The 285275-nt window shown below is 49.4% G+C and overlaps 1 protein-coding gene across 8 annotated transcripts; it reads right to left on the minus strand.

Annotated features, from left to right (window-relative positions):
• Window positions 1-2201: 2201 nt before the first annotated feature.
• NPAS2 (neuronal PAS domain protein 2) lies at window positions 2202-184936 on the minus strand. Of its 8 annotated transcripts, none has more exons than XM_070068721.1 (21): window positions 184822-184936; window positions 102759-102812; window positions 78784-78932; window positions 67115-67206; window positions 62317-62406; window positions 51437-51557; window positions 50344-50457; window positions 37780-37895; window positions 37088-37170; window positions 36038-36144; window positions 33504-33651; window positions 30338-30419; window positions 25980-26121; window positions 25430-25539; window positions 23609-23698; window positions 20860-21006; window positions 12432-12626; window positions 10042-10232; window positions 9670-9762; window positions 4802-4967; window positions 2202-3611 (listed from the first exon to the last, which is right to left on the minus strand). In XM_070068721.1, exons 2-21 carry the CDS (start codon window positions 102788-102790, stop codon window positions 3435-3437), a joined length of 2445 nt encoding a protein of 814 aa, XP_069924822.1. In that variant the 5' UTR covers window positions 102791-102812; window positions 184822-184936; the 3' UTR covers window positions 2202-3434. The 8 variants fall into 8 exon arrangements, with proteins under 8 accessions (XP_069924822.1, XP_051691496.2, XP_069924824.1 ...); XM_051835536.2 differs by lacking the exon at window positions 184822-184936 and adding an exon at window positions 184298-184431; XM_070068723.1 differs by lacking the exons at window positions 67115-67206; window positions 184822-184936 and adding exons at window positions 111064-111278; window positions 184298-184424.
• Between the last annotated feature and the right edge of the window lie 100339 nt (window positions 184937-285275).

The raw sequence follows: 285275 nt of genomic DNA on the forward strand, positions 1-285275 counted from the left end.
AGCCAAACAAAAGAGCAAACTCCAGCTGGCGAAGTGCAGATTTGAGAATAAAATAACAATGGTTAATTAGGCAAGCTTCCTTTAGAAAAGTTCATGCTTAAAATAAAACATGAGATATTAAAAAAGGGAATTGTAGTTTACAAAGGCGTCAGGGTCATAGCTGTGTGACTGGGTGTGACGTTCCTGTGAGTCCGTCTGAGAAGCCCCCACGGCCATTTCTCTGGAGGACCCAATGATGTTTTTCTGTGACACTGATGGCTGAGACCTGCAGGCTGCACCTATCCAGACTGAAGAGACAAACTGAAACCATTTTGTACCGCTCAGACTTCACCAGACAACTTACACAAGAACGCAAAGTATCATAGCTTAGAACTGTCTTACGAGTTGGCAGATTCGCTCTGTTGAAACAGAAAAGTTAAGCTCAATTTAAGGAATCTGAGTTGTGGTTAGAGGCAGAAGATACGTTTTAATTGTTTACAATAGCTGGCACTCAGCAGGCTCCGACTTCACATTCAGTCCCTTCTCATGAGCCAAGACTTCATAGTTTTCCAAACCGAAAGGTCATGGTTTTTCTGCAAATAGGACAGAGCTGCAAAAGAGCTTTTTAATGAGCAGAATTTAATGAATCAAAAGCTGCAGGATTAAACTTCCCATGTATGTGGGCTGAGAGAACTATTACACAAATGCTAAACATGTGTAAGACTTGAGCAAAGCTAAATTAAATTAGCAGCATGGCATACTCCACCCTTGCTTAATGGCTTTCATCTAGAAAATTCTAGGACAACAAAAATGCTGGGTTCATTAAAAAATCTCGTTTCACCTAGAAGGATTCTGACAGTCCAATAAAATGCAAATTCTTTTACAGAAAAATCAGCTCTCTAAACCTTTCAGTTTATAAAGTGAAGCTAAAACATAATCCATTACACATAGCTTATTTTTTTTTTTTTTTGACAGGCAGAGTTAGAGAGAGACAGAGAGAAAGGTCTTCCTTCCGTTGGTTCACCCCCAAAATGGCCACCACGGCCAGCGGGCTGCGCTGATCCGAAGCCAGGAGCCAGGTGCTTCTTCCTGGTCTCCCATGCAGCTGCAGGGCCCAAGTACCTGGGCTATTCTCCACTGCCCTCCCTGGCCACAGCAGAGAGCTGGCCTGGAAGAGGGGCAACCAGGACAGAACCCAGCGCCCTAACCAGGACTAGAACCTGGGGTGCCAGCGCCGCAGGCGGAGGATTAGTCTAGTGAGACGCCGCGCCGGCCATAGCTTTTCTTTTTTACAAGGGGGCTCTTTTCTGGTTCATTAAAAATATTCCTAGTTTACACAAAATACTTTGACTTACCCCCCCCCCTTTTTTTTTGCAGGAACAGTGCAACTACACAAGCAGTAGAACTCCCTTCAGATGCAATTATGTAGTATCTTTTTACGCCATCTCACTCTGATCATAGTCATGGAACTAAGAGCTGTTTTACAGAAGCAGAGAGCTATGGTGATGGAGCAAGGAAAGGAACTTGGCAGCCCTGGGCCAACGTATTTGGAAGGGGTTCTCAAACACAGTGGGCCAGGGCATGCTCCCGTCAGCATGGCAAAACTGCACCGGGGCCAGGATGGCAGTGGTTAGCTGACACCTCCCAGGTGCTGCTGGTGCGACCCCCCATCACCATGGCAGATACTTTTATACACGCAGCCCACCCACATCGCTGACACCTAAGTGTTGGCAGCGAGGGCTCCTGAGATTCCAGTCCGGGTGAGTTTCATTGTGGGCTATGAATGAAGACTTTGGTGGAGAACATTTGCTTTCTCCAGACTACCTGTGCCAGCAAGGTGGAGACGTTCCGAGGAACTTTGTCTTGTGGTTGTCTATTTTGCTGTCATTCTACGGTAAACCATTGTTTTTCTGGCACAAGCTTTAATGTTGAAGATTGGGAACTTGATGCCCACGTTGCAATTCAAAAACCTAACGCCATCACTCAGCTTACTGTTTACTTCCTTTCCCTTTGCTGTTTTTGATTGTCCTTGGTTGTGGCTGAGCATGAAAATTTGCTGAAATTCTCATGTATGTATTTGAGTCTAATAAACATTTCAAAATCAAAGATTTCAAGAATCTTTGGATGCCTTGAAAATGTTGAAAAGTCTTGAAACTGGAAAAAAAAAAGTTTACCAGTAAAAGAATGTATATGCATGGATGTATAACAAGGGACAGAAAGAGTTATACAAATGTGTTAATTTATTACAAAAATGTCCACTCACAGAAAAACACAAGAAAACTTTTATACTTTTTATATATTTGGGAAAGGAACTGGTGTCTCAGTACAAAATAATTTACACATAATCCATACAATTTTATTTTATATAGAAATAGGTCATTATTACAACAGCTGTACAATTCACTACACTTTGTCTTATAATTACATAAAATCTTTTCTTTAGAAACATCTCAACATAACAAAACATACAAAAAAAGCAAAGTGCATTTGGAAAAGGGAAATCCAATCCTCGGTATTATCATGAAAGACGTAGAAAGATGCAGCATTCTCACGCGGAGGGCCACCCGTGTGGGGGTGCCCTCGGGGACTGGAGCCCCCCAGGCCTGCCTGGCTTCTGAAACCTCTCCCCTCTTAGTCTTGGGGTCCTCAATAGAGTTTTGTGCTTTGCTTTAAGTCCACCTCTGCAGTTGCAATCAACAGGGTAAACAGGATATAGTCCAGTGTTACATCTGGGGTGGGGGTGGGGGTGGGGGGCAGGAATTACCACCAGTCGGGCAGGGGGCAGGGGATGAAGAACCTCAGTCCGTTAGGGTTGAGGCCAGAGGGTATGTATCTGCAGCTTGGTTAAAACCAGCTTGGCTATCGGATTGGGGAGCTGTTTCTGTTACTGAGGCCTCCAAGTGAAAGTCAGGAGACCTTATTATTTTTAAAAACCCGAAAGTGCCTAAGTTATTTTCTCTGTGCAGCTGTGCAAATTAAACCAAAAATAACCATTTAGAAATAATGAAAAATAATATCTTTATTTTCTCTCTTTCTCTCTCTCCGATAGATCTGTAACTCAGTCCTTCTTGAATGCAAAGGAAAGATATCTAGAGAGCGAAGGCCAGTGAGCGCGAGTGGACGGGCTAGGGTGCCCTGGGGCCACCGTGCACTCTGGGGGATGCAGCAGGTGTACTCTCTCCCCAAAGGTGAACTGAGCAGCGGTGCCTCCAAGGGGCCATGGAGCCCATTCCGTATGGCTGTAGAGCGTGCCCCAGGAGCTCGGAACCAAGGACAAGGCGGCTGGTATTCTTGGTCATTGCCCACCACGCCAGCAGTGCACCCTGGGAGATGTTTGCCACCTGGGAGCTCTGAAATGTATGCAGTGTGCACAGTGTCCCATGGCCGCCACCCCTCCCCACACCCCCTCGTCCATTGGTTAAAGCTGATTGCGTCCTGACGTCAGTCCCAGGGCACTACCGGGGCGGCTGCTGCAGGCCCGCTGACTCAGACAGGCTGCTGACCCTTCGGGGCGGTCGTGGGGGCTGGGGCTGCACGGCGGGTGGCGGGCCGTAGCTCAGGGTCCCCGGCTGTTGGGAGTAGGTGGAGAGAAGTAGCGAGTCCTGCTGCTCACTGTGCAAAGGAGTCGGCGCCTGTAGCAGGAAAGAAAAGCAAAACATGCTCCAGAGGTGCTTCTGAGGGTCCTCGGCCGCCCTTCTGTCCACTGCCTTCAGGGCTCCTGTGCCCCGGAGGAATGTGGGGGCAGGGGTGCTCTGGGTGCTGCCAGACGTGGCTTAGCAGCTCTGGAACGAAAGACTTTATCTTGATCCTGGTCCTCGAGATGTCTCAGCCACTGCACTCTGACTTATGGCTTTGCAGCTGTCAGGCAGAGCAGGTGGAGCTAAGGGTGCGGAGGGAGCCCTGCGGGACAGGTTGTGGGCTGGGCTAGAAGCGGGACCCAGGCACACGTGTGACAGAAGCTGCAGCCCTCTGAGGACCTCAGCAGACACCTGGCTCCCAGCTGAACCCCCAGTGGCTCCCTCTCTCTTCTTCTGGTATTTTTGGCACTTGTTTGAATTAAGTTAGCCTTTTAGGCAGCAACCACAGGTCAAAGTACTTCAGAATTTCCTAGCAAGCCCCAGGCAGTCTGATGGATCTTGAACTAAATGTGATTTGACTACGTATTTGTAGAAGACTTTTATCTACAGTCGCATTGGAAAGTCTGACAAACCTAGTTATCCCTGGTGGGGTTTTTTGCTTCTAAAATATGGACATACCAAGATGCAAAAATCTTGGTAAAAATTCCTTAGCACATAAACCATCCAAGATACATAATAGCTGACTCTTTTTTTTTTTTTTTTTTTTGACAGGCAGAGTGGACAGTGAGAGAGAGAGACAGAGAGAAAGGTCTTCCTTTGCCGTTGGTTCACTCTCCAATGGGTGCCACGGCCAGCGCAATGCGGCCGGCGTACCACGCTGATCTGATGGCAGGAGCCAGGTACTTGTCCTGGTCTCCCCTGGGGTGCAGGGCCCAAGCACTTGGGCCATCCTCCACTGCACTCCCAGGCCACAGCAGAGAGCTGGCCTGGAAGAGGGGCAACCGGGACAGAATCCGGCGCCCCAACCGGGACTAGAACCCGGTGTGCCGGCGCTGCAAGGCGGAGGATTAGCCTAGTGAGCCGTGGCGCCGGCTTTTTTTTTTTTTTTTTTTAATAGCTGACTCTTAACTTCTGTAGCACAGAACAGCTTTGAAGACAGGGAGAAAGACGCCACGTAAGACTGGGCTGTGGAGCTTGGCTCCGCTCCCTAGACCCACGCTGGCCCTGCTGGGCCTGGTACCCACCTGCAGGTAGTGCTGCTGTGGCTGCGGCTGGGCCTGAGCGGATGGCTGGGAAGCCCGGAAGCTGGGGTGAAGCACCGCCTGGCCCATGAGCAGGACAGGCGTGGAGGCGCTGCTGCTGGCGGGGTGTGCGTCTGCGTTTGGGAACATGGCCTGGCTCTGTGCGTACCTGTTTGGGTTCACGTGCCAAGGAGAGAACAGATCCTTTAAGAAAGAAACTCTGTCACGACACCAAAAGCACAGGTAACAATGATGACAACAACATAGGTAAGTGGACTTCACCAAAACCTTTGGGCAGCAAAGGACGCTGGCAACAAAAGGCAGAGGCGTGCTGCAGGAGGAGAGAAAACGTTGGTGGGTCATATCTCTGATAGGGGACTGGCGTCTAGGATACATAAAGGATTTCTACAATTCCACAACCCAAACAGTCTGATGAAGACACAGCAAAGGACCCGAGAAGACATTTCTCCAAAGACAAGACGGAGATGACCAACGTGGTCCAACGCACGGAAAGATGCCTGACGTCAGTAGTTGTAAGGGAAAAGCAAATCAGAACCAAGATGAGGGGCAGGCATTTGTCCTAGGACTTAAAATGCCAGTTGGGGCACCTGTACCCCATAAGAGAGTGCCTAGGTTTGAATCCCAGCTCTGCTCCCAACGCCAGCTTCCTGCTAATGCAGACCCTGGGAGGCAGCAGGTGATGATTCAAGTAGCCAGGTCCCTTGCACACACATGCGAAACCTGCACTGAGTTTCTGAATTTCATCTTGGGCCTGGCCCACTCCTAGCAGGTACAGGCATTTGGGAAGTGAATCAGCAGATAGGAGCTGTGAGCTGTGTCTGTTTAGACAAACAGAAAACTCCCAAGATAAGATACCACTTCACACTCATTATTATGGCTGTTATCAAAACACACAGAAAATCACAAGTGCCGATGAGGGTGGGGAGAAAGAGCCCTTGCACACTGATGCTGGGACTGTAGTAGAGAACAAATTGGTGATTCCTCAGAAAAGCTGATGTAGAATTGCTACAGGATCCAGCACCTGCTTTCTTCACGCCTGACTTTTTACCCGCAAGGAGTGAAAGCAAGGGTTCAAACAGAGATTTGTACAATAGTCAAAGGCATAAGAATGGATAAAAACTTGCGGTACATCCATACAGTGGAATACTCTTCAGCCTTAAGAAGGAAGGAAATCCTGACCCATGCTACAACATGGATGGGACACTATGCTAAATGAAATGAGCCAGTCACTGAAAGAGAGGTATTGCATGATTTATAAGAAGGACCTCAAGTCGTCAGCTTCATAGAGACAGAAAGGGAGATGGTGGTCGCCAGGGGCTGCGCAGGGAATGAATGGAGAGTTAGTGTTCCATTGGAAAGCAGAATTTCAGTTTGAAAAGATTGAAAAGTTCTGGAGACAGATGGTGGTCATGCCTGCACACTAGTGTTAGTGCAAGCTTAATGCCACCAAAATTGTACCCTTATAAATTGTTAACATGGTGAAAATTATGCTACAGATATTTTTACCATAATAAACAGTTTTTAAAAGGAGGTGTTGATAATGGCCCACTAACAAGGGGTGGAGAAAGACTCCTTGGGAAAATTCTGGAGGATGACAGATCAGGAACAGATATGTGAGGACTCTGTAGGCATGTCCGCGGTGTACTGGGTATGTAGGGACCTTGTTTCCCTGCCTGTAACTAGCACTGCGGGGCCCTAGACTTGCCCTGGGTGGAGCTGTTGGCGAGGCATCCCCTCAAAGGCCAGCAGAGAAGTCACTGGATTGAAAGGACAGTTAGAGTTCCCAGAGGATGGTATTTCCTTGTCACTGCATTTTAAGTCTCTGGAAAGTGATGGAAGATGAATCTGTGCTTCTACTTACTTGGATCCTTTAGGGAGAACAGGCAAAACCCAAAATCACCCCTCCCCACCACTGAGAGCACAAACAGTGCACAAAGAACTTCCAGGGCTTACTGCGAGGTGCATTCCCTTCCTTACCCCACCACGGCCAGAGAGAGGGCCAGGAGCTACATCCAGAGGCTGTGGGGAGATCCCAGAAAGGGCCACAGAGGTGGTTGGAAGGTTCTGGAAGCTACAGGGAGCTCCTGCAGTGTCCAGTATACAGTGTGTGGCCTTTGAGAATGTAACCCAAACCCTTTCACAGGCAGTCTCTTCACTGATGAGAGAGAGAGAGAGAGAGAGAGAGAGAGAGAGATTCCCTACATCATAGGGTTTTTAGGGAGATAAAATAATGAACACACAGGCCCCTGACGCTCAGAGATGCATGCAGTAACCATCTGCTGTCACTGTGTCGGCTGCAGGAGGACACAGGCAGAAGATGCCCAGTGTGACGGCCCAGCTGCAAGGCCCCTGTAGGAGGGTGTGCCAGGCTTCATCAGCTAGCCCTGTCCTAATGAATGTCAAATGCCAAGTTCAACCAGTGGTGATGCAAAAAATGGGGCAGATGTCGTGGCATAAGGGGTTAAGCTGCTGCTTGCAATGCCCACATTCCATACCAGAGTGATGGTTTGAGTCCCGGTCACTCTCTGTCAATCTAGTTCCTCACGCATCCTGGGAGACAGTGGAGGGTGGCTCAAGTACTTGGGCTCCTGCTGCCTATGTGGGAAACCCGGATGGCATTCCTGGCTCCTGGCTTCCGCCTGACCCTGCTCTGGCTATTACAGGTCTTTAGGGAATGAGTTTAGCAGATGTTAAGATCTCGCCTTCAAGCAGCCATCAAAGAAGAATATACTCTTCTTTAAAGAGAGGAGAGAACTTCCACTTTGCTTATGGCCTTGTCCAAATACTGGCGGAGTTTGTGGACTCAAAAGGTTTCCATAGCCTAGGCAGTTCATGTCAAGAGCCACGGGTGGTCACTGACATCATACATAAGAGTGTCAGTTGTTAAATTAACAACAGGAGTCATTATGTACTAACTCCCCATGCAGGACCTCTGTCCTCAAGGAGTTGTATTATGAGAGTTAAATGTAGAACTAGTTCTCAGGTTTTTTTGTGTGTGTATGAGCGTGGGTGTGCAAACTGTTGAAATCTTTACTTAGCATAGAGTTGGTCTTCTGTGTACAAAGTTAATTGAAAATGAATTTAATGGAGAATGGGACTGGGAAGGGGAGAGGGAGGAGGAGGAGGGGTGGGAGGGCAGGTATGGTGGGAAGAATTACTATATTCCTAACGTTGTACTTATGAAGTTTGTATTCCTTAAAAAATTAATTAGTTTATAAAAGACCTCTTTCTGTTTCTGCCACTCTACCTTTCGAGTCAATGAAAATACAAAATAAACATTAAAAAAAAGTGAGCAATAGTTGTTGTGCTGCTTTGTTTCAAAGGGCTGGAAACTATCTTCCAGGAACTTTTTTTTTTTTTTTTTTTGACAGGCAGAGTGGACAGTGAGAGAGAGAGAGAGAGAGAGAGACAGAGAGAAAGGTCTTCCTTTGCCATTGGTTCACTCTCCAATGGCCACTGCGGCCGGCGCGCTGCGGCCAGCTCATCGCGCTGATCCGAAGCCAGGAGCCAGGTGCTTCTCCTGGTCTCCCATGGGGTGCAGGGCCCAAGCACTTGGGCCATCCTCCACTGCACTCCCTGGCCACAGCAGAGAGCTGGCCTGGAAGAGGGGCAACCGGGACAGAATCCGGCGCCCCGACCGACCGGGACTAGAACCTGGTGTGCCGGCGCTGCAAGGCAGAGGATTAGCCTAGTGAGCCGCGGCGCCAGCCGGAATCTTCCAGGAACTTTTAAACTACCAGCCCTTGCATCTCCAGGCAGCCTTTTGCCTAGTAAGTAAGCAGCAAGCCAAGCTGCTTCTGGTCCCGGGGGTTCACACGAGAAGACGCTGAGGAAGCGCTGTGGTTTGAATGCGTCCCCCAAAGTTCATGCGCTGGAAACTCAGCCCCAAGAGCCATAGGTTAGGAAGGTTCAGAGGTGGGCCCTCTGGATGTGACTATGATTAGAGGAAGCCATGATGGCCTTGTTGGTTTCACAAGTGGAGGGAAAGAGGCGTGGCCTAGCGTGCTCCCTCTGTCTCGCCCTGGGATGCCTTCTGCCAGGGTCGGATGCAGCAAGAAGGCCAGGGCCATGCTCTTGGACTTCTCAGCCTCTTCAAACCGTGAGCCAAGTAAACGTCTGTTCCTTACAGAGTACCTGGTCTCAGGTGTTTCGTTACGGCTGCCGACAACAGACCAAGGCAAGGAAATGAAAGAGAGAAGGCTGTGTGTCTGGCAGGAAAGGAGGTTCCTACATTTGTAGGGTCTCGTGATCCTGGGGCACCGTGCTGCACCCACAGGGCAGGTAAGCTCCAAGTGTGTCTGCAGAATGGTTCCCTGGAGCTCGAGAGGGCTCCCGGGAAGGAGAAGAAGGCTACCTCCACCAAGGGTGTCACCAAGGGCGCAGGGTTTTAGACATACAAGGAAGATGTTGGGGGCCAGCACTTTGGCTTAGCAGGGTAAGCCTCCGTTGGCATCACCAGCATCCCATATGGGCACCAGTTCGAGTCCTGGCTGCTCCACTTCTGATCCAGCTCCCTGCTAATGTGCCTGGGAAAGCAGCGGAAGATAGCCCAAGTGCTTGGGTCCCTGCACCCACACACGGGAGACTGGGAGACCAGGATGAAGCTCTTGGTTCCAGGCTCTGATCTGGCCAAGGAGATGACAGCAAATTGGGCTATAATGCATTGTTTTGCCCAGGTCGGCAGGGAGTTGGACCTGCTCTAATGGGAACCAGGGGAAGAAGAGCACACTTGGATCCTGCCTCCCAGCTCGAGTCCCAGCAGGCACTGATGGCCCCGACAGAGGAGAGCCGCCAGCGGGGGCCACTCGGCACAGCTCTCTGCCTCCCCGCTCCTCCCCGGGGCCACGTACTTGACTTGCCGTCCAGTCCTGCCCATCTCTGAGGGCTGCCTCGCCTCACAAGACCCAGGCATCATGGGCTGGATGGGCTGGCTCAGCAATAGTCTTGGAACAGAAGAGAGAAATGGGAAATTGTATCAGCACCGAAACCGTAGCACCTATGGCCAACGCTCATCCCCGCTTCCTCAGAGGTCGACAAACTCAGGGCGTCATCCTCCCTGCTCGTGGGGACCCCAAGGCCTCTCCTGCCACTTCCCTCACTGCATCCAACTACAGAGACTTTAGAATCTCTCTGGACCCCGTGTCCATCTGCAGCAGGGAGCTGAGTCAAATCGCTGAAAACCACCCCCTCGGTCGGCCTCTGCACCACGGTGGGCTCCGTACCTGAGCTGCCGATCATGGCTGAAGTCGGGGCTGGGCTGGCACTGGCTGGCCTCCTGGGAGGCGGGAGCAGGCGTGGTCAGATTCAGAGTCGGCGGGAGCGCGGCCGTGGCGCTGCTGAATTGGGACGTCAAACTGCTCACCGAGCGGCTGCCGGCCTGCAGCAACTGCGAGCCCCTCAATGGCTTGGGCCCCTGGAGCATTGAGAGGGGCAGCACTCAGACTGAGCTCAGGCACCAGCTCTCCATGGAATGTCCCTCCCCTGGGCCTTTAGCCTAACTTGGGGCCTACTTAGGACCTAACTGTGCTTAAGTTCTTTTGATCTCGCGACTGTCACGCCATTGGGCTGTAAGCACCTCAAGGCTTCTTTGAGTGCCCTTGGGCCTTGGATGGTACCAGGCTCTCAGCACACAAGGGCCAGATGCACATGAGCGGCAGTTGACTCCCGACACACACCTGTGCACTCGGTCTCTCCAGCTCGTCGTGCCTGCTCCTGCCTCGGGGTCTTTGCACGTGTTGGATCCCTCTTTGTGGAATCCCTCTGCCTGCCCCGAGATCCATGGTGCTCACTCTCTTACCCTCTCGGGTCTCGGCTCAAGTGCTACCCTCTTGCACAGACCTTCTCTGCTCACCCTGGGCATGTGCTGGGGCAGAGTGGTTAAGACGCTGCTGTGGACACCTGCGTCCTACATCAGTGTCTGGTTCAAGTCACCGCCTCTGCTTGCGGCCCAGCTCTCTGCTAATGTGCACCTTAGGAGGCAGCAGGTGATGGCTCACAAACTTGAATCCCTGCCACACACATGGGATGTGCAGCCGGATGGGGCTCCAGGCTCCTGGCTTCGGCCTGACCCAGCTCTGGCCTTTGGAGAAAGCACTCTCTTTCTCTCTCTCTCTTGCTCCGTCTTTCAAATTACAAACAAAAAACAGCTCTACTGCATCTGCTACTCATCGCTATGTGATGTGATCTTTACCCAGTTCGCTCTCCACCCCTACTTGGGACAGAGCTTCTGCTCTCTTCCCCCTTTTCTTTCTTGTTCACTGCCGTCCATCAGTGCCCTGAGTGACCCAATGAATGAACGAGGGAACGGGTTTGCATTTGCTTTCGAGTTTTCAGTTTCACTGACCACCCATGCATGCAGTGACACCACAGCCCCCAGCCATTCGGATCTTAGAGCTTTTACGAAATCCTTCAATATCAGATGTAGCATAAATCTTTCCCCAGGTTCTTCTTTTCCAAAATGTCCTGATTTCTGATGAGTTTTCAAATCACAAGGCTACATTTTCAGGTAGAACCCTTTAGTTTGGATACAGAAGGATGAAACTCTGTGATTCTATCGCAGATTCACTCAACCGTCCATCAAAAAACATACTGAAAATGGCATCCATACCGACCTTGTACAGATCTCTTTCTTGTCATTTGATTCCCTAAACAATATGGTATAGCAACCATATACAGGGCATTGACGTTGCATTAGGTACTGTAAGCCATCTAGAGTTGATTTAGAGTGTGCAAGAGGATGTGTGTTGGTTACATGCAGATACGATCCCATTGCACCGAAGGGACTGGAACATCTGTGGATTTTGGTACCCTTGGGGTATCCTAGGACTGACCCTAGGATGCTGGTGGACGGCTGCTGGCTGATGCACACTGCACTGGTTTATGCTTGTCTGCTCTGGGTCCCAGGTTCCCTACTGGACCAGGAGTCCCTTGTGAGTAAGGACAGCTCTCGTGCGTCTCAGTCATCTGTTGCTTACTAAAGCCACTCGAGGCCTGTGTGAATGTGACAGGCTTGGGGGCAGGGTCTAGTCTATATCCTGCCTTCCGATCTGTGATCTTCCAGAAGCGAGGGCTTGTGACTTGTTGATTGAATTTCAGGGCCATTTCTCCACTGGTGACCCCATCAGTGGAAATGGCTGCAAGGGGAGGGCTCGGAATGGACTCTGGGGGACCAGGAGGTGGGGACGAGGTGGCTCTGGAGCACAGGACAAGGATCAGAGGCAGCCGCTCCCAGGGCAGTGTTTCAAACCAGGGGTGGGCAACAGGGGTGGAAGACGATGCGCAGGAGGCTTCGAGGGTCTGGGATGTCCTCGTCCTCCTCCATTCAATGTCAAGGCTGAATGTTTGTGCTACACGGTGTCTTTAAGGGCAGGAGTGAGGCACTGAGGTGGGTGCTCATAAAGAAGCCCATACAACTTGGACTTCAACGTGGTTGCAAAACAAGAAGGAAAAAAAAAAAACAGCTGACTGCCATCATCTCCCCCAACTCCCCGTCCACGGGGGAGCAGCGCAGGTTTCCAGCGTGTGTGGGTCCCTGGAATCAAGACGCCGTGGCCTGCAGGGAGCAAGCCTGCTCTAGTGGCCAGGACTGACCGTGGAGAGGGGCCTCCCTTACCTGGGTTGATATCACAGGCGACTCTCTGAGCAGGTGCTGGTTTGTGACCTGGGCCGAGGCCATCTGCCCGGGAAGCTGAGGGCTCACCACGAGCTGGGGCTGAGACACTGATGTCCTTTGCTGCAGCTGCTGCTGGGCCTCGGGCCGCTGGGGGCTGCTGAAGCTCAGGGAGACAGCTGGCTGCTGCAGAAACATCTGGGAGCACAAGAGAAACGTCTGTAAGGTGCGGGTGCGTCTCGCAGGTGCACGCGTCTTCTTCGTCTCCTCTGTCCACAGCCAGAGGTCAGCCTGCCTGCTGTTCCCGAGCACTGTGAGTGCCTCTGACACCACAGCTCAGTGCAAGGCGCTGGACAGAGGTGGGTGGGACGGACATTGCCCCAGTATGCATGAAGGCCACGGTCAAGTGACTGGGGCCAGATATTCCACAAATACATGTTTTTCAAAGATTTCGTTTATTTGAAGGACAGAGTTACAGAAAGAGGTAGAGGTAGAGGTAAAGGTAGGGAGGGAGAGAGAGAGAGAGAGAGAGAGAGAGAGAGGTCTTCCATCCACTGGTTCACTCCCCATATGGCTGCAGTGGCTGGAGCTGCACTGATCCGAAGCCAGGAGCCAGGAGCTTATTCCTGGTCTCCCATGGGGGTGCAGGGGTCCAAGCACTTGGGCCATCCTCTGCTGCTTTCCCAGGTGCATTAGCAGGGAGCTGGATCCAAAGTGGAGCAGCTGGGACTCGAACCGGCACCCATATGGGATGACGATGCTGCAGGCTGGGGCTTTTACCTGCTGTGCCACAGCGTTAGCCCCTCCATAAATAATTTGAGATGTTTTCTTAGAGACCAGGTTGACTTAGCAGAAGGAAGAGACATCTGTGGATGGAGTGAATGAGTGAATGACATGGTAATGGTGGCAGAAGGGTGGCTAGTCTGTGGCATGGGCCGTGTTGTCCTTACAGTAGAACCAGGGCTGAATGAACCTCTGACCAGCGAGCAGGGTCTGTACCCAGGCTGCTGTGGCGAGTCTTCAATTTGGCACTCTCAGCTGAGAGGCAAATCCGCACCCATTAAGTAAGAGAGGCTGCCTCCCTGGGCAGGATGACTTGGCATCAGGTCCATGGACTGGAGACGTAGGTATAGGCTTTGTAATCGCCATGATAATCCCTGTGTGTTCTCTAACTGAGATGTTTCAGACATTAAGAGACTGGCAGGGCAGATGCTGTGGTGCAGAGGGTTAAGCCACCACCTGTGATGTCTGTATCCCACAAGGGTGCCAGTTTGGGTCCCGACTGCTCCACTTCTGATCCAGCTCCCTGGGAAAGCAGCGGAAGATGGCCCAAGTGCTTGGGCCCCTGCACCCATGTGGGAGACCTGGAAGAAGCTCCTGGCTCTTGGCTTCGGCTTGGCGCAGCCCTGGCCTTTGCAGCCATTTAGGGAATGAACCAGTGGATGGAAGCTTGCTCGCTCGCTTGCTCTCTTTCTCTCTCTCTCATTCTGCCTTTCAGATAAGTAAATACATCTTTAAAAAAGAAACTGTCATATATTAGCCTGGTATTTTTAATTTGAAAGGCTGAGGAGAATTTGCTGAGGCATATAAAGACTGCTGACATGTTTTTGAGAATCCTGATGGAGTTCAAATGACTTTCATGTATGGTCAGCCCTCCACACCCTCCAGTTCTGGGTCTGCAGATCCAACCAACTGTACACCAAAGCTGTTAAAAAAAGAGCTGCCTCCGAGGCATCCATTTGGTCCAGCAGTTAAGAGGCTGGCTGATGCCTGCACCTCCTATCTGAGTGCCTGGTTTCCCTACTCCGCTTCTGTTTTTATTTACTTATTAAAATTTGTGTTAAGATTTATTTACTTATTTGAAAGGCAGAATCACAGAGAGAGGTAGAGACAAAGAGAGATCTTCTATCCAGTGGTTCACTCCCCAAATGGCTATTAACAGCTGGAGCAGATTGAAGCCAGGAGACAGCAGCTTCATCTGGGTCTCCCACATGGGTGGCAGGGGCCCGAGGACTTGGGCCATCTTTGGCTGCTTTCCCAGATGCATGAGCAGGGAGCTGGACCGGAAGTGGAGCAGCTGGGATTTGAACTGGTGCTCATATGGGATGCCAGTGTCACAGGTAGTGGCTTAACCCTCTGTGCCACAATTCCAGTTCCACCTGCTTCTAGATCTTGCTTCCTGCTAATGTGCACCCTGGGAAGCAGCATTTTATGGCTCAGGTACTTGGCTCCCTGCCACCTACTTGTGAGACCCGGGCTCTTGGCTTCAGACTGATCTAGCCTAGGCTGTTGTAGGCATTTGGGGAGTGAACCAGCGCATGGAAGAGTGCTCTCTCTCTCTGCCATTCAAATAAAATGAAAATAAGACTTAAAAAAAAAAAAGAATTTCATCCCTACCAAGTATGTACTGACTGTTTTTTCATAATTCCCTAAATAGTACAATGTAACAACTATTTATGTAGCATTTCCCTTGTAGTAGGTGTTATAAGTTATTTGGAGCTGATTTGAAGTGTACAGGAGGATCTATGTAGGTTATATGCAAAGACTACCCTGTTTTTATATAAGAGTTTCAGCATCCTTGGATCTTGGTACCCACCACGGGTCCTGGAACCAGTTCAGTATAGATACAAGGAATGGCTGTCTTCAGTTTAAAACAGTGTTTAGCAAGGTTAACTTCTTAGGTTTATAGATGTGCCTCATTAGCTATGTGAAATGTTTGAAAGATTCAGCTATGTTAAATTTGTAAAATTAATGGTCTTGGTAGATAATCTTGATTATTCACAATTCATTAAAACTTATAAAATAATTGGACATAAAAACACAAATGAAAGCCTTTGCTCTTTTTATGTCAAATAAGATTTTAAGAAAAATAAGATCTATAAGTTGACTCAAAATGTTTAAGAAAAACAAGTGTTTTAAACTATTTTTTAAAAAAGATTTATTTATTTGAAGGCAGAGTTACAGAGAGAGAAGGAGAGACAGAGAAGGAGAGAGAGAGAGACAGACAGACAGACAGACATTCCATTTGCTGGTTCACCCCCCAGATAGCTGCAACAGCCAGGGTTGGGCCAGGCCAGGAGCTTCATTCAGGTCTCCCTTCCTAGGCTCATTAGCAGGGAGCTGGGTTGGAAGTGGAGCATCCGGGACTGGAACTGACACCCACATGGGATGCTGGCATCACAGGCAGTGGCTCAGTCTGCTACACCACAATGCCAGCCCCCCAGGAAACAACTTTAATAGTTTCAACAATAATTTTCCTAAACACCTGTAACTAACTCATTCAATAAAAATCCCTCTTGGGCTTAAACAATATCGATTGATAGTTTATAGATCACATTTTCTTTTTAAAAATTTCTTTGGGAGAGCGAATATGAATGAATGAATGAATATCTCGAGCCCATCTGCAGGTTTACTCCCCCAGTGCTAGCAATGGCTAGGACCAGACTGAGGCCAGAGCTGGGGGCTACTGATGCAAACCAAATCTCCCACGTGGGTGGCAGGAACCCTATTCCTTGAACCATCACCGCTGCTTCCCAGGGCTGCACAGGCCGGAAGCTCTCGGAGTCAGGAGCTGGAGCCAGATGTCAAACCCAGGCACGCCAATATGGAATGCAGGCGTCTTAACCGCTAGGCCAGACGCCTGCTCCCGTGTCAAGGTTCTTGACACACAACGTTCCAGTCCAGCCCATTAGCTTTGAGTTCTTCAGCAGGAAGGCCCGCTTCTCTGCAGTGTCTGGCATCTTTAATCCCCATTTCTGCAGACTCAGTGCAGTGCAACCTCATGCCCGGTCCAGAACAGAAGTGCGGACATCTGCTGAGGCACAGAGCAGGTCTGGAAAGGCAGATGTGGAACCACACCCTGATGATGCCAAGAAGGGCACTTAAAAATCAGGTGGCTCAGGGTGAACAGCTGCTCGAGGTGTTTGGATGCGTGGTTGTGATGCTCGCATCCCGCATCCCGCATCCCAGCACCCGTGTGTGCGATTCCTGCCTCCGACTCCTGATTCCAGCTTCCTGCTCATACAGACCCTGGGAAGCAGTGGTGATGGCCCAAGTCATTGCACTCCTGCCAGCCACATGGAAGACCTGATATGTGCCTCCCAGACTCGGCCCTGGCCCAGGCCGTGCCGATGTAGGCATGCAGGGAGGGAAGCAGTGCATGGAAACCCATTCTGTCTTTTTCTCTGCTTCTCGCATAAATGAAACATTAAAAGAGATCAGACAGCTCAAGTGTCTGCTTAGAGATGGGTTCGGTCATTGGCCAGCAGGTGCCTGATGTTGTGGGGTTTTCCCACTCATCTCTCATGCCCCCATCAGCAGCAGCGAAGCCTGCAGTTTTGAAATGAGGGCTCTTGTGTCACTTTGGCTGATAGGAGTCATTTTTCAGGTGTTCGTCATCCTATGTACGCACGCGTTCGGGTGTGCGTACAATCTCAGCTATCATGAGGCTGGTTTACAACACAGGAGGTGACCCGTTTGTCATCACTTCAGCAACTCCTAAATCTGATACTCAAACCCAATTACCATATATTTTTCTTGTAGGATATAATTTACCTTCTGATTGGTGGTCAAGTAAACGTACCCCTAGTATATCCCTTATTTAACGTAGCTTACATCAGACATACCTCCGTTCAAATTCCCACCCTACCATCTAGTAACAGTATGACCACGGACAATTTTCCTCACTTTTCAAAGCCTAGTTCCTCATTAATAAAACAGTGGCGTTAAGAATACATATCTCATAAAAGATTAAATGAGATTCATGCATATAAGTACCCGAGCCAGAGTCAGTGCAAAACAAATGTATGCCAGCTACTAAGTAACAATGTTTACAATTTCAAGAGGAGGCTTTTCCTCCTGTGACTCCCGGTGATCGGCTAAATTAATGAAAGGAATGCTTGGCAAACTGAATGAAGCTTTTACATTCAGGACATCTGCTGGTGTTACGTAAGACAGGGCAGTGTGCTGCTCTGTCCCACTGCTGAACAGAAACCCTGCATCCCACAGTGCTCGGCCAAGTAGCCGGCACTAACAGGTGTCTGTTGATGGGGAGATGTACGGGGGAAAGGATGGGAGGAAGGAAGAATGGATGGATGGATGGAAGGAAGGCAGGTGGAGGCATGGATGGAGGTAAAGACGGAGGGGTGGGGGCAGGTGTTCCACGCAGCAGTTAAGTTGCAGCTTGGGATGCCCACATCTCATTTTCAGGGCTCCTGGGTTTGAGTCCTGGCCCCACGTCTGTTCCAGTTTCCTGGTAACATTCACCTTGGGAGTCAGGAGGTGATGACTTAAGTACTTGGGTCTCTTCCACCCCTGTGGGAGACCTGAATTAAGAATGAGGCTTCTGGCTTTAGCCTGGCTCAGTTGTGATTGTTGTAGGCATTTGGGGGGTGAACCAGCGGCTGGAATATCTCTCTCTCTCCATCCTGTCTCCTCTCTCTCCCTCTCTCTGTCTCTCTCTCTCTGCATCAGTATATTTTTTCAACTAAATGCTATAAATGAAACCAGGGAAGGTGACTGGATGGAGAGGTGTGAGGAAGAAGGTTGGACGATGGACAGACTGACAAAAGGAAGGGCGGACCAAAGAACATTGGGCCTTCCTATGAGTGACCAGCAGAGGGCGACGTACTCTCAAAAAGGGAGCCTTAGGCTGGATGGGGGAAGAAGGGCCCGAAGGCCTGGCCCACGCAGAGCCCACAGCATACACGGACACCCAAGCATCAGTAGGCTTCAGCGATGATCAGGGTCCCGCCAGTCTCACTTCACGGGGAAGGAGCTGGGGGTAATTTTGACTTGCTTATTTTTTACAGTTGAATCACAGAGCTTGCAACCAAGCATCAGATTTTGGTTAAGCCTTTTGGAGTGTTTGATGGTATTTCAAAAAAGCTGGAATCAAGAATTTGTTTTGGCACAGAAATGGTGACGTTTACCACTTTCTCATACTACACGGGCTTTTCAAAGCCCCTCCCATGCATGGATTTCATTAGAACCTGCACCAAAACAAGCTTTGCTTCTCATTCTGTTTTCCACGAACTTTCTGAAGTACGCTTGTGTTTCTTTAAGCGCCAAAGAGGAAAAAGCAAGGAGGCAGACTGCTGGAGGGAAACCTTCTCGGCTCTGGCTATCTGTGGATTTCCACGTTCTCTGGAAAATTCCACTGCAGAGATAGGGCCGGGGAGGCAGCGCGGGGATGGAGCACACGGGAGAGCGTGGCTTCCACGGTGCCCCCCCACCCCACCCCCAGGACGCACCAGCCATAGGGGGAGCCATCCTGATTGCACCAGGGGGCCAAAAGCCAGAGCCTGGCTACCTGTTACTTTGCCACCCGGCTTCTGTGTCTGGCCAGGCAGGAAGCAGAGGGCCCCCGGCACGGAGGAGGATGCTCGCACACCCACTGAGCCTTTAGCTAAACACTTTAATCAGTGTGGGGCTTCAGCTTCCCCCTTCCTGCTACCAGAAAAACTCCATTAAGGTAACCGGAGCCACACGAATTCTGGGGCCCCATCAGGCCCTGCATTAGAGAGGAAAAGTCTCCAGCTGGGAGAGAAGAAGTTCAAAATCCTACAGCTTTCTGACTGCACTCGGACCTGGTCCATGCAGGGGTGTGGCCGCCGGGGGCAGGGGTCAGGCTGTCTAGTGAGGGGCACAAAATACACACATGCCTGAGCAGGAGCGGGTGCAGGTGCAGGGCGGTAGCTTGCCCTGGACTGCTCTCTCTCTCTCTCTCTCTCTTGCTCAAGATTGATTGATTGATTTGAAAAGTAGAGTTACAGAGAGAGAGAGAGAGAGGCAGAGGCAGAGAGAGATCTTCCATCCACTGGTTCACTCGCCAGATGGCCAGGCTGAAGCCAGGAGCTTCTTCCAGGTCTCCCACATGGGTGCAGGGGCCCAAAGACTTGGGCCAGCTTCCGCTGCTTTCCCAGGCCATAGCAGAGAGTTGGATTAGAAGTGGAGCAGCTGGGACTAGAACTGGCGCCCCTATGGGATGCCTGTGTTGCAGGCAGTGGCTTAATGCGCTGTGCCCCAGCGACGACCCCTGGACTCCTCTCTTTTTCCCAAACAAAACAAAAAAATGGCAGGAGGAGAGGATTGCTATCCACTGGTTGACTCCCCAAATGCCCACAACAGCAGGGGCTCAGAACTCAATCAAGGCCTCCTATTTGAGTGGCAGGGACCTAGCTGCTGCTGCCTCCCAGGGTCTGCATGAGCTGGAACTCAGAGCAGAGCTGGGACTTGAGCCCAGGCACTCTGATAAGGGAGGCAGGCGTCCCACCTGCATTTTCACTGCCAAGCCAAATGCCCAGACCTGGGTTACTCTTTTTAGGGTGAGGGCCCAGCTCTGCCAGGGAGGGCTGTGCAGGCACAGGACGTGGGGGTGGGGCACTGTCTGAAAAGCCCGCAATGAATGCCCTTGAGGGTCGGGCCACATTGTTGGGATCTCAGAGAGGCAGCGTGGCCTGAGCAAGGCTTCTCCCCTGGCCATCAGCACATGAGCACAGGATGTGGGAGTCACAGCGTGCCGGCTCAGGCTGCGCCCTGGTGGAATCTGCGTGTCACAGACGCTGGAGCTGTGTGGCCAGGGGAGGGGGCCTGTGGCAGGACTGGGGGCAGCAGCAGGGACGGGGCCCTGACCACTTTCCTGGGGCAGCTCTGTGACTCCCTTCTGTCTCTCTCAAAAGGAGTCCCAAAAGTGACAACAATAAGAGCTGCTGCAGGTTGGAGCATCAGAGGGTACCCCCCCCCAACCCTGGGCATGCCACAGTTGGGGGCGCAGAGGAGCCAGCCCAAGGCTGGGGTACACACAGCACCACCCCCCATCTCTCCCTCAATTCATCTGCCCAGCCTCTGTCTCAGGGCACTCCTATGCATTTGGAGAAAATTGAATTGAGAGAGATTTTGTGCAAAAATGTTGAAATCCATGCAGATGCGGGGTCATCACGAAAGCGCATGGTAAGCAAGGCTCGTGAAAAAAACTCTGTGTGTGGATTTCCAAGCTGTTTGCAGCAAAGCGAACCTATCGTTTCATTCTATCTTCCAAGAACTTCTGGACAGACCATCGCAGAGAGTAGACAGAGCTTCCGTCTCTCTCTGCCGGCAGCCCAGGGAAGCCACGGGAGCTACTAGGGACCAGCTGGGGACCCACTGGCACCTGTGCCGGGGTGTCAAAGGCCACAAGCCTGGCTGAACATGCAGGTGAGGTAGTGACCGGTGAGGGGGGAGGGAGGAGGGCATCGTGCCTGGGCCTGGAGACGGGGAGGCAGGGCTGGACTTGCACTTTGCCCCTGGACGTTGCAGACGCTTTGTAAGCCATCGGGGGCTCCCTGAGGTGGTGCAGAGGAGGCTCAGGAGGAAGCCTCGTCTGCCCTGAAACGATCACTAAGGGCAGTCCCCTCGCGCGGGGTGGACGCGGACACACGGCAGAGGGCATCACCTGGACGTTGGAGTCCTGGACCAGGTACAGCTGCTCCTGGATCTTGTGCAGCTCTTCCTGCTGCCACCGGATGTTGGCCTGCAGGATGCGCGTCCGCTGCTCCAGCTGGTCTTTGATGGTCTGGAACATGCTGAACTGTGCTGAAAACTGCAAGGTCACGGGGTCACTGCCACCTGCAGGCCGGTCTTGCTGAGCAGCCCAGGCACGCATGCCTCCCTTCCCTGGCCCGTGAATTCCCAAGGAGCCCGCTGCAGGGGCGCCTGCACGGAGCAGGGAGCAGGGGCTGGGGCCCGGCCCAGGGTCATGGCTGCAGGACAGCCTAAGTCTGCAGGCCTGGCTGACCACTGGGCCATTCAGGAGGTGTTCAGTTTGCGATTTGCTGCAGGTCGCACGGCTGGATTGGCCAAGGGCAGCCAGTGAAGCCCGAGGCCCAGGAGCTGCGTGAGGCCAAGAAGTTTTGCAAGTAAGGGCCTGCTCCCAGCCCCTGCCCCTGCCCCAGTCACGGAAGCTTGGGCACCAGACTGTGTATAAAAGACAGATTCTGCTGCTACCCCTGAGCTCAAAACACACCGGAGCTGTGCCAGATCACAAGAAAACTTCCATCCGAGGGTGCACTCGGCTGGGATCTTGATGGAGAATTTGAACAAGCAAGCAAGCTGCATCAGGTAGGTGGTTTAGAAAACAAACAAGAGGCCGGCGCCGCGGCTCACTAGGCTAATCCTCCGCCTAGCGGCGCCGGCACACCGGGTTCTAGTCCCGGTCGGGGCGCCGGATTCTGTCCCGGTTGCCCCTCTTCCAGGCCAGCCCTCTGCTGTGGCCAGGGAGTGCAGTGGAGGATGGCCCAGGTGCTTGGGCCCTGCACCCCATGGGAGACCAGGAGAAGCACCTGGCTCCTGGCTCCTGCCATCGGATCAGCGCGGTGTGCTGGCCGCAGCGCGCTGGCCGGGGCGGCCATTGGAGGGTGAACCAACTGCAAAAGGAAGACCTTTCTCTCTGTCTCTCTCTCTCACTGTCCACTCTGCCTGTCAAAAAAAAAAAAAAAAAAAAAAAAAGAAGAAGAAAACTTCCATGGTGGGTTCTACAAAGTCAGGAGCGGCTGGCTGCTGCACCGCCCACCTCCAGGGGCCACAGCTGTGGCGGCTGAGCTGGTTCCGCGCGCGAGCGACCCAGCACGGTGCATACATCCTGAGCGTCAGCTACTTCTGGAAGCAGCCCGAGCTTTCCAGGGTGTTCCAGGCACCCAGCGGTCAGTCTCTGGTAAGAAGATCTACTCTCACGTTCGACACAAAGGAGACTTCTTGGCCAACTACCCCATTGCCTCCCCGAGTTTTGCTTTCTCTTCTTTTTCCCTGAAGGGAGCTTCATTGATAACACTGGGGAAGGGAGTGTGTGTGTCAGGGGGGAACACAGGATCTCATTGATTCCCTGGGTTGGAAGGAGAACTGTCTGACTTGAAAAGTCAGTGTTTTGCAGGATGCCGTAAAGAACACAGCCGTTATTCCACACAGTGCGTCTAACACACTGAGGGCAGTGACTGCTAGACAAAGCCTCCGTCACATCGGTGTGTATCACCAGCATCGATGTGCTTCCCTACGCGGGACCTGCAGGTCAAAGCAATTCTCATTTCATGTGCCTTTGGCTTAAAAAACAAAAACAAAAACAAAAACAAACAAAAAAACTCACTCATCTCAGACCAGATGTGCTTTAGGAAATTTACAGAAAAAAAAATCTTTTGGCTTTTTCCCTTTTGGCCTAACGAGGACGGATGCGGACTCTCTCAATGCGCGGACTCTGGGTGGGTGCCTTCTATACCTCGCCGCGCAAGCACACGTTCCCTCACCGCAGGAGAGCAGGAGAGACCCCTCTACCGAGTTCCATCGGCTGGGGAACCACTTCTTGGGACCCAGAGCCAGCTCCTGGCCAAGCTAAGAAACCCCAGAGGGACAGCTCTGGCTTCAAAAGAGCGTCTGTCCGTTGGCTCCGCAGCCGTACACGGGGTGCACAGCAGGTCCCGCTTGCCTGCTGTCCCTCCGCCTCTTCATCTGGCTAACTTCTACCCATCCTCCCGCAGCCAACACAAATGTCACCTCCTCCCCGATTATTCTCTCTCTGGTTCCATAAAATCCCTGCCCCGCCATGAGCGGTGTCTCTACCTATCTGCTCATCTCCTCTCCGAGCACTAGGGCGAGGGTTGTTACAGTCATTTCTGCGTCCTAGCGTCTCTCACTCCTTGGCCCAGATAGTAACTTAGTGCACGTGGCTAAAACCAGGAAGCAGTTACTCAGCAAAGCTGTAATCCACTCTCCCTGCCCCCCTATTTTTTTTTTTAAAGCAAATGTGATATTTATAGTCCCAGACTCACAGCTTTTTGAGCCTTTCAAAGCCTCCCAATAACATTCGACCTAATTCAGACCTTTTTCCTTTTTTTTAAAAAATATCATGGCCAATTTAGAGGTATTAAAAAATGACAAGAATGCAGAAAAGTGGCAGAGAGCTGAGCAAACATGAGTGAGAGGTTTCAAAAGCAGGCCCTGGAGGAAGGGACGTGGGGAACGCATGCGGACAGGACAAGGATGAAGGAAGAAGACAGGTGCGCTTTGAGGAAGCAGCAGTCCCCGCCCACGTCAGGGCCGCGGTTGCTGCGTAAGTGGGTGACGCACGTCAGCATCGATAACCCCCGTGTGCTCCACAGCAAGTCATACGTTGTGTCTGGAGGAGGCACCGCCCGTCTCCTGCATCCCAGACTCACCTGGGCCATGGGAGCAGCTGGGCTCTGCAGAATGGTCTGAGGCAGGAGCTGCTGCGTGACGTCACAAGATGAAGGGGAGGGCAGAGGGGCCTGGGGAAGAGAGCGGGGCCTCGGTGACAAATACTGCTACTGGGCCCCCGCAGCGGTGCGGGAGGCCGCATCTCAGTCAGTCGCTTGGGTCACAGGAGGCCCTTCTGCATGCACTTGGGAAACGGCTGGGAGTCAGGACTTCCGGAAGGTACAGGCAGCTGTTCGATGGGTGCACCACTTCCCAGACAGGGCATGCCGTCAGGGTGGACACACACAGGGGCTGGACTGCAGGTGGCCTGGAGCAGGCCCCTGGAGCACTCGGGGCCGCCGATGCGTGTCCAGCACGGCGTGGTCTGCAAGGCCCCCAGAACCCCCCAGTGCTGCTTGGCTCCCCTTTCCTGTCTCTTGTTTCACACCCCAGCCCTGGTGGATCTGGCTGCTCTTGTCCCCAGGGGGTTCATCCCCAGCAGTGCTGTCCAGCACGATCCTGTCCTCTCTGCCTCCATGACCCCACACTGGCCATGAAGACCGGGGCCCCTTCACTGCCTCTCTGCGGGGTCCGCAGGGACCCCAGGGCAGTGAGCTGAGTGGCATTGTTGCTTCCCAAGATCACTCGGGTAGGTGGCATGGGGTAGGGGACAATTTGCAGAAACAAGAAATGAAATCCTAGGGGCTGGTACTGTGGCGTAGCAGGTAAAGCCACTGCCTGTGGGGCGGGCATCCCATATGGGCGCTGGTTCAAGACCTGGCTGCTCCACTTCTGATCCAGCTCTCTGCCAACGCACCAGGGAAAGCTGTACAAGATGACCCAAGTGATTGATGCTGCACGCTGCTAAGGTAGATGGCAACAAAAGATCAGAATGGCGTGGTCTGGGTAGTGCCCTTGCACGCTTTCCCCAACATCCTGGGGCAATCTGGAGCATACTAGGGACACCCCCTGCTGTGTACACAGAGCTGCACTTGGGCTGATGGTTTCCCAGCATCCTCCCTGGGTTGAGGCCGGGGCGGTGTAGGGGGGTCCTCAGGGTCCCTGTGGCTTTGACCCCAGCTGGGAAGCTATGAGTTTTCTTTTTCAGGAAAAGCACCTGGCTCCTGGCTCCTGCCATCGGATCAGCGCGGTGTGCCGGCCACAGCGCGCCGGCCGCGGCGGCCATTGGAGGGTGAACCAAAGGCAAAGAAAGACCTTTCTCTCTGTCTCTCTCTCTCACTGTCCACTCTGCCTGTCAAAAAAAAAAATCCACTTGGATTTTGAATTTTTTGAACATTTTTTTGACAGATAAAGTTAGACAGTGAGAGAGAGAGAGAGACAGAGAGAAAGGTCTTCCTTCCATTGGTATACCCCCCAAATGGCCGCCACGGCTGGCGCCCTGCACCAATCCGAAGCCAGGAGTCAGGTGCTTCCTCCTGGTCTCCCACGTGGGTGCAGGGCCCAAGCACTGGGCCATCCTCCACTGCCCTCCCAGGCCACAGCATAGAGCTGGACTGGAAGAGGAGCAACTGGGACAGAACCAGCACCCATATGGGATGCTGGCACTGCAGGCAGATGATTAGCCAAGTGAGCCACAGCGCCGGCCCCCACTTGGATTTTGTGTCCTATAAATGCAGCCACGTTAATTTCATTATGAAAATGTTTCCGTTTGGTTGCCAGTTAAATAATTTACCTTCCTCTCCCCATACCCGGGCCATCCTATTCTCCACGGCTAAGGAAGAGGCGGCTTGTGGCTCGTTGTCCCTGCAGCCTCGGTCACAGGGAGCATACTGCTGGTGAGAGACCCTGTGCCACATACGTACCGGCATGGTGGCGGCCTGGCTGAGCCCAGGCACCCGTAACTCCTGCGGTAGAGTGGCCGACCTTGGCAATGTCACGGTGCTGGCCTCTGCCATCAGTTTGGTTGGCGTGGCTGTAAGAAGGCAAGGCGTTATCTTCCTGACTCACGTGTACTCACAAGCTGTCTTCGCAACCAGTGGCAGGACTCAAGGGCTTGGCTGGAACCTTGCTAAACTGCTCAGCGTGGAAGCAGGTAGAAGACACCACAAGCAAGTCCCAGAACTCATTTCCACCAGGGGTGTCCAACCAACCACCTGCCCCATCAGACACCTCACTGGGGTTACCAAGAGCAGCTAAGTTACATGACCCACATGTCACCCACTTTCTGTCTTTGTCTTGCACCGCAGTGGAAAGATAGGAGTACGTAGGGCACGAGGGGTGCAGACTGCAGGACAACCTCTGTTCCCAGGCACAGACAGCCCTGACTCCGCTCAGGCCTGGGGACCCTTGTGGGACTGATCCTGGTCCAGTGAGGCCCCCTGGGCCACGCCCCCTCCATGGCAGGGCACTCACAGGTGGGTTCTGACATGGCCGTGTGCGAGGACTTGTGGGAACTCCTTGAGGATGCCGATGGCGAGGGGCTGGCGTGAAGGCCTGGGGCGCCTGCGTCCAGCGCGCTGAAGGGCTGCTGAGGTTCCAGGCCAGAGCCCTTGTCCTGAAACACACAAACACACAGCCCGTGTTTTGGCATCTCGCCATGGGAATGAATGGAGGAGACCCTGGAGGCTGCCGGGAGACCCCCAAAGCACACTGGGCCGGAGTCGGACAGACACGGCTGCAGGGATTGTAGCTGGTAAGCAGTAGGTACTACGCTTCCCCACCTTTTATTTTGATTTAGATGTTCCCAGCTGACTTTGCATTTTATTTTTTCCTTAAAACTGTCACCTTGACACCCAGAATCTCGGCTTTCCAAGAAAAGGGGCAGAGTTGGGATGCAGATGCAAGGTTGCTTTTGGCATCACACTGTTAACGTGTCCAGTGAGACAGACACACTGCCTCCCATGACTTCTCTCTGCAGCCTCTGTGCCCTCACATGGAGAATGAGCAAAGGGCCTGTGGCCTCCTCTCCCGAACTCTGCCTCCGCACTGATCCTGCCACCAGGATGTCTCTGCCTCAAACAAACAATGCAGCTCCGATGGTTATGACCTTGAGGGACATACTCCCATCCTCCATGGCCTACGTACAGGGATCATTTTAATTAAAAGACATAGTTATTTCTTTCCTGAACCCTGTTTCTGCCTTGTCTTAAAGTGGAAATTGCCGGAAACCAATGGGCTACATGGACAGGCTGGTCTATAACCCACAGTCTCGGGCACAAAATCCTGTTTGTGTGAGTTGCAATGGTGGTTCTTGTTGAGGTTGATTTCTTTTCTAAGAGGAGGTGCATGGTGGGGGCAAGAGGCGTGGAGTCACCACACAGACCCTGGGAGTTGGGTGAAAGCAGGCCTGAGGCGAGCAGCCGGCAGATTCGTTTATTTCAGTTGGTGCAGCAGCTTATATAGCCAAGGCAGCCAATCCAGTCAAGGGGCCCTAACCAATCACAGCCTGTTGCCAGGCAGTTTCTGAAGCCATCCAATCACAGCCTGTTGCCAGTCAGGCTCTTGTTGCCAGGCAGTTTCTGAAACCATCCAATCATGGCCTGCTGTCAGTCAGGCTCTGTTTGTTGTCATGTGGTTTCCGAAGCCACCCAATCACGGCCTGTTGCTAGGCAGTTTCTGTTGTCAGCAGCCATCTTGGCATGACCTTTTCACCTCCTCATTCCATCACAGGTTCTGTCCAGTGAGGGTGGACATCATGCGTGTGCAGGAGAAGGGCCTGTGCAGGAAGTGTGACCCTCAGGCCCTTGTGCAAAACAGAGTCACAGGAAGGACCTGGATGTGCTAGTGCTCAATGACACAGTCCCTTCCATCAGGGCCCTCGCAAGGGGTCCCTGGACCATGGCTCCCGGGGCATACTGTGGTCCTGCACCCAGGAAGGGAGCAAGCACTTTCACACCACTTCGTATTCCATCCAAGCATGGGAATTTATTTGCATTTTAAAAAGGATTTATTTTATTTATTTGAAAGGCAGAGTTACAGAGAGGCAGAGAGAGAGAGAGAGGTCTTCCTTTCCTCTGGTTCACTCCCCAGGTGGCCTCAACAGCCGGAGCTGTGCTGATCCGAAGCCAGGAGCCAGCAGCTTCCTCTGGGTCTCCCACAAGGGTGCAGGGACCCAAGGACTTGGGCCATTTTCTACTGCTTTCCCAAGCCATAGCAGAGAGCTGTATTGGAAGAGGAGCAGCCAGGACTTGAACTGGCACCCATATAGGATGCCAGCACTGAGGGTGGTGGTTTTATCTGCTACGCCACAGTGTTGGCCCCTTATTTGCATTTTACAGATGAGTCCATCAGTGACTTGAAATTTGAAATTTTTGAAACTTGAGAATTAAAATTTTACAAAAAAAATAATAACCCAGGCCGGCGCCGTGGCTCAATAGGCTAATCCTCCACCTTGCGGCGCCGGCACACCGGGTTCTAGTCCCGGTTGGGGTGCCGGATTCTGTCCCGGTTGCCCCTCTTCCAGGCCAGCTCTCTGCTGTGGCCAGGGAGTGCAGTGGAGGATGGCCCAGGTGCTTGGGCCCTGCACCCCATGGGAGACCAGGAAAAGCACCTGGATCCTGGCTCCTGCCATCGGATCAGCGCGGTGCGCCGGCTGCAGCGGCGGCCATTGGAGGGTGAACCAACGGCAAAGGAAGACCTTTCTCTCTCTGTCTCTCTCTCTCACTGTCCACTCTGCCTGTCAAAAAAAAAAAAAAAAAAAAAAAAAGAAAAGAAAAAAAATAAATAATAACCTGGTCTATCACTGCTGATGGTTGGCGAAGCATCATCCTGGAGGTTTTCCTTTTTTTTTCCCCCTAAAGATTTATTTTATTTATCTGAAAGACAGAGTTACAGAGAGAGCTCTTTCATCTGCTGGTTCACTCCCCAAATGGCCATTATGGTCGGAGCTCAGCCAATCCGAAGTCAGGAGCCAGGAGCCAGGAGCTTCTTCTGGGTCTCCCATATGGGCAAAGGGGCCCAAGCACTTGGGCCATCTTCTACTGCTTTGCCAGGCATATCAGCGGGGAGATCAGAAGTGGAGCAGTCGGGACTCGAACTGGTGCCCATATGGGATGCTGCCACTGCTAGCCAGGGCTTTAACCTGCTGCGCCACAGCACCGGCTCCCTGGAAGTTTTCCTTTAAAAGGGGTTTTCTAACCCTGTACGTGAGACTGCATTTGTGGATTTATACAAATATACTTTATACTTTTATGAGGCTCCGGGATCCTCAAAGGAACGGAGACCTTAATGATGAATTTTCCATTGGACGAGACACAGTGTGCCTGTTCTTCAGCCATGCAGTACGGTGCATCTAGCACCTGCATATTCACGGTGTAATTCCATTCTCTGGCATGATGCGTGATGTATCGTGTGACAGGGCAATAAACACGTCCATAAACAGTGACAGCTGGGTCACAGCAGCGCACCGGGGACCCATCACTGCGGGAAGCCCCACCATGCAGCAGGCCAGCCGGGGAGGCTCGCTCCTCAGGCATACCAGCTGCTCTCTGACGACTACGGGGGATTTCTCCTTCCTTCCAGCGTGGTCCTCGGTGGATGAGACATGCTCTCGTGCCATCACAGGGAGGCCGAGAGGCTGAACTGTGGCTGCTGCACAGCCTCTGGCCGAGACCTCTGGTTTCCAGGCCACGGAATACCCTGGAACCTGAACTCTGTCAGCTCTACAGGGGCACTTCAAAAAGTGGGAGGAAAAATGGCATGAAAAGATCAGTTTACTTTTGGTGGAAAAACATTTGGAAAACCACGCAGTTTTTTTTTTTTTTTTTTTTTTTTCTCATCCTAGGTGTTTCCCATGAGCATGCTTTCCCAACCCACACGTGAACATATCTGGGGCCAGGATGCGTCCTCTGATGGATGAAAAGGAATCTTTGGCTCACAAACTGATTGGCAGCCTGTTCTCTTTCATCGGGGGAGATGAGATGATGGTAGACCTTCTAGCCAATGGCCTCTTAGCTTTGATGAAATACAACAACACAGTCTTCACTCTTTGTTTCCTCTCTCTTTCTGTCCCAGTATTTGTGTCTATTTTTTAAAAACGACCTTTGAAGAACAGGGTCTGGTCTACTTGCAGATGGTCTCCAAGGGTCCCTTGAGTTGTCTGACAAACAGGGAGGAGCTGGGCCAGAGGGAGCCAGGCAGGGGATGTGAGGGTTGGGGACAGGAAGCAGGAAGTGGGCTCTGGGGAGGGAAACGCCTGCTGAGAGCAGAGCTTCCTGACTCGGAGTTGGGGCCAGCAGGGCTGGTAACCAAGACCAGAGACACATGAACAGCAACTGTGTGGAGAGCGTGCTAGGAGCAGCCTATTCACCCACAGGATGCCTGGACCCAGGAGACAGAGCACCTGCACCTAGCTCAGGAAGGGACAGGGCACCTGAACTATGCCATGCTCCAAAAGGTTGATGGAATTAACTCTCCATCGTTTTTCTGTGGGAGAAATACAACACAAATTCACAGGCATTCTTGGAAGGCTGGAGAGTCACCTGTCCTAAGGGGATTTCTAACCCAGCTCTGAAGGGTGGGCTGCTGGTGTCCTTGGGTCCACAGCTAACTTCTGTGTGCTTCTGAGCCTCATTAGGAGGACGAGGACAACAGCACCCACCCACAGGACTGTCCTGAAGGGAAGCAGGAAAACACCAGAACAGCACCATGACCGAGAGCAACACGAGAATACCCAGAGCACAACACTGATAAGTTGCTCCAGTTTTATGACTATTTTTGTGAGACAACTCATGGGAGGCTTTGCCTTGCTCCCTTGGCAGGAATGAGCTTACCTTTAGTGCTGAGGGGTGCATGGTCTCAGGCGGGTCTTCCAAAGCCAGCTCCTGCCTCCTTTCCACCCGGACATCTGCATAACTGCTCAGAGAACCAAGAGACCACAGTGAAGGTGGGACATTCCAGGTGGCCAGCTGAAAAGCGAGCTTACACAGCATGTTGAGGCTGCCTGTGCAATGCACCCTCCCTGACAGTCAGCACAGAGGCCCCTGCCTAGTCTGTGACTTGTGTGAAGGAATGAGTTGAATTTCCTGCTTAAGTTTTACTGGAGTGATGACTAGCATCACATCGAAAATTACTTTCTACTGTTACACTTGAAATATATTCATTTCCAAGAATTCAAAACTATTCTTCATTTGAGAGAGAGAGAGAGCAAGCTCCCATTCACTCATTAAATCCCCAAATGCTTGCAGTAGCTGGGAGCTGGAAACTCAATCAAGCCCTCTCATGTGGGTGGCAAGAACCCAACTACTTGAGCCATCACCACTGCCTGCCAGAGTCTGAATTAGCAGGAAGCTGGAATCAGGAGCCAGGGATCAAACCCAGGTATCTGATATTGGACATGGGCATCCTCAGTGGCATCTTAACCTCTAGGCCACCTGTCCACTTCTCCAAGATGTTTCATTCCCTTCTCTTTCACTATTCTCCCTCTCCTCTCCCAATTCCAAACTCAACTTAAAAAAAGTACATTTCCACTTATGGGATGAGCTTCTACCTTCTTTTTTTTTTTTTTTTTTTTTTTTTTTTTTTTTTTTTAGATTTATTTTATTTGTTTGAGAGGCAGAGTTACAGAGGGAGAGACAGAGAGAGAGGTCTTCCATCTAGTGGGTCACTCCCCAGATGGGTGCAATGGCTAGAGCTGTGCTGATCCAACGCCAGGAGCATCTCCTATGCAGGTACAGGGGCCCAAGGACCTCGGACATCTTCCTCAGCTCTCCCAGGCCTTCAGCAAGGAGATGGATTAGAAGTGGAGCTGCCAGGACTCAAACTGGCACTCATACGGGGATGCCAGCACTGCAGGCGGATGCTTAACCTACTGTGCCACAGCGCTGGCCCCCTGGGCTTCTACTTTTACCTAATTAGAAACCTTCCTTAAAACGTGTTCATTCTGAGCTGTGCAATGCTTTCAGTAAATTCTTTCCTCAGAAAGTTTTCTCTCAAATACACCTAGAGCAAGCCAGCCCCAGGCACACTTACTCCATAGTGCAACTAAATCAATTCAGCGTAGCCGTGGCTGAGCAGCCTTGCCACCGACTGCGCCTCATATGTGGAGGTGAGGCCGGGGGGAATCTTGAGCAGAGATAAGGGCTCTTGGGGCTCTGGAACACGGGTCACCTCCCATGTTCACTCGGCGTGCACCCTACTGTCTCTGGGAGCTTCTGTCTAAGATTTAGGAGGTGGAGGGTGGCGAGGCAGAGTGGGGGAGAGCAGAGCCTGAAGAGTAAGGTATGGGTGACGTCCATCCTTCCCTGGGGGGAAGACAGGTCCTTGGCAAAGGTTCCAGCTGGGTGGCAGTGGGGGAGACTGGCCAGGGAGTCAGAAGCCATTGGCCACTCAGTTCCCCCAGGGTGGGCTGGGAATCAAAGCCCAAGGGCTGAATGTGGGCAGGAAATAGAGTCAGGGTCATTGGCCAAGGAAAACAAGCCTTTCTCCTCTCGCCTCTCGTCCTGCACACTACGGAAGATCAACGACTCACTGGTTGACTCTACTGGTGCAGGGGAGTGTGCGACTGTCCATCTCTCTACCTGGACCTGTTATGGATATGTACATAGAGAGAGACACGCGCAACCATCTCTCAGGATCCAGGGGGCGCCGGTTTCCCTGGGATACCCAAGCCCATGAATGCTCCACACCCTTACAGAAACTGGCATGGTGCTTGTGGATAATCCACGCACATTCTCCCGTACTTAAGCCATCACTAGATGACCTATCGCACCTAACACAATATCAATAGATAGTCGTTATATCTGCGGTTTAGGGAATAATGACAAGAAGTCTGCACAGCTCCGTCCAGATGTGTCTTTTTTTTTTTTTTTTTAATATTTCAGATCCTGAGTTGATGGAATCCACAGACATGGAACTCGAGGATGCAGAAGGAAAATGCATACAAAATGCAGTTCTTCTAACTCCCCTTTCTCTGTTACTTTGCAAGGCTCGACTCTGAACCAGCTCAAAATTGATTTCTGTCCTGGCAGCTTCTGCGAGTAGTGGGGAAAACAACTTCCCTCCCTCACCTCCAGGAGCTGTGACCCCACTCTGGATGCGTCTGTGAACTGCTGGATGTGCCGCCCCCACTTCGAGGCCTGGCTCACCCACGCGGGGCAGAGGGCTGCCTGAGGCCACCACGGATCCGCCAGGGACCCTCTCCCAGGAGCAGCTCGTCTGTTCTCCCAACACGGCCTCAGTGGCCAGCAGGCATTTTCAAAGCATTAAAAATAAGGGAGAGTGAGTGTGTGAGTTACTCAGAGGCAACATTTTAATTTTCTTCTCAAAACAGCAGCAAGGGGAGGCCGGGGGATGGATAGAGAATGAGGGAAAAATATGTAAGTAGGTCAGTGAAGCAGAACTTACTAAGTAATACCCTGGCAGCCAGAGTGCTCATGCGGCTTTCCAAGGGGCTTGATGGAGGCGGATGTTTTACCTAGCGCTTAAGACATCTGCATCCCACAGCTGAGTGCCTGGGTTCAATGCCCACCGCTGCTTCCTGCCTCCAGCTTCCTGCTTCTACAGAATCAGGTGGCAGTGAGAATCAACCAGCTGGCTTCCTGCCACCCACCTGAGAGCCCTGGATTGCATTCAAGGTTCCTGGCTCCAACCCCAGCCCTGGCCCAGTCCTGGCCATGGTGGGTATTTGGGGAATGAGCTGGCGGATGGGAGTCCTCTCTTTCTCTCTAGTCCTTCCCTCTGTCTCTCCGCCTCTCCAGTAAATTAATTTCACGAAGGGAGGGGACTGATGGAAAAGTCTAAAGAAGCCTTAGTCCTGGGAGACGGCAGCAGGGGGTGGAGCTAGAGGAGGGCGGGGCCCGGGGGACCTCAGAGCACCGCCTGGGCTCCACCCCCCAAGACGGGGAGGGTTTGCGGCTGCTGCCCACGTGCTGTGCCTCACGCATCTCCTCCCCCCCAGGCGCTGCAAGGACACGGGCCAGACCCACCCGCCGCACGTACCTGACCACGGAGTGCGTGCACACGATGAACTCGGGCTTGGAGTTCCACTGATGGTAGGTGATGTAGTAGTGCGTCTGCAGCCAGATCCACTGCTGCCCTTTGGTCAGAAACCGGTAGCAGCACGACTTCCCTTTGCCAAACTGCATCACTGCGGGCAGAAACGGGCTCTGCACATAACACACGCGGGCACCCAGACCATCCTTCCCCGAGAGTTCCGCCAGTGTACACTCTCTCCAAAAGGCAGTGCCTGGCATGGCTCACAGCCCTGGATGGGCTCACGGCCCATTCTACAAGGACTATCAGGATCATGGCAAATTGCAGTGCATTTTTTTTTTAAAGACTTATTTATTTGAGAGGTAGAGTTACAGACAGAGAGAGGGAGGGACAGAGGGAAATGGCTTCCATCTGCTTCTTCACTCCCCAAATGGCTGCAACAGCCGGAGCTGGGCAGATCCCAAGCCAGGAGCCAGGAGCTTCTTCTGGGTCTCCCACGTGGGTACAGGGACCCAAGCACTTGGGACATCTTCTACTGCTTTCCCAGGCCACAGCAGAGAGCTGGATCGGAAGTAGAGCAGCAGGGACATGAACTGGCACCCACAGGAGACACTGGTGCTGCAGGCAGAGGCCTAACCCACATTACAGCACCAGCCTCAATGAATTATTATTATTTGTTGTTGTTGTTGTTTTAAGATTTTTTTGAAAGGCAGAATTACAGAGAGACAGGGAGAGACACATAGAAAAAGATCTTCCATCTACCAGTTTACTCCCCAAATGTCCACGATGGCTGGGGCTGAGCCAGACCAAAGCCAAGAGCCTGGAACTCCACCCAGGTCTCCCACGCATGTGGCAGGGACCCCAGGTACTTGAGCCATCATCCACTGCCTTCCCAGGCACGTTAGTGGGGAGCTGCGTCAGAAGTGGAGCAGCCAGGATTCGAACCCACGCTTAAACGGGCTGCTGGCATCTCAGGCAGTAGCTTAACTTGCTGCACCATGAGCCAGTCTCTGTAACGAGTTCTTAAACAATAGAAGAACAACACACATGCTTTCCCAAATGCTCAAAAGCTTAAAGAGGTCCTCAAAGGCAGAAGCAGACAGATTTTCAAAACAGAGGTTTAATTTAAAAAGGCCCAGGTTTTCCCGGTACACAATCTCCTGCTGTAGGTGGAACTGTGTTTGGAGCCATCCAGACACTGGGAGGATGGGACCAAAACAGACCTGAGGGCCAGCAGCCTGACGGCAGCTCAGAGCCTGTCTACAGGGTTCCAGAGGGTCAGGGCGGTCCCAAGCCTCCACCTCAAGCCTCCTCCAGCCACAGAGCTGCCTGGGCCCCCACCCCAGGCTATTGGCAACTTTCCTGGGGCTGTCCAGAATGGAATGGATGCTCCAGGTCCATCAGCCTGGGTGGGGTGGAAATACAGGCTGCAGAGTGGAGGAAGAATGGGGTTTCACTGCTGCGCTGCCTGGAATTTGGCCACTCATTATGCAAATAATCAAGAGTTGGGAGCCACTGATTTGGTGAGTGCACCCTCTGGGGAGGGGAGACGCCCAGCAGAGGGAGGGCTGGGCCTGACAGGGCAAGACTGCCTGGCCCAAGGCAGGGATGCTAAACGCCATTCTTCAACCTGCTGCCTCCAAGGGTGCACACTGGCAAGGAGTGGAGCTGGGACTTGAACCCAGGCACTGTAATCTGAGATGTGGGGAATCCAAACCAGCATCTTCATTGTGAGGCCAAACCCTCGCCCCTAGCTTTCGCTTTTTGATGTTATGTGCCGTGTGAACTTTCGGAAGTCCTCTTGTATTAAAACCCAGGGCTCAGAGTGGATTCATGTGTCAGGGGCCACAGGTCAAAGTTACTAGCTATTCAAAGCTAAGAGCAGGCCCAGAAAATGCAGCGTTAAGTGCCTAATGGTGGACTTCTCTTGCAAAGTAGAACCTCGTAATCCTCACTCCCCGAGTGTGCCAGCATGCTCCCCTCCTCTGCAGCAGAGCCTTCCTCCCCCTACTCCCCTGGCTGGGGGAGGGTCCTCCTGAGCCCCCTACCATCCTGTGCACGTCCTTCTCCTTGGGCAACCTCATGGTGCAGAGTCAGCTCTTTCTGACTATCCCAGCAGACCTTGCCCTGTCGGCCCCCTGTGTCGCCCTAGCTCGGTATCTGGCCTGCAGCCGGGCACCCACACCTGTCTGCTGACTAAGGCACAGGGCTATGATTCAGTGTTTTGTGTCTGCAATGTGTTTCATAACCCCAAACCCCAGTCACTGGCAGAGGCTTAGTTTCTCAATTAGGATTAAAGAGCATGGACGGCTGCAGAATCCTGGGGTGGGGGGTGAGTCTGGGGCAGGGGCAGAGTCTATTCCAGGGGCAACTGCGTGGAGGTAAATGAAATGCAGGCAGGGGCTTCTACCGTGCCCCAAGGTCCCACGTCTCAAAAAGAAACCAGGAAGCCAGCAGATATCTAGGAGCATGGAGCCCAGCCCTGGGGCCTGGGGAGTGAGTGCCAGGCCCTGCGCTTGGGCCGGGCAGGTGATACTCACGGTGCTGGTGGCACCTGGCCAGGAGCTCCAGGTCGTCGATGTGGTAGTAGTCGTAGCCCGAGGTGCCCAGCACTTCGAAAGGCAGGTATCCTATGATGGGAGGGGCTCTGCAGGAGGACAAAGGGGTTGCTGTTCAGTGCACTGGGTACAGCTTGCTGATTAACCAGCAGCACGGGGGCCTCGCTTCTCAAGGAAAGTTAACGTGGCGGTGGTCAAAACCAGACAGGGCTGTGTTCTCCAGAGGGCAAAACTGATTTGGCATCTTTAAAACAAAGTTTACTTTATTTGAGAAGCAGAGAGACAGAGAGAGCCAGAGAGATTCTCATCTGCTGGTTCACTCCCCACATGCTGCCAACAGCGAGGGCTGGGGCAGGCTGAAGCCAGGATCTGGGAAATCAATCCAGGTCCCCCATATGGGAGAGAGGAAACCAACCACGAGGGCTGTCACCTGCTGTTCTCCAGGGTGTGCATCAGAAGTCAAGAGCAGGGCCGAGATCAAGAAGAGCAGAGCCGAGACCGAGCGGCACCTGACCGGCTGACTCAGTCAGTGGCTTGCCCCTGTTTTGGCATTCAGACCCTCTGATCCTGTGGCATAACCCAGCCCAAATAATCCTACGCATGATTGTTACCAGCTAATTAAATCAGCTATAGACTGGGTCAGCCCAGTGCTGGCTGGGCTGCGAGATTTCTGGTTCCCAAACTGTGACGACTGTCACCAGAGAGGGCCAAAGGATTGACAAAGGCATGGGGAAAGACATGGGATGAGCAGGTTCTCTTTGCACCTGCCACTGTCTTCCTGGGAGCTGCAAAAGGCCCTCAGGGGGGATTATCCGCAGGATGCCAGGGGCTGAGGCACGGATGGCACACAGGACCGGTGCCTGAGACCCATGCCTGCCTCGCCCCTGGCTGGGAACCACTCTCCCCGCAGCCGCCAGCAAGTCCTTCTCCCTCCCAGGACCAGGCTGGACGTTCCCGTCCCAAGGACAGCCCATTGCATGCACGCAACACTTGAAAAGGACCCAACCCAAATATGTTTTGCTTTGCACAAACCTGTGATCCAGAAATAAAAATTTCCATTCCAAGCTATGCCTCGAAGTGAATTCCTCTAGCGGTTCATCAACTATGCACATTTCCTGTATTGGAAGAGGGAGAAAGAAATGGTTGCTTGGGGGTGCCAGACGCTCACCCCAGGTTTGCTCATAGAGGAGCTTGTGGTGGGTAACAGAAGTTAAAATCGTTCTGAGCATGCCTCCAAGGCGTGTTGGACTGGAGCTCGTCATCTGTAGCTAATTTCGGTCTGAGCTGATACTAAATTTATTTCACAAGCTGGGGAAAGATACCTACGAGCCAGAATGTCACACCGCTGCCTTCCCATTACCTGCAGGCAAGGCCGACATGTGGGGAACGGCTCGCCACCTCCATGGGAGTTCCTGATTGCAGGCAGCATGCGTGCCCTGGGTGTGAAAGCTACCTAGGAGTCTGACACTCGCTTCTCTCCCGTGTCTGCCCTGAGTTACATATTTAGCAGACAGTCGCTCAGCAGGCTGCCTTCAAAGAGAGTAACTCCGGGGGCAGGGGGAGGGCCTGTGTGACAGGCACAGAACCGAGGCATGGCCTGTTTCCAAAGCCCAGGGACGACCTCACTGGCATTTTACCCTCGTGTATAGACAAGGATTGAAACAGGACTGCGTGCGACTGAGTCGCAGACGCTCAGCATGCTGGGGGCTTGGGCGGGTACTTGCCTTTAAGAATTGCGGTGTTGCCAGGCGCACGGTGGCGATGAAGCAGACTTCCTTTTCTAGTGGCATGCGGCACGGCCTTGAGAGGGTGTCAAAGCCGTTACAGGAGGGGCTAGGCACTGGGGAGTGGATGGGGGTGAGAGAAAGAACAGGACACACAGGTTAGTCCTGCCTGGTGACAAAAGCCAGCTCAATCTGGTGCTTACTCTAAACCAAGCACTACTCCTAGGGTCTTAGGGACATGAACTAGTTTCACGCCTATGACAGCTGGATGAGGTCGCTAAATATTCCCATTGTACAGGAGAGCAAACCGAGGCACAGGGTGGTGATACCATTTGCACAAGGCCAGACAACTTGCTTAGAGGTAGAACCAGGACTGGACTTTATGCTTGTAATTGTTATAGGCACAGCTTCTCCCTTTTGCTACCCTGCAGCCCTCGGCTTGATATGTCGGGAGAAAATAGTTTGTGGAATGAGAAGATGGCTTCAATGGCACCCACATGGGGAACTCCACAAGCTGACAAAGCTTCGGATACCGCAGGCCGCAAGCAGAGAGTGGGTCTTGTCACCAGGAACACCTTCTACAGCCTCTGGCCCCAGTGTGGCCTACCTAGGACTCGAAACTCCCCTTGGGAGCTCAAGCTGATGCCAGGGCTGGGTCTGGGCCAGTGGGGAGGTGGCCTCAGGTGGAGGGCCATCTCCAGAGGTCTCTCTGGCACCCATGACAGGACTTGCTCATTGCACAGCATTGCACAGGTGAGAAGGCAGAACAGCGCCCCATTTCACAGATGAGGAGACTGAGGCCTGAACGTTCCCAGCATTAGCTGAGGTCACTCACAGTGGAAAGGACGGAGTGCTCTGGGCTCGGCCTGGCATGGCACTGAGAGCTGGAGACCTTCCTCCGCCTCCCAGGGGAGCACCACCTGCATCAGCCTCACCTCTGCTTTCAGGGCGCTGGAGGGGCCTTTGGGGTCACAGGGGACTTTTGGTATTGTTAGGTGCAGCTTGCTGGGTGGGAAAAAGAACCCCGTGAAAGCTGAGAAAAGGCAACTTGGTGCACACATGCAGCCAGGTTCCCTGGGGACTTTGGTGTGGCTGCCCAGGCCCCAACCCTGTCCCCTGCTTCCAAAGCCCAGGTGCTGCCACTTCCGACAGCTCCGCAGGTTCCCAGTGAGCTGCCAATGACAGCTGGTCCTCTGTCCTGGGGTTCCACATGCAGCATTCAACCAGCCACAGATCAAAAGTAGTCTAAAAGCCACCATGTACTGAACACACACAGACTCTTTTCCTTATTGTTATGCCCTAAACAACACAGGATAACACATACGCCCTAAACAACACAGGATAACACATACGCCCTACACAACACAGGATAACACATACGCCCTAAACAACACAGGATAACACATGATATAGCCCAGCAATGACATAGTAGTAGGTATTGCAAGCAATCCAGAGATGATTTTAAGTCTACGGGAGGAAGCGCACAGGTTCTGTGCAAACGCGACACCGTGTCGTGTAAGGAACTCGAGTATCTGTGGACTTTGGTATTCTCAGGTGTTCTGGAACGAATGGAGTCCCCACCGATAGCTGGGGACTACTCTGTATCCTGCCCATTCTGAACTTGCAGATTTAAACACTGTCCGGTTTGCCACTAAGAACATGGAGAGCACCAGAGAACTGAAAGCATCATAAAAGGAAACCTGCAAGATTTTCTGGGGATTTTAGCTTTCCCATCATTCTTGTTTGCTGTGTGCAATGGCAGGTGTCTATGTGATCCTATGACGTGACCTTCTCGCCACTAACACGGATGCACTCGGCTTACCCAATGTACTCTCTAAATTCAATCACATAAATACTAATAAATGTTTCCAAACAAGAATATCAAGTGGGTAAAATAAAAAAATAGTGGTCTCTGGAGAGCTTATAGCTGTCACAAATAGGCGTAGAACATTGCAGATTAATTCGCAAGGGTGAGCCAAGAAATTTATCAAGGGGAAGAAAAACAATTCCACACAAGGGCAGGGCCGGCAGATGTGAACATCTGCGTGATTAAAAACCAAGAGAGAGACATGAAAACATTTCCCAGCTGTGAAATACTCGCCGCTTGAATCTAAGAGACATCACCCAGCCAGATGATGACGGAATAAAACCCTCCCGATGCTTTTTGGTATCAGACCAAGACCTTCCAAGCAAACCTCGGAAGCCTTCCCAGGAATTTAAGAAAAAGCCTCCCGGTTCTCTGTCTGTCTCTAAACCAGGCACCTCCTTGATGTACTGCAAGGAGGAGAACGGGGCAGGGAAGACCGGGGTGTGGGAAGATGTCAAGTCCCTTGCACTGCTTCAAGGGGAGGTTAGGGCCCTGAAGTGGGTGTTGTGCAGAGCTGAGTGTCGGCCTGCTGGCGCCTGCACAGTTGCGTCTGCTCTTGTGTAACTTGTAAGGCTTTGCGGATGAACACGGATGCCACGATGGGAAGTCTTCATTGCTGAGTGCAGCTGCCCTCCATAATCAGACATTCTACAGGTGGGCCCAGCACAGAGCAACCCCTTTTCTTGGCAAGCTCTTTCCATCCCCCAAATCTTCCACAACTGAGAGCTTGCTCAGGGTGACAGTAAATCCAGGAAGGGCGTTTTCATTGCGGCCAAGGGGAAGGCCATGGCGGGGAAGATGCAGGCAGCATCATCCCTCCCGCCGCCTCCGCCATGGCCCTGCTCCCCAGCACCAGCCTTCCTGCGCCCCCTAGCGTCAACACAGTGGCAGTGTGCTTCCTACTTCTGCGACACGTTCAGCACTTAGAATAACTCCCTGGCCCTCTGGATCCCCAGGCAGCGTAAAGGCATTAATTAAGGAATCAATTAGTTGTTTCAATTTAAGTAACAGAAAAAGAGTTTAGCTAATTACAGCTGGCTTCCTGAGCCTCGCATTGGGGATTAACCACCAAACGCGGGCACAGCTCCGTCCTCTGAGAATTCTGACCACTTGTGATACAGAGAAAAGTGATTCCTTCTTGTTACGTTTTTCCCCATCAGGGACAGCTTACTCAAAGTGGATCTGACTCTGGCCAAAAGCTAAACAGACACAGCCTTCCCCATGCCGCCAACTAGATCTTGCTCTCTCTCTCTCCAGCTCCAAGCAGGTGTCCTGCAAACAGCAGGTGGTCAACATGAGTTTACAGATAACTCTCTCACGAGAGTACCTTCCATCACGCATCCAAACCACAGCCCAAGGCCCGGTTTGGGAGGGGACCTTGTGATCCTTGCCAGTAACCAGTGCACAGACCTTGGGATGCCACGATGCTGCCCCTCTGCGGCGCCACCCGGGGCACCACCTGGGGACTGGTCCACTCGGGAAGGTCTCACAGAGCATAGCTCCGGGGCCCACTGGCTCACTGCCCTGATGGGGAACAGCGGGAAGTGCCCGCCGTGGGCTCCTGCTCGGAGAGAGGTTGGATGGTGGTATCCGGTCTCCTTATGAAACCGTCCCACTTGTTAGCACATCCTGAGCCTTTCTTGAACAGTCTCTAACTTTGGGGACCTTGGAAGAGTTTTGCCTTGGGTTGGCATTCTTGGGATGCCAAAAAAATAAGAGTCCTCCGGTTCTCTGGAGGCTGAGAATGGCTATTGTCTGTGTCATTTGCGAGCCCCTAAGGATGGCTTCCAAGTGGGAGCCCTGACAAAGGGGAGCTGCCAGTCAGGATGCCTGTGGGGGCGGGGCTTCTCCTTCCACAAGGGGCCAGGAAAGAGCTGTGGTCACGGTGAGCATTGGTTCACAGCACAAAGTGAGACGGCTGCTCAGGAGGTACTGCTTGCAAAAGCTGTAGTCGGAACACCTGCTCAGAGCCCACAAAGGTGACAGACAGCTTTCCTGCATGCCCAGAATAAAGGGAGCACACAGCTGACAGGTGTCTGGGAGGACAAGGATAACCAATGGTGAGATTTGCTCAAGGAAGAAAATAATCCTAGGGACCGGCACTGTGCGTAGTGGTAAAGCCGCCACCTGCAGTGCTGGCATCCCATATGGGTGCCGATTCTAGTCCCAGCTGCTCCACTTCCGATCCAGCTCTCTGCTATGGCCTGGGAAAGCAGTAGAAGATGGCCCAAGTCCTCGGGCCCTTGCACCCATGTGGGAGACCTGGAAGAAGCTCCTGGCTCCTGGCTTTGGATTGGCCCAGCTCTAGCCATTTCGGCCATCTAGGGAGTGAACCAGAGGATAGAAGACCTCTCTCTCTCCCTGCCTCTCCTTCTCTCTCTGTAACTCTGACTTTCAAGTAAAATAAATAAAATCTTTTTTAAAAATAGAAAGAAATAGATCCTAAAGCCTCCAGCTGTCTTCAATGTCCTCAGTGGCGGGCTGTGGTTCTTCAGCACTGGGAGGGTGAACTCTGTGCACCCTCGGGAGAGGGCATCTGCCCCTGATGGAGCACAGCTTTCAGACTTCTGCATCCTCTATGTGACAGCTTCCTGCTGTGTGCAGAGGGCCCGGGGGGCTGGGTGCTTGGGAGAGCAGCGACCAGAGAATGCTGCCTATTTCTAGGCTGGGGGCAACACCTGCTTTGCTCAGAAAATGCCTGCTTCTCCGTTGTGCCAGTTCTGCACGGTACAGGGAAGGGCAACGGAGGGAGACACGTGACAGCCACCCGAGGAAGCTGGGGGTTTGCAATTTGCTAGATGGAAGAGAATTACTCCACACTGCAGGCATGGGGGACCTTTCTCTGCCAAGGGCCATTCGGGTATGTAGAACACCATTCACTGGCCATACACAGTCATCAACTTAGAAATTAACCTGCTACGTAGATCTATTCGATTTCGGGTCCCACCTGTGGTTGCCTTGGCAGGACCTGGTGATTTGGGGAGGTTCATCCAGGCAGATGGCCCGATGTTCCTCAGCCCTGCTCTGCAGCGGAATCTTCTGCCTGCCTTCTTTCTGCTGGCATTTGTTAATTAGCATGTACGTCTTCAGGAGCCAGAGAACTGTAAGGGCATTGACGAGAGATCCAGTGGGTGGTTGGTGCGGACGGGACCAAGTGATTTGCCTGCACAGGAATGGGAACTTTCTATAGGTCCTTGTCCCTGCCTTCCGAGTGGATATCCTGGGTGCATTTTATCACGGTTATGGGACAATGTGTAGGAGAGCTCCACCCACTCCCAGACTGCGACATAAGGACCAGGACCTCCACGTCTGCGTGCGTGGCTGGATACCTGCTCTTTGTCATGACCTGAACTCCTCTGCAGTCCAATCTGGCAGCAATGACCTTCCAGGGAAGGAAGCGGGGCCACCTCGCTGGGAAGAGGGGACACCCTGCTGCCTACTCTCAGGGGCCTGGGCTGCACCAGACGCTCCTCCCATGACACTGCCCCTCCACTCCCAGCGAGGTCTGGCGTGCATGCATCTCGTTCCCTTAGCTCAGACATCTCAACTCATTCAGCTCAGAGGGAAGAGAACACGAACCCAAGCCTCCTCCAAGCCATAAAGCGAGGCGACCCTCAGAGATCCCATGGCACACACGGAATTGAGAGTTAGGAGCTGGGTAGCCTCCGCCTGCGCCAGTGTTTCAAGGCCGGCTGTGTGGCTAGAGGCGAGTAGGTAAAATGAGGGCAGGAGAACTTTTACACGCTGGAGTGTGGCTTCTGGAGAGGCAGAGTGGAATGTTTGCTGAGGGTGACCTATTTGGAGCAAGACCAGCGACTTTTGAAATCCTGTGTCTGGCTTGCCGTCAGCTGCACATCTATATCCAAGTCTGGGGCGGGGAGCCAGGGTTCAAATAAAGACTTGTCTTCTTCCTGGCACCAAGTTATCTTTCGGGAACTGGAACCTGTTTATTAGGACCCCACGAAGCAGGGCTTGGTCCTCCCGCCTTTGAGAACCGGCCAGCTGCTTGCTTCCTGCTGAGAGAGCCCGGAGAGACGCTCCACTTGACTTGGACTGTGTAGGGCTTGAGAAAGACCCCGTGGGCTCCCCTAGGCCAAATGGTGGGATGGCGGGGGCGGGGGAGCGAGGCAGTGGAGGGAGGGGCGGGCACAAGGGGAGTTCAAAAAGCTCCTGGGAAAGCCGAATGAAAAGATAAGTTTGTTAAGGTGCATAACAATTTTGAGAGCTGTGCCTACGGGGGAATCCTCCAAATGTTTGCAGAAAAGGCACAAAAGTAGGCATGGGTTTCAAATAGTTTTTGCACCCAAGGAAGCCTATTTTTTAATTTCATTTCCACAGTTTTTTTAAAAGTATCCTTATATTTGTCTGAAAGCATCTCTCTCCCTCCCTCCCTCCCTCCCACTTCCCTCCCCTCCCCCTAAGATCTGTTAAAGGACAAAATAAAGGACTGAATAGTCATTTCACTTCATCTCTATTCAGGAAAATGGTGACTGTGCAGAGCAAAGGAGAGGGCCCTGTTGTTGCCCAATAGCCAGCCAGGAGCACAGGGTCACAGGGTCATGGGGTCACACAGCATCTATGGTTGCCTACCCCAGCAAGGGTTCCCCAGACAGGGTTAGAAACTGACCCCAAGTGAACACTTGGAAGAAAGATGACCCCCTCATCCTGTTTCCTAACACCTCCTTCACATGTATTAAAAATCTGGATTGACGGTGCACAGTCCTGTCCCTCGCTAGGACACGGGTGGCCAATGATGAGGTCCCAAGGGCTGACCAAGATGCGCAAATATTAAAGCAGGGAAAATGCCATTCTGGCCAAGAATCTGGGTGACAGTCACTGTGTTTCCAGTACCAAAGGGCAGAGGGGCGGGAGCGGAGGGGCCATTGCCACCTGGTGAGTCTGCACACTGTGTGTGTGGTCTCAGGGGGCGACCTCGCTAACCAGGGCAAAGGGGCCCCCATTCCCACTCACCCAGCTCAGACGTTGTGGTCAGAGCTGGACCGATCCTAAGCAGCCCTCTGGGTTAGTACAAACAGATAGGACCTTCATCTCCAAACTGAAGGGTCATCAGGGGCTGTCTCTGGCTCAGGCCCACTCTCTTCCTTGCCTGGGAGCCTGCACATGTATTTATTTATCTAAATTGAAGCATAAAAATTATGCATGCAGGACAAAGAGTTCATGGAAAACAGAATGAAAAGATGAGTTTAAGTTGGTGCAAAAATTTGAAATCCATGCACACAAGGGGTCTCCAAAAATTTCATGAAAAGAATACATATTAAAAAAACGATGTGTAGACTCCAAGATTTTTTTGGGGGGGCATCAAAGTGAACTCATCTGTTAATATTTTTCCACAAACTTTCAGAGGGCCCCTCGTATTTCTGGGGGTACCCAGGGATGCTTCCATACAGGTATATGCTGTGTCAGGTTCCAATCGGGGAAGGCATAGCTGTCTCCTCACACTCCTGCCATTTCTTTGTAGTGAAAACCTTCAATATCCTCTCCCTTCGCTTTTGGGAACAGACGGTGCACTACTATTAGCGATACCTCCCCTCCATGCAACAGAACATCAGAACACCTCGCTTTCTCACTGTAGGGAGCCTGCCCGTTTCACCGTGGGTCCCTAAGTGGAGGGCCAGGGGGTCAGCGGGATTGATGAACAGTAGCCTTGGGTCAGCTTTGGGCCAAGAAGTCCAGACTGAGGGGGGGGGGTGTCACACAGGGACTGGCAGGGCCACAGGCCTCCAAGCATCCCAGGAGCCAAGGTAGAGGGTAGGGAGCTTCTGGGGTGGGTATCGAATGGGGAAGGAATGGAGACCATGAATGAGCTTCCCCAACCACCCACTGTTGCCCTGGAAGCCCTCAGTGTAGACAATTCACAAGGCACCAGCAGGGACTCTGGTTCACCCAGCGTGAACTGACCTGTATTGAATCTTCACTTTGGATTTAGGGCCAACCCCAGCATGTGCTCCGGGGTCAGTCAGGGAGAGCTCTGTTAGCTCCCAGGGGAGGGCACCATTTCCCTCTGAGTCGGAAGTCTTTGGTCTGAGTCCTGGCTCTGCCTTCTACCAGCCATGCACCGGGGCCAAGATCGGAGCCCCAGTTTTGGTCAAGCTGCTTTTAATGAGGGCTTATTTATGGGCTAGGCACGGACTGTGCTAGGCCCAGGATGGGGTGCGGAACTCACAGATGAGTAAGGGCTGCTACCCTTTCTACTCCATTGTTTATAAACAGTGATGGCCAGCGAGCAAGAATGTAGCAGGCAATGGATGCTTTGCACACTAAATAGCCCTGTGGCAATGTTGGGACTCGTTCATGGCAATAGACTCAAGTAGTGTTTCCTGTTTCCTGCATGGTTCTTTGAGGTGTGAGCAGGCATTCTGTGGAAACACAATGGATGCCTGTGCTCCTGCTTCTTCTACGTGTTACATATGAGGTTTTCAGCCCGCGCCATGGCTGGGAACTCGGCGCAGTTACAGGGGCGGCCTGGGTAGGAAGCACTGTTTGTAGTTTCTGCACTTGATGCTTTGGCATCTGGGGTCTCCCAAGGTCGGCCAACTCCTAGAGAGCACAATCAGCTTCACCTTCCAGCACAGCTCTCACAGGCCAATCAATCCACCCAGATCCCACCCCCGTACCCCCTGACCACCTCCTCCACGGGGGCTCTCACACTGTGGGCCACTGTCCCTGGTCCTGGTCAGCCCAGGGTGGGTACGAGATACCTGGGTCCCCAGAGCCCACTGAACCTACTCAAGCCATACCCTAGAGCCCACAGCGAGTACTGGAACTACGAGCCCTAAGCCTGTCTACACTCTGGAGACCACCATAAAGACTCTTACCTACCTTCTCCCCCACTTCCTCTGTGTCCTGCCTGACTCCAGTGCTGCCCTGCGTAGCCCCACAAACTCCGTGCCTCCTGCTTCTAGCCATCGGAATACAACCCCTCCCTCCGTGACAGTCATTTCGGTGCCTACGTGTCTTACTATGATTGATTAAATCAGACCCCAGCTCCCCTCAACATGTGGTACCAGGCATCTGATGCCGGTGGCAGGGGAGGCCCCAGGATCTGGGTCTAGTGTTTAATTTTGACATCGACTGTGGGAGGCAGCTAACCATGGGGACTCTGGGATGAATGAGGGTCCCCCACTTCCAGTCATGTGCCTTAGATGTAACCCGTTTCTGCATCAATTTCTTCCCCATAAAGATGGGATGGTGCCAGGGGTGTCTCCTGACACAGCTCTTATGAGGATTCAATGAGGCTGAACTTGGAAAACTAAAGTTCAAGCCCAAGGCTTGCCTGCTTCTTAGGTGTAGTCCATGTCACTGTTTATTGAAAAGTAAACCTAAAACTTACATCATGTTGGAGTGTATCACAGAGGTCCAAGGGGGTTGACTGTTGGCAATTTCCTAGGGCCAATCTCAGACATTCATTAGTCTCTGACATCTTTTGCCATCTAGTTCAGTCCAGGTTGGAATGACGTTTCCTGGGTTTCACAGTTACGCTGGCCCCAAGGACGTCCCTCTCGGTCTGGTTTGTACAAGAGGCTCCGCAGAGGTAGTCTGCACTCCTGGCTAAGCATTTTCCACCCTCACTGCTGTGTGTTTATAGCAGTCACAGTTTCCCGAAGCAAAACAAAACAGAAACCACACATAACCCCCACACATTCTTTCAGGCAAACACTCTTCACAAAACAAGAAAGAAAAAACTAACAGCACAGCGCAGGTATTCAGGACGAAGACGCCTCTAAGATGAGATTAATGACAAGAGGCTCCCGAGTGACACCGGGCAGCTTCGCACTCCGAGCTGCGGAGAAGTAAACTCACAAGAGATACTGCTGCTGCCCGTCAGCCAATCACCGGTCAGTTCTTTTGATTAAGCATATGCTGTTGTCATGGGGACATGAGGGCACAGAATCCCATAATTCTACAGAGGGGCCGGGTGCTTTCCCTGTGTACACGGCTGCCTCTGTCCCAGCAACCCACATGCTGGCCAAAGCACATGCATTTTTTTTTTAAATGTGGTGAAACATAGTAACATACAGCTGGCCACCTTACGTGTTTCTAAGCGTACAGTTCCACAGTGTTAGTACACCAATGTTGTACAACTATCACCACTAATCAGCCTCAGGATGCTTCTCACCGCAGGCAACTGAAACTATGCACCCATTAAACAACCCTGTTTCCCCGCCCCTCAGCCGCCTGGCAACTGCCTGTCTCCGTGACTCCACCTACTCCAGCTTCCTCGCGCGACAGTGGCCCCCTGTTGACGGGCTTATTTCACTGTGCACCATGTCCTCCGAGTTCTTCTCTGCTATAGCATGGGTCAGAATCTCCTCCCTTTGTACGGCTGAATAGTAAGCCAATATGAGCACAGACCACAGCCCCTCCACGCCTTCACCCTGGAGAGACACTTAGGTTGCCTCCACCTTTGAGCGATGGCAAATAGCGCAGCCATGAACGTAGGTGTGCACCTAGCTCTGCAGTTCCTCTGCTTTCACTTTTTCTGGGTCTATACCCGGAGGCAGAATTATTGGATCCTTTGGCAATTCTTTTTTTTTTTTTTTTTTTTTTTTTTTTTTTTTTTGACAGGCAGAATTAGACAGTGAGAGAGAGAGACAGAGAGAAAGGTCTTCCTTCCGTTGGTTCACCCCCCAAATGGCCACTAAGGCCGGCACTGCGCTGATCCAAAGTCAGGAGTCAGGAGCTTCCTCTTGGTCTCCCATGCGGGTGCAGAGCCCAAGCACTTGGGCCATCCTCCACTGCACTCCCGGGCCACAGCAGAGAGCTGGCCTGGAAGAGGAGCAACCAGGACAGAATCCGGCGCCCAGACCGGGACTAGAACCCAGGATGCCGGCGCCGCAGGTGGAGGATTAACCAAGTGAGCCGTGGTGCTGGCCCCTTTGGCAATTCTATGCTTATTTTTAAGGTACCAGCAAATGCACCTTAAGCAAATGCCAAGCCATGTTTTGTATTAACTCAATGATCATGTTAGGTAGGAGGTGAGCCATTAAAATCTCTACAGCGTGGCATTTGGCATTACATCAGGGCATGATGCTCAACGTCCATGACCCTTTGAATCGGAAACTCCAGTTGGTTCCAACTGCAGGCTCCTGGGTGCCACCCTCAGATCTCCTAGAGTCCCTATTCCCAGCCTGAAAATCTGCATTTTAACTAAGTCCCTCATTCAAAGAGCCGCGGCACTAGCAGAGTTGGCACGATGCTGGGTTTTCTACCAGGTGTCTCTTAGCTCAGTGTCTTTAATTGAGAATCCCAATGAGCTACCACCTCGTGCTTTGTGTGGTTCATTACATGTTCAGCCAATGAGATTTGGGCAGGTCTCTCGGATGAGTCAGATTAGCCATGGTCAGGCCTTGGTTCCATGTGGCTTTGCCCAGGTTCAGGGAAACTTGGGAAAGCACACTCCCTACCATTTCTAACTGCTCAGGCACCCCAAGCTCTGGCTGGGTTGGTTCCCAGAAAGGTCTCCAAGTCAGCTATGGCACCCACCACCCAGGCAAAGGCCCTGAACGCTGGCCCTCAAAGAGGTTCTGGCAGGAGGATGCTGGCTAGCTGCTAGCTGGAGGATTCTGAACAAAGCATGTCTGTTTATGCAAATTACATGCAACAAAGGATTGTCTGAGGTTGAAGGAAAAATCCTAGCTAGCCTTAGCGTTACGACTTGGTGCCCATTGCTTTGGCTGTCCTGATGGAAACTCTGGGACTAATTTGACTGGGGTAATAGGCCCAGCAGGGGCCCAGAGGCAACCCCAGGAATCCAAGCGCAAAAACGGGCACTGTCATCATCTGTGCCCTGATCTCCTACCTGCACCCCTCTCCTTTTCACAGCTCATCTTTGTTTTCCTCTAGTATTTTCTTTCTCTTTTTTTTTTTTCCCTAATTCTTCCCATCTTTGCTTTCTAATGAAATGCTAGTTCTTTACAAGTTACTTGTTTTGAAGAACGCAGCAACAAACAAATCGCAGGCCTTTCTGTGCTTAGTCCCCAGCGGGCCTTGGTTTCTGCATTTTGGCACCAGGCCTGCATTCTCATTTCGCACTGGTCCAAAGTGACAATGAGTGTTCATGCCGGGTTCCGGGCAGACGTCTCGGCAGCCAGAGTTGGGACCATTAGTTACCCGGGCGATTTCAGAAACTACAACTTCACCACTAGCTTTCCCCTGCCGGATTATTTCTCCAACACAGGCTGCTGGCTCTTCGAGAAACGGCCCTGAACCATGCTTTAGGGCCCTTGAGAGAGAAGGCCCCCAAACCAGCTGTGTTCAAATGTGCCCACAGCAGGACGGTAACCGAGAGGGTGAAAATGCACAGGGCGAGGTTCCCGGTCTCCACGTCACAAAGGGAGCCTGTTGGCGGAGTGCGTAGGCTGAGCCTGTGCTTTATTAACTGTAAGTTGCTCTCACCGTGTAGAGTAAATAACCAGCCTGCAAATCAACAAATCGCACGCATTTCGGTGGGGCTGTGTGCGCCGGCACACAGGTGTGGGGGTGTGTCTTGTGGAATGGGAGAGAACGTTGATGAATATAAAAAAAACAATGCACCTTGGGAACGCGAAAATCCAAATGCTAATAGGAGAAGCCCACACTCTCCCTCCTCCTCTCCCCCACCCAGCATTCTCAAGCCCCCACGTGCACGTTTGCATGATAAAAGACACTGTGGCAATTATATGCCAATTAAGGCTTACCATTGTTGTAAGAGCGAAAATTTCCTACGAATTTTATGTATTCGTAAGTTGGAAATTCCTTTGGGTTCAAGCTGCCTCGGAGAAGATGGCAATAGAACTCTAAATCGTTGTCAGCTGGGCGGTTAAGGGAGAAGAGAGAAAGGCAGATATGAGTTTTCCCCAGACTCTAGACTAAACAAGCAGTGCCTTTGTGGAAACTCAGGGCATCCGGTCCACGCATGGCCAGGGTAGTTCTCCCATGATGACTAACTCTTGGACCTGCTTTATCATCTTTGCAGCCCAGGGCTTTGCCTCCATAGTTCATAGATATTTTGCATCCCATACTTGCACCCAATTAGTCTGCATTTGTTCACAGATGTCTGTGGTTGGTTATGTCGGCATCGATTAGTTCCGGTGGTTGTCACACGGCATATTCAAATACAGCTGCTCATATAGAGACATTCCCTTCAATGAGCTCTTTTTTTGCTTTGCTTGGAAAGCGAATCACATGTCCAACAGGACACATTATTCATGGAAAAGGGACGCAGGCTTGAACAACTGCAAACATCTTTGGTACCTCATGCTACTGCGCATGCTGCACTAAGTGGCTCGTGTTCCAGACGGTGCCAAGGCTAGCCTTCCATCCAGGAAGCCAACAATTTTAACTAAAAACTTCCAAACTCCATAAAAAACCTGCGAGTGTATATAAGGAACCAGGTGACAGCCTCCGGAGGCCAGAATCGGGATTTCTGACCTCATTATGCAGCTGTCCATTGGTTACTTGGCAAATTTAGCATCTTGGGGCCCTACCACAGAAGCACTGATTTTGCACTGTTCATTAGTAGAAGGTTCCGGTCGCACACGCAGAACGAGTTATTACTCTTAAGCTCTCTGCTTTCAAATTTTCCACACGCAAGCTAAATGCTTTACATATTCTGAACTCCAGTTTTAGCTTTCAACTTAAAATATACCGCTAAGGATCTTGGAAATGCTCTGAGTCATGAAGAAAATTATTCTTAAAATTGGTCCTCCCTTCTTAATTCATCCTAGCCTCCTTCCTAATGCGAAATTCTGGACTTTGGAACCTGTAAAGCCAGTGAAGCAAAAAACTTACATTTCAGGTACTCTGGCGAGGGGGACTCCGCCACCAGCATGTGGGAAGAGAGCATTTTATACACTTCTGAGTGTTCTTGTTCTGGAAGGAAATTTAACAGGTTCTGATCCATGACATCCGACTGGAAAGGAAAATAAAGAACAAAGGTACACACTCCGCGAAGATGGCAAACCCAGCCCGGCACACTCCCCGTTCCGGTCTGCCTTCTGCAGTGGGAACTCTAGCTCATTTTCATTGCAATTTAAATGGCCGCATTGGCTGGCGGCTACCATATCAGATAGTTCAGGTAGGAGCTCACAGGGGAGAGAGGAGGCACACCCGTCTCTGTCCCTTCCTCCACGTCTCTCAGGAAGGTCATCTACCCCTACAGCTTCACACACTCTCTGTAGACACCCCTAAGTTTGAATATCCAACTAACACCCTCCTGTGCCCAGGTGCAGGCTTCCAACTGCCCCTACCTCGGCCTCTCCCCGGGGACCAGAGTCATGAGTGTCCCCAACACCATCATTCTTTCCCACCTATACCCTCTCCATTGGTTGGTTCTCTCCATAAATGGCACAGCCATCGGGTCACCGGCCACCCAGGTAGCTACCTTGGCTCCTCCCCTTCCTGCCCTCACCTGCACACCCAAACAATGTCCGCATGCTGCCTACTCTCCATGCCCTGGCTCCTGCCTGCCCCATTTCTCTTCTACTTCTGCAGCTTCCTCTCCAGGGCTGACCACCACCACCTCTTGCCTGGAGGACGATTTAGCTAAACTGCTCTTCCCATGGCAACTCCGGTCTGGTCCAAGTTCTTCTCCCTGTGCAGTCACAAGGACCTCAGGTCAGATCAAGTCATTGCCTTTTGTAAGTGACCTTGGTTGCTCTGGGGACAGAGCCGGGGGTGATGCACTATCAAACGACTGTTGACAGGATGATGACAAAGACAACTACACCGCGGTTGCATTTTCCTGTTCATGTATGTGTAGACTTGTGTCCTCTGCTTCTCTCACTCCACCATGAGCTCCACAGCCTGGTGCTTGCCATGCCCTTGACCTCCAGAAAGGTGCTTGGCCTTCAGGGAATGTATGCTAACAGGCAGCTGAAAGGACCATGGTCAGCGTTGTGCCACCAAGGTGTCCAGAGAACACGGAGGATGGCGTGTTCAAGCCAACGTGGTGAGGGGAGGGGAGGCTCCCAGGGACCAAGTCCCAGATGGAGGAATCCTTGACAGGGATGGTGGGAAGGGTGCTCCTGGCAGGGGCACTGAACACACAAAGGCATGGAGGTGGGAGCTGTTACTGCCTCCCTGGAGGACCTGGAGCAGAGAGGGCAGGGAGCCATGGAGAGGAGGCTTGCAGAGGGAAGTGCGGTCCAGATCATGGAAGACTTCAGGGGATTTAGGGCTTGGTCCTGTGACTTGGGGACCACTGGAGGACCTTAAAGCAGGGAGGAGCATCAGCATCCACTGTCCTCAGCTTCCAGGAGTCCCAGTTACGATATCTGACAACAGTAGAGAAGCCACAAGCATTCAGCAGAAACTATGCTTGGGCTTTTCAGTTGGGATCACCCCGGGGTTAGTGATATACAGTCCTGCTCTCATGGTGCTGGCCAGCCGCAGGGGCTACAGCTCTGTCAATGCCACGGTCATGAGGACGAACACCCACACTCTTCAGCACGCCATGTTGCTCAGCTAGGATGCATGGTGGGTCAGGAGGATTCAGTGCATTTATGATATTTCCAATGGACAATGAGTTTAGCCCAGACATAGCCCCATCACCAGTCAGGGCACACCTGAACTTGTGCAGTCATGCCCTCTTGGTCCATGGACTCAAACAAGAGTGGACCGAAGGTAGCTAAAAACTGTCCACTGAATGTGCACAAGACTTTCCTTGTCATTATTCTCTAAACAATACAGTGCAACAACCAACACCACACTAACACCATCTTAGGTATTATGAGCAGTCAGCCCTAGGGAGACAATTTCAAGGACAAAGAGGGGTTGTGTAGGATCTGTACAAACACCACGCCATGTTGCACAAGGGACCAGAGCGTCTGTGAATTTTGGTATCTGTGGGGAGGCTAGAACCTACACCCAGCAACGCCTGTATTTTAGAGACCTTGCTTGTGGTCTGAGAGGAGGCAAGGCCAGAGTCTGCACAGGCACAGATAGGGAGGCGATGGGAGGTAGTGACAGGGTCCAGAGCACTTCACTGGATGCCACAATCCAGCTGACACTGATGACGGCTCCTAGGGGCCAGCTGCGGTTGTCAGCGCTGGGAAGGTACCCAGAGGAGACAAAGTCCCTCTGCTCACAGAGTCAGCGTTCCAGAGGGGTGAGGATGGGGGCCACAGCTCAGTGGCCGATCAGAAGACAGGAGAAGGCAAAGGAAGGACTCAGCATGGCCCTGGGGCTCCTCACCGGGAGGCACCAGGTTTGATCTCCCTGGACAGACCCCATCAATGCTCTCATGGCCCACGCTGTCAGCTCTGGCTTTCTCCAAGTTCCTTCTGCTGCTCCTGGTTATATTTTAAGCTCGTTCCCTCTGGTGTTTTTAGAAGGTGACTAATGTTCACAGATGATAGGAGTCCTCTACTTAAAGATATTTCAGATACTTGCAAATGATAACTAAGTCACCCCACGGCCTTTCCTTGGAGGGTGCTGTCTGGAGCTGCTTCCTGTAGTGGGTGGGGTGGCAGAGAATGGGGTGGGGGGGGGCGCTTGGCCCAGTCACTGGCCTGCAAGAGGTTAGGCAGGTCTGGGGGCTGTGGGGTCACCTCGGGCTGAGGACTCTGCGAAGAGTAAAGACGTACTGGATGGAGGTGGGGGTAGGAAGGATATACGGGAGGTTGCACCGGTTATGAGCTAACACCTGGAACAGGTTCAGAACTGTGCTTGGCTCTTAGACGAAGGCATTTCATAAAGTTCACAGATAATGGAAGTGAAAGAGAAGTTTCTTTTGGTGCAAAACATTTTGAAATCCACACAATTTGTTTTTGCATAATCAACATTTTCTATGTATGGATTTTGGAAGACCCTTCCCGTGCATGGATTTCAAAAACTTTCTGCACCAAAGCTTCCCTTTTCATTCCTTGTGTCCACGGGCTTTCCCTCAGTGTCCTTTTCTGCATTTGCTGGTGTATTGTAATTATACCATTTCCAACAGCCGGAGACCCAACAGAAACCACGATAATTCAAAGGGGAAGTCCTAGTGCTGATAGGAGAGTAAGGAGCCATCCCTTGTAGGAGCTGAGCTCTGTTGATTGGAAGAATAGCAATCCCAGAGATAAGGGAATGTCCCTTATCTGTCCCAGGTGGGAGGTTCTTCCTGCCAACATCTTCAGAGGCCCTGGGCTGCTGCACTGTGGAGCTGGTTGCTTCTGAGCTTGGCCATGAACACCTGTCCTCAAATCCACATCACACCCTTCCCACATTTCCCCTCGAGGGAGAGCTGAGCCTGCTCTCCCCCTTGAACCTGCAACACCAAAGTGCAGCCAGCCTGGGCACGAAGCACACGGCAGCTGGCTGGAAGCAAGCTTGGTGGACACTGGGCCCTGGAGTGTGCCCAAGGAGCTCAGCACTTTGGGCTGAGGGTCTTACACTGGCCACAGGGAGACGGGGCATCAGTGAGGAGTCCTGGGGAGTCCTTGCCTTGAGAAAAGGCAGGAAGGGGCTCAGAGAAATCATCAGGGCCTTGGGCTGGCCGGAAGGACCAGGCAGTTTAGATTCAGAATCAAACTGATGGCCAAACGGTGAGAGCGTTCATAAGACAACACAGGAATAGCTTTGACCTTGGAGTAGGGAAGAATTAGTTAAATACAACAACTGTCAACTATTAAAGAGTATCCCTGGGCTGGTGTTGTGGCATAGCTGTTAAAGCTGTTGCCTGAGACGCCAGCATCCTGCAGGGCTCCCACTCGTGTCCCAGCCATTCCACTCCCAACTCCTGCTCACGTGCCTGGCAGGTCAGCACGGGACGGCCCAAGTACTCGGGTCCCTGCCACCCATGTGGGAGACCTGGATGAAGGTCCTGGCTCCTGGCTTTGGCTTGGCTCAACCCTGGCCACTGCAGCCATTTTGGGGAGTGAACCAGTGGAGGGAAGCTCTCTCTCTCTCTCTCTCTCTCTGTCCCCTATCCCCAACTCTGACTTTCAATAAATAAATAAATTCTTTTTTCTTTATTGAAAAGAGCATCTCTGTTCACCAAACTACCCAATGGGAAAGTAAGCCACAAAGTGAGAGAAGATACTGGCAACACATGAGTATCTATGGGATAAGGCCTACAATGAAGGCCAGTGGTGAAGGCCAATGTCAGGAAAGGACTGGAGGGCCTCGACTGACTTACAGGCAGGCTCTCCTCTCCTCTCCCCTCCTCTCCTCTCCCCTCCTCTCCCCTCCCGGCAGCCTCTCCTCTCCTCTCCCCTTCCCTCCCCCCTCCCCTCCAGGAAGCCTCTCCTCTCCTCTCCTCTCCTCTCCTCTCCTCTCCTCTCCTCTCCTCTCCCCTCCCCTCCCCTCCCCTCCAAGCAGCCTCTCCTCTCCTCTCCCTTCCCCTCCCCTCCCCTCCCCTCCCCTCCCCTCCCCCAAGGACAAGGTCTTCCAAACACCCTCCCTGTCAAGGGCACTAAATACGGTTCCTGCTTATTCTACAAGAACTAGGGCTCCCTTTGTCCTCTGAGTACTACACAGTCTGCCCGCTCAGCCCATGCTGGTTCCTCTGTCTCTGTGTGTTGTCCCCACGTGGCCCTGTGTGCCGTGCTGGGTCCTTCTCCCCCAGGCTGTGAGTGTGAAGACTGATAACCTGTTGTCACCTCAACTGTCCAGTGAAGGCTGCTGTGTTTGGGCATCCCCGTTACCCTAGGCTACAGTGAATAAGAGGCAATGACCATAGAAGCACCCAGACCCGAGCGAAGACCCAGGCTCCTGGCTTCTGTCTGGCCCAGTCTTGACTGTTGTGGCCATTTGGGGAGTGAACCAGCAGATAGAAGACCCCTCCCCTCCCTTCCCCCTCCCCTCCCTTCCCCCTCCCCTCCCCTCCCCTCCCCTCCCCTCCCCTCCCCTTCCCTCTCTCTCTCTTCTCTCTTTTTCTGTAACTCTGCCTTTCAAATAAATAAATACACAAATCTTTAAAACATTAAAAAAAGAATTCATTTCTTATCATTCCATCTATATGAATCAAAGAAAAGGGAGACAACTTGAGCATCCCTAATCTGAAAATCCAAAATATTCTAAAATGTTCTGAGCACCAATATGACACCGCAAGTGGAAAATTCCACACCTGACCTCAAATGTGATGTGACTGGCAAAATACATACACACTGAAAATACGGATGAACTACTTTTCGGCTGTGTGGATGAGGTACACATGAAATATAAGTGAATTTCGTGTCTAGACTTGAGTCCTCTCCCCAAGATGTAGTATTATGTATACGGAAAGATTTCAAAATGAAAAATACCCAAAGCCCAAAACACTTCCGATCCTAAGATTTAGGATGAGGGATTCTCAGCCTGTACTAAATCCTAGTTTAGTGATGAATTCAAAGTCGGCAAAGCCACAAAGGAAAACAGGCAAGAGGGATCGGAAAAGCCAGGGAAAGGCTGCCCCCCCCCCCCGGGGGGGGTGACGTTGACGGGAAAGGGGGAGGCAGCAGCGTCTCTGGTCCTGGCCTCGTGCTGCTTCTTAACCTCAGCGAGGACCACCTGTGAGTCCCTGCTCAGCCAGTTGCTAATTCCAGTACTGAGCTCATGTTGTCTACGTCCATCTGTGTGCATGGATTCCACCAATCAAAAGGCACCAAAACCAAGAGAGCGGGAGACTGGGACTCTTCGAACCCCGGATCAACTTTGAGTGTGGCCACACCTGCTGGAGCCCCGCCCTGACTGGGAGCCACCTCTGACCACAATGGCCAGGGTCAACGGCCAGGGTCAGGTGAGGGCAGGGCGGGCAGGGAAGACGTGTTTCACAGCCTTGGCCTTCCGCTGCATGTCATGGTCACATAACCATGAACATTTATTCAGTCCCTTGTAGACACTTGGTGCCATGCTCAGGTATGGGGACATAAGTTATCATCGTTGTTGTTCTTAATTCGAAAGTGGATGGGGGGTGGCGGGCATGCTCGCATCTGCTGGTTCACTCCCCCAAATGCCTGCAGCATGCCAGAAACTCAATCTAGGCCTCCTAGATGGGTGCTTGGAACTCAGTTACTTAAACCATCACTGCTGCCTCCCAGGGTCTGCTTTGGTAGAAAGCTGGAATCAGGAGCCGGAGGTGGGTATCGAACCCAGATCCTCTGATGTCAGACATGGGCTTCCTTAACCTGTGTCTCAGCTGCTAGGCTAAGTGCCTGTGTCCAGGGACACAGTTTCTGTCTTCAAAACCTGCCTTGGTCCAGCTCCTCAGGCAAATGTTGCATTCATGAACCAATCAGAAAATGAACTGAGAAATCAAACCAGAGTTGAGAGGAAGCACAGATGGCGCCTACTTTTGGTCTCTCCTTTGGTTCTCTCTCAGTTGTGCTCTCTCCCAGTTTGGCCCACAGCATGTACCCTACTCCCCTGGGCCGTCTCCCGGAAGGTTTTCAATCCAGGAAGGCGCCTGGACTTTCCATCAGCACAGTCGCCCGGCTCACCCTTCTTTGCTGGCATGAATTGCAGACACTGACAAAGCCACACGTGTTGGTGTCCCCACCACTGAAAAGTTTTAACTTTACCTGAAGACTGTGCTCTGGGGCCGACGCCACGGCTCACTAGGCTAATCCTCCGCCTGCGGTGCCGGCACCCCGGGTTCTAGTCCCGGTTGGGGCACCGGATGCTGTCCCGGTTGCTCCTCTTCCAGTCCAGCTCTCTGCTGTGGCCCAGGAAGGCAGTGGAGGATGGCCCCAGTGCTTGGGCTCTGCACCCGCATGGAAGACCAGGAGGAAGCACCTGGCTCCTGACTTTGGATCGGTGCAACGTGCCGGCCATAGCGGCCACTTGGGGGGCGAACCAACGGAAAAAGGAAGACCTTTCTCTCTGTCTCTCTCTCTCTCATTGTCTAACTCTGCCTGTCAAAAAAAAAAAAAAAAAATTGTGCTCTGGGGGCCGATGCTGTGGCATAGTGGGTAAAGCCACTGCCTGCAGTGCCGACATCCCATGTGGCTGCCTGTTCTAGTCCCGGCATCTCCTCTTCTGATCCAGCTCTGTGCTATGGTCTGAGAAAGCAGTAGAAGATGGCCCAAGTCCTTGGGCACCTGCACCCACGTGGGAGACCCAGAGGAAGCTCCTGGCTCCTGGCTTCAGATTGGCACAGCTCCAGCTGTTGCAGCCACCTGGGAAGTGAACTAGCAGATGGAAGACCTCTCTCTCTCTCTATCTGCATCTCTGTAACTCTACCTTTCAAATAAATAAATCTTTTTTTTAATCTATTATGTGAGCTTTTGTTAGGTTGATAATCTCTTATCCAAAATGCTTGGGCCCAGAAGTGTTTTATATATTTTTTCTCAGATTTTAGAATATTTTCAAATATATAATGATGTATCTAGGGGATGGGACCCAAGTCTAAGCACGAAATTAATTTCTGTTCCACACACATCTTACACATATAGCAACAATAATTTTGTCCTTTTTTTAAAAAAACAGATTTATTTATTTATTTGAAAGGCAGAGTTACACAGAGAGAAAGAGAGAGCAAGATCTCCCATCTGCTGTTTCCCTCTCCAAATGGCTGCAACAGCCAGAGCTGGGTCAGGCTTCTAACCTGGAACTCCATCCTGATCTCCTACATGGGTGCAGGGGCCCAAACTCTTGGGTGATCTTCTGCTGCTTTCCCAGACACATGAGCAGGCAGCTGGTTTGGAAGCAGCACTCTGATAGGAGATGCCAGCATGGCAGGTGCGGCTTCACCCACTGTGCCATAGCACCAGCCCCCTGAAGATAATTCTATACCATGGTTTGAGTGCACGTGTGTTTCGAGTGACACCTGCCACAAGGTCAGGTGCGAAGCTTCCACTGGCAGCACTGCACTGGCACTCAAACCATCTTTGGGGCATTTCGGGCTTTGAGATTAGGGATGCTCAGCCTGTAGGAGGAAAGATCCAGAGAGAAATTTGAAGACTGGCAGCGTCTGACATGGAAAAGAATTCTGGCTTCTCTTTATCTCCTCGCTGTCAATGGCCCTCCAATCCTCCACCACACACAACACCGTGGGAATAGACCCCTGGCACATGAGCTGTGTTTGCTGCAACACTAGTGGGGGTACTGCTGTGGGGGCCCATGGCCCACCTCCCTCTGTCCACGCTGCGTGCTGGCTGGCCGTGCCTCTCCATGAAGACTGAACACTGCATTTTAGTTTCTCGCTCTCTCCCTTCCACACCATCCACCCAGCCCCGGGAAATTCAACTTGACTGCACCCTGTAGCTATATGAGGCTACTTCAAAAAGCACACGGAGCACGGAACCACACAGTAAGTTTATTCTGGTGCCAACATTTTTTGAAGTCCATGCATTCGAGCAGTTTTCAGAAGCTCATGAAAATTGGATATTATGAAAAAACTATGAATGATTTTCCAATTTCTTTTTTTTTTTTTCAACACCAAACTAACCTTATCTCTTAATTTCAGCTTTTCACGAAGAACTGTAGAGTTCTGAGTAGCGATGAACCACCCAGCTCTGGAGCCCAAGTACCAGAATTCAAGTCTCAGCTCCAGCCCTGGCCAGCCAGGGAACCTTGGGTAAATTACTTAAGCTCTGTTCACCTCTGTCTCCTTACCTGTGTTCATTGGTCATGACCTACCTCATAGGGTCTACGAAGGCAAGGAGAGCAAATTTGGTCTAGCCTCACTCTGTGCCACTCCAAAGGCTTTGCACAAGCTAACACATGCCAGCGACTCTCATCTGGGATACAATAAGTGCTCAACACGTGTTAGCTAACAGTGGCTTAGTGGGTGAACTCTCCTAACAAAAGGCAAGCCCTGAAGAGTGACAGAAGCTGCATTACCTGCAGCAGGCCCAGGGCTCCCCCTCGGCAATAAATAAGCAGGTACAAGAGACTCCAAGAGAATGATCAGAAAGCAGAACGGGGCACTAGACTCATCCTGGCATGAGACAGACACCAGCACGGGGCGGTGACCAGCGTGGTTGCTGCAGAGCTGCATCTAGAACCTTCCCTGTGCTGCTTACTGGCTGGGCGCTTGTGAGCGACGGAAGCAACAGAGGAACGACTCCCAGACAGGTTCCTCTGCCCACCTGCTGCCCGCTGATTCAACCAAGGACATTTCCAGCTTCAGCCGCCCCTGCCTACTCACATGCAACAGAAAACACCTGGGAAAACTGGACAACGAAGCTAAAAGTAAAACGTAGATTATCCATCCCCGGTTTGCCTCCACTGTGGAATAACGGGCGGTCTGCTGTGCCCATGTGGGCGAGGGTCTACGCACAGACTCGTAATAAGCAATCACATAGGACCGGCGTTGACAAGTTATAGCTGGAGAAATTTCTAGCTCCTCCAAGTTAGAAAGAAACTTACTTACTAAGGTGGTCCTAAATTGTCACCTATCTTCAAATCAGAAATCTTTTAAAAATAAATGTATTCATTTGAAAGGCAGAGCCATAGAGACAGAAGAAGAGAGAGAGACCTTCCATCTGCTGGCTCACTCCCCAAATGGCTGCAACTGCTGGGTCTGGGCCAGGCCGAAGCCAGGAGCCTCCTCCAGGTCCCCCACGTGGGTGCAGGGGCCCAAGGACCTGGGTCATCCTCTGCTGTTCTCCCAGGCCATCAGCAGAGAGCTGAATTGGAAGTGGAGCAGCAGGGACTTGAACCGGTGCCCACAGGGGATGGTGGCGCTGTAGGCCGGGGCTTTAACCCACTGCACCACAGTGCTGGCCCCAGGAGTTGCTATCCTACTTCTTAAGTCCTCTCTGCCATGGGCAGCAACTGGGTCACCAGCTAATTACATGAACACAAAGCAGAACAGAGCAAATCCTGTTCACCCCAGCGGCTCTGGGCTCCTGTCTCCCCCTCCCAGGTTGCTTTCTGTCACTGCCCGTCTCCGCCCGGTCCTTTCCATTCCATACAAAACACGAGCTCCCTCCAGAGAAGCACCCGTCTCCTGTCTCCCCAGCCACCCTCAGATCAGCCCACAGAAGCAGAGCTTGTGATTCGTCACTCTCCTCCCAGCCTGAGACTAAGAGCAAGGTGCACCCGGGCCCGCAGACTTCTTCAAGCCGAGAAGGAGCCTCTTCCGACAGGACGGGGTGCGGCCGCCTCCTCTGCCTTAGCCTCACCCACCCTGGCTCCAGGAAATGGGCTGGAATGCAACTGTGACACAGAGGAGCTGTGACACAGCTGGTGTCACAGGAAGGCCGTGGCCCAGCCAAGTCCAGGACGCTTCTCTGGGCGGTAGCTCAGTGACCATTATGGGAAAATGTGACTGGTGGCTTTGCTCTGAAATGATAGGATGGGGGAGTGGTTTCTGCAGAACAGCCTGACTCTGCAGAACCCAGGGCTCAGCATCCCCTGGCAGAGATGGAAGCTGCCCCCAGAGCACGGCCATGCTACTCTTCAGGCAGGTGAGGCTAAGGTGAAGGACCCATGGCACTCCAGTATCATGCTGACCCAGGCCTTCCTATGTACAAACCCAGGGTAAGTTGTTACACTCCTGATCTGCACCAGGTCCAGCCTGGCTGAGGTCAGGCGTCTTCTCCAGGATGACACATGGTTGCACCTGCCCTTGAGTTGCCCCTGGGGCCTTGGCCTTGGCCTGGTCTGGCCCTCCAGGACTCAGGTGCACCTACACTCTCCCATGTATCTTGCCCCATCTCACACACAGCCCCTGCTACCTGCACCACCTCCAATCTGAGACCTGAATAGTTCTCCCGGAAGATGATAAGGTGTTCAGGCCAGGGGTCGTGAGAACAGAGACTCACCGGCAAATGCCCAAGCAGAGGCGTGATGCTGTCAGAAACATAGATGATGCTGCCATCTGTTGTCACCGCGATAATGAAGCCATCTAGTGCCTGTGGAAAATGCAACATTTGAGACATCAGACCTCCTTTTGTAAGGACAAGAGCTTCGCAAGGCAAGGGACCCTGTTTGATGATGTTGGCTTTATGTGATAATCCTCATATTTCCACAGCACTTTTCTGCCATCTGCACGTGATGGTTTCTCATACAGAATCTGTCCAGCCCAGGAAAATCAGTTGCAAAAGACCCCACAGGCTCAGTGAAAACATGTGGCTGGTTGGTATCACAAAACAAAACTGAACCAGCGAAGTTAGGTAAGAAGGCTTCATGATAAGTACGCTACTGCACTAAACCAGAAATACCGCATTTGGGGTTGCACACCGTGCCCCTGTTCTCACTTGGATCTCAGCAAGACATCTTCCAAAGGACAGGAGACCTAACAGTTGTACTGAAAATAGAAAGCGTGTGGCCGGCACTGTGGCATAACAGGTAAAGCTGCTGCCTGCAGTGCTGGCATCCCGTATGGGCACTGGTTCGAGTCCCGGCTGCTCCACTTCTGATCCAGCTCTCCACTAATGCCCCTGGGAAGGCAATGGAAGATGGCCCACGTGCTTGCATCCCTGCTACCCACATAGGAGGCCCGGATGGAGTTCCAGGCTCCTGGCTTTGGTCGGGTCCAGTCCTGGTTGTTGTGGCTATCTGGGGAGTGAACCAACAGATGGAAGATCTCATTTTCTCTCTCTCCTTTCTTCTCTCTCTTTTTCTCTAACTCTGTCTTCCAAATAAATAAGCCTTTTAAAAATATTTAAACCATTGAGAAACATATGAAAGCATGTTTGTTACATGAACCTCTGCAGTAGTTCTCACTGTGGCTTCCAGGGGACATGTGGCCTTGTCTGGAGACATTGGTGGTGGTGACTACTGAAGTGAGCGATGCTGGCGTCCAGTGGGTAGAGGCCGGAGAGGCTGTGCAACGTCCCACAATACATAGAACGGCCTCCATGACAGAGATGCTCAGACGTCAACAGCGTTCGGGTTAAAACTCTGGGTTCGATTTCTGAGTTAGGCTAGACTGTGAAGCACTTCCCAGGATTCCAGTCACTTTGACCCTCCCCCACTATTCCCCAGAATTTTTCTATAAATTAAAAAAAAAATCGACTTTGCGGAGCCCTCCGGGAGGAGAATATTTTTAAGGGGTGGGGGCACTGTTGATGACATCAGCTGGAACTTTTTGGAAAAGCAGCTTGGGAAAGCAAGAGCAATGGAATGGTCCTGCGCAGTGAGCTCAGGCCGCGGCTGAATGAGAAGCTGAAGGTATTTACAGACGGGCGATGACGTCCATCAGCTCACCGGCACTTGCCATCAAGGTACAAGGACGGCACGAGCATGGAACAGTCACTGCTTTCAGAACTCAGAAGTCCCAGGGCCGGCGCCGTGGCTCACTTGGTTAATCTTCCGCCTGCGGCGCCGGCATCCCATATGGGCACTGGGTTCTAGTCCCGGTTGCTCCTCTTCCAGTCCAGCTCTCTGCCGTGGCCCGGGAGGACAGTGGAGGATGGCCCAAGTGCTTGGGCACTGCACCCCATGGGAGACCAGGAGAAGCACTTGGCTCCTGGCTTCGGATCGGTGCAGCGCCGGCCATGGTGGCCATTTTGGGGGTGAACCAACGGAAGGAAGACCTTTCTCTCTGTCTCTCTCTCTCACTGTCTATCTCTATCCGTAAAACAAAACAAAACAAAACACCTCAGAAGTCCCACGAGCCGCATTCTAGAGTGATTCCAAAGCCAGGAGCTGCAAGTGACATGCTCCTTGCCAAGGGGAGGGGATTTGGACAGGGACAGTAAGTGCCAAAGGGGCTCAGAATCGTACACCTGCCACAGCCCAGCAGATGGAGACAAAACTTCCCCCTAACCACCCATTCCTGACCCTGAGGGGCTACTCCATGTGACCTCTGGGAGAGCCCTGGGCTCAGAGGAAAGACTGCTGGAGCTTTCTGGAGTAAAATGCAGAAATACCAAAACTTCCCCATCCCTGCTTCCCAAGGGTTTTCTCTCCTTTGGCGTCTGCTTGTTCAAATGCTTGTCGCCACAGCTTTCCCCAGCACCGGGCCACTTCCGTTCTTTCAAAATTTGCAGCTTTGTCAGTCCCCTTGAGGTTTGCTTTGTATCTTTTTAAAAAAGTTCTAGTTTTTTTTTTTATTGTTTACTGATTTGAAAAGCAGAGCGACAGAGAGGGAGGCACACAGTGTGTGTGTGTGTGTGTGTGTGTGTGTGTGTGTTGTGTGAGAGAGAGAGAAAGAGAGAGAGAGGGAGAGAGAATCTTGTACCCATTGACTGATTCCCCAAATGGCCACAAGAGCCAGGACCAGGCCAGGCTGGAGCCAGGAACCAGGAACTGATCCAGGTCGCCCTCATGGGTGCCAGGGGCCCAAGCACTCGGGCACCATGTGCTGCCTTCCCAGGCGTTAGCAGGAAGCCGGACGGGAAGTGGCCCAGCCAGAACTGGAGCTCCGGTTCTGATACTCGGGTGCCAGTGCCACAGTGCTGGATGGTTTTGTGCCTTTTTGAGGCAACAAGGGCATCAGTAGTCCCTTGGAGCCACCACGGGTTCTCTCCAAAGTTCTGTCCTCCCTGATAAGAGAAACCTCCTGGTTACCCAGACGTGGTGTCTGGATTCTTCAAGCTCTCTAGTTCGCCCAAATTAGCTTTGAGGAAAAGGAGAGGGTGCACCACGGAGAAGGATGACCTCACCCTGTGAGCCGCGAGGGACGTCCACCAGGGCTCAGGCCACCAGGGGGATGATGTTGATGGAGGCTCCAGTGACTCAACACTCGGCCCGTGTCTGCTGAAGAGCAAGCCAGGGCTAGGACTGGGGGATCCCACGGCAGTCAGGGATAACCAAGGCAGCCCAGACTCGTCAGCGCTGCATTCGCTCACTGTGCAGCCTTGAATTCCGACCCAGTGTGACTTCCCTCCAGCTGCTTCTAGGAGTCTAAGTAGCATCAGGGGAAGGTACACAAAGCTACCCACACTGATCTAGAATCTTCTTCTGCTAGGAATTCCAGGCTTCTGAATCGTAGTCTTGCCTTTCTGCTCCCTAAATTTATCCATTTTTGACTTTAGCGAAAGTTTGTTTTCAGGGCTGGTGCTGTGGCACAGTAGGTTAAACCTCTGCCTGCTGTGCCAGCATCCCACATGTGCGCCGGTTCGTGTCCCGGCTGTTCCTCTTCCGATTCAGCTCTCTGCTAATGGCCTGGGAAAGCAGCAGAAGAGACCCAAGATCCAAGCGCTTGGGCCCCTGCACCCACATAGGAGACCCGGAAGTAGCTCCTGCTTCCTGGTTTCAGATCAGCGCAGCTCTGGCCATGGCGGCCATTTAGGGAATAAACCAGCAGATGGAAGACCTCTCTGTCTCTCCCTCTCTCTGTCTGTAACTCTGCCTCTCAAATAAATAAATAAATCTTTAAAATAAAATCTTGTTTTCTCTAATGCTTTCAATACTTTAAAAATTACTAGAGAAAAAAAGATGGAGACATAGGCTTTTCAAAAGAGGTTGATGCTATGAGGCAATGTGCTTTTAACTACTTTTCCGCAGCATTATAAGATAAATTGATTTATATAAAGTAGCATAATGACGCCTTAATTCAGCATCCCATTTCACAAGCTGCTTTAAATTTAACATACTTAAAATGCATTGCTTCTGCAGAAGGTTCTGTATTTTCTTTAAATATAGTTCACATGTAGATTTAAGTATCTTTCACTTTATGCAAATGTTCATTAATGTATTTATATTTCATAATATTTGGACATCTTCATTCTGGCATTTTCTTATTCCAGAACTTTCTGTTTTCTGCAGAGTTAATCTATGTAAATTGAAGTTTACATCAGTCTTCTATAGGCGCAGAGATGAGCTATAGAAAGATTCAGCCCAAGAAGCTACTCCCCCCAAACCCTGCCAGGAACCCATCACTGTACACAGTCAGCACCTAAGTCCCTTTTGCTGCTCTTGACTGTCTCAGATCTCCTTTTCATGGTCAAGGACTTGGACAGGTCACGTCTGGGGCTTCCTCTGCCCCCTACTGTCCTATGCACACACTCTCGGTCTCCTCCCCACGTTGGAAGGCAGAGTACAGGCCTGATGACCTTATCCTGATCTGTCCTGCAGAGGTCACCACAGGTAAAACTGTGAAGCTGAAGAGGCCCCGGGCTCAGATCAGCCAGGTCCTCACAGATACACCCTGCAAGCAGTGTGGACACCTTACTCGGCACAGCAAAGCCGGGCCGGGGAGTCACGACCGCCGACACCCACACATGTTGACATAACAGGAGCTCAAGTTCAAAGCATAACTTGAAAGACAGACTTATCTTCCAAATGCGTTTCTACTACTGGGGGTGGGGGAGTACCCATCACCATTGCATTCTAAAGAGCCAAATGACAGTGTGGTTGGTGTGATCGTCCCTTCTCTCCACCTGCCCCTACCCCTGCCCCCTGCTGGCTCTCTGTCTGGGTCCCCAGAGGCACCCAGCCTGCAGTCACCATGGCAAGAGCACAGGGCCACCTTCAGTTCAGGGGTTCCTGCCTGGATGACCCAATTCCACAGCCCACATACACAAGCAACAGCAGGCAGAGTCTCCCCGGGGGATCTGTTTCAAGACCTGTCTCCAGGGTCAAGGGCAGCTGTTTCTCTCGGGCACAGGATCTTACCAGGACCAAGAAGCTAACATTTTAGTGTGCAAGCAATTAAGCTAATCTGCATTTCACCTCCAACATCAGCTGGGTGAATTCTTCATTACTGAGGAACGAGGGCTTCCAGTCTTGCTGAATGTCACAGATTTCCGTTTGGGCTGAGACTTCTGAAAACGAAAACATGACACAAACAAGTGTTTACATTCGTGGACGCCTAGGAATTGGAATTCTCAAATGAAGCCCCTGTCACTTCTATGTAATTTTGAAGAAACCTCTGTCATTTAATTTAAAAAGCCAAAATGAGGGCGCTTTCAAAAAGTTAGTGAAAAAGGGAATGAAAAGTTTATTTTGGTACCAAAAATTTTGAACTTCATGCATTTTTAAGTTTTTCCCCTAATAAACATTTCCCACAAATTTGCTTCTTTTTTTCTTTTAACTCTTTCTCTAAACTGTGGCTGGTTCCATTCTTTTAACAAAATTGGTTTTTAAATTTTTAAATATTTGTTTATTTGAAAGGCAGTAATAGAGGACATACACACACAGAGAGAAACAGAGAGAGAGAGAGAGAGAGAGAGAGAGAGAGAGAGAGAATCTACTCGTTGGTTCACTCCCCAAATGGCTGCAATGGCCAGGGCTGGGCAGCAGTACAGGCAGTGGCTTAACCTTCCATGTCGTAGCAAGAGCCCTCCCACAAATTTCTTAAAAACCCTTCATACAAGAGAAAAAAATACCCTGATTTCCAAGCCTGGGAACTTTGGACAAAGTGGCTTTCTGAACATTCTTTTTTTACTTACTTTATTTTTGAGATAACATATTTTTAATTTGCATTAAGCCTTTGCCTAAATAAAGAGTTTAACAAATAAAAAGACCATGGTTCCGTAGGAATATAGGCAAGGGCTATCCACAAAAATCAAATGAAAAGATTTCTATTTCACTCAGACACAGTGACTTTGAAAACAATCATAGCCTGGGGTCGGCGCTGTGGAGTAGCAGGTAAAGCCGCAGCCTGCAGTGCCGGCATCCACATGGGCACTGGTTCAAGTCCCAGCTGCTCTACTTATGATCCAGTTCCCTGTTAGTGCACCTGGGAAGGCAGTGGGAGATGGCCCAACTCCTTGGGCCCCTGCAACCACATGGGAGACCCTGAAGAAGCTCCCTGGCTTTGGATGGGTCAAGCTCTGGCCGTTGCTGCCATTTGGAGAGTGAACCAGTGGATGGAAGACCTCTGCTTCTATCTCTCCTTTTCTCTCTGTGTAACACTACCTCTCATATAAATAAATTGGGAAAAATGGTAATGGCTCATTAAAACTATAGTAATCTATCATTCTTAACTATTCATTGCACTTTTTTTTTTTTTTTTTTTTGACAGGCAGAGTGGACAGTGAGAGAGAGAGAGACAGAGAGAAAGGTCTTCCTTTTGCCATTGGTTCACCCTCCAATGGCCGCCGCGGCTGGTGCCCTGTGGCCGGTGCATTGCGCTGATCCAAAGCCAGGAGCCAGGTGCTTTTCCTGGTCTCCCATGCAGGTGCAGGGCCCAAGGACTTGGGCCATCCTCCACTGCACTCCCAGGCCATAGCAGAGAGCTGGCCTGGAAGAATCTGGCGCCCCGACTGGGACTAGAATCCAGTGTGCCGGCGCCGCAAGGTGGAGTATTAGCCTCTTGAGCCATGGCGCCAGCCTCATTGCACTCTTGACGCACTCTTCGGACTTGGGTGGGGCAGGGAGTATTCCACCTTCAGCAACAGTTGGATGCTTGCCCCCTGCAGGTGTACCATGCCCTTGAACTTTAACATTGAAAAGCACCATTGCCAGTTGCCACCTATCAAAATGACAGCAACAGAGGCTGGGATGCTGGGGCACTTCTTCTTCTCCTTTTTTTTTTTTTTTTTTTTTTTTTTTTTTTAAAGATTTATTTATTTGAATGGCAGAGTTACAGACAGGCTGAGAGATAGAGAGAAAGGTCTTCCATCCGCTGGTTCACTCGCCAGATGGCCGCAATGGCCGGAGCTGCGTTGATCCAAAGCCAGGATCCAGGAGCTTCTCTGGGTCTCCCACAGGGGTGCAGGGGCCCAAGGACTTGGGCCATCTTCCACTGCTTTTCCAGGCCACAGCAGAGAACTAGATTGGAAGTGGAGCAGCTGGGACTCGAACCAGCACCCATATGGGATGCCAGCACTGCAGGCGGCGGACTTTACCAGCTACGCCACAGCGCTAGCCCCTGGGGGACCTTCTTAAACTCCTTCTTTATGGCAAGGGTGAAGTAGGACACTTCAAAATCTGGGAGTTTTTGGCCGGTGCCGCGGCTCAATAAGCTAATCCTCCGCCTTGCAGCGCTGGCACACTAGGTTCTAGTCCCGGTCGGGCCACCGGATTCTGTCCCGGTTGCCCCTCTTCCAGGCCAGCTCTCTGCTGTGGCCAGGGAGTGCAGTGGAGGATGGCCCAAGTGTTTGGGTCCTGCACCCTATGGGAGACCAGGAGAAGCACCTGGCTCCTGCCATCGGATCAGCGCGGTGTGCTGGCCGCAGTGCGCCAGTCGTGGTGGCCATTGGAGGGTGAACCAACGGCAAAAGGAAGACCTTTCTCTCTCTCTCTCACTGTCCACTCTGCCTGTCAAAAAAACAAAAAATTCTGGGAGTTTTTTAAATTCCAGAAATGTCTTGTGGTAAAGAAAGCACTGTGTTACACAGCACATAACGCATTTCCCCAGCATCTCTGCTGAAGTTTTAAGAGCTAAACAAACACAGATCACTTAGCTGCTTTTTAGGCCAGAACTGAATCTTCTCAAAACTTCTTTGGGTTAATTTGTGATTTCTCTCTTTCACGTAACTATCTTGCACTGAAGATGTTATTCTCAGCTGTAAATTCAGTGGTCGTTGGCCAACACAGGACTCCTTAAATACTCTAGCTCTTTCACATTTTGGAAAAAAGGTATGTTTTATTATCCAATTATCTCTGATATGATTATCATAGAAAGTGCAAATGTAGTATTACATATATTTGTTTTGCCTGCAATTTGTCCATTTTTTAGAAATTATTTCAAAGGGAGAGAGAGAGGAGAGAGAGAGAGAGAGAGAGAGAGAGAGAGAGATTCTATCTACTAGTTCACTGCCAAATGCCTGTAACAGCCAGAAGCAGGCCAGGCTCAGGCTGGGAGCTGGGAACCTGATCTACATCCCCTCCATGGGTGGCAGGAACCTTAGCACTTGACCACTGCCCTGAGGGCCTACAAAAGTAGGAAGCTGGAGTCAGGACCCAGAGCTGTTTTTTTTTTTTTTTTTTTTTTTTGACAGGCAGAGTGGACAGTGAGAGAAAGACAGAGAGAAAGGTCTTCCTTTTTGCCGTTGGTTCACCCTCCAATGGCCACCGCGGCCAGCACGCTGCAGCCGGTGCACCACACTGATCCGATGGCAGGAGTCAGGTACTTCTCCTGGTCTCCCATGGGGTGCAGAGCCCAAGCACTTGGGCCATCCTCCACTGCACTCCATGGCCACAGCAGAGAGCTGGCCTCGAAGAGGGGCAACCGGGACAGAATCCAGCGCCTGACCGGGACTAGAACCCGGTGTGCCGGCGCCGCAAGAAGGAGGATTAGCCTAGTGAGCCGCGGCACCGGCCCAGAGCTGGGTATTGAGCGCAGGAACTCCAGCGTGGGCCACTGTGTCTTTTTTTTTCTTCTTCTTCTTCTTCTTTTAAGATTAATTTATTTATTTGAAAGGTAGAGTTAGAGAGAGGGAGAGGCAGAGGCAGAGAGAGAGAGTCTTTCATCCACTGGTTCACTCCCCAAATTGCCGCAATGGACAGGACTGGACCAGACTGAAGCCAACAGCCAGGGTGGCAGGAGCCCAAGCACGTGGGTCATCTTCCACTGCTTTCCTAGGAGCATTAGCAGGGAGCTGGACTGGAAGTGGAGCAGCTGGGACTTAAAGCAGCGCCCATAGAGGATGCTGGCTTGGCAGGTGATGGCTTAACCTGCTACTCCACAGCACCAGCCCCTTAACTGGCGTTTTAACCACTAGGCCCTGTCCTCCATCTTAAACATCTTGTTCTACTTTGCACAGCAAACGGTCTCTAAGAATTACCCTCTTGGTGCTAAGGAAAACATAAAAACGTGACTATTTCATACCCCGGAGAATGACACTAACTCGCTTAGCAACCTTCTGGAGAATCCGCATTGTTGAGGCTGATAATACCTCCACTCTAAACGAGGAGAGAGATTTCGAGGCTTTGTCCTGTGTACTCGTGTTTTCAGCCATCTCTCCTACAGAACGTGGGGGATGAATTCCTCCATTTGAATGAACGAATCTGAATGAATTCAGCGGCTTCTTTTGAGCACAGAGGGTGAGAAGCGCTGTGCTACAGGTGCGACTCTCACTCTTCGCTAATTCTGTCACCAACGTCCCAGCAGTGCCTGGATCTGCTGGGAAGGCGTCCTCCTTGGAGATGTCAGAAAGAACACTTTGCTGCTATTGTTACGCAAGACCGGATTTTTGTCTTGCCCGATTTTAAAGGAGCACCAAAGAGGTGCCAAGAGCCTTTGGAGGAAACCCAGAAGAAACTGCACGCACAGTCAGGAAGCCGACAACACCCTCAAGGGGCTGGCCCCGCAGGGCCTGGCACCACGGTGCGCGTGGCGAAATGTGTCATGGGAAGCAGACACAGCTCTGCCAGAGCTCACCGTGGGGTTCCAGCCGAGGCAAGGAAGAGACCATGCGACTCCCAGTTCTGCACACAAAGGCTTGTCACAGACCATTCAGAGCAGACAAGGACCAAGAACGTGTTAAAGGATTAACACCGCAAATGCCCACATGCTTCTCCCCAACACATACACCTACTCATTAAACTCATTTGCCCAGAAAGATCAAATAAATGGTAGTGATTTTTTTTCAAAAGATATATTTATTTATTTGAAAGGCAGAGTTACACAGCGAGAGGAGAGGGAGAGGGAGAGGGAGAAGAAGAGAGGGAGAGGGAGAGGGAGAGGGAGAGAGAGAGAGAGAGAGAGGTCTTCCATTTGCTGGTTCACTCCCCAGATGGCTGCAACGGCCAGAGCTTTTCTGATCTGAAGCCAGGAGCCAGGAGTCTCTTCTGGGTCTCCTACATGGGTGCAGGGGCCCAAGGACTTGGGCCATCTTCTACTGCTTTCCTAGGCCACAGCAGAGAGCTGGATCAGAAGTGGAGCAGCTGGAGCTCAAACTGGTGCCAACATGGGATGCTGGTGCTGCAGGTGGCAGCTTTACCCGCTACACCACAGCGCCGGCCCCTGCACCACTTCTGATCCAGCTCCCTGCTTATTGCCTGGAAAAGCAGTAGAAGATGGCCTAAGTGGTTGGGCCTCTGCACTGTATAGGAGACCCAGAAGAAGCTCCTGGTTCTTGGTTTCAGATTGGCACAGCTTCGGCCATTGCAGCCATTTGGGGAGTGAACCAGTGGATGGAAGACCTTTCTCTCTATCTCTCCCTATTGTTGTAACTCTAGCTCTCAAGTAAATAAATTTTTTAAAAAATCTTAAAAAAACCACATTATTTAAAAAATATTACACTGCGAAATACAATGTGGGATTTCGGACTTGTGTCTCTGCCAGCATTTGACGTGACCAATGTCATATGGCAGGTGTGGCAGGGAAGATCAGCCAAGAGGCGTGGCCACAGTGGGTTCTGAATAGCCAGGGAAGCTAAACACCTGGGAGTCTTGTCTGTGGGAACACAGGCCCCTGATGTCTACTCTGGTATATCTAGTAGTTGTGGCACCAGAGTGGACCCTTCTCGGTTGTTCCCGGCATGCCTGGACAAGGTTCAGCACACCTCTGAGCTACACGGGGCCTCAGTCTCAAAATGGGGCAGGAAGTCTACTTCAGGGGAGGGCCCAATAGGGACCTCTGTCCTTGGTGGGCAGCCTCCCTCAGCCCACAGCCCATCCACAAAGGGAGAGGCATGGGAAAGGAATGGGATCTGATCGCGGGGATTCACACAGGAAGAGGGTGCCGTGTAAGCCAGCCTGGCCTCTTAGAACTAACACATAGATGGATGTGTATATAGGTGTCCATGGAACCCTGCCATTGGCATAATTTACCAGTTTCCCTCCTACTAAAGACAAAATCTTGCTACGAAGAAACATGGTCAGATAATAATTTTGATTTGGATTCCTTAAGGGAGCATAAATGTGCATTTCAGGATCAAAATGTATCAAAATAAGGATGCGTGGAAGATTACCGAGGGGAAGAGCTAAATAATTATAACAGCCTGGACCTAATCATCTTTCCTTATCCTGTGCACTTCAATTAGCCTGAAGGCAGAAAGTATGCCTATATCCATAGTTTTCTAAAAAAAAAAAAATATTTGAAGGCTGGAAAGACAGGGAGACACAGACAGACAGAAAGCTGCCACCCACTGGTTCACTCCCCAAATGCCCACAGCAGACGAGTTGACCCAGGTGGAACCTGGAGCTGGGAACTCCATGTAGTGCCCCATGTAGGTGGCAGGGGGCCATCACCTGCTGCAGGAAGCTGGAATCAGAAGAAAGCTGAGACTTAAACCCAGGCAACCCCTCATATGGGAGAGAAGCACCTTATCTGGTGGCTTAATCTTGGCTGCACACTGGAATCACCTGGGGAGATTTAGAAATGCTTGGGCCTTACCCAGCAATCTGCAGGTAAAGGCTCTGGCATGCCCACAATGAAGAGCCCCAGTCTGTGGTGTTTGCCCATTTCTGAGATTTCATGCTACCAACTTCATGCCAGTTGGTTTGCAAAATTTTGCAAACCTCTTTTGCAAACAAGTGCAACTGGCTCCCGCACACTGTGGGAGCCCACACTTTCTGAACCCATGCCCAGAAATACTGATACATGGATCAGTGGGTGCTACCTTGTTATGTGTAAATTTTTAGAGTCTGATGGGCAGCTGAAGTGGAGACCCCCTAGTCTCTCTCCTGAACATCCACAGTGCAGCTGTGACCTGATCATCCGGAAGAGGCACATACGTCCCCTCTTGCAGAGAAGCACAACAGTGCGATGTTATAGACCTGGGCCCTGGAGACAGGCTGCCGGGTTTAGAGTCCATGCATGTCTAAACTTGGGGGGCTGACTCCTCGTGTGCCTCAGCTGCTCATCTGTGCAACAGGACTAACTCAGGCTGTGGGGAAGCTTAGATACCAAGAACCACGCGGGCCTCCCAATGAGCCCTGACCGAACACCAACCAAGCATCTACCTTGTGGCATATGCCTGCAGAGTTCATGTCCACTTGGATTAGCACTAAAGGAAAAGTGACCGTGTTTGCTTGCTTGCTTGCTTTCTTTCTTTCTCTCTCTCTCTCTTTCTCTTTCTCTTTCTCTCTCTCTCTCTCTCTCGCTCTCTTTTTTTTTTTTTTTTCGCTTTAAAGCAGATGTGGCTGCAAACATCTCCGTCCTATGTGAAAAGTGCCGTGGTGGAGTTCTTGCTTGCTTTTGAACATGGCATTGGGGCGATGTGTGAGATCCCGGAGTGATCTTGATAGCGTTGAAACATGTTGTGCTGAGTAGGCCTGTGTCTGATATAAAAAAGGAGACCAGAGAGGCACTCCTGGGGTTAAGAGGCCGCATTTCTGCTGAACCATCCCTCTCAGAGCCCAGATTTAACAATTCTGTAATTCCGCAGTGGACAGAACCGAGCATAAATGTCACACTGATGAACTTGATCCCAGCTGTCCTATTTAACAGCTGTCCTGCCTCTCCGTGGCACTGACCTAGTTTGAGTCGTTCGCACAAAATATCTTGGCAATCAAACCAACCTCGCTGAATCATTATTTAGGGGATATAACCATTCTGATTCAATTATTGGGGCACCAGACTACGGTGGCACTTATTCCAGTCCTGATGGACTGGGCTTCCCTTTGAACAAAAACAATGAATGCATTCTTTACTCTCCCTTGGGGGAAGCTCTAGGAAAAAAAACATAGCAGGAAAAATTAAATCGAAAGTTATTTTGATACCAAAAAATTTTGAAATTCGTGCATTTTTTCATAACAGGAACCCTCATATTAGTCACATTTTTTATAGGTATAATTACTAAATAAATAATAAAAGATTAACAAGTATAATGAAATTTTCCTATGCCCCTGCCATGCCCTCTTCCATGAAATAATCTCATCTAGGAAGAGAAGTATCACCGTCAGCACAGAACAACTGTAATTATTCCCTCAATGGTTCTGACATTTCTGACTTTACTGCGCTTGGTGTCATGGTTAAGGAAAAAAGAATCCTGCTCTCACTGCTTGCTCATAGCTCCTGAACCTTCTTAAGTCTTCTCTGACCATTCTGCGTGAGTGGCAAGGTAGGCGTGACCACTGCTAAGAGGTAAAAGGGTTTGACGGAGAGCAGAAAGGAGACTGAGACAGACTTGAGACAGAGGTAAGTTCAAGGGTGGATTCCAGGGGGAATGGAAAGGTAATGGAATATCCCACACCCTCTAAAATGAACTAATCATCCCAGCGGAACAGCAGGGATGGATCTCACAGACATCCTGAGCACGATGTGTGGTGTCATCTGAACGAGGTCCCACCGGGCAGAACCAACCCGTGGTGCTGGATGTCAGAGCAGAGGCTGCTCCGGGGGAAGGCAGAGGATAAAGGACTTCTGGGAGAAGTTTCTATTGTTTTGACCTGCGTGTTGGTTCACCAGCTGGGTTTGCTTTGCGATAACTAATTCACCTGAGAAGCTTTGATTTGTATGTTTCCTGCATCTGTGTTACTTTCATAAAGTGTTAGAGTGAAGTGGATTGTTGGGGGGCTGGCTGGCACTGTGGTGCAGCGGGTTAACGCCCTGACCTGTAAGCACCGGCATCCCATATGGGCACCGGCTCGAGTCCCGGCTGCTCCACTTCTTTTTTTTTTTTTTTTTTTTTTTTTTTTTTTTTTTTTTGACAGGCAGAGTGGACAGTGAGAGAGAGAGACAGAGAGAAAGGTCTTCCTTTGCCGTTGGTTCACCTGCCAATGGCCGCCGCAGCCAGCGCGCTGCGGCCGGCGCACCGCGCTGATCCGATGGCAGGAGCCAGGAGCCAGGTGCTTTTCCTGGTCTCCCATGGGGTGCAGGGCCCAAGAACCTGGGCCATCCTCCACTGCACTCCCTGGCCACAGCAGAGAGCTGGCCTGGAAGAGGGGCAACCGGGACAGAATCCGGCGCCCCCGGCACCGCTAGGCGGAGGATTAGCCTAGTGAGCCACGGCGCCGGCCTCCGGCTGCTCCACTTCTGATCCAGCTCTCTGCTGTGGCCTGGGAAGGCAGTGGAAGATGGCCCAAGTCCTTGGGCCCCTGCACCCACGTGAGAGACCCAGAAGAAGCTCCTGGATCCTGGCTTCAGATTGGTGCAGCTCTGGCTGTTGTGGCAAATTGGGGAGTGAACCATTAGATGGAAGACCTCTCTCTCTCTCACTCCCTCTCTTTCTCTCCCTCTCCTCTCTCTGTGTAACTCTGACTTTATAATAAATAAATAAATAAAATAAATCTTTAAAAAATAAATGGATTGTTGGTATACCTGGATATCCACATGCAGAAGGATGACTTCTATTCTGCCTCAAACCATACATAAAAACAAACTCAAAAGCCTTTCACTGTAATGTAAATTTAAAATGTTATCTCAAAAATGGAGAGAGAGAGAAAGAAAGAAGGTAAGGAGGGAGGAAAAGTATCTTATTTTATTCTTAGAATTTTACCAGGGGTTGGCATTGCAGTGCAGTGGGTTAAGCCACTGCCTGCAATGCTGGCATCCCATATGGGTGCCAGTTCAAGACCAATCTCTTCCACTTCTGATCTAGCTCCCAGCTGATGCACCTGGAAAAAGCAGCAGAAGACAGTCCAAAGTGCTTGGGCACCTGCATCCACATGGGAGACCTGGGTGAAGCTCCTGGCTTCAGTCTGACCCAGCTCTGGTCATTATGGCCACTTGGGGAGTAACCAGCAGATGGGAGATCTCTCTCTGTCTCTCCTTCTCTCTCTCTAATTCTGCCTTTCAAATAAATAAGTTTTTTTTTAATTGTATCTATGAACCACATGGAATCTATTTGTTTTGCATTAATATCACATTAACATGGGAATTGATGAGACTTGAGTTATGGTGACCATCATGCATTTGCTGTGACCCTGAGAACCCAATATATTAATAAATTCCTTTAAAAATAAAAATTAAAAAAATTAACTTGTAGCTTAAAACCATAAAAATCTCAGAAGCAAACACAGGTGGCAATCTTCAATACCTTAGATTAGGCAATGATTTCTTAAAAACAACATAAAGCACAAGTCGCTCAAGGGGATTAAAAAAACAAATTGAATTTCTCTAATATGTAAAGCATTTATATGTTAAAGGCTAAAAGACAACCCACGGAATGAGGGAAACAGTTTCAAATTCCATACTTGATAAAGGGCTAGTAGCCAGACTACATGAAGAGCTCTTACAACTCAACAATAAAAAGAAAAATAACTGAATTTAAAAAAGGAAAAGAACTTGGTAAATATTTCTCCAAAGAAGATACATGAATGGCCAATAAGCACATGAAAAACAAAACGTTAGTAGGTAAATGCGAATCAAAATTGAGATGAGATGTCATTCCATTAATATTGTTAATAAATAAAAATTAGTAGTATACAATATAATTAACAATATAATAAATAGATATTAATAAATAATAATAATAGAATAACATGGGTTGGTGAGGATGTGGAGAACCTGGAACCGTCACACACTGCTGCTGCAGATGGAGAACTGTACAACTGTTCTGGAATAACACTTCAGCATTTCCTCAAAAAGTTAAACACTGACCTACCATGTAGCCCAGCAATTGCACTCCAAGGAATACACCCAAGAGAAACAATTATCCACTAAAAAATTCATGCATGAGTGCTCACAACAGCCTTATCCATAACAGTTCCAAAATGGAAACAACCCAAACACCTATCAGCTGGTGAACGGTCAACAGAAGGTCATCTGTCCGTACAGCTGAACAGCAATCATTCATGAACTGGACCGAAGGAGTGACGCATGCTCAAACGTGGATGCTAAGCGAAAGAAGCAGCCGGACACAAAGAACACACACTGTGTGATTCATTTGTGTGAAATGCCCAGAACAAGCAGCCCCGAGACAGAAAGCAGATTAGTGGTTGCCACGATGTGGAGGGAAGGGATGGGAAGTGACTGCTCCTGGTTCTCGGCTTGCTTTTGGAGATGATGTGATGAGATGCTGGTGACGGCTGCACAACCTTGCCAATCTATTACAAAACCACGGAGCGCCACACTCTGACATGCATGGTGGAAGAATCAGCCCTCAACACACATATAATGGATTTAGCGTTAAGTAAATGCATGACTTTCAATTTGATTTCTTCCTGGTGTACATCAGGAGACCAAAGAGTGGCAGAGCAGTGGCAGGGAAAGATGAGAGACCCAGCACAGTGCGGCTCGGGGGGGCGTGAGTACTCGGGCATCGCGTCGGTTCAGGGCTGAATCAAAGACGCTCTCTCTCCCGCTGCGCGTGTGCTGGGTGCTGCCTGGGCGGCTGCTCTGGACCCTGTCCTCTGGCCGAGGCAGCCCCTAAGAGAGGCGTGTCCTCTCCCCAACTTGCTGGGGGCGGGCTGCTGGGGAGGGCACAGGATGTCTGGGGAGGGCACTGGAGAGGTCAGTCTTGCTGGGCAGAGAGGACGCCCCAGGACGCCCTGCTGGGGGGAAGTCACAGCCACAGGGAAGGGACAGGGCAGCGAAGGAGACTGGGAGAAGCGTTAACCTTTACCGTTGTGTTTCTGCAAGAATCCGATGACTTTTTCCAGCACGGTGGTCTTGTCCATCTTCCGCGTGTTGCCAGGGAGCATGGAGCTAAGCTCTTTGATGAGCACATTGAACTGGTCCCGACGCTTCTTCTCAGACTTGTTTCTAGAGGCTCTGGGAACACAAAACACGCACACACGCAGTTACCACAAATGCCACTGCATAAAGGCTTTGTTAGGAAACAGAGTGCATTCTACCACGATCATCTATCCAGCCTCTTTCAGGAAGGTAACCTGAGCCACCTATCAGAGCTGAATAATGAAGATAAACAATGTTTTGCCAGCAGTGGGGCTTGGGTGTAACAGTTGAGACACTGCTTACAGGGGCATCCTTTATGGGAGTACCTGGCTCCATTCCTGATTCCAGTTCCTGCCAACGTGAACCCTGGCGGGCAGCTCAAGCGTGTGCGTCCTTGCTCCCCAAGTAGGAGACCTGGATTGGGTTCCCGATTTCTGGCTTGGGCCTGGCCCAGTACGTGCTATTTGGGGACTGCATACACAGATGGGAGATCTAGATCTCTTTCTGTCTGTCCCTCTGTCTTTCCAATAAGGAAATCAATGTAAAAGATAATAAGGAAAGTGTTTTGCTAGACTCTTGGCCAGAGAGAGGGAGAGAGAGAGACAGCATTGATAAGCCAAATTCTGACTCACACGCAAAAATCTGACAAAGATTAGCTCTGTCACCACATGCTCTTCACTCTGGCTTCATAGAAACTTTCCCTTCAGAGGGCTAGTGACACAGCGCTTGCTGAGATGGCTACAGCCCAGACGCATTTGCTGAGAGCCCATCCTTAGGCTCAAACCATGTCCCCACCCGACCCAGAGCAGCCGCCTGGCGCCAAGTCACAAGGATTGGCTAGATGTCCCGAGTGTGCCACTCAACACACTTGCCCTGGCCCCTGCCCCAAGGAGCTCACCTTCCTGTTGGTGAGACAGGGCTCGCCCTGCACAAAACAGTCTGCAAAGCCCGATGACCCAGGGCTAATGTATGACAGGCACTCCATGTGGCTGTCAAGCTGCTGAGAGCAGATGAACCCCTTTTAAAACGACATGGAAGAAACTCAAAACGCATAATGCTAAGTCAAAGAAGCAGAAGCCAGCCTGAAAAAGCTACATTCTGCACGACTCCAACTATATGACGTTCTGGAAAAGACAGAACCATGGAGGCTGTAAAAAGATCAGTGGTTGCCAGGGACTGGAGGGAGGGGGGAATAGGCAGAGAGCAGAGGACTTTTAGGGCAATGAAGTCACCCTGCATGATGCTACAGTGCTGATGCCATACAGGTCACTACCCATTTACCCAAATCCAGAGAACGGACGACACCAAGAGTGAGCCCTAACTTGGCCGATGACTCTGATCATGATGTGTCAACAGGGTTCATCCACCATGCCAATGTACCACTCAAGTGGGGGAGGCTGTGTGCAGAGAGGGTGGAGAGTATGTGGGAATTTCACTGTGTAATTAAAAGTCCTCTTAAAAGAAAGGCCCATTTTAAACACTGGCATCCTACACTATGTACTTACAGAAGAGGTCAAGGCGAAGTGCTTTGCTTGAGGCAAGGGGGCCTTCCCCAGGTCCTCATGGCACCTTTGAGAGACCCTGGGACCCCCCAGGAACTTGAACAGAGAATTAAAGCTTAGGGGCTGAGGAAGCCCAGAATTCACGCCGTCCAAGGGCTTGGTCCTTAGTGATGTTCATGAACACTCAGCTGCTTCAAGGTGGCCCAGGGGCTGGGCAACAGGTGCACTCCTCCCGAAGTCACCCAAGAAGCACCTGCTACGGAAAGTCATCTCCCTGGCAAGGGACCAAGGGCCATGGGGTCAGCCTGCTGGTCCAGGCACCTGTGACCTGGGGTCAAGGTTCCCGGGGAGCTAGTCTCTCACCTAGAGGCTGCTGGCCAATAGGTGGTCAGCACAGAAGGTGCTGGTGGATGATGACTCACCTCCCTTAGGGCAGGGGCCAGTCAAGACTCTGCTTCCCCAAACAGCGCTTGGGAACATAAGGACACATCCCAGTACCATTTCCTGAGACGCCATGATGCTCTGACTACTGCCTGCCTCTGCCTAAGGGCACAGGATCTCTATTCCAGCTCACATGTGCACAGCCCCCCAACACAGACTCCGTCTCACTCCAGGCTGCTTCCCGGTCACCTCTGAGCAGTTCTTCAGAGCTACCTCCAGGGTGCGCTCACCAGTCCTGCCCAGGGGCTGACTTCTCCCTCCTTCCCGTTCTTGGATTCTGGGTTAAGAGAAGCACACAAAGGCCTGGGTCCTTGAGTAGCTATCTTCACACCACAGACTGGCAGCAGGTGTGGCGGGCGAGGCCGAGGTGCCTCTTTGCTGGCTCAGGGTGAGACGCACAGCGTTCAAACACACGGGATAGAAAAAAGGAATCCTTTAACTTTCTGAGTGGCTGTCTATGCATTATAAATAATTTTTTGGCCTAGATTTGAAAGAGTGACACGCAACCTCCTTAGCCAAAAAAAGCTCTGTTCCTGTCCTAGTTTGCCCGTGATAAATTATTTGTTAGCCGATAACACCCCCCTCATCATTGCCCTGTTCTCTTCTTCAATGAGTGCGATGACAATGAACATGGCCTGGCAGAGACTCCCATGAAGGCTCCTATCATTAGCGACAGAAACACAAGCTTGTTTCCAACAGCCTCCGCCTGGGAGGCACTGTTTTGCCCAGCAGAAATCGGTCACTGCCAGCTGCCTCGCAGTTCCGAGGCAAGAGAAAGACAGGAGCCTGGGACGACCTTATTTGCAGGAAGGAGCTCCACTCCTATGCGAGACGCCGGGACTATCGGCTGAAACTCACGGTCAGGGTTTGTTCACATTCCATGTGCCCCAGCCAATTCAAGCGTACGATCTCTGAGCTTTCGTGATTGTCCGACTACCACAAAAACCAACACACACAACAATCTTCTCATCCTCTGGGGTTCTCTTCTGTGTTGTGTTGTTAATTCCCCACAACCACAGCCACAGGCAACCGCCGACCTGTGTTTTCTGTTCTAGAATTTCACATAAATGGAAGCACAGAGTATGCGCTTTTGATTTTCATTGGGCATGAAGTTCTTGAGTCATTCCATATTGTTGCACACATTAATATTCCATTCAATTTAATCCCAACTGGGATTCCATTGTGTGAATATGCATCGACGTCTGGGTTGTGTCTAGTCTGTGGAGTATTAAACAGGTGCCGTCTGGGAGCTTGGGCTGTGGTGCAGTGGGTCAAGCCAGCACTCCTGATGCGTCCCATACTGCAGTGCCAGCTCATGTCCTGGCTCCTCTGCTTCCAATCCAACTTCCTGCTAATGCACCTGGGAAGGCAGCAGAAGATGGCCCAGAGGCTTAGGCCCCCTACCACTCATATGAGAGACTTGGATGGAATTCCTGGGTCCTGGCTATTGTGGCATTGGGCGACTGAACTAGCAGATAGAATATTTCTCTGTCTCTCTCCTTCTCTACCACTCTGCCTTTCAAGTAAACAAGAAATCTTCAATAATGCGGTTCTGAAGACTCCTACATATGCCTTTGTTAAACACAGGCACTCATTTCTCATGTGTAAATTCACAGGAATGAGACTGCTGGGTCACAAGTTAAATTGTGCTAAAAAAGACATCGCATATTGATATACAAAGTCGGCTGCGGCATTTTTCATTTTCACCAGCAATGGCTGAGAATCCCAGGCACAACGGTCCTTGCCAACAGTCGGTATTGGCAGTCATTGTTTTACTCTGGTCATCTGCGATGGTTTGGATGGGGTTTGAGTACGTCCCCCAGGGGGAATTGCTGCTGCAACTCTGGCCCCCACAGCAATGGTCCCGAGAGGCGGTGGGGCCTTTGAGAGATGGACCTAATGGGAGGTCATTAGGCACCACCTTTAGGTGGGAAACGATACTTGTCTCTTGGTGTGGATCAGTTCTCACAAGTAGAAAGTGGTACCACCCCATGCACCCGCCTCTTCTGCACACAGCAGTTACCTTCTTGGCTCATCCATATGTTGCAACAGAGACAGGAACTGTTGCCAGAGACGGCGTCATGCTGTTTGGATGTTCCAGACACCTGAACCATGCCCAATTACCCTCTTTTCTTTATACAGTGCCCAGCCTCGGGTATATTGTTATAGGACCGGAAAACAGACTCAAACACCACTTAAGTGTCATCCTGACTTAAATTAGCATTTTCCTGATGCCCAGTGTTGTTAAATATCCTTTCACAAGCTTAACGGTCATTCATCTACGTTTTTTGGTGACCTGTCTGCTCAAATCTTCTGCTTGTTTTTTGCTTGGAATGTTTGTCTTCCTACTGAGCTAGAGAGAGGCAGGCAAGGAAGAATGGAGGGTGTGTGTGTGTGTGTGTGTGTGTTTTAAATATATATCAATAGGGGCCGGCGCTGTGGCGTAGCAGATTAAGCTGCTGCCTGCAGTGCCGGCATCCTTTATGGGCACTGGTTCAAGTCCTGGCTGCTCCACTTTCAATCCAGCTCTCTGGATTGTAGCCTGGGAAAGCAGCAGAAGATGGCCCAAGTGCTTGGGCCCCTACACCCACGTGGGAGACCTGGAAGAAGCTCCTGGCTCCTGCCTTCCAATCGGCACAGCTCTGGCTGTTGCAGCCAACTGGGGAGTGAACCAGCGGATGGAAGACCTCTCTCTCTGCCTCTCCTTCTCTCTCTGTGTAACTCTGGTTTTCAAATAAAATAAATAAATCTTTAAAAAAATACACATCCTGGGTGGGAGTTGCCTACCCAGGGTTCTGGGAGCAGAGGACTGACAGTGACTGATGCTGGTCGCGTGTGGCCACTAACAGGGCCATGGAGCTTGTGTTCCTGCCAGGGAGGAACACTGCAGAAGCCAAGGAAAGCATGTGACCCCAGCCCCAAGTCCCAGGGGGCACGGCCTTCCCTTGGCCGTGGACTTCCATGGTGGGCAGTATTGCTGTGCACCCAATCTTCCTGGCTTCCCTTGCAGACAGAGTGGGTTTGCTCTTCCCGGCCCCTGGAAGTCAGATGTGGCCACGAATGGCAGGTTCAGATCCCAGGCAGAGGCATCTGTGTCTTCTGCCACCTTCCTGTCCCCTGTCTTGGTGACAAGAGAGGTGATACCTGGGGAACCCTTATAGCAAGGGCTCCAGCAACCCTGCAGGGTTCCCTGAGATTGAGGACTGTTTGCTACCCAGAACTATCCAGACAATCTGGATAGATACGGTGGGGCTCCGAAGCAGAAAGTCACCCACAGGGAGAACTCAGGGATCCACTGACTAAGTGAGATACACACAGACCTTCAGGGAAGGGCTTCAGGGCACCTTCCAGGCCCTACACCTGCCAGCACACGGACTTGAACATTTCTTATGCAAAATGATGATTGTATATACTTGTAAGGTACACCATGTTTTTGTAAATATTTCTTCATTATTTAAAAATTATTTTTGAAAGGTTTTATTTATTTGAAAGGCAGAGTAAGAGAGAGAATGAGAAAAAGAGAGAGAGAGAGAGAGAGAGAGAGAGAGAGAGACTTTCCATTCTGGTTCCTTCCACAGATCCCCACAATAGCCAGCTCTGGCCCAGGCCTGGAGCTAGGAACTCCATCTGAGTATCCCACACTGAAGACAGGGACTCAAGTACTTAAGCCATCATCTCTTGCCTCCCAGGAAGCATATTAGCAGGAAACTGGATCAGAGGTAGGACTCACTCCTAGGCACTCTGATACAGAACAACCCTGGTGGTAGCTTACCCTGTTGTACCACAACACTGCCCCACTGCAATATACTGATGCATAAAATTGATATATTGATGTATAAAAGGTTGAATGGTTTAACCAAGCTAATCAACACATGAATCACCCCGCTTAGGATTTTCTTGTGGTGAGACATCTGAAATTCACTCAGCAATTCTGAAATATACAATATATTAACTATAGTCAGCATTCTGTGCAATAGATCTCAAAAAACATTCCTCCTGTCTCACTGAAATTGTATTTTTTGACTAACATCTCCCCATTCCCCCGGAGCCCCTGCTGTGGTTTGGACGTGGTTTGCACCCAAAGGTGCACGTCCTAGAAGCTTGGTTCCAGTGTAGTGGTACTGAGAGGTGGGGCTCAGTGACAGGTGATTGATTACATCATCAGGGCTACCACACTTGGAAGGGACTAAAGCCCATTTCACGGGAGTGGGTGAGGTCTCACAGCACTGGACTGGTTACTGGGAGGGTGGGTTGTTACACACTAAGTTGGGCTTTCTCAGTTCATTTCCTGCTTCCTCACTCACCATGTGACCCCTCTCCCTCTCCTCCTTTCTCTCCACTCCCCCATCTCCCATCTCTAGCTCCTGTACATGTCCCTGCTGGGTGATGCATCCATCGCGAGGCCCCACCTAAAGCAGATGCCAGTGCCACCCTCTTGGGCTGCCATAATTGTGACCTAAATAATCATCGTTTCAAGTCCCCAAGTTCAGGTACTTGAACACAAAATGGACTAGGACATCCCCTTACAGGGCCTTCTTGTACTTCTGCTATGAGGGTTCTTTGGCCCACGGTGACTGCAAACAGGAAAGTGTATTCTCTGATTAGCATGTTCTGTGCACAAGGCACTCCCTCCACCAAGTAATATGGAGGAGGCCAAACCAAAGGCAGCTCAGAGCCTAAAGAAAGAGATCTGGATCCACACAGCCACTGCTCCTATGCAAGGTGCCACGGCACGTGGGCTTGCTGAGATGTTGGAACAGAAGGCCACGGAAGGCCACAAGGAGAGAGATGAGCCACGGAAGGAAATCCTCAGACAGGGGCTGGCAGGTGAGGTGCTCTAGAAGGGGACAAGGGCAGGTGGGGGAGAGAACACATCAAGGAAACCCTGAGGGTGTGTGTGATAGGGTAGCTGGGGACCTGGGAGAAAGTACAACGGGAGGAAGGCAGGCAGGCAGGGAGAGTGAGGTCAGGTAATGGTTTGAGCCATTGCATGAGAATGGGACAAGGTGTTGATGGACTGTCGGAGGGAGGGAAGCTGGTGAAGACATTGGGAGAAGGGGGAGTGGGATCCAATCTTGGGGGAAGTGAGCAGAGACAGAAAGGGTGGACAAGGATCCTTCATCCCAGAGCACAACAGAGCTGTGCTCTCCAGTGTCAGCACTAAGAGTCTTGTGCAGGACGTCTCAGAGGAGATGGCGGGGATAGGAATCAAAGGAGTCTCAGCCCAACTCATCTGTCTAGGAAAATTCATGCTGATGATAGCTGATGATATATATAAATATATATATATATGTATACACACACACACATATATATATGCCCTTAAATTTTCTCATTTTTAAAACTGACACACAGTAAATTTGATTTTTTGGGGGAATGGTCATGGTTGTATACATTCTTGCACAAGTATAATTTCAAGCAACCATTGTCAGAATAGAGACACAGAACAGTTTTCCCCAAGACTCACTCCTCTCTTCTGAATTCATATCTCTTCCCTGGGCAGCACTGCACAGTCCTCTGTGAGGATGCTAAGCAGCCCGTGGTTAGGAGGGGACACACCCCATGCTCTATGGGACACTGTGATGACCAGCTAGGATGCCAGCTAGGGTAGGTGCCTCCCATGCAGTTTTGATTGACAGTATTTTCAATGTAACAATAGGTTTATTGGGTTGTAATTTCAGCCCAAGTCGAGAAGCATCTGCCCTCTGTTTTCTGGAATGTCATACAAATACAGTCAGACCACCAGTAACCCTTGGAGTCCTAGCTTTGTCTACTAAGCCTCTGAGATTCATCTAAGTCATGGCATCTAACACCTTTGCTTTCTTATTATTGAGCAGTTTCCGACTGTGTGAATTTGTCACAGCTGTTTTGTCCACTCACTTGCTGAAGGAAATTTGGGTTTATTTCTGGTGTTGGTGATTATGAATAGAGCTGCTGTTAGCATTTTTGTACAGGTTTTTGTAGGAATTTAAGTTTCCAAGGCTCTGAAGTAAATAATCCAAGAGCAGGATGGTTGTGTCACATGTACAATATCTGAATAATTTTATAAGAAGTTGTCAAACTGTTTTCCAGAGTGGCTGTGCCATTTTACCTTCCCACCAGCAACATACAAGAAGTCTTCCCAAAAGTTCACAGAAAATATATACTATGGCACTGTGGCATAGAAGGTTAAGCCTCTGCCTTCAGTGCCGGCATCTCATAAGGGCACCAGTTCGAGTCCCGTCTGCTCTACTTCCAATCCAGCTCCCTGCTATGGCCTGGGAAAGCAGCAGAAGATGACCCAAGTGCTTGTGCCCCTGCACTCATGTGGGCAACCTGGAAGAAGCTCTTGGCCCAGCTCTGGTCATTGTGGCCATTTAGGGAGTGAATCAGAAGATGGAAGATCTCTCTGTCTCTCCTTCTCTCTCTCTGTATCTCTGATTTTCAAATAAAGTAAGAAAGAAAGAAAGAAAATATGTACTATGAAAAAACTATGCATGTTGTTTCTTTTTTTTTTTTTTGCACCAAAAGAAACTCATACTAACTTGTTATAACACTTCTAAATAGGATCTAGTTTGCAGCAGTGAGAAGGATGAGTCATCAGTTTGAAAACAGCCCCAAACAGAGCAACATAAATTCTGCTGAAATTGAAGCAAGAGCAAACATCAGATTTATGAAGATGCTTGGGCGGAAGAATAGTGAAATCACTGATGCTTTATGCACATGGGAACAATGCCCAAAGAAATCAGCAGTTTACAAATGGATAGTTCATTTTCAGAAAGACAAGTTGATGTTGAAGATGAAGCTGGCAATCGCTTCACGGCCTTTTGGCTAAGATCAAGTAAAGAGGAAGCCGGCAGAGGCTGGCCATGCACGTCAGGTTGCAAGGAACAGATTAATGTTGTTCAAGCCCTGGTTGAAAAGGACTGATGACTAACAGCAGAAACAACAGGCAACACCACAGACATCTTAAATGGTTCAACTTACATGATCCTGATTGAATAATCAATGTTGCGTCATCTTTTTGCTTAATGGATACCAAAACTTCTATGCCCAGATCAGTTTCAGACAAGAACAAGGGTTTGAATGCAAATTTTAAACAAATGGGATACAGATCCTGAAGCATTTCTTTGAAGATGTAGAACAGGGAACAGAATATGGCATTATCAGTACAATGCAAAAGACAAAGTACAATCAAAGCAATGGCTACCAAGAGATGGAAATTGTTCAGTCAAAGCAAAAGCAGATCAGCCAAGAGCAAAGATCATGGCTTCATTTCTGGGGGGATGCTCAAGACATTATGCTTACTGAATTTTTGGAAGGCCAATGACTGGCACATCTACTTATAGGAGAGTGTTTTGAGAAAGGTGGCCAAAGCTTTAGCAGGGAACCTCAGGGAATGTTTCGCCAGAGTCCTTCTGTACCCCGACACTGCTCCTGCTCATCCCTCTCACCTAATAAGGACAACTGAGTGAGTTCTGCTGGGACATCATTAAGCATCTGTCTTACAGCAGGATCTTGTCATACTGTCTTCCCACAAACTTTGTGAAGTTCTCTTTTACAAGTGATGCAGTTGTTCCACACCTTCAAGATTTAGTGTTATTAGCACTTTAAATTTTAGTTGGAACTTTAATTTGTATCTAATGGCTATTGATGCTGAACAAGCTTGCATGTACATTTTTGCATCTGTGTACTCTCTTTGAGGAAGCATCCATTCACCTTTTTCCTTATTTTTAAATTGGGTTATTTCCTTGCTATTTAGTTCTGAGAATTGTATATATTCTAGATACAAGTCTTCTATCAGATATGTGATTGTGATTTGCCAATGTTTTCTTCAAAATTGTAGCTTGTCTTTTCATTCTATTAATGGTATCTTTCACAGAGAAAGTTTTTAAACAATTTTTTTCCTCCTATGGATGTGCTTTTGTTTTCAAGTCTAGAAACTCTTTCCTAAACTCAGACCACAAAGATTTTCTCTTATGTTTTCTTCTAAGAGTTTCACACATTTTACATTTAGATTTATGGTTCATTTGCAGTTGAGTACTGATTTTTATTTCATGCATACATGTTAATTTTTTCCAAATTCCTTTCCTGTATCAGCTGATGAGATCATGCAGATTTGCTTCGGTAGCCTGCTAGAATACACTGATTGATTTTCAAATACTGAGTATCCTTGCATTCCCTGGATAATCTCTACTTGGCTGTAAGTTTAAAATAGAAGTGTGTGTGTGTGTGTGTGTGTGTGTGTGTGTGATTTCCCAATGTTTTATGCAGAAACTCTGCATCCATGTTCACGAGGGATACTGGTCCACAGTCTTCTCATATCACATTGTCTTGTGTGTTCAGAATGCCAGTCCCATAAATAAACTGGAAAGCACTCCCTTCTTTTCATATTTCTGGACAAGCTTGCATAGAATCGCTGATATTTCCTTTTACAAGGTTTGGCAGAATTCACCACTGCAACCAACTGGGTCTGGAGTTTTATTGTTCAGGTTTTAAACTACAAATTCAATCTATTAGCTATAGAATTCTTTAGGTTATCCATTTCATCTTGGGTGAGTTTGGTAGTTTATGATATTTAAGAAGCTGACCCGTCCTGTCTAAGTTGGTCCATTTATGTGGATACATTCATTCATAGTATCTCCTTATGGTCTTTTTAATGTCTGGGGGTTTGTAGTGATATCCCCTCTCTTAGGCTTATCAGTTTGTTTATTTATTTGTTTGACAGGTAGAGTTATAGACAGTGAGAGAGAAAGAGACAGAGAAAAAGGTCTTCCTTCTGTTGGTTCACTCCCCAAATGGCCACTACAGCCGGCACCGCACCGATCCGAAGCCAGGAGCCAGGAGCTTCTTCCTGGTCTCCCATGTGGGTGCAGGTGCCCAAGCACTTGGGCCATGCTCCTCTGCCCTCCTGGGCCACAGCAGAGAGCTGGACTGAAAGAGGAGCAACTGGGACTAGAACCGGCGCCCATATGGGATGCTGGCGCCGCAGGCAGAGGATTAACCAAGTGAGCCAGGGCGCAAGCCCCAGACTTATCAGTTTTATTAACCTTTCAAAGAATGACCTTTTGGTTTAACTGATTTTCTCTAACATTCTTCTGTTTTCAATCTTATGGGTACCTGCTCTCACATCCATTATTTTCATCCTTGTTGCTGTGAGTTTCTTTTGATCTTCTCTTTCTAGTTTATTAGGGTAGAAGTTTAGTTGTAGATTTCAGACCTTTCTTCTTTTCCAATAAGAATTTAATGTTGGAGATTTCCCTTTAAACATTTAGTTACAGTCTACAAACTTTGAAATGTTGTATTTTCATTTTCATTCAGTTAAAAATATTTTCTAATATTCTTTGAGACTTTCTTTTTGATTCATCATTGCTTGGAAGCTTGTTAATTTCCAAGTTTGGAATATATTTTTCCTGCTATCTTTCTAATTTAATTTCAGTTCATCTGGATAGCTTAACAATTATTTTATGAAGAAGGATTTGAAAATATGTGGGTTCTGCTACTGGGTGATGTGTTCCATAAATGTCGATCAGATTCCGTTAGCTAGTAGTGTTTTTTTTCAGTTCTTCTATATTCTTGTTGAGCTCTGATATAGTTTTATTACAAGGCATATTAAGAACTTATTTCAGTTCTTCAAGTTTTGCTACACCTGTTTTGTTTTTAGGTGAATACACACTTAGAATTGTTATCTCTTCTTGGAGAATTGATTTTTTTCTTTTAATCCCCCCCCCAACAAAAAAACCCTTTTATTTAAGGAACCCAAACTTCATGCATTTCACAAGTACAACTCTAGGAATACAGTGAATCTTGCACCATACCTGCCCTCCCACCCACACTCTCACCCCTCCTCCTCCTCCCTCTCACATCCCCAGCCCCATTCTCCACTATGATCCATCTTCATTAACTTTATACACAGAAGACCAACTCTTTACTAAGTAAAGAGTTCAACAAGTTGCATGAAAACAACAATAAAACTGGAGAACTGACTTTTAAAAATCATTATGTAGGGGCCAGCATCGTACAAGAGGTAAAGCTACCACTTGTGACACCAGCAGCCCATATGGGCACTGTTTTGAATCCCAGCTGCTCCACTTCCAATCCAACTGCTGCCTAATGGTCTAGGAAAAGCTGCGGAGGATGGCTAAAGTGGTTGGGCCCCTGCACCCACATGGGAAACCCAGATGAAGCTCCTGGCTTCATTCTGGTCCAGCCTTAGCCATTGTAGCCATTTGGTGATTGATCTAGCAAATGGAAGATACCTTTCTCTCTTTCTCACTGTATCTCTGACTTTCAAATAAATAAATAAAAACATTTAAAAAATCATTATATAATGTTATTCTCTGTTCCTAATAATGTTCTTTGCTCTAAAGTCTACTTCATTTTATATTAATATAATCACTGTGGCTTTTTAAAAGTTGGTGCTTGTGTGGTTTATTATTTTTCATAGCTTTAATCTACCTGTATAATATTTGAGATCAATGTCTTATGGATAGTATTAGTTAGGTTATAAAAAAATCCATTTTGACAGGCTTTTAGTTGGCAGATTTAGATAATTTTCATTTGAGGCAATTGTTTACAAGCTTGGATGTATGTCTCATTGCGCCACATGTTTTCTGTTGGTTTGTTCTTTGCGTATTTGCTGTTAGTGTTCCTGGTTCCCCTCTCTTGCTTTGTTTTGGATTTTTAAAACGTTTTCTAGTATTCCCTTTACCTACTGTCATTTTTGGCTCTGTATTTCTTTGTCTAATTTGCAGTAGTAACTCCAGGAACTGGGATATAGTGCAACTCGGCTTCTCAGAGCTCACCTAGGACAGCTCGCTGCTGCAGGTGGAATATACACACTGCCCTCCGGATCCTGCCCAACCCTGGCCCCCCAGCCTCTGCACCGCAGCTGCTGTATATACCACCTATGAACGAGCACTTCAAAAACTTTTGGAAAAATGCAATTAAAATAAAAGTTTATTTTGGTGCAAAAAGATTTGAAATCCATGCACAGTTTTTTTTTTTCCAGAAGAATGCAGATGTATTTTGCACAAACCCTTTGAAGACCCCTGCACATACACTCGATACTCCATCAGACTACGCCAGTTTTGAAAATTTCAGGCTAATTATTATGTTTGCCAGATATTTTCCACTTTGAGGGTTTTTCCCTTCTTCCTCATATCCCAAGTTTCCATCTGGGATCATTTCCTTTCTGCAGGAAAAACTTCAGTAACTTTCAAAGCAGGTCTTTTGACAAGAAATTTTCCTTTTTGGGGGAACACCTTCATTTCAACCTCGTTGCTAAAGGATATTTTCATTGGACACAGTTCATGGATAAAGAGAATTCTGGTTGTTCTCATTTGACCCTTTAAAAACACTGTGCTACTCTCAGTAGGCTTCTGATGAGAAATGCAGAGTGCCAGTTAGACCTATCCCTTGGCTGGTGCTGCAGCTCACTAGGGTAATCCTCCGCCTGCGGCGCCGGCACACCAGGTTCTAGTCCCGGTCAGGGCACCGGATTCTGTCCCGGTTGCCCCTCTTCCAGACCAGCTCTCTGCTGTGGCCCGGGAGTGCAGTGGAGGGTGGCCCAAGTGCTTGGGCCCTGCACCCGCATGGGAGACCAGGAGAAGCACCTGGCTCCTGGCTTTGCATCAGCATGGTGCGCCGGCCGCAGCAGCCATTGGAGGGTGAACCAATGGAAAAGGAAGACCTTTCTCTCTGTCTCTCTCTCTCTGTCCACTCTGCCTATCGAAAGCAAGAAAGCAAGAAAGCAAGAAAGAAACCTATTTCTGGGTGCTGATGAACTGGACGGGCACAGCTCACTCTGATGTGAGCTAGCATGGCAAAACCACAAGGAAGCAACCGTTGCACATCATCATGGACTTCCATGAATCCAACAGAACCGCTTTCCTGGTTCTGCTACCCACACCGGCGAGGGAGGGCAAGGCACTCCCACCTCCCTTGGGCTCCTCTCACACAAGACTGAAGACATCGCCTTGGCAATTTCAAGGCAGAGCTTTAAGGTCTCCGGAAGTCCTCCCCCAAAGGGTGCGTTCTAATTCCCTGGCCTGTGAATGCCAGCTGGCCCTGGGGATGTGCTTCTAGGAGTGCGGCAGCAACACTGCTTGCTGGGTATCGAGGGGAGATGCTCTCTCTCTCTCTCTCTCTGTCTGTCTCTGTCTCTCTCATGATGCTTGCCCTAGAACCCAAGCACATGCTGTAAGGAATCTACACCCCCACATGGAAAACCACAGTGCCCGCTGACAGCTGGCTCCAACTACCAGGCACGAGAGTGTGCATGTCTTCAGGGTTCTGGCCCACTGTGCGTGAGCCAGCCTGATACCTCCTGGGAAGACGTGAGCACTTCCTGCCAACCCCTGCCCTGGTAGAAGATTCATATGCAAAATTCTGCTCCCACTCTGAGATTCTGGGGGAATTTATTGCATAGCAACAGGTACCCTAAGTGCTGATGCCTGAAATAAAGACTCACTAGGGGCTGGCACTGTGGCACAGCAGGTGAGGCTGCTGCCTGCAGTGCTGACATCCCATATGGACACCGGTTCAAGCCCCAGCTGCTCCACTTCCTATCCAGCTCTCTGCTGTGGCCTGGGAAAGCAGCAGCAGATGGCTCAAGTCCTTGGGTCCCTGCACCCATGTGGGAGACCTGGAGGAAGCAACTGGCTCCTGTCTTTGGATTGGCTCAGCTCCAGCCATTGTGGCCAATTGGGGTGTGAACCAGTGGATGGAAGATCTCTCTCTCTCTCTCTCTCTTTGCCTCTCCTCTCTCTGTGTAACTCTTTCAAATAAACAAATAAATATTAAAAAAAAAAAAAAGACTCATTGATGCCTAAAGTTCCTTCTAGACTGGGAACTTCAGAACTTCTAGATTATGGGCCTGCCATAACTGGGCTAATTCAGTCTATTTCATAGGACGAGACAGAAGCCAGAAAGGGTGCAGGTGCAGGTCTCCCACATCTGAGTCTGAGAAATTGAGCAAATGGAATCTGTGCTCATATGGAAAGCTTATCAGGACTAGGTCTTAGCCTTTTCTTGCAGTCTTCACAGTGTGTGACATGGAAGGGTGGTGGCTGCTGAAGGGACTCCAACATCTTGTAGGATGGAAAGAGACGTGACAGGTGTTCAGTCGCCATCTGAAGAGGCTACCTTGTGCAATGCTCAGAGGCGTGAGCTAAATTCTAAGTGTCCGTTGTGTGAAGACGCTGTTTTCCGTGTAAGGTGAACTCCTCTCAAGAATCAGTTAGAGACTGATCACTCACAGCCACCAAGAACTTGCAGAGCAACCCTGGATGGAAAAGTCGACAACAGGCTGACGGACAGTGCACCTCCTTGTTAACAGTGGCTCTCTCTAGGTGGTACGATGCTGTCTTTGCTTCCTTAGACAATCAGTATTTTTCTAATGTCATTCTGGTATTTAAGGATAAGAAAACATCCCAAGAATGATAGGAGGGGCCAGCGCTGTAGCTCAGCAGGTTAAATCCCCAGTCTGCAGTGCCGGCATCCCATATAGGCACCAGTTCAAGTCCCAGCTACTCCACTTATGATCCAGCTCTCTGCTGTGGCCTAGGAAAGCAGTAGAAGATGGCCCAAGTGCTTGGGCCCCTGCACTTGTTTGGGAGACCTGGAAGAAGCACGTGGCTCCTGGCTTTGGATCAGCTCAGCTCTGGCTGTTGCTGTCATCTGGGGAGTGAACCAGCAGATGGAAGACCTTTCTCTCTCCATAACTCTTTCAAATAAATAAAATACATATTTTTTAAAAAGAATGATAGGAGTAGAGTCAATGTATCCACTGCAGAAGACAATGTTGGTCAAAGGATCTTCCATGGAAAAGCAAGAAGAATTATTTGAAGAAAGTGCGGGGATCAAGGCCAGGGAAGTTTATTTTTGTTGTTGCATTGTTTTTTTCCAGATAAATATTTTTTAATGCAGGGATACATAAAATCAATATGTGTTTATTTGCTAACTGCAGTCTTACACTTTAAGGGGACCTGAGACTCTTTAAACTGTCAACAGCACAGTCCAATCTTATTTGGGGAGCAGTTCCTGGGTTTCCTATCCCCCAGAACACATCTTGGATAACTCTGGCTTAAAGCAGGGTTCACCCAAGGTCAGTGCAGCATCCTCCATGCCCGGGGCTGCATCCCGGGGACAGGTTCAACCTCATTTCTATAACTCAGGGAGCGTGGAAGATAAGGCTCCACTGGGCTCAAAGCCTTAGGCAAGGAGAGACCCTCTGAGTGTGAGAGGAGAAAAGCCACCCTAGGTGGGGCAGGAGGGGTCAGCCAGGGCCAGCCTCATCTCCTGGAGCACCGCATGGCTTCTGCTGCAGGGGCCTCGCGAGGCGAGCGGGGCGACGGAGCGCAGCAGGCACCGTTCTTCTCTCCCGCGATGCAACAGGTGCATCTTCACTCTTAACCACCGTTATCAGTGAGCGTGTGGGGCCCCCGTGGGAAGCCGGCCTAATTTCACAGTGATTCTTAGTTAACCGTTCCGTGGGCAGCATTTATCTGGGGCTTGTTCCTTTGGAACTCATTACCCAGATCCAAAAAAGGAGAATTTAGCCTTGTCTAAAGAAGGGCCGCATTTTCAAGACGGTGGGCGGCTGGATCACCCGTTTTCCACTGAAAATATGAAAAGGTGCTTCAGTAAATTGCCCTTTGTCTCACAGCCCCCCACCCCCTCCCACCCCCCCAGCAAGCGCCTCCCTGAACTGAGAATCTTCCCAGTTTCCAGGCCTGCTTGGATACACAATTTCTCCTCTGACAACAACTCTTCTTAGCCAGCCCAAGGAGCCAGCAGGGTGGAGGCTAATGAAGTGGGAAAGGCTCCTTTTCCATTCTGCTGTCTGCGGGACACGAGACGAATCAGCATTCTGCATCCAAGGACAGTTCTATGTCTCCCGCGTTCTGAGAGCAGAATCATTCATCTGGAAGCTACAGGGGAACATCGCTGAATCCTGTGTCCTGTTCCCACCCCTGTTCCCAGGGTGCCTGCTGCCACCTTGATCCCCAACAGAACAAAGGGGGACCCTCACAGTATTTCTTGGACTGCCATGTTTTCTCTACGTCGGAGCCCATGGTGACGGGCGGACAGCCCAGTCCAAAGCCTAGGAGAGAAGACCACAGCAAAACCAGCACAGCGGGTTCCAGCTGGGGACACCTAGACACAGTGCACAGGGCAGCCAGACCTGCTGTTGTGCATGGCGGCCGTGAGCAGCGGCCCCTCTGCCAGCACGCACGGAGCTCACATCCTCCAAGGCGGGCCAGTCTTCAAGGACGTGAATGAAGCGAGAGGAGTCTCTGCTCTTAACCATACTCCTCTCCCTGCGGGAGCAGTTGGCTGAGAAGGTTCAGCTTGCACATCTGCGTCACCATCCCGGCTCTGGTTAACCCGGACTGGAGGCCACGGGTTCTCTCCTTTACGCTTGTTTTCACGAATGCCTCTCTAACTCATCAGAAAGCTCTCTGTGGCCAGGACAATGCTGTGCACCCCCCCTCCCCTTCTGTAGCTGCTCCAGCCTTACCACACAACACCACCCACATCAGCCAACCACCCTCTGTCCGTTTCCTTTACCCTGGGGGACCGGAAGAACCAGCCCTTCCTTCTGAAACACCTGCTTCTACCCAATGACACGCTCTAGGCTTCTCGTTAGCTGTATCTGGGTTCCTCCCTCTAGTCTTGTCGGAGGCGTTTTATCAGTGGACTCATTTAATACTGGGAACAGCAGGTGTTCATTTCTCCCCAGAAACGGAGCAAACCAAGATTTACAGGGCTACAAACGCGAAGACACCTGCTTTCTCTGGAAAGTGAGAATTCCTATTGGCGTCTCCTGTGGCGGCCCCATGGCCCACGGTGAAGCAAACGGAGCAGGGTGCAAGGGGCAGGAGTTTGGGGCAGTGGCGAAGATGTTGCTGGGGATGCCTGCCTGCACCCCACACTGGACAGCCTGCGTTTGGGCTGGGTCCCTGCCACCCACAAGGCAGTCCTGGATGGAGTTCAGCCCCCAGGGTATTGCAGGCATTTGGGGAGTGAGCTGGTGGATAAGAGCTCTCTCCTTGTCTCTCAAAGCAAAAAAAAAAAAAAAAAAAAAAAAAAAAAAGGAGCAGCTTCTGTTTACTGAATGCCATAGAAGTTGATAGGAGCCCAGACTCTAGAAACTGATGCCTGAATTTGAATCCCTGGCTGCCACTGGCTGGCTGAGCCGCAGGCTTGCAGTCCATCAAATGGAGCTAATATTAACTTGCCTTTGGGTGGGGGGGATAAGGATGGGAGAGCTACTGACAGGCGCATTGCCATGGCTCCCTGGGTTTGTCCTACTATGCTGTGCCTTGCCAGGAGCTCTCACACAGCTCCGTTGCGTTCCCACAATAGCTCCAGGAGGAAGGTGCTTCTACCACCCCTCCATGGTGTAGAGGAAGAAACGGAGACTGAAGGAGGCTTAATCCTGTGTCTGACAATGGGGAATAAGAGTGGTAGGGATCAAACCAGGGCTGTGTGGTTCTAACCCTGTGCAACTTCCTGCTATACCACACGGCTTCCTAGACAACCACACACACACACACGTACACACACACACGTACACAGAGCCCAGAGCACTACCTTGCATCAGAATTAGAAAGACACACTTGGGGCCGGCACTGTAGTAGCGAGTAAAGCTGCCGCCTGAAGTGCCGGCATCCCATATGGGCGCTGGTTCAAGTCCCAGCTGCTCCGCTTCCGTTCCAGCTCTCTGCTACGGCCTGGGAAAGCAGTAGAGGATGACCCAAGTCCTTGGGTCCCTGAACCCACGTGGGAGACCTGGAAGAAACTCCCGGGTTTGGATCAGTGCAGCTCCAGCCATTGCAGCCAATTAGGGAGTGAACCAGCAGATGGAAGACCTCTCTCTCTCTCTCTCTCTCTCTCTGCCTCTCCTTCTCTCTCTGTGTAACTCTGACTTTCAAATAAATAAATAAATCTTAAAAAAAAAAAGAAAGAAAGACACACTTACAACTGGAACTCAAAATGGTGAACTCTGAGCTTCCTTATCCTGGGAATGTCTTTCTGTCAAAGTCCTCCCTCCTAGAGCACAAACACCACACATTTGCGTCTTCCCTAAAGAACAACAGCACACAGTTCTAAACGCACAACACTCACTGGGTTTCCATGGAAAATTCACGGAAGGAAGTGGATCCGCGCTGTCACTCAGAATCCTTGATCAAACGACCCAAATACACCATGAATTCCCTAAAGCGTTCAGAGCCTTGCCTCACACAAAGCATGTTTTCTGGAGACAATGAGAGTTTTGATCTCAAGCTAAATATTTCTAATCTCATGAAAGACACTGTGTGCATGGAGGCAACTCACGGTGGGTCTCCAGGTAGGCTGGGGGAGGGCCTCCCATGTTGCTGCTATAAAGCCTGCAAAGCCAGATGCTTCGAAACAGATGTAATCTCAAGGTTGGGTTTGCATTCTGTTCTTCCCCAGGTTATGAGGGTCTTGCATCATGGCTGCTGTGTGGGCAGAGATCTGGGTACTGCCAAACATTCTAAACCTATGTCCCTGGGCCGGTGCCATGGCGTAGCGGGTAGACCCACTGCCTGCAGTGCCGGCATCCCATTTGGGTGCTGGTTTGAGTCCAGGCTGCTCTACTTCCGATCCAGCTCTCTGCTATGGCCTGGGAAAGCAGTAGAAGATGGCCTAAGTGCTTGGGCCCCTGCACCCACGTGGGAGACCTGGAAGAAGCTCCTGGCTTCAGATCAGCTCAGCTCTGGCTGTTGCTATCATGTGTGGAGGGAAGCAGCAGATGGATGACACCTCTCTCTCTCTCTCTCTCTCTCTCTCTGCCTCTGTGTCTCTGTAACTCTGCCTTTAAAATAAATAAATAAATCTTTAAAAATTAAACAAATAAACCCATATCCCCCTCTCAGAGCTAGAGTGGTGCAGGTTGGCAGCCTTGCTGTTTGAACATTCATGCAAAGGAGAAGTTTGAGAGTCTACGCTTGGGGTCCAAAGCAAATGGGGGTGGGAACAAGTGACGGGAAACTGCCACAAGCCAACTGATTTCTAAGCACTGATTTTCAGTTATTTCTTTGAAAGAAAGCACACTCTCGTCTGCTGGGTCATTCTCCCTAATACATGCAAATGGCTACAGCTGGGCCAGGGCTGATGCTGGGAGCTGCAAATGTAATCCAGGTCTCCTGTGTCGGTGGCAGGGATCCAACTCAGCTGTTTCTCAGGGCACACATTAGCAGGAACTGGAGTCCAGAGAAGAGCTGGGAACGGATCCCAGGCACTCCCAGGGGAGACGCAGGCACCTTAACCTCTAGCCAAACACCTGCCCTGATCGCTAGGTGTGTTTATGCTGGTGATCTCTGCGTATGGCAGAGGCTAGGTAAGTATTCTGATGTTGTCTTGATTTAGAAGTACGCCATGCGGTGGGGAGACAGGGCTGGGAGTCAAGAAGTCAAGAAAGCGATATGACGGATGTTAATAGCAAGAGTTAAATTCCCACAGACTCCAAAGTCACACTGGAAGTCAAGGCTTAGCCGAGGCCTGCCAGAGAGAACAGATTTCTTCTTTTTTTTTGACAGGCAGAGTTAGACAGTGAGAGAGAGAGACAGAGACAAAGGTCTTCCTTTGCCGTTGGTTCACCCTCCAATGGCCGCCGCGCTGCGCTGATCCGATGGCAGGAGCCAGATACTTCTCCTGGTCTCCCATGCAGCTGCAGGGCCCAAGCACTTGGGCCATCCTCCACTGCACTCCTAGGCCACAGCAGAGAGCTGGCCTGGGAGAGGGGCAACCGGGACAGAATCCGGTGCCCCGACCGGGACTAGAACCCGGTGTGCTGGGGCCGCAAGGTGGAGGATTAGCCTAATGAGCCGCGGCGCTGGCCCAGATTTGTTCTTGTATGAAGACAATCTCTTTGTGGTCTGCATGAGGAGAGGAGGAGGGGAAAGGGAAGGGGGGAGGGAGGGGAGAAGGGAGGGGGAGAGGGAGGAGAGTCTGAGGTTCAGGAAGTTTGTATTTAATTTCTCAATCGCTACTTTTAAAGCTTTCTGATCTCTGCCAAGTTAATTGACCTGTCAAGGCTTCCTTGTCTCATCTGTCAAATGGGCACAATGATACACAGCTCGAAGGAGTGTTGAGGAGATGATACAAGGTAATGCATAATAAAGTACTTAACTCAGTACTGTGGCTATGTACTGGGGCATACAGGAGGCATCCAAAGAATGCTGGCCAGGACTGTTCCTCCCTACATTATTGCTAATAAGAATATTATTATCACTGTGGCATAGCCAGTGAAGCTGTCCCCTGTGGCACCAGCATCCCAGATGGGCACTGCTCCACTTCTGATCCGGCTTCCTGCTAATGCACCTGGGAAAGCCGTGGAAGACGGCCCAAGTGCTTGAGCCCCTGCACCCACATGGGGGGACTCAGATGAAGCTTCTTAACCTCTGGCTCCTGGCTTTGGATCAGCTCAGCTCCGGCTGTTGCTGCCATTTTGGGGAGTGAACCAGCAGATGGAAGATTTTTCTGTCTCTCTTCCCCTACCCCCAAAACTCTGCCTTTGAAAAATAAAAAAGAAAGGGGCTAGTGCCATGGCTCACTGGGTTAATCCTCCGCCTGCGGCGCCAGCACCCCAGGTTCTAGTTCCTGTCGGGGCTCTGGTTCTGTCCCGGTTGCTCCTCTTCCAGTACAGCTCTCTGCTGTGGCCCAGGAGGACAGTGGAGGATGGCCCAAGTGCTTGGGCCCTGCACTCCATGGGAGACCAGGGAAGCACCTGGTTCCTGGCTTCGGATCGGTGCAGCTCTGGCCGTGGCGGCCATTTGGGGGGTGAACCAATGGAAGGAAGACCTTTCTCTCTCCCTCTCTCTCTCTCTCTCTCTCTCTTTCTCTCTCTCTCTCTAACTCTACCTGTCAAATAAATAAAAGAGAGAGAGAGAGGTTGGAACTGTGGTGTAGTGGGTAAAGCCAGCGCTTGCAGTGCCGGCATCCCATATGGGCGCTGGTTCTAGTCCTGGCTGTTCCACTTCTGATCCAGCTCCCTGCTATGGCCTGGGAAAGCAGAGGAAGACGGCCCAAGTCCTTGGGCCCCTGCACCCACGTGGGAGACCTGGAAGAAGCTCCTGGCTCCTGGCTTCGGACCAGCTCAGCTCCAGCTGTTGCAGCCAACTGGGGAGGAACCAGCGGATGGAAGACCTCTCTCTCTGCCTCTCCTTTCTCTGTGTAACTCTTTCAAGTAAATAAATAAATATTTAAAAAACATTTAAAAAAATAATACTAGCAATATTCTCATACACAAATAAGATATTAGAAATGATTCCTGTATAACTGTAAAATGTACATTTTTACATACAGCTATGAAAGTACTTCAAAAAGTTTGTGGAAATGGAATTTAAAGGTAAGTTCATTTTGGTGCAAAAACCTATGCATAGATCTTTTTTTCCTCATTATACACATTTCCAACAGACTTTTTGAAGACCTGCCACAATGATCAATATTTAAAATGGGGGGGAGGATGAATGATAGGCACAGGTGTTGCGCCTAGAGGTTAAGCGGCTGCTTGGGGTACCTGTTTGGACCTTGCCTCTGGCTCCTGACTCTAGCTTCCTGCTCATGCAGACACTGGGAGGCGCAAGTCATAGGGTGCCAGCTCCCACGTGAGAGACCTGGGTTGAGGTCCTGGCTCCTGGCTTTGACTCGGCTTGGCGCCAACCACTGCAGGCGTTGGGGTGTGAACAAGCAGATGGGACTCTCTCTGTCTCTCAAACTTAACAAAATAAAGAAAAAATACTTAAAAGAGCTGCTAAGTATATTTCCTGGCTGAGTTCCAAAACATCAACTGGGTGAGTTTTTGGCAGTGCAGAGCCCCTGTGCCAAAGAGGCAAATCTTTAGAAGTTCTGCAGTGACTGGAGTTTGGTTAGCATGGCTGATTCCCCGGGTTACATGGGAGGACAGCCACCCTGGAGCCACCAAGCTAGGGGACCCCAGAGGGCTCCATCATCGGCAAGTGACAACCAAGCACTGGGTCCCGTGACAGGATGTGGGCAAAGCCTACAGCCATGCAGATCCAGCACGGGCCATTCCAGAACCCACGGTTCCCCGCCACATGCAAACAGTGGCAGAGACGGAAGGGGCCGAGCCTGGAGGGAGAAGCCCCATCCCCTGTGAGACGGGCCCACTCCATGTTGCTGTGGCTCTGCTGCTGAGGCCTGTCGCCCTGCACCCTAAACACCTGCAGGGGTCTCCCAGTGGGCTCCATGCACCTGTGCATGGGGGGGGGGGTTCTCACTCATCCTTGCTTCCCTAGGGCCTAGCACAATAATTGCTGCATTGGACAAATCATTCAGAAGTGATGAACTTCGGGCATTCTTGACCTTCAAGCATCAGACTTCATCTTGTGACCCTGCCTCCTATCTAGCAGGGATCCAATAAGTGTACAACGAAGGAATAAACACACACACAGGGTTGAAAGAGCTCCAAGACAGCAGCTACCAGGCTGGTGTCTCTCAGTGCAGGGTGGCTATGGTGTCTCCCTGTCGCAGGTGAGGAAGCTGAGGTCTTACGGGGTACGGGGTAGCGGGTAGGATTAACACATGCTGGGTATGGGCTAACGACCACTCTCCAAAGCTAGGGGGCTCCCCGACGACAGACCCAGAACTTGAACCCTGGCCAGTTTGGCTGCAATCCACTGCCTCACTGAGCAGCGTCTGTCCTGGACTCAGTCACTAGAGGCCTTGGCAAGAGGCCTGGAGTTGACAAGGGCTCATATACAGGCATCTTCAAGACACAAACGACACGCAAGCCCCGGATGGTAAGGAGCAACACTGAAGGAACGGCTCTAAAAGGTTTTCACGGGCCATTGCAACACTCCAAGGACACAGTGTGTGGAGACATGTCCTCCAGCTACCTGTCCCGCTGGGGCTTTTTGTTAAGCAGCATGAAGGCGAGCAAGGTTCAGCCAGAGTGAGACCCAGGCCCAGGGCTGCGGCTGCAGCCGGGAGGATGGCTCCTGCTTACCTCTTCGCTCTGTCTTTCTCATCTTCATCCATTAGATTTTCTATGCAGTTTGTTCTGCAAAGACATAAATAAATAAGAGCGATCAGGTGGCTGCTGTCTGCTTCCAGGTCTTGCTGGTTGTCACCATTTGGGTCTTTGGTAACCCACGCGCTTTCGCCCAGCCATCCTCAAACACTATGGTCCCAGCCGGTTTTTTCTGCTCGTAACATTTATTTAGGTGCTTTGGCATACGGGAGTTAAACCTGAGAAATGTTTGAATGCACAGGCATTCATTGCACAAGGCCTCAGAGAGATGCAATCATCAGAAGTCCAGCGGCTCCTAGAAATCAGAGAATGGGTATTTAAAAAATGTGCTCATGCGATAGTGAAAAAAGGTTTTGATCTTGTGATCCCAAGACCAAACTTTGAGAATGGCCGTGGAGCCCCAGTTCAACGAAGCAGCATCTGCTTTTCTCGTGCCTGCAACGGGCGAGCCAGCGCCTCCTAGTGGAAGCCTGGGCTCCGTGCGTAACACTGCAGACGCCAATTGGCACCGCATTCTGAAAGATGCTATTTCTTTCTCTGCCCATTCGAATGCAGGTGTAGCCCTCTGACACGTGGCCTTGAGGGATCAGCCCCAAAGGAGTGGAACCCATGCCTTCCCCTTAAGGAATTTATACTTCCCTAGACAGAAAAGGCACACAGATGTGGAAGATGAACTAACGACCCAGGAATGTTCTCGAAGCCCCAAGCCACCAGGGACTACGTCATCGCCCGGATCTCTGCTCTCCCAGGCCACCGGCTCAATGCCTCTCAGGCCCACTGAACACCAGTTTCCTCTTTTGCCAAATGCAAGCCTGGGTTTCCTTCTCTCACTCACACATTCCCCAGGGTCCCGCCTGTCTGGATGCTCCCTGTCCAGCCAGGACATCAAGAAGAACCACTTGCAGTGTGTCAGAGCCTGCTGGGGGCACCTGGAGGCAGGTGGCCATGACTGAGAGGGCCCAGTGTGACTGAGATGGGCTCGGGACCTCGGAAAAACTGAGTCACTACTGCCACACACATCTGCTCCCAGACTCAGAGGGTCTCAAGTCAGAACTCTGAAGTCCAGAAGTTACTCTTGAAACATCAAGTTTTAGGTGTGGTTTTTAATGGAGTCAATGAATTTTCTCTGAGATAACTCGGTTTTGAGATTTGGGGTCACTCCGTGTGCATGGGCACAGGTCCAAGTCCAAGCAAGGAGGAGGAATTCTGCTGCCTGAACACCTGTTAACATCCATGCCCAAGTGAGTACGTGGCAGCTGTGAGTAGGGACAGACTCACAAGAAACACCACTCAGGAGTTAGGTTTGCATTGCAATTGAAGAGGGGTTCACATATCTGCCAGTAGGCCTGCACTGAAAATGTTTCCAGATGGAATCTGCTCAAATCTTTATGATACGAAAAATATGACATCAATCTGCTTCGTGACGCTCTACACCAGGCCTGTGGTCCCAGGGGAGCCATGGCTGCCTGTCGCTCCCCCTCTTCGTGGAGGAACGACACTAAACCCTGCCTAGGCTTCATATCCGAGTCACGGCACCATTATGTCGCTCCCCCTCTTCGTGGAGGAGCAACACTGAACCCTGCGCTGTTCTTTTCGTCTGCTCGGCCCTCCCCGGGTTTGCTGCTGGTTCTTCCCGGGTTGGCTACTGTCCCTTCCACCTCCGTGGAATGGCAGTTCCCCCTGCCACTTTCCCCACTTCCGCAGGGGAGCGGCACTCCACCGGCCGGCTCTCTCGGGGGCTGCACAGGTGTTCCTTCAGATAGATGTTCCCCTTAGATGTTCCTGGTGCATGCCGTCTCTCTCCTCCTATATAGTCCTCCTCCGCCAATCCCAACTCGGCTGCCCACACGCCGAGCACGCCGCTCTCCTCCAATCAGGAGCAAGTCCTACAGTTTATTGGCTGAACTGGAGGCAGCTGTGTAGAAGCCTCTTTCTTCTCTCCCAGCGCCATATTGTGGGAGAGCAGATGCATAGAATAAGTCTTAATTCCAGTAACGGTCTAGTCCGAGTTGCTCCCCACAGCTGCCCACGTGCCCAAGGCAGCAGCGAGGACCCAGCCGAGCCATGTCCCCCTCCCAGGAGCCCTTGGTCAGAGCAGGTTCACAGGAGAGCTGGGGTGCCTGCGATTCTGCAATCCTGATGGGATGAGTGGGGTTGCTTTGTCATCAACAAAGCATCTGAAAATGACTAATAGCTATTCTTTAGCAACCACAGCGTCTCTGATTTATATCTGTTTATCTTTACACATTTCCTGAGCCCATAAAGCCTGATTTATGCCCACTTGCCCTTCTTCCTCAACAATCCCAGGTCCCTGCCCTGAGGTCCCACACACTTGAGTCCTGTCTGAGCCTTTTTGGCTGATCTGCTCCTGATGTGAAGACAAGCCACCAGATAGATGAGTTCCCGGGGAGCACCTGCCACGGAGACTTCCACATCCTCCCTGCGTTGTCCTCTCTGCTGTCTTGCCGTGTGGATGACATTTTTAAAAACAATTGCGGAGTACGAAGCACACACAATAAAAGTCACCATCCCAACCATTTGTACGTGCACATCTGTGATCTTGTGTAATCATCACCAGCACCCATGCCCAGAACTCTTCTCATCTTGCAAAACTGGCACTCTGTACCCATGTATCACCCATCCCCACTCCTCACTCTCTCCAGCCAGTTGGCAAACACCACTCTACTTTCTGTTGCTATGGATTCGACTGCTCTAGGGACCTCCTGCCAGTGGAGTCACACGGTATTTGTCCTGTTGGGGCTGGGTTATTTCCTTTAGCCTAACGTCCTCGAGGCTCATCTGTGCTAGGGTATGTGTCAGAATTGCCTTCCTCTTCAATAACTCAGTAATCTTCCATTGTGTGGATATGCCCCACTTGGTTTATTCCGCCATCCACTCATTGATGGACACGGGTTGCTCCACCTTTTGGCTGCTGGGAGTAATTGCTGCTGTGAGCATGGGTCTAAACCTCTCTTGTAGTTTTGAGTCAGTGTTTAACTACATAATACGGAGGAGCTGGGGGGGGGGGCGGGTGAAAAGCAAGCGAGAAGGAGGGTTAAAGGGAAGAAAAGAAGTCCTATGAGGCCTGATTCAAGGAACAACCAAGGTTAGAGGGAGAAACCCATTGTAAGCTGAAATACCCTAAGTGGAAAATTCATTGACTCTACCTAGCCTGATGCACGTCGCAGCACTCTGCAGAGCACTGTGGTTTCCCCCAGGACCTTAGAACTGAGTGGAACTGCAGCTGCCCAGCATCAAGGGAGAGGCGTGGGGGCAGACCCACTGTGGCACAGTGGGTGCAGCTACCACTCAGGACACCTGCATCCCATACTGAATGCCGGGAATCAAGTCCGGCCTGCACTTCCCATCCAGTTTCTGGCTAATGTCCAATTTTGGAAGCAACAGACATGGCTCAAGTAAGTGGGTCCCTGCCATCCCCACATGGCAGGCTTGGATGGAGTTCTGGGATTCTGGCTTCAACCTGGTACAGCCCCAGCTGTTGTGGGTATTTGGGGAGTGAATCAACAGATAAAAGCTCACACACACACACTCTCTCTTCCACTGGTGTTCTGCTTTTCAAATAAATAAAAATACACCTTCAAAGAGGGAAACAGACACAATTGGTCCCCATAGCACTAGCCCAGGACAATGTCAAATTCAAAGTCCAATGCATATCACTTTTGCATCACTGTGAAACAGAAAAATTAGAAGTTGAACATGGAAGGTTGAGGGCTTTCTATACTTCTTTCTTCCCAGTGACTATAAAGTTTCCAATGAGAAGGATTCTAGCAGCTCTATTATGAGCATGGAGCGCCAGAGAAAATGAGCTTAACTGAGGCCAGAGGAGAGTGTGCCCGGGGCTGAAGCACCTGCTGATGTGATTCACCCCCCAGAGTGAATCGTGGCTGCCACTCCAGGTAGCCAGAGAGTCTACGGGAGTCAGAACCTCCCCGGCTTTATCAGTCAGCAGCCCCACAGCAAACAGATGGGTGGTTAGGATGCTTGGATGAGAGGAGGGCTTACTGACAAAGCCGTGATGTGCCAAGCAAGGGTGGGGAGACCAAGAGGGATGGCACAGTTACCTCGGGTTGGCACAGCAGAGCTGTCAGCGCCGCTAACCCCTCTGAAGGGCAAGGAGGAAATGATTTTCCAACCTGGGAGGAGCAGGTCAGGTGCAGAGAAGTTGGATGGAGCGGACAGCCGAGAAGAGAGACAGAGAAGTAAATCTCACCTCGTCGTGGCCACGTCAGTCTCACGTGTGTGTCTTCTATTCGCTGCCCTAGCCAGAAGGTGGGGGCGGGAGCTTATTTATGCTGTCCACGAGGAGGGTGTTGGGGACAGGAAGACAGTGGGGACATGTGATGGGGCACGTGGAAATACCAGCACCCCTGGGAATCCCATTTCTTAGGGGCTCTTCTAATTCTGGCTTTCTTGGATTTTCCTAAGACGCAAACCCTTTGTGGAGTCTTTTGAAACTTCGTAGTACCTGCCCAGATTTGATGTCTAGGGATCTACCCATGGCAGCTAATCATGCACGAAATAATGAACAATGATAATGATGACAGCCAGAGGCAAAGAGAGGCTGAGAGGGAATCCTGGAATAGTTTGAAAAACAGAGTAACAATACTACTGATTATAAGCTGTAGATGATTACTCAGTGGTGGGCTGCATAGACAGTGGTGCCATAAGATTATACGGTAGCTGAGAAATTCCGATCACTTATTAACTTTGTAGCCATCCTAAGTAGTCATAGTGCATGGCATGACTCATGATGGTGTACACGAATCTGGTGCACTGCCAGTCATATAAAAGGATATACATGGGGCTTTGGCATTGTGGGTAAAGCTGCTGCCTACAGTGCTGTTATCCCATATGGCTGCCGGTTCAAGTCCTGGCTGCTCCACTTCCTATCCAGCTCTTTGCTATGGCCTGGGAAAGCAGTAGAAGATGGCCCAGGTCCTTGGGCTCCTGCACCCATGTGAGAGACCCGGGGGAGGCTCCTGGCTCCTGGCTTCGGATCAGCTCAGCTCCAGCCATTGCGGCCAACTGGGGAGTGAACCAGCGGATGGAATACCTCTGCCTCTCCTTCTCTCTGTGTAACTCTGCCTTTCAAATAAATAAATAAATCTTAAAAATAAAAGCATACACACAAGTGATGTGCACCACACAGCACAGGATAATGCAAAAAAACGACCACTAGTGGGTTATGTATTCACTGTATTATACATTTTATCATTTTTTCAGAATGTACTCCTTTGACTTATAAAAGAAAACAGTTACTATAAGGTAGCGTTAGGCGGCATCAGTTTCATACATGGGTACTTTAAAAAGTTCATGGAAAATAGGTACAAAAGTTGAACTTCATGCACAGATTTTTAAAAATAGTTTCCATTAACTTGGTGAGAACCCCGCGTTCATCTTGTTTTTAACCATGTGTCCTGATTGCATCAAGAGGCCATTGTGAGTGATGGTTCTACACCAACAAGGTTTACATAAGTGCACCTTATGTGGTTCACACAATGAGAAAAAATCACCCAGTGACACAGTTCCCAGGAGCCCTCCTGGTCATTAACTGATGCCCGACTGTATTCTTGAGTTCACAAGGATAAAAGTTAGTTATTCAACAAATGGAGGTGGGGAGACAGCTCTCCCTTACAGAAGAATTCCAATTCTGGTAGAAGGAATAAGGGAAATAGAAATCACCATCAGCACACCATGGTGACCATTGCCACAGGCAAGATCCACCAATCGGTGTTAGGATTAGTGGAGCGGGCGGGCATTGGATGCAGTGGGTGAACTGCCACTTCAGACGTCCGCCTCTCATATGTGAATACGTGGGGTGCAGTCCCAGCTGTGCTCATCATTCCAGCTTCCTGCATGTTCCCTGGGAGGCAGCAGGCAAAGGCTCAGATAGTTGGGTCCCTACCAGCCACTGAGTTACCGGTTCCCGCCTTTGGCCTGGCCCAGTCTTGGTTTTTGTGGGTTTTGGCTTGACCTAACTCTGGCTTTTGCAGGCATTTGAGGAGTGAATCACCAGCTGGGACATCCATTGCTCTCTCTCTCTCTCTCTCTCTCTGAATTCCAAATAAACATTTTTTTTTTAAAAAAAAAAAAGGTGAGAAAAAGTTTGAGGAGAAACAGGATATTTGCATAGTCTCAAAGTAGCTCCCTCAAAATATGTATTAATCACAAGGGAAAAGCAGTGACATTGTAGTGAAAAGAGAAAAACAGCAACATAAAAAGTTGGCAGACACCACCTTCAGCTAGTGGTCAAAATGAACATTCGCAGCGGTCGGCTGCACACAGGCCTCTGGGCGGAAGTGAGCAGTGCTCCTCCGGCGTGCACACGCCCAGGAGTTTAGCTGCTGGGCCATAGCGGGTCACAGGCTGGCTTTATTAAGAAATGCCAAGCTGTCCAAGAGACTGGACAATTTCATGTTTGCAAGTGTCCAGGTGCTCCACATTCTCGCCAACACCTGGTGTGGCCGGTCTTGTTGATTTCAGTCTACTCTAGTGGGTGTGTAGTGGGATCTCCTTGGGCTATCAATCTGCATTTCCCAGAAGCCTAGGTTGCAGAGCGTCTTCTCTCCTGGGTTACTGGCTACTCAGCCATCTTGCACGAGGTGTCTTGATTCTTTTGTCCACTTTTCCTGCCTTCTTTCTTTTTGGTCTTTATTGTTATAGATTTATAGAAGTTTCTCTCTTCCGGATGCAAGGACTTGGTCAGATGTATGAATTGTGATCATTTCCTGTGGCGTCCCATTTTGCTTTTTTGATGGTATCTCTTGATGACCAGTTTTAAGTCCTGAGAAAGTCTAATTTATCAGCATTTTACTTTATGGGTTGGGGATCCTAAGAAGTCTCTGCCACCTTGATGTTGTGGAGAGTTACCTTAGGTTTTCTTCCAGAAATTGTCATTTTAGCTTTCATGTTTTGATCCATTAAAAATAAAATTTTTTAAAAGATTCATTTATTTATTTGAAAGTCAGAGTTACACAGAGAGAGGAGAGGCAGAGAGAGAGAGAGAGAGAGAGAGAGAGAGAGGTCTTCCATCCGATGGTTCACTCCCCAGTTGGCTGCAACAGCCACAGCTGTGCCAGGAGCCAGGAGACTCCTCTGGGTCCCCCACATGGGTGTAGGGGCCTAAAGACTTGGGCCATCTTCTGCTGCTTTCCCAGGCCATAGCAGAGAGCTGGATCGGAAGTGGAGCAGCTGGGACTAGAACTGGCACCCATATGGGATGCCGGCACTTCAGGCCAGGTCGTTAACCTGCTGTGCCACAGCGCCGGCCCCTAAAAATAAAATTTTATGTGTGGTGTAAGACAGACATCCAGGATCATTTCTCTCCAGGTGGATATTCGATTGTTCCACAATCACCCAAGGAAAAGACATTTTTTTCCCTACTGAATTGCACTGGTTCTTCCACTGAACAGCGTGTGGTGTCACACATGCAGTGGTAGTCTCTTTATTCTGTTCCACCCATCTCTCAGTGTCTGCAGACTTGAGACTCTGGATAAACTTTAAAAAAAAAAAAAAACCCACAACTTTAAGAACAATTTTAGATGTACAGAATTTCAAAGACAGCACAGAGAATTCCTATATACCCTGTACTTAATTTTCCTACCATTAACATCTTACATTAGTATGGTATATTTGTCACAATTTATGAACTGCTGATGATATATTACTGTAAAGCAAAATGCAAACCTTATTCAGATTTTCTTTACAAGATTTATTTATTTGAAAGGCAGAGCAAAAAGGGGAGGAGGTAAAGAGAGAGGGGAGAGATAGAGAGAGAAAGAGAGAGAGAGAGAGAGAGAGAGTCTCCTGTCTACTGGCTCACTCCCCAAATGGCCACAACAGCCAGGCTGGGCCAAGCTGAAGCCAGGAGCATGGAACTCCATCCAGGTCTCCTATATGGGTGGCAGGGGTCCAGGTGCTTGGGCCATGTTCCATTGCTTTCCCAGGCCCATTAGCAGGGAGCCGGATTGGAAGTGGAGCAGCCGTGACTCAAACCAGCGCCCATACGGATGTCAAAATGCTGGCCTCGAAGTATTCTTAGTTTTGGTCGAATGCCCTCATTCTGTTCCAGGACTCATCCTGGATATCCCATAACATTGGCTCATTTGTCTCCTGCTGGCCACACTACTTTCTCAGATTTTCCTTGATGTTGAACACCTTGACAATTTCCAGGAGTAGCTGTAGAACGTTCTTGAGTTTGGGTTGGTTTGAAGCTTGTTCTCCTGGTCAGACAGGGCAGACGGGGTTGGGAGAGGAATACCTGGAGGCCAAGTGCCCTTCCCAGCACCTGGGGCCGACTGGTCACTGTGGGCGCTGAGCTCGTCCCCGCTCAGGTGGCAGTCGACGCACTTCTAAGTAGTATGTTCTGGAAGTTTCCACACACCGTGTGCAGTGTGCTGTCTTAACCTCTCTCAGTCTCTTTTTCAGGTTGTGAGAAGAAACTCCAGGATCCATGAGAAAGCCCCAGCACAGTTCCTGATACAAATGAATATATAATTACATTCAGGAATGGTCATGAGTTAAAGGGCCAGCAGGACAAACTGGTAATTAGCCGGTAAAATGCCTTTGGGAGGAACAAGATTACTGTGCCTGTCTACCAGTAAGTATGGAAGGTGTGTGTGCACACGTGTGTGCACATGGAGGTGTGGTAGAAAGACACACACATGCATGTACATACATGTTCCGGTGCTGTTGCCTGCAGGAAAGAACCTGCTAGTGATTAGTGATAGCTCAAAGACAACACGATGGGTGGTTGTGAGGCCATGAAGAAGCGAGAGAAGGAAATGTCCCTTATTTAGCAATGTCTATTAACTTTAATTGAACAGAAGGACAAAAGGGAGGCCTGCAAATGACACTAGCGTGACCCAGATGAAACGTCTGCCCCAGGGCTACGGACAGCCACCTGCCCCACAGCTGGTTGGAACTCTGGCCCTTGGTGGGTAGCGACTGGCACGAGACATCGTGACTATTTTCTTGTGTGACATCTGCCTTGGGACCCACAGTGTGTCAGCAGTGAGGTGACAAGGACATCCTGGGGAGTGGTAATTAACTCCTGGGGTCTCCGGAGAAAGCTACCTGTTCTATAAAAGGGTCTTTTTTTTTTTAAAAAAAAAAAAAGATTTATTTATTTATTTATTTGACAGAGTTACAGACAGTGAGAGGGAGAGACAGAGAGAGAGGTCTTCTGTCTGTTGGTTCACTCCCCACATGGCCGCAACCACGGGAGCTGCACTGATCCGAAGCCAGGAGCCAGGAGCTTCTTCCCGGTCTCCCATGTGAGTGCAGAGGCCCAAGGACTTGGGCCATCTTCTGCTGCTTTCCCAGGCCATAGCAGAGAGCTGGGTTGGAAGAGGAGCAGCCAAGACTAGAACTGGCGCCCATATGGGATGCTGGTGCCGCAGGTGGAAGATTAACCTACTGTGCCACAGCACTGGCCCTGCAATCAAACTTTCTTTACAAGACCTAACCGTGGGCTGGATCTGGTTCCAGAGAGTAGTTTTCTGGCCCATGTTAAAGGAGCACGAGAATCACAACTCAGCCTCTCTCTCTTACACCCCTTAACTAAGACTTTTTGGTCGAGTCTTTTCCTGAACACAGCATCTCACACAGCTCAGCCGTCCCGACCCTGGGGTCCCTCTGCATCACCATGGATTTTCCCCGGAACGGCTACCGGAAGCCCGTTCTGTTGCAAGGGCCGTGTTTTTACAAAACAGAGTCACGATGTTTTCAAATTGGCTGAGAAGTGGTTTGAATTATAGGTCTCAAGTTAGTTGGAAAATCCCCAATAGTCCTCCCCACCATACCCACCCAATCTGGTGAATTTAGCTCACGAGGAAGGAAAAATACGGAAAAACAAGAGCCAGCTACATCTCTCCAATGCACAGGGTTTGTTTACTGCTAACAAAGCGTGTCCCTTCCGCCCTCCAGGGAGCGCCCCGGGGAGGGGACCCCACGTTCCCCTGGAGAGCCGCTTGTGTCTCGCACGAGAGAGCTCCATAATGACTTTTCCTCATCCTCGTTAAGAAATCAAAAGGCTCTGAGAAACAGTCACGGGGAAGCCCACGGCTCACTTGTCTCCCTCTGTCCTTTGGGGAAGCCAGAAAATAACTTCCACGTTTTTGATTCTTCCTCCCGGGGGAATGGCTTTTTGGGCTGTAATGATTCATTCGCTGGGGGGGGGGGGGGGGGGGGGGGGCGAGAGGGGGGAGCAATTTTGCTAAAGGAAACGGACAGTGAAAACCTGCTCCTGTAATCCCAATTCCTTTCCAAGTATGGGATTCTCATCACATTCTGGAACATTCCTTGACCTGGGAAAGACAAGGCAGGCAGATCCAGACATCCCATTGGCCCGCGCCAGCACTTGTCCCAAGAGCCATGTCTCACGGTGCTTGCTGGGACCTCACAGAGCTGGGTGCCCGGAGGAAAGCGACACCAGCCCCCAGTAAGAACTTCCCCAGGTGACAAAAAGGCCAAAGCTGAGCCTCGTCTGTGCACTTCGGCCAGGCGTTCCCCTTCATGTTTTTCTTTTTGGAGGGTCTGATGATTTAGTATCGAGGGAGGGGGGCCTTCACAAAGAAGTAACGGACAGAGAGAAAGTGAGAAGGTTTGTTAAATGAATTCCCAATGACATCATTTGGCCAGCAAAGAATTTCCTAAATAGAACACATCACAATGCCTGGAGAACAGGGCCATCCGAGCACGACCTGGGATTGTTCCAGTCTTTGACATCTGCGTTTCCATCGTGTAGGGATCCTTTTAGGGGGGGACCCTTTTATCGCAAGTTCAAACCACACAGACTGTCGGACGGGGGCCGGTGTCTGGTCAGGGTGTGGACAATAAATGTCTAGAAAAATCAGTCAGAAGGAAAAAGGATGATGAATCACACTTGGAGCTGAGTCAGGGGAGCCTTGGTCGTGAACCACGGTTCAGCTGCCACGGACAGACTGGGAGAAGCCACAGAATACTGCTCCAGCCCAGAGCCTCCCTCCACACCGCTCTTAACCTTCAAGCACTCCCTAGGCTGGGCTTCTCATCGGAGCTTCGGATAATGCCTACACAAAATGTGCAGAGCAGGTGTTTAAAGATACCCTGTGTCCCACGCCGGAGTCCCCGGGTTCGACTGCTCGCTCTGGCTCCTCCCTCTGGCTTCCTGCTAAGACAGACCCCAGAGGGGCTCCTGCCACTCAGATGGAAAGTCTGGATTCAGCTTCCATATCCTGGCTTCAGCTTGGCCCAGCCCCAGCCCCAGCCCTTGCGTGCATCTGGGGAGTGAACCAGGAGATAGGAGCCTTCCCTCTCTGTCTCTCTACATCTCAAATTAAAAACAAAACAAAACCAAAAAACGGTGGTGGTGCATTTCCTGTGAAGCGCTCACTGCGGGCTGCACAGGATTAGATGGGGGAAGGAACCGAAATGTGGGTTTGAAATTCCTCCACCCACTTTCCTTCCTCGTGCGGTGGCCTGGGAAGGATGACCTCATCTGAAAACTGGAGCGGCCGAGGCCCACTTTCCACAGTGCACACAAGAGGCCGTTAGGACACCTCACCCAGTTAACCACCTCCTCTCCCACAGAGCGGTGGTCGGAAGCTGTGCCTAAAAGGAGAACAAGTGGCTGGCGCTGTGGCGAAGTGGGTAAAGCTGCTGCCTGTAGTGCCAGCATCCCATTCGGGCGCCGGTTCGAGTCCCGGCCTCTCTACTTTCGATCCAGCTCTCTGCTATGGCCTGGGAAAGCAGTAGAAGATGGCCTAAGTCCTTGGGCCCCTGCACCCACATGGGAGACCCGGAAGAAACTCCTGACTCCTGGCTTCGGATCAGCACAGCTCCGGCCATTGCAGCCAGTTGGGGAGTGAACCAGCAAATGAAAGATCTCTCTCTCTCTCTCTCTCTCTCTCTCTCTCTGCCTCTCCTTCTCTCTCCATGTAACTCTGACTTTCAAATAAATGAATCTTTAAAAAAAAAAAAAAAAGGAGACCAGGTGGGACCCTCAGAGCCGCAGTCACTCAGCCCATGGTCACCCAGCGGCACACACCTTGGGGGTACAGCCCAGCCTCAGTCTGTACTGTCCTCTCTCCTCCTGTCATCGCTTCCTCCATGTACAGTTGTCCCTACAGCCAGTTGAAATGGAGACGGCGCTGTCGACCTGTGCTCCACAGCTGGGGGCTCCCGCCCAACACCTCTGCTGACAGAGCCCGGGCTGGACTCATGGACAGCAGGTGACCCTCAGCGAGAATCCAGGGCAGCCCCAGCCACAAGGAGCTCTCTCCCTTAGGGCCGAATGACCCCACAGCGATTTACTGAATTTATTTTAAAAAGATACCCATGAAATTAGGTCTTCCCAGGTTCCTTCCGGGAGCTCTCTATCATACATTTCAGCTGAGAGTGGAAGAGGCAGCCCGGAAGAAAGAACAGTTTGTGCAAAGGCCCTAGGGCATGACAAGAAAGGTCCCCAGAATAGCTGCAGGTAGTCAGCCTCCTGACTGCACTTTGGCCCAATGTCCTGATGCTGTGGTTATACCTGTGGCACCGCCCAGAGCACCTGCTAGGACCCTTTCCACCTCTCCCTCCCCCCAGGGCCCCGTAGAGTTGGGCCCACAGGCAGGTCTGCACAATCCCACATGGAGGTGCCTGCCAAACAGGTCCCCTGATCTGCTGACCCCAGAATGATGCCAGCTTTGGTGCACTTTGCCTGCCTCACCTGCACCTACAGCCAGATGTGGTAAGGGTCTCACCTGGACCCCTGAAACCTGTTGCCAGCTCCTACGCCATCTGAGCTTGGCCACTCCCCAGGCATGGCCAGCCCACTGCAAGGGCCCAGCATGCCTTGCAGCAGCACCTGCCACAGTACCACTTTTCTGGATACCCTTCAAGAGGGTGACCATTGTAGCCATCGCCCAGGAGTTTCACGCTGAGACCTGGCCAAGCTATAGACTTCATGTAGCACACACATGGAAGCAGACTAAGAGAATCCAGTCTCACTCCCAAAACACCAAGAACGCACACAGTGTTCTGCAGGGGGCCGGTCAAGGAGACAAGGAGAACCTCATCCCACCTGCTGGTGTTGCACTGGCCCTGTGCATCAGAACGTACCCAGCCCAGGTCTGCAACCTCACGGGAAATCTTGACAGCTCCACCGCTATGCTCCTAGAGGCAGAAAAGCCACAAACTCACCCCTTAAAAAAAAGCCAAGGAAAATCTTTTTAAAAGATGGGTTGCCTGAAGATTCTGGTCAGTTGGGTTTGATGCAGCACCAGTCATCCTGGTGGCCAGAGCCGTGGGTATTTAGCCCTTTAATCCTATGGCTTTAATACAATTGGATGCTAATCCATCCTGGCCATGCCTCCTCCACCTTGCCAAGAGGAAGAGGAGTGGGGAGAGACAGAGAATGAGTATTTTGAGCCACCAGGTCCAGCAGCAGCAGAGCAAGGCAACGCCAGGGCCCCAGAAGGTGGGATCCCACCATGAGACACATGGCATCCAGCACGAGGTCTTATGGACCCGGTTCCATTTCTGGATGCCCCCAGCCATCAGGTTGGAACAGAGAAAAATTTCCAACACAGCCTCAAAGACACCTGCCCTCTGAGTGCTCCCACAGTAGGGGCAGCAGGGACTTGAGTCTGTCTCAAGTTTCCTAGTGGCCACGAGCTTTCTATGTAATTTCTCGCTCCAGTCCTCACCACCGCTACGGCTCACACACTGAGGTCTGTGGGAGGAAGGGAATCACAGAGCAGCAGGGCTCAAGACCTGGAAGCAGACCGTTATTCCTCCTTAAAAAACACTCGCGGGGGGGGGGGGGCAGCGCTGTGGCATAGCGGATAAAGCCACCGCCTGCGGTGCCGGCATCCCATATGGACGCCGGTTCGAGTCCCGGCTGCTCCACTTCCGATCTAGCTCTCTGCTGTGGCCTGGGAAAGCAGTAGAAGATGACCCAAGTCCTTGGGCCCCTGCACCCATGCAGGAGACCCGGAAGAAGCTCCTAGCTCCTCGCTTTGGATTGGCACAGCTCCAGCCGTTGCAGCCATTTCAGAAGTGAACCAGCAGATGGAAGACCTCTCTCTCTCTCTCTCTCTCTGCCTCTCCTCTCTCTTTGTAACTCTGACTTTCAAATGAGTAAATAAATCTTTAAAAAAAAAAAAAAACCACTCGCAGGCCCTGCCACGTACACGCTCTGGCCAGCCCCCACCTCGGGACAGAACAGTTCCAGCAGGACGAGACGAGAGCAGACACAGACAGACAGTCCTAGGCAGGAAGCCCCAGCGCCTCCCCACGCAGAGGATCTTCAAGAGGGTCCACTGGGAAAACGCTGACCGTAAAAGCCAGCGGCCACAGCAGACACTGCTGCAGTGAGCAGTTCTAGAAACTTCTGAGCCTTACACCGTCCAAAAGTCATCTGGGTTTTGCCTGGACAGGCTGGAAATCTCCATCAGATGTCCACGCTCTAAAGTGAAAGATATCCTTAGATCTCTCTCCTTACGTCTGTCACTCCGTCCCTGGCGAACGCTGAAGACGACGCAAGAGAAGCGACAGTGCATTTTTAATTTTTTTTTTAAACACAGGCCAGCTGGGTTTTCTTCCCCAGTAAATGCACAGTGCACTCACAGGCCCAAACCCTCCTCAGTCCCCAGCTCTGGGTGGTGGCTTCGAAGGGCAGCTCAGAAGTTTCGGTGACAATCCCAGAATCAGGCAGTGCAGGCACATTGCTGGGCACAAAACACATGGGTTGCTGAAATAAACTACAACAAAGCTCTGGCTCCTGGCCTTTTCATCCATCAGCCTGGGTCACTCTCACTGTCCCCATCCTCACTGTTTTTTCTAACAGATGTTAGCAGCCAGGCAGCATTGTAGCAAAGATAAAAGCAGTCAAGGCACACCCCCCATCCCCTACCCTCACTCCCACCCCCACCCCCAGCCCAGGGGAGGACTCTACAATGTAGCTTCCAAAGCCCTGGCTGATGAGCTGCCAATCTACGATTTCAGCCCCACCCCCAGCCACATGGCCCCTCCCCTTTACCTGGCCACAGCCACAGCAACCGATTCTCTGCTTTCCTGGTCTGTCCCCGGCCTCTGCCATTTGTTCCTGCTTCACCTTGGCCTCCACTGCTCACGATGCCGAAGGGGATAAACTGCTTGAGGATGGGCCAGGTTCCCTGCCTTTGGGCATCTCAGCTAGCCACTCGTGTTCTTAGGGCTTGAGACAGGTGCCCCAAATGGGCTATGCACTGCTAAAGAGCTTCCATTTAGAAAGCTGTTTGGCAAGTTTGGAGAAAGCCTGGTTTTGGTTCCCAGCCATCAGGACACAGGATAGCCAGGGGGCATGCGGAAGACGCTTCTGTGTGGGGACCACCTCTGGGGCTGGGTCCTAACCCTTTAGACCCATGGCAGACAGCACCTCACCCAGAAGACTGCAGCCAGCTCGGCCTGGCCCTTCCAGACAAAGCTAAACTGGCTTAGCCTGCTGAGGGCAAGCAGGGAAAGTAGGTCAGAGGCACAGCCAGTTCTTCCCTGGTGACAAGCTAACCGTGTGGTGCACAGCCCATCCCAGACCCAGCCTGGGTGGCTCAGGCCAGGGGATCGGGTAAGAGGGAAACCCAAAGAACCCCCTGGGAGATGGTTCTTTTTAAAACAACAGAAACTGCAGACAACCAACTCTGTAGATGAACCCTCACTGACATTCCCCTGTTGCTTAAGACAGATCGAAAAGTCTCCTTCCCACAAACAGGTGGGGTGGTGGGATGCCCTGCATCCCGGCCGCAGGTGCGTCCCAGGACAGTCTGCATGCACACGGTTGGAGGGGCAGCCTCTCCCCTGGACAGCCCTGTGGTGACCTGCAGTAACAGGTCACTCGCTGGGGGCAAGGCTGGACACTAGCCAGCTGTGCCAGGGCTGACGGGGCTTAAAGCAGAGCCTGGGAGGAGGCCCCTGGGTTCCCCTCCTGCACCTGGGCTGCAGGTGGAACGGCCTCCCATTTAGCCTCCCTGGCTCCAGAGTTGGAGGCACCACCAAGAAACTTGGAGGGAATTCCTCTGAGGTCCTGGGGATCGAACCCACATCTAGGAGTTGGGGACTGGAATCAGGCTATCTTAAGAGGGCCCGGCACACACCTGGAGGCTGACCCTGGGCTGCTTCCCAGGGGTTCAGGACCCCTGAGTTCAACCTCTAATTTTTTTTTAAGATTTAGTTATTTTACTTGAAAGTCACAGTTACACAGAGAGAGGAGAGGCAGAGAGAGGTCTTCTATCTGCTGGTTCACTCCCCAGATGGCTGCAATGGCCAGGAGCTTCTTCCAGGTCTCCCACACGGGTGCAGGGGCCCAAGGACTTGGGCCATCTTCCACTGCTTTCCCAGGCCATAGCAGAGAGCTGGATCAGAAGTGGAGCTGCCAGGTCTTGAACCGGCACCCATATGGGATGCTGGCACTGCAGGCAGCGGCTTTACCTGCTACACCACAGCACCGCCTCCTCTGCCCCCCACAATGGTCTTAACAGGTACTCCTGGAGCAGCTGCAAATGAGGGCTGGTCTAGGGACCCAGGGAAGCCCAGGCACAGGCTGATGGATGTTTTCTCTCTCTCTTTCATTTCTGTAACAAATGTCTCAGAAGGCTTTGCCAGTCAGCCTTTCAGAAACATTCAAATCTAAACTCTATGACTTTGGGATGCTCACTTGTCTCTTCCATGAAATAATCTCTTTTGGTAAGTTCCCCTTCCTGCCTCATTCCTTCTTCCTCTCAGTCTTTGCCCAAAAATTCACTTAGCAGATGATAAACGCGATGGGAGCTCCATCTCAACAAGAGAGATGAGGATTTGCTGGCCAAGAGACGGCAGTCTAGGAGATCCTGTGTTCAAATCAGGATCCTGGGGTCTAGCTGAGTGGCCTTGGGCAGGCTGCTAACCCTCTGTCTACCTCAGTTTCTCACCTTCCCTGGGCAGCAATGAGATGTGAGGACCCAACACCTGTCACGGACCTGGAAGGGACACCCTGGGCACAAGCTCAGGTGCAATCCAGGTACAATATTCCAAGGGTGTGCTTAAGAGACGCTAAATTGAAATTGCTCCACACTGTGCAGGTCAGTTAGCTTCATTTCTAAATTCCCACTGGCCACCAGCTCCCAGGGGACCTGCAAAGCAAGGCCTTTTCAATGGCATCTCACGGAGTGGCTGCAGCCTACAGAGCTGGTGTTTTCCTGAAGAGCTGGTGATAAACAATTCTGCGAACTGAATCACACTTTACATGTGCGGATGGCTCAGGGCCCACTAATTGGCCCTCCCTAATGAGCCTTCCAGGATGCAAAGCTCCCGCCAATTACTCCTCTCCACAGAGTATCACACACCTGGTTTCCAGGAGCCCCTTGCTGCCTGCAATCTTGATTTTAACACTGAAATTCTGGGAAAATGGGGGAGAGGGTTTTTTTTTTTATTTTAAATAAAAATTTGACACGGTTAGCCAAATTTAACAAAATCAAAAGTGAAAGGCAGTTACAATAAATTGACTATGCATGAGTCCTATCTGCTATTCAAAGCACTTCTTAATACACCAGCATTATCTCCAAGAATGTTCCCTTACCTGAGCGACTTAACTAAGCAATTCAGTATATTTCACGGTGTCATATTCTTATCTTCAGCTAAGTAGACTCATGCAGTTTTCAATCCTAAGAGGATGCTAAATTACCAAGTCCACGAAATAACTATCAGATTCTTCAGCACAGAACAAAATAATTAATCATTCCAAGGCCACACACATGTACACATAAACACTCGGATGCTAAAATCTGAAACAGAAATTAATTTTTGCAAACCTGTCTGAAAGAAAAGTAAGCCAACAAATAAATGAAACCAAAGAATCTGTTTGGCTTGAACAGAAATATAAATTTTTTTTCTTATTGTTTTCTCAGGTGGAAGCAATACATGTTCATTGCAATTCATTCACTCTTTAAGTATGAAGAACTAAAGGGTCGTGGATTATCGTCATTAGGCAGAATCAGCTGCTCTCTCTCAGAAACATTGAGTCTTTCCTCTTTCTCCTAGGACTATTTCCACTCTTCTTTACCTACACCTTCACGAATCACTCATTTGAGATGCTGTGCCCCTGATCATGGTTTCAATTGTTTATTCTGCCTGGCTCCACAGTAGAATCAAGTTCACGTCTTTGTGAGAATGACCCCGTGCTGACTGCCTCTGAGCAGAGCTCTGTCTGCGGCCCTAAGCTTGCAAACATTCCGAGGTTGTGAAAGCTTGTATTAACAAGAACAAGAACCACAACACAGCCTTCCTTAGCCTTGATCACAAGTGACATCTTCATAATGTGTGCATAAGTGTGTGTGCACAGAACAGCACATCACTTGGCAACAAGATAAGATGAATATTATGGTAAGACCAAGACTGCAAGGGCAGCAAGAAGCCGTTAGTATCAGTGATGGAGAATTGTACAAAGCATAAACATTCCTCTAATTGCTACCTCTTTATCTTGGTTGCAGGAAAAGCAAACGCAATGGATTTTCTCTCTTCTGAAGGCACGGGTTGCTGTCTGGTACGTTCCCAAGTGCCCGTGTGATCTCCTATATGGCCACAGGGAGAGGATAAGAGTGTGACTTGCATTTCGACAAAGAAGAAGGAACAGAGTTCAAGCCTCACAGCCTCATAGAGGATTACAGTACTGAACAATGGAGTGGTTTTACACAAAAGCAAGCGGCATGCAAAATGGCCCGTGGATCTATAGCCACAGGTCTGGGTTTGGAAAACCCCATAGACCAGAGGCCGAGTCAAGTTTCTCCCAAGCACCTGCCCCTGCCCCTGCTGTTGGGGGACTTCTAAGAGGCAGGACAAACAGAACGGAGTCTGGCTGGGCTCCCAAGGAAGCAGGGGCTGTTCCTCTGTCCACCAACTCACACAACACTTCCGGGCCTCACACGCCCCCTGGAGGTGAAACAGAAACATTGCTCTGCACCTGCTGGGGCCTGGGTCACCGGAAGACATTGCCTATGGTGTCGGCTCCATCACTGACCAGCAGGACAGCCATGCGGGAATCACCAACCCTTTCTGGACTATGGTTTCTCCATTTGGTGGAATAAGTGACGTCCTATACAACAAGACATGTTGTATAATCATGAAGTCTTGGAAGCACCTGCAGGTGGTAGCTTAGCCCATGCACTATTCTGGGCCAGAAGGACCCACACATGTGGCTGCACAGATGGACAAGGATGAGGCCAGGGCAGAAGCCCAGGTTACAATGGAGCATTCTCCACCCCGTGACTGTGCCACGGTGACAAGCCAGAGCCTGCTGAAAGTCCAGTCTCAACAGTGGGCACGGAAATCCCCAACGTCCTGGGGCACGTGGGTATCGCGGGCAGCTCTGACAGACCTCTGTGCAGATGAGTTCCACCCTCTGTAAGGCCGGGACGTTCACCGTTGGCAATGACAAAGGCTGGGAGCAGATTCCGACTCAGGACCTCACTTGCGCCACCTATAGCCAAGTTTGCAAGCTGCCAGGCATAAGTCCAATTGCTGATGACAACGTCTGGCCCTGGTAGAGCACAGTCAGGCCTTTGTTTCTTGGACTGGAGTCGTTTAAAAAAAGTTAATCCTTCTATCTAGACTCGAACATGAGAGAAGTAAGACAGCTATGCGTGTGAGTCACTTGCGACTGTGATTTCTGGGTGCAAATCCTTCTTCCAGCCGTTCACAGTTTAATTCGCTGGACACTCAACTGCCCTAAAGCATGTGTACCTACACTTGCAACTACAGCGGCTCCCTTTTTCCTGGCCCTCAGTGGTTACCTGAAACCTTGAGTTATCTCAAAAACAATGTACACTATAGTTTTCCACACTCACACATGTGCCTAAGATAAAGTTTAATTTATAAAGTAGGCATAATGTGAGATGCAAAGTAATAACTACTAGTAAGACAAAACAATTATAACAATATGCTATACTGAAAGTTATTGGAATTTTGGGAAGTATTTGTTTCTTGAATGCTCCATGTGATGCTATTGGCCTTCGGTTGACTGTGGGTAACGGTGGGACTGCTTGGCTACTGGGGGGCCCCCTGTACAGGACACATACAACGTCAAGTCACTGCCTGCTGGCTAGGTCAGGTTCCGTTTCTTACAGAGGGGAGCAAGACTGCCGGACTCCATGCCAACATCTCCTCTACATAGGAATACAGGTCGCAGGAGCGGGCTCGTGCCCCATCCCGGCCCAGCAGGGAACGACAGCAGGAGCAGCTTTGAAACCCTTTCAGGTGTTCCACAGAGAAAGTACAGGCCGGCGCCGTGGCTCACTAGGCTAATCCTCTGCCTTGCGGCGCCGGCACAGCAGGTTCTAGTCCCGGTCGGGGCACCAGATTCTGTCCTGGTTGCCCCTCTTCCAAGTCAGCTCTCTGCTGTGGCCAGGGAGTGCAGTGGAGGATGGCCCAGGTCCTTGGGCCCTGCACCCCATGGAAGACCAGGAGAAGTACCTGGCTCCTGCCATCGGATCAGCGCAGTGCGCCAGCCGCAGTGCGCTGGCCGCGGCAGCCATTGGAGGGTGAACCAACGGCAAAGGAAGACCTTTCTCTCTGTCTCTCTCTCTCACTGTCCACTCTGCCTGTCAAAAAAATAAATAAATAAATAAATAAAAATAGAAAAAATAAATTAAAAAAAAGAAAGTACAAGGAACAGGGAGTGAGGGTTAGGCCCAGCGGCAAAGACGCCCACACATCGGGCACTTGGGTTTGGCGCAGCTTCTGACTCCTGCTTCCTGCGACTGCAGACCCCTGGAGGCACCCGTTCAAGTTCAAGTACTTGGGTTCCTGCCTCCCACACAGGAGACCTGGATGGAGTTCCTGGTCTCTGAGTTTGGGCGCCCAGCTTTTGAGGGCATCTGGGGAGTGAACTAATACATGGGAGCTCTCTGTCTGGCTCTCTTTCTATGTCTCTGAAATAAATTTAAAAAATAGTAAAATAACTATGTAAAATATCAAGGGACCATATGGTAGGTAGGTAGTCAAATCTACATGTGGTAAAATGATCCAAAACTATGTGACAGTACTTCAAAAAGTTCGTGGAAAATGAAATTAAAGAAAGTATTTTAGTGTCAATAATTTAAAATTGTTTGGAAAAGCTATGCATGGATCTCAATTTTTTTTTTTTCACTAAACCAAACCTTTTAATTCCATTCTCCACAAATTTTCTGAAGTGCCCTTGTACACACACCTTGTGCCAATGTCAACTTCCTGGTTGTAACACTGTGCTACAGCGATACTAGGTGTCACCACTAGGGGGAACCACGGATGACGTGTGCTCTGAACTTCCCTTCCCCTCCTGCCTCCACAGGGTTCACCTGAGGAGCATCCTGCAGCCCCTACGGTGCATCAGCACCTTCTGGGCTTGGAGAAATGACTCCCCCAGTCCACCCTTCTGCTCACTTACCCTGGACGCCAGGGACACTGGCTGGGAGAGCAGGTATTGAGATTTTGGGCACTTCCTGTTCTTTATTGCTTGTTCTACTGATTGATCCTAAAAGTCCTGGTTTGACACACATTGCAATGCAGACTTTCAAAGGGTAACATGGCAAACAAGCTCTGTTTCAATTTCCTGTTTGGGGCAAAGCATTGCAGCAGGAAGGTGTTCATACCTGCAGCGTGTGCCACCATGGCACCCCCTTCCTGTTCTTGACCTGGCGTCTCCGGGAGCTGCTGGCTGGCCGCTCCGGCCCACTGTGTTTCATATTCCTTGTTGACCACACGTGGGGCCCACCTGGCACTATGGGCCTGTAGGGCAGCTGCAAACCGGCAAGTTCACGCAGGAAGAGGAACAGGTTTGAGGTTGGAGCACCACGCCCTCCCCCTGCTCAGGCTGCAGGTGCTTTCTCCCCTTGTGGGCTCCAGTGTAACCACTGAGGGATCCAGGCAGAGAAGTCAAGGTCATAGGGCACGACAATGTCCCATTACTAGCTAGTGGTACAATACGGTCCCCACCAGGAACACTACGATCAGCCCCTCATTCCCCACTGCACCTGCGGCAGTAACAACAGGCCCCTCCGACCCTGGTCAAGAGCTCCTTCCCTTGGGGAGGCTCTGGGAGAGACAGCTTGTGTGTCCACCCTCAGTGTGACACCACATCACAACTCAGGATACCGAGCAAAGCTGCGAACCACGAAGCAGGAAATAGGAAGTTTGGCACCAGGTGAGCACAGGTGCACGGGGCACCTGAGAGCTCGATACAGCAGGGGAGGCCCCCGCCTTTCCTCCATCCTTTGTCTGTTTCTTCCTCTTCAGCACATCAAATATTTACTTGGCCTGGCTATGGGGAAGGCATTGTGGTTGGCAAGGAGGAGGAGGTGGGAAAACAAAAGATAAAGCAAACAGGCTGCCAGGCCCGGGAGGCTGGCACTGCCACCAGTAGGTGGCATGGGTTGGAGCCCTCTGTGCACAGACAAGTGTCACTGTCCTGGTGCGGTTGTTCAGAAGACAAAATGAGAAAACGCAAAGTGTCTTGCAAACAAAGCTGGATAGCAACACCTGGTCAACTCAGGCGTGTGCACAGGTCTCTGTAGACTCTGCTAAACTGCGGATTCGGATTGGGTGGGCAGGGGGAGGGGGCTGGGACTCTGTGTGTCTAACTGGCTCCCAGGTGAGGCCCAAGCTGCAGGTGCATTTCTCACACTGTGCAGAGCGGGGGAGCCTCGGCATGTGAGATGCTACGACCATTGCAACAGAGGTACCTGCTGGGGCCGAGCAGGTGGCGCGAGGGCTACTAAAAACCACCTGCCTCTACCTGAAGCTGAGAGTCACCAGAGCCCAGCTCCCTCTTAGGCCAATGATGTTAGCACCCTGGGGGGAGGCCCAGGCATCATCTCCTTCTGCTGCCAGGTGATCCCCAGGCACACCCGGGGGTGAGAACCCGAGTCTCTATAGAGTTTGGCTGCCATCCACAGCACCCACTGAGCACTCCCCATGTCTGCTCCACGCCTGGGCCTGGGCGTGCTACTTTCTCTGGCAACCTCATCTGTTTCTTGCAAGCTGTACTTATTGGAGAGTTTTTCCAAAGGAGCCCAAATTCCGCTGCCCCCTACCCCTTCCTGAGGCTTCTCATTTATTCTCGCTGTGCATCCAGGAGTCACATGGAATGACAGCCCTTGGGTTATCTTCTTGATGGGGGTGAAATCTGCCTGGTGGAATAACAATAAATGGCATTTACTGCATTCCCAGTAAATGTCCCCAAACCCTTTCATCACCCCAGTGAGACACTCTGCACCCCTTGGGTGAGGGCTCTCCATGCCCACCTCCCACAGATCCCCTCTGTCTCTGGATATATCATAAAAGAACCCCACAGTAGGTGATTTTTTGTCATTGACTTCATTTAGCACAATGTATTTTTAAAATATCCATTTATTTGCTTGAAAGAGTTACACAGAGAGAGGGGCAGACACAGGGAGAGATCTTCCACCTGCTGGTTCACTCCCCAAGTGGCTGCGACAGCCAACACTGGGCCAGGCTGAAGCCAGGAGCTTCATCTGGGTGTCCCACATGGTGGCAGGGACCCAAGCACTTGGGCCATCCTCTGCTGCTTTTCCCAGGCCATTAACAGGGAGCTGGATTGGTGGTGGAGCAGCAGGGACATGAACCAGTGCCCATATGGGTGCTGGTGCCGCAGGGGGCGGCTTTCCCAGCTACATCACAGTGTGGCCCCTAGCACAATGTTTTCCAGATCTGGTTACATGGCAGCATATTTCAGAATTTCCTTCTTTTTAAAGACTGAATCATACTGCACGTCTGTACTGGGCATGACTACTCCTTCTCCCACTGATGGACGCGGGCTGGCTTCCACCTTTTGGCTGTTATGAGTAGTGCTGCCATGAGCATGGATGCCTCAGTGCCAGTCTAGACCTGCATTTTCATCTCTCCTGGGGCAGATAGCAAGAGGTAAGATGGCGGGTCATACAGTGACTCAGTTTCACCTCTTTGAGGAAATGCACCAGCACCTGCACTAGTCTGCATTCCCACCAGCAGTGTGCGCGTGTTCCAATTTCTCCAGATCCTTGCCAACACTTGTTACTGTCTGTTTACAACTGTCTTCCTCTTTTCTCTCTCTCTCTTTTAAAGGTTTATTTATTTGAAAGGCAGAGTTACAGAGTGAGAGAGAGAGAGAGAGAGAGAGAAAGAGAGAGATCTTCCATCTACGGGTTCACTCCCCAAATGGCCACAATGGCCGGAGCTGTACAGATCTGAAGCCAGGAGCCAGGAGCTTCTTCCAGGTCTCCCACATGGGTGCAGGGGTCCAAGCACTGGGCCATCCTCTACTGCTTTCCCAGGCCATAGCAGGGAGCTGGATCGGAAGTGGAGCAGCCAGGACCCATACCAGCGCCCACATGGGATGCCGGCACTACAGACGGTGGCTTTACTCACTATGCCACAGAGCTGGGCTCCACAGTTGTTTTTTAAAAGAAGTGAAAGCCTCTTGCAAGGAAGACGGTGACACCACAGCGTGAAGCATGATGCACTTCTACTGCTTTAAAACTGAGTGAAATATGACTACACCGCCCCGCAGGCTGTGCGCAGCACCCCCTGCACAGCCAATGAAACGCAGCTTTTAATTCCTATGTTTAATTTACTGCTTTGCATTCTTACGAGTAAAATATTAGAGATGTCATGGTTTTTTTTTTTTCTTAAACAGAGATGCCCACCAGAAAAAAAAAATGACTCACAAACTCTTGAACATTTAAACATTACCAACAAACTACCACATGACCCAGCAATGCCTCTGCTGGGTGTGGACCCAGAGGGGAGGAACTATTGTTCATTGGTGCACTTCACCAAAGCCAAGGTGTGGGACCAACCACAGCGTCCACCGATGGCCAAATGGAAGAAGTAGCCATGACACACAAGGGTGCTGCCAAAAGGTCCCAGGAAAATCCAGTTAAAAGATAAGTTCATTTTTTGGGAAAGAATGTTTAAATTCAGGCTTAAGTTTTTATAATACTCATTTCCATGAAGATTTTGGAGATCCTTTATATGTACAATTTAAAAAAATGTATAGATGTGTCCTTTTTGAAGCATGTGTGCACACACACAGGAATACTACTTAGCCTTAAGAAACGAGATCCTGGCCGGCGCCGCGGCTCACTAGGCTAATCCTCTGCATTGCGGCGCCGGCACACTGGGTTCTAGTCCCGGTCAGGGCACCGGATTCTGTCCCAGTTGCTCCTCTTCCTGTCCAGCTCTCTGCTGTGGCCCGGGACGGCAGTGGAGGATGGCCCAGGTGCTTGGGCTCTGCACCCGCATGGGAGACCAGGAGAAGCACCTGGCTCCTGGCTTCAGATCGGTGCGGTGCGCCGGCCGCAGCGGCCACTGGGGGGTAAACCAAAGGAAAAGGAAGACCTTTCTCTCTGTATCTCTCACACTGTCTAACTCTGCCTGTCAAAAAAAAAAAAAAAAAAGGAAAGAAAGAAACGAGATCCTGCTCTCTGCCACTCACTGATGGAACTGGAAGACACGAAGCTAAGGCAAAGTAAGGCAGGCACAGAAAGAAAAACACTGCATGACCTCACTTCCATGTGGAGCTTTAAAACCAAACCAAAGTGAAGCAGAGAAAACAGTGGGCGGAGAGGGCGCCAGGGAGCCCAGAGCTAGAGTCCAAGGGACACAAAGTAGCAGGTGCAGAGGAGGAACAGGTCTAGAGACCTATATGCGACATTAGGGCCACCAGTAGTAAAACCCTATTGCATTAGGGATCTTCTCCAAACAAGTACATTTCAGCTTCTCTTGTCACAAAAAAAGCAATTATGTGCAATGATGGATAGGTTAATTTGCTTCACTCTAATAATTACTACCACTATATATTCCATAATATCACGCTGTAAACCTCAAATACACACAAGAAAATTTGCTGAAAACTAAATACCATGTAGCAAATTGTTCCTATCTATCAGCATGTGCTCCAGGGGTATTTTCTACTACAGCTTCATGGAATGTTCTGGAAGGTATCTGCTTCGAAATGCTTCCTGGGCCGGCGCTGTGGGGTAGTGGGTAAAGCTGCTGCCTGCAGTGCCAGCATCCCATATGAGACCCAGTTAGGCCCAGTTGCTCCAATTCTGATCTAGCTCTCTGCTGTGGCCTGGGAAAGCGAAAGATGGCCCAAGTCCTTGGGCCCCTACACTTGCGTAGGAGACCCGGAGGAAGCTCCTGGCTCCTGGCTTCGGATTGGCCCAGCTCTGACTGTTGCAGCCATTTGAGGAGTGAACCAGCAGATGGAAGACCTTTCTGTCTCTCCTACTCTGTCTTTCAAATACATAAATAAATCTTTTTTTTTTTTTTTAAGTCAGCAGTGACTGTAACCCAAGTTCATGCCACCACCGCAAAGTACAGAAGCACCCAGGCACAGCATGTATGGCTGCGTAGGATGGGTGTGGTCTCACCCACAGGAGACGCCCGGGCTGGCAAGTCCACTTGCGGGGTGGGGAGGCGGATGGAAACCAGAGCCAGCTGTTTGACCAGTCCCTGTGTGGCTCAACTGCAGAGGAAAACCAGATCCTTCTCAGAACCATCCGCTCCAGAAAGCTTTCTTCTGTTAACCATTTTGGTTAATTAACGCACAGCCGAGTAAAGGAAGCACACTTGTAATTCCTTCTGATGCTCAGACTCAGAGATGAACCTGAGCACCTGCGGTCAGATAATCCCCTTCGGTGGTCTGAGAAAGGCATCAGGTGGGCACCCTGCCTACCCTAGGAGCCTGTGGGTGCTGGTTCGAGTCCCGGCTGCTCCACTTCTAATCCAGCTCTCTGCTATGGCCTGGGATAGCCGTAGAAGATGTCCCAGGTCCTTGGGCTCCTGCACCCATGTGGGAGACCCAGAAGAAGCTCCTGGCTCCTGGCTCCTGGCTTCAGATCAGCACATCTCAGGCCTTTGCAGCCATCTGGGGAGTGAACCAGCGGATGGAAGACCTCTCTCTCTCTCTCTCTCTCTCTCTCTCTCTCTACTTCTCTGTAACTCTGCTTTTCAAATAAATAAATCTTTTAAAAAAAAATAGAGCCCAGCCGGGGCTCCCTGACCCATTCAACTACGTTTTCCATCCAGGTGTGATGGCCAAAGACAGGGGGTTCAGCACTGACCTGCCACAAGCCCAGGTTCTACCACTGTCAACAGGCTGGATGGGAGAGACTCCCCTCCCCACCAGCCACAGGCCAGGGCCACGTGGAGCCTCCTATTGAGTTACCAGTGTCGGAAAATTACTCACGAAGGCCATGGTTCCCCAGGTTGGCCGGGTAGCAGAATTATTTGAAGAGCCACCGTGTAAGTTCCATTTCTGATGTTACAACAAAATATAGGATACTGGCGAGTTCCTAAAAATGGAATTTTCCTTGGCTCACAGTCGCGGGGGGGGGGGGGGGCTGGGAAGTCAAGGTCTTGGTGCCAGCATCTGCTCCGCATCTGGTGAGGGCCTCGTGTTGCATCATAACCTGGCCACGGGCATCCCAAGGCGAGACAGAGCTAAGTAGCCAACTCCTCTTCCAAAGCTACCAGTGCCATCCTGTGGGGGGCGCCACTGCACGACCTCCCCTAAGCCTGTTCCCCTCCAAAGGCCCCACTGCGACATGCCAACAGCAAATACTTTGGGGATCAGGTTATTGGGGGGGGGGGACCACTCCAAACCACACCAGCAGCTAAAACACATTCTTAGGCCCCGTGGAGTAGCTGGAGACTTCGAGGCACACAACCATGTCAGAGAGGCCCAAGAGCAGGTGTCAGAGGTAGAAGCAGGTACTGGACTTCCTGTGTTCCCCAAGGCTTCCTACTAATAGACACCGGAAGAACGTGGGCACCCCAATGAATGAAGCCAAGTGTGGAGAGAGCCCCCTATGTGGCAGCTGGGTGATGAGCTGTGTTTCTCCCTGCAAGGCGTTCTGGTCCCATGAGGAGATGCCAGCCACGCAACTTTGGGTGAGGATTTGCAATTGCCCTGTGTGCCCCCCGAGAGGGAGGTTGCAAGGTGGAGCTGTGGCTCTGGCATTGCCAATCCAAGTTCCAGATGTGGGGCAGAGGACTCAGGAGCCGGGAGGCCCGGGGCACCCCCAGGTAGGTGTCTCCGTCTGGGGGCAGCTGCCTCTGAGGCAGGCCGGCTCTCCTGGCATCAAACCTGAAAATCGAGTCATGGTAAATGCAGAGAAAGGCAAATAATTTGATCCACTGGAGTGTAATGGGATAACGAGATTGATAGCTTTTTTGAGACTAAAAATAGCATCAGAGCCCTCATTTCAGAACCCAGCGCACTTCACACAGTTTTAACCTAGCCCCCTGGTGCCCCCTCTGTGCTAACATCAATGTGGCTTGAAATTTGCTTTCTGTGGTTTTTGATTCCATGGGGGTGTTTTTTCCCTCATCTGTCTTCTTTTTTGTTACTTCAAGGGAAAAACAGCCCTGGGGAAGCTTTTATGCTGCCTGCTATTGTTCTGCATTTAAGGAGAAAAGTACTTGCTGCTTAATCTGGGCCTCAGACCAGGCCGGCAAATTCCAGAAACTTTCAATCTTTGGTACAAATGCCAAAGCAAACGACCTTCAGTCTCCCGCGAGCAGAAGGTAACCCTGCTGGCTGCTTTCAAGTCTCAGCAAGTACACTTCCAGGAGCCACACAAGGCAGGAAGGAGCTGGTGCTCATTCCACCGCAAGGCCGGGGAACCAGGCTGCAGGCTCACTGGAGGCCCCCTGAGGCAGTGAGTGTGTGTGCGCATGCATGGAGCCCTGAGTATGTGTGTGTGTGTGCATATGCACAGACCCAAGTGTGTGTGTGTGCGTGTGCACAGACCCCTGGGAGTGTGTATGTGTGTGTGTGCATGTGCACGGACCCGAGTGTGTGTGTTGTGTGCACATGCATGCACTTTAGCTTCTTGTTTATTTGTTAAATTGTGATAAAATACACTTAGTATTAAATGTGTCATTTTAACCATTTTTAAAAGATCATCTTTTTTTTTTTTTTAATTTAAGAGGGAGAAGGGGGGAGGCGGACGCGGAGGGAGGGAGAGAGAGAGAACATCCATCTGCCAGACCAACTCCCCAGATGCCCACAACTGGAATCAGGAGCCAGGAGCTCAGTCCAGGTCTCCCACGTGGGTGGCAGGAACCCAGTTACCTGAGCCATCACGGCTGCCTCCCAGCGTCCACAGCAGCAGGAAGCTGGGATTGGGAGCTGGAGCCAGGACTCAAAGCCAGGTACCCGGATGCAGGATGTGGGCATCTTGGGCCCCAGGCCACATGCCTGCCCCTGACTCCAAAGTGCCCAGTTCAGCGGCATGAAGTACATTCACACTGTTGCATAACCACCTCCACCATCTGGATCGAGAACCTTTCTCTCTTGCAAAACTGGAACTCTGTACCCACTAATGACGACTCCTCGTCTCCCCTCCCCAGCCTCTGGCAATCCACACTCCACTTTCTGGTTCTAGGAATCTGACTATTCTAGGAACCTCATCTAAGTATTTGTCCTTTAGTGACTGGCTCATTTCATCACGTCCATGTGGGAGCATATGCTAGAATTTCCTTCCTCTCGAAGGCTGGATAATATCCTGTTAAATGTATATACCACATGAGCTCCAGTTTTTTCCCTCTAAAGATGATAAAACAGTTCTCTTCAACCTGCCAACACATCCTGGATTCCACACTCATTTTCAATAAGCACACACCGGGTAGACCAGCCGTCTAGCACGAGGCCCAACACAGATCACAGTGGTCTTGGGAGTACAGTCCAGAGCCAAGGGTACAAGACAGCTTGTGGGACAAAGCCCCAGGGTCCAGTGTTCTTGGCCTTGACCACATGGTAGGGCTGTGAGAAATGGCAGAAAACAGAGGCCTTCCTTGGTTTTTAGCTTTTTTAGTAGTAGCTGTCATGTAAAAATTCCGTTTCTCTGGTGGCGTGGAGACCACGCCTCCGCGTGTGTAAGGCAATGTGGGGTGCTCAGTGTGGGGCAGAATCCATCAGAGCCTGTCTGTGCCCCACTCCAATACATGAGTCCTATTCCCTTACTCCTCTCTACTTGCTCCACAAGTAGGCATTGATTATATGTTTTGTTTATTTTGAGAGGCAGCAAGAGAGCGAGAGACAGAGGCAGCTTCTCTCTCTGCTGAGTCATTCTCCAAATTCCTGCAACAGATGGGACTCGCTGGGAACTCAACCCAGGTCTCCCACATGGGTGGCAAGAACCCAGTCTCTTGAGCCATCACTGCTGCCTCTCAGGGTCTACACTGGCAGGAGCTGGAGTCAGGAGTGACAGCCACGCATCAAACCCAGGTACTCCGATGTGGACATCTTAACAACCTAGGCTAAATACCTTCTCCGATTATGCTTTAAACTGCTAGGTGAGAAAAGGCCTCAAGAAGCCCTTCCCACAGGTCAGATCCACTGAAACGTGCAGACATTTCTGCCCTAAAGATCACTGGGCTGCAGACGGTTGCAATGGGGAGGAACAGGCAGGTACAACACTTAGATAAGGGACAGTGGTCAGGACTTCTGAGCTCCCCTGCACCAGCCCTTACATGGATCCCGCAGCCATATTTACTGTGCAAACCTAGCCCACTCGTGAATGACCCCCACTGAGTTATTACAAAATTAAACATTTTATAACATCATAGTGATAACATATTTTTATAGGCAAAAACATAAAAAAGTGAAATGGCATTTGAAGAGAACACAAAGAGTGGCAGAAAATACAGAAACTTGCAGGACCCTACAGCGGAGTTGGGTGGTATTTTGTGGGCACATTTCCATTAGCTGTGCCATTTGGAGGCAAGGAATAAAAAAGGGATACATTTATGTAGTGCTCTTGTGAGATACAATATTGTATTAAGGAAACAAAGCATACTGCAAATCCTTCCGGTAAATAATTGTGTGTCCTCTAAGCGAGTTTAAATGGCATTCACTTATTCACTGATTGGTTTTCATGCACTGCACCAGGATAGCTTGGGTGCTTGCTAGAACATAGTGTGTTCGTGGCAACAGATATGCAGATGAATGACATCAGTGTCTGGATGTCAGAGCTGTCAAAGAATGCCAGCGAAGCACCAAGGCGCTGGGGGTCAGGAATCAGGAATTGACTGAGTTAGCAGACCACAGAATCAACCTCTCTGGACTTCTCAGCCAGTGTTCAGCTGTCCAACAAGCCAGTCACTGAAGGCACACCACCACACTGGGGATGGCTGCTGGGTTCTCGATGTTTCTAGAAGCCATTTCTTTTGAAAAAGGCATCTCCAAACAGCCTCGGCAGGGAAAGGGAGATAGAGAACAAATACAAATTAAGCCCCAGGAGATGGCATCAGCCTATCATTTATCTGGATTGTTTCCTATGTTCAAGTTTTCTGATGAGGAAACACAAGTCAGAAAGAATGAGTAACCTATCATGATGGTGGCTAACGACCTAGGTTCTAGGTTGTTCTAGATATTTTAAAATGTTTTCATCTTATTTCACCATATTAATAACACTTGGTTCAGACAAGGAACCTGAGGCTTGGTGAGATGGCATGGCTTACACCACAACCAGACTGGGATGCTTGGTGTTATTTATGCATCAAATTGACTGGACCAAGGGATGTCCAGAGAGCTCCTATTTTTTTTTTTTTTTTTTTTTTTTCGGACAGGCAGAGTTAGACAGTGAGAGAGAGAGACAGAGAGAAAGGTCTTCCTTCCATTGGTTCACCCCCCAAATGGCCGCTATGGCCGACAGCGCCGATCCGATGGCAGGAGCCAGGTGCTTCCTCCTGGTCTCCCATGCGGGTGCAGGGCCCAAGCACTTGGGCCATCCTCCACTGCTTTCCCGGGCCACAGCAGAGAGCTGGACTAGAAGAGGAGCAACCGGGACAGAACTGGTGCCCCAACCGGGACTAGAACCCGGAGTGCCAGTACTGCAGGCGGAGGATTAGTCTAGTGAGCCTCAGCGCCGGCCTCAGAGAGCTCCTAAAACATCATTTCGGGGTGCATCCGAGGGCCGAATTCTCACCACATGGTCTGAGAACCCTCCCTACATAATTTCAAATGCCGTCAGGTGGACACGCAGGTGCATAGCAGAACAAACACAAATCCTCTTTAGGGGAAAGAACTTTAACCCAGCCTTCAAGAAGTTCTCACCAATCAAATTCCCAGCAAGAGGAGCCCAAGTCCAAATCCACAGCATCATTGGAGGGAGTTTCTGGAAGAGATTTGCTTGGGAATCAGTAGAATGGCTAAAACAACCTGCTCTACCAATGGCGCTGGGTGTCACCCAACCCACAGAGGGCTTGAACAGAACAAAACATGGAGGAAAAGCAATGTCACGCTCTCTCTTCTTGCGCTGGGACGTCCATCTTCTCCTGCCTTTGCACATCAGAGCTCCTGGCTCTCAGCTTGGGGTTGGAGGCGCCATCAGCAGCTGCCCTGGGTTTCAGGCACTGGTTTGGGATAGAATGGTGTTACCAGTCATCCAGGTTTTCCAGCTTGCAGGTGACAGATTGTGGGACTTCTCAACCTCCATGATCATTGGAGTTGACTTTTATAATAAATTATCTATCTATCTATCTATCTATCTATCTATCATCCATCTCCTATTGGTTCAAGTTCCCTGGAGAATGCTGACTATAGCCTCTCAGTGGTAGAGTAGGGATTCCACCCAAGCACTCTGGCTCCATGGTCCACACCCGCAGTCATTAGGCCACTGTTCTTTCAGCTACAGAAAGCGAACTGATGAGCTTCCTATACAAAACAGACAAACTTGCTGGCGTCTGTTTCCAGCACAATATATTCTTCACTGCCCAAGCTACTGTTTTAAAAAGAGGGGTCCCCCATTCAATGCTATTTAACTTGACTGAGACGCTGTCTTACAGGTTTGCTGCCACTGTATTTCCAAAATAAGGAGAGGGTACTTGAAAAAGTTCATGGAAAAACAGAATTAAAAGATAAGCTTATTTTGATGCAAAGTATTTTATTTATTTATTTATTTATTTTTATTTTTTGACAGGCAGAGTGGACAGTGAGAGAGAGAGACAGAGAGAAAGGTCTTCCTTTTGCCGTTGGTTCACCCTCCAATGGCCGCCGCGGCCGGCACACCACACTGATCCGATGGCAGGAGCCAGGTGCTTCTCCTGGTCTCCCATGGGGTGCAGGGCCCAAGCACCTGGGCCATCCTCCACTGCACTCCCTGGCCACAGCAGAGAGCTGGCCTGGAAGAGGGGCAACCGGGACAGAATCCGGCGCCCCGACCCGGACTAGCACCCGGTGTGCCGGCACCGCTAGGCGGAGGTTTAGTCTAGTGAGCCACGGCGCCGGCCGGTGCAAAGTATTTTTTTAAAAGATGTATTTATTTATTTGAAAGAGCTCTTGTCCTGACTGTTGATGTACAATGTAATACTTAATCCATTTTAGTATTTTTTTTGTTCTAGTACTATTGGTTGAACTCTGTAATTAACACACAATTATTCTTAGGTGTTTAAATTTTAACTGAAAAGTGATCCCTGTTAGGAATTTGGGAAACATTATGCTGAGTGAAATAAGCCAGTCCCAAAGGGACAAATATCATATGTTCTCCCTGATCGGTGACAACTAACTGAGCACCAAAAAAGAAACCTGTTAAAGTGAAATGAACACTATGAGAACGGTGACTTGATCAGCCCTTGCCCTGACTGTTGATGAACAACTTAATACATTATCCCTCTTAGTATTTTTATTTGTTTGTTCTACTTAATACTTTTGGTTGAATACTGTAACCAATACACAGTTATTCTCAAGTGTTGAAACTTAACTGAAAAGTGATTGCTGGTAAATATAAGAGTGGGAATAAGAAAGGGAAGAGATGTGCAATTTGGGACATGCTCAAGCTGACTTGCCCCAAACGGTAGAGTTAGAAACATACCAGGGGATTCCAATTCAATCCCATCAAGGTGGCATGTACCAATGACATCTCACTAGTCCCAGTGATCAATTTCAGTTCACAATTGATCGTAATGATAGGACTAAGAGCCAAAGGGATCACATAAACAAGACTAGTGTCTGCAAATACTAACTGATAGAATAAAAAGGGATTGAACAATCCAACATGGGAAGCGAGATACACAGCAGACTCATAGAATGGCAGATGTCCTAAACAACACTCTGGCCTCAGAATCAGCCCTTAAGGCATGCAGATCCGGCTGAAAAGCCCATGAGAGTATTTCAGGCATGGAAAGCCAAGACACTCTGGCAAAAAAAAAAAAAAAAAAAAAAAAAAAAAACACACCTAAATGAAAGATCTCTGCGAGTGAGATCCCAGTGGAAAGAACAGGTCATCAAAGAAGGAGGTACCTTTCTCTGAAGGGAGGAGAGAACTTCCACTCTGACTATGACCTTGTCTAAATATGATCAGAGTCGGTGAACTCAAAAGGCTTCCATAGCCTTGGCAACTCATGACAAGAGCCTAGGGTGATTACTGATGCCATAAACAAGAGTGTCAAATTGTTAAGTCAACAACAGGAGTCACTGTGTACTTATGCCTCATGTAGGATCTCTGTCCTTAATGTGCTGTACATTGTGATTTAATGCTATAACTAGTACTCAAACAGTATTTTTCACTTTGTGTTTCTATGTGGGTGCAAACTGTTGAAATCTTTACTTAATATATGCTAAACTGATCTTCTGTATATAAAGAGAATTGAAAATGAATCTTGATGTGAATGGAAGGGGGGAGGGAGCAGGAAAGGGGAGGGTTGTGGGTGGGAGGGAAGTTATGGGGGGGAAGCCATTGTAATCCATAAGCTGTACTTTGGAAATTTATATTCATTAAATAAAAGTTAAAAAAAAAAGAAAGAGCTACAGAAAGAGAGGGAGAGAAAGAGAGAGAGGGAGAGAAAGAGAGAGAGGGAGAGAAAGAGAAGGGGGAGAAAGAGAGAGAGAGAAGAGAGAGACAGAGAGAGAGAATCTTCCATCTTCCACCTGCTGGTTTACTTCCCAGATGGACGCAATGGCCAGGGCTGGGCTAGGCCAAAGCAAGGAGCTTCTTCTGGATCTCCCACACGGGTGCAGGGGCCCAAACACTTGAGCCGTCTTCTGCTGCTTTTCCCAGGCCATTAGCAGGGAGCTGGATCAGAAGTGGAACAGCCAGGACACGAGTCGGTGCCCAGCATCACAGGCAGTGGCTTTACCTGCTACGCCACAGCGCCGGCCCCAAGTGCAAATTATTTTGAAATCCACACATACCAGGTCTTCCAAAAGTTCATGGAGAGTGAATATTATGAAGAAATTCTGCATGGATTTCAAACATTTTTGCACCAAAATAAACTTACCCTTTAATTCTATTTTTCCAGAAACATTGTGCTGCAGCTTCATATTTGCTATGTAAAATGGGTATTTGCAGAGGATACGTGGATGGGTTGAGGCAAGACATCTACCTTTCTCCAAAATGTTGTCCACCGAAGCCCTCTTTCTGGGGGGAGGAGGTTGTTGATGGAGCAGGGAGGCTGGAAGTGTCTTTAACTAAATCAAATGGGATTTCCCAGCGTACCTTATGAATTGTCTTTAATACACAGATTTGCGCCTCTAGCATTTCAAAGGGCAAACCCTGATGAGGCTGAGGATGGCAGGAAGCCTTGTGCAGCAAGGCTGGGACTACAGAGGCTGAGTGTGGTTACAGATGGGGGCCAGGTGACAGGGTCACAGGCCAGCAGCCCTGCACAGGGCTGTAGGGCAGGGCCAGCATCCCCTTCTGCCATATGGGCGCCGGTTCTAGTCCCGGCGGCTCCACTTCCAATCCAGCTCTCTGCTGTGGCCTGGGAAAGCAGTGGAGGATGGCCCAAGTGCGTGGGTCCCTGCACCTGCGTGGAAGACCAGGAAGAAGCTTTACCTGGCTTCAAGCATGGCCCAGTGCTGGCCATTGCAGCCATCTGGGGAATGAACCAGCAGATGGAAGATCTCTCGCTCTCACGTGCTCTCTCTCTCTGTAACTCCACCTCTCTCTGTAACTCTGACTTTGTAAATAAATAACAGCTGAGTGGGCTGAGGCAGAAGGCTGGAGACAAAGCCTGGGTGAGGTGAGATTCTAACAGGAGGTGCGAAAGTCAGTCTCAAAGGAGGTTCCCTCAGTACAAATGGGAGAGAGATGCAAGTCTGCCCGTGCAGAAGGGAACTGGCCTTTTTCATGTCAACGAGAAAGGCAGGATCTCCCAAACAGCAACAACCACAAACTAGCTCCACCCACGTTTCGGCCGAATTCTCACCACGTGGTCTGAGAACCCGCCCTACATAATTTCAAGTGCCGTCAGGTGGATACGCAGGTGCACAGCAGAACAAACACAAATCCTCTTCAGGGGAAAGAACTTTAACCCAGCCTTCAAAAAGTTCTCACCAATCAAATTCCCAGGAAGAGGAGCCCAAGTCCAAATCCACAAAAAAATTGCTGGGAAAATGGACCCAAGGAACAAGACCCAGTGAGGAGCGCAGAGAGCAAACTCAGACCCACAGTGACCCCAGGATCGCACATAAACTGGAAAACAGCTTGTGTAATAGGCCTAAGGGCCGAAACAAGGAGCCCGAGAGGGAACAAGGTGTTAATCAAGAACAAAACACAAAAAGGCCAAGCAATTCTGAAATTCTGAAAAAAAAAAAAAAAAAGACTTTCTGGACTTAGAATTATTTCCACTGTAAAACTCAACAGACTGGTTCAAATGAAGTCAAGACACAGGTGAAGTCAAGACACAGGCGAAGTGAGAATTACTAGAGTTTAAGACGCATGTGAAGAAACTACCCATAGAAAAGACAAAAAAAATGGAAAATATGCAAAGGAAGAGACATGGGACCCAGCGATACAACATTGGAGTTCTAGCGAGAAAGTGCAGGGAAAGTGGAGAATAAGAGATATTCAAAAGAAAACGTTCCAAAATTGATGTTCAAGAATCACCCCCCCCCCAAACAAACGCCAAACACAATATAAAATGCATCTGACCTAAGAGACAACCATCATGAAACAGCAGGCTGTTGAAGACAGAGGATCTTAAATACAGCCAAAGAGAATAAAATAAAACAACATAAAACCTAGGAATGTGAAAAGCAGCAGTGGAAGCCAGATGACAGGAAAACATTTCTTTCTTTTTTTTTTTTAAGATTTATTTATTTATTTGAAAGTCAGAATTACACACAGAGAGAAGAAGAGGCAGAGAGAGAGAAAGAGGTCTTTCATCTGCTGCTTCACTCCCCAGTTGGCCACAACAGCCGGAGCTGCGCCGATACGAAGCCAGGAGCCAGGAGCTTCTTCTGGGTCCCCGACATGGGTGCAGGGGCCAGAGGACTTGGGCCATCTTCTACTGCTTTCCCAGGCCATAACAGAGAGCTGGATTGGAAGTGGAGCAGCCGGGACTTGAACAAGCACCCATATGGGATGCCAGCACTGCAGGCAGTGGTTTTACCCACTACGCCACAGAGTCGGCCCCAGGAAAACATTTTCATGTGTACAGAGAACATAATTATCATCCTAGGATTGTGTGCTCCACAAAAATATCTTTCAAGAATTAAGACCAAATAGATAATCCAGACACAGAAGAATAAAATTTGCTACTAACAAACTCTCCCAAAAGTAAATCTCAGTAATACTTTTTAGGCAAAGTGAAATTACCCCAGATGGGAGTTCTGTGAGGCAAGAAGAAATACTGGGAAAGGACATGATGCTTTATTAAAAATAATGCTAGGGGCCAGTGCTGTGGCGCAGTGGGTTAAAGTCCCGGCATCCCAATGGGCGCCGGTTTAAGACCCAGCTGCTCGACTTCTGATCCAGCTCCCTGCTAACACCCCTGGGAAAAAGCCATGGAAGATGACCCAAGTCCTTGGGCCCCCACACACATGTGGGAGACCCAGAACAAGCTCTTGGCTCCTGGTTTCAGATCAGCTCAGCTCCAGCTGTTGCGGCCATTTGATGAGTGAACCAGCAGATGGAAGGCCTCTCTCTATGTCTCCACCTCCTTCAGTAACTCATCTTTCAAACAAATAAAATAAATCTTAGAAGAAAAAAAAAAAGAAAAAGAATTCTAGGTAACAATAGCAGATTAGTAATTAATCACTTCTAAGGTCTTGTATTTAGAGAGAGGAAAAAAACATTAATATTGAATGTTGTGAAATTTGCAGGTTAAAATATCAGGGTAATGACAATAGAATAGGGAGTGTAAGTTCAAATGAACAGAGGGGAGCTGGTGTTTTGCCTGGTGGTTGAGACACTGGTTAAGACGCCTGTATCCCATATCACACTGCCTGGGTCTTGTCGCTCTCCCTCTTCACGGAGGAACGACACTAGACCCTGCGCTGTTCTTTTGTCTGCTCGGCCCTTCCCGGGTTTGCTGCTGGTTCTTCCCGGGTTGGCTACCGTCCCTTCCACCTCCGTGGAAGGGCGGCTCCCCCTGCCACTTTCCCCACTTCCGCGGGGGAGCGGCACACCGCCGGCCGGCTCTCTCGGGGGCTGCTCAGATGTTCTCCGGATGTTCCCCTTAGATGTTCCTGGTGCATGTTGTCTCTCTCCTCCTTTATAGTCCTCTTCCACCAATCCCAACTCTGCTACCCACACGCCGAGTACGCTGCTCTCCTCCAATCAGGAGCAGGATCAGCTCCTGCAGGTTATTGGTCGAACTGGAGGCAGCTGTGTAGAAGCTGTTTCCTCCTCTCCCAGCGCCATATTGTGGGAGAGCAGATGCATAGAATAAGTCTTAATTCCAGTAACTTAGTCTAGTCCGAGTTGCTCCCCACGGGTCTGACTTCTGACTCCAGCTTATCGCGAGCCCTCGACAGGCAGCAGGTGATGGCTCAAGTCCTTGAGTCTCTGCCACCCACGTGGGAGGCCTGGACTGAGTTCCTGGCTCCCGACTCTGGCCCCAGCACAGCCCCAGCCACTGCGGTGTTTAGGGAAAAACCCAGCAGATGGTTCACTCTCTCACTCTCTGCCTCTCAAATAAAAGAAAGAATGTAAAAGATTGAAATTAGTAGAGGTAAAAATGTAACAAAAAGAGAAGCAAAAATCCAAAAAAGGTAGGAAAAGAGGGAATAGAAACCATGAAAAGTGAGACAACTACCAAGTGTAATATTAAATGGTTAAAAATTGGGGCCGGCACTGTAGCACAGTGGGTTAAGCTGACACTGGCATCCCTCCATTTCCTATCCAGCCCCTTGCTAATGTGCCTGGGGAAGCAGCAGAAGATGGCCCCAGTGCGTGGGCTGCTGTACCCACGTAGGAGACCTGGAAGACGCTCCTGGCTCCTGGCTTCAGTCTGGCACTGCTCTAGCCATTGTGGCCATTTGGGAAGTGACCCTGCAAATGGAAGATCTCTCTCTCTCTCTCTCTCTCTCTCTCTCTCTCCCCATCCCTCCCTCTCTCTCTGTAATTCTGACTTTCAAATAAATAAGTAAATCTTTTAAAAAATAAGTCACAGTGCTTCAGTAATTATAATACATGTCTGGACTAATCTTTCTAGTTCCAAAAACTGGTCTTTGGGCAGGATTTCTTTTTTAATTTAGCAAGTGTCCATAATAAATATATCTGAAGTGGAAGGAGAGAAATCTTTAAGATTTATTTTATTTATTTATAAATAAGAATTACAGAAAGCAAGGCAGAGAGAGAGAGAGAGAGAGAGAGAAATCTTCCATCTGCTGGTTCACTCCCCAGATAGCTGCAACAGCCAGGGCTTGGTGAGGACAAAGCCAGGAGACTGGAACTCCATCTGGCTCTCCCACATGGGTGCGGGGGCCCAAGCACTGGGGCCATCCTCTGCTGCTTTCCCAGGAGCACAGCTGGGAGCTGGATCCTGAAGTGGAGCAGTGGACTAAAACCAGCACCCATATGGGATGCCGGCACCACAGATGGCAGCTTAACCCCTGCACCACTGTGCAGGCCCAAGGACAGAAATCTTAAACACGAAAGAAGGAAGAAGAAACACCAGGCAAATACTAACAAAATCTGCTATACCTCTATTAATATCAAATAGATGAACTTTAAGCAGTGAATCTAACTTACTAACTTATAAGCAAAACTCTGAGAGATAAGATATGGTCGTAGAATAGGGATAAAGTTTCAATTCCCTGGAAGAGAAAATAATTCTAAACTTGTGGGTGCTTAATAAAGCTGCTTCAAAGCAAATTTTATATTTTTTTTTATTTTTTATTTTATTTGAAAGATAGAGTTAGACAGTGAGAAAGAGAGACAGAGAGAAAGCTCTTCCTTCCGTTGGTTCACTCCCCACATGGCTGCTACAGCCAGCGCTGTGCCGATCTGAAGCCAGGAGCCAGGTGCTTCCTCCTGGTCTCCCATGCAGGTGCAGGGGCCCAAGCACTTGGGCCATCCTCCACTGCCTTCTCGGGCCACAGCAGAGAGCTGGACTGGTAGAGGAGCAACCAGGACAGAACTGGCGCCCATATGGGATGTCGGCGCTGCAGGCGGAGGATTAACCAAGTGAGCCACGGCGCTGGCCCCGCAATTTTCTTTTTTAATAAAGCAAAAATGTATTGAACTTACAAGAGAAAGTGACAGCTCTATCAGTCAAAAATTTCTGACATATCTCTTGTCATAACTGATGTATCAGGCAACACAACCAGATGTAATGGAAAAATACAGATTATTGCAGCCAGTAATGGGAGAACACGTATTCTTCTCAAGCACACAGCAAACAAACATTGACCATCCAGGGAGTTGCTTTGTTCGATCAGAGGATCAGAATAGATCATTTTTCAGTCCTGCTAACAGAGGACTTGCGGCGACCATTTCAAATGCAGCTGCTGCTGGGTGATCAGATAGTACATTGACTGCAAAATAAAATAATTAACCTGCAAACGATTACTTTTCGAATGGTGTGACTTATGTCACCAAAGAGAACAAGCATTGTTTACCCCCCTTTCACGCCCACTTCCCTGGACTGAGAAAATAAAGCAACGGCAAATCAGAATCAGGAGAGAAGACGCAACACCCACAGTAACTACTGAGGACCAAAAGGAAAGATTCCGGGGCCGGCACTGTGGCGTAGCAGATAAAGCGGCCGTCTGCAGTGCCAGTATCCCATATGGGCGCCAGTTCAAGTCCTGGCTACTCCACTTCTGATCCAGCTCCCTGCTGATGGCCTGGAAAAGCAGTAGAAGATGGTCCAAATCCTTGGGCCCTACACCCATGTAGGAGACCCAGAAGAAGCTCCTGGCTCCTGGTTTTGGATCAGCCCAGCTCCAGTTGTTGCGGCCAGTTGGGGAGTGAACCAGTGGATGGAAGACCTTTCTCTCTCTCTCTCTCTTTCTCTCTCTCTCTGCCTCTCCTTCTCTCTCTGTGTAACTGACTTTCAAATAAATAAATAAATATTTAAAAAACAAAAGAGGAAAGATTCCTTTCACCCAAAGTTTTGGTGATGGTCCACTCCTGGCTAGCATGTCAGTACAATGAGGGGTAGGAATCCTTGTTTTGCTCACCCATGTATCGGTGTGTGACATACGACAGCACTCCAATGTTTCTGAATGATGAGGTGAGTAAATGGATGCAGATGCTATTCCCCTGCTGGGGTGTTCTCTTGCCCTTCCTTGTGGTGTTATATAATAATTCCAGTCACTTGGGCAAGTGAGTAATCCAACCAACCCACATCAGGTTCAGACATGATATTCCAGAAAGCAAGCACTCAGCATCTCGGCTGTTTTCCCATGCTTTGCATACCAGCTTACCTCTGAGACAGCTGGACAAAGAGAAACTCTGATGAACCCATCTGGGCCTGCCGATGGAGGCAAGGATGCCTGGGCAAAGCAGAGGGAGGGTGGAGAGATGGAGAATGAACTCTGCTCTACTGCCCCAGTATTTTCCTTACAGGGAGGGGAATGCAGTCACACAGTAAACAAGTGACTCACGAGCAGCCTGCTCTTGACACCTGCGCCGGGAGTGTCCAAGGACAAAGGCAGCACACAGACAGGCATCCTTTGCACTCATCAGTCGTTCTCTGCGCCCTCTCTCTGGCCTCTCCTCCTTTGTCACACTGCTCACTTTAGTTCTGATCTTGCAGCTCTCACGGCTGGTGCAGCCGGGGCCAGCAGAATGTGTGGTCAGGTAGCAATGAGGAGGGCAACGCCATGCATAAAGGGGAGTATGAACCTTGATGCAGGGGTGGAGGGTCAGCGGGAACGAGGGCTGGGTCCCAGGCTACGGTCAAGGTCAGCACAGGGGCCAGGAGAAGCAGGTATGAGGGCCAGAGTCTGGGTGATGACTTTGGATTGTTAGCAGGTTTAGCTGGAGGCCATTCAAGGTCTCCACCTGCAGCACTGCTCCAGGTGAGACCTTCCAGAGCCTAGAGAGTTTGATCCACACAGGAGTCTCCCTATTCCCCAAGTCGGCAGCTGTCCGTCCTGCACAGGGCACCTTCAGTTTCTAACTCAAACAGAAGCACGAGATTCAGGCCACAGCACCACGCACTTGGAACTGTCCCTTTACCAAATACTTCTCAGAGGCAGGGTCAAAGGTTGGGCTTTCTAACTTGGGTTCTGAGTTGTACAAGCATTCACCTGCTTATTTTAACGAGAAGTCATGGTGGTGGTGATTGGTGCGACCATGTGACTCCCGTTGAACAAAAGGGCCCTGCTAAGAACAAGATGTCAGCTGCCATTAGTCAGGGAAGCAGGTGACTCTGTGAGCTGCCCGAAGACAACAGGGGGTGGGAAGTAAAAGTTGGAGACCACATTAGCAGGTGAGTGGGGCTTTAAGAAGACGAGACCCAGGCTGAACCCCCAGTACAGGGGGAGGGGTGGAAGTCTGTCCAAAGGCTCACCCCAACTTGAGCAGGCAGAACAACATGCTCCCCCCCACAGACTCCCAGTATCTTGGCACGGAGGAGAGATTCTTAGCTCGGTTCAGGCATCTGACGTCTAAGAACATGCTAGCTTCACGAGTTACTCTACACTTGTGGTCTCCAGAGAGTGATCTGGGGTGCTCGTGACCTTTCTAACAGGTCTACAAACTCAAAACTATTTTCATAATAACACTAAGATGCTATTTGCCTTTTTCAATCTCATTTTCTCGCAAGTGTGCAGTGGGGTTTTCCACAAGGTGCTGATGTGTGCTGTCTGCCTTCTGTGAAGCCAGACATTGAGGAGATTTGCAGACATTAAAATAATGCCACTTGACTCTAAATTATATTGTTTTGGAAAACATGGTTGTGGTGTTTTTTTTCTTTTTCTTTTTCTTTTTCTTTTTTTTTTTTTTTTTTTTTTTTCAGGCAGAGTTAGACAGTGAGAGAGAGAGACAGAGAGAAAGGTCTTCCTTCCGTTGGTTCACTCCCCAAATGGCTGCTGTGCTGATCCGAAGGCAGGAGCCAGGTGCTTCTCCTGGTCTCACATGGGGTGCAGGGCCCAAGCACTTGGGCCCTCCTCCACTGCACTCCCCGGCCACAGCAGAGAGCTGGCCTGGAAGAGGAGCAACCGGGACAGAATCTGGTGCCCCAACTGGGACTAGAACCTGGAGTGCCGGTGCCGCAGGCAGAGGATTAGCCTAGTGAACCGCGGCGCTGGCCAGTTAATATTTTGTGTTAAAAGGCAAGACACTGTGGGCTGCGCCCTGGCACAGTAGGTTAATCCTTTGCCTGCGGTGCCAGCATCCTATGTGGGCGCTGGTTCTAGTCCTGGCTGCTCCTCTTCTGATCCAGCTCTCTGCTGTGGCCTGGGAAAGCAGTAGAAGATGGCCCAAGTGCTTGGGTTCCTGCACCCGCATGGGAGACTGGGAAGAAGCTCCTGGCTCCTGGCTTCGGATTGGCGCAGCTCCAGCAGTTGTGGCCATCTGGGCAGTGAACCAACGGAAGGAAGACCTTTCTCTCTGTCTCTCCCTCTCACTGTCTGTAACTCTACCTTTCAAATAAATAAATAAATAAATATCTTTTTAAAAAGGCAATGTACTTATTCTTTTTGAGTGACTTAATACACATTTGTAAATTTTCACAATTTTAATTTCTAAGAAGGTAAATACCCATAGGTATAGTCCAGAGAAATCAAAACTCTCTGGAATTCTTAAGAATGTCAAAGGGTCTTGATATCAATAGTTTGAGCTCTGTTGCTCTACAGTTTCACCCTAAGTCCTTGATTACCAACCCCAGCAGACACCTGAAACCTTAGTCACTCCACAGTCTCAGGGAGTGTCGGGACACATGGCACCATCGTTTCAAAGCCAGGCACTTCCTCATGAGTCCTAAGGCAGGGTTTTCATGGAATTATTTATTCCAGGAAGTCACTGGCTCATCATTTTGGAACTTAACCCTAAACTCACTGCCACTAAGTACTCCAGAGGTTTCATTGAATCCTCTTCATAGGCACAGAATCTTGGAAAATACCAAGGACATTTATAAGCAATTTAAATATATTCTTATTGCAACTCAATGAACTATTGGATCTTAAGGTCCTTTGATAGATGACAAAACAGTAGCCACAAAAAGCTGCTTTGACATTTAGATGAGCTCTCTTCCCATGCACAATCAACACACAAGTCAACAAACCAGAAAAAAGAGTATCCCACATGTGCTCTGAATTAGGTTAGAAATTCCAGAGAAATATAATGCCAAGTCACAATCAACGAAGTCAGCCAAATTCCCCCCAAGCATCTCGCTACTGCTAACTCAAGTACAATACACCTCCCTTTGCCACAACATCTCAGCACAGCATTTCCACAACCCGACCCGTCTTGATGTGGTAGAAATGTTTTCATCTCTTCATTCCAGGCAATTCCTCAGTGCTGAGCTGTGTTTGGCTCAGATTCTGCTGTGTGGAAAATTAAGGTGGGCCATTTCTCCTGCTTGGAACCCATCAGCCCAACACTCTCCACTAAAAGGAACTAGGCTCACTGCAGGGCTAGAGCAGGGATGGACCCCACAGGTTAGAAGTGCTCAAAAGCCAGCTCCAAAGGGTTCTACCCAGCCAAGTTGGTGACAGTCTGAGTATCAAACTGGTCATTTCAATGCACAGAATAAAGCAGCGATCTACAGATACACTAATACTAAGGAATGAAGGAATGAATGAGTGAGTGAATGAATGAATAGGGAAGAAGAAAAGCTCCTTCTTCAAGTAGACTTCCAGTTAACATGGGGGCACTTCAGGGGCTGGCACCGTGGCACAGCGGGTAAAGCCACCGCCTGCAGTGCCAGCATCCCATATGGGTGCCGGTTCCAGTCCTGGCTGCTCTACTTCCAATCTAGCTCACTATAATGGCCTGGGAAAGGTGGCGGAAGATGGCCCAAGTGCTTGGGGCCCTGCTATCCACGTGAGAAAAACCTAGAGGAAGCTCCTGGTTCCTGGTTTTGGCCTGGCCCAGCCTCAGCTTTTGTAGCCTCTTTGGGAGTGAACCCATGTATGGAAAATCTCTCTGTGTGTCTCTCCCTCTCTGTAACTTTGACTTTGAAATAAATAAATCTTAAATAAAAAAAAGAAGACCCAACATGAGAGCACTTCAAAAATTTCATGGAAAGTGAAAATAAAAGATAACTATTTTTGTGCCATTAAGTTTTTTTTTTTTTAAGGCAGAGTAAGAAAGAAACAGAGACACAGACAGAGAGATATTCCATCCACTGGTTAGCTCCCCAAATGGTCAAAACAACCAAGGCTTTACCAGGTGACTAAAGCCAGGAGACTAAAGCTTCATCTGTCTCCCATGTGGTCTTCCAAGGCTCATCCAGCAGGGAGCTGGATCAAAAGTGGAACAGTCGGGACTCAAACCAGCTGGTGTCGCAAGGTGCACCTAGCTTGCTATGCCACAACATCAGCCCTGCAAACAAGTTTTGCAGTCAATCCACGTGTGTAAGTTGTCTTCAAAAAGTTCATGGAAAAATGCATGTCATGAAAAAAACCACACAAGGATTTCACAATTTTTTTTTTTTTTTTTTTTTTTTTGGACAGGCAGAGTGGACAGTGAGAGAGAGAGACGGAGAGACAGGTCTTCCTTTTGCCGTTGGTTCACCCTCCAATGGCCGCCGCGGCCGGCGCGCTGCGGCCGGCACACTGCGCTGATCCGATGGCAGGAGCCAGGAGCCAGGTGCTTCTCCTGGTCTCCCATGGGGTGCAGGGCCCAAGCACTTGGGCCATCCTCCACTGCACTCCCTGGCCACAGCAGAGAGCTGGCCTGGAAGAGGGGCAACCGGGACAGAATCCGGCGCCCCGACCGGGACTAGAACCCGGTGTGCCGGCGCCGCTAGGCGGAGGATTAGCCTAGTGAGCCGCGGCGCCGGCCAAGGATTTCACAATTTTTAGCATAAAACTAAGCGTATCTTTTAAGATTGTATTCATTCATAATTTATTTTTGTTTTATTTGAAAGGCAGAAAGACACAGAGAGATCTTCCGTTCTCTTTTCACTCCCCGGATGCCTACAGCAGCCTTGGCTGGCCAGACTGAAGCCGGGATACGGGAGCTCCATCTGCGTCTCCTCCCGTGTGTGGCAAGGACCCTCCTCTGTTGCCTCCCAGGATGCTCATTAGCAGGAAACTGGATGAGAAACAGAGTAGCTGGGACTTGAGCTGCTGCACCAAACACACCTGCCTCGAACTTATCTTTTTAAGTCCATTTTCCCATAAATGTCTCAAGTACTCTGGTCCAGGTAGAAGGAATGACGGAATCAGAAACTTCTCACCCCTGGCAACTACTGTAATAATGATGTTTCAAGCAAGAAGCACCCATGGTTACTAAAAGCAGTGGGTGAATTCCTGATGAGAACAGTATATTTGTGCAGTCTCAGATATCTCTCTGTAAGATACTTATTAACTAAAAGGAAAAACCAGTTTAGTGAAGAAACCTGGCAGATACTGCCCTCATGGAGTGATCAAAGTTAATGTCGCCAGGAATGGGATTACTCAACCGTGTGGTCTAATACCTTGAATCCTGCCCAAAATACATGATCTGAATCTCATCATTAGGACACATCAGACAAACGCCAACAGAGAGTCATTCTATAATGTAGAAGACCTGTAATCTTCTAGAATCTTCTAGAATGCCCAGGTCATGAAACACAAGGGAAGATTCAGGACTGTCCCAGAGGGAAGAGATGACGGCCCTGGATTGGATCCTGGATCTACTGGAGCCATTGAAACAACTGAGAAAAGTCAATGAAGCCTGAGGAATAAAAGGAAATACTGCCCCCGTGTTAACTGCCTTCTTTCGACGCGTCCTTAAGCATTCTATCTGAGCTTAACCTTCAAACGGTTTGGTAAAAAGACTGTAACATGTACCTGAGTTACTGGAGTTACTGCTCTAAAAGTCTGTAGAACTTGAATGAAAATAGAAGTGTATTTTGATGCAAACATTTTGAAAATTATGCACATGATGAATCTTCAAAAAGCTCACGGAAATGTGAAATATGGAAAAATGTATTGATTTCATTTTTGGGAGAGAGGAACCAAAATAAGCTTATTTTTGAATTCCATTTCCCATAAACTAAGTTGACGTTCCTGGGTATACATAGAGAGCTTACTAAGGCAAATATGATTACATGTTAACAGGAATTCTTACTGTAGGATGTGAGAGAGCTAACTGTACAATTCCTGGAACTTTCAGTTTGAAATGATTGAAAATACAAAACCCAACCAACTTTTGCTGCTTTCCTGCTGCACTTTCGAAAGGCACATGAGGGGAGGACGTTTGGGGCAGCAATGAAGACTCTGCTTGAGGTGCCCATAGCCCAGACTGGAGTACATGGGTTTGAGTCCCAGCTCCGCCTTCTAATTCCAGCTTCCAGCTCATGCAGACCCTAGGAGGCAGCGGTGATGGCTCAGGCAATTGAGTCCCTGCTAGTTATGTGGGAGGGCTAGATGGAGTTCATTCTTAATTATCTTCAAATACAGAAGATCAACTCTATCCTAAGTGAAGGTTTCAACAGTTTGTACCCACATAGACATATAAAGTATAAAGTACTGTTTGAGTAGTAGTTTTACCGTTAATTCTCATAGTACAACACATTAAGGACAGAGATCCTACATGAGGAGCAAGTGCACAGTGACTCCTGTTGTTGATTTAACAATTGACACTCTTGTTTATGATGTCAGTGATCACCTGAGGCTCTTGTTATGAGCTGCCAAGGCTATGGAAGCTTTCTGAGTCCACAAACTCTGACCTTATTTAGACAAGGCCATAATCAAAGTGGAAGTTCTCTCCTCCCTTCAGAGAAAAGTACCTTCTTCTTTGATGGCCCCTTCTTTCTACTGGGATCTCACTCACAGAGATCTTTCATTTAGGTCATTTTTTTGCCACAGTGTCTTGGTTTTCCATGCCTGAAATGCTTTCATGGGCCTTTTAGCCAGATCTGAATGCCTTAAGGGCTGATTCTGAGGCCAGAGTGCTGTTTAGGGCATTTGTCATTATATGAGTCTGCTCTGTATCCCACTTCCCATGTTGGAGCCTCTCTTTTTTAATTCTATCAATTATTATTAGCAGATACTTGGTCTTATTTACTTGATCCCTTTGATACTTAATCCTATCTTTATGATCAGTTATGAACTTAAACAGATTGCTTTAACTAGTAAGATGGTACTGGTACCTGCCAACCTAATGGGTTCAAATAAATTCTTAAAAAATGACATTTAAAAGGCACAAGAGGCCCTTGCAGTACAGCCCACCTCTAACTAACTGTTTGCAGGTCATACTTCTCCAGCTTCTCTGCTCCAGGTGACTCTACATGCTGTTCCCTGTGCTGGGGAAGCCCTGCTGGCATCCCTGTTCCTACCCCCTCCCTGCCATCGAGCACTCAGGTGTCCCTTCCTCAAAAAGGCCACCCTGGCCCTGGCCTAGACCACTTGCTGATCCTCTAGCCACACCAATTTAGGTGATCATCCCTTGAACATCCCTCCCACCCCCCACGCCCCACCCTATCTAAGCTCTGAGTTCTGTTTGTTTTGCTCACTTTTAATTCCCAGGGCCGAAGCAGTTTCTGGAATAAAGTTTTGGAAAAAAAATAATAAAATCTCAATTTCAGAGACTTGACCTGGATTGCACTCAGGGAGACAGTAGCTTTTCAATAACAAATGAATGAATTTTTATCATTTCACTCTCAGAACCTTATTTTCTTGAGACCTTGATCATGCAACCTACTCAGTTTTGCCGAATATGTTACTGCACGGGAAAATTACCCTCATGAGGGCAACGGCTGCTATATTTAACATCTAAATAAACAGGATGGAATGAGCACACCACCGTGCAAAACGATGACCCTTGATGACTTAAAACAACTGATGTCGGTAATTAGGACTATTTTCATACTACAGAGAAGGTGATTAAAAAAAAGCGAAGTAGGGAGTAATTAATTTCACATAATAGTCACACTGGGACCTATTGTGAGATCTGACATTAATGATGTATTTCCTTCCATAATTAATGTTTATGTGCAGCCCTGGGGGCTCTCCACCACCTTCTTCTGAACTGCTCGCCGATCAGCACCCCTAACCCACCTGGACCAGGCCAGCCTTCCCCAGAAAGGGAACACACAGAGGACTAGAGCTAGAGTCCCACGTGGCAACACGGTAGTTTGACCAAAGCTTTCTGGGGCCAGAGGGGAAACTGAAGTAATTAATACAAGCAAGAGTGCGTGCTGGAAGCAGCGTGCTTTTCTCTGCAGTTTTTAAAGCGACAAAGCAGAGGACAAAGGGAGAGTCAGAATTCAACAAAGGCAACAGCAGGAGATCCAAGGTCAAGTTTAACCACTACAACCACCTCGCAGCCTAGCAAATCACTCGCTCTCTTTCTGTAGGTCACTTGTCCCTGAAGGCAGAGGCTAAGGCACTTGACCTGTGGCTTTTTTTTTTTTTTTTTTTTTGTGGGAAGAACTGTAAGTTATAGCAAAAGTCTTAGTAGGAAGCAAAAGAGACAAATACCGGCCCCGTTTCCCATGATCTAACTCCTGGCCTCTGTGTGTAGGCCTACCAACGCGAACGAGCAGGTTAATGCTGAGCAAAGCTCATTTTCAAAATGAACCGCCTCATTTCCTCCTCTCAAGTACCGATTTTTCCCTTCCTGATTCCTAAGGGAAAGGGTGTGGCAGAACCAGTTTTCCAGCACGCCTGTAACCAGCAGTGGCCGAGGACGTGGTGTCAGGGCAACATGCCCGATGAAAGGAGGCGACCGAAGTTCTTCACGACGGATGTAACGGAGATGCAGACCACAACATCCACAGGAGGGGCTGCTCCGTGGGACACAGTGCGGTCACCTGGGGAGACTCTGCAGGAAAGCCAAGCTCCCCAGGGCTCGCCGTGGCCTCCCTGCTCAGGTGCACAGGAGCACCTGCTCGCTCCTGCACGCCAAAGGCTCAGCTGGCTTCCACTCCGGAAGGAAGGCAATGAGCTCTCCGTATTAGAACCCTCCCTGAAATGAAGGCCTCGTGACCCTGCCCCGTGGTTACCAAGTCGTCACTACAGTGCCCTGCTCTGGCCTAGCCCAACCAGCATGGACCCAGGACGCCAGAGCCACACCTGAGGGCAGCCGTCACCCCGGGTGACAATCCACACAGCTGCCTCTTCCACTCTCAGCTTCTTGAGAACAGGGACTGAGCCTTTGACCTCTCTGTCCTTGTCCCCTAGTACACAGAAGGATTCAGAGAGATCCTAGGGAGTGGAATCATCTTAAGCTTTACCTGAGTAGCCTGTCCCCTCCCACATGTCGTCCCAAGAGCTGTTTCCCTAATTCCAGCAAAACTGCACGCCTGTCGGTCCATCGCCTGTCCTGATTCACCCAGGCCCTGTCTTCCCACCCACTCTGAAATTCTGAAATGACTCAAACAACACGGAAATGGTCAGGGTGCAGGAGTCCAGATGGCAGGCCCAGAACATGTCTCTCTCTTCTCAGGGCCTGGTCCTCTCTTGGCCACCCAGATGCTACCTCCTCTTGATCCACACAAATGATGGTTCTGTAGAACACCTGTGCATGCCCATACACACATTCTGATTTCCTGAGGGTTAAGTAGACACCAGGCACTGAGTTATACTCAGAGCCTGCTTTGTGGCTTTAATTCTGTGAGCGTTATTATTTTCAACTTCTTTTCTTTAAAAATCACCAAATTTTGTGGTGACTGGGTTAAGCCACCGCTTACCTACACCCCATACAGGAATGCCGGTTCAAGTCCAGGTTGCTCTATTTCAGAGCCAGCTCCCTGCAAATGCATCTTGGGAGGCAGCTGGTGATGGTTCAAGCACTTCTTACCCCTTGCCCCCCATGTGGGAGACCCAGATGGAGTTCCTGGCCCAGCCCTGGCTGCTGCAGGCATTTCGGGGAGTGAACCACCACTGGGTGAAAGAAATCTGTCTCTCAGCCTTTTGAAGAAAATGAGCATAAATATTTTTAGAACAGTTAAGATGGGACCGGTGCTGTGATGTAGCAGGTAAAGCCGCCGCCTGTAGTGCTGTCATCCCATATGGGCACCGGTTCGAGTCCCGACTGCTCCACTTCCGATTCAGCTCTCTGCTATGGCCTGGGAAAGCAGTGGAAGGCGGCCCAAGTGCTTGGGCCCCTGCACCCATGTGGGAGACCCGGAGGAAGCTCCTGGCTCCTGGCTTCAGAACAGTGCAGCTCCGGTCATTGTGGCCACCTGGGGAGTGAACCAGCGGATGGAAGACTTCTCTCTCTCTCTTTGCCTCTCCTTCTCTGTGTAACCCTGACTTTCAAATAAATAAATCTTTAAAAAAAAAAACAGTTAAGATGGTGAATTAAAAAATAAAGAAGAATCAATTTCAGATCAGCTAAAGTCAAAAGCGGAAACTATTTTTTTCTTTCATCTTGAGGCTTCGTTAACTTAGTTCCATTAAGATACAAACGGAATGAATTTAAATGTTCGTTAAAGAACACTTCTTCCACACTCCAGCAGCAGCAGGTAAGTGGGTCTGTGCAGCAGACCAGGGCTTGTGACAAAGAAGGGCAAGGACATGCAGAACTGGCAGCGTTTGCTCAGGAATGCGGGCAAGAGCGTAAGGAAACAGCTCCCCACCAGCATGAACCACTTCCTTCATTCAGGAAAGCAATGGTTAGTACTTAGAAACCACAATGCGTATGTGACACACAAGAGCAATCCCAATTTATGGTCCTGCCTGAGCTTTCCTGGGGGGTTGCGTGTCATCGGGAGAGATGCCCCACGCTTACTGCTAGTCTTAGAGGAAACACTTACTAAGAAGCCAGGCAGCCTTGAAGCCTCTTTTTCTGCTTTGGTTTTGGATCTACATCTCTCAATATGTCAATTGCAGACAAAGCGCCTTAATTTTGCTTGATTGAGTAGGGGGTCTTAGCTCCGATCCATCTAATCAAAATGTATTACTGGCAGACATAACTAGAACATGTTCAGAGGGCGAGGGGTGGCTAAGAACAGGGGTTTCAGAGGAGCCTCTGTCCAGCTGAGCTACAGAGACCCTCCAGGCTAAGCATCACGCTTTTCCTACAAGCATTGTGGGGGAAGTTGGTTTACAGTCGGTGATGAGGTGTGAAGGCAAGCAGAGGCTGTTGCTACAGTACACCAGCTGCACGAGTTAGAGGTATGGGCCCGATTGGCTCTTTGTTGTATTCCCAACACTCAGCTCAGGGGCTTGCACATGCAAGGGATTATAACAGCCCAACACATGATGGGATAGAGGGATGGATGGATGGATGGATGGATGGATGAGTGAATGGGTGGACAGATGCAGAGATGGAGAGGGATGCATAGACAGGGGTGGATGGGAGGATGGACAGAAGGATTCCCATTATGATAGCTCTGCCATGCTTTCTCACCAAGGAGGTTTTAAAAAATCCCTAAGAGCTAAAACAAAGCAACTCAGAATGCTAGTGGTTTCCATGGATATGGGCCAACCTTTGGGGATAGGATCCGGGAATGAGTCCCTTAAGTTATGACATCCAACAGTCTCCATTTCCTCCTGAATCTGATGTAGCTCCAGCCGAGGCCAGAGCGTAGGCCTTCGTGAGACAGACTAAACAAGCCAGGAGACCTTTGTTTAGGAATCACCGCAGGCAATGACTCACTTGCTACACCCCCCAACACTCAAACCCCGTACACTCCAGTTGAAGAAGTAAATTTCAGGAAAGTAAAAGTCCATGACCCAGTGGAGAATAAATAGGAATACGTGCGTGGCCACAGTAACACTCTCAAGACAGGAATAGGGCCATGGTCTATAAGCGGGTGGCCAAGAGAAACATAATGTGAGCCACATGTGCCGTGTGAAATGTCTCCACTCCACATTTTACATAGTGAAGTGACAGGAGTGAGGATTGAGACTATGTTTTGGGGCTGGCACCCGCTGTGGCATAGCGGGTAAGGCCACCACCTGCAGTGCCAGCATCCCATATGGGCACCAGTTTAAGACCCACCTCCTCACTTCCTATCCAGCTCTCTGCTATGGCCTGGAAAAGCAGTAGAAGATGGCCCAAGTCCTAGGGCCCCTGCACCTGTGTGGGAGACCTGGAAGAAGCTCCTGGCTCCTGGCTTCAGATCAGTGCAGCTCCAACTGTCGCGGCCATCTGGGGAGTGAACCAGCAGAAGAAAGATCTCTCTCTCTCTCTCTGCTTCTGCCTCTCTGTAACTCCACCTTTCAAATAAATAAATAAATCTTAAAAAAATAGAGAGAGAATACATTTTACTCTACCCTGAGTGCCTGTGTTGGATGAACAATTATTTCAGTAATTCTTTAATCTCTTTAATCTGTATTGTGCTGCTAACTAAACAGCAGATACAGAATACTATCCCTTCAACATGTAATAAATATTTTTAAAATATGATTAAGAGTTTACATTCTTTTTCCTACTAAATCTGAAATCCAGGATGTCTTTTACACCGACGGTGCACCCCATCTGGACTCCCATTGTGTGCACAGGTGCAGCAGGAGAGATGAACAAACCCACCTACACTCACAGGTATCATCAAAGGAAGCAGCAGGTTTGGGGTACCCTCCACCATGGGGCTCACGGGGCTTCCATCATTTTGGTCCATGCTTATTTTCTCTGGGTTCTTGCCCTGTAGTTTTGACGAAGTACCTGTCACATTATTCCTGGGGTGAGCACCTGACCCTGGCCTTCTGATCATCATGCATCTACTGCAGTAATTGATGATGGTGTTCTGGTTGAAACGTGCCCTCCAAAACTCAGGCTGCGATGCAATTGACACTGCCATGGCATTCCCAGGCAGGACCTTTAGGGAGTGATTAGGCGATGAAGACTCTGCCCAGCAGGGGAGTGGGCTGGCTCTAAGCTTGGTCTCCTCTTGCCCCCATGGCTCATGCAAGCTCACCTTCCGTTCCACCACTTTGTGATACAACATGGAGGCCTCTGGCAGATGCTGGCACCTCGCTCTTGGAATTTCGGGTCTCTGAAGCCATGAGCCAAATCGATTCCTATGGTTTCTACATGACCTAGTCGATGGCATTCTGTTCCAGCAGCAGCAAACAGACTCTGACATGTGACCAGACCAGGCCAATCAGAATCCTTCCCTGGGACTGATACACAGAACTCAGGGGGGATGCTTCCTGTTTGCCCTGGGGTTGCCAGGACATCATTCTGGGTCTTGCCCCTTGGTGGGAAGGGCCTGTCTCAAGATGTGGCCATGAGAAAGCCAAGGAAAACCCTGACTGTAAGCCTTGAGTCTCTCTTCCTTGGATTCAGCCACCTGTTTCATCTCCTTCCCAGTACTTCTCTCTCATTTGCGTAGGCTCACTGCAGTTGGGTCTTCGCTGCTCCCAACAGATGCAGCTGGCTCCCAGCCATTGCCACGTTCTCCCTGAGGGCCTGTCCCCACGGCAGCATGCCCTAACACAGGGAGCCACTGGGCAGACGCAAAGCCAGAGCCTCCATCTTTCAAGCTGTATCAGTGCCACGTAGGGACAGCTCCCGTCCCCTCCCCAGGTCGCCACATGGCTTCAGATCTGCGACCTCACGTCCCCATCCGGTGGGTCAGATGTGTGCCGGAAAGCTGAGCTGCTCCACCTCGCTGCTGACGCCTGTCGTTCCGCTTTGTTCTCTGTCTGTTGCCTGCTTTTATTTGCCCTTCGAGCATCCTGCCTTGCGAAGCGGAGTGGTGCCATGAATTCCTTTCTGCGATCGGATCTAACCGGCCTCCCTGTGAACCGTGTGAAAGGCTCATTCTGGAACACCCGCCTTTCAGAACCTGCTGAACACAGAAGGAGATGGTCCCGAGCCCGAGTGACAGACAGAGGCGACCATGTACAAGCACTTTTTCACTGGTATCCCTGACATGACAGCAACTACGAGGGGCTTCTCAAAGAATCTGTGGAAAATACGTATTATGAAAATAAAAGCATGGCTTCAATTTTTAGTGCCAAAAGAAGCTAAAGTGTTAATCCTAGCTTTTTCATACATTTTTTAAAAGTGCCCTTATATGTACTACCATGTTCACTCAGGAAACAGCCACTTAGGGCACAGGTGAGCCACTCCTTGCAGAACTGTGGAGATAATGCCCAAAGCCCAATCTCACCTGGAAACCACCCCCCCTTCATCAAAGGGTGACTTACTGAAAGAATTCTTTTATTATTGTTGAGAAGCAGAGAGGGAGAGAGAGAGAGAGAGAGAGAGAGAGAGACTAACTCTTCCATCCTCTTGTTCACTCCCCAATTGCCCCAAATGGCCGATCACTGTGGTAGAACCAGGAGCTGGGAGCCTGGTCCAGGTCCCCCACCCAGGTAGCAGGGACCCAACTACCTGAGCCATCGCTTGCTGCCCCCCAGGGTGCCCACTGGCAGGAAGAGGAAACTGGGAGCCCAGTTGGCTATCAAACATGGGCGCTCTGATATGAGACTGAGGTCTCTTCGGCAGCATCTTAACCACGAGACCAAATCCCTGCCCCAAGAGAATATTAATACGTGTACATTTAAGCGCACATTTTTTTTTTTTTTTGACAGGCAGAGTTAGACAGTGAAAGAGAGAGAGACAAAGAGAAAGGTCTTCCTTTTGCCGTTGGTTCACCCTCCAATGGCCGCTGCGGCTGGTGTGCTGCGGCTGGCTCATCGCGCTGATCCGATGGCAGGAGCCAGGTACTTCTCCTGGTCTCCCATGGGGTCCAGGGTCCAAGCACTTGGGCCATCCTCCACTGCACTCCTGGGCCATAGCAAAGAGCTGGCCTGGAAGAGGGGCAACCGGGACAGAATCCGGCGCCCCGACCGGGAATAGAACCCAGGGTGCCAGCACCGCAGGCAGAGAATTAGCCTATTGAGCCTTGGCGCCAGCCTTAAGTGTACATTCTATGAAACTTTTTCAGAATCAAGATTCATTAGCTTAACACCAGGTACTTATCAACTCCTCCGCCAGATTCAATCTCCTTGCCTCCTGGGCAAGTTCCAGACAGCAGCTGAGAGAGGTGACTGCAGGGGTCTGATCGGCACGTTCCCACGACAACACGACACGCGGGAAATCCTCCATGGTCCCTGAGCAAGTCCACTGGTGTGGACAAGGCTCCTCCACTCCACCCCACACAATAGAAAGTGTTTATATGAAAGGTGCAGCAATTAAAGTCTGCGGTTCGAGTTATTCTTGCTCCTGTTAGGCTATGGAATGCACTAACGAATGCCTAAGGTTTGAAGGGATATGGAAAAATAATGAGTGAAATTCCTATCAAGCCGTTACTGGGTTTTTAACCAATTGAACTCCCTGGCCAGCAACCTGCTGTCTGGAGCTTCCGAAAAAGGCAGACCACAAAGGCCTACACTTTCCCTTCTGCTCGCTTCCATCCCGAGGTTTTGAACATGGTGGGACGTGGAGGCAGGGAGCAGCCACCCATCTCTCTAGGCAGTGGGAAGGCGGTGACCCCGACACGGGGCATGACCTCCCAGCATACCTTGTTTCATTGTCTGCCTTCTTCCCTATGGTAGCTGCCTCAGTTACCCTGCACAGCTGTGAGCCCTGGACTTACAGTGGGAAGCAACTGTAACATGCGGGCCTGTCCATACAGCTCCCCAGGGAAAACTCTTGACTCAAGGTGGTCAAAACACAAGTTCTCCAGACTTCCCAAAACTCTTACCTGATGAGGCACCCAAGCAAGTTATCTCAGTTGCCTGAGCCTCACTCCCTCATCTTCAAAAATGGATCCACAGCCAGAGGCACCTGGGGCAGCTACTGCATGAGATAAAGTGAACTGAACTGTCCTGCACTGTCCCCTCCACCAGGGTCTCCCAGCAGGTCTCTGCCTTCACTGGGCACCACTGTAGTGTGTGTTCCCCTCACCCATCCTCCCCAGGTAAACAAGAACACTCATGCATTCAAAAACCCCAAGAACCAAGAAAAGTAAAAATAAATAAATAAAAACTTCGTAAGTCTTCCAAAGGCTCGTGGCTCAAGACAACCGCTGTGAACACCTGTGAATCCCTTCCTGAGGATGGCTGCCTTGTATACAGTGGCGCTCATGCTGTGTGTATAATTTTGCATATTCCCTTTAGCTCCTGGAAACCACACTTGCAATAGCTGTATATCATTCCATCCAGTGGACACTCGGGATTTATTCAATCACACCAAGCTTTCCAGGGGTTGAATCTTCCCAGGCGCAGACACAGCACCTCAGTGGTCCCCTCGTGCAGGCTCCTGCCTCTTCCTTTAGCTGGGTGGGGAATGGGACGCCCAGCCCAGGGGTCATATAAAGCCCGAGAAATCATTTGATCATGCCCTGTCCAAGCAACCACGGGCAGGGCGCAAAATTCAATAAATCTATAGCCGGTTAATTTTTTTTTAAATAGCAGGCTAAACTTTTAAGTTGATGATTTTGTGTGGCCTGTAAATGATGTTATAAATATCCAACGGCCCTTGGAAGAAAGCTCTCCCACTCCTCTCCAGGGGAAGGTCTTTGAAGACATTTGCTTCTACATGACATTAGCCCCTCTTCTTCATCAATCTTTTTTCTTTTAAACCCACGAGGACACATCCTTCCCACATCTCTCTCTGCACTTGTCTTTATCTAGCACTATTGAGGTCACCAAATCAGCTGCTTCTTGTAGGAAAGGAACGCCCCCTCGACATCAATCTTGGTTTGGCTAAAGGTCTTGCTATATTGCTAAGGCTTTCTGATGGCTTGGGAGATCAACCCAGAACATGACGCTACTGGGGAAACTCTCGCTCCAAGCTGTGAGCCCTTGAGTCCCAAAGATACCACTTCTTGCTGAGCACTCTCCTGTGAGCTCATTGTTTTTTTTTTTTTAATTTTACTTATTTTTGTTCATTTTTCTTTTTTAATTTGAGAAGCAGAGAGACAGAGAAAGTAACAGAACAGAGAGCTCTTCTGTGCTGGTCCACTCCCCAGATGTCTGCCATGGTTGGGACTAGACCAGGCCAAAGCCGGGATCCAGGACTTCAACCCAGGTCCCTCACAAGAGTGACAGGCACTTAATTACTTGAGCCATCACCACTGCCTCCCGGAATCTGCATTAGCAGGAAGCTGGGGTCAGGAGTCAGATTAGGTACTGTGAGTAGGGCTCAGACGTCTTCATCAGCATCTTAACTGCTAGGGGGACATGATTGTATAATGTCCTTTTATTGTGGTGAACTACACTTAGCACAAAGCTTACCATTTTAACCATGCTGGAGTTAGTAATTCAGTAACATTAAATATCGCATCATAATTTTAAAAATGTAAGTCTGCTAAAAACCAATAAACAAGGATTACAAGCAGATAGTCAATCTATTTTTATCGCTATCATCTTCTCTGTTTCTTTTTATTTATCTTGTCCCTTTTAAAAATATATTTATTCAATTTATTTGAAAGGCAGAGAGATATGGTGAGAGAGAGAAGAGACAGATAGAGATCTTCCATCTGCTGGTTCCTTCCCTAAATTCCTGTGAGTGGCAGAACTGGGCCAGGCTGAAGTGAGGAGCTGGCAGCCCAACCTGGGTCTCTCACGTGGGGGTGGAATCCAAAGTACTTGAGCCATTACGGCTGCCTCACAGAGTCTGTATCAGCAAAAATGTGGCATCAGGAGCGGAGCTGGACTCCAACCCAAGCGTTCCCATATGGGACACAGACATCCTCAGCAGTGTCCTAACTGCTGCCCCAAATGTCTATGCTTTGTCTTCTCAAGTTTAGCTTTATAAATAGCAAACCAGCAGCGCCCGTATCAGCGAGAGTTTAGGTCAAATTCCAAAAAAGTGTCTAGGGATCATTTTTAGTTCTTATACTCCAAAAATTTCAAAAGTACTGTGCTAAAAACGTCTACAGGGTTCTTTTCCTTTCCAAGTTCATGTGTTGGGAGGAAACAAGTGAGAACCCAAATGCCGTGACACTACACAGTGGAACCTTCTATGGTTAAGGCAAGTTCATGGATGACCGTGGCTGAGGGGCCTCAGGTAGGGCTGTGGTTTGGCTGTTTCCCCCCAAAACTCAGGTTTGAAGTTCATTACCATTGTGATGGGATTAAGAGTCAGGACATTTGAGGGTTGAGGAGACCACAAGGGCTCACATTCATGAGTGGGTTAACAGTGCTGTGGTGGGAATGGGTTCCTTGAAAAAGCAATGACCGCCTGACTTCCTCTGTCTGTCACTCCCCCGGCCCTTCCCACTTGGAACCATCCCGAGGCCCTTGCAACATGCTTGGTTGGACTTGCCCGTCCCTGGAACCGTGAGCCAAAGAAACTTCTCTTGTTTATAAACTGCCCGGTCTGTGGGATTCTGTTATAGCACAGCAGACAGAGTACGACAGTTTGTAAGCCGTAAAGCGAGGAAAACTGAGAGGCAGAGGAGCCAAGGTGGGTAAAACATTTCCAACAGTGCATGGCCCGGACGACTGCCACTAAATGATGGTGAAGCCAAGACCAACAACCAAAGTATCTCAGGTGGAGGCTTAGCTAGTACAGCCGTCTTAGTTTGTGCAGCCGGGTCTCAAGATGCCCGATTCCTAGAGCTCATAAAAATACTTTAAATAACTTAAAGGCATGAATAATTGTTGTTCTTTCAAGTGACAAAAATAAATACTCTTTTTTAACTTTTTTTAAAAAAAAGGCTTATTGTTATTCTGGGTAGTCAATGGCACAAGACTTGTTATTAGGAGGAAAAAAATCTTGACAGCTTTGAGTGAACTCCCACACACAGTGACGCCATTTAATTTAAAAGTACAAACACACACAAAGGCAAGAGAAGAGCGCCTTTTGAAAACCATCCCCTCTTCAAAAATTGCAGATGCCTTTCAAAACCCTACATAATATTTTTAGAGTTTATTTATAGGACTTAAATACTTTAAACACATTTTATGTAAAACTTCATGCTTCAAGCTCCAAAAACTTTTTTCATGTATCCTAGAAAAGTACAAGAATCAGTGTCTCCCTTGACTATTAATGATGCTGCCACCTAAGAATTTTCCTTCAATGTCAGAGCAAAGACACACATTCCACACATAAACAAACCAGCCCACGGGAGCAGGGACTCAACTTCGGAGGTACCTGCCAGGCCCAGAGCCATGGGCACCACGAGCTGGCATGGACATGGCCAGCCCATAGGCACCTTCCTAACCTTGTCTCTCTTTTTCCTTCTCTAAGCTGGGTGGAACAAAAAAAAATTAATTTCAACCAAAAGGTCAATTTTTTGCTTGGGATAAAAAGGTGCAGCTACACATTTCCAGGACCTCCCATGGCAAACAGTCTCTTCCAGTCTTCAGGCAGTGTGGGCGACCTATCTAGACAGCATGAAAGGCAAACACTCAGTGGCCCAGAATTAGAACAACTCAAAGGATCGTCTGTACTCATCTGATGACACACAAGAGCCAAGTGGACAGGGAAGCTATTGATACTGATGGACCCTTTGATTGATGCCTATCAGTACCGTAGTTTGTACAGCCAGCGGGAAATCCTATGGAAATCGACCCCTAATCCTGGGCTCTTCAGCACTGCTGGGACCAGAATGAGCAGAGAGAGGGGGACGTCTCAGTCGTGTTTACGTATACTTACTTGATTCTCTGAAAACTGGTGATTTGGATATGAAATACGTGGTTAAAAAAGAATGACCCGAAAATACTTGTTAACCAAGGCACCCGACTCTCTAAGTAGCCTAAATTCCTGCTGTGGTCCGAATGGAATCCCCAAGCTTTGTGTGTTTGCAACCCTCATCTGCGTGCCGAGAGGTGGGGCCTGGTGAGAGGTGATCAGGTTCTGAGGACTCTGCCCTTGCAATGGACCCAGTGCTGTCCTTTCTAAGCCTCACCGACTTCCCTTTGTACAGGGGTGCTTCACACAGCTGCCCCATCGCCTGCCTACTCCCTGCAAGGAGAGGCAAACTTTCTCAACATCAAGAAACGGTCTAAGTGAACACTGGCACTCGAAAGCATTCGAATTTCAATTCTATTTCTTCTTTTTGTTTAAGCGTGAAGAGATAACGTCAACATAGGCTAGGGCTATTTTACCAATTAGCAAAACTCAGTATATAAGACAAATTGTAGGCCGGCGCTGCGGCTCACTAGGCTAATCCTCCACCTTGCGGCGCCGGCACACTGGGTTCTAGTCCCGGTCGGGGCACTGGATTCTGTCCTGGTTGCCCCTCTTCCAGGCCAGCTCTCTGCTGTGGCCAGGGAGTACAGTGGAGGATGGCCCAAGTGCTTGGGCCCTGCACCCCATGGCAGACCAGGAGAAGCACCTGGCTCCTGCCTTCGGATCAGCACGGTGCGCCGGCTGCAGCGCACCGGCCACGGCAGCCATTGGAGGGTGAACCAACGGCAAAGGAAGACCTTTCTCTCTCTCTCTCTCATTGTCCACTCTGCCTGTTAAAAAAAAAAAAAAAAAAAAAAAAAGACAAATTGTACCAAAACATACTGAAGATGATGAAAAAAACCTGGAAGTAAACCTTCTCCTGACATTGTCAAAACACCTTCTCCTAATGAAGACTAATTATCTATTGATCTAAATATCTGCTTCCTACCTGCGTCTCCAACCCCCAAAGACTAAACTGCTGTTTGACTGTAATCGGATTTGAATGTGTGTGTGCGATAGTAGGGGCCTTTATAGCCAACGATTAAAGCTTGAGCCAAGCGGGGACTTTGGACTTTGATCAGAAACGGCACGGAATTCCCACAGGAGGCTGATCAACAATGGGACACCAGGCGCCAATGCCAGCAAATCCGCTCCTCTCGGGAATAGCTTGGCAGGGTCAGTTCATTGGAACCGTACTTTTCTGTAAGAGTCCAGCGACAGCTGGTAAAATGGGGCTGATTGTCGATGCACCGGGGCCAGCCCCCGGGTCCAGCTGATGGACCACGGCTGTGCAAAGCCACCATCCTACTGCCTCCATCGCAGCTCAGAGACAAGCGGACCGGCTTCTCTGGGCCAGGGAAGGGCCCTGTTACATGGACCTGTCTTGTCCAGCTGTGTAGGCTCTAAGAGGCTGCCCCCCACATCCAGCCACCCCCCCACCACCCTTACATGGCCAGGAAGGAGAGCTCTTCATCAACTAGGTGTGCACACCCCAACCAGCAGGCTGACTGACTGCAGTCGGCCCCACCCCCTGGCCACAAGCCGTGTGATGTGAGGGCTGAGCGCGCTACGTGGCTGCAGGATTCGGCCAGAGCCGAGGAATGGGACACTGTGGGCATTTCTCTATGTGCACGATGGAAACAGCTGCCTCCCTGCCTGACTAGCAAGGAGGAAGATAAGCCTTTGGTCCTTGCAGATGGGGTAGATTTTTCCCGTGAGCTTTTGGAATATAAATAAGTATCTCCAGGGGTCAGACAGCCCCGTGTGTCTGGATTTTTATCTCCTGGAGATTTCTACAAGATCTGGGCTTCCTTTTGGATGTGTAAATCCCTAGGAAGGGGCACTTGAGCTTGCCCAGTATAACTGTGCGTGTGTGTACACTCTGTGTATACAAGCACCTGAGTGTTTATTTGTGCATGCCTCTGTGCAAGTGTTTATATGCATGCTTGTGTATCATGTATGTATGTGTGTGCACACATGTGTATGCGCGTACGTGTGTGTAGACAGAATTCTGCATGGTCAGTCTAGCTTTGGAATGTTCTAGCCTTTCGTCATTGGGCACAGCAATTGGTCACTGACCCCTCTGCTATACAAACCCACAACAAGAGCTTCACTGTAGAGAAAGTGATTACAGTTGTTTCTTTTCCTCTAAATTTTTTTTTTTAAAGATTTACTATTTATTTGAAAGGCAGACACACAGAGAGAGAGACAGGGAGATAGAGATAGAGATAGAGATAGAGATAGAGATAGAGATAGAGAGAGAGAGAGAGAGAGAGATAGAGGTCTTCCATTCACTGATTCACTCCCCAGATGGCCACAATGGCTGGGCTGGGCCAGGCTGAAGCCAGGAGCCAGGAGCTTCATCCAGGTCTCCCACGTGGGTACAGGGGCCCAAGCACTTTCTGTTGCTTTCCCAGGTGCATTCGCACGGAACTGGATCAGAAGTGGAACACAGGATTCCAGCCCTGCAGGCAGCGGCTTTTCCTGCTTGCCACAATGCTGGCCCTTTCTGCGTGTTTAAATAGCTCTACTTGGCACAAACACACTTGTCAACTGTAGAACATCTAATAATGGCAATGAAAAGGCACTGCTGCCTTGCTGGATGCCAGGCACAATCCTCAGGGCTTGGTATCTACCATCTCAGCGAATGCGCAGAACAATACCGTGAAGCAGGTCCTCCCGTTAGCCCCATTTTACAGAACAGGAAAGGGAGGCCCTAGATCCAGCAAAGAGCACAGCTGGGAAGCGAGAGAGCTAAGCTGTAAACACAGGCAGCCTAACTCTGAAGCCTGACACCAGAAACACCAAGTCCTACACTTCTCCTTTTGATACCTAGATGACTCTCTTTCTTTTTCCATTTTTTAACCAACCTGAAAAGAGACCATCGCTTGTCGTTTGCTTTCTCCCCTTGGCAAGGATGCCCTCTTGGCTGGCTGTGGTCCTTGGGCATGGACATGGCTCTTGTGATTGATAAGGTCTCTGCTGTTCTCTGAAATACTGAGACTGGAATTCCGGGGTCTGAACCCCAAAGCCCCAGGAACATCCTGCTGTCCATGAAGCCAGGAAGAAAGGACACGGGTAGGAAGCAGGCAGCATAGAGACCCCAGGGCCTGCGAACATAAGCGGACTTTAACGTAATGGAACACGTCAAGGCCGGAATAATGAACAATTTGACATGCGAAGAGCAGGTCTCCGTTCAAATGAACAGAAGCTTCCTGGATTTCGATTTGGCTCAATCAACACGGAGGAAGCACGTCTCCTGGGCAGCAGCCCCTCAAAGACAAAAGGATTTATTTTCTACAGTTTCATGGGGCGATACCTACAGAAGCCAGCAACCTCAAAACTGCAAAACCCAGATACTGCCACGAAACAGACGGCGAGGGAGTCGAGAGAGAGAGAGAGAGAGAGAGAGTGAGCTTCCATCCGCTGGTTCACTCCCCAAATGGCCACAATGGCTGGGGCTGGGGCTGGGGCTGGGCCAGGTCAGAGCCAGGAGCCAGGAGCTTCATCTTGGTCTCCCACAAGAGCACAGGAGCCCAAGCACTTGGTCCATCTTCTGCTGCTTTTCCAGGCACATTAGCAGGGAGCTGGATTGGAAGTGGAGCAGCCAGGATTCAAACCAGTGCACACATGGGATGCTCGCGTCACAGGTAGCGGCTTAACCCATTGCACCACAGTGCCAGCCCCAGGAGAAAAATTTTGAAAGACCACAAAAATAACCTGTTAGGTTATATTCAGATATAATTCTAAAATTTAATCTTAAAAATTTGTGCATGTTAAAAAACAACTCCAGGGGCCAGTGTGGTGGCGTAGCGAGTAAAGCTGTCGCCTGGGATGCGGGCAACCTATATGGGTACTGGGTTGAATCTCAGCTGCTCCACTTCTGGTCCAGCTCTCTGCTAATGTACCTGAGAAAGCAGTAGAAGATGGCCCAAGTGCTTGGGCCCCTGCACCTAAGTGGGACACCTGGAAGAAGCTCCTGGCTCCTGCTTTGGCCTGGCGCAGCCCTGGCCATTGTGGCCATTTGGGATGTGAAGCAAAGCACCCCTTACATTTTTTAAATACTCACAGTTTTAAAAGTGAGTAGTTCACCCTCATAATCTCTGATCAGCACAAACATCCCTCTTGGAAGGTGGACTTTGTTCTTCAACTCCTCAGAAGGTGTAGACAAGTAAATCACTTCCTCATATTTAAAATATACTAGATCAGGTGCTAGAGCTCATTCTAGCTCATTCTAGATCATTCCAGCTCAACACAATGTCTATACAAGCCAATCTCTGGCCGGCGCCGCGGCTCACTAGGCTAATCCTCTGCCTGGCAGTGCCAGTACACCAGGTTCTAGTCCCGGTCGGGGCGCCAGATTCTGTCCCGGTTGCCCCTCTTCCAGGCCAGCTCTCTGCTGTGGCCAGGGAGTGCAGTGGAGGATGGCCCAGGTGCTTGGGCCCTGCACCCCATGGGAGACCAGGAGAAGCACCTGGCTCCTGCTTTCGGATAGGCGTGGTGCGCTGGCCGCAGCGCACCGGCCGCAGCGGCCATTGGAGGGTGAACCAACAGCAAAGGAAGACCTTTCTCTCTGTCTCTCTCTCTCACTGTCCACTCTGCCTGTCCAAAAAAAAAAAAAAAAAAAAAAAAAGAAAGAAAGAAAGAAAAGAAAATACATGCACTTTTGGTTCCAGGTCCCGACTTTTGTAATCAGAACTCCCAGGTAGCCCTCGAGCCACCACCAACTCCTGACCATATTATGCATGGTTGGCCCCTACAACGGGCATCGCAAGCCCACCCTCCCCTCTCACCCGGTCTAACTTGCTGTTTCTTTCAGATGAAAATCCTGAGTCAGCTGGAGAGTGGATTTGCTTGAACTCTCTACAGCCTTGTACGGCCCAAAGTAATTCAGAGAGAGGCTTTCGGAAGATTCTAGGAAACAAAGGCTAGAAATCGCTCAAGTCAGGGAGACACATTCATTCCGAGAAGGCACTGGCTGGTCATCCCCAACTCTCTGAAGTAGGTGTGCCACAAATCTGAGTGAGGTCAGTAGAACAAGGTTGCATGTGTGTGTGTGACAACCATCAGACAGAACAAATTATCTTAATGATGTTTATTTACAGATCTTGACTTCCGTTTCCATAAACAGTGGCAGCAGGAAGTGACCTCACCAGGCTCCCTGCAGGAGAACCCAGGACCTGCAAACATGTGGAACGGTAGGGCCTCGCCTACCTTAACATGGTAAGCGAACCACTCGGGGGATACTCCTCAGGGACCACACGGAGGAGTCCCAAGTCAGAATGCCCTGCTACTCAGTGGGCTGTAACACCTGCCTGCGTGTATTTTCCATGACGTTACAGTGAGTGCCGGGGTCTGTGTTGTGTTTGGGGGCAGGGAGACAGGAGGATATGTTTCAAGGTAACCCTGAGTGACTTCTAGGCTTCCCCGTAAATCATGGTTGCTTTGCAAGCACAGCACCAGGTGGTCCGCGTGAGCCTGTTTTCTGCAGCTATAACAAAACGCCTGAGGTTGGGTACGTTATCAAGGAAGGGGGTTTCTTTCGCTCTCAGCGCTGGTGGTGCAGGAGCAAGGCTGTGCACCCTGGTGAGGGCCCCTCCTCCTCTGGGCTGCATCACAACACGTGGACAGCATCCCAGTGGCAGGGGTGGCTAGAGAACACATCACACAGCCAGAGAGGGAGGTGGCACTGGGCTTGCTCTTTTGAGCCTGACTCGCTCCAAGAGACCAGCATTCGTCCCTTGGATGGTCAGTGCCCCCAATGACCTACTTTACTTCTACTGGGGCTCCCTCTTAAAGGCCACACTGCTTCTCACAACCACCGTCCTAGGGACTAAGCCTCCAGCACAGGGCCTTGAGCACAGCTCCTACTTTTCACGCTGCCTACTCCGCTGAACTCAACTGAAGAACGAGGCACCTGACTCCAGGGAAAATGAGGAGAGACATAATGAGTGTCCCGATTTAACAGTCATCACGGCCACAGAACTGATTTTGCAAAGCAGGTGAGCTACTCAGAGATGGCCAAACACAGCATCATGAATTTGCCCTTAAGAACCATTTTCCTAGGAGGGCTCCCTTTGTATCTGCTTTCACACAGCCCCCTCCTCCCAAGGGCTGGGCAGAGCACACACAGCCACCTGGGGTTGTTTTCAACGCCACGTGCACCCAGCCGCGGCCCCAAAACCTCACACTCAAGAAAAGCACTCCTGCTAAAAGAAGTCCTGTGGCAAACGCTTCATTTGTCTGCTACGCGTCCTATCTTCTTGGAAGTGGCATTTCAGAAAAAGTAAATAAAAACTGGCTGTTCTATTTCGGGGCCTTCTATAAAGGGCTGCATGGAAGTTGCAGCTCTGACTGTCCCCGTGCAGAGTCAGTTCACTTCACTTCTCCAAGCATCAGTGCCTTGCACACAACACAGGAGTGCAGCCAGAGCGAAGGCACCTGGTGATGAATGGTTGCACGAAGCCCCGCCCCCTCACACTTCCCAAAGGAGTCCTAGAGCAAACAATAGTGCACCTTATCTAACTTGTGGGAAAAGGCAAAGGGAGGAGCAAGCAGTGGCAGTGAATAAGGTCCAAGATTAAAAAAAAAAAAAAAAAAAAAAAAGGTGCAGGTAAGAAAACCCCACGATTGACCCGGACCCCCCACCCCCTCCACCCTCTCACCTCCCCACCTCCAGGCCCCAGCGCTCTGCCCATGCCTTAGAAACATTTTGAAAAGTTGTGTGTGGAGGAAGGGGTGGAAAGGGGAGGTAGGCACTTTATTCAACAGCAGTGAGCTCTATGCATTTATTCTGTTTATCTTAAAAAAAAAAAAAAAAATCAGATGTCGGAGCCCACGATGGCGAGTGAGTTCCCAGAAGCGGCAGTGGACAGTCTGTGTCGAACCTTGTCCCGGTTTCTCCCCGTGCCCAGCTGTCTCCAGAACGCTGACTTCCTTATCTCAGGCTACTCAGAGCCGAGAGCAGATTGCGGAGCGGGCAGAGAGATAAGACAAGGCAGAGCCAAGCCGGCTGCGCAGTCTGCAGGGTGGCTCTCCCAGGGCTTCTGGGTGGTGCCTGCGCTGGCTGAGGCTGGGGACTTGCACACTGCCTGCCACCAGGGCCTGGGATGCCCCTGGCTTTCCATGAAGAAGCCTCCATGGGTCTTTCTAGAGAAAGGGACGTGCTGAGATCCAGGGGAAGGGCCACCCGGGCAACTTCCAGGTGTGCACCTCTCTCTTGCACTGAGGTCCTCCCCTTCCACCTCCAAACCAGAGATGAACCAGAACCCTGCCTGGGTCTCCAATCCAGAGAAGAAACCGCAGAGCAGGGGGCCCGTGCACAGAGTCTGACACAGGAGGAAAAGATCGGGATCTGTCCAGAGCCTCACTTCTGCAGGCCGACTCTCTCAGGACCAATGAAGGGCCACGCGGGAGAGCATGGGCCACATCTGTTATGGCAAAACAGCCCCACCACAGCCCGTCTGATCCCAGAGCTGCGGGATACACGGATGCAACTGGACTTAGATGGAAATCTAAGATGCAAAAGATTCTCAGGGTCCTATGTTCTTATACATGGCAAAAGCTTTCAAAAGCCAACCGTGCAGCCCCAAGCAGAGATGTTCTGAGTGTCTGGGTTAAAGATCTGGGGGCCAGTGTTGTGGTTCAGCCTGTTGGGCCATGGCCTGCAGTGCCAGCATCCCATAGGAGCGCCAGTTTGAGTCCTGGTTCCTCCACTTCTGATCCAGCTCCTTGCTATTATGTCTGGGAAAAGCAGGGGAAGATGGCTCAAGTAACTGAGTCTCTGCCACACCCGTGGGAGACCTGGATGGAATTCCAGGCCCCTGGCTTTGATCTGGCCCAGACCCATTCATGTGGCCATTTGGAGAGTGAATCAGCAGTTCAAAGATCTTTCTTTCTCTCTCTGTAACTCTGCTTTTCAAATAAACAAATACATCTTTACAAAAAACATTTCCTGTGACATTAGCTTTCAGGAGAGCCTGGGATATTCTGTTTTTAACTGCCAGCATGTACCTTGTCTGACAAAGCCAAGGACTTCAAGAAGTCCTTGAGGCTGGCATCTACCCAGCCAGGTGTGCAGGGGTTTGAGTGACAAGCCATTTATAGCAGCCAATAATAAAACAGTAGTAACACTGCTTCTCATTTTCTCCAGGCTCTTCCACAAGCATCCTTGCCTCGTGGTTTGCACCCTTTTTATTTTTTTATTTTTTTATTTATTTTTTATTTTTATTTTTTGACAGGCACAGTGGACAGGGAGAGAGAGAGACAGAGAGAAAGGTCTTCCTTTGCCGTTGGTTCACCCTCCAATGGCCGCCACGGCCGGTGCGCTACGGCCGGCGCACCACGCTGATCCGATGGCAGGAGCCAGGTGCTTCTCCTGGTCTCCCATGGGGTGCAGGGCCCAAGCACTTGGGCCATCCTCCACTGCACTCCCTGGCCACAGCAGAGAGCTGGCCTGGAAGGGGGGCAACCGGGACAGAATCCGGCACCCCGACCGGGACTAGAACCCAGTGTGCTGGCGCCGCAAGGCAGAGTATTAGCCTAGTGAGCCGCGGTGCCGGCCGGTTTGCACCCTTGAGTGTGCTCTCTCCCTTGTAGAGGTGAAGAAACTGGGCCTGGGGATGTATGGGACTTCCCAAGGGCACTGGGTCACAGAGACCAGGTCAGGGTGCCAAAGCTTCCTGCTTCAGGTCACAAGCTGTCTGCAGGGAATCATTGAATACTGCCATCGAGCCACACGGCGACAGCCACTCACAGGCCGGGACATAAGATCAGATTACAGGTCACCACTGGCACACCCAAGGAAAAGGCCTTGTGAAGGTATCTCCGATAACCAGGTGTGGTATCTTACAAGGGCCGCCAAAATCTGAATTGTGAGAAACCACAGCACAGCCACACTCTTGGTCCGCCCTCATCACTGCCATCCACACATGCCCCAGCTGGGGATCAGGGCTGTGCTGCGAATCAGAGACACACGCTGAGTTACGTGGCAAGACAGGAACCCAGGGAGATGCTGTACCTAAAAGAGAGGTTGGCTGGCTGTCTACTTTCAATAGCCAACTCCTGCAAGCACAGCTCAGCGCCACAGAAACTGAGAACACAAAAGCAAGGTGTTCTTCTGAACACTTGGGCACGTTGCCACCCTCACTGGGCACCTCTGCAGTTCTCCAGGTCTCAGAAGCCGGCTCGCAGCAATGTGCTGGTGGCAGGCATAGAGAAGCCGCTGGCCCCGGCATGGGGAGAGGAGAGAAACCCACTGCCCAGCTGGATGGGTAACAGAACACTCCTCCCGAGCCTGGAGACATCGACCCTGTGTATCTGCAGGTTCTGCAGCCACTGATTCAACTAAGTATGCATTGAGAATATTAGAAAAGAAAAAAAAAAGTAGGGGCCAGTGCTGTGGCATAGCGGGTAAAGTTGCCGCCTGCAGTGCCAGCATCCCACATGGGCTCCAGTTCAAGACCCGGTCGCACCACGTCCTATCCAGCTCTCTGCTGTGGCCTGGGAAAGCAGTAGAAGATGGCCCAAGTCCTTGGGCTCCTGCACCCATGTGGGGAGACCTGGAGGAAGCTCCTGACTTCTGGCTTTGGATAACTGGGGAGTGAACCAGCGGATGGAAGACCTTTCTCTCTCCCTGCCTCTCTTTCTCTTTCTGTGTAACTCTGACTTCCAAATAAATAATAAATCTTTTTAAAAAAAAAAGTAGGATTATGATGGTGTGCCCGTGCCTAACATGCACAGGTCTTTTTTTCTTGTCCCTATTCCCTAAACAATACAGCCTAACAGCTACTGACATAGCATCACACTGGGGTGGGTATTAGGAGTCATCTAGGGATGATCCAAAGGACACGGGGAGAGGTGCTAGGGCCACGAGGGGCTCTGCAGATTTTGACATCACAGGCAAGTCCTGGAAATAACCTGTTGTGAATACCAAGGGACAACTGTGCACTGCATGGCACAAATCTACCCAAATGTAGCACAAGCTAGAGCATGTCACCTCGCTGCCCAAGATGGTACCATTTTCCCAGAGCACTCTGGCCACGGTGCACTGGACCTGCAGAGCAGTGGCGGCAGCAGGCCCTGGTGGAGGGGGAGCCACCAGGTGCCGGGGCAGAAGGAGCAAGGTAACCCACCAGGTCAGGGCTGGGAGCAGGTTTCTAAAGCACAAGAAAGGGCCCCGGGGTGGGAAAGCTGATGTAAGCTGGCCAGATGGCCATGGAGGAATCACAGTGCTGGGGGGTGTCCCCCAACCTCCTTAGGGGTCCCATCTACTGCTGGGTATTCAGGAGTTTTCCATAGAACATGTATGTGCTGTCCTGCAGGAGATGCTAGGGGCCTGGGGGGAGGGGAGGAATCACACACCTGGCCAGAGCCCGGTGTATGTGTGAGAAACACACACACACACACACACACACGTGCGCGCGCGCACGAGCAGGAATTCCAGGAGCTGGGCCCAAGAGCTGCGGCTGAAGCCATGCCAGGAAGCATCCCAGGAGGAATTCAAGAGCATGTGAAGGACTCAGGGTTCCAGGAGCTGAGAGAAGTGACTGACAGCCAGAGAAGGTGAGGGGACTTCTGGGTTGCCAGACTGGGACAGTGGCACGGTCAGGGAGGCATTGTGACAGAGCAGTGAAGAGTCTGTTTCTATCAAAGCCACCTAGACTCTAAGTCCTGGGGTCCCACGCTGCCCCGGACACAAGCTCCTAACGGGATGCCTTTTCCGATCAAATGCAAGTGAAGAAGGTAGCCAAGGGAAGGTGCTTCTGTGTCGCCATCCCCCACTGGTGAAGCTGGTATGTGGAACGAGTTGTAGGTTCCAGAAGGAAGGTGGCAGGTGACGAGCCTGGTCATGGTCTGCGAGCAGGTGGTTGGAGGCCGTGATGCCACTCCGAGGCCAAAGCAGCTCAGAAATAAGAAGGTCTCTGACTTCCCATGAAATCACTTGATACAGAGCCCCACTCAAGGGCTACGATGGTTCGGAAGGAGAAGCAAGTTCTCTGCTTGAGGGACCACAGATCCCTCCCGGGTTGCACGCTAACTAGCTGGGAATGGCTTTGTCTCTCTGGCAGTCATTGTGAAGGGGAAGAGGCCACGAAAAGAAAATCATCCTTCGCCGGATTCTGTCCCGGTTGCTCCTCTTCCAGGCCAGCTCTCTGCTGTGGCCAGGGAGTGCAGTGGAGGATGGCCCAAGTGCTTGGGCCCTGCACCCGCATGGGAGACCAGGAGAAGCACCTGGCTCCTGCCATCGATCAGATCAGCGCGGTGCGCCGGCCGCATTGTGCTGGCCGCGGCGGCCATTGGAGGGTGAACCAACGGCAAAGGAAGACCTTTCTCTCTGTCTCTCTCTCTCTCACTGTCCACCCTGCCTGTCAAAAAAAAAAAAAAAAAAAAAAAAAAAAAAAAAGAAAGAAAGAAAGAAAGAAAAAAGAAAAAGAAAATCGTCCTTGATCGTGAAGGAGGCCTCGGGGAGGTCCCAGGGAGGGGCAGGTCTGCTGTGGATCGCTAGGTGCCTTGGTATTCCTTCTCAGCCACACTCCAGAGCCCCGTGACAAACACAGCCCAAGACTTGGCCTTTCAAGTTCTCCTCCTGTTTCTATCAGATCTCCATCTCCAGGGAAACAGGCACCTTTTGCAAGCAACCACGGACGATCCTTGAGGCTGTGTCTCGGGCAGACAGCAGTTGAAGTGGCAAAGGCACCAGTTGCTGGATCAACACAGCAGCCAGACTGACTCCTCCCTGTGCTCAAACACATCTCTCAAAAACATCACCTCCGTCAGACGACCCCTCCGGCTTCCACGTCAGGTCTGCTCCCCTCCTACCCTCTGCTAACAGGCAGCCCATCGGAGTTGTAACCTGGCTGTGTATGCACCTGTGATGTTGCCTGTTTATAACCAGGCCTTAACCTTGCAAAATGGATTGGGGAGAAATCAAAGGCGCCAAGTTCTGAAACTGATATATATATATATATATACATACATATATATATATACACATACACACACACACACACACACACACACTGGGTGAATGCTTCTAAAGAATTCGACTGAATTCAAACTTGAATTCTACTGAACTGGACTATTCGTGAAAACTCTCCCAGCAGGATGGCAGGGCTCTCTCGCCCTCTCGCCTCCGTGCTGGATTTGAAGCAGAATTAGCTTATGTGAATTAAGGAGAAAAAGAAGTTTGCATTCATATGCCAGCAAGCTAGACATTAATAAAATAAAAAATTCAGAAAAGTTGGGAGCATGCTTCTTTCTCGGTGGTCTCAAAGTTTCCTCGTTCTCTGCCGTGTTACTGCAGATAGCTGAATGACTAATGCTTCTTTAAAAAAAAAAAAGATTTATTTATTTATTTATAAGTCAGAATTACATAGAGAGAGACAGAGAGGTCTTCCAACCACTGGTTCACTCCCCAATTGGCTGCAAAGGCCGGAGCTGCGCCAATCGGAAGCCAGGAGCCAGCAGCTTCCTCCAAGTCTCCCACGTGGGTACAGGGGCCCAAGCACTTGGGCCATCTTCTACTGCTTTCCCAGGCCATAGCAGAGAGCTGGATCGGAAGTGGAGCAGCCAGAACTCGAACCAGAGCCCATATGGGCTGCCAGCACTGGAGGTGGCAGCTTTACCCGCTATGCCACAGTGCGGGCCCTGACTAATGCTTCTATGTGTACTTTAGTGCATACAATAAGGATCAAAAGCCTATGTCCGTCCCATGATGTCTACCAATAAGATTTTTGGTTTTTCAGACACCTTTTCTTCTGTGGCTTCCTGGGGAAGGTTTTCCTTGTCATTTTGTCTTTCCCTTCCCTATCTGAGGACATTGCGTGGCCAGTGTTCTGGTCTGTGCGTGAATATTCAGGAGCAAGAAAGAGAAAGATGGTGGAAGATCTATGCACAAGACAGGTGCTTTGCCCTTAGTCCCTTCCTTGAAGAGTGATTGCCAGCTCCTCTGAGTTTCATCCATCCCATTTGCTGTCTTGTCTTTTCCAACAAAAGTGACAATTTTCAAAGAATCCAGGAAACTCACTTTTCTGCTATGTCTCAGGCATTGCACAACATGTTTGCTTAACTGACTACTAGACACTGAGAGGACTGGATGCAGCAGAATCCATTGGTTGCAAACTCTGTCCAAAAAGCATCAATACTTGGGACGGCCCACTTGACTGGAATGAGAAGGCTCCGGAAGACCCTATCCTTCCAGGGTTTTCTTGGAAACAGATCGTTGGAGGAAGCTGTCTCCCAGCAGCAATTCCGGAAATCTTTGCAGGTTATTGCAAAGTTGACCATGTCTTCTCAATTGTCAAAGAGAGCTGCAAATTCTCCCTTTTGCATTCCTGCAAGCCATTGAAACATTCCAAGAACAATGACCTCAGGCTATTAGGGAACCACTAAAATTATGTTTACATGGGACAATACCTAGGTCCACGTCAAGGCAAACCATGAAAATAGACAAGTGCACACAGCTTTACCTTAGCAAGTGAAAATGCACGGACGAGTCTGAGATGACGGCTAACATATTGTGTTAGTCACGGCACGGTGACAAGGCAGCCTTCCACACGGTGGGTGGGAAGGTGTCTGGGCATAGTTTTTTAGTCGTCAATTTGGCAGTATCTATCAATATTTCAAACAGATGGGCCTTTTTATCCAGGAATCCCTTCCTAGTAATCCCTGACCCAAAAAAAACTTGAAGTATACACAAAGATATACGGATAAGGAAGCTAATACAACCCTGCTTGCAAAAGCCAAGTAGAAATGAAATATAATAAATGTTTATCACCAGGGATGGCTTCAATAAATTATGTCCAACCATTCCTCTGAATAACACTCAGTAGCCTTTAAAACTAAAGAGGTAGGGCCGGCGCCGCGGCTCACCAGGCTAGTCCTCTGCCTGTAGCGCCGGCACTCCGGGTTCTAGTCCCGGTCGGGGCGCTGGATTCTGTCCCGGTTGCTCCTCTTCCAGGCCAGCTCTCTGCTGTGGCCCAGGAGTGCAGTGGAGGATGGCCCAGGTGCTTGGGCCCTGCACCCCATGGGAGACCAGGGGAAGCACCTGGCTCCTGGCTTCAGATCAGCCCAGCGCACCAGCCATAGCAGCCATCTGAGGGGTAAACCAACAGAAAAAGGAAGACTTTCTCTCTGTCTCTCTCTCGCGCTCTCACTGCCTAACTCTGCCTGTTAAAAACAAACAAACAAAAAAACAAGACAAAACAAAAAACTAAAGAGGTAGATATAATAATAAATCTCCATGCCCTATTATTTTCTTACAAGTCGGCAAACAGTACGCATAGAATGAGATGTTTTTAAAATCATACACTGGGGCCGGCACTGTAGCGTAGTGGGTAAAACCACGGCCTGCAGTGCTGGCATCCCATATGGCTGCTGGTTCAAGTCCCAGCTGCTCCACTTCCAATCCAGCTCTCTGCTATGGCCTGGGAAAGCAGTAGAAGATGGCCCAAATCCTTGGGCCCCTGTACCCACATGGGAGACCCGGAAGCAGCTCCTAGCTTCAGATCGGTGCAGCTCCAGCTGTTGCAGCCAATTGGGGAGTGAACCAGCAGACGGAAGATCTCTCTCTCTCTCTCTCTCTCTCACTCTCTCTCTCTCTGCATCTTCTTCTTTCTCTGTGCAACTCTGACTTTCAAAATAAATAAATCTTTTAAAACAAAAATAAAAACATACACCTATGTGTATACATATGTCGATGCACTAAAATGCCTAGTAGAATACTGGTTAACACAGTTAACATTAGTTACCTCCTGGAAGGGTGGAGGATTGTGGGATGCATTGATCAGGACGCCTTGAGCTACAGTTAGTGAAAACTACTCATCGTGCTTCACGTGGTAAGCAGGGTTTCAGAACCTCAGAAACTTCCCGAGGGCCGCCGGCCTTAGGGACTTCAGAAGGTCAAGGGCAACATGGAGGCCCTCTTTCTCACCTTTAAACTCTTCCACAAGTCAGCTCATGACTGCTGGCTGCTCAGCCCACTCGTTCCAGCATCCACTGGGAGAAAAGGGGCCGGGGGCGGGGGGCGGTTCTTCGCTGGCCTCCTGTAAGAGCCAGGGAAAGTTTCCCAGAAGCCTCCCAGTAGCCATCTCATGTTATTGGCTAGGATGGGATCCACATGATCATTCCGAGCCAATTACTCACCAGGACAGCAGGCCCACCCAAAGTGCTTGGCCAATCAAGAGACAGGTAGAGGGAGGGTGGACTCCTGTGCAAAATCAGACTTTTGCCAGGCAAAAAAAAAAAAAAAAAAAAAAGTGGAATGAATGTTGGGTAGACCACAGGTGAAGGGGATCTTCTTTTTACTAGAAACAATTCTGTGTTGCTTGACAAATTTTATAAGATAAACCTATGTGACTAATGTTTTAAAAATCTAGTCTAAAAATACTTTAATACCTAGAAAAGAAACTGGAAGGAAATATGACAGAACTTCAAAGAAGAGTGTGGAAAGATGGAATGAAAATATTATTTGGGCACACAAAAAAATTTGAAATGCAACATAGTTCTTTAACAGTACACCTTTTCCACGAAGTGTTTGAGGACCCCCTCATATGCACGAATTTCAGATATTTTTTGCACCATCATAAACTCCTGTCTCAATTCCATTCTCCGTGAGCTGTGAGGCTACACAGCACCTCCTCGCCTGCTGCTCTAGGGCTGTGTCTCCTGCCTGCTTTGACATGGGTGGAGGGGCTGTGTTTGCTGGAAGCCAGGATGGTTTTGGGGACCTGGGAACATCGGCCTTCAACAAAGCGGCAAAGTCCACACAACTGGATCCCCCGGTTCCATCTCCCATCTTGTGGCCCCACGCTGTTCCGATCTCCATCTTGGGTGCCAGAGCTCGATGCCCGACTTTCTCTCCCTCGTGCCACCCCCCTTCACCCAGGTCTTCCCTCCCCCTAACGCTACATTGCTGTTGCCTGTCTCCTAGCACTTGGGGTTGGTTTTCCAGGTTTACTCTCAGGGAACGCGGAGGAAGAGTGGCGGCAGAGAAATCCCCTTTGCAAATAGCAAACAGAACCCCCAGAATGTGAAAATGCAAAGCAGAGTATTTTCAGGGCTGCCCAGCCTACCTCAGGTCAGGGCGAAGAGGCCACTGCCCCGGGCTAGCCGAGAGGAAGCAATCAGCTCAGTGGGCAAGGAGGAGTGCTGAAAGCCTCCACTGAATTCTGGCATGCCCCTGCAGGAAGGCAGCTAATTCATACTAAGGTAAAGAGGACTGACAGATAGTTTTAACCTTCAAGAGTGTCCTACCAGGAAAAGGACCACTGCCTCCCAACCACCGAGGTCCAAGTTTTCCTGTCCACCATGTATACTGAAGGAGCGCCCAATGGCCACCACCACCAGCCAGCCCACTTCTCTTTGGTTTGATGAGCCCCTTCAAGGCAACAGATTCCACAGGCATCACCAAAACTCCGAACACGCCACCTGGAGACCTCTGTCCGTCCGTATACCCTGGGTCACCCCCCACCCCCCAGCCCAACCTTTGTACTTGTGAGGTGCAGGGTGGCCTCCCATCCACGCAGATGGTGTGGAATACTCAGATCCGTCCATCACCTCAGGCATTCATCATTTCTTTGTGTGCTGGGAACATTCAAAATCCTCTCTATTAGCTCTTTAGAAATATACAATTAATTGTTGTCAGCCGCCGGTACACCCCACTGTGCCACGGGCATTAACAGCGATTCCTCCTACACACCAGCCAGTCTGGAGCAGCAGAATCTACCTACCGGAGAAAGTATCCGAAACAGCCTGGGGGTAGTCTGCAAAGCTAACCAGAAGCCGGGCACTTGGTCATCACCTGTTTGGCATCGGATTCATTTTTCCAGCGACTGCCCTCCCATCCTAGCGGGGGTCTCTACCCCAGGCCTTGGGCTTGCTGGTTAACCAAACTGGATCTCACACTGGTGAGTTACGTGGAAAACCAGCTCAGGAACCTGATCGATCTCCTTGCTGCGCAGCCCCCTCGCTCCCTTCAACAGCCACAGGAGCAACCCCTGTTGCAGGGCCTAAAGTGTGTTCCTAGCTTGGGAATCCTACAAAGGAGCTAGCATTCTTTGCCCTGTTTGTCTGATAAGAGCTCTAGGAATCAGAGAGCTTAGAAAGCTGCTCCAAGACACACAGTAGCTGATAGGGAGCCCGTCCCAGGTCTGTCTGCGCTTTGTGTCTGCCAAGTCACAAAACTCTCCATGCGAGTGCAATGACAGGTCAAGGTCAGGTCAAGGTCAGCGACGTGGAAGCCCTTCCCTGGCCTCCTGTCCTGCCACCACCCTCCAGCGTGGCATCCCGCCACCTCATTTGCAGTCTCTTCCCTACCCTGTCAGCTCCTTAAAGGCAGGTGCAGCCCAGCTTCCCTATTTTGTTACTATTTGAGTCTATATAGTTCTATGCAAGGGGCATGGATTTCACACTCTTTTTTTTTTTTTTTTGCACCAAAATAAACTTATTTTGTAATACCACTTCCCATGAACTTTCTGAAATACCATCATCCATGCTCAGTGAACAACACCTCTGGGTTAAGTGCACCCCAGAACCTTGCTAGGGGGTAACACTGGGAAGCTGGTGAGAAATACAGAGACGCTGGCCCCAAGCCCCAGGGGATCGACTCCTGTGCACTATGATGGCCATCGCTCTCCGCCCACACCAGTGCAGAAAACATACTCTCCCCATTCCGGATCACCAAATGGAACCACTCATTGAGACCCAGGGAAGTCCAAGAGCTCTCTGGAGGAAGAGAGCTTTACCTAAGAAATGACTTTGCTTAAAATGCCCAGTGATCCTGCTGTCAGTCAATGAATTCCAGTGAGAAGCAGTCCTGCCTTAGCTAAAGAATGCCTGAACAGTCACCCCTTTTAAAGATGCTCACGTTTAATAAATATTTACTTAGTGCTCAAAGGTACCATTCATCATCATCAGGTTTAAAATAGAATCTCTCACACTGAAGCACCCCAGCACCATTCAGAAATGTCTAACCTTTGGGTAGCGAGCTCATTTGCCGCACCTATTCACTGAGTCTGAACAAGGCCCCTAGGGAGGAGAGGAGGGATGAAGGTGACGGTGCGGACCTCCTGTCTTTGCTGCAACCAGCAGGAGGATCATCCAGAATGTGCTAATCAAACATTTCTGTAAGCAAACGACGTATCAAGTACCGTTTCCACTATTTAAATGTGAAACTCAATTAGATGCTTGCTAGGACGCAGCCAATTAAACCGGTGGCACAAAGCAGCCAAGAATACTGAGTCACTAGGCTATTTTCAACACCTCGCAATCTGACCTGACTTGGGAAAGAGATGTCACCGTGTGCATGGGGCAGTTAGTGTCACCATCACACGGGAAAAACTGACGATTCATGTGAAGACCAAAACGCCTACCTGTTCTAAAAATTAAGCAGACCTAGCTGCCTAGACCCTTAAATTTTAAGAACGATACTTTGAAAAAAATTAATATCTAGAGACATTAGAAGTATGTGCATGCATTATTATTTTAGTGTTAAAACATCATCAACTTTGACTGTATAACCTAAGAACAAACAGTCGTGGGAAAAGCAAGCTGCAAAGATTTCCAAGAGTTAAGAAAGACTACCAAAATAAGATGAATTCAACTTCATAATGACACATATTAGGTGACGTGTTTTTACCATTTTCATTATTAAACAGCCAAAAATATAAAGAGGAGTCCACATTGTTCTAAAAGAACCAAATGAACTGAAGAGCAATAGTTATTTTCTACATAAAGATCAGTTCCTTAGTCACCATCTGAACGCACTCCCCTCTTCATGAGATATTTCTTTTTCATCACACTAATTAGGAAAGCCTCACGTGGCTCCTTTCTTGGCATGTTTAGCTCTTTGGGGGGTAACGTTTTATTAATAATGTATTTCCTCTACAACGTAGTCCCTCCTGTTGGCTCCACGGGAGCCACTGTTGGGGACAGTGAGGATAAAATCCATTCCACATTTAAACACAGTGGGACAGACCGGCAAATAAACAGAGACACCGGTTTCCCAGGAGAAAATGGCTAAAAGCAACTCATTTACAATCTTTCTAAGCCACTCTCTAACCTCTCTGTGAGATGGAAGATAATCATTCAATGTCTTCATGGTGCACATTTTATTTCTAACTAAATCTCTCAGTAGACTGCTGAGAAGTACCAAGACTTCTGGTCCTGACTTAGCTGCAGAATGAAATACTGATTTTTTTTTTTTTTTTTTTTGCTTTTGTAACATAGTGGCTCAGGTCAGAATAACTCATTTCAACAGGATACTTGCATTTGGGGTGGAGGAGGGAGCGTTTCAACAAATTTGATGGTTATTTCTGGCACAGTTCTGCAGCCGGTCTTAGTGGCAGAAAGATTGCAATCATACCTGCCCTTGACTTTCAACAGCTCTTCGCAAGGAGGGCAGGTCTGTCGATTGCAAGCCGTAATTGGCTGGTCAATTTACTGGCTGGGCACAGAGTGTGCAAGCGAGCGGAGGTGCTGACAGCCGAATCCTGACTGAAACTGCTTTAGGGCTAATTATCTGGGAAGTCCAAAAGGGAAAAACCCTCCGATTAAGGAGGTCTGGGTTCTCAGCGATGAAGACCGGCCAGCTCAAGTTAATTTCCCAACTGCTCCAGACGTCACCTGCAAAGCGACAGGCCAACCATGCTAAAGAATCCTGGGCGGGCATCAGAGCAAGGGGTAAGGAGGGAAGGCTGGGACTCTCCTGTCGCGGCCCCTCCAGAACACCTGTGGATCGCCAGGGGTTTTTAGCTTTCGCACTAACAGCCTTTCTGGCTTAACCCTGCGAGTTTTTGAGACTTGCGGGGGCGAGTGGGGGGAGGGGGTGCGTGTGTCTATTTCGGGTTTCCATCTTGCTTGATCAACAAAACTGCTAATTATTTATGAATCACACGGCTGAAAACAAACTTTCTTACCTTGAGCAATTACAAGTGGCTAGCGGAGGCGAGGGGGCTGGTAGTGAATGTACCCTGCGGTACCCGTGCCTTTCCCAACCGCCTCTCCCCGCTGCCCGACTCCGCGCCACGCTTTAGAAAGCTCAAAGGTGCGCCCTTCGGCAGCTGCGGGGTAGGTACACCTGCCAGCAAAGCAACACCCCGCCTGGCAACCTGGGCGGCCGCAGGGGCGTCCTCCAGCTCTTGGAGCGCACAGCGGGCAGCCCTGGCACTCACTCCAGCCCGGAACCAATTCCGACCCAGGGACCCGGACACACCGCGGGCCCGGGGCGCGCACGCTGCACTCTCCAGGATCCGGGGCGCTCCACGCTTGGCGAGGGCGCGCCCCGGGGGCTTAGGGAGGGCTGAGGACAATCCCCCAAACTGCTTCGCCCGGTACCCATGAAGACCCCCCGCAGATTTCGAGGTTCTGAGTGCCTCCCGAGGGCGAGACGCGTCTGGAGCCCACCAGCCCCGATGTTGCGGTGGTCGGGCAGCACAGACCCCCTGCACCCCACCCCACCCCCGGCGCAGCACGACTGCAGGGAGACCCACCTCTCCCGCGCCCCTTCGTCCCCGCGCCCGAGGTCCCCCAGCGCCGCGCAGCCCCGCGCCGCCCCGCGCCGGAGCGCCCGCCCCTCCCGGCCCAGCGCGTCCCCGGGGCCGGCGAGCAGGTGACCCGGTCCCGCGATCCCAGGCGCACGTCCTCCCAACCCGCACGCCCCGCGTCCTCAGGTGCGGCCCTTACCTCGGAGCGGGCCGGGACGGCGCCGCGGGGCCGGGCGCGGACAGGGCCGGGGAGACGCGCCTCCCGCCGCCGCTGGGAGCCGAGCGGCAAGCGGGCGCGGCGAGCTCCTCCCGGGCGGCGGCGGGAGGCGCTGCTCTGGCTGCTGCCGCCGCCGCCGCCGCCGCGGCTGCGGGTCTCGTAGCTTCGCCGCCGCCGCTCCGGGGCCGCCGCAGCTCCGGGGCCGCCGCCGCGCTGGTCCCTCGGCTCCTGCGGGAGGCCGGCTGCTCGCGCGGCAAACTCTTCCGCACGCAGAGCCGGCGGGGAGAGCCGCCGGCGCCTCTGCCTCCTCCCTCTGCCTCCTCTCCCCTCCCTCCTCCCTCCCTCCCTCCTCCTCCTCCTCCTCCTCCTCCTCCTCCTCCTCCTCCTCCTCCTTCTTGTTTTCCGCCTCCCCTCCCTCCTCCGCCGCTGACACCGCCCGCAGGGTCTCTCTTGGCCCCGACCCAGCCAGGGACAGGCACCCCGGTGCGCGCCGCAGGCAAACGCACCCCGAAGACCTCTGGCTTCCCCGCGCGTCCCCGGCCTGCCTCCGCCCCTGCTGGGCAGAGAGGGACGTGCGGCGGGAGTCCGGCTTGGGGCGTTGGTGCTTGCAGGTGAAACTGGCCCACAGGCGAGGCAAGGCGGATGCGGGGCCGCCAGCCGAGGTCCCGTTAAAGTTGTCACTCTGGGGAAACCAAGAATCTTCGGCCCCTAGCAGGGCCGGCCGCCACCCTGCCGGGCGCGCCCGCGCCCGTCACCCTGTCCGTGCCATCCCAGAGGGGCAGGCGTGCACGCGGGGCCTGGCCCAGCGGGCAGGGCGCAGGACGCGTCCCCGCGGGGGCCACTGCTATTTCTCAATGAGCCGGAGGTGGGAGGGGGGCGCAGGTGGGAGGCCGCGAGCGGAGGAGATGCCGGCGAGCGCGGTTGCCGGTAGGCCAGCGGCGGCGGCTGGCGAGGGATCGTCGGTGCCTATTCTAAAGCGAACCTAGCAGGTCCGGAAAATGGGCCAAGGGTGGGAAGGCACCGGCTCACTGCCCCCTCCCCGGCGGAGGCGAGTGGGGGCGGGGGTCGGCGGCTAGGAGCGCGCTCTCGCTCGCCGGGCTCCTCTTTGCCTCCACCTCCCTCCCCTCCCCCGCTGCCTTCCTCTCCTTTTGCACCAGTGCAGGAAATGTTCCACTGACCTACATATTTTTCCAAACATACGTGACCTTTTTTTTTTTCCCCCTTCTGTGGGAGGAGACAGGCAAGGATCCAAGTAAAAGAAGCTTGGAGAAGCAGGCGCGCGCGAGCAAACAGGGAGGTTTTCACCAGGGCTGCCGCAAACACACCAAGCCGCCACGGATGAGCCCTGCGAACAGCCGCGGGGCTGCCACACCGAGTGCGGGGGGGGAAGCGGGCCGACCGTGCGCCCCACCCCCGGGGTCACGCACGGTGGCCCTTGCCTCCCCTGGCCCAGCAGCCCGGAGGCTCCGCAGCCGGGAGGCGCCGGGGTAGAAGCCCTGAGGAGGGTAGAAGGCTGACTCCCCCACCTCCTCCCCCCCCAACCCAGCCCAGAAGGTCGCCCCTTCCCTGCCTTCTCTTAGGTACGTGGCCTGGAACTGCGGCTTTGCTCGCGCATTCCAGCAAGTGGCCCTGGAAAGGAAAGCGCCCCCCGCTGGCCCTGTGCTGTCACAGTGGGTTTTGTGGCCAGAAGGGGTTTCCCAGGGTGCTGGCGCTGAAGGAGCGCTGGCCCCGCGCTGGTGGTTTGAGGGTGCGCCCTCCGCCCGTGAGCAGGGTGCCACTGCCTCTCCTCTGCTCTCTGGAGGCTCGTGGGCCCGCTCCCGCGCCGACCCGACCAGCAAGCGCCTTATTTGGGCATGCAACCCCACACCGTCAATTAGATCAAAACGTTCACACACAGCTCCCCTTCCTCACCCCCGGTAAAGTAGGTCATTCTCTTTATTTCCCACTTGTATTATTTTTGTCTAATTCTCCTCCTGAAGAGTAATCAACTCCAGGAGCTTTGAGCATCCTAAAAGAGCAGCTGCTAACTCTTGGACTTGCCCTTGACCCGGAGGTCCAGAAAGATTGTCTAGAAAGGTCTAGGTTGTCTAGAAACAGAGAGCAGAGGAGAGGCTGTGGCACCCTGCTCACGGGCGGAGGGCGCACCCTCAAACCACCAGCGCGGGGCCAGCGCTCCTTCAGCGCCAGCACCCTGGGAAACCCCTTCTGGCCACAAAACCCACTGTGACAGCACAGGGCCAGCGGGGGGCGCTTTCCTTTCCAGGACCACTTGCTGGAATGCGCGAGCAAAGCCGCCGTTCCAGGCCACGTACCTAAGAGAAGGCAGGAGAAAGGCATTTGGCCCATCACCATGTGGAAGTCACTCCCTCTCCAAAAGGAGGGAGAAATGGTTTCCTTGATTTTGCTGTATTTTTCTACCAGATCTTTTCCTGCAGGCAAAGGGCTGGCCTCATCCAGCCCTTAAAACCTGGCGCTGTCTAACGTCTATTAGGAAGAAGCTGTGCACTTTTAACTGGATCTGAGGGAGGTGATTGAAAACCACCCCACCCCCCACCCGGGGCTTTGAAAGTGATTCCAACTCCCTTCCCCTACTCCCTTCTGCAAACTTGTTGAACAACCCCTAAGTGATCTCTTAGGAAACTTGAGATGGCCTGCAATAACTCACCAGATCATTCTGTAGTGCAACAAGTATATTTGCTAAGATCCGTTTTCCATCTGTTGCCCGGTGAGCTGTCCTACTGAGTATGTGCTTTCTGCTTAGCTCCTAGTGTTACTCCCACCTAGGTAGGGAGGATGCTCCTCCCACTGTAAGAATGGGGTCTGCAGCGCAGAATCCAGTCACGGCTGGAGGAGGACAGGGTCCCCACACCTAGAGAAGAGTGGCAAGGGAAAGTTTACCAGCGGTTCATCCCATGCACTTGACAACTCAGTTCCTTCTAACATTTGCTGAGGGCTTAACGGTGAGTCAGGCTGGGCTTGGCCTATGAGGGATCCAGGGGACATTAAGTTGGTTTCTGTACAGAGAGTGTTGATGATGTCAAGGCAGGGATGAATAGAAGCCAAATAGGCTACCGCCAATCGGTAAAGTGTCCATGGCTTCAAAGAAAGGCATCAGAATGGGGTCCTTGCAGGAGACAGCGTTGGTGCTGGGATTTTTCATGAACCAGATCAGGAAGCGAAGTAGATAGTCATGTATACACTCTGCAAAAGGTGCAGCATGCAAACAAAAAGCCATTTCACGGTGGCGTTGTCTGGGGAAAGCAGAGGGAGCGATGCAGACAGGTGATCCATAGTGCAGTGTTAAATGAGATAGGAGTTTGGTGTTCTGTTGCCCAGCAGGGTGAGCATAGTTAGCAATCACGTGTTGGCCATCTCCAAATTGCTAGAAGAGAGGATTTTTTAAAATTTATTTGACAGAGTTAGACAGTGAGAGAGAGAGAGACAGAGAGAAAGGTCTTCATTCCGTTGATTCACCCCCCAAATGGCTGCCACAGCCGGAACTGCGCAGGTCTGAAGCCAGGAGCCAGGTGCTTCCTCCTGGTCTCCCATGCGGGTGCAGGGCCCAAGCACTTGGGCCATCCTCCACTGCCTTCCTGGGCCACAGCAGAGAGCTGGACTGGAAGAGGAGCAGCCGGGACTAGAACTGGCACCCATATGGAATGCCGGCTCCGCAGGCAGAGGATTAACCAAGTGAGCCAGAAGAGAGGATTTTGAATGTCCTAATAAAGAAATGATAAAAGATTAAGGTTATGGATATGCTAACCCTGAGTTGACCAATACCCAATGTATACATGAGTCAAAACATCACACAGTGCCCCAAAATTTGTACAAATATGATGGACCAGACAATAAATAAATATTAAAAAGAACTGTGTTGCCAGCTATGGGAATTTTCACGTGGTTGCAGTTTTAGTTTCTTAAGAGAACATGAGTTGATTGATTGAGTGCTGTGGTGATGTATCTAGGAAACCCAGGTATATTTCAAAGAATCAAAATGTATGGAGGAAGCCGGCGCCGTGGCTCAATAGGCTAATCCTCCACCTTGCGGCGCCGGCACACCGGGTTCTAGTCCCGGTTGGGGCGCCGGATTCTGTCCCGGTTGCCCCTCTTCCAGGCCAGCTCTCTGCTATGGCCAGGGAGTGCAGTGGAGGATGGCCCAGGTGCTTGGGCCCTGCACCCCATGGGAGACCAGGAAAAGCACCTGGCTCCTGGCTCCTGCCAGGATCAGCGCGGTGCGCCGGCTGCAGCGGCGGCCATTGGAGGGTGAACCAACGGCAAAAGGAAGACCTTTCTCTCTCTGTCTCTCTCTCTCACTGTCCACTCTGCCTGTCAAAAAAAAAAAAAAAAAAAAAAAAATGTATGGAGGAGAGGATCAAACAGTATTTTATAGTCAAATATCTCAATCTTTGGAGATATCAGTGACATAATTCAAAGTTTTCACAGAGTAATGGAACATTCTTTTGTAGAAGTTGAACCTGGAGCATATCCTACTTAAAAATATTCACCCAGCCAAATTCTCTCAGTATAGTACTGAGTGACTATCTGTATATTTGTGGTATTACATGTGACCAAGAAAGTAGGGGCTACCACCCATAATTGCATCGTTATGACTCAGGGCTTGGGACCCGTGTTGAATGCACGTGTTCACTGACTTGGACACAAACTATAGGATCGACAATGAGGTCAAGTTTCTAGGCTGGATGCTATTGCCATTCTTAGAATCAAGTGGCAGAACTTTTTTTCATATGAATGTCTTTGGTACTTTGCACTTCAAAATTCAAAAGAAAACTAAGGTGCAAGGCTACACATCATTAGGTAAAATAATATTATACCAGAGGAGAAAAACATTAGCAAAGGAGAGGCGAGTGAGCAGAGGCATGAATTGGCCTTAGAACCCAGTAACTGGAGACTGACTCAGAGGCCAGAGCTCATGAGCGCCTGTGGAAGAAAGACTAGGGAATGCCCACTCTGTGTTGCATTACTGTGGGAAGCATTACTCGTGCCCTGGTTCTGCAGAAGCTTCATCGCAGAGACAAGCGCAGGACGCAGCAGGCTCCCTCCCGACTCTGAGGATGCCACGAGGGGACAATCGAGGCCTTGTGTAGCTGCTTGGTAGACATAAGCCTTGGCTTGGCATCCGTGCCTGTTAGATCATGTGGTTGGCAAGCTGAAGAATGAACTAAGGTTTCCAGAGCAGAAAACTGGGCCCTGGGAGTCTGGAGGGGACGAAGTCCTCAGGTCTCTGTGTTAACTGCAGGAGCACAGGGCATGACGGGAGGAGACGGGTCACGTGTGTTTGCAGGTCTGTGCTTGCACACACATGCACGCACACACACAGAGGCTGGCAAAGGTGTGACAGCATGGACACTTGAGAGTAGTCTTTCCTTGTGCTTAAGCCCCCTGAGGCAGTCCCTTCGTGTACACATTCTCTAATAATAAAGTTTGATTCTAGGTCTCATTTACTTCCCTTCTAAGATTTTTTTTTATTAAGAAAGCTTTTTAGAGCAAAGTACAGAAAGTTCCCATATGCCCCTACTCCCTAAAGCACACGCAAAGCCTCCCCCACTTTTGCTACCAGCCCTACATCCACACATAATCACCCAGAGTCCACAGCTGACATCAAGGCTCTCAGCATGTTATAAAATTCTCTGGGTTTAGACAAATGTACAGTGACCTGTATCCAAAGTGATATCACACAGAATCATTCCACTGCCCTGAAAACCCTCCCTTCTCCACCTGTTTATCCCTGCCTGTCCCCTAACCACTGTGCAACCCTCAGTCTCTTCATTGTCTCCATAGTTTTTCCTTTTGCAGAATGTCATATAGTTGGAATCACGCGGTGTGTGGCCTTTTCAGACTGGCGTCTTTCACTTAGTAAAGTTTCCTCCATATATCTTCATTACTTGTTAGCTCATTTCTTCTTAGCACCAAATGCTATTCCATTGTCTGCATAGGAGGATTTTTAAAAGCGATCTTTCAGTAAATAATGTTTGTGGTAAGAAAAGGTGACACTTAGCTAATACTTAATGTGCCGAGTATTTACATTACCTCATTCCATCTTCACAAGGCCCTGGAAAAAGACGATTTGTTCTTTTCAGCTGGCAGACAATGAATCTGACTTAGAGAGAGACTCAAGGTGCCCTCAGGCACCTGGGAATACATGGCAACGTGGGGCCTTGAACTTGACTCTGGTGCCTGTCTAGCCCGTGCTCCCTCCCACCCACTTAGCCACGTCAGACACGCCAGCACTAAGACGTTCATGGCATCCTTGCTCTCCATGAAATCCTGCTGGGGGAGGAACTGATGCCAAGTCAGTTCTGCTCCGCTCCTGCACATGTCTTATCTCTGTTTTCCCTTGCTCTCCTCTCAGTGCATCAGTTATTAATATCTTTACTCCATTTTTAAAGTGGCTATCTTCCAAGTGCTTGAAAAAGAACTCCAGGAGGAAGGATTGGAGTTGGCAAAGGAGCCACGCTTGGGCCTGATAATTCATAGAAGGAAATAAAGTCAGTGGGGGCGACACTTGGGTTATTGGCACGTTGGCACGTCACCAAGGACACGGCTTGGACTTTGGCCGTTGACAAGCCGGGAGTGTCCTTTTGTAAACATGTGGTCTTCCAACTCTGGTTCTCAGGTTGGGAAGGTTGCACACCCCTCTCATTACAGGAAAAGTTTGGATGCAGGTCAAGCCTCCTTCTCTTGGCCCCGAATGTGGCACCAGTGCAGGCCAGCCCAAGGAGGGTGCATTGTGCAGCTGGTACCTCCTGTCAGCCTGCTGGTGAACATAGTGGCCAGGGATGTAGCCTTTCTCACTCAAGGGAGAGTATTTTCTTGGGAAAATGCTCAGGTCAAATTATGACTGCTCCAAGGACTTGTTTAAACTACCCCACCTTAAGCTAACAACCATCACGAGTGAACCCATGGAACGTGGAAGAGACACTGCTCCCACTGCCTGTGGGAGGTAGAATGGGGGAAAATTCCTTTACACACCGGGTGCTGGGAAAGAAGACACAAGGACTGTAAAGGTGAGTGAACTGTGAAATGTCAGTAGGATGGGAGGTGGTGTTCAGTTCTTGCAGTTAGCCTAGGAGAGTTGAGAAAGAATGGTAGCGTTCAAGCACATCCAAGATAAAGAAATCGCTGCAGCTCTGAGACAGGTTGCAGCTCTGTAAGGTTGCTGGCCCGCATTTGTGGAGGGGCAGGCAAGCTGTTGAGACGTAGACTTTTCCAACAAGTGTGAAGAACACCTACCGTGGACTGGGCAGAAAAACATCTGTGCTGACACCCAGCGGCCATTGTCTTTACCTGTGTTCAGCTCCTGTCCCATGGAACTCAACTCCAAAGAGGTCATTTCTATGTGTACCTGAGTCCGTTTGTAAGAGCACACACTCACCAGCGGGCACCTTCAAGTCATTTCCCAGGTTGGTTTCCACTTTTGTCTTACTTTGACTTCTGGACCACACTGTTTGAGTAGTCAGATTTCTACCCTGGCAAATGCACAATCGGCCACGTACTTTGCCCAGACGAACATCTAGTGATAGGAAATTCATTACACACCGTTCACTTGAAGAGCTAATTATAGAAACATGTTCTCCAAGGAGCTACTTACGGCCCCTCCCAAGGAAGCTGTGGACTATGCATTTCCCGTAGGGGTGAGCATCATTTGTGTCAGTGTGCATTATTGCAAGGTTTTGGTGAGAAAGCTCTTCTCCATGAATGCTCAAGTTGACGGTTTTGTCTTAAGTCCATGACCAACCTACCTTGGTCAGTGTTTTTAATGCATGTGTGTTATTGGGGATTCCTTCCTTTCTTGAAAAATGGCAGCTTGAAAAGATTTCCATCATGATGATTGGCTTGATTGTATTTTTCAATCCTAGAAATTGCTAAAGTCACTTGTTCTTTTTATTATATCTGTGGGTGGTATAAAGTCACCTTTCCTTTTTATCATATCACTGAGTGCCATGTTGGCTGTTGTTTGTCTCCCGGGAGGTTCAGACATTGGAGCTTGGTCCCCAGTGTGGTAATGTTGCAAGTGGGGTTTTGGGCACTTGGTGATGGGGCAGGAAGCAGGTACTCTACTGTCATATTTTTTAAAACGTTTACTTATATATCTTCATTTGAAAGTTAGAGCGACAGACTCATAGACAGACAGACACAAAGAGATCACCCCTCCCTTGGTTCAGGTCCCAAATGCCTGAAATATCCAGGACTGAGCCAGGCCAAAACCAGGAGCCTGGAACTCCCTCGGGGTCTCCCAAGTGGGTGGTAAGGACCCAATCCTGGAGCCATCATCTGCTGCCTCCCAGGGTGCACTGTAGCAGGGGAGTTGGGTTGGAGGCAGGGGAACCAGGACTTGAACCAGGTATTCTGATACGGGCTGTGGAGTGTCCCAAGTGGCAATTTAATGGCTGTGCCAGAGGCCCACCCCTCTCCTGTGAGTTGAGCTAATTTTACCAGGCACTCTGTGCCAGGCCCTGAGATAAGAGCCTTGTACAGATTCATGTATTTAATTATCCCAGCTACCTCCAGAGAGCAGTTTTCTTAGTATCCCATTTGATGGATGATGGCGTGGAGGACGAGACAGCATAAACTTCTTGTGTGAGGAATTACTGCTGGCAGGGAGAGGAGCCAGAGCAGAGGCATGGGCCTCCTTGCGGCCCACACTTCTGCTGCAAGCACCCTGCAGTAATGCTGGCTTCTGGGGATACTGGGTCAAGTGACAAGAAGAATTTTAATTAGCTCCCTTCCTCAAACTCCCGCACCCCCACACTCTCTGCTGGCTTCCCATCAGTGTCTCCCACTCATTTTTTCTCTCTCTTGCTCTCACTCTGTTTCCCTCCCCATCCCTGCTCCATGGAAATGAACTGCTTTAACACATCATCATCCTATCTTTTATCTCTTTGTCACTTAGTTCTTCATCTGAGCCCAGTTTGGCCAAGTCTAAATCCTGGTGCTGAGCCAAGACCTGTGACTTCAGGCTGTGCAGAGAGCCAGTGGCTTGACATGGCTTTCCAGTAAGGGGACACTAGCAGAGAGGGACATTACATTAAAAAGACATAGTTCCAAGGGGAGTTTATTAACCCGGGTGAACTATGCTTGCCCATTGTGCAAAGCAGGTTTGGTGGTGGGATTGGCACTGTGGTGTAGCGAGTAAAGCCACCGCCTGTGACGGTGGCACCAGTTAGCATCCTGGCTGCTCCACTTCCCATCCAGCTCTATGTTCATAGGCCTGAGAAAGCAGTGGAAGATGGTCCAAGTGCTTGGGCCCCTGCTCCCACATGGGAGACAAGGAAGAAGCTCCTGGCTCCTGGCTTCTGTCTGGCCCAGCCCTGGCCATTGTGGCTATTTGGGGAGTGAACCAACAGGTGAAAGATCTCTCTGTGTCTCTCCCGTGCTCTTTGTAACCCTGACTTTCAAATAAATAAATATCTTTTATTTTTTTTTTTTTTAAAGAAAAATCAGGCTGGCGCCGCGGCTCACTAGGCTAATCCTCCGCCTTGAGGTGCCGGCACACCGGATTCTGTCCCGGTTGCCCCTCTTCCAGGCCAGCTCTCTGCTGTGGCCAGGGAGTACAGTGGAGGATGGCCCAAGTGCTTGGGCCCTGCACCCCATGGGAGACCAGGAGAAGTACCTGGCTCCTGCCATCGGATAAGCGCGGTGTGCCGGCCGCAGCGTGCCGGCCACGGCGACCATTGGAGGGTGAACCAACAGCAAAGGAAGACCTTTCTCTCTGTCTCTCTGTCTCTCTCCCTGTCCACTCTGCCTGTCAAAAAAAAAAAAAAAAAAAAAAAAAAAAAAAAAAAAAAAAAGAAAGAAAGAAAGTAAGAAAAAAAGAAAAATCATGTTCGGTGAGCATTATCTGAACTGACAGGGAGCTGGTAGTCTGTGACACTGACCTAGGAACCAGGTCACAAGTAGATGTTTTAAAGATTTATTTACCTGCTATGCCATAACGCTAGGCCCCAAGGTGTCTGTATTCTCACTTAACATAGAAATTGATATTCTGAGATAATTTATGGGTGGATAGAGTAAGACATGAAGGAAATAGAGTCAGGGCTGAGATGTAAATACATTTATGAGAATTGACTTCAACAAGGTCACAGACATTGCAGTGGAGGAAAGAATGATCCTTCTAACAAACAGCGCTGGGACAAACGGGTATCAGCACACAAAAGAATGAAGCTGGACCCCTACCTCATCCTGTACTTAAAAATCAACTTAAAACTGACCAAATGCATGTATAGAAAAGGTAAAACTAGAATAGGCTTAAATTTTGGGATTGGCAAAAGCTTCCTAGATAGGACACCAAAGCACAGGCACCCAAAGGAAAAAAAAAGAGGTGTTAGACTCTGATCAAAAGCGAAAATGTATGGTGATGCTATCACGAAAGTGAAAACACAACCCACAGAGTGGGGAAAAGGAGCTGCAAATCACATAGCTGGTAATGAACTTGTTTCCGGAATATCTAAAGAACTCTTACAAACGAGTAACAATGGAAAAGTATTGGAATAGAATTTTCTTCAAAGAAGATACCCACTCCACCACAGCACATGAAAAGTCATGACTGAAATTCCAATAAGAGCCAGAATGAGATACCACGTCCTACTATGTTGGCTATAATCAAATAAAGAAACAAAGACAAAATAGACACTACTCAGTGTTGGTGAAGATGTGGAGAAACTGGAGCCCTCACAGACAGCTGGTGGAAATGTAAAATACTGGGAATCAGTCTAGCGACATCTCGAGAAGTTAAATACAGGGTTGCCATGTGTGACCCAGCAACTCCACTTCCAGGTATACACCCAAGAAAAACGAAAACAAATGCGTCTTCACCACAGTGTCCACTGGATGTTCATGGTGGCACGATTCAGAATAGCAAAAGACTGGAAATACCCAAGTGTCCGTCAGCTGATGAATGAATAAAAAATGTGACGCATCTATCAATGGAATATTATTTGGCCATGAAGAGAATGAAGTCCTGATCCACGGTACAACATGAATAGACCCTGAAAATTTCACGTTAAATAAAAGAGGGCAGTCACAGAGGCCAATCACTGAGGGTTCCACTTATATGTAAGTCAAGAATAGGCAAATCTACAGGGAAAAAAATAGACTGTTTTCCTATTTCTAGGGACATAACAGCTTGGCGTGTGATGGATAGAGGGTATAGTGTTTTGGAGGGTGATGAAAATGTTCTAAAATTGATTTGATGATGGTTGCATAACTGTGACTACATTAAAACTCATTGAATTGACACTTTGAGTTGGTTAATTGTATGGTATGTGAGTTATATCTGAATAAACTTGTTAACAGGAAAAAAATCAAGAATATTCTGTGTGCCCGATTCCTCCTTCCTGAAACCTCATTCATTCATCCCACATCATGCCTCCTTCATGCCAAGGCCTCACGACTTTACTTTCCACTGCTTCCTGTTACCCCATTGAAGAGCAGGTCTCCAAGTGTCTATCTTTAGCCTCTTGATCTTCTCTGTTGTGAGAATCCAGTTCTGGGATCCTTGTTCCAAAGTCTCTCTAATCTATACTTCTGATCCTGACAGCTTTTTCAGCTCCACTCCCACATTCCCAACGGCCTGCTGATACCTCCGTGTGAATGTCTCCAATTTAGCTCGTCAAACACTAACTTGATTCCTTCTGTTTCCTTTTCTCTCTGTCCCAGATCATTCTTCCAACTTCATTAGTCTATGAATGATGTCACTTTTCTCCTAGTTAACTGATCTAAGCTGAGTTCTTCCTATAAGTTCTCCTTGCACCTATCTTATCTATCTATCTATCTATCTATCTATCTATCATCTCTCTCTCTCTCTCTATATATATATATATATATATATATCCCCTCCCTCCTTCCTCTCCTGTCATTCAGTAACAGAATCCTAGTAGACTCTTGCTGCTTTAACTCATCTCTTTCTTCCCATCGTCTCGCTTAAGTCAGTCCTAATTAGGAATCTTCCCCGGCCATACTATTCCTCATCACTGCAGAAGCTGAAGTGTGGGAGGAACAGGAAGTAGACCTGCAGCCCAAGAGAGGGCTTTACAGTCCCTGCTGTGACCTTCATGCTGGGAACTTCAGGAGAGAGTCGTACAAAAGAAGAGGAAACCCAAGGACATGGAGAGAGGTCTGTTGAATGAAGCAGGTGCCCCTGGGAAAACAGAAACATATGCCCGAGGAAGTGGGAGTCTCATCTGCAGGCCCGTGGTGCACACTGGTGGTTGATATGCTAAAATATTTCTGTTCTGGTTGGCAAACAGCCACCATCCTGAGCCCCTTGACAACCCCCCGTCTCCCTGAGGTCCTACCTGGCTCCTGGGAACCCCTCACCACACAGAGATCAGGGCCCATAGTTACCTGCGCTGTCTCATGCCTTTGACTCTACGACCGGTGGTCTCGGCTTCAATGCTTTTGCCATGACCGCCAAACCAAGTCCTCACTCATTGGCAGTCTCGTCCACATCTTAATCCGACCATGACCTAGCTTTCCAGTCCATTTTCCATTGTTCTGTACAGTGCATGCTCTGTGTGTGACGTGTGCTCTCCCTAAATCAAAGCTTTGCTTTTGTTTTTCCCTGCCTTCTCGGCCGAACTTCTTCCTGCCCTGCAAGGTCTTGGTTATGTGCCACCACTTCCAAGAGTTTGTCCCTGAGTCCTTTTGCAGAAGTGGCCTTTCTTTCCACATCAGTATTTTGATGCTTGTATGAATGCACGTATTATTACTCCCACGTTTATGGCCAAGTGCCTTCAGCTGTCAGATCAGTCAAGGTTGTTGCCAAAGTAGAAATAGAAACCAACTCTACTCCGAGGGCCAGGCCTCAGATCTAACCCCTCTGCCTCCCACACTTACAAATCTGATCAGTTCATCCAACCTCATGACTGTAAATCCTGTTGGATTCATTGGCCAATGGCTCCCAGATGGGGGCCTCCAGCCTTATATACCCCACTGCCTAGCTGGAAGTCCTAACTTAGGCAATGGATGAATGGCATCCAACATATAACCTTTCTCTGCTAAACCATGTACTCCAATGTCCTTTTTAAAAAGCAACCTCGTACACTTCGAGTTGAAGTGTATCCTGTGTCTTTGAGCAACACATGTTAACAGCTTCCAGTTTTTTTTTTTTAAAAAAACGTAGTGACTCGTCTGGCTTACCTAGACTTGTATTTAAGGTATCAAGTCCATGTCCTGTTGGAAGAAGTGGAGTGGAGAAAACACCCCAGTGGCCTCCCAGGGCCTCAAGAGGGGTACCCCTCTCAGAGCCCAGGTGCCAAGCTGAGGACCTCAGAGTGGGTTCAGTTCAAACAGCTTCTCCCCACATTCTCAGGGTTAGAAACTGCTCCTGGCTGGGCTTCCTTTGCTTGGGGTTCAGTCTCATGGACTTGAGTACTGCACACGTGGGGACACAGTCCTGTGCAGCCTCAGGTTCACATTCACGGATTCAACAAACCACAGGTCGGAAATATTTGGAAAGAAACTTGTGCCTGCATTGAACGTGTACAGATTTTTTTGCTTGCCAACATTCCCTAAATAATGGCATGTCGACTCTTTCCATAGCATTTATTTTATATTAGGTATTCTAAGAAATCTGGAGATGACTTAAAGTATAGGGGAGATGTGAATAGGATATATGCAAATACAATGGCATTTCATTTCACTTTGTTTTAAAGATTTATTTGCTTGAAAGACAGAATGACGTGGGGGTGGGGAAAGAGATTGATCTTTCATCCTCTGATTCACTCTCCAAATGGCCACAATGTTCAGGCTGGGCCAGGCCAAAGTTAGGAGTCTAGAACTCCTTCTGGGTCTCCCATGAGGGTACAGGGGCGCAGGTACTTGGGCCATCTTCTACTGGTTTCCCAGTTGCATTAGCAGATGGGATCTCTCTCTCTCTCTCTCTCTCAAATAAATAAATAATTTTTAAAAACTGACTTAATAACCTGTTGGAAGGAGAATCCCACTAACATGTTGGATGTAGCACCTTTCCAAAGTAGGGTCTGCATCATTCAGCTGTGTAGGTTACACACTGCACAACCCAGGGGACTAGTCACATTCACTGTTGACCCTGTAAAATCAAGCAGAAACTCAATAAGCCCTTGGGAGTGGTACAGACAATGGAAAGTGGGTACCTTTGCTAGGTGATTCAGGAGGGAGCGGTATGTCTTGTAGGAGGAGGCAAGTATGGTGCACAGCAGGATTGAGAGCTTTATGTGGAGACCACGCTGGTCTCCAGTCTCGTCATCATCAGATCAGCCTCCAGTATTTGGGTCCCCTCCGCAGGTTCTGTGAGTCTGGAGGAGGAAGGGTGGGGGTGATGAGGAGTCAATGCTGTTGCCTGCGTGAGGCACCTGCACAGAAGACACTGGTAAATGGGATTCATGCTTGAAGAGTGGCTTTTGTGTGGATGAGCCTGTCCTAAGCCTTCGGTGGGGTGGGCTGGGCTGGGCAGGGGTCCCTTTGGCTCTAGTTGTCGGGTCCCTGGCTTCCCGCATTATCCCATCCCTCTCTCATCTGAGATAGGGAAGGAGTTGGGCTCAGTGGCCCTAGGGAAGATGCCTCATCTCCCAGTGCTGATGCAAAGGGCTTCAGGCTATTGCGCACACACACATACTTCTAACGTAAAATAGACCTGACATAAGATTTACCATCTTAATCACTTAGGAGTGTACAATTTAGTGAGTTAAGCACATTCACATTGTGCAACCAACACTGCAATCCAGTCCCAGAACGCTCTTCATCTTGCAAAACTGAAATTGCATACTCATTAGAAGATTATTCTCCGTTCCACCTGCCTTGGCCCCTAAGCCCCTGACAACCACTGTTCTGCTTCCTGTCGCTCTGAGTTTAACTACTCTAGGCACCTTCTGTATGTGGAATTGTGTAGTATCTCCCCTTTTGTGACTGGCTCATCTCCCTTACCATAATGTCTTCAAGGTCCCTCCATATCGCATATAGACAGCATCGGTCAGAATTCCCTTCCTGTTTAAGGTTGAATAGTATTCCATTGAATGTATATGTCAGATTTTTATTCATGTATCTATCGCATTATCCATTCATCTGTTGATGTGTGGTTGATGTGTTGCTTCCACCTGCTGGCTCCTTCAAATAATGGTGCCAAGCATATGGGAGTGCAGAGACCTGCTGGAGTCCCTGCTTTCAATTTGTTTGAGTATATACCCAGAAGTGCACCTGCTGGATCATATGGGGACTCTATTGTTAAAATTTTAAGTACCTACCATAGTGTTTTCCATAGTGGCTGTATCATTTTAAAAATATTTTTTAAATTCTTTTAAGATTTATTTATTTATTTGAAAGGCGGAGAGAGAGAGAGAGAGAGAGAGAGAGAGAGAGAGAGAGAGAATCTTCCACCTGCTGGTTCCCTCCCCCAATTGGCCACAAATGTTTGGGGCTGGGCCAGGCTGAAGCCAGAGGCCAAGACTTCATCCTGGTCTCCCATGTGGGTAGCAGGGACTCAAGTACATGGGCCATCTTCTGCTGCTTTCCCAGGTGCCTTAGCAGAGAGCTGGATTGGAAGAAGAGCTGCCAGGATTTGATCTGGCCCTCAGATATGGGATGCTGGCATTGCCAGCAGCAGCTAAGCTCACTGGGCCACAATGCTGGCCCCAGCCGCATCATTTTACCTTGCCATTTGCAGGGCACAGAGGTCCAATTGCTCCATGTCCTCACTATCATTTATTATTTCACTTTTTTTTTATAATGGCTCTCTAATGAGTACCACACATATATTTTTTAAAGATTTACTTTATTTACTTGAAAGACAGTTACAGAGAGAGGTGGATACAGAGAGAGAAAGAGAGAGAGAGAGAGAGAATCTTCCATCTGCTAGTTCACTCCCCAGATGGCCACAACGGCCAGAGCTGAGCCGATCTGAAGCCAGGAGCTTCTTCTGGGTCTCCCATGGGGGTGCAGGGGCCCAAGGACTTGGCCATCTTCCACTGATTTCCCAGGCCATTAGCAGGGAACAGGATTGGAAAAGAATCAGCCAGGACTTGAACTGATGCCCATGTGGGATGCCGGCACTGCAAGCCAGGGCTTTAACCTGCTACACCACAGTGCTGGCCCCTAGACTGATCTTAACCCTTCCCCAAAGTCTACCCCTCTAAACACCACTGGGCTAAGTTTCCTCCTTGGTACCATTAACTGTTGACTTTGAGGTTTAAACTCCTGTGTTGCAGATGGTGTGCAGCTATCCAGAGCAGAGCACCAGAAAGAAGTAAGGAAGCCATGGGCCTCCTGGATTCATCTCGGGGAGGCCTCCTCATCCACTGCAGTGAGGGAATCACTATCCCAAACACCAGAGTTTCGTGTGGGCCACGTGGAAAGCCTGGGCCTCTGTCCCTGGGCAGTTGCATTCTCCGTGGATTGTGGAACAGGCTCTGTGCTGGGCTCCAAGCATAGCTGCCCCACAGATGGCGCCTGGGGTTGGCATATTCGCTTTTGCATGGGACTTCGCCAAGCGACACCCATCATCTTCAAGCCGTTCAGGGCTTCCAGCTGCAGAACTTTTCCACCTGGGGTCCCCATGGTTGCCCTCTTCCTGCCCTTGTTCCCCCAGATTCTCCAAACAAACAGTCCTGTGTCTTAGCTGCCTTTGTAGTACTGTGGGGGAAAGAAAGGAGAGAATTTTGCACACTTTGATTTGATTAGAAATGAAATGTGGAGGAACACAGTGTCCACTCAGCAATCCCTAACTTGCATGGCCTGATTCTCCCTGAGAACCAGCACCCCCCCATCCGACGGGTTCTTGGGAGATGGGGGGACTGGGGTGTGTGACCTTCATCACCCTCGCGTGCCCTCCAATGGCCAAGTCTCCTCTGGCTGATGTGCTATTGGGCAGTTAGCAGGTTTCACACCTCTGTGATGGCAGAAACGATGGATTGAAGCCATCTGCAGAGTACTGTAGCCAGAGAGAGAAAATAAGAGGAGGTTAATTGTTAAAAATAAGCTTAGACTTTCATTCTGATGCACACGCCCGCGGCTGCCTGTACCTCCCACTCCCTACTGTCGGGTCCAGCAGGAGGTTACCACGGACCACTGGGAAACAGTAGTTATCCTACTCCCCCATGGGCAGGACCTGGCCTGCCCACCAGAGTTTCTGGAATAGAGAAGCAATGTTTCCATGTTGAGTGTTGACCAGACAGGAATGGGCCCCTGTGTGGCGTGGGAGCTGTGCCTGGGCTCAGGGGTGGAATTCATAGCCTTCATAAGCAATTAGCCCATTGTTCCTTCTGAGAACATGAATCCGCTCGTGCTGTTGTTAGTGGGAATACTGTTCTCACCCCAATGAGAGGAAAAGTGCCCAGAAACATGCTTAATGGATTTTTTTTTTGATACTTAAAAACATTACAGTGATTTTCTGCTTCCAAAAAGACATGTTGATAACTTTTCCATATGGTAGTTTTCTGCTATGATTGTTAGTGGCTTGGCAATTTTTAATATTAAATTCCTAACAGTAAGCAGAATCTCATCCAGTTTTATATCCATACGACCAGTGAAATTTCCAAAGAAGAAGTCATTTATTTCTTTTTCTCTTTATTCATATTGAAAAGGCATCTCTCTGCCGTAGGTTGAATGTTTGTGTCCCTTCCAAATTCATGCGTTGGAATCTTCCTGCCCAAAGTGACGGTGTTGGGAGGGGGAATGCTCTCCGTCATGAGAGGGGGCCCTACAAGTAGGGGTTAGCAGCCTTTGAAAAGAGGCCTAGGGGAGACGCCTCCCAGCCCCCACCAGGTTAGGGCACAGGGAGAAGGGGTTGCCCATGAACCTGAAAGCAAATACCAGAAGCAAACCCTGCTCACACCCTGTTCTTGGACTTCCAAGATTTCCCATGAGAAATAGATCTCTGTTGTTGATAAGCCACCCACTCGGTGGGATTTTGATATAGCACGCTCAGTGGACTGAGAGAGTGCCCGGTCCCATGGTTGTCTCCTCCTTCCAGATGTGGCTCTAGGTTCACAACAGATCCAGGGTGTGGACTCAAAGGCACCCTAATGGGCCTGTGGCTTGCATGATTCGGAGACTCAGGCATTGCATTTCCCCCAGGCTACCTTTGCCAGCCCCAGTGACATTCCGTGCGTCAGCGTTGCCAGGGCAGATGCAGCCAGGCCTGGGATGGAAGCCTTTTTTCCACACTTGATGACTTTTGGGCAAACAGGCCTGCTTCCCTGCCCGACAACAGCCTGTCTCATACGAAAACTCAAAATGCCCTCCCCTAAAAATATCAGAGGAGACGCTTACAAAGTTTAGATCATTTGTCTTTTCCCCCCCATGGATGGTATTCGCGATGGCAGAAATTACATTTGTGCACACACTAGAGAGAATGATGACCAGCTTACAAACAGGATTAGCTCTGGAAATAACCCAAATGTGGCTGATGTCTGACCCGAAAACAGATCTCCAGCCTGGGATTTCCAGGACTTTGGGAGGGATCTGCAGCTCTCGCATTAGAATTGTGAATTTTCAACTCTAAAAGTCGGTGAATTTGTCCACGCCAAGCCTGAGTGACGACCTAGCGGAAGAGATCAGTGAAAACCAGCCCTTCCTCAAACGTCTTCTCTAGCTCTCCACTTTTATGGCCTCTTCCGGCCTACTTGAGCCTGTAACTCACCCTATTTTCAATTCTAAGACTGAGACTAAATGATGCTTTTATGAAGTCTTGATTATATTTAGGTACGTTGGACACTGGACACATCATCCTGTACCCATCTGTGTGTCTGGTAATACTTTTGAAGAAAATGGCTTCCCAGAAACATCACTAGAATGACTGTCATGGTGAGAGCTTGCCTCTGCACTGAAGGGTGTGGTTTATCTCAGGATTCTAAAACATACTGACTCTGCTGGTCTGGGTTCTTAGTTGCTGATGACAGAATCCAATCTCACTGTTTAAGCACAGATTGATTCCTGAGGGATGGATCTAGCCATCAGAAACATAAGGGGCCGGCGCCATGGCTCAATAGGCTAATCCTTCGCCTTGTGGCGCCGGCACACCAGGTTCTAGTCCTGGTCGGGGTGCCGGATTCTGTCCCAGTTGCCCCTCTTCCAGGCCAGCTCTCTGCTGTGGCCTGGGAGTGCAGTGGAAGATGGCCCAAGTGCTTGGGTCCTGCACCCCATGGGAGACCAGGAGAAGCACCTGGCTCCTGGCTTCGGATCAGTGTGATGCGCTGGCTGTGGTGGCCATTGGAGAGTGAACCAACGGCAAAAAGGAAGACCTTTCTCTCTGTCTCTCTCTCTCACACTGTCCACTCTGCCTGTCAAAAAAAAAAAAAAAAAAAAAAAAGAAAGAAAGATAAGGAAAGACACAAAAAAGCAGGGCCTGTGCTGTGGGCTAGTGAGTTAAACCTCCACCTGCATCACTGGCATCCCATAAGGGCACCAGTTTGATTCCTGGCTGTTCTACTTCTGATCTGGCTCTCTCTACTAATGGCCTGTGAAAGCAATGGAAAATGGCTCAAGTGCTTGGGCCCTACACCCATGTGGGAGACCTGGGGGAAGCTCCTGGCTCCTGTGGCCCAGCTGAGCAGGCAGGGAGGCTGTGGAGTTGGGAGATGGGGTGCAGATGGGGTGCCAAGTTCACCCATTCATGCAGTGTCTTTCTACATGGAGTGCCCATGACCTGTGGATCCCCACTGGCCCACAGCAAGTAATTCCGGCTTTGAGGAGCTCCTCCTAAAGATGACTGGCCAATGGCAAAGAGACCCCATGACGCTTAGCCCAAGGGCAGCGTTTCCCCCACCCACAGAGCACTGGGCAACTGCAGGACCCCATTTGCTCTGCACCACAGTTTCTGGAAGCAGACAGAGCAGGCTGCTGCTGATTTCTCAGTGTGAATCCCAAAGGTTTGGAGGAGTTCGACCCCAACCTATTCTTTCTGCTCTGCATTCCAGGCCTCTTCCTTTCTGTAACTGTGATTTTTTTTTTTCAAACAGAGGCAGATTATATTAGTGGGAAGCAAAGAAAGAGAATGAAAATAGTATAGTGAGAAAGACACAGAGGCCCCCATTTCCCCAATAACAACCAAGAGTTCCCTCCTTCTCTCTCCTGCAACTTCACACGTCCTCTGTTGCCCGGCTCACTTCAGGTGAGGGCAGCTGCCCTCCTAAGTCCCTGTGCCCACCAGCAGGTGCTTCCCCGTGTCACATGCTGCCTGCTCCCATGCAGGGGCTCTGCACCGGCTTTCTGCACATGGCTTCTCCGTGTTGGGCCTTGTGAGGAAGTCAGGGGATGGTGCCTGGAATGAGTGACGACTTGTCCACAGCCTTCCAGGGCACCTTGCAGACCCACACTCTGTGCAAAGTAGTGTTGCCTGGCCGCTGGTCATGATCCTGGTACCCTGCACTGAGATCGACATTGTTCTCATCTAGGCTTCAGGTATCCAGGGAATCACAGAGGTTCCCCAGTCCATGATGCTCCAAGACCCAGGGTAAAATGGGACTGTTGCAAGAGAAACAGTCGACACTGGGCTGAGTTCAGGAAGTCGCGTGACATTGGGAGTTGGGTGGGGGATGTATGTGGAAGTATTTAGAAAACCCTTTGTGTTACATTGCAGCTTTGGGGCGTAGCATAAAGCCACATCCACTGTATATGTTTCCAGAGGTTCTTTAATATCTATAACACATTGCGCAGCTCCAAATGATAGCAATCTCCTCTCTTGTGGTTCTGGAAGCTTCGGAAGCCTGAAAACATGGTGCCAGAGTGCCGCGCTCCTTCTAATGGCTTCGAGGGAGGGCCCTCCCCTCCCTTGCCTCCTCCAAGCACCTTGGCTTGTAGAAGCATAACTCCCATCCCTGCTCTTGTTGTCTGTCACATGGCCTTCTTTCCATATGTGGCTCTATGTGCTCTCTCCCTCTCCTTTTTCTCTTAAGAGTCCCAGTCACCTTGGATGAAGGCTCCCTCCAATCCAATACAAACTCACCTTAGTTCCAGTGTGTCTGCAAAGACTCTGTTTCCTAACAAGGTCTCATTCCCCTCCTGGATGCCACAGCTAGACTTGGACTTCCATCTGCAGCAGCAACAGCAGCAAAAGTCTTCTGTGTGAGCTCCAGTGTAGGGGAGAGAGCAAGGAGGGGCAGCTTCAAGTCTTAGGAACCACACTGGGTTTTGACTGAACAAAAGGAAGAAAGTAAAGAGAAAAACATGGGGCCAGCATTGTGGCACAGCAGATTAACCCACCACCTGCCCTGCCAGCGTCCCATGTAAGTAGAGGTTTGAGTTCCAGCTACTCTGTTTCCTATCCAGCTCCCTGCTCATGTGCCTGGGAAAGGAGTGGAAGATGGCCCAAGTGCTTGGTCCCCTGCACCCACTCGGGAGCCCCAGATGGAGCTCCTGGCTCCTTGCTTCAGCCTGGCCCAGCCCCACCAGCTGTTGCGGCCATTTGAGGAATGAACCAGTGGATGGAAGCTCTTCCTCTTTCTGTCTCTCCCTCTCTCTGCGAAACTCTGCCTTTCAAATAAAAATAAATAAATAAACCTTTAATAAATAAATAAACCTTTAAGAAAAAGGAAAAAAGTATGCAGGAAGTTCATTTTAAGGTCATGTACTGATGAGGAGATGATTCATCAAAGAATTAACAAATTCTGTTTTAAGATGTCTTAGTTACCTAAGCATGTCTCATCAATCCTGACAACTTTAACAGTATGACTTTTATTAAGCACAGTTCTGTTAAAAAGAAACAACATGCTTGCAAGACTCCTTATCATCTGATATTGAATAGAAAATAAAACTCAAAAGAGACGAATCTGTCACTGACAATGGTAATATAGCATTGAATCTGATTTACAATTCTGTGTTGCAAACTGTGTGTCTGGCTACACTAGGCTCTTTAATTCATTAGGTCATAAATTCATTTCCCTTAAATGTAAGATAAAGAAACTTTAGAGTATGACATGCAAATAAATGCAGTGCTAATTGGTTATTTAAGTGATTTATTTCATAATCTCTATTTAATTAAAAGCTAATTTCTTTCTTCAAGGGAGATGTGTGTTTCTGCTTTCAACGTTTCCTTATTTGAAAGACGGAGCCTAAATTATTCTGTTTGTGCAAAGGGACACTCTTCCTTTGGAAAGAACAGAATCACTGAACACTAGGAGATGTGTTCTGCAAACAGTGTCTGGACTTGGGAACGGATTGGCTGTGAAAAGTGGGACAAAGGGAGCACCATAATGTGGGTGCTCTGTTGATGCTTGGTGGATGATTGACAATGAGGCAGAGAACGTCGGTGCCTTGTATGGTTTGAGAATGGCTTGTTCCCTCTGAAACTTGTGTTGGAATTTGATTCTCCATGGAATGGTATTGGGAGGTGGTGACATGTCTGGGAGGCGTTTGGGTCATGAGGGCTCAGCCCTCATGGAAGGGTTAATGGGGTTCTCCAGGGGCTGGGTTGATTCTTGCAAGAATGAGTATGTTCGTGCTCACGCAGGACTGAATTATTTATATAAACAGCAGGTTGTCCTAAAGCAAGGCTACCTCTGTGGTTCGTCTCTGACTCACGCCTGCTTACCCGTCTGCTTTTTGGCCGTGTAATGATGCAACATGAGCCCCTGCCCACATGCAATAGCTAGACATGAACTTCCAGCCTCCGGAGTCATGAGCTAAATAAACACTTTTCCTTTATACATGACTCAGGCTCATATATTGTATTATAGCAACAGAAAATGGGCTCAGACATTGCCTTTGTTAGAAACAAAGAAGACAGGAAATGCTGGTTGGAGCCGGAGTAGGACAGCAAACTGGTCTTAAGTTTCTGGAAAGATGACAGCCAGAGCTGGAAAAGCAAAATTGGGATTTCAGGGTGAGGTCAGGTTGGGGACAGCAGTGTAGGTGGAAGCTGCGTGGAAATAGTAGTTGAAATAACGGGAGCCGACGGCTTGTTTGGTAGAGATTGCACACAGAAAAGAGAGCACAGGACTCTGGAAGCTGTCTACACTGGTGGCACAACGGTCTGTGTGTGCCCTCCCAAAATTCATACGTTGAAACTCAGTGTGATGGTGCTGAGAGGTGGGGCCTTGGGGAAGTGATCTGGAAAAGATGGAGCCCTCATGATGGGATTAGTGCTCTGAGAAGAGGCCAGAGAGCTGGCTGAGTGGCTCATTCCACCCCACGAGAAGACAGCATGCAGTTGAGCACCAAATATTGTTGTAGGCCTGTGATGGTGAGCAAAGCAGTCCAGTGAAAACTCAAGGGTTCCACGGAGAGATCAATCACAGCAGGAGACAGCCCTCGGTACCCGGCTCCCAGAGCACGGGGGTAGCAAGATCCAAGGAGCTCACCTGTGATCAGGTGTTTTGCAGACCAGGAGAGGAGATTTTTTTCCCACTCTCAGGCTGTTGGCTCTATTTAGAGCACTCTGGGGCCTGAGTGATTTAGGGGCCTCCCTTCCGTTGATGAAGGACCGAGTTGGCAAGCTTATCGATAAATAAGACTTTCTGCGTCAGAGTTCAAGGTCCACACCTACTTGCAATATGCTGGTCACAATACACAGCTCACTCTCTCAAGGCCAAGCGTCAGCAGCTCCATTGCCCTCCTTGACCCAAATCCTCACCTCCAGCTCCTAAACCCGCCCTGCAGGTGGTGCATGGTCCTGAGAATTCCTGTGGGGGTTTGGGGAGAACAGGAACCAGACTCAGAATTCCTGAGAGCCAGGCCGGGCAGGGCCACTAACTACATGCCCTCCTCCTCCTCCTGGCCTCCTCTCACACCTGTGCCCCGGCTGAGCCCTGCTGAGCCACCCTGTAGCTGCTCAGACCGCACTGCCCCAAGCCTTGGCCTTGGCTGTTTCTTTAGCCTGCAACATTTCTCTTCCCAAATTTGCTGTGCCCGGAGAGTTCCAAAGGCTCCCTCTGTATTACGTCAGCTTGGCTGTCCTCTCCTCCAGGAAGTCCTCCTCTACCTTCCTAGGTCAGTGAGGAGTGCCTCCCTCAGGTGGTCAGAGTGCTCGTCACATGGGGTTGAAATGGCCGGTTGCTGAGCCAGTTCTCAGAGAAACGCTGCTCCAGTTCCACTGGAGGTTGCACGGTGATGACTTGACTATTCATTAGTATCTGCTGAACGAAGGGTCCCCATGGGCACAACCTGAGCTAGTGATCACGTGCTGGGGGCGGAGAAGAGGGGCAGCACGAGCTATGGGAGGGGGCCAGCACTGTGGTATAGCAGGTAAAGCCAATGCCTGTGACACCAGCATCCCTTATGGGTGCCAGTTCAAGACCTGGCTGCTCCACTTCCCATCCAGCTCTCTGCTAATGGGCCTGGGAAAGCAGTGGAAGATGGCCCAAGTGCTTGGGCCCCTGCACCCACATGGGAGACCCAGAAGAAGCTCCTGGCTCCTAGTTTTGTCCTGGCCCAGCCCCAGCCATTGCGGCCTTTTGGGCAGTTAGCCAGAGAATGGAAGCTTGCTCTCTCTCTCTCTTTCTTTCTCTCTGGTGAAAGGCAGGATACACAAGGCTTGGGGACTGGCTGGAGAGGGAGATGAGTGACAGCAAAGGACACCTTGTAACCAGGTAGGGAGGGTAGAATTGAGAGGGAGACAACATGGCAGGGCTAGCATAAGCAGGAAGCTGGAGTTAGGAGCCGGAGCTGGGAATTGAATGCAGACACTCGTTGTGTTGGACATAGAAGTCTCAGTCAGCAGCTTCTCACGAGGGCAAACAGCCACTCCAGGCAACAGATGATTGTTCTGGGCCTGGGAGCCAGGAATTCCGAGAGTCCTCCATTTCTGCAAATGAGGATACATTATTTTGTTCTTGTGGGCATGGGTTGGGCCACATAGCTCAGAAGCGGGTCTTTCCTTGTTAAAATGCGGGCTCACAATGCATCTCCTGCTGTGAGATGAAACTTGGGGATAGGCAGCTGGTAATGAGGCTCAGAAACGCACTGATGCAGCAACATTTTGGGGCTGCAGGGAGTGACAGCCACATTCCAGGTCATAAAGGACACAAGCAGAGGCTCCCAAGCGCCAGTGATACAGGAGTCTTTAAACTAGGAGCAACTGAGAGCCGTCCAAGGGTGGACAAAAGATCATGCTTCCATAATAGCAGGCATAGAGAAAACCCTCAGATCGTGTTAAATGGACTCACAGCTTCAGCATAGTGACCCCTAGAGCATGCTACTGGCCTTAGCAGACTTGTCTTTTGGCCTTGACTCTTTCCTGCTTGTGCCTGGCCGCTTGGCTACAGGTCTGAGTGAGCTGGGTCTTTTGGGGAGGAGCAATCAGCAGAGGGAAGCCTCTGAACTATTGGTATGGTCATCCTGTTAATTCATAAATACATTTTTAATTTTAAATATATACGCACAAGGCAATATTAGCCTTAAAAAGGAAGGAAACTATGACGTGGTACAACATGGACGAACCGTGGGGACATTGCACCAAGCAAAATCAAACAGGCACATAAAGACCCAGTCTGCATGTTTCCACTTAGTGAGGAACTCAGGATAGTCAAGTTCACAGAGATGGAATATAGAATTGTGGTTGCCACGGGCTGCCAGCAGGGGCCCAAGGGACTTAGTGTTTAGTGGGGGCAGAGTTTCCATATGGAATGATGACAGAGTTCTGGAGAGGGCTGCCTAACATGGATGTACTTAATGCCACTGAGCTGAGCACTTCGAAAATGGTTAAAATGGCAAAAAAAATTTTAAAGATTTATTTATTTACCTGAGAGGCAGAGTTAGAGAGAGAGAGAGAGAGAGAGAAAGGTCTTCCATCTGCTGGTTCACTCTCCAAATGGCCACAATGGCCAGAGATAAGCCAATCTGAGGCCAGGAGCCAGAAGCTTCTTCTGGGTCTCCCACACAGGTGCAGGGGCCCAAGGACTTGGGCCATCCTCTACTGCTTTCCCAGGCCATAGCAGAGAGCTGGATCAGAAGTGGAGCAGCCAGGATTCGAACTGGCTCCCATATGGAATGCCAGCACTGTAGGCAGCAGCTTTCCCCGCTACACCACAGCACCAGCCCCTCAACATGATCTCTTGATGCAATCGAGATGTACAAGGCTGCTGCAGGCGTCACATGGCATAGTTCATAGATTTTTTTTAATAAAAAGTTGTATACTCTAAAATAATTTAGCTTAGTAAATACATCAACTGGTAACATAGTTGTTTGTGACTATTCTTATTCCAAACTATAGAATAAATGCTAAAATCCATGGTATAGTTAATACACACACCAGTAACATGGTCAATTTATTGTCATTAGCTAGTTTTGTGTGCTATACACAACTGTGTGTGCTATGTTTTTATACAACTGGCAGCACATTGGGTGGGTTTACACCAGCAGGGCCACAAAGGCATGAGTAATGTGCGCTATGAACTTACTGTGGCTATGAGGTCACTGGAATTCTCAGCTCTACTATAAGCTCATAGGATCACCATTGATGTGCTGTCTTTTGTTGACTGAAAGTTCCTTTTTCTTTTAAAAGATTTATTTATTTATTTGAAAGTCAGAGTTACACAGAGAGGAGGAGAGGCAGAGAGATATATATATATAGAGAGAGAGGTCTTCCATCTGCTGGTTCACTCCCCAAATGGCCGCAATGGCCGGAGCTGGGCTGATCTGAAGCCAGGAGCCTCTTCCAGGTCTCCCATGTGGGACTCAAGGACTTGGGCCATCTTCTACTGCTTTCCTAGGCCACAGCAGAGAGCTGGATCGGAAGTGGAGAGGCCGGGACAAGAACTGGTGCCCATATGGGATGCTGGCACTGCATGCAGTGGCTTTACCCGCTACGCCACAGGGCCGGCCCCTGAAAGGTACTTAGGCAATGCATGATTGGGCTTCCTCTGGGGAGTCCATGAAGTCTGGGGCTAGGACAGCCTCCAGCCGAGTTCTGGGTCCATCTCACAAACACAGATGATAAGGACTCCCCAGGGAAACTTTCTGTAGTCATGGAGATGTTCCGTAACCTGCGCTGTTCCCTCTGGTGGTTGCTGAACTCTGTGGATGTGGCCAGTGAGACTGATACATTTCAAGTTTTCCTTAAACTTAAGCCCAAGCAGTCATGTAGTTGGTGGCTACCATTTTGAACTGCACAGGCTAGACTCTGGGTCCGGAGTGCATGTGTCTTCTGGAATGGGCTAGAACCATCCAAGTGGTTCAGGCCTGGCTGGTATCTGTTCAATGAGCCATCGAGACTCCTGCATCCTTCTCAGGAGTAGATGATTTGATAATGCGGGGTGGAGGGCCTGGGGTGAGGCAGCAGCATCTAGAACAGCCTTGCAAAATCAAGTTCCACCAGAGGATTAAGGCCTGTGGAACATCATGGGAGCGACCCAGAGTGTTCACGGGAGTATCTGTGAGGACCACTCCGAGTGCACAGGGAGAAGAGAACTGATGATACTCCACGATGTCTCAGGACCCCGGGGCTCACTTCCTCGCAGAACTGAGGCTGAGAAGGAGTAGTCCAATGAGAAGGCTCTGAAATGCTGCCCTGAGTCCAACTTCTTCACGCTCTCAAGGACATTGTTCTTGACCTACAAAACACAGCAGGTATCGAAATGGAATGACAACCTATGGGATGTCCAGTTTCCTGGTGTCTCCTGGTATTTGAGGGTACTTCACAATTTTGTGGGAAATTGGAATTAAGAGATGAGTTTATTTTGGCTTAAAAAGTGAAAGCTTTGCACATCTATTCATAAAATATTAATTTTTCACTTTCCATGGACCATATGAAGCTATTATTTTGTACCAAAACAAATTTGTCTTTTATTTCCATTTCCCATGAAATTTTATATGGACTATCTTGTAAGAATAAATCTCCATTTCATCACCCACGAAAGCATTCTAGCCGACCTCTACGCTGTGACCCAGGCTGTTTTTTTCTCCATTACTATCTCCAGAACACTAGATGGGATCTGATTTCTTGGTCACTCATGCCAGGCCTCACATGTATGGGCAGAACAAACATAACCTCCTAAGAGCTTGCAAGTACAGACAGATACATGGAATGTAGGCCATGCTGAGCACCTAGAACCTACCCTGAGAACTCAAGTAACATTCGACTCCACTTACGCACTTAATAGAATACAGGAAAGTCTAAGGAGGAGAGGAAGTACGTGACTCAGACAATATAGAAACAGAAAGCCAAGAAAGTACACGCGAAAAGTTCTAGAGTCCCTTCTGCTGCAATTCCATCTCCAAAAAGTTAATTATTGTGTTTTGATTCCTTCTAGAAATCAAATACTTGTATCTGTGGGTGTCCACGCACACATACTCACACACACAATTTACAGGAAGGTCGAAATACACAAGCTTAACACAGAGTGGCTTCTTCACTCACTGCAGGTGGAGACTTGTACTCTCAGCACACAACGCCCTCCTGCTGTGTCCCAGCCATGTAGGATCCCATCCCATGACCTTACAGGTTGAGCTGTGTCTCCCCTAAAAGCGATGTAACCTCAGGACCTCAGAACATGACCGTATTTGGAGGCAGGGCATTTGTATAGGCAATCAAGTAACAATGAGGTCATTAAGATAAACCCTCACCCGGAATGACAGGCGTGCTAAAAGGGAAAGTTAGACACAGAGACAGGCATATAGGAAAGTATTTCAAAAGTTCTTAGGGAAAAATGGCATTCAGAGGTACATTGATTTGGGTGTCAAAAATATTGAAATCCATGCATATAAGAGATCTTTTAAAGATGTCATAGAAAACGCATATTATAAAAAACTACATACAGCTTTCAAAATAAAATAAAACTACCTTCTATTTCCATTTCCATGATTTTTTTGAAATCCCCTTTCATGGAGGGAAGGTTATGAGAAGCGGCACAGGGAGAAGATGCCATCTACAAGGCCAGGAGAGAAGCCTCAGAAGAAACCAAGCCTGCGTCCTGCAGAACTATGTGACAATAAGTCCCTGTTGCATAAGCCACCCACTTTGTGGCACCGTGTTAGGGCAGCCTCAATAGACTAATGCATACAGGCATCATGATTGATTTTACTAATCCCTTTATGGATACCTCAATTTCAAAAGAGTATTTGTAATGCACTAGGCAAGCTGTAATTAATAGAACTCCTTCCAGAAAGGTCTTTTCGGTAGAATAAACAATTCTTTAGGGAGTGTGAATATTTACCTATTCATTTTTTTAAGCTTGGATTGTTATATATATTTCAACACATCAAGCTTTATTCAAGTGAGCTCACCTATAAAAAGGTGCCTACATGGTTAGGCAAAATGTTAATTACAGAGATTTCATACCTCATGGTGAAGCTGTGAATGAAAGCGAGTCAGGTGACACTATTGGGTGACAGAAACTGCACTTGAACCAGCCTACGGGGAAAAGGCAACGAATTTCAAAGGCAGGTGCGTGGCAGGAAGTAAAGGTCGTTGGGCTTAAAGGAAGCTTGGGCTGCAGGCCCATCAGACTACCCTGACTTTGGTCCTGCGTGGACATCCGGTTAGCTCTCTTTCTTCTGGAAGTCCGCTTCCCCAACTTCTAGGGCCAAGCCTCTGAAGGGATTCTGATGGGGTCCGCTCAGTCAGGTGGCTATGCCAGAGTTATTGTGAACTAACCTGACAGCAATGGTGGGAATGACCTGGATGACGGCTGTGGGGGGCAGGGGACTGTTCCCCGGGGAGAAGGTGGGCGGTTGAGGGGTAAGGGTGTGCATCTCTGAGCAGTCCTCTAGGGCCTCCTAACTGGAGGAAAGCTTCCTGGAAGAGGCGTATTCTTAGCAGCAGCATCCTTAGGATGATACCTCAGGCTTCCCGATGCTCACCCCAAGGGCTCTGGTTGTGCCATCTGCCTGGGCTGCAAAGACCCCCCTACCCACGCAGAGCTGCCTTGGCGAGCTGGAGCCCACCAAGTGCATGCCTCCTCTGCAGCTGCGCGCTCTCTCCAGATGGAAGCAGAAAGCAGCCGGCAAGGCTGTCAGAACACAGCCGGGTCTGCCTGCAGGAAAATCCGGGCTGTGGTGGCGGCTCAGTGCCTGCCAAGAGAAATACCAGTTAGGAGATGTCGCTGGCATGCAATTTAAAGGATAACTTGCCTAGCACTTGAGGTTATTTAGAAAAATACCTTGGGTCACATGTTTTCCGGAATGCGATGTCCTTGAAATGAATCATCTTCACCCAGCCCAGAGCAGATTTAATTACCATCCACTCCCATGCTGCTGCTTTTAAAACTTGACCTTCTTTTCTGGTTGCTCTTCCAATTCGGTAAAATATCAACTCGGGTTTTTCTGTTTTGGTTTCTTTTTTTTTTTTTTTTTTGGAAGCCGAGAAGGAATCTTTCTCAGACAGGAGGAAGGGGACGGAGTGCAGAGGGAGAAGGCTGGCAACAAAGTGATGACAGCAGATTGCCTTCAGTAACTGGGGAAAATGTCACTGATCCGTGCGGGCTGTGGCATCATTTGTCCCAATAGTGGTCGCAGCCCAGCTCACAAGCCAAAGCAAACATCTAAGGTTCCCATACACAGAACAGGTTGCTGGTAACCTAGCAACCCAGGGGGAGTACACCCCAAGCATGCTTGATGTATGCTACTGCTCGAACCATAGCTGGGGTTCGAGGGATGAGGTACATGAGAAGTCCTCAAAGGATCATGGAAAATGTGTATTAATCAAAGAAAACTGCCTGGGTTTCAAAGTTGTTGCACTAAAATTAATTTATCCTATTTTTTTTTAAATTTTGACAGGCAGAGTGGACACTGAGAGAGAGAGAGACAGAGAGAAAGGTCTTCCTTTGCCGTTGGTTCACCCTCCAATGGCCGCTGCTGCCAGCGCACCGTGCTGATCTGATGGCAGGAGCCAGGTGCTTCTCCTGGTCTCCCATGGGGTGCAGGGCCCAAGCACTTGGGCCATCCTCCACTGTACTCCCGGGCCACAGCAGAGAGCTGGCCTGGAAGAGGGGCAACCGGGACAGAATCCAGCGGGACTAGAACCCAGTGTGCTGGCGCCACAAGGCGGAGGATTAGCCTAGTGAGCCACGGCGCCGGCCCCTAATTTATCTTTTAATCCATTTTTTTTCCCACCAACTTTTTGAAGTGTCCTCATGCTTGCCATGAGCGACTTCCAAACCTGAGCATCCTTGCTTGCCTGTGGCCTTGCATTTGGAGAATCACCCAGGCCAGGGAGGCCTCTCAAGCAGCAGCCCGTCACTAGGGCCCCTGGCTGGCCTGAGCACCATAGTGTTCAGCAGTAAAGACACCGCACACCTCTCTGTTCATTATTATTATTATTTTGTAAGATGTAACTCTTTTTATTAGTATCAAGTTCTATTGCTATTGTTATTTAAGAGGAAGAGAGAGAGAGAGAGAGAGTTCTCATCTGTTGGTTACTCCCCAAATGCCTACAGCAGCCAGGGCTGGGTCAGGCTCCCATGTGGGTGGCTGGGACACAGTTGTCAGCACCACCTGCAGACTGTGTCAGCAGGAAGCTGCAATCAGAAGCCAGAGACAGAACTCAAACTCAGGTTCTCCTACATGGGGTGCGGTGTCTTAACCCATGGGCTAACTGCTAGGCTAAACACTGGCTCCCAGATACTAAGCCCCTGGAGGCAGCAATTGCACAAGTTTGAGTTTTTATCATGAGCTCTGTATAGAGTAGACACTCAACAAATAGCCTTCTCTGCTCATAAACTTGAGAGCGAGAGAGAGCTCCCATTCACTGGTTCATTCCCCAAATGCCTGCAACAGCAAGGGCTGGGCCAGGGCCTGAACTGGGAACCAGGAACTCAATGCAGGTCTCCTTGGGGTCATGCTTAGCCTGCTCTGATCAGTCTCTGCCAGACCGTTAACACTTCTATGAGTTCTAAATCAACCCTACTGATTATGCTTTCAAACACCCAAGGAGGGTGTGCCTATGATTTAATAGAGTGGTTTTTGTCCTGGGCCCTGCAAGAGTAGGGAGAGAAGCCCTGGGCAGAACCTGGAAAAGTCCATGAGCCCCTCTGAGTCTGTTCCCCCTCTGTAGAGCAGCACCAATAATATTCACCTTGCTGGGCTGGGGCTGTGGTGTAGTAGGCTAAGCCTCCACCTGTGGCACAGGCATCCCATATGGGTGCCGGTTCAGATTCTGGCTGCTCCACTTCTGGTCCAGCTCTCTGCTATGGCCTGGGAAAGCAGTAGAAGATGGCCCAAGTCCTTGGGCCCCTGCACCCACATGGGAGACGCGAAGGAAGCTCCTGGCTCCTGGCTTTGGATCAGCCTAGCTCTAGCCATTGCACCTGTTTGGGGAGTGAACCAGCACATAAAAGACCTCTCTCTCTCAGTCTCTCCCTCTGTCTGTAACTCTACCTTTCAAATAAATAAATAAAATCTTAAAATAATACCCACTTTGCAAAGGTGTTTCTGTGAAGGAGACAAAACAGGCACCGACAAGGAAGTAAAGAAACTGGCACACGGGGGAAGCTTAACAACGGTGGCTATTGTTCTTCCTTTCAGTTTTCTGGTTTCTGGTATTCAAATTGCTTCCATCTCTGAAAGTGAAGCAAACCGCGTGACTCAGTATAACACTGGACAAGGTTTTCCCTCCCATGTTCTCTGTGCTCTCAATTGGTCATTAGATCGGGCAAGACGTGGTGGGTCCCAAAGAACCACACTAACAGATGTCCATTGGGAGTGGATCAAACTATTGTCCTTGCAGCTGTTCTAGTCTACAAAGTTTCGCTTCATCACAGGATCCCATTTCTCACTTGGGAAACCTGCAGTCCTGAGGATCCAGAACTTTCCGGAGCCTGCGTGTGTTCCAGAACTTCCTCCCTCGGTACTTCCTCTCTCCCTCCTTCCGAGAATTGTGCCCGAGAGGTGCGCTGAAGACGCCCCTGTGCCTGAGTCCTTATCCAAGGAAGTGCAACTTAACTCAGTCTACAAACCCACCGAAAAGCTTACGTGCAAGGATACTTCCAAGAGTTCATGGAAAACAGAGTTAGAAGATAAATTTATTTAAGTATAAAAATATTTTAATATCTATGCATACCTGGATATTAGGAACTTCATGGGAAACCTATGCTATGAAAAAACTATCCACTTTTGCACCAAAAAATCTGTTTAATTCCATTATTCCACAAACTCCTTAATTTTTATTTAGTTGAAAGCAAGAGAGAGAGAGCGAGCGAGCTCCCATTCACTGATTCATTCCCCAAACTGCAACAGCTGGGGCTGGGCCCGGGCCTGAACTGGGAACCAGGAACTCAATGCAGGTCTCCTACATGGGTGGCAGGGACCTGACTACTTGAGCCATCACCTCTGTCTCCCCAGATCTACATGAGCAGGAAGTTGGAGTCAGGAGTCAGGGCCAAGGGTAGAACCCAGGCACTGCCATGTGGGATGTGGGCATCTTAACTGCTGGAGTAAGCACTGCTCCCTAGGAACCTGTTGGGGGGTGGGGGTGGGAGTGGAGCAATGCTGGAACAAGGAGGGTGTTGCCCAAAAGAGGATGGTGGTGGCTCTGGGCTGGGGAAGGGGGTAGAGTCTACCTGTGCCCCACAGAGAGGACTGAATGCTGAGATTGACTGCAGATGGGCACCAGGGGTTGGGAAGGCAAACACAGGGTGGGGAGGTCAGAAGCCCCTGGTACCCCCAAATGAGGAGAGGAAAGATGAGGTGGTGTCATTAGGTCTACTGTCCTCACAGGCCTGTCCCAAGGGAGCTGATGCCACGAAGGGGTCATAACTACAGCCCCGGTCCCCAGTTGTGTCCAGGACACTCCCTGCTCCCCCCATGTGTACCTCTCACTGAGCTCAGCTGGCAGATGCCGCCCCACCTGGCAGGCAGAGCTCAGCCTGCTGCGTAGACGGGAGAGTGAGGCAGGATGGGGGCTGGCCAAGCTCGGTCTCAGTCCTGAGACAGCAGGGGCCTGGGGAGGTGGAGCCAGCAGGTCAGGGATCGGGGGTGGGGTGGGTTGGGGGAGAAGCTGGCATCCAGGGAGGTGGCTGGTAAACGGAGTTGCCCTTCCTGGGGACTGACTGGCAGACGGTGAGTAGGGCAGGAGCTCCTGTTAGTTGTCTGTTTAGCTGCACATCAGTTCTGCAGGTTTCCCTGAGTTTTATTTAACAACAAAATGATACATGTATAAAAAGAAAGAAACCACTGTTTCAACTCTGGTTGGTGGTGGTGAGGGGGTGCTGAGTATGACGTTTCTCTGTGTGTTCCCTGGCAGATAAGTCAGAAGTAGAAATCCACACCGCAGGTCATTCTCTCTCTCTCTCTCTCTCTCTCTCTTTTTTTTTTTTTTTTTTGACAGAGTGGACAGTGAGAGAGAGAGACAGAGAGATAGGTCTTCCTTTGCCGTTGGTTCACCCTCCAATGGCCACCACGGCCGGCGCGCTGCGGCCGGCGCACCGCGCTGATCCGATGGCAGGAGCCAGGTGCTTTTCTTGGTCTCCCATGGGGTGCAGGGCCCAAGGACTTGGGACATCCTCCACTGCCTTCCTGTGCCACAGCAGAGAGCTGGCCTGGAAGAGGAGCAACCGGGACAGAATCCGGCGCCCCGACCGGGACTAGAACCCGGTGTGCCGGCGCCGCAAGGCGGAGGATTAGCCTATTGAGCCACGGCGCCGGCCTCTCTCTCTCTCTCTGTCTCTCTCTCTCTCAAAAGGCTTTGACTTGGGTTGTGCTGGGAGCTGGGGTGGGGGTGGGGAGGGAAGACAGGTGCATCCCAACCGCAGCTGGGAGACTCATGGCTGAGGGCAAAGACAGACCCAGGCAAAGAGGATCCAGAAGCCTTAGATCTGACAGGGGCTGGGGAAGAGGTAACCGCTGCATCCATGTCCACGAGACAAGGCAGGCAGGCTAGGAGCAGCCAGGACCGGGGAGCGGGGACAGGTGGAATTGGGTCCGCAGCAGGGGTCCTGCCGATGGGCCAGAGAAGTGGCTGCTCCCGCCACTTCAGTCCTTGTCTGAGGGGAAGTTTCTTTACTTATTTACTTATTTCTTTGGGAAATAACATTCTTGGCTTTATATCTAGAGCCAAATTTATTGCTAAGTCTGCACATAAAGGACGTTGAGTAGTACCTGGGACATCGCCGTCACCATCAGGTTTGAGGATGTGTGGCAGAACATTCAGTTTTACCTGGTTTGCTGTCATTTTCCTGTCTGTGCAGCCAGAGCCAAACCTGCATTTCTGACTGCATATCGCGCAGCGCACAGTTCACGGTGGTTTACTGACAGATTGTTTATTTTTGCCTGTTTATTATTCTGTCTTCCCATTGCCATCAGAAATGGAGATTGCCGGCGTCACGGCTCACTAGGCTAATCCTCCACCTTGCGGCGCTGGCACACCGGGTTCTAGTCCCGGTTGGGGCGCCAGATTCTGTCCCTGTTGCCCCTCTTCCAGGCCAGCTCTCTGCTGTGGCCAGGGAGTGCAGCGGAGGATGGCCCAAGTGCTTGGGCCCTGCACCCCATGGGAGGCCAGGAAAAGCACCTGGCTCCTGCCATCGGATCAGCACGGTGCGCCGGCCGCAGTGCACTGGCTGCGGCGGCCATTGGAGGGTGAACCAACGGCAAAGGAAGACCTTTCTCTCTGTCTCTCTCTCTCTCACTGTCCACTCTGCCTGTCAAAAAAAAAGAAAAAGAAAGAAATGGAGATTTATTAGGGCACTGTGACATCACGGCACAGAGCACTGACATACTGTTTGATGGGCATAGTTTCGGAAGTGAGCATCAGGGCTCCATTGTGCAGCTTCCCCACTAAGCCTTATACCAAGAGCTACTTTCAAAGACCCTAAAGGCCAAGGACACCGTTCTTTCTACAACTCATGGGACATTGGCTTCCGCTTACTGTAGCTTTCAAATGCCTTGTCCTCCCTGATCTCTCTCTCCTAGCAGGAGGGACACTCATCAGACAACCTACATATGGGGCCTGGGCACTTGTCGGACAGACTCACACCTGCTCAGCAGTCCTAGGTCCACAGACCAAGCTTGCACCTGCTAACACAGAACTCTTGAAACAGCATCTGCATTCCAGGGGGTAGAGCGTAATTGTTCCCTGATACAGGAAAGGCTAAAAGAACTTGAACCTGAACCATGGTGGCCTTGGCCCTTCCCACTGGACGAGGCCTGCAGACCATTCAGCCATTCTTTCTGGTGGCCTCACCTAGCAGGCCGGCACCTGGGCTGAACAAGCAGCAGCCCTGAGCCACCAGAGGGCCTCATGACAAGGGGGCACCAGCTGCCTCCTCCGGGAAGCAGGGGGCTTCTTTGGCGGTACAGGGATGAGATAGCCCCTGCCCTTTCTGCTCCGGGCTGGATCTCCATGGCCTGAGGCCCAGCTCCAGCTGCTTCGTGTACCAGGTGAGCTCCCTGGAGGCTAGTGCTCCGCCTTGGCCTCAGCATTTAGGGGAGGGTTTCAGCCCCACTTGCCACAGAGACCCTGTTCCGGGTTTTCTTCTACGGCTTCTTCTAAGTGGCATTGTCTTCACAGCCTCTGGGGGATGCTTTGAGGGTGGTGTCACTGCACATGGGTTGCCTTGAGCAGAGACAGACAGTAGACAGATTTAGGGTGCCGGGAATGAGGCCAGGGAGCCTTGGTCCGTGGAGCACGCAGGCAGTACCTGAGCCTGGGGCTGCTGGTGCCTCCTGAGCAGGATATCCTGGGGCCTGGAGACTGGCAGGCAGCACAAGGGTCACCAGAAGCTGCTGGAAGCCCAAGGCCAATCTGTTTGTTATCTTAGACTTCTTACTTAGGACAATGACATTGGCACTTGAAAAAAAAAAAAAAAAAAAAAAGAAACTCCCAGGCTGCTGTGGGAAGAGCTGTTTTCTAATCCCCTGAAAGCCATCTATTTATGCCCTGAGATGCAGGTGTTTAAAGAAAGGGAGCGTGAGTATAGCTTGCATGGCCAGTTATGTCAGAGAACCTTCCCACTGCTGTACCACCACGGAGGCCGTGTTCAGAGGCCTTCGCCCGACAGGTGAGTCTGTAAGATACCCTCACTCGCAAGTGACTCCATCAAGGACCCCTCTTTTCTAGGACTGTGCTCTTGGATAACAAAGGGGAGTGATTATTGCTTCCTTTACCCCCCAGAGGTTGTGAATATGGCCTTTCAAGCCTCAGTGCTCATTTCCCCTGCCAGCTCCCACTGCAGGTGAGACAACCACTACCTGGGCAGCAGAAGTAGTTCCAACCAAAGGGAGCCAGGAGAGAGGAACCCAGCCCCTCTCCCGGGCCACCCAGCCTCCCCGGCTCTGAAACTCGGAGGCTGGTACCCACACTGGGCAAATCTCAGCTTGAGGGGGAGAGCGTGTGCAAGAGGCAGAAATGCCAAGAATGGCTGACCTGGCCAGATGAGAAGGGTGTCAGAGGAGGAAGGAGTTGCCTGTGTTGAGGCGTTGAGAGAGGGGGAGATTATGGTAGGCTCCTGGGGAGGAGTGGAAAGCCAGGAGGCAGGGTCCCATGGGCAGGAGCAGAGGTGGGGGAGAGATGAGAGAAAATGCAGCAGAGATAAGAGTGGGTGCAGGCAAGAGAGTGAAGAAATTTCGACTTTGCCCCCAATTAAGTGGGCACCAGACTTCTGGATGTCACAGGTCATGGATTTTATTTTTTAATAGCGCTAAGGTGGGAAGGAATGAAAGGTCACTCACTGGAAACTGAAGCCCCAATGAGTGGTGCTGAGAGGTGGGACCTTTGAGAGATGATTAAGTCATGGCTCTCTCTTTCTCTCCCCCCCCCCCCCCCACACACACACGAGTTCTCTTGCCCTTCTGCCATGAGGTGACTGAGCAGAAGACCTTTACCAAATGTGGGCTGCTTGCCCTTGAACTTCCCAGCCTCCGTATCTATAAGGAGTGAACCTCTGTTCTTTATAAACTGCCCAGTCTCAGGGATTCTGTTACAGCAGCACAGACAAATGAAGACAGATGCCGACTCTAGTTCACTGTGTAGAACACACAGTTATTAGTGCTCATTAACTATCACTTTACTTTCATCAATGGGAGGAAATTTTAACACCCTTCTGGAAACAAAACAGGAAGGGTGAGAGGTCAGAGTGAAGAGGACACTTGTGGGAAAGGACAGTTGGTGACCTTCTATCTCACGATGACCAAACACAGAGCATCACCCCTGGCTGGCACGGGACAAGAACCAGCTCTGCCCCCACAGTGGGAGCTGTGCAGGGCAGCATCTGAGATGGGAGTCGGAGGCAGGCAGGGCACCAACAGGTTGAGTACAGGGTGTTGGGGAGACTGCTGGGAGGCTCCTGCCTGGACCCTTTCTCTCCGGAGACCCCATTCTCTATCCACGGCTGCCGACCTCATCCTGATTACCCACCCCCACACACATACACACACATTGAACGTCCTTCCTGCTTCTCTCTCTTCTTCCTCCTCTGACCCTCAGTCTGTTCTCCAGGCAGCAGCCAGAACGACTCTCAACTAAAGAGCACAGGTCAAGTTCCTCACCTACCAGCCTTCCCTCCAGAGCTCCCCAGTGGGCACAGCACAAAACCCAACTCTTGTCTCCCCACTCCCATCCATCTGAGCAGCGTCTGCAACTCTGACCTCAATGGGTCTTCCTGGCTTGTGGGGGCTGAAGCCCTTTGGACATCGTTCAGTTCCCCCAGTGTGCCACCCATGGCTTGCTGTGTCCTTGGCCTTGCTCTTCCTCTGTCTGGATTGCGTTCCTTCAACCCTTGGCCTCAGGAACTCCTCCTCCTCCTCCTCCTCCGGGTGATGGCAGAAATAGAAGCTCCAGAGGGCTTTCTGAACCCCAGCTGTCAACGAGGTGCTACTGCGTCCCTGGGCCATTTTCTCTCTTCCTTTAGGACACTGATCAGTTTGTGTGACGGGGTCCTGCACCTGGAGATTCGCTATGACTCCTAGGATCCAGCGTATGGTTCCATTCGTGGCTGAGATTTATTATGGTGGTAACATTGCAAAGATCCCAGCCTGACCCCTGTCTGTTGTGTTGCCTACCCCAGCAGGTGGCTCATGTAGAGGGCATAAGAGCACAGGGGTGTCTGCTAGGATCTGAGCCCTGATTTGTTATTTCCATGCTGTTGTGACTTGGAGCAAGTCCCTTAACCCCTCTTGGTCAAAGCTCTTTTATCTGTAACAAGGAGGTAATGATATTGATTTTTCAGAGTTACTGAGTTCACTGTTGTTATCGTTTATTTGTCCAATGGATGCAACCTGAGATATGAGGTCTGGACTCAGGACATCGACAGATATGTAGTTGGTGCATTTGGGTCATGACTTGCGTTGATAAATTTTCATGTATTCCCCATAGCCCTATTTATTTTTTAAAAAATATTTGTTTATTTGAAAGAGTTACAGAGAGAAAGAGAGGCGGGGGGGGGGGGTCTTTCATTTGCTGGTTCACTCCCCAACTGGCTGCAACCGCCAGAGCTGCACCGATCTGAAGCCAGGAGCCAGGAGCTTCTTCTGGGTCTCCCATGCAGGTGTAGAGGCCCAAGGACTTGGACCATCTTCTACTGCTTTCCAAGGCTATTAGCAGAGAGCTGGATTGGAAGTGGAGCAGCTGGGATTCGAACCAGCACCCAAATGGGATGCTGACACTGCAGGTGGCCGTTTTACCCGCTATGCCACAGCGCCGGCCCAGCCCTATTTCTAACTACCAGTTGTGTGGCCATCAACAGACTGGGAGGTTCTCAGTTCCTGCTTCTTTCTGAGCAGAAGCCTGGATTTGGTAACTGGGTCCTGATCTCAGGCATGTGCTGGGGACGCTGGTCCTTGCCTGCTGTATTAATAAACCCATTTTTTGGTGCTCTAACTAAAATACCCAGGAAGGTTTCTCAAGAAGAAAGGTTTATTTCAGTTCACAGCCTGGAGATTACAGTTCCGGTTTGGGCAGTTTCAGAATCCAGTATTTGGTGGAAGCTCACTGTGGTTGGCGCAGAAGAGTAATCACACGGCAAGCCAGGGAACAGCGGAGCTAGGCAGAAGCTGGACTCCAATCATCAACACAGAGGCCGGCTCCATGGAGCAGTAGGTTAATCCTGCACCTGTGGTGCCGGCATCCCATATGGGCGCCAGTTCTAGTCCCAGCTGCTCCTCTTCCAATCCAGCTCTCTGCTATGGCCTGGGAAAGTAGTGGAAGATGGCCCAAGTGCTTGGGCCCCTGCACCTGCATGGGAGAGTGGGAAGAATCTCCTGGCTCCTGGCTTCAGATTGGCACAGCTCTGGCAATTGTGGCCATCTGGGGAGTGAACCAACTGAAGGAAGATTTTCTGTCTCTGCCTCTCACTGTCTCTAACTCTACCTCTCAAATAAATAAATAAAATATATTTTTAAAAAATCATCAACACACTCACAAGAGCCCCTCCCCCACCCCCCAAATCTGAACACCTTCCACCAGACCCAGCTCTCAGATGCCACAACCAGATCAAGGCTCCACTCTTCACCACTGACATTAAGACCCCGGAGTCTAAACACCTGCTGGAGTTCTGGGGAGACAGCTCCTACTTGACTCCTGACACCTGCTCTTCCTCACTGCCTTCCAGGGGTGTCCACCTGCACCCAGTCACTGCTACTCCCACGGCTAGCTTCCGCCCCTGCCTTGGCCTTACAGGCCGGTACAAGTGCGGCTTAAGCACCCTGGCTGATGAGAGGGCTCTGACATGTGCGCCCGGCTTCAGAGGGTGGAACGGGAACTGGGGGATTAGTTTCACAGGAATTTGGCATTTGGCCAGGTCTTAAGTCCATTTTCCATTGCCCTAGCAAAATACCCGAGGCTGGGTCAAAACCCCTAAAGAAAAGGGGTTTATTCAGCTCACAGTGCTGAAGGCCCCTGGTGTCATCTTGGCCTCAGCTCTGGGGAGCACCCCATGGCAGATGGCATGACAACAACACGTCAGGAACAGAGACTACACAGCAACACAGCATGCCAGAGAGCGCTCAGGCACTAGGCTTGCTCTTTTTTTAATATTTATTTATTTATTTATTTGAAAGCCAGAGAAGGAGAGAGAGGGAGAGAGAGAGAGAGAGAGAGAGAGAGATCTTCCATTTCCTGGTTTGCTCCCCAAATACCTACAACAGCTGGGGCCGCACCACGCTGAAGCCAGGAGCTTGGAACTCCATTCCAGTCTCCCACATGAGCAGCAGGGGCCCAAACCCTTGGGCCATCTCCCAGGCGCATTAGCAGGGAGCTGGATCAGACTCAGGGAGGCAGAGACTCAAACTGGCACTCCCGCATGGGATGCTGGAGTCCCAAGTGGCACCCACTCTCGTGAGAACTCATTCCGTGAGCGCAGCCTCATTCCCACCTAAAGGCGCCCCCCCCCCCATCACCTAAGACGTGGCAGGTTAGGAGGAAGGCTCTAGTGATAATGGTGCAGTGAGATGACCCAGGAGGAAGACTTTGGAAGTTAAGAGATGGCCGGCGCCGCGGCTCACTAGGCTAATCCTCCACTTAGTGGCACCGGCACACCAGGTTCTAGTCCTGGCCGGGGCACCGGATTCTGTCCCAGTTGCCCCTCTTCCAGGCCAGCTCTCTGCTGTGGCCAGGGAGTGCAGTGGAGGATGGCCCAGGTGCTTGGGCCCTGCACCCCATGGGAGACCAGGAGAAGCACCTGGCTCCCGCCATCGGATCAAGCGCAGTGCGCTGGTTGCTGCGCACCGGCCGCGGCGGCCATTGGAGGGTGAACCAACGGCAAAAGGAAGACCTTTCTCTCTGTCTCTCTCTCTCACTGTCCACTCTGCCTGTCAAAAAAAAAAGGGGGGGGGAGTTAAGAGAGGGGCAGAAGTGCTAGGGTGGGTGTGGGGTAAGAAAGACAGAAGTGGCGGGACCAAGAGACTCACATCTTGGCTCCGCCTGGGGCCTGGACAGATTTTCTCACACTGGCTCTGACACAAGGGCATTTTATAATTTGAGGCAATTTGACCAAGTGTAGAATTTGGCCTCAGGGTCTCCAACTCTTGGACTTGAACCAAGACTCTTCCCCATGTGAGCTGTGTGACCTTGGGCAGACTCCTTAACCTCTCTGATCTTCAGACTCCTCAGTTGCATAATAGAGTGATATTATTCTCATAGGATTATTCTGAGGTCTAAATTTACCTGACATCGAAATGGCTTGACATGGTTTCTGACATGAGGTAAGTCCTTAAAAATGTTAGACAGTGTTAGAGTCTTCATAACTCTATTTCTTGGCTTTCTGCTTCTGATCAAGGAAATAATATTCTTTTTTAATTTTTTATTTATTTATTTGAGAGGTAAATTTAGAGACAGTGAGAGGGAGAGACAGAGAGAGAGAGGTCTTCCACTGGTTCACTCCCCAGATGGCCGCAACGGTTGGAGATGCACCGATCCGAAGCCAGGAGCCAGGACTTGGGCCATCTTCTACTGCTCTCCCAGGCCATAGCAGAGAGTTGGATTGGAAGAGGGGCAGCTGGGACTAGAATCGGCGTCCATAAGGGATGCGGGTGCTGCAGGTGGAGGATTAACCTACTGTGCCACGGCGCCGGCCCCTATTCTTAATGCTTCAGCTTGCAGGGTTCTGCCACCTCCCCTGTGCAGAATGCACTTATTTAGCAACATTTTTCTGACTGCTGATTTCCTCTCTTTCAAAGCATTCAGAATCCCATTTCCGTGGTTAACTGCAGTTAGAATGCTCCTATCAATTTCCATACAATCCCCTGGGTGAATTTTATGGTCCTTCTGGGAGTCTGACTATTCATAAAACAGGATAGTCTGGGGGCCAGCGCTGTCGTATAGCTGGTAAAGCTGCCATCTGCAGTGCCAGCATCCCATATGGGCACTAGTTCAAGTCCCAGCTGCTCCACTTCCAATCCAGCTCTCTGCTCTGGCCTGGGAAAGGAGTGGAAGATGGCCCAAGTCCTTGGGCCCTGCACCCGCATGGGAGACCCAAAAGAAGCTCCTGGCTCCTGGCTTTGGATCAGCCCAGCTCCAGCCATTGCAGCCATTTCGGGAGTGAACCAGCGGATGGAAGATACCTCTCTCTCTCTGTCTCTCTCTGTCTCTCCTTGCCTCTCTCTGTAATTCTGACTTTCAAATAAATCTTTTTAAAAATAGTCTGCTGAAGTCGTCTTCACACTGTATTTTTGACCAGTGGAAGTGCGTTAATTGTCACAATGCTCCTTAACGTAGGTAATGAGAGTGTCCATGATCCATTAGCATTTGGAAGAATGAGGGCCTGGCGTCTTCTAAAGCCACCGGGCCTGCAGCAATTCACACCCACCCTGCCCTTTCCCACAGCCCCCGCCAATTAGAGACCCCCAGCCTTCTTCATGCATTTGTAAAATATCTCCCTGCCTCTAAGCTGAGCCTTTCCAGGAGAGCTGAGAAGAAAAACGACGTTTCTTCCCATCGCGGACTTTAAGCGTATTGTTAATGCTAGAACTTGTAGATGTACCAGCGAAAGCGTACTTTGGAGAGCTGCAGAAGAGCATTTGCTCCCAGCGTAGTGTTCCTGTTACAGCTTCCTCTTCCCACCGGTCTCTTCAGAGCAGGGATGCACTCGCTGAGTAATAGAACTGAACACCACCCTCTGACAGCCCGGACATAGCCTGTTACCTTCTAGATGAATGCCCGCGCCGGAAGAACAATTTCCCTCTAATGCTGGCTTCCAGTCGGAACGAAGCCGCCACTCTCGTTCTCACCTGGACTGCTCTATCCGGTCTCTTAGGACTCCTGTTTATACCTCCACCTGCCCAAGGTACTCTCTACTCTGAAGTCGAGGTGGGCTCGCTCTTTCTTTCTTCCTTCCTTCCTTCCTTCCTTCCTTTCTTCCTTTCTTCCTTTCTTCCTTTCTTTTCTTTTTTTTATTTTTGGACAGGCAGAGTTAGACAGAGAGAAAGGTCTTCTTTCCGTTGGTTCACTCCCCAAATGGCTGCTACGACGGCCGGCGCTGTGCTGATCCAAAGCCAGGAGTCAGGTGCTTCCTTCCGTTCTCCCATGCCAGTGCAGGGTCCAAGCACTTGGGCCATCCTCCACTGCCCTCCCAGGCCACAGCAGAGAGCTGGACTAGAAAAGGAGCAACCGGAACAGAATCTGGCACCCCATCCAGGACTAGAACCTGGGGTGCCGGTGCCGCAGGCGGAGGATTAGCCAAGTAAGCCATGGCGCCAACTGAGGTGAGCTTTCAAAGACAGAATCAGACGCTCTTGTTAAGAGCTGTGGCTGGGGTCTCCCTGACCAGGTTAACATCTAGCTTGTTACACCTCACGGAGACCCCTAGGCTCCTTCCCTCTCCAGCCGCCTTCTCCTGGCTCTTGGCCATGCATCCATCCTCTTGGCTGCCCTCCTCCATCGCAGGATGGCTGTTGTTCTTTGTCTACAATGACCTTTCGCAAGTCCAGGTATCCCTTCCTTAATTGTCCCATCCAACCTCAACTCCTTCGCCTTTCCTCTGAGCTGTGTTTTTCACTCTTCTTTTCTTAGCACTCGTTGAGCTGGGACCAGGTCTGGGGACAGAAACACTACTTGATCTAAAATTCTGGGCAGAGTTGACCCAAAGCAAAATTCTGAAGAAATCCAAATACCATCTCCAGCTCCTTCTCAACTTTCTCTTTTCTCACAGAGCTTGCTGTCCTTGTTGCCCGATTTTTAAAAACCATCTCACCACTTTATTGAAATGCAGTTTACACACCACAAAGTCACCCATTTGGAGTGTAACTTCCCTGGGTTTTAGTACATTCAGAACTGTGCAGCCATCACCATAATCCAAGTTTTAGAACATTTTCATCACACCAAACAAAACATATATACTTTAGAATCATTGCCCATTCCCCCTTCTCCTCAATCCTAGGCAGCCCATAATCTGCTTCTGCCTTTTTTTTTTTTTTTTTTTTTTTTTTTTGACAGGCAGAGTAGACAGTGAGAGAGAGAGACAGAGAGAAAGTTCTTCCTTTGCCGTTGGTTCACCCTCCAGTGGCCGCCACGGCCGGCGCACCGCGCTGATCCGAAGCCAGGAGCCAGGTGCTTCTCCAGGTCTCCCATGGGGTGCAGGGCCCAAGCACTTGGGCCATCCTCCACTGCACTCCCAGGCCACAGCAGAGAGCTGGCCTGGAAGAGGGGCAACTGGGACAGAATCCAGCGCCCCGACCAGGACTAGAACCCGGTGTGCTGGCGCCGCAAGGCGGAGGGTTAGCCTACTGAGACGCGGCGCCAGCCTGTCTTTTTTTTTTTTTAGAATTATTTAATTTATTTGAAAGACAGAGTTACAGAGAGAGGTAGAGAGAGAGCGAGAGAGAGAGGTCTTCCTTCTGCTTGTTCACTCCTCAAATGACCGCAACGGCCGGAGCTGTGCTGATCCAAAGCCAGGAGCCAGGAGCTTCTTCAGGGTCTCCCACACAGGTGCAGGATCCCAAGGACTTGGGCCATTTTCTACTGCTTTCCCAGGCCATAGCAGAGAGCTGGATTGGAAGTGGAGCAGCTGGGACTTGAACCAGCACCCATATGGGATGCTGGCACTGCAGGCTGAAGCTTTAACTCGCTGCGCCACAGTGCTGGTCCCAAGCTTCTGTCTTGATAGCTTTGTTTACTCTAGACATTTCATATAAATAAGGTTACTCAGGATGTGTTCCTTTGTGTCTGGCTTCTTTCACTTGGCATAAAATGTTGTAGTGTGTATGCCATCCCCCTTTATTCCTGAGTAACATTCCATTGTATGGGTATACCAGGTTCTCACCAGTTGAAGAATTTTTTTTTCTACTTTGTGAATACATAAACACGGCTATGAACATGTGTTTTCATTTCTCTAGGATATATGCATAGGAGTTATATTGCTTAATTTCCACATTACTTGTGAATTTCTCAAATTTCCTTCTCTTATTTATAATTTAATCCTATTAAGGGAGAACATATTTAGTATGATTTCAGTTCTTATGAATGTATCAAGAGCTGTTTCATGGCCCAGTATATGGTCTTTGTTCAAGAATGTTCCATGGAGGGTTCACATGTTCCCCACAGATATCTGTCAGGTCCAGTTCTACTGTGTTCTGCACAGTGTCTTTTATTGGTTGGCTTCTGGACAGTCATATCCATTATTGAAAGTGGGATATTTCTCAGCTATTAGTGTAGAATTGTCCAGTTCTCTCTTCAGTTCTGTCAGGTTTTGCTTTATGCTTTGTTGTTAGATGTATATGTGTATCATCTTTCTCATGGATTGACCCTTTAACGTTATATAATTTCCTTCATGTCCCTAGTAGTGATTTTTGTCTTTTTTTTTAAAAAAAAGATTTTATTTATATATTTGAGAGGTAGAGTTACAGACAGAGAGAGGGAGAGACAGAGAGAAAGGTCTTCCATCTGCTGGTTCACTCCCCAGAGCTGGGCCAATCCAAAGCCAGGAGCCAGGAGCTTCTTCCAGGTCTCCCACACAGGTGCAGCAGCCCAAGGACTTGGGCCATCTTCTGGTGCTGCCTTCCCAGGCCATAGCAGAGAGCTGGATCAGAAGAGGAGCGGCAGGGACTTGAATTGGCACCCATATGGGATTCTGGTGCTGCAGGTGGAGACTTAGCTCACTATACCACAGCGCCAGCCCCATGATTTTCCTCTTTAGGTCTATCTTGTCTGATATTGCCACTCCAGCTTTCTCAGCACTTTACTTATTTTTTATTCTTCATGTGTTTTCCATTCTTTTACTTCAACCTAATTGTGTCTTTGCATCTAAAGTGTGTCTCTTGTGCACAGGAAGAAGTTGGATCCTATTGTTATATCCATTTTCCCAATTTGCTTTCTAAAAGAGGAATTGACATTTAATGCAATCACTGGTGAGGAGGATTTACCTGTATCACTTGCTATTCGTTTTGTGGTTGTGAGGTCGGTTTCAGTGCTACAAAGGGACTTCAAAAAACACATGAACACACTCTCTATGGATTTCAAATGTTTTGACCCAAATAAGCAATTTTTAATTCCATTTTCAATGGACATTTGGAAACACCCTTGTGTTGTGGAGGTGGGTCAACAACAATCAGTGTGGTTCTTAGGGAGGCTTAGCAAACCCTTCCTGAATACATGCTCCTTGGATTGTTGCAAGCTTTTGTCAAAGTCCATAGTTCTAAATTAATTGATTTGACAGCATTTTCTGGAGGTTTAGGTGATTTTACGGATGGCAAATTTTTCAGTTGTCTTCAATCTATCATTCTAGAAGACCCACTTCTCCATTATTTCTTTATGTGTATTTCTTTACATGGTTATTGCCCCCACTAACTGGTGAGTTTAAAGGCCAGAATCATTTCCAACTCACAATTTAGTCCTTTCTGCCTGGTCTGGTACAGCCATGTAACAGGTGCTGGTAAATGCTTGCTGTTCATAGCCTCCATAGAACTCCTTCGTAAAGATCCACTAGAATCCACCAGGAGGGGAGATGTGAAATAGGCAAAGCCTAACTTTGGTGTGTCTCTCACTGGGGCTGCAGTGAAGGTGAGGTCAGTGTGGTGGAAACAAAAAGCCTGTACACCTATTGGAAGTCAATTCCAAGTGTTGTAGAATGCTGCCAAAACCTAGGTCAGGGACTCCGCCTCCAGTGGTATATGAACTTCCTTTTTGGCCATTATTGGACTTCACATAACTAATGGGACCTTAATCATGATCTTGTGCAGTGCATCCACTTTCAAGTGAGAACTCTAACTCTGGGCAAGTGAGTCACTATTCATCTCCATGGCTGAGAATGGAGTCAGGAGTTGAATTAGAAAACAAACCAGGGGAATTGTAACCACCCTCCTTGTTTAATCTTTAAAGGCATGACTAGATGAGGAAGTGTATTTAGTAGATACACTTGACTTCCTCCTCCCATTGCTTCGGAATGTCAAGCACTGTGATAAGATCTGAACAGTCAAGAACGATTTAAGACCCAGTTCCAGAACTCAGCTATTCTAGATCTGCACTTGACATCACTGAAAAGAACTCTCTGTCTTTATTCAGAACAAATTCATCGGGGATGGCGTTGGGTTGCAGCAGGTTAAGCTGCTCTGCTTCTGCCCCAGCTCCCTGCCAATGTGCCCAAGAAGACAGCAGATGATGGTCCAGGTGTTTGGGCCCCTACCACTCATGTGAGAGACCCAGATGGAGTTCCTGGCTCCTGGCTTAGGCCTGCCCCAACCCTGGCTGTTACAGTCATTTGGGGGAGTGAATCAGCAGATAGAAAAATCTCTCTCTCCCTCTCTAGCTCTGCTTTTCTCTCTCTGATGGTTAGCTTTTCAAACAAAGACTCAAGCAAATAAATCTTTTTTAAAAAAATTCATTGATGTGGCAGTATAGTTTGATAGATCAGATCCTTATTAAGGATGGAATTGTGTCCTCCTAAATTTAGATGGTGAAGTCCTAAATGCCAGTGCTTCAAAATGGGACTCTTTTTGGAGAGAGAGCCAATGAATAGGGAAGTAAGTTAAAATTACCAGGGTGAGCCCCAATCCAGTATGAGTGGTGTTCTCCTGAGAAGAGGAGTTAGGACACAGACAAGTGCACATACAAAGGGGGACCATGTGAAGATCCATCTACCCCCTCCCTCTCACTGCTGCCATCTATCCCTTGGCCCTGGGCAGAATTGGTGTCCTCCCTACCAGGATACAGATACCTTGGCTGCCCAGAGCATTCGTGCCCTGGGCAAGAGTTGAAATAGCACCCTACTTCCTGGGGAATTAGTGCCTTGGTCAAGCCAAGCAGCTATATATCTCAGGGCTGAGATGCCTTGGTATTCCCTGTCCCAGGGAAACAGAGCATTGGTATTGGCTGAGTTGAGATAGTTCACCCGCAGGCTGAATGACTGCAATACCTCCTGACCCTAAAACTAGACAAGCTCCCTAGAGGGTGAGCTGTTGAGATGCCTCTACCCTGTGGAGATGAGTCATTGCTGTGCTGTTCCTTGTGCTCAGAGTCCAAATGACAGCTTCACGCCACCATTCTGGACTAGGATGCTGCCATGTTCTACCATCCCAGGATCCAGAATCACTGCCATGTGGCACCTTATCCTCAGGGGACTGAGGTGCCACTGAACCCTAAGGACTCTGGTTACCAAATAGCAGCTGCACCCATGCTCCCCATGCCCAAACTTCCACGGCAGACATTCCTCCCTGTCTCCCAGGGTCAGAGTCACAGCTACAACCTGGTCCATGAACCTGAGAGGCGGGGGGTGACTCAGAGTCACAGCATTGTTGGAAATCTACATCCAACCCTTCCTCAGAGGGTGAATCTGCACTCAACACCCAGGTGCGACATAGGTTCATGAGACCCTGATCCCTGAAAACCATCTCCAAACCAGCACTATTAGGACACTAAAAACATGAAAAAGCAAAGGAACACAATTCCATGAAAGGAATATCGTATTCTCCAGTAACTGGCTCTAAATAAAGAAAAGTTTTTGAATTACCTGAAAAGAAATTCAAAATAATGGTCTTAAAGAAATTCAGCAAGCTACAAGAATACATATAGACAATTCAACAAAATCAGGATGTAATTCACAGACTGGATGAGAAATCCAGCAAAGAGATTAATAATAATAATAATAAAGAACCAAAACAGAAATCTTGGAGCTGAAAAATTCAATGACTGAAACAAAACAAAACAAATACAAGGAGAACTTCAATAGCAGACTAGAATAAGCAGGATAAAGACTCTCTGAAGTTGAAGATAGATCTTCTGAAGTTGCCCGGTCATAGGGGTGAAGAAGAAATGAAAGAGAATGACTACAGGACTTGTGGGACACCATTAACAAAACACACACTTATCTGACCCTATACACCAAGACTAATGCAAATGAATAAAAGCTCTAAAGGAAAGACCTGGAACTCTCAGAAGAAAACACAGGGGGAAAGTTCCTTGACTTTGGCTTTGGCCATGGTTTCTTGTATATTACAGTGACAGCTCAGGCTATACAAGCAAAAATAAATAAATACATAGGTTAAAGCCTTTTGCATAGCAAAAGAAACAATCAACTAAGTGAAAAGGCAATCTACTCGAGTCATCATGTGCTGCTTCCAAGGGTGTACGTTAGCAGGAAGCTGGCTGGGAAGCAGAGTAGTGAGACTTCCAAGGAGTGACTTAACTCCTGCCCCAACAGCTCTGCTCTCCTTATGAGACCACTGACCGGGTGGCACCATGTTGACTCATCAAGACATTGCCTTCTCCTTCTTCCATCCTTATGTGTAGATCAGGGAACTTCACTCTGCCTGCCTGGCGGGAGTTGTAGGCAGAATGAGTTTGCTGCTTGCAAGCACCCCAAAGACAAAGCAATCTCTCTCTTGGTAGCAGGATCATCTCACGCTGCATCTCCATTGCTCATTTACCAGTATTTCTAGAATTCCGAGGACTTCGTTAAAAGTTTCCATCAGTTTGGGGGTGCTCTGACCACACCCCTTTTCTTTCTACTCATTCTCTAATGTCCTTCTCAAATTAGTTATGCCAACTTGACAGAGAATAAATGAGTAGCCCCGTAATATAAATCTTGGGAAAGTGTAGAGAAAAACACCTCCTTGCTGTTTTTGGCAAATGAATAGCCAACAAGCTCAGGTTCTTAGAAGAAATTCAATTCTTAGAAGCTGTCCCCCATCAACCAGCTACGAGGACAATTACAGATGAATTAATTTAAGGGAACTGGAAGCGGTAAATACAAGAGAACATTTTCTGAAGATGGCTTTGTCAGGGTTTTAAATTGAAACTCGGTGGATGGAAAAGTCCATTTAAGTGACCAGTCCAGGGGGCCAGCTTCTTATTTGTATGCATAGAAAATCCAAGTGACCACTCCGCAGGCCTGGCCAGGAGGCTGCCAAGGGGATGCTCATTTTGAGGCCTGAGACACAAAGACAAGGCGAGGACTTTCCTTGTTACTTATCTTTGATGAAACTGTTCTCCACTTCCAAGGAAGTGTCCCAGTTGATGAGCAAAGGATCAGTCAACTTGAGCTCAGAAGGCTGGCCTGCCAGCTTGTTCTAGAGCTGCCAACTTTGGGTGGTTATGGATGGGGTAGAGTGGGCAGAGTTTCCAGGTCTTCATGGCGCCTTGTGATGGACAGGGGGTCCTCTGTTCCATGCAAGCAAGTCAGGCAGAGATTCAATTCTGGGACACTGTCAAATTCAGGGGAAGTATAAAACCAAAGGTCGGATTGCCTTTGGAGAGAGGAGGGAACAGGGAGCCAGGTGCAGGGCAGCTGGCTGTCAGCTTGGCTTGTGGCTGGTTAGCAGCGGGAGCTGTCTGCACTGTCCCCAGAGTCCATGGCCTGAGGCATGGACTCAAAGGACTCCTGCCCAGTGCTCTCCAGCCAGCATGTGCTGGGGCCCATACTCTTTCTTTTAAGAACACAGTGCTGGAGCTTCGGTTGCTATTTTAATATTTCCTTCTTATTCTCTGGCTTCTGAACCCACTGACTAGCAAGGGGGAAGGGACTTTGCTATGGGATCATAAGGTTGCATTGAATTTACCTTTTAATGTATGGCTTTCACCAGTTACACACAAGGGGGAACACAATTCATCTGAAAGCAATCTTGAAGGTAGTGTGGGGCCCAGACAATAGAGGTCATGCCCCTGCCACCACCCCCGCCCCTCAGCTAACTCCTGAGACCCTGGGGCTCCTCGGTGACTTGGAAGGCAAGATTTACTGATACCTGGGCAGGGATGTGGGCTCCAGCGCCAGACTCACTACTGCCTATCAATTTAAACCTCCTCAGCTTGGTTTCTGTAGCTACAAAACAGGAATCACAACACATAGCTCACAGCTTTTAGGGGTGGAATAAAAGTATGGCATTTTTTAAAAGATTTATTTATTTGAAAGTCAGAGTTACACACAGAGAGAAGGAGAGGCAGAGAGAGAGAGAGAGAGAGAGAGAGAAAGAGAGAGAGAGGTCTTCCATGTCCTGGTTCACTACCCAATTGGCCACAATGGTTGGAGTCATGTTGATCTGAAGCCAGGAGCCAGGACTTTATTCCAGGTCTCCCACATGGATGCAGGGGCCCAAGGACTTGGCCATCTTCTACTGCTTTCCCAGGCCATAGCAGAGAGCTGGATCAGAAGTGGAGAGGCTGGGACTTAAACTGGCGAAGGTATGGCATGTTATAAAAGTGCTTTGCAACTCGAGTCACTCAAATGCAAACCAGAGTTCACTGGAGACTACAGCCTCCTTCAACAAAAATCACACAGTTCCTGTTTTCAGAGAGCTGAATATTAAAACCCATGTGTTACACAGAGATCATTCTCTCTTCGTGACTTTTATTCATCCTACACTGCAGGCTGAAGAAATACTACAGAACTTTTCATATAATAGACACATGGGTCACTTTATTCTCTCTGCAATTGATGGGAAGTCATGTCCAAGGACTGTCATTCTGCCTTTATTCATTGCATAAATACTGTGTATCACTGGCTCTGAAGCCCCATCGATTTGATTTTAGAGAAGGAGCAGGGCTCATTTCCCCTCCATAGGACTTCCTGCGAGGGAGTGCATCAGGGCTCGGGAGAGTCTCATTCATTTCAGCATCTCCAGCAGCCAGCCCTCCTATCCGACAAATTGCAGATGCCTAGGAATCTGATGGAGGAAAGGACAAGTCCAGGCATCAGAATGAACTGGCTTTTTCCATTATCTCTGCAGGATGTGTTCCAAGGGTCTAAACTGTCCCTCTCACTTCTTCAAAACAAGGAGATATATTAGACTTTGTCACCAGTGGAAATCAGTTCAAGTCAAACTCTGGAACATGAAGTCTTTCAGAGGACAGAGTAGCTGGTTATTTTAGGAACAGCTTAAAAACCCCAACAACAACCCTGAAAGGTCTTGGTTTGCTTTCTGTTCTCAGGATCAGTTCAGGGAGGAACTCCCATGTTCTAAACAAAGAGGACCACCGGGGTGATAACTCATGCATCTGAGTTAAGATGCAGCCAGGGCCGCAGAGGGAGAAGTAGGAACCCCCTTGGATGCCTGTGGCTTTGAGTCCCCAGGGACGAAGCTGTGATGAAGGGGAGTAAGCCCAGGCTTTCATATTCCAGGGCCAACAAAGACCAGAGTCCAATGCTACTATGAGGAGAGGGTTCACCCTAACAATAATTCAAAGGTACTAATTCATTGATGGAACCAAGATGGCGCCCCTTCCTGACATCTTTTTGGCCCTGGCCTGTTCAGGACTTAGAAGACTGTTCTTACTTTTATAGGCTAGTCAAGGTATTTCTCTCTCTTTTTTTTTTTTTTTTTTTTGACAGGCAGAGTTAGACAGTGAGAGAGAGAGAGACAGAGAGAAAGGTCTTCCTTCTGTTGGTTTCTTTCCCTAACTAATACTCTATTTTCCAAAGGTCTCCCAGGTGCCTCACAGCACCCCTCATTCTGAGCCGGATGCTGAGCAGAGATGCAGGAAGCATGGTCCTGTTCTTGTGGCTCTGTGGTCCAGTGGGGAGGGACTATTTGTGAATAATCCTTGCCAAGTGCATGAGAGTTTTCATAACCACGACTACCCAAGACAGCTCATGGTTTTGGGGTTTCACAGTCAAGGATAGGGTGACCCACGGGTCTGATGAGGGCAGTAGATGGTGAAATTCATGCAGAGGAAGGGTCACATGGTGATCCAGGAAGCAGAGAGAGAGAGAGAGAGAGGTGCTAGGCCAAGCTGAGTTTACAGAACTGATCCTCCCATGAAAACTCCTTTCCAAAAGCAAGCCCTCAATGACCCAACAACCTCCCATCGGGCCCAACTCCCAGACATCATAATTGGATCAAGCCCCCACTCTTGATCATTAGCCATTCATAGTAATTAATTAGCCACTAACATAAGACTTTGAGGACTCAGGCTTTAGGCCATGGGCCTTTGGGAGACACCCAAACTAATATTTAAACCATGGCACCAATGACAGAGTTAGTGTCCCCAAACTCACATGGCGATGTGTTGAGCAGGGAGTGGTATATTTGCATCGGATTAGAGGGAACAAAGGTGGCTTCCTGGAGGAGGCAGCCCTTGAGCTGAGTCTTGGCGATCCTCCATGGAGAGAACAGCTGGCCATTATTCTGGATTGAGTCAAGGTAGGAGGTGGGGAAACTGAGAGCCCAGACTAGAGTCCAGGGATAAACATGAAGACAGCAGGGGGAAATTAGGCTATTTGGGTTCAGAATAGCAGACAGTCCTCGGGTGATGGGACTTCAAAAAGTTCCTGGCAAACAGAATTAAAAGCATGAATTTATTTTGGTGCATTTTTTTTAAAATTCATGCACAGTTATTTCATGTTACACATTTTCCATGTATTATGGAAAAATTTTTCCACCAAAATAAACTCTTAGGTTAATTCCACAAACTTTTTGAAATACCTTTGTATTCTCTTCTTTTTTTAAGATTTATTTTTTTATTGGAAAGGCAGAGTTACACAGAGGCAGAGAGAGAGAGAGAAAGAGAGAGAGAGAGGTCTTCAATCCACTGGTTCACTACCCAAATGGCTGAAGCAGATGGAGTTGGGCCAATCTAAAGCCAGGAGTTTCTTCTGGGTCTCCCACATGGGTGCAGGGGCCCAAGGACTTGGGCCATATTCTACTGCTTTCCCAGGCCATAGCAGAGAGCTGGATCGGAAGTGGGGCAGCCAGGACTCAAACCAGTGTCCATATGGGATGCCAGCACTACAGGAGGCTACTTTACCCACTACACCACAACACTAGCCCCTTATGTGTCTTGCATTCTTTTCTGCAAAAAATGGAAACTCACCAAAGGTTTTTGAAATGGAGCAGATTATAACCAGGACTTTTGCAAGTCCTTGTATTTTGCAAGGTCAAAGCGTAGCCCTGAGGAGGTGTATTAATCTGCTCTCATCACCTTAACTAATATACCCGGGAGGAACTTCCTGGGAAAGGAGAGGTTTATTTCTGCTTAGAGTTTGGAGGTTACGGTTCAGGAATAGGTGGCGCCACAGTTTTGGGCCGGGTGGAGGCTGATCATGGCAAGTGCAGAGGAATGATCACATGCTGAGCCAGGCAACAGACAGAAAGCTAGGCAGAAGCAGAACTCAGATAACCAACCCTCTTTGGAAAGCCAGCCTCTAAGGGCATGTATCTAATAATCCAGTGCCCTCCCATCAGACCCACCAGAGTGATCAAGTCTCCACCCTTAATCCATCAACCACAAACACCGAGACATCAGAGCTTAAACATCTTGCGTGAGTCTAGGGGAGTCCTCCTCAACCCATCCCTGAGGGCAGGATGAGGGACATGGATCTGGAGGCAAGGCAACAAGTGAGGATGAGGTTGGGGTTGTCCAGGTGAGAAATAACGAAGGGAAGAGAAGCCAACGCTAAGTAAGGCTCTATTATATGCCAGGCTTGGCACCTTTTATCTGCGTCCTTATTCACTTCGCACAAAGCCCTGTCAATAAGTTACTATTATGGCCACTCTACATTTGAAGAAATGAGCGAAGCGATTTTGCCAAGGTCATGTGGCAAGAAATGGCCTCTCTGACATTTCCGGGGCCACCAGTGAGAGCATGGGAGACAGAGACCTGGTGGCAGGCAGCTGTGAATGTTTTGCTGAAGGAAGGAGAGGCAGGACAGGGGCACAGGGAGGACTGGGTGAAGGGAGGGAGGGATGGGAAAGCACCATGGGCTTCTAGCTTGATGAGGTGCCTGGCAGCAGCCCGGCCAAAGAGGCAGAAAGCAGGTAACACAGTTCTGGTCCAACCACTAAGATCTTATTTTGCAAGGAACACGCCTTTGTTACTACCAAATAGCTTGCTTACTTGCTTGCTTTATATATATATTTCTATATATATATTGAAGTATATATTCATATATATATATATTGAAAGGCAGAGTTACAGAGAGCAGAGGCAGAGAGAGAGAGAGAGAGAGAGAGAGATAGAGAGAGAGAGGTGTTCCATCCACCGGTTCATTCCCCAGATGGCTGCAAAGGCCAGTGCTTTCTCCAGGTCTCCCACATGGGTGCAGGGGCCCAAGGACTCAGGCCATCCTCCCCTGCTTTCCCAGACCATAGCAGAGAGCTGGATTGGGAGTGGAGATCGGAAGTGTTTTAGAGTTTCATGATAAATCTCCATGAATTCATAGATTTAAAGTGTCTTTCCACTTTTAAACAACAGTATTCAATGTAATAATTTCTTTTTGAAAAGGCTTATTTATTTGAGGGACACAGTGACAAAGACACACACACACACACACACACACACACACACACAGATGTTCCATCCATTGATTTACTCCTCAAATGCCCACAATAGCCAGGGCTGGGCCAGGCAGAAGCCAGGAGCCAGGAACTCCATTCTGGTCTCCTGCTTGAATGGCAGGGCCATCATCTACTGCCTCCCACGTGCACTGGCAGGAAGCTGGATCAGAAGTGGCAGGGCCAGGAATTGAATCAGCCTTCCAATAAAATATGTAGGCATTCCAAGCGGTGGCTTAACCCCCTGCACCACATCGACTGCCCTACAAAGTAATCATTTCATCTGTGTTGATTTTGTATTGATCTTATGGAAGTTTCCTTTGCATTTTCTATATTGCTGTTGTTTTCATAATGAACTTCTCATCAGCTTGAATTGATTGGGTTGAAGTGAGAAATGTAACCACATCAAGTAAGTTAACTTTTTTAAAAAGATTTATTTATTTACTTGAAAGGCAGAGCTACAGAGAGATAGAGGCAGAGAGAGAGAGAGAGAGAGAGAGAGAGAGAGAGAGAGAAAGGTCTTCCATCCACTGGTTCACTCCCCAAATGGCCGCAATGGCTGGAGCTGGGCTGATCCAAAGCCAGGAGCTTGGAGCTTCTTCTGGGTCTCCACATGTTGGGTGCAGGTGCCCAAGGACTTGGGCCATCTTTCACTGCTTTCCCAGGCCATCAACAGGGAGCTGGATTGGAAGTGGAGCAGCTGGGACTCAAATCAGCACTCATATGGGATGCCGACAATGCAGGTGGTGGCTTTACCCATTAGGCCAGAGCGCTGGCCCCGCAAAATCTTGAAATTGGATTTAACCGTGTGTTTTCTATGTCAGCTATGTCTACACTCCGTATGCCTTCCATTAGCCTGAGTTCCTCACAGAAACAGGAGCCGACAGAATATGTATATATTGAATGTGTAATTTTGGCTTCCTTGGTTAAGGAAGCTGAGAAGTCCCGAGATCTGCGGTAGGAATCTGCAGATCCAGGGGCACCCTGCATGCAGTCACAGGCTGAATCTCAGAGTCTGAGACCTAGGGGAGCCAACAGTGTAAGTTCTGGTCTAAGTTGCATCTGAAGGTAGGAGAAGACTGTTGTCCCAGTTTGAAGACAGCCAGGTAAGGGGAGCCTCCTGTCACTAATGGCTGGGTCTGCCTTTTTCTTCTATTCAGGCTTTTATAGGTTGGCATCTGAGGAAGCAGGAGCGTATGACAATGGTGTTAACACTCTACCCCCAGGCTCAGTGGAACAGGCGTTGGAAGAAACTGTGGGCCTTTATAGTTAGGCCTTTATAGTTAGGGTGTCATTTGTCATTTTTGAGAATGCAGATTTAGAGGTGCTATGGGCACTTGAACCCATTTAGTGCAGTGGTCGCCAAGGTGCTGGGTGCTGAGGTGTGCAGCACGGAAGGGCCTAAGGGGGAAGCTGGGAAAAGAGAATTTTCCAGAGTGTTTGTGATGAGGAAGTAGGGAAGAAGGCGATGCCTTGGGATATTTCCAAGCCACCAGAGGGGCGTCCTAAATGCGGCCACTCCTGGAGAGCATGCAATCGGGGCTGCAGGGGAGAGGGAAGGAAAACTCACCCTGACGGAGTTTACTCTACAGCAGGTGCTGGGCAGAGTGCCTCAGTGAGCTCAGTGAGGGCCATTGCAACAGCATAAAACAGATATCTGCATCCAGCGCCACTACAGGTGACCCAATAGATTTCCCTCATTTTTGCTCAGAGCAGCGATGTGCCTGGCTATAGTTATCCACCTTGTCACACCCCTGAGCTGCCAGGGGTGTCTTGTGACCCAGACCTGAAGTACACAGATGTCTATAGGGTGTGCTTCTGGATAAATTACTATTCGTTTTTCAATTGTGTTTTTACTTCATTGAAAAATAGAGAGAAAAAGAGAGACAGAGATAGGTACAGGAAGATCTTCCATCTCCAGGTTCACTCCCCAGATGCCTTGCAGGAGCCAGGGATCGGGTCAGGACAAAGCCAGGAGCTTGAAACTCAACCTGTGTCTTCTATGTAAGTGATAGGGACCCAAGCACTTGAGCCATCACTGATGCCTCCCAGGATGTTTAGGGAGCTGGAACTGGACACAGAGTTGGGACTCACACCCAGGTACTCTGATTTGGGATATGCATGTCACAAGCAGTGTCTTTAACCATTGCACAAATGTCTGTTCTGACAAGTTATTATGTTTCCCGGGTTTCAAAAAATTAGAATTGGGGCCAGCTCTGTGGCTTAGCCAGTTAAGCCACCACCTGCAGTGCCAGCATCCCATTTGGGCACCAGTTCTAGTCCCAGCAGCTCCACTTCCAACCCAGCTTTCTGTTATGGCCTGGGGAAACAGTAGAAGATGGCCCAAGTCCTTGGTCCCTGCACCTGCGTGGGAGACCCAGAATAAAGTCCTGGCTCCTGGCTTCAGATTGGCACAGCTCCAGCCATTGCAGCCAATTGGGGAGTGAACCAGTGGATAGAAGACCTCCCTGTCTCTCTCTCTCTGCCTCTCCTTCTCTCTCTTTGTAACTCTGACTTTCAAATAAATAAATAAATCTTAAAAAAAAAAAGTCATCTGGTTCATGCCTTGTGCCCTTTGCTCCTCCCTCTTCCTTTCTGCCTAGAACGCAGATGTCCAGAGATAGAACAGTAACCTGTGGCCCTGAGGATAAAAGTCCATTTGCTACTGGTGGAAGAGCAGGAAGTGCCAAGGGGCCTGGTTTCCAAAGCAGCAGTGCCAGCTGTGGTCTCCTTCTCCAGTGAGGAAAGTGGACCCCTGACTGTTTTTCTGGTTTCTATTACATGGAGCCAAATGCAAACTTGACCTCCTGGTCTGTAGCCTCGTGGTTTCTTTCCTAAGGGAAGTAAGAGACCCAAACAATGTATATAACATGGGCAAAATCACTTAGACCTTTGAGACTCACTACTCAAAGTGTGGTCCACGGGCTGGCCGAAGGCACCACCTGGGAGCCTCTTAGATGTGCAGAACCTTGGGCCCCACCCCGCTGACCTACTGAATCTGCATCTATTTGAACAACATTCGCAGCTGCTTCATTTGCACAGTGAAGTCTGAGAAGTGTCGGCCTGGGTGGTGTGAGGGTGCTTCAAAAACATCCTACAGAATGAAGTTGAAAGATCAGCCTATGATCTTGGTGAAAACAAAATCGAAATAAACCGTTTTTCATAATACCCATTTTTTCACTAATTTTTTAAGACTTCTCATCTCCATGGGTTTCAAAAATCTTTGTGCCAAATAAATGTATATTTTCATTCCATTTTCCATGAGCTCTTTGAATCCCCCTCGTCGATGAGAGAGCGAGGACTTGATCCCAGGTCTATATGTATCCAAACTGTCCCTGGGAACCAAGAATGAATGAGGAAATACAGAAGCATATTTGTATAGCTGGTGGACATTATTTTTCAAAAAGATGGATTCATTTATTGTGAAAGTCAGAGTTAGAGAGAAAGGGAGACAGAGAAAGAGAGGAAGATCTTCCATCCACTGGTTCACTTTTTTTTTTTTTTTTTTTTTGACAGGCAGAGTTAGACAGTGAGAGAGAGAGAGACAGAGAGAAAGGTCTTCTTTCCTTTGGTTCACCCCTCAAATGACTGCTACGGCCGGCGCTGTGCAGATCCAAAGCCAGGAGCCAGGTGCTTCCTCCTGGTCTCCCATGCAGGTGCAGGGCCCAAGGACTTGGGCCATCCTGCACTGCCTTCCCGGGCCACAGCAGCCGAGCTGGACTGGAAGAGGAGCAACCGGGACAGAATCCAGCGCCCTGACCGGGACTAGAACCCGGGGTGCTGGCGCCGCAGGCGGAGGATTAGCCAAGTGAGCCGCGGCACCGGCCTCGCTGGTTCACTTCCAAGCAGAACTGCTCACCTAAAGTGCACATTGGATGCTAGAACGAAGACCATCTCTGTCTTCAAGGAGTTCAAAGGCAGAGGGGTGATTGTGACAACAACTGGTGATTACAACATTGTGAAAAATGCTACAGCAGACTCTTGAGAATGATGGAACAGCACCCTACTGTCTACCCTGCCTCTCTCAGCCTTTATACTCCTCAGATTAAGTAGAATGCATTGCGTCAATACCAGGTTAAAGCAGGCACAGTTGTTAGCTGGCTGATGGGGTCATTACCAGGCCACAGGCTGGGTTAATGTCAGGCCAGTTTCATGACACTACCCTGAGCTACTTAATTTTCACCTTGCTTTGTATGTAGCACACAGTCCTCCACACAGGGGTCATTTCAACCGAGAGAAGAAGCTGGCGGGTTGCGGAGACGCTGAGAAGGGAGTAGGACAAGAGCAAACCAGACCAGGGGTCATGGAAATGTCCAGTGACCCCTTGGAGAAGAAATAATATTTCATGTGTCTGACCGCCAAAGGCATTCCAGCTCTCTGGGTTACTGTTAAGTGCTTCTATTTCACTCTACATTTCTATGAGTTTGAGTTCATTCCAAATGGGTGTCCTGAGAGAGCAGCCTCACTCCTGCATAATGTCTCATTCACGAAATTATTGTTAATGGCGCATTTAATAGGTCTGACCTCCCAGCTCACTTATTCAGTAGGAGGGATGCGTGGTTATGTCAACATTTTGCCAAATGACTGAAAAATGAAAACACCGGGCCAGCGAGCTGGGATTTGTCATTGCTTAGTTGTTTACATGCATGACGGAAATAACTGGCTGCTTGGGGCTTGTGCGGCCCATTGTTCTGGCTGTAGACACAGCCTAGGAGAGCTGGCGAGGGCACGCAGAGCACAGTTATTCTTGGGTTTGGGGGAAAGGAAAGGAGGGCCAGTAAATTGACAAGAAGGTTAAGGGATCAGGAAAGGGGCAAACATGCAAGAGTCCTCTTGATCAAGCTAAAATATTTATTTTTATATCCTTATTTTTGTTTTTCTTAGTGGACACGAATAATTGTACCTTTACAGGGTATGGCGTGAAAATGTGATGGATGTGTACAAGCCGTACTGATCAAAGCAGGGCAGTTAGCATGTCTAGGCCCTTAAACGTCTAACATTTCTTTGTGCTGAGAACCTTCAAACTCCTCTCTTCTGGTTCTTTCTAAAATGTGTGATTAGTGGTGGGTATTGTAGCACAGTGGCTTAAACCAAGGCTCGGGACACTTGCACCCCATGTTGGAGGGCCAGTTTGTTCCTGGCTACTCTGTTTCTGATCCAGTTTTCTGCTAAGGCACCTAGGAAACAGCAGATAATGGTTCGAACACTTGAGTCATTGCCACCCATGTGGGGTACCCGGATGTAGTCCCTGTCTCCGGGCTTCAGCCTGGTCCATCCCAGGCTGTTGTTGCTATTGGGGAGTGAACTAGCAAATGGGAGATTTCTCTCTATCTCTACCTCTCTATCATCTGCCGCTCAGATAAATAAACAATTTTTATACGTAGGCATAAAACTGCTGTAAGTTACAGTCACTGAACCGTGCTTGAGAACACAGTTGCTTTCAGTTCTCTTTCCTGAGACCTACAAGAAACACATTTTGTAGAACATTCTATTACGTACGGATCCGGGAGGCCTAATCTCCGCTGTGCGTGCTGACGATTTCCATTCTGTCTGTTTCTGTTTCCCTGCAGGAGATGTTTCCGGGCTCACTGATGAGTTCTTTCCTGTGATTTGACAAACACCAGTTCTGTGATGCCGTGGAGAGCGTTCTGGGTCCCGCGTTCACTGGCACCTGGCTGCTCACGTTCAGCACCAGTGAGACTGAAGTGGGCGGTGCTTTGCCTCTATGCCTTCAGTTGTGTTTGTGTCTATCAGAAGGCAAATGGGTAAAGTGGCCATCGGGGGACTGGCTGGCCCAGGAGGAGAGGCTAGCGCAATGATTCTCTGAAGGATGCCTGGAGTGAGTTCACAATGCCTGTGAATTAAATATTTCTGAAAAAAAACACTTAAGCAACAAGGTTCAAAATCCATGTAAAATTTAGGTAAAATCCTTCCCTCTGAGATACTCTTTTTTTCTTGTGTGTTTTAGGAAAAGCAGCCAACTGTAGGCCATGGATCAGATGGAGTTATATGGTCACACAAATTCCTGGTAACAAAAACACATGTCTGTCTCTCTGTTCTCCTACACAGTCAAGAATTCTTACTTTTTAATTGCCAAAGCTTCTGCAAAGAGACCAGGGCTGCCAACATACACTCCCCGGATGCTGACTGCTGGCTACTGCAGCTGATTTTACTGCTGCGTAGCAGGGCTTCCTGCAGGCTCAAGAGCACAGAGCCTGATGCCCAAGGATTTGGCTTGAGCTTAAGGCTCACGCACTGGCTCTGCCATTCATGAACCTTGTCTGAGACTGGCTTCCTTATAAAGAGGACACCAAGACTAGGATTTTGGTGCAAAAGTGCTGTGGAAAGATAGGTGATAGAGAGAAGGCAATAAAAGGTTTTTCATTATTTTTTTTTGAGATTTATTTATTGACTTGAAAGGCAGAGTTATCAGGAGAAGAGGAAAGACACACACACACACACACACACACACACACACAGAGAGAGAGAGATAGGAGAGAGACACACAGAGAGAGAGATCTTCTATCCACTAGTTCACTCCTCAAATGGCTGCAACAGCCAGGATTGGACCCAGCCATAGCCAAGAGTCAGGAGCTTCATCCAGGTGCCCCGTGTGGATGGCAGGGACCCAAGTACTTGGTCCATCTTCCGCTGCTTTAACAGGTGCATTAGCAGAGAGCTGGATCAGAAGTGGAGCAGCCAGGACTGAACAAGCCCCATATGGGATGCTGGCATCACAGGTGGTGGCATAACCTGCTGCCCCACAAAGCTGGCCCCTACAAAGTTCTTTTTGTACCTTGTGGTAAAACAGACATAAAAGTCACCATTTTAACCTTTTCCGAATCTTCAATTCAGTGGCCCTCAATAGATTTACACTGTTGTGAAATGATTACCACACTCCACTTTCATAACTTTTCTATCATCCAAACTGAAATTCTATGCACATTAAACAGCTCCCTCTGCTCCCTTCCCCCCATCCCTGGGAACCACTGTTCTACCTTCCAGCTCTGTGACTATTCAAGGTAACTCATATGTAAGTGCCATCAGACGGCTTGTCCCTTTGAGTTTGACTGATTTCATTCAGCTTGGTGTCTTTCTTCAAGGTTCATCCACCTAAGGACTAGTTCTTGTTTGACACAATTTCCCTACCTTTTAAGGCTGGATAATATTCCCATCTTAGTGTGTTTGAGTTGCAGTAACAAAATGCCACAAACTGGATGCCGTTTAAACAACAGAAATGTGTTTCTCAGTTCTGGGGACTGGGAAGTGCAAGACCAAGGGGTCAGTGTGGGGTGGTAGCCCACTTCCTGCTCCCACTCTGCAGGGTTCCACTCCTGGGACCCGGTCATCTCCCAAAGGCCCCACCTCCTAATACCAGCACCTGGGAGGTAAGGATTCTAATCTGGGAATTTGGGGGACACAAACATTCAGACGGCAGCAATTCTGTTGGAAGGTATTTACCAGATTTTGTTTATCCATCCAGCTGTCAAAGGACACGTAGGGTGCCTCCACCTTTTGGCTATGGCGGATAATGCTGTTATAAATACTGGTCTGAAAATAGCCATTCAGGATCCTGTTTCCCATTCCATGGGGGCATATGTCCAGAGGTAGGATGGCTGCATCACATGGTAACCATGTTTTAAAGAACTGACTCCTGGCCGGCGCCATGGCTCACTTGGCTAATCCTCCGATTGTGGCGCCGGCACCCTGGGTTCTAGTCCCGGTCGGGGCATTGGATTCTGTCCCAGTTGCTCCTCTTCCAGTCCGGCTCTCTGCTGTGGTCCGGGAGTGCAGTGGAGGATGGCCCAAGTGCTTGGGCCCTGCACCCGCATGGGAAACCAGGAGGAAGCACCTGGCTTCTGGCTTCACATCAGCACAGCACCGGCCGTAGGGGCCATTTGTGGGGTGAACCAATGGAAGGAAGACCTTTCTCTCTGTCTCTCTCTCTCTCACTGTCTATCTCTGCCTGTCAAAAAAAACCAAAACCAAAACCAAAACCAAAACCAAAAAACCGACATCCTGTCTTCCACAGACTTCCCTTTTTCCTTCCTACCAGCAATGCTCAAATGTTCCAGGTTCTCCATATCCTTGCCAATACTTACTTTCTGTTTTTTTTTTTTTTTTCCTTTTTGTTTTTGACCACCCAAGGTGCTTTATAAGCAGTTGCAGGGACTGTGTTGTGGTGTAGCAGCTAAAGCTTCTGCCTGCAGTGCTGGCATCACATATGGGCTCCGGTTCTAGTCCCGGTCGGGGACTAGATTCTGTCCCGGTTGCCCCTTTTCCAGGCCAGCTCTCTGCTGTGGCCAGGGAGTGCAGTGGAGGATGGCCCAAGTGCTTGGGCCCTGTACCCCATGGGAGACCAGGAGGAAGCTGCTGGTTTCGGACCGGTGCAGCTCTGGCACTGCAGCCAATTGGGGAGAGAACCAGCAGATGGAGGACCTCTCTCTCTGCCTCTCCTACTCTCTCTAACTCTTTCAAATAAATAAATAAATCTTAAAAAAAAAAAAAAAGTAGTTACTACCGTGGGCAACTGAGGCCCAACCCACCTGGGGCCTCTGGGAGGCGAGGTAGAGTTCATCCCTCAAGGGACAAGGAAGCCAGACTGTCAGTCCTGTAAGCCGAGGTCTGCCTCAGAAGACCCTCGGGCAGAGAGAGCTACAGACTCCCACAGTAGAGACCCGGCTGTACGTGGAGGCAAGAGTGATGATGGAAGATGCGAGGCCTCTGACAATGTCTCCTGAAACCTCACCATGGGCCCCTAAGCATCTGCAGGTGTAGGTACATCTATAGATACAGGAACATCCATAGATGTAGGTTTCTCTCCTGCAGCACAGGAGTGAAAACACCAGGTGTCGGCTCCCAGGCTAGTTATAAGGGTTGGATGAGGTGGAACCCACGTGAGGGCTTTGTGTCCTGGAAAGTGTTCTCCATGGGGTGGACGATCCTTGTGAGGGGGCCTTTGTTGGGGGGTGACCCACCTCTGAGACTGCTGGCAACTACAAGGAAATGCCAGACGGCCCCCTTGAATCTTCAACGGAAGCACAAACCCTGGGTTTCGCCGGACTCATCACTCAGTGCCGTGGTCCTTTGCTGGTTTCCCCAACAACTGACAGTGGCATTCATTCATTCACTCACTCAACGTATTTATTGAGTATCTTTTATGTGCTACAAGCTGCTTATCATCTAAGTAGGAAAACAGAGTAATTATACTCACCTGGCATTCAAACAACTATGTTTCTCGGTTTCTTGGGACAGTCCTGGTTAACACCTGTGGCCTGTGTTGTTAGGGAGAGTGCCTCCTTTCACTCTTAAGCACATAGGTTTGCACAGAGAAGTGTACACTTGCTGCAGTCTGAATGTCCCCGCAGAGTTCATGTGTTGAAACCTAATTACTAGTGGGAGAGTTGTAGGGGATGGGCCTTGTGGAGGTGCTGGGTCATCTGGGTGGACCGCTCACGAGTGGGGTTTATGCCCTTCTAAGGCAGGTGTGAAGGAGCTGCTTACCTCTTCATCACGTGAGGACACAAGGAGGCAGGAGGATGGGGACCCGGCCCTCACCCGACAGCAGGTGTGCTGGCTCCCTCGTGTGGCACCTCCCAGCCCCTATACCTGTAAGGAATACATGTCTGTCTGTGGTTTAAATTGTGTGTTGCGTTGAAGGCGTTTTGTTATAGCAGCAAAAATGGAACTAAGACAATGTCTATCCTGCTCATACATGCTCAGCGAGTCATCTTATTAGCAGATTCTGAAAGAGCTGCCACACGTCTCTAGGATGCACACATCAGTGCTCATACCCCATTCACTCACCCATCCATCCGTCCGTTCATTCAGCATGCCCACTGGGCAACCGTCCTTTGTGGCAGGCACTAGCGGAGGTACGGTTTTTGGGCAGGCCACTCTTGGGAGTTGCGAGCCAAGCTGAGCCTTGGGTAATGAGGAGGAGGCAGTAATGCAAACATCTTAGGGAAGGAGCTGCATTCATACAAAGATTCAAGTGCAGACACGGTGAGGGCAGGGGGCATTTGGAACAGTGGTTCGATTACTGCTTTGAGTTCCCGCATCCCAGGTCAGAGGGCCTGGATCTGAATCCTGGCTCTGCTTCTGGTTCCAGCTTCCTGCTGATGCACACCCTTGGGGGGTGATGGTGACTCGGGTATTTGGGTCCTTGTCCCACATGAGACACCCACGCGGACAGGCTGGCTCAGCCCAGGCGATGTGGGCATCTGGGGAGTGAACCAGTGCACGGACGATGTGTGTCTGTCCACCTGTCTCTTTCTTTCTCTCTGCCTTTCTAATGAAATGGAAGTAAATAAACAACAGTTCAAGTGCAGAAAGGAGGTCCATGTGACCAGAGCATGGTGACGGGTAGGGAGAGTGTGGAAGTTACATCAGAGCATGATCGGGGCCAAAGGAACCTTGAAGACCATCTCTGGCTTTTATCATGCTTGCGATGAGAGGCTCTTAGAGGGCTTCCTTCACACAGGACTCTCTCTGACTACCGAGTGGAGAGTTGCCCACAGAGGAGTGGGGAAGCAGAGAGATGGACACAGGGCCATGGACTAGGACAGTGGCAATACCATGCCTGCTAGCTCAAACATAAGCCATTTTACAATCCATAACACTTGCTTCTCCCACTCCAACCTACGATACGAAGGCCCCAGAGATTAATTTTCTTGGTGTTAGCTAAAGTCTCTTCTTAACCAAGGTAGGTCAAGAAAAATTCAACAGAAGGTTCTTTTCCATGGAATTAGAAGCAGAGTGTCTGAAGCCTAAAGAGCAGTAGAATGTCACGGATGGCATCAATCTCGGCTTTGGAAAAATATCTAACATTTCCCCAGGGCTCCTTTCGCAATAAAATGGTGAAATGCAGTCTCAGTAAGAGCAAAGTTGCGTGATCTCATTGCTGGTGGGACAACTCTACCTGCAGGTGTTGATTCGTAGCTCTGTGAAGTCCTGCAGGGTCTCACTTCCTTGTTTGTCCTTGTCACTCCCATCAGGGACTTGCGAGAAGCTGTGGGTTGGTTTGTTCTCTGCAAATTCCATATGCCAGGAAAGATGAGTCATGGGTTGAGGACAGACTCACCATTCAGAGTTCCAGAAATTCACGTCCCTCTATCTCCTGGTAGATAACTGCCGTGGTTTGAAAGTCTTGTCCAAAACTCGTGTTGAATTTTAATTGCCCCCGAGATGTTCTTGGGAGATGGGCGGCTAAGAGGTGGTCACATCACAAGAGTTCCCCTTTCGCGATGGATGACTATTGTGATCATAGGAATGGATGTTATCTTGGGAATGGCTTTGCTATAAAAGTGAGCTCTCTCTTGTATATGCTGTCTCTCCTCCCCATGCTGTCTCTTTCCTCCCTCCCCTCTTGTTCTCTCTTGCCGTGTGATGCCTTTCACAATTTTATAAGGCAGAAAGGAGGCTCTCATCAGATGTAACCCTTCCATCATAGACTTCTCCACTTTGAGACATAAAAATTCTTTGTAAATTACTGAGGGGGTGGATGCATGGCCTAGTGGTTAAGTCACTTGCATCTCACGTTGGAGTATCTGGGTTCAATGCCTATCTTCAGTTCCAGATTACAAGTTCCTGCAAATGTTGACCTTTGGAGGTTATGGTGATGGCTCAAGCAATTGGGTTCCTGCCACGCATGTGGGAGACTTTGATGACTTTCTGTCTTCTGGCTTTGGCCCTGGCTCAGCCCTGGCTGTTGTTGATGTTTGGGAAGTGAATCAGCAGAGGGAAGCTCTCTTTCTGTGTCTTTCTCTTTGCCTTTCAAATGAAGCAAACAAACAAAAAGCCACAAAATGAAATCTAAAAATTAAATGATCAAGGCTGTGGTATTCTTTTATAGCACCAGAAAACAGATTACAATATCCATCAACATGCTTTGCATAACAATCAACCAGAATGCTGCTTTAAATGCTAGAGTCTAGGGGCCAGGGTTGTGGCACAGTGTGTTAAGCTGACACTTAGAACACTACTGTCCCACACTGGAGTGCCAGACTGCTCCACTTCTGATCCAGCTCCCTGCTAATGTGCCTAAGAAAGCAGTAGGAGATGGCCTGAGTATGTGGGCTTCTGCCATCCATGTGGGAGACCTGGTTCTGGCTTCAGCATGGACCAGCCCAGGCAATTCTGGCCATTTGGACTGTGAACCAGTGGATGGAAGATCCCTCCCTCTGTCTCTCCTTCTCTCTCCATCACTCTACCTTTCAAATAAATAAATAAATAAAATAAAAATGCTGGGGCCTAGATTCTACTTCTGGTAGGTCTGGAGGTGTGTAGGAACATGTGCTTTTACTAAGATTAAAAATTAAAATAAAAGAAGACCCTGTGGTGGTGGTCAGGAGTCCTTATGCTGAGTGACCTGTTTGGTGTCACAGCATTGTCAGACTAGGTTCACAACTGGATTGTGAGCTCCTTATTTACCTATCACCAGTGCCTAGGATAACACTTATAATCAGTGGACAGCTAATCAGTGGTTGTTGATAGAGCAGGGTGGAATGCCATACTAAAACCAACAAAACTACCCTTTATGGGGATAAGAGACAGACTACTTAAGATGGAAAACTCACTTGTACACATATAATATGGAAATTCTTGAGCACTCCTGTGAAAAAGATCCAGGAGCTTTGTTACAGCTCCTGTGTCTGTCAAATGCTTTCCAAAGTCAGTTTTTCCTTATACTTCAAAAAATTTTTAATATCCTGATGTTTTGTCCACCTGGCTGCTCCTATCTAGGGCTCCCATCCTGGGACCCACTTTCCTTCCAACCATCTTTGGTGGAATGTTGCCTCCAAGTCATTTTGCCAGATTCCACCTTCTCTGTGTCAATTTTTTATGGTTAAAGTTAATTATTTAAAACTCCCTCTAATGCTTTTGGGCACCTGTCTCAGTAGTTAGTATATTCCGTCACATTGTATTACTCACTATTTGTATACTTTTTCTGCTATGGTTTGAAGATGTCCCTCAAAATTAGTATGCTGGATACTTAATCCCCAGCGCAACAGTGTTGGGAAGTGGGGCCTAATAACAGCAAATTATGTTATGAAGGCAAGATTAGCATCACTATAGAGGGACCGGATTTTCCTGAGATCGGGCTTGTCATAAAAGAGTGTTTGGCTCCCTACTGCTTCCAGTCCTTTGGTATTCTCTTGCCCTTCTGTCTTCCACCATGGGATTGATGATGAAGCAAGAAGGCCCTTACCAGATGCTGCTCCCTTGGTTTTGGACTCCCTAGCTTTCAAACATGAGAAATAAAATTCTCTTCATTTTAAGTTACCCAATGCCAGGTATTCTGTTAAAACATCTCAAAAAAGATGAAGACACTTTCTCATTAACCGATGAGCCCTGGGAATGGGGACGACATCTTGTTCATCTTGGCGTGTCCAGCAGTTCTGTATATAGAGCTTCGTACAGGGTGGACCCTGCACATCACTTGTCTGAATGCTGTGAGGTGTGAGACAAAAAAGGTCCACCCCAACTCTAAAACTCTGAGTTGCTGTGCCTTGAGATTTCCATGTGGTGAGTGCTTAATTTTGGCATAAGTATTAAGAAAACAGGAACCGCTGTATCCTCTAAGCAGACACGCAACATGGTTCCAATTGAGCGTGAATTCACTGGGAATGGGCAAGGTTCATCCTTGTCTCTCGGCTCTGTTATTTTCTATGTATGGATAATCCAGCAAAAGATTTAGAACTCTTAAATTTCAGTTTCCCATCTGTATAATGGAGATAACAACAGCAATCTCCCAAGATTGTTACGCAAGCTAAAACACACACACACACACACACACACACAAACAAAAGGTCATACATAAGAGTCCCTTCCAAGAATTTACTCACATCTCTTTCTCTTCCTCCTGACTTAACTCAGACAATCTCTTGCTTTTGTGTGGTTATGAGCATCCCCAAGCTAACCAGCTAATCTGGTGTCCCTGCGGCTGTGAGTTTAAGCTTGGGGGTGAACTGTTGCTAATCCAATACAAAGGCATATCTGCTTGGGGCATTTTGGGGAAGGTTTCTTCATTCATAGAAAGGGACACAGAAGAGGAGGGACTCTCTCCCACTGAACGCTGTCCCCTGAGAACATGGATAGCCAAAGTGTGACAGAAAGGGTAGCCCAACGATGGCTTTGGTGCTATGAATTAGCTGAATGGGAGTTCTACTTCAGGACTTGTGTGATGAGAGGACATGAACTTTCTTTGTTAACTATCTAATTCATAATCCACTTTCTATTACAGTGGAGAACATTGGTACAAAAAAAAAAAAGGTTTGAACCCATGCATAGGAGGGGTTTTCAAAAAGTTCATAAAAATATGTACTATGAAAAACCATGCCTGGATTTCAATTTTTTGGCATAAAAATAAACATCTTTTAATCTATTTTTCACCAACTTTTTGAAATACTCCCACAGATAATGTATTTGCTTTACCCCTTTCGTGTAATCCCTACATGAGAATATCTGAGACATCTGCCAGGATGATAGCTTGCTAATTAAAATGGTCCTGACTAAAACAACTTTTATAAGTTGACGATTCTGTTTGTTTGTTTTTGCAGTGCCTGCTAATTACGAGATAGAAAATCAGAGACAAAGGATAGACAAGGTGGTAAACATAGCCCATATGGTGCTCTAAGAAATATTAGAAATACCAAGAAAAAAACACATAGAAATACGAAGTTCAACTTCGTTCCAAAATTATCTCTTGGAAATCGATGTCTTGTGAAAGCCCCAACATGTTTCCTTTACATAGGCACAATGAAAATAGAAAAAAAAATCATAAACCAGTATAAGAAAAGTAAATAGACACCTCTCTTGGGGTTCAAGCCTGGGCTTATTGAATGTTAACAAACTAGGTTTTGATTTTCTTCATTTATTTTATTTATTTAATTTTTTTGACAGGCAGAGTTAGACAGTGAGAGAGAGAGAGAGAGAGACAGAGAGAAAGGTCTTCCTTCTGTTGGTTCACCCCCTAAATGGACACCTCAGCTGGCACGCTGCACCGATTCGAAGCCAGGAGCCGGGTGCTTCCTCCTGGTCTCCCATGCGGGTGCAGGGCCCAAGCACTTGGGCCATTCTCCACTGCACTCCTGGGCCACAGCAGAGAGCTGGACTGGAAGAGGAGCAACCGGGACAGAATCCGGCACCCCAACTGGGAATAGAACCCGGGGTGCCGGCGCCGCAGGCGGAGGATTAGCCTAATGAGCCTCAGCACCGGCCCTGGTGCTTCTTCTAACAATTTGATCTCGCAGAAACTGAGGTCCTATGAACAGTAACCCTGGAGACATAGCCACGTTTCTCTAGGCCACACCCCTTAAAGATTCCACCTCCTCAATAGCACCATACTGCGGACCAAGCCTCTAGCACGTGAGCCCGTGGGGACACGCCTGGACCACATGTAAATCTTAGCATGGAGGACGTGTGAGGGCAGAAACCGAAGGACGGCCATCTAAGACTCATTCAAGGTCAGAACAAGGTTTCCCGGTGTTGGGAAGAGCCCTTGAATCTCTCACCGCCTGTCTCACCATGGATCGCTCCTTCTCGCACGTGCTCCCGCCACGATGCCATCCGCCGTGCTGTGTTGTAGTCGGAAGGCCCAGAGCAGGGCTGAGCAGACACCAGTGCCATGTTTTTCGATCTCCAGAACTCCAATTGCATTGAGCCTCTTTTCTCTGTAAGATCCCCAGGCTCAGGTGTTTTGTCACAGCAACAGAGAATGGACTAAGGTACTATGCCACAAGCCTTGAAAAGGCAATGAGAGTTTGGAGGTACGCCAACATGTGTTTGAATTCTGGCTAGGCCACTAACCAGCTGGGTCGCCTCAGGTGAATTACTTACCTTCTCTGAAACTTGGTTCCCTGGAGCCTCATCTGGGGATCATAACCCCAACTCACGAGGCTGTCATGGGGATTAAATGAGATAGAGCCCAGAGCATGACATGGCTCGCCCACCAGTGCTGGAGAACAGGATGAGTAGCATTCCTTTCCACTTCTCACACTGTCTTTGACTGGGTTTCATGCCCTCTGCAGAGCCAGGTGACAAGCTTTTTGCAAAGAGGGATTATTTATCTTCTATCATGCACATCCACCCCAGTGCCTGACTCACAGGTGTTGCACAAAAAATCCTTTTTGGGTGAATGGAGGAAAGATACTCGTGGATCTGAAATTTCCATTCTTCTCAATGCCGGCAATTGAGAAGTTGGGTTTCTGTTTCTGTTGTTATTTTTAGCAGATGTACGGATGCACTTCTGGTTTCCTGAGTCGGGCAATTTTGGGAGTCATACACTACCTTCAAGTGGTGTCATTACTGTGCACGAAAGCGAAATGTCTACTCCACGGTCTTGGTCTGTCTCCACACCTCGTTTCTGTTTCCGCTGCACTCAGCACAGGCGAGGCTGCACGGTGGGGACAACTCCACATCTCAGGGACGTGATGGGGTTGCCTCTCACTCAAGCCACGCAGCCATGTGCATCCAGAGCCTGGCAGAGCAGGCAGAAACGATGCCCTGACTCTGACAACTTCCTCCCTGAAGGGTCCCCTGACACTCCCGCTTGCTTCCCAGTGGCCAGCAGAAATTGCGTGCCACGTGGTTCTTCCTCGAGCCCAGAAAGAGAAAAGACAGAAGCAGCTGGTGAACGAGGACAAGGGATTCACCTTGTGATCTCTCCCTCAGCAAAGGCAGAAGTCGTGGTTGCAACATGGGAAGCCCAGAGAATTAGGGCGGAGCTTGAAGGAGCCACTCTCAAAGCTCTCAGCCTAGCACTGCCGTCAGGGCATGGGAGCGCAAAGCCCCCAGGAAACTCCAGGAAGTTCCCGCCAATCACCTCACCCTGCAGCATCTTACACACCACCTCCCACGCTGGGTCCTGCCTGTATCACCAGGTAGGCGATGCTAACCTGGAAGCTGCTGGAAGCCTCCCTCTCCTGGCTGTCCACATTTCCTCCTGAGAGTAACCCCTTCCCCACTTCCTGTTCCTCTTGGTGCAGGTACCCAGGGAGGGCGATCCTGGGCAGTGTAGTTCCACATCTCCCCTGCAACACAGGCAACACCAGGACGACGCGAGGCAAGGCAGTGTGGTTTCCACTGTCAGAAGGTTAATTGGCTGCTGGGATTTACAAAGCTGTTCCCTGGGGATTGTCACCCTGAAAATGATCTAAGGGACGACAAGGGCCGAGGCGGGATGATGGAGGGGGGCAGATTCAACATAGCAACGTGAGCCAGAGAGAAAGTCTGCCCAAGAGGAACACTCCAGGGTGACGAAAGGGAGCTGCTACCAGATTGGTCGCACAGGACACTCCTTTATTCAGATTCTCATTAAAGGTATAGGACCACCAGCCATGCCCCCAGCCCTGCGCTGTGACGGGGGCAGCAGGGTCGACAGGGCAGGGGCTCTGCTCTGGGGCTGGAACAGGGCAGCAGAGACCCTGCTCTGCCACTAACAGGCCATGGGAATTGAAAGGAGGGGCCCACGCTCTTCTCTGTGTCCTTCTACACTGAATTTAAAGTGAGCCAATTGCTGGGGCCGGCGCCATGGCTCACTTGGTTAATCCTCCGCCTTTGGCACTGGCATCCCATATGGGCGCAAGGTTCTAGTCCCAGTTGCTCCTCTTCCAGTCCAGCTCTCTGCTGTGGCCCGGGAAGGCAGTGGAGGTTGGCCTAAGTGCTTGGGCCCCTGCACCTGTGTGGGAGACCAGGAAGAAGCACCTGGCTTCTGGCTTCAGATTGGTGCAGCAGCAGTGGCGGCCATTTGGGGGGTGAACCAATGGAAGGAAGACCTTTCTCTCTGTCTCTCTCCCTCACTGTCTAACTCTACCTGTTCAAAAAAAAAAAAAGGGGGGGGGAGTCGATTGTCCAGTGATATATTTAGATCACTTAGATTTAAGGTAATTATTGACGAGTTAGTGCTGGGTCTGCTGTTCTGCTATTTGTTCTCTCTGGTTCTTGTCCCTCAGTTTCTGCTTTCTTGTCTTCCTGGGATTACTGAACACATTTGAGATTTCATCCTGATATATTTAGGGTGCTTTGTGAGTGTCTCTTTGTCTGAGTTTGGGTTATCACGGCCTCCTGATGTCAGCCCCATTTTAAGTGTGGAAACCTCCCTCCACTCCCCTCCATTAACCCTCCCCCCTTTATTTTTTTAAAAAAGTCTATTTATTGTATTTTTATTTATTTGAAAGGCAAAGAGGTGGGGAGGAGAGAGGGAGAGAGCGCTTCCTTTTACTGGCTCACTCCCCAAATACCTGTAACAGCCAGGTTTTGGGCTGGGGCCCAAGCCAGGAGCTCTGAGTATGCTTAGGTGTGGCAGGGGCCCAACGCCTCGAGCCCTCCTCTGTTGCCTCCCAGGGTGTGTATGAGCAGGACGCTGGAGCAGAAGCAGAGCAGCCGGGACTCAAGCCAAGCACCCGATGTGGCATGCAGGCATCCCAGGCAGCTGCTCAACCGTGGTGCCACAGTATTCCCTTCCTCTCCACTTCTCTCCCAGGCTGGAGTACTGGATGTTGGCATATTTGTTTTGACTATCCACAAAAATTTCTAGAACTCATGGGTAAACTACGAGAATTCTTCAAAAAATTCATGAGAAATGGAATTAAAAGATAAGTATAAGAGCAGGCATTTGGCCTAGCAGTTAAGGCACTGGTCAAGGCAGCTATGTGCCAGATCTGATGGCCAGAGCTGGCTCCTGACTCTAGCTTCCGGCCAGTGTAGACCCTGGAAGGCACTGGTGATGGTTCGAGTGATTAGGTTCGTACAAGCTGTATAGGAAACCTGGATTAAGTTTGGAGCTCTTGGATTCAGCATGGCCCAACCCCAGATGTTGTGGACATTTTGGGAGAGAATCGGAGGATAAAAGCTCTTTCTCTGTCTCTCTGTTTCTCTGCCTCTCAAATAGAAAGATGATAGATAGATAGATAGATAGATAGATAGATAGATAGATAATAGTTAGACAGACAGACAGACAAGGTTATTTTGGGGCAAAAAGTTTTTAAAATATAAGCATAGTGTTTTTATAAAATGCATTTCCCTGAGCTTTTTGAAAAACCCTCACTTGCACGAATTTCAACAATTTTTTGTACCAAAATAAACTTGCCCTTTCACTCAGTTTTCCATGAACAAGCTCAAGTGCCCTTGTATTGTGTGCAATCATATTTCTATTCTTTACGTTGGTCTTTCTTCCTTTATATTTTGCTTGGAGAACTTTCTTTAGACTCAGTTAGTCTTTAAGGGCAGGCCCACTTTCAGTAGATGCTTGCAGTTTTCCTTTGTCTGAGAACATCTTTTCCTTTGTGTTGCTGAGGGATAGTTCTAGATCAAGAGCCTATGGTTGCTAGCTCTTTTCTTTCAGCACTTGAAAAATATCCCATCCCTTCCGGCCTCCGTGGCTTATGATGAACAATTCAAGTTGGGATTCCCCTTTAGGTACGATATCATTTTCCTGCCACTGCTTCCAAGAATTTTTTCTTTTTTGTTTTTCAGGACTTAAATTGTGATGTGTTTGAAATGGATTTCTCTGACTTTATCCTTTTTGTGCTTTCCTCAGCTTCTTAAATCTGTAGGTGACACCTTTCAGTAAATTTGGGAAGTTTTCAACCATTATTTCTTCAAAAATTCTTTCAGCCACCGTCTCTTTCTCTTCTCTTACTGAGGTTCAGGTGTTGCACACATTGGTTCATTATTGACCCGTATGTCTCTAAGGCTCTTTTTTTAGTCCAGTATTTTCCCTCTGTTGTTCAGATTGGGTAAATTCTACCAATTTTTTTTTAAATAAAGACTTATTTATTTATTTGAAAGGCAGAGTTATAGAGAGGAAGAGGCAGAGGCAGCAGAGGCAGAGAGAGATCAATCTCTTATCCACTGGTTCACTCCCCAAATGGCTACAACAGCCAGGGCTGGGCCAGGCAAAGCCAGGAGCCAGGAGCTTCCTCCAGGTCTCCCATGTAGGAGCAGGGGCCCAAGCACTTGGGCCATCTTCTACTGCTTTCCCAGGCGGACTAGCAGGGAGCTGGATTGGAAGTGGAGCAGCCGGGTCTCAAACCGGCGCCCATATGGGAAAGCAGATGGTGGCTTTACCCACTGCACCCAGCACTGGCCCCCACCAATCTGTCTTTGAGTTCACTGAGTCTACCCTCTGTCCCAGTGAATTTCTCATATAATTTACTTTACTGTTCCATAGCTTAATCTCTGGTTACTTTTTTTTAAATAGCTTTGCTGTTTTAAAATTTTTTTCATTTGTTTCCATAGAGTTTGAAATTGATTGTTGAAGCCTTTTTGAAGATGGCTTTAAAATTCTTGCCAGAGGCCGGCGCTGCAGCTCACTAGGCTAATCCTCCGCCTTGCAGCGCCGGCACACCAGGTTCTAGTCCCGGTCGGGGCGCCGGATTCTGTCCCGGTTGCCCCTCTTCCAATCCAGCTCTCTGCTGTGGCCAGGGAATGCAGTGGAGGATGGCCCAAGTCCTTGGGCCTTGCACCCCATGGGAGACCAGGATAAGGACCAGGATAAGAGAGAAAGGCCTTCCTTTGCCGTTGGTTCACCCTCCAATGGCCGCCGCAGCAGGCTCCTGCCATCGGATCAGCGCGGTGCGCCGGCCGCAGCGCGCCGGCCGCGGCGGCCATTGGAGGGTGAACCAATGGCAAAGGAAGGCCTTTCTCTCTGTCTCTCTCTCTCTCTCTCTCACTGTCCACTCTGCTTGTCAAAAAAAATTTTTTTTTGCCAGATAATTCCAACTCCTGATCCATGGCGGGGTTGACACCAGTTCATTATTTTTCTGGCTCTTGGGGTGACAGCTGCTAGTCAGTTGCATCCTGGACGTTTTGTCTATCGTGTTGGACTCTGGTCCCTACTCAAGTGTGATGTAGCAGGCAGCCACCCTGTGCAGAGGAGGCACGTGGGCCCTGGCCTTCTTAAAGGGGCTGTGCTTCTGCCGACGTGCAATGTCCTGAACATTCACGGTACTGTGCTGCCGAGGCTCCTGCCAGCTCCTCCTTGGGCTGGCAAGGGCTGGAGGCTTTCTTGGTGGGAGATGCTAGTGTCAGGTCTGCAGGAACCAAAAGGCCTCCTGGGTGAAGTGCTTACTGTGGGATTCCCGCCTACCCATCCTCTCTCCAGCTGCCCTGGTGTCTCTGGGTGAGGGGTGCGTGTCCTAGGCTGTTTGAAACAGAGGCCTCCCAATTCCTCCCTTCGGCCAGACATGAGTAGAAGGTGCCACTCCCTGCATGCTATCATGGGGCTCCTGATCCCCCTACTGGCCAACCAACGGTCCAGGGTTCACCTGCCATCGCAGAGCCTTCCATGTGCTCTGGAGAAGGGCTGAGGCTCCCTCCGTTACCTTGAGGCTCCCGGGCTCCCTCCGTTACCTTGAGCTGCCTCAGATGTCACTTCTCCAGGAAGCCTTCTTGACCCGTTGCCCGCACGTGGCTGCCCTCCTGCCCTTCCTGAGTGCCTTCTCCACTCCCTGCCTCACTCAGGCGGCGGTAACTTGTCTCCTCACCTCTACCTCCCATCACTTCATCCGGTTCCTGAATCAGAGGCTGAACCCCAGACACCTCACGTCCGCAGGTCCAGCACAATGTCTACCACCAAGAGGGGCACCCAAGTGACCGGGTAAGTGGACACAACAGTCAACCATGGCACAAAAATCCGTGCTTTCATCACGCTTCTAGCAGATATGGCCACCCAAAGGGCGGAGGCCAAGGGTTGAAGACACCTGAGAATGGGCGGAAAGGACACTCTCCAGAATCTAGGCTTCTCAGTCCTTCTCAGAGTGCACTGAGGAGGTAACCACCAGCTTCAGAATCTGCAGGTCGGGGTGGCCTGGTTCTCTGTGGGCCTTAGCATATGTCCAGTAGGGGCCGGAACTGCCTTTAGTGAAAAGACCGGTTTTCATTTCATTTATTTGAGGCTCACTCTGCTCCCCCCCCACCCCCCAGCTTGCCCTCTCTTCCGTGTCTCCAGCAGGCATCTAACCTCTCTGAGACGGTTCGTTTTGGGCGTCGTCTGGATTGGCTTGAGTTTGAGGAGGCCCACACGGCTGGTGGAGCATGGGTTTTGGATGTTTCTGTGAGTGGGTGTTTCCTGAGGGGAACAGGGCAGCTCTGTGCGCTGAGTGGGGGAATACCTGCCCTTAAGTGGGTGGGCTCCACTCCATCGGCTGGGGCCCGGATGGAAAACCAAAAGGTGGAAGGAAGGGGATTCCTTGTGTGCCCCCACTCTGTGCGTCTGGGCTGGGATGCCCTTCTTGCCCTACCCTTGCACACTGGAACTCTAGGATCTTTGGCCTGTGGACTTTGAGACTTTCAGGAGTGGCCCCTAGGGCTTCGGGTGTCACACTGGTGCTGGCTTCCCTGGCTCTGGGGCTTTGGACTCCGGCTGAGCCGTGCCATCGATTTCTCTCGTTCTCTAGCCTACCGACAGCCTTCCACGCACCTCTCAGCCCTTTGATAGTGTGAACCAATCCCCCTAATGGATCCCCTCTCAGAACCCAGTGGTCCTGCCTTTCTGGAGATCCTTGACAAATACGATGTCCCTGCATCTGAGTCACACCTCCAAGAGGAGCTCAGAGCTGGAGCAGGCTTAAGGTCGCCTGCCTCAAATTCACCCGCATTCCACATGGGAGAGGAGAGAGCTTGCCTGGACTCAAGCTGTGGGCAGAGCAGGGACTGGGAACTCGGTCCCCTCCCAACTCAAGGTCTCTCACTGGTGACCTTGAACGACTTATCATTTTAGGATGAATATGAGCAGAACTCTGGAAAGCACCGAAAGAAAACTGATGCACCTTCCAAGGTAACAACTGTTCATTGCCAAATATATTCCTGTAGTTCTGAAAACTGCATTTTAGCATTTCAGTTACGGGGAGGCTAAGCACTCCCTTTGTACCGTCTTCCTTTGATATCCACAGGGCATTAGCTCCAAAATGCTCTGCAGATACCACCATCTGTGGATATTCAAGTCATTTGCAAAAAACCGTGTAGTATTTGCAAATAACCTATGCACATACTGCCATAAACTTCAAATCATCTCTAGATGATTAATATCTAATGGAATGTAAATGCTGTGCAAATACTTTGTTATGTTATAGCATTTAAAGAATGACAAGAAACAAAATTCTACATAGCCCAGTGCACACACCATTGTTTTTCCCAAATATTTTCAGCCTACGTTATTTGACCCCATGGAAGCAGAACCCATGGATATAGAGGGCTGACCATATTCAGTTTTAGAAAGACAGTTGTGGCAAGAACAAAAGGAGCAGTCTCAACTCAGTCCTTGGAACTGACTCCGATGCCAGTGGTGCTGGGAGCTGGGATTTGAGATCCATGTTAAGCTTCCGGAAAGTGGGATAGGGTCCATTGGCCCTCAACTGCCTCCACTGTGCTCCACACTGTGCCAGGCACACAATGCAAGGGCATCAGAAAAACCCATGGAAAAATGGGATTACAGATTTATTTTGGTACCATAACAAAGTGTGCGATCCAGGCATAGCTGGTTGATAATGTACGTTTTCCATTACCTTTCTGGAGAACCCCTGTGTTCGTGCATCAAAATAAGCGTAGCTTTTAATTCCACTTTCCGTGAGCTGTTTGAAGTACTCTCAGAGCTGCCCAACGAGTGTAAGAGCTGGAGGAGGTGAAGAGAGAGACTGCGTCTAGGTCAACTCTGAGTCCCACAGCTGTTCAGCCGTCTGCTTGTTAGGTCTATGTGTTCCCCACCAAGGGCTCTTTAGTTTCCAGTGCCTGTTGGGACACCTCAAGGGACCCAACCCACACCTTCGCCCTGGGCTCCAGGAAGGGGTAATGTGTCTTACAGTAGATGAAGGGGCTCAAGTTGCACACACACTGCTGAACTTGTATCTCAAATAAGGGACTGTTCAAAGCTGAGTCAGAAAGAAAACTTGGTGTTCCTTTGTTTCTTCCTGCTGTGTGTTTCCTCCCTTAGGGAATACTTCTCCGCCACAGCTGATCAATACTCTCACGTACTCTCCATTCCCAATTCCTTAAAAACCTTGCTTAGGAAAGAATCTTACCAAGGGATTCTCATTGACATGTACATAATTCCCGACAGTCCTAAGTACCATAGGCTAGTGTCTAGATACCATCAGGGATTACACAAAAATTAGTGTATGCAAATTAGGCCTAAAGGAAATCGCTCCACTGCACACATAATACTTGTCTTGAGATGTGGAAAACAGAAATTTAAAAAAAGAAGGAAAGAAAGAAACAGAGAAAGCCAAACAGGAACAGGCGAAAGCCGAGGAGCAGGGAGAAGGCCTTTCCTGTCCAGTGTTCCTACAATCAGTCAGCAAGTATCCGACGAGCATGCACGAGCCAGGCATCTCTTGGCATTCTGGGATGCGGTGGTGAATGGTAATTAAATGACTTGTTGAATTTACCTTTAGTTGGTGTGTAAGGGGCAAAGAGACAATCACTAATTCCATCAACTAAAAAATGCCAGCTGGGGCTGTTTTACACATCAAGGATGCCCTCTGAGAAGGGGACATGTCGGCTGAAACCTTAATGACAAGTAGGAGGCAGCCATGGTAAGAAGTGGGGGAAGAATTTTCCAGGCTATAGATAGCTGGTGCAAAGGCCCTGGGACAGCAATGGTCTTAGGTATCACAAGGAGCAGAGCAAGGGCTGGTGTGGCTCCAGCTGTGTCAAGGAGGCCAAGGTGTTGGAGACAGAGGTGTGGAACTGATCACAGAGAACTTTATGGTCTCAGGGCAAGAGCAAGACCGGGGCCGGCGCCACAGCTCACTAGGCTAATCCTCCGCCTTGCGGCACTGGAACACCGGGTTCTAGCCCCGGTCGGGGCAGCGGATTCTGTCCCAGTTGCCCCTCTCCCAGGCCAGCTCTCTGCTGTGCAGTGGAGGATGCCCCAAGTACTTGGGGCCCTGCACCCCATGGGAGACCAGTACCTGGCTCCTGCCTTCGGATCAGCATGGTGTGCCGGTCGCACGGCCACTGGAGGGTGAACCAACAGCAAAGGAAGACCTTTCTCTCTGTCTCTCTCTCTCACTGTCCACTCTGCCTGTCAAAAAAAAAAAAAAAAAAAAAAAAGAGCAAGACCGGTCCTGGGTCTCACAGGGTCTTACAGGGTGCCAGTCACTGCAGTAGTTAGATGTCTTTCTTTCTTAGTGGATATCTCTATTTTCTCTTCTGCCATCGACGGATTTTTTTTCCCCTTAATTTGCACATGCATCAAGTTGTCAGATACCTTTCAGACTTGAACGTAAGTCCTTGTAATTGCATTTAACCGAAAAGCCTACAATTCTATAGGTAAGAGTAAGACATTATTTCTGGGTGAATAGTGTCTTTCTAAAAATCCAAAGTAACAGTGGCTAAAACAACCACAGAAGTTTATTTTCTTCAAAGGTCAAAAAGTCTGGACATCAATCCAGCTCTCTGCTATGGCCTGGGACAGCAGTAGAAGGTGGCCCAAGGCCTTGGGCCCCTGCATCCGCATGGGGGACCCGCAAGAAGCTCCTGGCTCCTGGCTTCGGATTGGCACAGCTCTGGCCATTGCGGCCATTTGGGGAGTGAACTAGCGGATGGAAGACCTCTCTCTCTCTGCGTCTCCTTCTCTCTCTGTGTAACTCTTTCATTTTTTTATTTTTTTATTTTTTATTTTTATTTATTTATTTTTTTTTTGACAGGCAGAGTGGACAGTGAGAGAGAGAGACAGAGAGAAAGGTCTTCCTTTGCCATTGGTTCACCCTCCAAAGGCCGCCGCGGCCGGCGCGCTGCGGCCGGCGCACCGTGCTGATCCAAAGCCAGGAGCCAGGTGCCAGGTGCTTTTCCTGGTCTCCCATGGGGTGCAGGGCCCAAGCACCTGGGCCATCCTCCACTGCACTCCCTGGCCACAGCAGAGAGCTGGCCTGGAAGAGGGGCAACCGGGACAGAATCCGGCGCCCCAACCGGGACTAGAACCCGGTGTGCCGGCGCCGCTAGGCGGAGGATTAGCCTAGTGAGCCGCGGTGCCGGCCTATTTTTATTTTTGACAGGCAGAGTGGACAGTGAGAGAGAGAGAGAGAAAGGTCTTCCTTTTGCCGTTGGTTCACCCTCCAATGGCCACCGCGGCCGGCGCGCTGTGGCCGGCACATCGTGCTGATCTGAAGCTAGGAGCCAGGTGCTTCTCCTGGTCTCCCATGCGGGTGCAGGGCCCAAGCACCTGGGCCATCCTCCACTGCACTCCCTGGCCACAGCAGAGAGCTGGCCTGGAAGAGGGGCAACCGGGACAGAATCTGGAGTCCCGACCGGGACTAGAACCCAGTGTGCCGGAGCCGCTGGGTGGAAGATTGCCTATTAAGCCGTGGCGCCGGCCCTCTTTCAAATAAATAAATAAATCTTTAAAAAAAAAAAAAAAAAGAGTCTGTACATGAACTGCCCAGTGTTGGCAACAAAGTTTCACCAAGTCCTCAGAAATCAGGCTCCTTCAAGATTTCTCAGTAACTATCATCTCCAGTGCTTGATCTTTATCCTTATAGCCCAAGAGAGCAGCTAAAGCTCCCATGATCACACCTTTGTTCCAGGAAGGAAATGGTAAGAGTAAAGAAGGGTGTGTCCCCTTCCGTAACAGAGATTCTGGATTTGATGTAGAACTTTTGCTTTGAGGTCATTTGCCAAAATTTGATCACAACTACATGTATCTAGAAGGGACCTAGGAAAATGACTTTTGCATAGGGAGCAATGTGCCCTGGTAAAAAATCCAAGTTCTATTATTGCAGGAGAAGGTTTTTAGAAGGCAGCTAGTGGTCTCTGCCACTGGGCTCTCTTTTGCATTCTTTCAAAGCCACTGCATTTTATTTAGCTGTGAGGCCACCTTGGGCGGGCCAGGAGACACTACTGTTCTTGATTTTCATTGCACTGGGGAACACCTCCTTTGCCACAGAGACTACGAGCAGCCCAGGAATGCTGAGGGCCTACTATGTGCTTGACAAACTGTGCTAAGGAAATATCTAACTCAATACCAGCCAACCAGTGAGCTTTCAGAAGAGCTGAAAGACATGAACAAAATGAAGGCTAAAAAAATGAGGTTGGATCCCTCTTTTTTTTTTTTTTTTTTTTTTTTTTTGGTCTTTTTCTAAGTTTAGCTTTTTGATTTTAAAATTTAACCATTTTTATCATTTTGCCACATTCACCTCCTATGTAGACACTGTATATGTGCACACATATACAATGTTGTTTCTTGAAAGCAGGGGGATTAATATCGCCAAGTGGGGGTTTGATGACAATGAGCATAGCGTGGGGACGGAAGGGTCTATTTTCAGACCCATGGGACAACGTGGTGAGGCAATCTTTACAATTGTATACCAAATGCTTCGGCTGTCTCTTCACAAGAACATACTGGACCAGAGGCTGAGGTACACAATTACGACACCACAGCACCTGATGTCAGACTAGAGGTTTTGGGGGCCACCACCAAATCCCACCAGGGACAATTGGTGAGAACCTGCCTGATTCCCTGAAACCAGAAAGTGAAAAGAATCTCTGTCCAGGCAGGAGCTGTCAACTGTCACAAGGAGCCTGTCTGGATGGAAATGACCTAGGGATCTGGTTTTCTCACTTTGGGTTGCTTCTGGCATCATAGCTTTGATCACAGTTGTCTGTTGGCATGCACTTGGCACTGACAGATGCCTGGAAAACTCATTCTGGATAGAATGTGGCCTTCAACGGGGAATTTTACAAAAACCACAAAATACATGGATTGGCTGACTAAGCCCACACAATGGCAGGACGACAACATAGCATTTTATTTGTCCCCTAAACATTTCTTGAGTGTTCTAGGGCAGATGTTGTGAACATGGGAGAAACACGGTGAAATGAGACAGCCTTGGTCTCTGTGCTCAGAGGGCTTGTATTTCATTTTATTTTTTAAATATTTATTTATTTATTTGAAAGGCAGAGTTACAGAGAGGCAGAGAGAGAGAGAGAAAGAGAGAGAGAGAGAGAGAGAAAGAGATTCCAACCTCTGGTTCACTCCCCAAATGGCAACAACGGGCAGAGCTGCACTAATCTGAAGCCAGGAGCCAGGAGCTTCTTTTCTGGTCTCCTGCATGGGTGCAGGGGCCCAAGGCCTTGGGCCATCTTCTACTGCTTTCTCAGGCCACAGCAGAGAGCTGGATTAGAAGTGGAACAGCCAGGACTCGAACTGGTGAACATATGGGATGCTGGCACTGCAGGTGGCAGCTTTAGCCGCTACACCATAGCACTAGCCCCAGGCTTGTGTTTTAGGTGGGAAGATGCATGGTTAAACAATTCAGGACACATACGGGAGAAAGTGCTGTGAGAAGGGAAATTCTGGACGCAAGGATGCACAGTTGAGGCAGGTTCTCCTGAAGACACAGCTTGGGCAAATGACCCACTGGAAGATGGGTTTGTTTTGAATGACTGTGGTAAGAACATGTAACAGGAGATCTAGCCTCTTGACAAACGCCCGAGTGTACACTTTAGTACTGTTCACTGTGGGCACAATATGGGTATTGTACAGCAGATCCCAGACCTCACTCATCTTGTGTAACTGAAACTCTAGCACTGCTCAGTAGCACTTGAGTCAACTGCTGCTGCTTTTCCGAGGCCGTTAGCAGGGAGCTGGATCAAAAGTGGAGCAGCCAGGACAAGAAATGAAGTGATGTGGGGCTGGCGCTGTGGCGTAGTGGGTAAAGCTGCCACCTGCAGTGCCAGCATCCCATATGGGCACCGCTTGGCATCCCAGTTGCTCCACTTCCGATCCAGCTCTCTACTATGGCCTGAGAAAGCAGTAGAAGGTGGTCTGAGTGCTTGGGCCTCTGTGCCCACCTGGGAGACCTGGAAGAAGCTCCTGGCTCCTGCCTTCAGGTTGGCACAGCTCCAGCTGTTGTGGTCGTTTGGGGAGTGAACCAGTGGATGGAAGACCTCTCTCTATCTCTGTCTCTGTGTAACTCTGCCTTTCAAATAAATTAATTAATTAAAAAAAAAGAAATGAGTGACACCCATACGGGTTGCTGGCATGGAAGGTGGTGGCTTTGCCTGCTATGCTGCAACACTGCCCTCCCTGCCTCTACCTAGTCATCTATTTTTGCTTCCGTTACCTGTGCTTTCAGTGTCAAATCCAAGAAATCATTACCGAGACCCATGTCCTGACGCTTTCCCTGGGTTTCCTCCCACAAGTTTTACAATTTATGTCTTAAGTCCACTTTGAAATCTATTTTTTAAATCAACTATATTGAGGAATCATTTCCATACAATGTAATGTGTCACTTTTAAGTGAACACTACAGTGATTTTTGCCAATTGGTTGTAACTGCTACCCTAGGCAAGATGGAGAATTGTTCATTCCCTGAAAATCAGCCTCACGAGTTGTGGTTGTTAATGCTAACTGCACACACCCAGTTTTAAATGACCAGAAGTCTCTTTTACATTATCACTGATAAGATTTCTATTTTCCAGGGTTTAATATAAATAGGATAATATATAATATACTCTTTTATATCTGGCCTCTTTCCTTCAACATGATTTTAACATTCATCAGTGTATTTGCACATTAGTAGTGTTCATTCTTTTTGTCATTGAGTAGTAGTCCATTAAATGGATATAGATGAACATTTGGGTGCATTCTACTTTGGGGTTATAAAGTTGTTAGGCATATATGAATATAAGTCTATGCATGAACATATGTTTTGTTTTTCATTGGTAAATACCCTGAGTGCAATTTCTGGGCCTTAGAGTAATTGTATGCTTCACTTTATAAGAAATAACCAATCTTTTCCAAAATGGTCATGCCATTTAACACTCTTCTGTAAATGTGTGACAGACAATTGTCCCATCTGGTAGTTATGTATTGTTGCATAACAAATTACTACAAACTCAGAGGCTTGAAACAACATCTATTAGTTCACAGTCTCAACAGGTCACGAATTTTGGCATGGTTTATCTGGGTCCTATGTTTCAGTCTCTCACGAGGCTGCAATCAAGGGCCAGGCTCAGCTGAGGCTTGACTGGAGAAGATTCATTTTCAAGCTCATGGGGTTGTTGGCAAGTCTGAATTTCTTGTGTGCTGTCAGGTCTCTTCTGCCATATTTTGGCCAGTGGCAACACTCGGTTCTTTGTCTCACGATCCTCTTCCGATGGCGGCTAATTTCATCAAAGCCAGCAGAGACGATACATCGTTAGAGCTGGCTAGCAAGACAGTAGGCTGAACCTTAGGGTTGGTGAACACAGGAATGACAACCAAGCACCTGGGCCACATTCTCTTGACCGGTGCCAGTCCTAGGTCCCACTCACATTCAAGGGGTAGGATGCACAAAGGCCTGAATCCCAGGAAGTGAGCACATGTTCGGGTTTGGCCACCCCACGCCAGTCTTTTCTGTTTCAGCCTTTGTAGTGGTTGTACTGTAGTCTTGTAATTTTCATTTGTGTTTCCCTGATTTTTAATATGTTGAGCATCTTTTCATGACTTATTTGCCACATGTGTATCTTTTTTTTGTAAAAGGTACTTTCATATCTTTTGCTCTCACTTCTTTTAAAATTGACTTTTCTTGTATTTTTTTAGTTGCAGTTCTAAAGAAAAAAATTCTTTAGACACAAGCTTTTTGTGAAATAATGCTTCTCCTAACATTTTTATCACAATCTGTGGCTCTCGTTCATTTCTTAGTGGTGTCTTGATGGACAGATGTTTGAATTTTGATTACATGTAATATATCAGTTTTTCCTTTTATGGTTATTGCTTTGTGTCCTAAGAAATCGTTGTCTAAGACCAACTCAGTTAGATATTCTCCCACGCTTTCTTCTAAAACCTCTATGATTTTAGCTTTCACACTTAGGTCTGTGATTCATTTGAGTTTTATTTTGAATTTATTTCTTAATGTTGAGGAAAGGGGATTGAGCTGATTTTTTTTTCACAATAGGAATAATATCCAGTTGTTCTAGAACTATTTATTACAATACGTTCTGTCTTATTAAATTACTTTTGTTCCTTTGTTGAAAACCAGCTGGGGTATGGATCCACATTTAGATTTTAGATTTTAGATTTAGATTTAGAGCAAACTCTTTCCATTTAGAGCAGACTTTTGTTTGCCCCCTTGGTCAATGTGTTTCTTCTTACATAAAACCCACACTGTCTTAATCACTGTTGATTTCATAGGAGGCTATACATCAGGCAAGATAAAGACTAATTATTGTTCTTTATTCAAGATTCTTGGGATATTCTAGCTTTTTTGTATGAGCATATTAATTTCAGAATCATACAATGTTTCTTTTTCTTTTTCTTTTTTTTTTTTGACAGGCAGAGTGGACAGTGAGAGAGAGACAGAGAGAGAAAGGTCTTCCTTTGCCGTTGGTTCACCCTCCAATGGCCGCCGCTGCAGCCGGCGCACCGCGCTGATCCGATGGCAGGAGCCAGGAGCCAGGTGCTTTTCCTGGTCTCCCATGGGGTGCAGGGCCCAAGCACCTGGGCCATCCTCCACTGCACTCCCTGGCCATAGCAGAGAGCTGGCCTGGAAGAGGGGCAACCGGGACAGAATCCGGTGCCCCGACCGGGACTAGAACCCGGTGTGCCGGCGCCGCAAGGTGGAGGATTAGCCTATTGAGCCACGGCGCCGGCTCTGCCTTACCTTTAAAAGACAACCAGGGCCAGTGCTGTGGCACAGCAGGTAAAGCCACCTCCTGTGATGCCAGCATCCCATATGGGTGCCAGTTCGAGTCCTGGCTGCTCCACTTCTGACCCAGCTCTCTGCTATGGCCTGGGAAAAAGTAGAAGATGGCCCAAGTCCTTGGGCCCCTGCACCCACATGTGAGACCTGGAAGAAGCTCCTGGCTCCTGGCTTTGGATCAGCACAGCTCCGGCCATTGCGGCCATTTGGAGAGTTAACCAGTGGATGGAAGATCTCCGTCTCTCTGTAACTCTGCCTTTCAAGTAAACAAATCTTAAAAAAAAAAAAAAAAAAAAAAAAGACACAACCTCATTGGGCTATAATTAGTATATCGCAACTGTGTAAACTGCGTACAATTTGATGAATTTTGACATACATATATATGGCCCTGTGAAATTGTTTTAGGGTTTATTTTTGCAAAATGAGTAGACAATCCTCTGTCCAGTGCTTGCTCAAACATGAGGTTTTTCTGTCTGGTTGGTTGAAACAGCAGTATTTCTGGCCTGGCATGAGCTCCAGCAAAGGTGCCTCCGATCGTGGGGGGATGGTTCTTCCCCTCCCCTTCTGATTTTCACTGGTCAGCATTTTCACTGGTCAGCACTCTACCGCTGGCCCTCGGGGAGCCCCCCACTTGCTGTGGTGTTCTCTCGGTGCTGCCCCTCTTGGAATTCCATCACCTTGTTGGCATCAGCTCCAGCTTCTCAACTCAGGGGACCCGGCATTTTCTCCCTGTGTCAGGGCCTCACAACTCTCTTCAGCCAGTAAGACGGGCAGTGTAGGACACACGGCATGCATTTCCTACCCCTCAGGAATCACCGTCCTTTGTCACCTGACGCCCAGTGCCTTGAAAACCCTGTTTGACCCACCCAGCTCTTCGTGTGCTTTCATGGAGAAGGGTAGTCCGATGCAGTGTTTCCTGGATTTTGAATCTATGTTATCTGATACAAGCATTTTTATTATTGAGCAAAGGTGTGGTGATGGAAGCAGCCAGTGGGGCTCTGGGCCCTGCAGGGGCCCAGGGTGGTCTGAGCATGCTCAGTTTCAGCCTGGCCCTTGAGAAGGGGAGAAGTAGATAGGCAGGGAGCCCTTATGGGGAAACTGAGCGGGAATGCAGCTCTTTGTCTTAACTGTGAACTCCCTCCAGAGGGTAAAATTCTCTCCCCTTTTGTAGCACACAGGGAGCGGCCACCTTCTTGTCTCCCTGGGAGACAGCTTCCTACCTTCCTCTACTTGGAAACACCTCCTGGTCCACACGTGCCACAGCTGGCTGCCCACAGTTCCCTCCACGTTACAGAGCTGCTTAGCTTGACTGCTATTAATGTTGTGCCAGTGTCCTTGGGATTTCAATGAAATTAACAATGAACTAATGTAACGCCTTGCATTTCTATCAGTGCACTTTAGAAGGATGGGTCTTCAAATTCATCTTGGAGATGAGACCAAGGTAGTGATTTTTATTCAACGTGCAAATCATTTGAATGTCTCTTTCCGGTGACCCAATATCTTCCATTAATCTTTTATAAATTTTCTTGCAAGAAAATGTTCAAGTGATGGGGCCGTTGACCTTCCAGATAAAGTACTCAGCTGCTATTGTGAGGCTTCTCAGTCTACACTAAATGAAAGCCCAAACAAAACCTTGTGTGGGGAAATGTTCAACTCCTAAAATAGGACAGAACCCAAATCCTGTGATCCTGACCCTCCTTTCTCTGCAGCAAATCAGCTGGGATAGGCCAACTCAGCCCAAGCCTTGTTACTGTTCTCTCTCCAAATTCAGAACTAAAGAGGGAAGCTAGAAAAGTGTGCCTTTTTATCCTCTAATCAATCTCCAAAACATGAATTTTGATCTTATGACAGTAAATAATGTAACCTTCAGTTGACACTAAACCATATATATTTAATAAACCATATATATATTTAATAAATCCATTTTAATAGATAAACCATCATAAGTGAGCACAATGGGCAGTGTGAGAAGGAAAAACATAATTTTTATGATCAGGGAATTGGGGAGATTAAATGAACTTTGACATCTATAGAAATGAAACAATCAGGTGACAGGACACTGCCAAAGAGAATCTCCTAGATTGGGCAGAAATCAGAAACACTTTGGAAAAAGAAAACTCAGACCCCTGAACTGTCAGTTGACTAAGGGGCCCATGGAAATCATTTAGTAGTCAAATTGAGGCTTCTGCCTGTGTAAAATGATTATAACATCTGTCTCATAGGGTGCTATGAATACTAAAATGTCCAAACATGTGCAGATCTTTATAAACTCTAAAGCCCTGTTACGGACATGGGGGCCAGATGTCAAAGAACACAGAGGCCTTTGCCAGCTGCTGTCACCACAAAGGAGATGTGAAGGTGGAGACCTGAAGATGGGCTGGGACTTGGCAAGACCACAGAGAGGAGGAAGGGCGCTCCCTAGAGGCAGGAGGACAGCATGACCAAGGGGAGGAACCTCCTCCTCCCATGGGACTGTTTTCTAGGTCTCCATCAAGGCTTCCCTTCTCCCAGGAGGGAGGTGACAAGCTGGCCCTACCTTAGCACAGCAACTGGACCATTCCTGACTGGAGGCGAGAAGTGGTTCATGAGTTGGTCAAGGCTGAAGTTAGTGGTTCCCAGCATGAGCAAACATTTCATCACCTTGGAACATGGCAAGAATGCCCGGTCTCCATCCCTGAGCTACACTGAGGCAGATGTTCTGCAAATGTGAGGCCTTGGGCGGTGCTGTTTTCAAAGATCTGGAAGTGAATCGAAGGGAACTGCTTTCCCGTACTTAATGCCTGCTGTCCACAGATTAGGGAAAGTTAACTGTCGCTAGTGGTCCCCCAAGAAGACCACCTGGACTTCTCTCAGGGCATCCGGGAGATCGGAAGCCTTGCTGAATCCTAGACTTCTGCCCTACTGCGTGGCCCTGAACTCCTCCCTCTGACCTGTGCGCACAAGGCGTGGGCAGTGAAGATCTCAGTCATGCTCAACACAGGAGAACGTGCAACACCAAAAGTGGGTCGCCTGCCACGGCTCACAACATTATGCACAAGTTCTCCTGTACAGTGTCCTCACCCACCCACCTTGCCTAGCTTTTCTGCATAGACTTGCAAGACTGAGGGAGGGAAATGTTATCCAAACATCCTCACACATGCCAAAGATATTATGATGATTAACATCCACCCATCTTAACTTCATCAGATCTGTTATTATTTTAAAATTCTGTTAACTGTCCACCTCCTCTGCTGGAAAGGGAGACCCATGAGAGCAAAGATCTTTCTTGTGTCACTCACTGATACTTTCCCACTACCTAGAAGGGCACCTGGCAAACAGCAAGCACTCCATCCACACCTGTTGCATAAATCAATGTTGGAATCCTTCTTATGTTCCAGGTGCTGTCATACCTTTACATGCGTCATCATGTTTAATCCTCATGACATCCCAGGAGGGAGGTGCCATTGTTTATTTCCATTGTAAAGAAGAAAAAACTGAAATTCAGAAAAGTTAAGGCACCAGCCCAACATTACCCAGTTAGCAAGTGGTAAAAAGTAGAGATAAGACTTGGACTTGAACCTGCAGTTTTCCAGTTCCAAAGATGAAGCTCCTAACTACTGCCTTGTATGCATTCCTCTCTCTAAGTGTGATACAGGGATGCGTCCTCAGCAGGGATTGGTTTTATTAATAATAATTAATAATAAATTAGTTTATTCTAACAGAGTACCACTGCAGTGTACAAATGGCACAATCTCCAGGGGAAATTATTGCAATCTAAGGACTGCAGAGGAACTGTGTCCCTATACCCTACTCCCCAAATGCAGAACTCTTCAAGAAACCCACCACAATAGTAGACAAGCTCCTATTCACTGAATTTTTTTTAATGTGAACACACTGGCGTACTGAAAGGACCAAGGTGAGATCAAAGCATATAGCTTGGTGTGGGGACTCTGGAAGGCTTTGACTTCACCTTTGACGTTTTTCCTATATTGAATCTGTACATTAGTTGAAACAAAGAGACCCTCAAATGCATTAGCCTACATAAATTCAAAGTGTATCTTCCCAAGAGCAGAATGGTGAGCTGCACAGAATGAGATCATCAAGGCTCCGCCTGATGACTGGCAGCTGTTCTTTGGTCTAAGGCTCCTGCCCCAGTTGCCCTCATTTTTGTGCTGGAAGTAACTCACCAGCACCACCTCCAGGAAGAGCGGTAGAGGAGAGTTTGGACAGCAGCAGCTTCATGTTCAAGGAGGAATTTTAATCCCATCACCCAAACCCAATTACACGGTTACACCTAGCTGCAAAGGAGGCTGAAAAATTAGTCTACTGCTTGACTGTCATGTGCCTTGCGAAAATTCACACTTAGAGAGAAGTCTGTTATTAACAAGAGGAAAGGGAACAGGGACAGTAGGAGGCATTAGCATTAAATATCGCCCCCCCCCCAAATGACTTAAAATGTTTTGGTTTTAAATTAACATACTCCAAAATTGACGATTTTGTGTGGGTAGGTCCATGAACCTAAACCTATCTACAGGTTGGTGTAACCTCCACCATACTGAAGACAGAGAGGAATCCCATCACCCCAAAACTCTCTGGTGAGGCCACACTGTAGTCACACTCTTCCCCCTGCAACCTAATCTCCGACAACCAGCTTCTTTATTTGCCTTTCTGAGACTCTCAGATAATGGAATCACACAGTCTGTAACCTTTGCACTCCACACAGTGCCTCCGCGATTCATCACGTGGTTACAGGGATCAATAACTCCCTTTAATATATGGTTGCACCATTTAGTTTATCCATTCACCCGTTGCAGGATTTTAGATAGTTTCCAGTTTGGTAATGATGAATAGAATAACTTTACGCATGTTTGGACAGGTTTCGGGGTGAGTATAGGCTTTCATTTCTCCAGGGTAAATACCTGGAAGTGAGATTGCTGGGTCAGATGAGAAGTGTGCATTTGCTTTTATAAGAAGTCACCAACCTGTTTTCTGGAATGACTGAGTCAATTTAAATTTCAAGCAGCAACGTATGGGAGTTCTACTCCTGCTGCATTGTCACCAGGACTTGTTGTTGTCAGTATTTTTTATTCTACCTGTTCGATAGGTACGTAGTGGTATTTCACTATAGTTTTAATTTGTATTTATCTAATGGCTTATGATGTTGGGTACCTTCTCATGGGTTTACTGGCATCTGTATATTTTCTCCGGAGAAGGGTCTGTTCAGGTCTCTTGCCCATTTGTGAACTATGTTGTTTCCTCACTGCTGAGTTGGACAGTTCTTTACATACAAATCCTTTGTCAGATATGTGATTTGCAAATATTTCTTCCCAGGCTGTAAACTGGATTTTCATTCCTTAGCAGTGTTTTCCATGGAGCAGAAGCTTTTAATTTTGATAAAGTTCACATTATCAACTTTTTCTTTTATTGACTGTGCTTTTTGTTATCATATCCAATTTCAGGTAACAAAGACTTTCTCCTATGTTTCTTTGAAAAGTTTTACAGTTTTGTGTTTTGAAATTAGTATCAGTAATTGCTTTTGAGTTAAATTTTGCATAAGGTATGAAGTCTAGGCCAAGGTTTTTTCAGTGTGTGAATTTGTTCAACCATTTATTGAAAATGTTATCATTTCTTCATTGAATTGCCTTTGCATACTTGACAAAAACCAAATGTTCATATCTGTGTGTTCTCTCTATTCTGTTGCATTAATCTATGTATCTCAGCATTATCTTGATTATTCTAACTTTGTAGTAAGTCTGAATATGGGATTGTGGAGTTCTTCCCAAGTCAATACTCCTCTGTTATAGTTTCTTTGCCTTTTATATGAATTTCAAAATCATCTTGTCATTTATCTACAAAACTTCTGCTAGGCTTTTGATTGAAATTGTATCAAAACCGTGGATTTATTTGGGGAGAACCGACCTCTTCTTTCTCGAGTATGCCAATCTATGAATGTAGTATATCTCTCTTCTTTGATGTGCTTCATCAGCATTCTAGAGTTTTCAGTACATCAATTCCATGTACCTTGCATTAGAAGTGTGCCTTTCTGTTTTCTTCTGGGGAGTCATCTTGTACAGAGTAACTTTTTATCTTCAGTTGTTTACAGTGGTTGAGTCTTGTGTATCGACACTGTATCCTGGAATATGACTAAGCTCAGTATCATGTGTCCCCCTCACAACTTTGTATACTGAAGCCTTAGCTTCCATTGAGATCATATTGGAGACAGGAGGTTTTTCTTCCCCAGAAACCTTTTATTTAATGTATACAAATGTCATGCATTTCATAAATACAATTTTAGGAACATAATGATTCTTCCCACTGTATGTGCCTTCTCACCCACACTCTGGCCCTTCCTCCTCCTCCATCTACAATTCCCATTCTTATTTTTTACTAAGATCTATTTTCAATTAACTTTATACACATAATGGGGCTAGCGTTGTGGTGCAGCAGGTTCAAGTCCTGGCCTGAAGCACAGGTATCCCATACGGGCACCGGTTCTAGTCTCGGCTGCTCCTCTTCCAATCCAGCTCTCTGCTATGGCCTGGGATAACAGTAGAAGATGGCCCGAGTGCTTGGGCCCCTGCACCCACATGGGAGACCCGGAAGAAGCTCCTGGCTCCTGGCTTCAGATCAGCACAGTTCCAGCCATTGCGGCCATCTGGGGAGTGAACCAGCAGATAGAAGACCTCTCTCTCTGTCTCTACCTCTCTCTGTAACTCTGTATTTCAAATAAATAGAATATATCTTTTAAAAAAACTTTATACACATAAGATTAACTCTAAGTAAGGAGTTCAACAAATAGTATGAAAAAAATAACTTCCTCAACTGTCGACACAAGGGCTGTTCAAAGTCATTGCATCTCATAGTGTCAATTTCACTTCTATAAATTACCCTTTAGATACCCTTTTAGTTAACAGAGATCAGGGAGAACATATGGTATTTGTCCTTTTGAGACTGGCTTATTTCACTAAGTATGATGTTTTCCAGTTTCACTCATTTTGTTGCAAAAAGCAGAATTTCATTTTTTTTACTGCTATATAGTATTCCATGGTGTACATATCCCATAATTTCGTTATCCAGTCTTCAGCTGATTGTCATTTAGGTTGATTCCATGTCTTTGCTATTGTGAATTGATCTACAATAAACATGGGGGTGCAGATAACTCTTTCATGTGCTGATTTCATTCCCCTTGGGTAAATTCCCAGGAGTGGGATGGCTGGGTCATATGGTAGGACCATCTTCAGATTTCTGAGGTACTGGAGATTTTAAGGGGTGATTAAAGCTATGTGAGGTTGTGGTGGCAAAGTCCTGATCTGATGAAACTGGCATCCTTATGGGAAGACAAGGAGATGTTAGGAGTAGACACGCACACACAGAAGGTCACGTAAGGAAACACGGAGAAGGCAGCCATCGGAAAGCCATGGCGAGAGGCTTCACCAGCAATCCACCTTGCCAGCACCTTGATCTTGGACTTTCAGCCTCCAGAACTAGGAGGAAGCAAACCTCTGTTGTTTGAGTCAGTCAGTCTTTGGTATTTTGATATGGGAACCATAGTGCACTAATACACTAACTTATTACTGGCAGGAGTTTGCAGTCGATTTCCCGGGATTTCCTATGTAGACAATCATGTTATCTAAAAGTTTTATGTCTTGCTTTCCAATCTGTATGCTTTATATTTCTTTTTAGTATCTCATTTCAGGGCCTGGGACTTCCAGTAGTATGTCAAGTATTGCGTTGAGAATGGCCATGCTTGCCTTGCTTTGTTCTTAATCTTAGGAATAAAGGATTCAGTTTTTTCCAAGAAGTACGATATTAACTGTAGGAATTTTTCTTTTGAAAAAAGATTAATTTAAATTATCTATTTGAAAGGCAGAGCAGGAGAGAGAGAGAGAGAGAGAGAGAAACTTCCACCCATTAGTTCCCTTCCCAAATGGAGCCTGGCACTCCATCCCAATCTCCCATGTGGGTGGCAGGGCCCAAGCACTTGGGCCATCATCCTCTGCCTTCATAGGAACATTAGCAGGAAGCTGGACAAGGAGCAGAGTAGCCAGACTTGGATCAGCGCTCTGATATGAGATGCTGGCATTGCAGGTGAAGGGTTAACCTACTGCACCACAACACTGGCGCCAATCTATAAAGGATCTTTATTAGTCTGAAGTGATTTCTTTCTATTCCTAGGTTGCTGAAAATTTGTATCATGAGTTGGTGTTAGAGTTGGTCAAATGCTTTTTCTATGACAGTGTATGTGTCTTGGTTTGCTAATACAGTAGGTAACTAAGTGATCCAAGGCTTGCATACTTAGAATAAATCCTACTTGACCACAAAGCATAATTCTTTTTTGTATATTGCTGGATTCAATTTGCTAAAATTTTGTTGAGCATTTCTGCATCTGGGTTCATGAGAGATATCGGTCTGTAGATTTAAAATTTTGTACTGTCTTTGATTTTAACAGAAGGATAAAACTGGACTCACAGAATTAGTCAAGATGAAATCCCCACTCTCTTCTGTTTTTTAGAAGAGATTGTTTTATTGAATGTTATTTCTTGTATATGAGGATGAATTTGTCAATAATATCATCTTGGCCTGATGATTTCTTTTGTGAATGGTTTTAGAGCATAAATTCAATTTCTTTCACAGTTACAGAACTGTTTAGGTTATTCATTCATAATCCCTGAAGCTATATAAAACCCGTGACTTTGGGATACTGCATGGTCTCCGGGTTTATAAACGGATTTGCAATAGGAGTGGCATCTTTAGCCTTGTCTTAGTCTGTGCCTGTCACACTTTAGACTGGGTAATTTATAAATAATAGAAATTTCTTCCTCACACTTTTGAAGGCTGGAAAGCTAAGACCAAGGTATTAGCAGATTTGACCTCTAGTGAAGGCTCAGTCTCTGCTCCACAGATGAACCTTTCTGAATTCCCACATAGTAGAGAGGGAACGGGATTAAATTCTAGCATAAGCTTTCTAATAAAGGCATTCACCCCATCCTGGCCTAATCACCTCCTAATACTCCACCTCCTGAAGCCATCACATTGGGAGTTACGTTGAAATGTATTTTGGAGGGACACCAGCATTCGACCCATAGCAAGCCTACCCACCAAGAATAAGGTAATAGTTGATTTCTCTGGTATGTGGGCTGTTTGTTGCCCAACTCCCTGGCTTGGGAGAGCTCCCACCGGCCACATTGCTGGAGGAAATTGGTACCTGCTCAACTGTTTCCTTTTCATCCTTCTTCCAGTCTCATTTCTTGAACCTTTCCAACCCGCTGGAAGAAAGGCTACAAAGGTGCTTCTCTTGTGGAAAACTTCCAGTCCTGCCTTCATACTGTCTCCATGTCTCCACTGAGTAATTTTAAGGGAAAGTTGGAAGAAATTAATAACATGACTCTGCTATTGGTTCTCTCCTCAGCTGACTGTCAGAAATTAAGTTCTCATAATTTCCTCAAGTGAGAACGGGCTTTCCTGTTTTAGATCAGTAATCCGTGTCCTTGTAAAGTAGCTATTATTTATTAAATACCTGCAGTATATCTGACTGCTAAAGATACTGTCTTCATTATTAATAGTACCAGGAGAGGGATTATCGCTCTCACTTCTCAGACAACTACAACGAGATGAAGAAATGTCCAGGTCAAGACTTTTTCATGCTTCTGGTTGTCTGAGCCTGATGTAATGACTTGATTAGTAATTAAATTTCAGTTATTCATCTATAAAATAATATCACTTAATCCATTGGGTTGGTGGAAGATTAATTGTGTCTGGTACATAGTTAGCATCATAAATGTTATTAGCATCCTTACTATTATTATACATAACACATGCCATTTCTGTGAACCTTTTCTATGAGAAAGCCTATTTTTAATTCATAGTTTATCATTGTTTTAAATTTACAATTACTGTTTTTTAAAAAACGAGAACCTTTTGTATTTAATCAGGAAAATCTTGGCTAACTAGAAGTGCACAGATTAAGCCCTATGTTAATCAACATTATGGCAGCCTTCAGGTCAGGTTAAAAAAACTGACCAAGACATCTTCTTCTACAGAGAGGCAGCCTTCTTCCTGCCTGTCTGTGCTCTTGGACTTGGACAGACCACGGGGGATTGGGAGCCTTTAGTTAGACACTGACTTGGGTTCGTGAAAGCAGGAAAAGGGACTCATGTGCTGTGCGGGATTAGATGCTGTTCCCATTTCTTCCTTTACTCTTTTGTCACGTGACCTTGCAGTGTTGTCAGTAGAGCAGGCGGCCCATACTTTCCTAACCATGAGGACCTGTCCATGTAATGTGCGCAGGCCCATGAAACATGAGCCCATGTGAGACTCGCAGAGGCATTAAATGCTTGCCTTGTTGGGTGCTTTGCTTCTGCCATCTGCCATTGGCATTGACAAGAATATGCCCTGGCTAGCTGCTGGTATGGAGCAGACATGAACTCAACCTCGGCTTGAGTCAAGCCCAGCCAAACTCAATGGAGCACAGAGCAAGGAAAGGATCGTTTGTCGTTGCCAGCACCAAGGACTTGAGATCATTTGCTATACAGAAAATCTGACTAATTAGGTGCATTTTGATGATATTTTCAGCAATAAGGATTCTAATCTAGTGTGCATGGTGACAGCAAGGGGAACATAAGAGAGGTCTTCAAAAAGTTAATGGGAATGTATGCATATTACAAAAGAAAACTATGCACACATTTCAGTTTTGCATCAAAATAAACTTACTTAATACTACTAGTACTTACAGCTAATATTATTTTACTATTATACTTTTTGAATCTCCCTTGAATTTCATATATACAGCTTGTCAGGAAATCCATTTAGCCAGATAAAGGAGATGGATTTCTTTCCCAGAACTCAGGCAAAAGACTCATCAGATTCCTTTATATTTATAAATTCACCAAGCCCAAGTAACGTCATCACCTTTAGGGTTGGCATAATATTCCTTTTCAGTCATGCTTTGGTCCTTCCTTTCCCTTGAAGTTGCAAGGAAACACTAGTCCATGAAATTGGGAGATGGCTTGTGATAACTGCCCCAGGCCCACGGGGAACCTTCAAAACCTGCACTCCACTCTCTTCCTTTGTGCTGAGTTAGTCTGAGTGTCTTTGCTGAGGCTTCCAAGCAGTGTAACCTACAGAAATATTTCTCTAACTCTAACATGCACGCGAAACATCTAGTCATCTTGCTAAAACACAGGTGTTTTGATCAGTGAGCCTGATGTAGAATACAGGATTCTGCATTTCTGAAGAGCTCACAGGTGATACAGATGTTGCTAGTTGTGGGCCACACTTTGAGTGACAAGACCCCAGAGTTCAGCCTCTCCCGGCACACCAAGAGGCCCTTCTTTCTTATGGACAATCAGAAAACTCAGGGTTCTAGTTCTCCAGCATTCAGGAGCCTCCAACCCAAACTGCCTAACTAATACCAGTCCCCAAAATTGAGTCCTGCCATCTGTCCTCTGTCTCTCATCAACTGGAAACTTCCCCCGCCCCCGTCAAAAAGCCCCCACAGTCCTCAGAGCCTAGAACTTAGAAGACAAAATCTTGAGCAACCTCTCACTTGGTAAAAGTACAACAAACCCCCAGGACTCAAAGGCATGGCTGCTCCTACAGAAAAGAGGACAAAGACAGAAGTTATCACTATTGGTGCTGACCATGGTGAGAACAAGACCGAAACTGCTACCTGAATAAACCACATATAAATAAATAATAATGAATAATGAATAAACCCAGTCAGTTCCACTGGCCTGCAAGAGTGGACGCTGACTGGGGAATGTCCACTTTGGCATGCCCTGCTCAGAATTCTTTCCTGAATTTTCAGAATTTCACTTTCAGCGGGCCCTGGAGATCCTGAATTCTTTTACTTCTAATCCAGGGAGGGACAGTAGGCTCCTTGGTCAAAGCCCCTGTTCATTAGCACATAGCTCATGCCCAAGGCCCACAAGCAGGGCCCACAGGAACCCCGTTATTCCAGGGGGCCAGGACTCTGTTGGGTTCCATTGGTTTATTTGTTGAATGTTGGGATTGGCAGAGAACTTGCCACGTTACTTGTAAGCACATGGTGGGAACTTCCAAATTATGCTATCAGTGCAAAAGGAGCACAAGATCCACGCACTTTCCCAATGTTGGCTCAGCGCCTGACTCCTGCAGAAGGCTAAGGATCCTTCTAGCAAGTCGGTGACTGCGGGACAAGATCCACGCACTTTCCCAGTGTTAGGTCAGCACCTGACTCCTGCAGAAGGCTAAGGATCCTTCTAGCAAGTCGGTGACTGCGGGACAAGATCCACGCACTTTCCCAGTGTTAGGTCAGCACCTGACTCCTGCAGAAGGCTAAGGATCCTTCTAGCAAGTCGGTGACTGCAGGACAAGATCCATGCACTTTCCCAGTGTTAGGTCAGCACCTGACTCCTGCAGAAGGCTAAGGATCCTTCTAGCAAGTCGGTGACTGCGGGACAAGATCCACGCACTTTCCCAGTGTTGGGTCAGCGCCTGACTCCTGCAGAAGGCTAAGGATCCGTCTAGCAAGTCAGTGACTGCGGAACAAGATCCACGCACTTTCCCAGTGTTAGGTCAGCACCTGACTCCTGCAGAAGGCTAAGGATCCGTCTAGCAAGTCGGTGACTGCGGGACAAGATCCATGCACTTTCCCAATGTTGGGTCAGCACCTGACTCCTGCAGAAGGCTAAGGATCCTTCTAGCAAGTTGGTGACTGTGGGACAAGATCCATGCACTTTCCCAGTGTTGGTTCAGCACCTGACTCCTGCAGAAGGCTAAGGATCCATCTAGCAAGTCGGTGACTGCGGGTCCCCTGGAGCCAGGAGCTTTATTTGACCAAAACATTGGAGAGCCTTGATCCTGGGGGAGACGATCACACTATTGTGTTCAGGACCCATGGACAGGCTGTGTATTGCATCAGGTGACAGAAAAGGGCTTCAAACAGCTATGAGTGCCTCTGTCTCTTTGCTGGTCCTCTCATTTGTTTTAGTCCTCCACTACCCCCTCAGAAGCAGTTTCTGCAGCTGCAGGGCTGCCCAGCGGGGCTCCAGATGACAGGTGGTGAGCTGAGTGCTGCACTTCAGCTGAGGCACAGGAAGACTTGTGAGGGAGGGTGGCCCCTTCAGGCTGGAAAGCGGTGGGAGGGTGAGGGGTGCTTGGAGGGCTCAGAGTTTGCAGACCTCCTGTGGCTGTAACGAGCTGCTGGGATCTGATGGCCACAAGAGACTCGAGACCCGAATGTGCTCCTGTGCTGGAGGGAAGGGGTGGCTGGGAAGTGGGGCCCTGGGGAGACGGCCTTGCCCTGCATGCCCAGGCCTGGGGAGAGCAGGCAGGAGGCCAGGGTGCACAGGGCACGGAGGAGCCAAGGGAAGGTGTGGAGACCTAGAGCAGGAAGGACAA

This window comes from Oryctolagus cuniculus, chromosome 2 (genome assembly GCF_964237555.1).
Source record: "Oryctolagus cuniculus chromosome 2, mOryCun1.1, whole genome shotgun sequence".
Lineage (NCBI taxonomy): Eukaryota > Metazoa > Chordata > Mammalia > Lagomorpha > Leporidae > Oryctolagus > Oryctolagus cuniculus.

Excerpts from the sequence above, each read along its gene's own strand:
- NPAS2 (XM_070068721.1), bottom strand. The coding sequence starts at position 102,790 with ATGGATGAAGATGAGAAAGACAGAGCGAAGAG. Across the intron at positions 62,407-67,114 it reads TCACCCAGCTGATGTTGGAG|GCACTAGATGGCTTCATTAT; the intron begins GTGAAATGCAGA and ends CATTTTCCACAG. Across the intron at positions 4,968-9,669 it reads AGGACTGGACGGCAAGTCAA|GTACGCACAGAGCCAGGCCA; the intron begins GTACGTGGCCCC and ends GAACCCAAACAG.